Source organism: Gobio gobio (assembly GCF_949357685.1).
Source record: "Gobio gobio genome assembly, chromosome: 13".
Classification (NCBI taxonomy): Eukaryota; Metazoa; Chordata; class Actinopteri; order Cypriniformes; family Gobionidae; genus Gobio; species Gobio gobio.
In genome coordinates this window covers 28,418,115-28,706,472 of record NC_137106.1, presented here as the reverse complement: position 1 = coordinate 28,706,472, position 288,358 = coordinate 28,418,115, and the positions used below count along the sequence as shown (strand labels likewise).

The following is a 288,358-nucleotide window of genomic DNA, read 5'->3' as shown; positions in this document are numbered from 1 at the left end:
GTTAATACAATAACTAATGTTAACAAATGAGACCTTATTGTAAAGACTCGTATGCTCACAAAGGATATATTTGCTTCATCAAAAACAGTAATATTGTGAAATTTTAACATTTAAAATAACTGTTTTCTATTGTAATACATTTGAATAATTAAACCTTTTTAAATTTGGTGCTCAATAAACATTCTTACCGTCTTTACTGTCATATTTGATCAATTGAATGCATCCTTGCTGAATAGGGTGGTGTGGAAATGTTGAGTCAAGGGATTTAGTGAAATTCTGTGGTATTATTTGAAGTACTGAGGAAATGTTGGAGATCTTATTTCATTTACTGGTCATATATTCTCTCTTGTACATATCTCTTCGCAAGAATTTTTCTTTATAAGTCAAACAATGTACTCTTTATTTGATCTGCAAAGTACAAAGGCAGTCTTTTTGTCGTTACTCGAGTATAATATCAATATGTACTAACAGTCCTTCTTGATCTGACCATCTTCCTTAATCCAGTGTTATTTTAGTTTTATTCATATACTTTGAATTAGCTTTTATTTATATATATATTTATATATATATTTTTTTTAGTTTTCATGTTGATTTTAGTTTAATTTATTGTAGCGCTAATGACAAAAGCACACCGCGAAATTACTATAAATTAGTGCTAGGTAAAAATTAATTGTGCTTAATCGCATCCAAAATAAAAGTTTGTGTTTACATAATATATATGTGTGTGTACTGTGTATAATTATTATCTATACGTATATAAATACACACACATGCATGTATATATTTATATATATACATGCATGTGTGAGTATTTATATATACACCACTGCAGACCGGGAACTCCCCACAAAAGCTGCAGTTAGATGACCTAGTCCTGACCAAATCTTTTACCCATCACAATTTGGCCCTTGTCAAACTCGCTCAAATCCATACACTTGCCCATTTTTTCTGCTTCTAACACATCAACTTTGAGGACAAAATGTTCACTTGCTGCAATATATCCCACTCAATAACAGGTGCCGTGATGAAGAGATAATCAGTGTTATTCACTTCTCCTTTCAGTGGTCATAATATTATGCCTGATCGGTGTGTGTGTGTGTATAATGTTTGTTTTTTTTTATTAGTAAAAAAAATTAAAAACTCCTTTTCATTCTCCATCTATCGTTTTATTTCACCATTTATATCTCTCTTACACACTTCAACCTGGCCATCATCCATCTGTGCAGTGTGTGTGTGTGGTCATTAACCCGCATATGTGTGTTTTGCAGGTGTATGGTGATGCATGGGCAAAAGTGCAGCGAGCACTGGACATCTGGAGCGGGCTCGGCATGTCTTTAACTGGTGTTCAAACATGTGGCGATTACATGTTCAGCGGACACACTGTTGTTCTCACCATGATGAACTTTTTTGTCACCGAATGTAAGTGTACACAAACAGTGTAGAGAGTTTGACTCATTTTAAATAGCTAGAACTTACATGTATGGTGCATATAAACTTTATCAGCTGTGGTGTGACCAATGTCTTTTTGTGATTTTTAGACACGCCACGTAACTGGAACTTCATCCACACCATGTCTTGGGTCCTAAACTTGTTTGGAATCTTCTTCATCTTAGCGGCTCATGAACACTACTCCATCGACGTCTTCATCGCGTTCTACATCACAACCAGACTGTTCCTGTACTACCACACGCTAGCAAACACGCAGGCCTATCAGCACAGCCGGCGAGCACGAATCTGGTTCCCTCTCTTCTCTTTCTTCGAGTGCAACGTGACCGGACCGGTTCCAAACGAGTATAGCTGGCCTTTCTCCAAACCCGCCTTCATGAGGATACTTCTAGGATAGTCTATCTGTGTTTATGTCTAGCTTAGACTTTGGCTTTAAATTTGGAGTTTTGGGGGAATTATTTATTTTTTTATTTATTGCTTTTGTTCACTTTCTTGAAACCGCTGTATTCTCTCTTTAACTTATAATTTTACTATGTCTGCCTGTGTACCAAACTATAAAGCACATATACGTCTCAAAAGGCTTTTTTCTTTTGATACCTCATTATGCAGAAACATATTTTCCATAATCTGGTGAAGCAGGTTCTTACAATTGCAGATTTGTGTTACTCTAACCATTAAGCACATAGTATTTCAACTCCTGAACACTAACAGTATGTTTAACAGAGGAAAAGTGCTAATATACATTCAGTCTTTATTACATTATGATGCCTTATGCTGCCTATGTGTCGTCATAATGCTGCATATTTAAAGTCTTACAGCCACGGAGATATAATTTTTGTTTTGCTAACATGTTTTTTGACACTATGTGACCATTGTATAAATAAATTTTAAAAAATGTTTGTGATTCCAGGGATAGATTACTATTATGAAATGTTTTGCCAATATCAGCATCAAAGACACATTCAGCACTTTTATATGGTCTTAAAGGGAGGTACATTGTTTAAAGGGAGGGCATTTACCAGTATGATTTGTCTTTTGTATGTTTGTGAATGTGACAAACATTTGTAGTACTGTTTCTTTTGTTGTTGTTGTTTTATTTAAAAGTAACTTGACCTCTGTCTTTTAAATTGTGGTGCCCAGACGATATTGACTGGAATAATTAAAGTTTACAGACTCACTAAACACTTTTATGTGTGTTTTTTACACACCAAACTAGCAGTGTGTCCAGTGTGTTGTACATTAGGTTATTATGAGTTTCTATTTATACAGTTAGGCGTGATCTATAAAGTATCTTAGAATATACAGCACTGTTTGACTAGAGATTAAATGATTTAACTGTCCAACCTGTGTGATCTAGATTACTTTTTTTTATCAGACAGACTCACACCCAACAAGTTGATTTGATCTAGTTTACTACAAGTTAAAGTGAGCTAGAAGAGAATGGAATTTAATTTCAACGTTTCATTTTGGTGCAAGGAATCATTACATTAAATATACCATCTTGTTTAACAAGTTGTGTTACCATCAGCACGTTGATCACGAGGTAGTGGATAGAGGATCTTTGTGATGAATACAATGAACCCTGTGACTCTGAGCAAGCAGACAACATTGGCATCATTGTAGATGTTGATGCTAAATAAAAAAAATACCATGAAGATGTCAATGAAAATTAATGATATATTACAAATGTCAATTTTTAGTTATTCATATACATTTTTATAGGATTTTATGGAACGTTTTTCTTATTATTTTAATACTATACTTAAAGTTATATTTTAATATGTAAAAGACATAAAGATAATAACAATGTTGCCTTGTTTAACTCAGTTCAGTTTAATCTGAAATTTGTCCAATCAAATTGTGTAATTTTCCTTATATTTTGATCTCTTTACCCGCCATTGTCGGAAATTTCCGCTTTCTGTGTTTTCACTTTTATAAGCTGGGGGACGCTATTATGCATCTTCTGAAAGTAAGCAGATGCATAGCTTTTTGCTCAAAATTTTGCTTTTTTATGAATCTTACCCATATTCAAGTGGTGATAAAAAAGAAATGCATTAACGCCAATAATGCCAAAAGTTTAACTTTAAGGACATCCCATTCTTAATCTGTAGGGTTTAATATGGAGTTGGCCCACCCTTTGCATCTATAACAGCTTTAACTCTTCTGGGAAGGCTTTCCACAAGGTTTAGGAGTGAGTTTATGGGAATTTTTGACCATTCTTCTAGAAGTGCATTTGTGAGGTCAGGCACTGACGTTGGACGAGAAGGCCTGGCTCGCAGTCTCTGCTCTAATTCATCCCAAAGGTTTTCTATCGGGTTGAGGTCAGGACCAGTCAATTTCCTCCACACCAAACTTGCTTATACATGTCTTTATGGACCTTGCTTTGTGCACTGGTGCGCAGTCATGTTGGAACAGAAAGGGGCCATCCCATGAAATTGTCCAAAATGTCTTGGTATGCTGAAGCATTAAGAGTTCCTTTCACTGGAACTAAGGGGCCAAGTCCAGCCCCTGAAAAACAACCCCAGACCACAATCCCCCCCTCCACCAAACTTTACACTTGGCACAATGCAGTCAGGCAAGTACCATTCTCCTGGCAACCGCCAAACCCAGACTCGTCCATCGAATTGCCAGACAGCGAAGCGTGATTCGTCACACCACACAAAGTTTGGAGGTCTGTAGCTATTGACTCTGAAGAAAGTTGCCGACTTCTTCGCTCTGTGCGCCTCAGCATGCGCTGACCCCGCTCTGTGATTTTACGTGGCCTACTACTTCGTGGTGGAGTTGCTGTTGTTCCAAATTGCTTCCACTTTGTTATAATATCAGTAAGAATATTAAGTAGTAGAATATTTAGTTGTGAGGAAATTTCACAAATGGACTTATTGTACAGGTGGCAACCTATCACAGTACCACGCTTAAATTCACTGAGAACCTGAGAGCGACCCATTATTTCACAAATGTTTTTAGAAGCAGTCTGCATGCCTAGGTGCTTGATTTTATACACATGTGGCCATGGAAGTGATTGGAACACCTGAATTCAATGATTTGGAGGGGTGTCCCAATAATTTTGGAAATATAGTGTAGAATTAAACTTTTTTTTTTTTTTTTTAAGTAGAGGGGCAGTTCTTTCTCTTCATATATTGCATATTGAGATATTTATACAACAAAATATATTCTGGGGCAGCAAAAATGATCAAAAACGCTGGCGGTGGCTGGCAACTTTTTTCAAAACCACTGGCGGGGAAAGAGTTAAGCATATTGGCTGAATCCTGTATGATTCAGTGGAGGGAACAAAAAGGCTCTTTATTTTTCATGCGGTTGTGATTAATACCAACACATACAAAATTAAGTGACATGATCAAACATAGGCTCAAAGTATTAATTGCTCTAGATAAATGATCTTACTTTCTTACATAAAAGAAATCCACTTCCTGTTTATTAATGGAGGACAAACTTGTCATTTTTGATTTATCACAGCAATGATATGATATAAAAAGGAGTGAGGTTGTCTTTGGCTACTGGTTGTGTCCTAACTGATCCCTCATCAGCACCTGCGCTAGCTGGATACTGCAAACATTTTCAACATGGTACAGTATAATACAGCCTTTTAGATGTTACTTTTGGTATGATCTATGTCTTATTTTACAATCGGGGGTTGTCTGTAATTAACAATTACACAAAAATTTATTTTTAACATACACTTTTCATCTATCATTATTTTATTGGCATCATGTCTTGAGATATTTAACTGTCCAATAACTTCTCCTCATCTTCTCAGGTGTGTTTGTTGAGAGTGTGTGTTCTCGTCTTTATGGTGGTCTCATGTAGTGCCGAGTGCTACATTCAGAAACCTCAAGTTGATTTGTTATCCCCCGAAGACATAATAAAACATCTACAAGGTGACTAAAAGTCTTTTCTCTCTGACATATGTGCCTACTATAAGTTAAATGTAATATATAATTACTTTGTATATTTAACAATGTTTGACTTCTTATATTTAATTATTGAAATGTATTTCATGTTTATTATCCATTTATACTGCATCTTATAAGATAGGATATATTACAGCTGGGATAATTTTAACTCTTCGTCTAGTGTAAATTATGGTTGTCAATTATCATAAAGAACAATATTTGCATACAGTTCTTCTATGGTCTTGTGCTTGCTTGTTTATTTAGGTTGTGTCGACTTAGAGGGAGTAGCTCATGACTTCGACTCTGAGTGGCAGACCGACTGCTACAACTGTCTCTGTACACAGTTTGGCATTAGATGCTGTAACAAGTAAGTTTTACAGTGGGGCATGATATTTAGTCTTCTGTAATTATACAAAGCTTATGTATAGTACATGATATTGTGTGTGTGTGTGTTTGTGTGCGTGTGTAGGATCCCAACAGCAGTAGAACACCCTGATGAATGTGAGATGGTTGTTGACCAAACAACCTGCTCTATCACCCTAGTACTTGCTTCAGACCACAGCAAACCGTGCGAACTTGCCTAACACAACTGGAAGCAATCACACATCTATGGAATAATTCTTAGTATAAAATAAAGGCTTAACTGTATAATCTGATTATACAATAAAAAGATTTATCTGGCTTTCTCCGGATTCTAAGCTATTCTAAATGTGCAGAATTGTTCACCTATAGTCACTTCATGAAAATTCTCAAATATCACCTTCTCTGCTGGTTCTGAAGTGTCTAGCTTGAGTTCAGTGATAGAATTGACTTTTTGCATTGGTTTTATGTTGTTTGTGCTCCATTCACTACAATAAATTTTTCATGCTCTACATAAATATTCATGTGTATTTACGACATAGAGAATATATGATGTATGAATGTTAAGAACATTACTGAAGTTTTTCTGTTGCTTTAGCTAAAGTAGATGCAAAGTTTTTCGCTTTGTGCATGATTATGGCTACTGTCTTTAAAATAATTAAATATTAATCATTTATACTTCTTAATTGTTAATTTTTATTTGACTTAGCTAATGTAAATAAAATCATCAAGTTTCAGGAATTTGTTTTAAGTTTTTAATACACAATCCACCAATGAAATAATTCAATGTATATAAGGACCTTACCTTTTAAGTTTGCTCTTGGTCAATGAGGCCAGTAAACACATTATTTTCTCTCCAAAACTTTGATGTCAGTAAGCTGACGTGGAGGGTCAAGGAATGGGAATTGTATCGTCATGAAATTAGTTAGGGTATCATTTTGTCATAATGACATGCTGGAGTAAGATTTTCAAGATGTTTCAAGTTACAAACATTATGCTGATGTTTAAACTCATTCGAACACTACCACTAAATCAAACTATTTCTCAACATGTAACAGAGACAAAATGTATTTAAAAATATTTGCATCATTGATACATTATCGTAGCTTTTGTTATAATTTGAAAAATATATACAATTTCTGTTTTCATTTTAATTTTAGTTTAAGTTTTTGTATTTTTATTAGTTTTATATATAATATGTCTATATATTTTTTATCAAGTTTGGTAACATTATTTTGATGGTCCTCTTGACATTCTGTTGACTATAAGGAACTTTGCACTTACATGTCAACTAACTCTCATAAGAGTATTAGTGGACTGTCTGCTTAATATCTGCTGACACTTTATTGAAGGCACCCCCAACAGACATTCTTGTATAAGTAACTGCAAGTACATGTCAACTACTCTACTAACCCTAACCCCCTATTCTACTAACCCTACCCTACCCATACCAGTCTACTAATACTAGTTGACCTGCAGATGCAGCGCTATAATCAACAGTATGTCTAAAGTGGGCCATCAAAAGTATAACATTACTTTATAACATTAGTTTTGTTTCGCCATTGCCATTCTCATGTCTTCGTGAGTCGTGAGTGACCATTCCGATTTTTCAGTTAAAAACAACAGCTGTCGGCCAAAGTGCCGTACATGGTTTAAACAAATAGCTTAATAATTAAAATTAGGACACAAAAACACAATCACAGACAATGCATACACATTTTACCAATGCCCCTATATGACCATATGTAATAATACATAGATTAGATTTAAAATCATCATATGTTGGCAAATTATTTCTGAGCTGTGGAGCAGCCACTGAGAATCTCTTTTCAGATGCACACCCTTATGAATGAGCATTAACGCTTTAAAGTGAATACGATATTTGACTGGGAGAAAGTGGAGAGAGACCAGCACTGGTGAAATACGTTCCCTCTTCTTTGTTCCAGTCAACAGTCTAGCGGCAGCATTTTGGACAAGCTGAAGATGTACACCCAAGTACAATACATTACAATAATCCAATCTAGGTGAAATAAAAGCATGTAACTCCATGTCTTTGGATGATAAGAATTACTTAATTTTAGTTATGGTTGATAGAAACAACTTTTGACTACAATGATTTGTTTATAAAAAGTAAATGCAGAATCAAAAGTAATATACCTAAGTTTCTAGCATTTTCTAGCATTTTCTAGCATTTTCTAGCATTATGTGAGTTGGTGGTCCAGTGGGTTAAACCATGGAGCTGATACGCAGAAGGTTACTGGTTTGATCCCAGTGGTCACCACCAGTGTGTCCTTGAGCAAGGCACTTTGCTCCATGTTGCTCCAGGGGGATTGTCCCTGTAATAAGGGCACTTTAAGTCGCTTTGGATAAAAGCGTCTGCCAAATGCATATATATATATATATATATATATATATATATATTGTATATATATTTAGAGGCCTTGCCATTTCATACTCTACAACTAAAAAAAGTTGGAGAAGCAGAAACACTTAAGAGTCAGAGTTAAATATTGCCACTAGCAGCTATTTGAACGATCCCTCTCCAGTTTCATTAGAAAAAATAAGTGCAGTACGGGCTTCTTTAAATTTGTTATTAACTCATCAGTCTCATTCAAATATATTATACTCAAAGCAAAAGCTGTATGAATGGGGTAATAAACCTAGTAAATATTTAGCTAACCTGACGAAGTCTAATTCTGACTCACAATTTATTACTTCTATAGTAGACCCCAAGGGAATGCGTAATTTCGATTCTCTTATCATTAACAGTACTTTTAAACAATTTTACTCTTCTCTCTATCAGTCTAATTACTCTTCCCAAAAGCATGAGTATATGGTGTCATTCTTTGATTGCCTAACTCTCCCTGCTGTCTCAGAAGGGCAGAGAGAGCTTCTTAATGCACCAATTTCTAGAGAGGAAGCTATAGTCGCACTCCATAGTTTGAAGTCCGGTAAGTCTCCTGGGCCGGATGGCTTTGCATGTGAATTCTACAAAGAATTCGAGCATGTGCTTCTAGACCCTCTCTTAGCTATGCTTAATCATTCATTTTTGACTAACAGGTTGCCCCCCTTGCTTCGTGAGGCAAATATTTCTCTTATTTAAAAAAAGGGCAAGGATCCAGAAAATTGTGGCTCCTATAGACCTTTTGCCTTGCTTAAAGGGTTAGTTCACACAAAAATGAAAATTCTGTCATTAATTACTCACCCTCATGTTGTTCGACACCCATAAGACCTCCGTAATCGGAACACAAATGAAGATATTTTTGTTGAAAGCTGATGGCTGAGAAAGGCTTCAGATAGGCCTCCATTGGCATTCAGTACATTCACACTTCCAAGATCCATAAAAGGCACTTAAAACGTCGTTACAAAGTCCATCTCACCACAGTGGCTCTACAATAATTTTACGATGCGACGACAATAGTTTTTTTGCGCAAAAAAAATCTAAATAACACCTTTATAACTTGTTTTTGTCTTCTGTGTGTGCCTCCACGACGCATGCACGAGAATATGACGTAGCGCCGGGGTTCGGGAATCCATGAAATGCACACTCTAACCCCATTTTGAGAACTACGCCGAGACCTAAAGCACGATCAATGTAGAATTCAACAGCTTAGATACGCGTGTCTTCCTCTGCTTATAAACAAATCGCTTGTGGGTCATGTGTCCGAACGCCGGATCTGCGTCATATTCTCGCGCATGGGTCGTGGAGGCACACACGGAAGACAAGAACAAGTTGGATAAAGGTGTTATTTTGATTTTTTTTTTGCGCACAAAAACTATTGTCGTCGCATCGTAAGATTATTGTAGAGTCACTGTGGTGAGATGGACTTTGTAACGACGTTTTAAGTGCCTTTTATGGATCTTGAAAGTGTGAATGTACTGAATGCCAATGGAGGCCTATCTGAAGCCTTTCTAAGCCATCAGCTTTCAACAAAAATATCTTCATTTGTGTTCCGAATATGAACGGAGGTCTTACGGGTGTCGAACGACATGAGGGTGAGTAATTAATGACAGAATTTTCATTTTTGGGTGAACTAACCCTTTAATTCAGATTTCAAACTGTTATCTAAAATTTTAGCGCTAAGACTGAAAAAGGTTCTACCGTCCATTATTCATGAGGACCAGACAGGGTTTATTAAAGGTAGAAGCTCCACCCATAATGTCAGGAGGCTTTTAAACATTATTGAGCTTTCCCATAATCTCAGTACTAGATCTTTTTCGCATCTTTGTCCCTAGATGCGGAAAAATCTTTTGATTCCATCTATTCTACACACTGGAAAAATTTGGCCTTGGGGAATATTTTATGAAGTGGGTGCAAATACTTTACACGGATTCCCTCTCCGCGGTCATTACCAATGGTCACAGATCTGATAATTTCTCTTTATACCGGGGTACTAGGCAAGGATGTCCCCTCTCTCCATTGCTTTTTGCAATAGCAATAGAGCCGTTTGTTCAGAGGAAAAGAGAGAGTGCAGCTGTGTTGGGGGTGTCTCTGGGGGGTGGGCGGCACAAAATCTCCTTATACGCAGACGATGTGTTACTTTTTCTCTCTGACCCTAAAAGCTCTGTGCCAGCAGTTGTTGACCTCATTCAGGAATTTGGGCAATTCTCCGGGTACAAAATTAATTTCTCTAAATCAGTCGCCCTATTTATAGGGAACAAAACGTCCATAAATCAACCTTTCTCCTCTCCTTTTAAGTACTCTGAGGACGGTTTTATTTATTTAGGCATTAATATAACCCCTACTTTTAGGAAGTTGTACAAAGCCAATTTTACTCCGGTGCTTGGAAAAATCCGTGATGATTTGACCAGGTGGATGACTCTCCCTCTGTCTTGGCTGGGACGGGTTGCCTTGATAAAGATGAATGTCCTACCTCGTTTATTGTATCCAATGCAGATGATTCCTATTTTACTGTCTAATAAGATTATCAAAGAGCTGAATGGGTGGTTAAGTTCATTTATCTGGAGCAAAAGAAAACGCAGGCTGAAATTATCAAAACTTCAGCTCCCTAGCGCAAAGGGCGGTTTGGAGCTCCCAAATTTTAAACTGTATCAGCTGGCTTGCCAGCTTCGATTCATTGTTGAATGGTTTAATGAAGACCCTAAATCAGTCTTGATCTTGAATCTTCACAGTCCAAATGCCCTCTACAAAACGTATTATTTATCCGCAACTCTAAGCTGAGGAGAGATATGTGTGAAAGTCCTTTAGTACGTAATACTCTCAAGGCATGGCGTATTGTTCAAAGATTGGAGGATAGGACCGATACAACCTCTCCTCTCTTGCCAATCCTGAACAATCTAGAGTTCTTGCCAAGTTCTATGGACATTGGTTTCAACCTGTGGCCTGCTTATGGTATACGCAGAATAGCTGACCTATCTGATGAAGGGTCACTATTGTCCTTTGATACTATAGCCTCAAAATATAATCTACCTAGGCAACACTTTTTTAGATTTTTGCAGATTAGAGATTATATATTCAGAAAAACTACACTTACATCTAAATATTCATCTTCTGTAATTGAGAAGATACTCTTAAGTCCTCCAACACAAAAGTTGATTTCCTTTTTCTACAAAGCACTGTGCTCTTATGACACAGTTAATGCCTCGCACCTCAGATTAATTTGGGAAAGAGAGTTTGGGGTAGATATCTCGGAGGAAGAATGGGAGAGGGTTTGGTCTTTAGCCAATAGGCTCTCAGCTTGTAATAGAGCAAGAGCCATTCATCTTAGGATCCTCCACAGAATTCATATTACGCCTCAGTTAAGACACAAATACAATCCAGCTCATTCACCACTCTGCCCCAAACGTAAATCTAACATAGGTGATTATACTCACTGTGTATGGCATTGTCATTTTATTCAGACCTACTGGTTCAGAGTCACAGCCTATTTGAACAACAATTTAGGTTTAGCCTTGGATCCTGACCCTTTGTCGCTCCTTCTGGGTCTTCCATGTAAGCTTATTTCTAATGAGCATAAAAGATGTCTTTTTAGCCTGTTAACTTTTGCTGCCAGAAAGAATCTACTGATGTCGTGGATCAGCGATAAACCCCCCTCTATAAAGGGATGGCATTCAATCATAAGAGAAATTATTCCTCTGGAACTTCGAACATGTTTTATCCACTCTACAACTGACACTTTTATTAGTATCTGGACACCATATTTGGACAGCATAAATGCCTCCATTTGTGAGGTTCGGTATGATGTAAGATGTTTTTATTTTATGTATTTCTCCTTGTTCCCCTGTCTTCTGTCGGACCTGCAGCACATATTTGGTCTTAGTACAATGCCTTGTTATTTTATGTATTCTTCTGTATTTATCTCTGTTGTGTCAGGTAATTTATGTTCTGTTTTGTGTTTGTTAAAATAAAAAAAAAGGATCATTTAGAGATGGAACAATAATTATTCAGGAGTGTTGGATCAAGAGTGGGCTTTTTGAGGTGGCTGCACAATGGCATGTTTGAAATAAGACGGGACTATTCCACTTGTCAAACTACTGTTAATTATTGATAATAACCTGGGTCTGTTCATATAGAATGCGTTTTGATGGACTAGGTTTTTGTAACAGAGTTCTTGCAGAGTTTTCCATTGTTTCTCTACGTAAACATGTATGCTATAGACAAATGTGTTTGACCATGTCTTTTGCAATATGTGGCATTTTTGGTGTCAGTATAGTGTCACAGGTCGGGGCGGGCCAAGCCAGACTGAACCCACCCCTGAAAAACCCGGGAACCACCTCGAGGAACGTGTCAAGGACCAGACAGACAAGGGAATAAAATACAGTTTATTTATTGTATTAAAAAAAATTGATGAATTGGATAAGTCCTAATTAAAATAATCTTGCCGCCAGGACAGTTCAAGAGTATCTAGACCTCCTGGGACAGGAGGGGAGGAACGATCATGGCGGACCGGAGGCCCGTCAAAAGGGAATCAGGGGGGGAATCCCCACGCCATCCAGGTAGGTCACTGGGTAAGTACTCCTCTACGGGATCCAAGAGGGGAGGTCGTGGTCATACGAACCCCATTCAGATTGGAACCAGGCAAGTATACAGATGCGGAGGCGAAGCGAGTCACTCCGGAGGGAGGTACTCAGATGTGGGGGCAAGCGAGCCACTGGAACGATACAGCAAGGTTTAACTGTCCAACAGTATATGGAACATTCAACTGAATTACCTCTCGTCTTCTTCTGAACAGGGTAAAGGCTTCCAATAAGGGCGTGTGGGGACCACCAGGCGGGGAGGACACTTTGGGGCGAAACGCTCCACTTCAGCTGAGCTCTGGAACAGACACAGCACAGTTTCAACAGTACATGATATATGAAGCACTCAGCATTAACGGGGCCGGGTCTTCTCAAAGCAGGAAGTTGGGCGGTTGCTTTATCAAAACCCTTCGTTAGAGACAGCGGGTGGAAGACTGTAGGAGGAGAGTGCACGGCAGACTTCTATTACTTCTCCACACACCAAGTTCACTTCACAGCACAAACCGTGGGAATCATCACTTCAGGCACTGCAATTCCACTCGTACACCGTGCATTCGGGCCAGCACTCACCCACCGGTCTTTTCTCCCACCAGATCGGATCTAGTCCTCGATCAGGGCTTGACTTCGCTCCGGGAAAGCAGAAGAACGGTGCAGCGATCCTCACATTCGGCAAGGAGAGGACAGAAGTTAGAGACAGATCATTAATTCACTCGGTGTAATAGTTCACTCGTGCCACACATTTTCCAAACTCTCCACACCACTTCAGTGTTAGTGCATATAAACAACGGATCCGATACTCACTTGCGTCTTTCTCACTGCTGACGATATTCCTCAAGTCTTCGCTGACAAATCCTTCACTCCTTCCTTTCTCTTCCACAGCTTCAATCTTCCCACTCCACAGCCCAGCCTCAATAAAAAGAACAACCCGCTGACAAACACAACATCATACCGGAGGAGATCCACCCCACAGTCTGTTTTCTCTCTGTTTTTAAAGCCCCATCTGAATATGTGTCCCTCTCACAGCGTTCTCTGTAATTGCCCCACACCTGCTGTCACTCAGGCAATCAGCCCCGCTGCCATGGCAACAGATTCACAGTGCATAGAACGGATGTTCACTGGAAAATCCTGAATAACTGCATTCACCAGGATCTTAGTCCCGTTCGGTTTTTGTCACCCCGTGACAATAGTGCTCTTGGTATACAGAGCTCTTGGACCAGGACAGTGTAAGAACTCTGATACAAAAAAAACGTAGTTCCTCAGAATCTCTAATTTGACTAAAGAGAAACAGCTCTTATAGTTCAAGACAATATTAGCCTACTGTGATGAATGGCAACTCAAACAAAATGAAATAACATGATCAAATAGACTCAGAGACATAATCAGATGGAACGCTTCGATGGAATTCTGGTCACACCTTCATGATGATAACCAGTTCCTGTTTAAATAATGGAGGACAAGCTTGTATAATTTACATTTAACCCAGGTAGCATATGCTTTGACATGATACTTTATAAAGACAAAACACAGGATTTACCCACAGGAGTTTTTTGTAGGCTCATCTTTAATTCGCACAATTGACTGAATGCACTAATTTAAATAATGATTGTCAGTTATCATAAATAACATTTTACACAACAACAACATTGTAGGATCCCAACAGCTATAGAGGTCCGTGAGCCCTTGTTTTAGACCAACAAACCATACACACTTGCTCAACATAACTGGGCACAATTACACATCTACTGAATAAGTTTCTGATTGGGTGAAAATAATTCTTGTTAAAAGAAAATAAAGACTGTATAAAAGTATAAACTGTATAAAATGATGGATCTGGATGTATGTTTGTTTGTCTCAAATGTCAAATGTGCATCAATCCATCACAATCCATCATGTGCGCATGCGCGGGTTGTGAGCGCGTTGTTGATGTTAGAGCTCCGTCGAATTGATTCATAATCCTTGATTTTCTCCTTATCACTCGCTTACAAACGATTATTTTCTATTATTTACAGAGTGTGAATACATCTCCGATACGTTTCTCTATAAAAAACAATCGGATTGCTTTGATATCACTACTTATATCCGAACTTCCGCTACTAACCGTAGCCCGCTAGCATTGCACGCGTGGTAGCTTATTTACACCGGTAGCCCGCTAGCATTGCACGCGTGGTAGCTTATTTACACCGGTAGCCCGCTAGCATTGCACGCGTGGTAACTTATTTACACCGGTCACCACTGAAACCGACAATTCGTCATCGCAGCACATCTGCTACAATGACGAATAACTCGGATGTGTGTCTAATGTTACCTTTGAGTGCAGGCGAGGACACGTTCGAGCTGCATTCGGTGCAGTTGGAGTTGGAGTCGTTGGAGAAGCAGATTCGCGATCTACTAGAGAGACGAGCCGTGCTGAGAGAGCGACGATCAGCGCTTGAAACATCACGCGCCGATGCGGTTAGTAACCTCTCGACTCCGACCTCGTCTACTCCGTGTGTTTCTCTGCACAGGACCAAAGCACCCAGGACGCGATCATCATCCCTGGTTTCGTTCACTCCGGCGCCGACACGACCCTGGGTGCTTCCACAGCGGAAGACGCGAGCCAGGACCAGAGTTAGGACCTCTCCGCCCCTCCCGGTCTTCGAGATCTCCACCCGGAACCGTTTCTCCCCTCTTCGCGAGACGGAACGCGATGCTGTGGTCATCGGTACTTCCATCGTCCGGCATGTCCACGCTACCTCAGGTAAAGGCAAGGTAATCACTCACTGCTTTCCTGGTGCTCGTGTTCTCGATGTTGCTGCACAGGTTCCCGAGATCCTGAACGGTGACGAGCGCATCGGAGCTGTTGTGCTGCACGCGGGAACGAACGACACCAGGCTGCGGCAGACGGAGGTTCTGAAGAAGGACTACAGGAGCCTGATCGAGACGGTGCGCAGAACATCGCCTGAAGCAACGATCATCGTGTCTGGACCGCTTCCCACGTACCGACTAGGACATGAAAAGTTCAGTAGATTATTTGCTCTAAATGAATGGTTAATGTCATGGTGTAATGAACAGAAGCTGCTCTTTGTAAATAATTGGAATCTGTTTTGGGAGCGACCTAGGCTCTTCCGTCCTGATGGCCTTCACCCCAGCAGAATCGGAGCGGCTCTTCTGTCGGACAACATCTCCAGGGCGTTACACACCACCATATGACTAGTAAGTCAAAGTCCAGATCACAGTCTTTGCTGTCCTAACTTAACTGACATAAGTACCAATGTAGAACATTATATAGAAACTGTGTCTGAACATAACTGTGTAGAACATTATATAGAAACTGTGTCTATTCCTCGTTTAGTGAGGTCAAACATTAAATCTACTGTAAGATCTAGGAAAAATCTAATTGTGATTAAACCAGAAAATCTCAATATTAGTGAACAAAAACAATGCTGTCCAAACTTAATTGACATAAGTACCAATGTAGAACATTATATAGAAACTGTGTCTGAACATAACTGTGTAGAACATTATATAGAAACTGTGTCTGAACATAACTGTGTAGAACATTATATAGAAACTGTGTCTATTCCTCGTTTAGTGAGGTCAAACATTAAATCTACTGTAGGATCTAGGAAAAATCTAATTGTGATTAAACCAGAAAATCTCAATATTAGTGAACAAAAACAATTTCTAAAACTAGGTCTTCTAAACATTAGATCGCTCACACCTAAGGCGGTTATTGTAAATGAAATGGTCACAGATAATAGTTTCGATGTACTTTGCCTTACTGAAACCTGGCTTAAGCCAAATGATTATTTCGGTCTAAATGAGTCTACTCCGCCAGGATACTGTTATAAGCATGAGCCCCGTCTGATTGGTCGTGGCGGCGGTGTTGCAACAATCTATAGAGATATTGTTAATGTTACTCATAAAACAGGTCACAGGTTTAATTCGTTTGAAGTACTAGTGCTAAATGTTACGCTCTTAAATGTAAGAAAGAAATCCGTATTATCTCTAGCCTTGGCTACTGTGTATAGACCTCCAGGGCCCTATGCTGATTTCTTAAAAGAGTTTGCAGACTTTCTCTCAGATCTATTGGTCAACGTCGATAAAGCATTAATTGTTGGAGATTTTAACATACACGTAGATAACACAAATGATGCGTTAGTGGCTGCGTTTACAGATCTATTAAACTCCTTTGGGGTTAAGCAAAACGTCACTGGTCCCACTCATCGTCTTAATCACACACTAGATTTAATTATATCACATGGAACCAACCCAACCGACATAGATATTATACCGCAAAGTGATGATGTCACTGACCATTACATGGTAACTTGCATACTGCGTACTGCTGAAATCTGTCATGTTGCGCCACGTTATCGACCAGGCAGAACAATCATTCCAACCACTATAGATAGAATCTCAAATAGCTTACCTGATCTGTCTCAGCTGCTCAGTGAACCCAAACAAACAGATGAACTAGAGGAAATGGCTAGCAGTATGAGCACGATTTTATCTAGCACATTAGAAATTGTTGCACCAATTAGATTAAAAAAGGTTAGAGAGAAACCTAAAGCACTATGGTACAACAGTGCTACACATGTTATCAAGAGAGAAACTCGTAACTTAGAGCGTAAATGGAAACAAACAAATTTAGAGGTCTTTAGAATCGCGTGGAAAGATAGTATGTTACGTTATAAAAAGGCCCTAAAAGCAGCCAGGGCTGAGCATCTCCGCAAAATAATAGAAAATAATCAAAATAACCCAAGGTTTTTATTTAACACCGTGGCTAGACTAACAAATAAACAAACATCGCCTGAGCAAAATATTCCGTTACAGTTTAGTAGTAATGATTTTATGAATTTCTTCACTGAGAAAATAGAAAGCATCAGAAACAAAATTGTAAATGTACAATCTTTAATGATGTCTTATGATTCAACCGCGATTATCGCCCCTCAAGAACTACTACACCGCTTTACAACTATAGGACAGGAAGAGCTAAATAAACTTATCATTGCATCTAAACCAACAACATGTTTATTAGATCCAATACCCACTAAACTACTGAAAGAGTTGTTACCTGTAGTAGAAGAGCCTCTTCTCAATATTATTAACTCGTCTTTATCTTTAGGTCATGTTCCAAGAATATTCAAGTTGGCAGTCATAAAACCTCTCATTAAGAAGCCACAATTAGATCATAATAACCTAGCAAATTACAGACCAATTTCAAATCTTCCATTTATGTCTAAAATACTAGAAAAAGTTGTGTCCGCTCAATTGTGCGCTTTCTTGCAAGAAAATGATATCTATGAAAAATTTCAATCAGGATTCAGGCCGCATCATAGCACAGAAACCGCACTCGTTAAAATCACAAATGATTTACTGCTAGCTTCTGATCAAGGCTGTATCTCAATACTAGTTCTACTCGATCTTAGTGCTGCGTTTGATACTATAGATCATAAACTACTCTTAGATCGACTTCAAAATTATACTGGTGTTCAGGGACAGGCATTAAACTGGTTTAGATCGTACTTATCAGACCGCTACCATTTTGTCTGTTTAAATGGGGAAAAATCAAAGATGACGTCAGTAGACTATGGGGTGCCACAAGGATCCGTGTTAGGCCCTCTGCTATTCTCAATATATATGCTGCCACTTGGTAATATTATAAGAAAACATGGAATTAATTTCCACTGTTATGCTGATGACACACAATTATATATTTCATCACGACCGGATGAAAACGCTAAATTATCTAAACTGACAGCGTGAAGATATTAAATACTGGATGACGTGTAATTTTCTGCTATTAAATTCAGATAAAACGGAGGTGTTACTTATTGGTCCAAAAAACTGCCCACAAAACCTCTCGCAATACAATTTTACCTTGGAAGGATGTCCTGTCACTTTATCCACTACAGTAAAAGACCTGGGTGTTATATTAGACCGCAACCTGACATTCGAAAATCATATTTCATATGTTACAAGAACAGCATTTTTCCATCTTAGAAACATTGCTAAGCTACGTAACATGCTATCTATTTCTGATGCAGAAAAGTTAGTTCATGCATTCATGACCTCGAGATTAGATTACTGTAATGCTTTATTAGCTGGTTGTCCTGCATCCTCAATAAACAAACTACAGTTAGTCCAAAACGCAGCTGCTAGAGTTCTTACTAGGTCAAGAAAATATGATCATATAACACCAATTTTATCATCTCTACACTGGTTACCTGTGAAGTTCCGTATCAATTACAAAGTATTGCTACTGACCTATAAGGCCCTAAATGGTTTAACTCCAGTGTATCTAACGGATCTTCTATCGCCCTACAATCCATCGCGCTCTTTAAGATCACTAAACTCTAGGCTTCTGGTCATTCCTAGGATATCTAAGTCCACTAAAGGAGGGAGGGCTTTTTCACATTTAGCTCCTAAACTCTGGAATAGTCTTCCTGATATTGTTCGAGGTTCAGACTCGCTGTCCCAGTTTAAAACTAGATTAAAGACGTATCTCTTTAGCCAAGCATTCACATTATAATTATCTTTTTATACTACAGTTAAATCGGATCAAAAGCATAAATATAATATTCTGAACAGCAGCTACGCTAATCATTTCCCATCTGCTTTTCTGTTGTTATCTCGGGACACTAGTCCCGAGGTAAATAGTTCATCAGCTCCAGTTTGTATCCAGCCTCTCATGGAGACTTCGGATGCCCCGACACCTGTGATGAGACGACTCCACGCCTGTGAAGAGACGACTCAACGCCAGCGTTGTTATGGCCTAAATTAATACACGATTGATTAACTTTTTCGAACATTATTCTTTAACATTGTCTTTCTAACATTTTTACTGTACATCTATGAAATGCACTTTCTGTAAAGCTGCTTTGAAACAATGTGTATTGTGAAAAGCGCTATACAAATAAATTTGAATTGAATTGAAATGTATGTGTAAAATGCTTTCATGAGCAAATCATGATTCATCAGTACCTTTCGAACAAAAAAATATATAATTTTGAACTTGCAAATAAAATGTAGAGGCAATTTAAATCACATAATCTGGATGGCCTTATTAATGTGTTCAGTTACAGTTATAAAAACTGTATTAATAGATTTTTGTTATATAAATGAAAAAAATGAAGATCTTATTCTTTCTTCTGCATTTTAAAGGTTTTAACTACCATGTGACTGAAACTTGTGATCTGTTAGTTATGTGTTAGTTAGAATCCCTAATTTGATTTAAAGAGAACCACTTATCTAATATCTACACTGACCCCACCAATGCAAATTATTTGGTTTGGATAAGTGCTGTAGTTTTTCAACAATCGCAGATGCAAAGTAAATAAGTAGGCCAATTTTAGTAGAAAAGGGGATGGCGTTTATCTCTTCATGCCACCAGTTGCCGTTCACTGGTTGGAGGAAAAGACTATCAGTCACATATGTGATTTTTAGAGTTAGTATTTATTTGTAGCATTTCAAGAGAGTTCCTAAAGTGCCTGTTGGTGTTTGATTGAACAGTCTTCTCGTATTGCTCACCACATCTCACCATAACATGGTATTGTACAATTTTTTAATTGTCTTTAGAGAATGTTTTGATGTCTCTTCTGGTACTGAATATTCTGTACAACATGTGTTTTCTTCTGTAAAATGATACAATGTGATTTTCTGTTACGTACAAGGAACCTATATGGGGAAAAAACAGTATCATGGGTCTTATGTGCAGTATGTTGTAGATGTAATTGGTAGAGTTTATATGTCTCCAGTTTTGCAATTGTTATTTAAAATATTTAATTAAAATCTCTATTTGTACTCTCTTTCAGTTGAGACTGATTGTGTTGCTTACAGCAGTGGTCTGCGTGAATGCCTGCAGATTAGATGTGGAGGAACATCAAGATACCAGCCAAAAAGGTGATGTTACTACCTTGGGAAAAACATAACTATTGTCCACACATTTTTGCAAAACGTTAAATATGTGGCTGCAGGTACAAACTCCACTACGGCCTACAATTAACTGATTGATTGATTCATCCATTAATTCAGTTAGAATTTGTCAGCACGTCCCATTAAAGCATTGAGAGATGATGCTGTGGGGGGTGGGCTTAAATGCATTGGGTTCAGAGACCCCTACATGGCTATACCAGTGGTTTAAAGATATGTGGGGCTTTTTATCCCTTTAAGCATCACATTTAATGATTGAAAAACTTGTTTTTGCTGCATTTCATCTGGACACCGTGATTTAGTATGCAGGCCCGTAAATGTATGTACAAATGTATGCACTAAAAGTTCTCATGAGATCAACTTAAGAAGTATTTCTCTGTTTGTGTGTATTTATAATCCTGGACAACTATTAATATTTGAAGTACATTTCTGTTATTGATTCAGGTTGTTCTGACTCTGATGGAAAACATCATGAGTTTCATTCTGAATGGGAGCACGAACATGAAATATGTGTCTGTGCGAGTTATGGAAGCATCTGTTGTGAACGGTACATTTTCATACTTGCACATACCTCACTTCCTTATGTTTAATTTTTGTTTATTATAAAACATGCATATTGTGATGGTTGTGGAAATGTTAAGATTGTTCATCATGCATGACTGTTGCATCAAAGGCACTATATTAAATTATCATTATTATTTAAATATAGCCCACATAACTTTCACATTTATAGAGAATTTTTGTTCTACTGAACATGACCAAAATGATGACACTATTAATCCCTCTTTATTCTTTTTTGTGCAAATGACTGGGCAGATTTGAAAGCAACACCCCACCTGAAAAATCCAAATCCAGCTGTAAAGTCTTATTAATGCCGTTTTTAAAATCCTTGAAATGTGTACAGTATGTGCCAATTTCAAGAATAGGGACCAATAGGGGAGAGCAGGGCAATTTTTTACATTTTCCTTCATAACTCACAGACTACTTGAAATACACAATTCATCTTTTGATACAAGAAACAAATATAAGTGCACTAATTAATAATACAACTGATATATTTTCACTAATAAGGACAAGACTATAATATTAAATTAAATGCAAGATGTCAGTATGTTACAATTGCCCCCTTGGTGGGTGCGATTGTAACTGTGTTTGGGGGCAATTGTAACACTGAAAAATTAGTCATATTATTAACCCACTGTATCTAAAATAAAAGCCTACCTCAAAGTAATCACTTTATTGCTGTATTATCCAAAAATGTTACTTAAGATTTTTTTTTTTTTTTTTGTGTATGTGGTTCAAATTATTTTGAATGTCAGGCATCATATGCATTCAAAAATCAAAAGTCTATTTCTATTTTTGCAGTGGTAACTAATTTTTATATTTTACACAAATACATTAATCAGCTGATTATAATATTCCCAAAATACATTATTGTATACAAAGAATGCATGTTAGGCTAATTGATGATTTATGTTTATAGAACAAACATGTTTATATTAATACTCTTTTTAAATGTAGTTTTAAAAGTATGTCAACATTGAGTGCATTGCAATTGCCCTGTTACATTTACAATCTCTCTTTATTCTTTTTTTGTACAAATGACTGGGCAGATTTGAAAGCACCACCACACCTGAAACCACCACCACACCTGAGATCCATTATGATGACTTTGGAGCATTCACTGAGGGTGACCAAGGACCGCCTGAAACCACCACCACACCTGAAACCACCACCACCGAGATCCATTATGATGACTATGGAGCATTCACCTAAGGGTGACCACAGAGAGCCTAAAACCCCACCCATGTAAAATCCTGAACAACCTTTACAGAAAATATGTCTCTTGCAAAATCTAAATCTGGCTGTAAAGTCGTATTATTATGCTGTTTTTAAAATCAATGGAACGTGTGCAGTGTTTTGCATGTGCCATTTTCAAGAAGCACTAATACTTTGTGCAGTGGTTTGAGAATTATTTTGAACCAATTTATAGATGACCTTGTGTGACCTTGTGTGTTTCAGCAATGATGAAGAGCAGGCTATAGCCTACCTGAAGTTCCCAATCAGCTGGATTGCACAGACTCACCTGAAGCTGAGATAATCCAAATATCCTGAACATCAGTACAGGAGTTTTTTTTAAACATTTAATACAAAGCTTCACCCTGTTGAATGAGTTGATATATAAAGCAGGCTGAATAAAATAAAATAAACACATCTGAGCATACATTTGAGGTTGTTTGAGCATTTATGAAAACATTGTGTTAGACCTGAACAGTAGCAGGATACTGCAAAAATACAGAAAAAAGAAACGTGTTAGGGGCAGTTGTGGCCTAATGGTTAGAGAGAGTCGGACTTGTGTAACCCCAAGGTTGTGGGTTCGATTCTCGAAACCGGCAGTGTTTGATAGTAGGACTGAAAAGGTTGGGACTGTATTAGGTGATGGTTTATATCCCTCAAAAAAAAAAAAAAAAAAAAAAAAAAAAAAAAAAAAAAAAAAAAAAAAAAAAAATATATATATATATATATATATATATATATATATATATATATATATATATATATATATATATATATATATATATATATATATATATATATATATATATATATATATATATATATATATATATATATATATATATATATATATATATAAATAATCCCCTCTCCCTCCCAAAAGAAAAATACACACAAAACAATTTGAGAAAGTCTGAGATATTTATTAAAAAGGTATAAAAAAAAAAAAATTCTTAACAGCATTATAAACGAACATTAAAACAATGGTGAAACAAAAAACAAGTGAACTAAATGTATTTAAAAGGAATGAAAATGTAAAGGAACAAATGTAAAAATATAAACAGTCCAAAGAACATAAACATACGTTAAAATGAATTGGTAAAGAAACAAAAAGAGAAAATAAAGGGAACAAAATGCATTTAAAGGACAGATGTAAAGGAATAAAATACACAGTGTACATAAAAAGGAAAATAATAAATATACAAATTAAACAATATAAAATGAGAACAATAAATTTATAAGACAAAAAAAAAGTGTATATAAAATACACCAATATTCCAAGTAAACAATATAACCAAGTAAAAAGAACAAAGAGCATTATAAACATACATTAAAGTAAATGGTGAAAAAGATAAGTGAACAAAATTTTTATAAAGGAAGGCGACGTAAGAGGAACAACAATACAAAACGTGGAGATCAAAAGCAACATGGACATCTAAAAAGGAACAAACATACAAAGTATACAATATAAAACGAGACAAAGTCTATAAATCTATAAATTAAAAAGTGTATATAAAATATATGTAAATATTCTATATATGGGAACCAATAAAAGTATAAGTATATAAACATAGGAATAAAGAAAATATAAAATGGAACAATTGAATATTAAAATTATAAAAGAATTGTGACCAACTCTAACACAATGTTGTTTGAGTTTTGAATATTTTTTCAAACTGCCGTGATGGGCTGGTGATGTGATGTGTAGTGTGGGTCAGCCTAGTCTGTTTTTAGTACCTAGCCTAACCATCCACACTGGCCTTCCATCAACAACAGCATCATCTCCATCTTCATCAGGTCTATAGTTGCCGTCTTCCACAGGTTCTGTGTTGGTTTGTGCAACCCTGGACCTGGGGCCTCATTTATAAAACTTTGCGTAGGATTTGCGTCAGAAGTGGCGTACGGATGAAACATAGGACGCACAGAAATATTCGGATTTATAAAACCGTGCGCACGCACATCCTACGCAGTTCTCTTACGAGAGGTTCTCTTGTATTGCGTAAGTTTCCTTACGCATCGGGAAAGTATTCTTTCTTCGAGATTTCTGAAAAACCCAAAATCATCCTTAATTTTGTAACATTGTCAACGCAGTGTGGCAGCCTGGCAGACCATAGCAGGCTATTCCAGCGTGCTATTGGCTGCTCTGCTGGCAACTGCAGCAGCCTATCGGTGAGCCCGCGTGACGTGGCGACCAATGAGGGCGCTTTGCGCCCACCTGGCTTCATTTGCCTACAGGTGGGGCGTGGCCACGTGTATATAAGCGGGGCTCACGGGCTGCGTATTCGATTTTCTTTTCTTCAGCGAAGCCCTTCGCATCGCTGGATCTGGAACCCGCCGCCGTGATCGTGCAGACGAGCAAGAACGCGCCGACAGCTGCTCCATCATGGCTTCCGACAGCGAGGACTGGTCTTCCGCGACCTCTTCAGTCCGGGCCTCCGGACGCTCTCGAGTGGGTGAGGACGAGGAACTGTTGCGCCTTCTCACCCGGGCTGTCGAGCAGCTAGAACTCGAATGGGCCCCGCCCAAGGTGGCAGCGCCGAATCGACTTGACGGATGCTTCCTAAACAGTTGCCGCCGTGCGCCCACCTCCAGGACTGCACCTTTTCTGCCAGAGCTTCACGAGGAGCTTGCGAAGTCCTGGAACGCGCCATTCTCCGCGAGGGTCTCGTCTCAGGCTTCTTCGGCGCTCTCACAAGTTGACGGCGCGGCTGAGAAAGGCTACAATGCTATCCCTCCGGTGGAAGAGGCGGTCGCAGCGCACCTTTGCCCGCCTTCTGGTTGGCGCTCAAAGGCTGCCCTCCCGTCTAAGGCCTGCAGAGTGACGTCATCGCTGATCGGCCGCGCTTTCGCTGCCTCTGGTCAAGCGGCATCTGCTCTGCACTCTATGGCCGTGCTGCAAATCCTCCAAGCTAATCTCCTCCGCGACCTGGACGAGAAAAGCTATGACACTGAGTTGGTCACGCATTTGCGAAGCGCGACGGATCTCGCCCTTCGCGCTACCAAGACCGCAGCACAGGCCCTCGGACGCTCTATGGCCTCCCTCACGGTAGCTGAGCGCCACCTCTGGCTCACGCTCGCGGATATGCGAGAAACAGAGCGCGCGGCCTTTCTAAACGCCCCGCTCTCCCCGTCTGGGCTCTTCGGACCAGCGGTCAAGGGGATCGTCGATCGTTTCTCTGAAGTGCAGAAGACGACTCAGGCCATGAACCTCTTCCTGCCTCGACGCCCCAGCGCTAGCAATAGCTCCGTTGCTCGCCGTCCTCGTGACCAGCCAGCACCGAGTTCTGTGCAGCGCCCAGCGCGGCCCCCTTCGTCTCAGCGAAGACCGAGGGGCCGCCCCAGATCGCGCTCTTCCAGCCGTGGTAAGCCGCCTCCCCCTCGGGGCCCCCGGCCTAGGATCGCGTTGAAGTCCGAGCCTCCAAAGTCCTCCTAGCCAGAGGCGAGAAACGACGGTTAAGTCCCGCCGCGGCCGGACCACCGTCAAAACTCTCTTTCCTGTCAGCCCCCACCACTGTGGCTGCTGCAGGTGGATTTCACACAGCCAACGAGCCGGCAAAACTGCCCTCTCGCCTGTCAATAACCGCCGTTTTTACGGCGAACCAGAGAAATCACAAAAGTTGCATTATTTCTGGTTGCACGGCTCACGCCGTAGGTGTTTCAAATGCAGTAAATGTGCCCACTTTTTTGTGTTCACCCCTGCACACAAGCACTATAAACCCCGTGTCTCTCACTCACATAAAGCGGCCACCGGCCGCTCGAGTGCTAGAGTTAGGTCACGTGTCCGCTTGTTTGCATCCACGCCTAACCACCACACGCGCTGTCACACAGCCACTCTTAACCGGTCATGTTCCACGCGTAAGAGTTGTGCCCGCTCAAACGCGCTCACACATTTTCACGAACATCATGCCTCAGGCGCTACGCGCCGCGCCACACACCATTTGTTCTCCGCCCAGGGTGGCCGGAGCGATGAGTGTAGGGCCACACACAAGCCACTCCCCGCTCGAAGCGGCAGAGATACAGTGTGTAGGGCGATGGCTGGCTCGCTGCGCTCGCTGAGAGCTGCGCACGTACCGGGCCACCTCAATGTGGGCCCGGACAAGCTGTCCAGGGGCCTCATTCTCCCAGGAGAATGGTCCCTGCACCCTCAGACAGTCCAGCTGGTATGGCGCCTATTCGGCAGAGCGGAGCTCGACCTCTTTGCAACAAGAGAGAACGCCCGCTGCCCGAGGTTTCTGTCCAAAAGCGAGGATGCGCTGTCCCAACCTTGGCCCAGCCTCCCGCTGTATGCTTTCCCGCCGATTTCCCTATTGCCCCAGGTCATAGCGAAAATCAGGGAGACGCGCCGCCCGGTGCTCCTTATAGCGCCGCGCTGGGAGAACCAGATTTGGTACCCAGAGCTGGTGAAGCTGTCGCACTCACCCCCCTGGCCAGTTCCGCTGAGAGCAGACCTCCTCTCTCAAGCAGGAGGGTCAGTTTGGCATCCCCATCCAGAGCGATGGTCTCTGCATGTATGGGTGACCAACGGATACCCGTTGACCTGCCCGAAGGGGTTATGAACACGATTTCACACTCTAGAGCCGGTTATATAGTTGTAAGTGGTCGGTGTTCACTGAGTGGTGTGTTTCCAAGGGAGTGGGGTCCAGCGGGTGCTCTCCTTCCTCCAGGAGCTTTTGGAACTGGGCAGGTCCCCTTCCACGCTCAAAGTGTATGTGGCGGCTATAGCAGCGTTCGCTCAGACGACGCTAGGTAGCACGCTAGAAAGGAACGAGCTCATCATCCGTTTCCTCAGAGGACCCTAACGGATGAATCCCCCGCGGCCCCCATCGGTTCCTATATGGGATCTGGCCTTGGTCCTAGAGGCCCTGAAGGCTCATCCCTTTGAACCGCTCGAGACTGTGGAACCAAGGTTCCTTTCGCTAAAAACCGCGTTCCTGATAGCTCTGGCTTCAGTAAAACGCGTGGGGGATCTACACGCGCTCTCAGAGAGCCCGACGTGTATGGAGTTCGGCCCGAATGACTCCAAGGTCATTCTTAGGCCGAGGCATGGTTATGTCCCCAAAGCGATAGGCACTCCCTTCAGGGCGCAGACTGTCTCCCTCTCGGCTCTGCCAGCATCCGATGAGGGGGACGGTGGCAATGTCCTCTGCCCTGTCAGGGCATTGAGGGTTTACGTCACACGCTCCGCCGCCTTCAGGCGCTCTGAGCAGCTATTTGTTTCGTTTGGAGGGCGCACTAAAGGTCTCGCCTCCTCGAAACAGACCCTGTCCAGGTGGATAGTGGACGCGATTGCAGCAGCTTACGCTTACAAACACCTGCAGTGCCCGCTAGGTGTCAGAGCACACTCCACTAGAGGCATGGCCTCTTCGTGGGCTTGGGCCAGAGGGATTTCCATCCACGATATCTGTATGGCGGCAGGCTTCCCCGTCTACGTTCGTGAGATTTTACAATCTGGAAGTTCCTGCCTTACAGGCGAAAGTGTTATCAGTTCAATAGGGCTGTTGGTTCTGCCCAGTGATTCTGCGCAGACATAGCTCACATACTGGTAGTAAGTTTGGTACTAGGCTTATGTGAATTTGAAGGAGACCGGCGGTGCCGTTCCCTCATTTACGAGACAAGCTGTTGTGAGTTTGAAGGTGACCGGCGGTGCCGTTACCTCACTCATATAACAAGATATTGTGAATTTGAAGGCGACCGGCGTTGCCGTTCCCTCATTCATGAGACAAGGTGTGGCGAATTTGAAGGAGACCGGCAGGTGCCGTTCCCTCATTCATGGGACAGGGTGTTGTAACCACCCGTCAGTTCGAATGAAGTGTCTGTATATGTGGTGGCCCGTTTTCCTTACCGGCCACCCTGCCCGAGCAGTGTTATGGTCCCCGGTTCCCTGGGATACATATGCTGTACGCGAGGCGCGCACGGCGTTGACAATGTGTTCCCGATGCGTAAGGAAACTTACGCAATACGAGAGAACCTCTCGTATGAGAACGATACTCGGTTACTTAACGTAACCTCGGTTCTCTCTAGAAGAGGGAACGAGTATTGCGTTCCTTGCCGTGCGCCCCGCGGGCTTTTACGCTTCAGAACCACGAAAACCGAATACGCAGCCCGTGAGCCCTGCTTATATACACGTGGCCACGCCCCACCTGTAGGCAAATGAAGCCAGGTGGGCGCGAAGCGCCCTCATTGGTCGCCACGTCACGCGGGCTCACCGATAGGCTGCTGCAGTTGCCAGCAGAGCAGCCAATAGCACGCTGGAATAGCCTGCTATGGTCTGCCAGGCTGCCGCACTGCGTTGACAATGTTACAAAATTAAGGATAATTTTGGGTTTTTCAGAAATCTCGAAGAAAGAATACTTTCCCGATGCGTAAGGAAACTTACGCAACTCGTTCCCTCTTCTAGAGAGAACCGAGGTTACGTTAAGTAACCGAGTATCGTTTTCCCTTAATAAATCACAATCAATTCTAAATGTAGCGCAGCTTTTGCGTCTTCATGTCACGCCCATAGTTGCCCATAAATAGTCTGTGAAACGCCCACAAGTTAATATTCATAGATTGCGAAATCATGGCAAACACAGAGAGGAAATAAAAAAAACGTAACTTCACTCAATGTGAGGTAGAAGTTATCGTTGGCGAGGTTGAAAAGAGAAGAAAAATGTTGTTTTGGAGGGCACAGTTTGGGCATTACTAATGCCAAAAAGGCACTTGAGTGGCAAAAGGTTGCAGACGCCGTAAATGCTGTAGCCTCACAACCTCGGACCATCGCCGAAATAAAAAAGAAATGGTCGGACATCAAAGTCGAGGCAAAAAAGCGTCTAGCGCTCCATCGCCAGAGTGTGTCCTCGTTTGCCTGCAAGTCTTCTTGCTGTCTGAAGATGCGTTCACTCCGAATCCTTCCATTTGCCACATCTTCTAGAGCGCAAGATCAGCCATCGTGCGTCATTACGCATTGAGATGGGCATTTTATTTCCATCCATTTAATTGCATCTGACAAGCTACAGATGTCGGTTATAATCTACGTGGAAATGGGAAATAGTTCAGTGCAAATGTAATGTCTTGCAGCTTTCTGAATGGTTGAGACATGCATCATACGTTATTTTATCAAAAATAAAACTAAAGGCATATCAATGAATAGCATGATTCCGTAGCTGATGAAGAAATTTTACTATGAAAACAACGACATCTATCTATCTATCTATCTATCTATCTATCTATCTATCTATCTATCTATCTATCTATCTATCTATCTATCTATCTATCTATCTATCTATCTATCTATCTATCTATCTATCTATCTATCTATCTATCTATCTATCTATCTTTATATCTATCTTTATATCTAATTGCATCTATATCTGCACCACCATACGGACACATTGACAAGAATATCAGTTTTGTACATTAGCTATTTCGTTCTGTTTACCATATTTATGAGAATGAATTGCAATGCATAACATGCCAATTTTATTGCAGAACATATTTCACTTTTCTTTTTGCAAATATGTGTTAATTTGCATTTCTGTTGTAATTTTAGTTTGATTTTGTTTTGTTTTTTTCCGATCAAACGGGTGTTTGTGACGTGTAGGCTGTTAATATTAAGACTTGCTTTGTGAAGTCTTAATGTTATTTATGAGAGGCAGTATTGCCATTTCTTTTACACAACGGTCTACAGTTTCACACACTTACAAGTGTTTCTTCCATCTGCCGACGGTGTCGCCATTTCTCATTTCACAAGTTTTTGTGCGTACGCCTGGGTCAGATCTTGCATGAAGGACCGCACATTTTCCCGTCAAGTTTGCTTTTTATAAATACCAATTATTGCGTAGAGAGCAGCGTACGCCTTCTTTTGTGCGTACGCAACGTTTATAAATGAGGCCCCTGGTCTCCAGCAACTGCAAAACATGACAGTAAATTAACCACTAAAACTCAGAGAGGAGTATAGTAACATTCTGGGGGGAAAACTGCTTAACCACTTTCTTAACTTACCCGTCTCTTTCTCTGACGGTTCTGTGTGATGTTCTTCATAGTGTTTCTTTTCTGGGCCTTTTCAGACTGAGCCAAAGAATACTTCCTCAGCAAAGTCTCACAAAATAAAATACATCTTGCAACCTGCCAAATAAATCATGAATAATATATGTAATGCCAATAAAAGTAAGTAAAACAATTCAATTCACTTCAAATTTATTTGTATAGAGCTTTTCACAATACATATCGTTTCAAAGCAACTTCACAGAAAATGCATGCGTCTAAATTACAGAAAAAAACTGAGAACATTCAAATAATTACAACATTTTTAAGATTACCCTTAACACTTTCAGGGTCAACATCTGTAAAAGTTCTTCAGGATCATGGATCCCAAAACTTCTGGATCATGAGGGGGGAATAAACATGCACACACACAAATGAATATTAATTTGTTTGATAAAACATTCATATTAATTATCAACTTACTGACATGGACTTGCAAAACGTACTCACCAGGCCCATACAAAAACTTCACAGTACAGACAAAATCCTGGTTTTCCTTTAATTCTTCAGAGTCCAAGGATGGTGGATTCCTGTCCTCTCTGCTGAATGAGTACATGATCTCAGATTATTCATTCCAAAGCTCCTTTACATTTTATGACAAGCTTAATCTTAAAACTTGCTGACAGTAGGGATGGGCATTATGACCATGTTATTCTACATACATGAGAAATTTTATTTTACAATAACGATATCACAATATATTTGTTTTGATGTATGTTTTATTAAAATGCTACAGAATAATACTGCTTTAAAAGTCTTCACTGTATGATATTCAATTAATTAATATCACATGATTCTTAAAGAAGCAGAAGGTCTTCTCTATTCTTTTGTTGTTTGATTAAAATTATGACAAAGCTGCAGCCCCGCCCCCTTTAAGAACGGATGCACATAATGACACGCATCCGGGATTCCCCACGTTAACTTGAACTTTGACTTTACTCTAGACATAACTGACTGTTTAAATCAAGTGAATACCTCACATGACAAGGTTTCTGAGATAAGTGTGTGCATTTTACAGAAAGATAATTGACTTCGGGATCGCATGCTGTCTGGGAGAGGCTTATTTTAACACATGCATGTCCAACTCATTATTCTACATTCATTCATGTTTTCTTGTCAAAATGTCAAAAACTTTTAGTACAGTCAGTGCTGGGTTATACAAGCTATATTCACATTCCGCGATATAAAAAGGTAATGTTAACGTTTAACGTACTGCAAAATCGCTAACAATAGTCAGTATCAGATCGTCATAACATCCAGCCCTATCTTAACAATATTACAACACAACAAAACACAGAAACAGAATATGTAAGTTAATCATGATTAGCATATGACTTTAATGCACTAACGTTATATCTTGATGAGCAGTAGAAACAATATAAAGGGATTTACGTTACCTTCTGCCGTCTGCTGTCCACCATTGGAAACTTAGTCTGTTCGTATTCATGTTTTTTCGTTCTCAGTCGACATCCCACAATCAAAATTCGTCCAAAATAAGATTTTAACAGATTTAAAATGATCCATGCAATGCCATTAATGGACCGAAGAAGCAGTCCTGTTGCAGATTAGAAGCCGCGACCGCGTCCCCGCGAGACACTCCAACGACAACGGGTGTATAATTCAAACTGAAGGCGCGCACTGTCATTGGCCAGATTTCTGGATGACGTTCAGATTGACCAATCACTCTCAAAAGAACACGGAAAGACAGCAAATAGCCTTGCAAATATAGAAAAAAAAACTTGTTTTAAAGGGGTGGTAAACCACGATTTCACTATTCTATCTTTACCTAGCGTGTAATGTTGCTGCTTGAGCATAAACAACATCTGCAAAGTTACAACGTTCAAAGTTTAAAGCAAAGGGAGATATTTGCTTTTAAAGAAATCCATTTCTAAGAACTACAGCAAACGGCCAGTAGGCGACTACACACATTCCTCCAGGATTGGTGACATCACCAGGCTCAATATTTACATAAACCCCTCCTCCGAGAATATTAAATAGGGGGGGGCGGGGTAGGGGTGCACCGATCCGATATTAGGATTGGATATCGGCCGCGATACTGACAAAATAGCTGGATCGGGGATCGGAAAAATTAACAGATCCACAAGCCGATCCAGGTGTTTTTTTCCGTCGCAGCAGAACCTACGTCATTCGTCAGCTTCACGTGTGTCGCATGCTAGAAGGGAGCGAACCAGAGAGTCGGCTGTGTGGAGGAGATATTTCACGCTTGCCACGCCAACTAGTTCGTCGCTGTTTCGAGGGTATTACTGCAAAGTCAGGGTCTTTCCTGCATTGACATTTTTTTGACGGCCAAAGCCTAATTTGATGAGTTATTGTGATTTACGAGTGATGTAGAACAGATGCTGCGCTTGTGACTGAGTGACAGAGAGACCGATCAGAGAGCTCCTCCCCCGCGCGCGCTCTCTGGGTCTTCAAAATAATCAGTGTTCGCTCTCATATTTCACATATTAATCCAAATCAAAAGCTCGGAAGACCGAAACCATGTTGCACGTGACACATTCGGACAATTTTGTCCTTGAATTATCACTGGGTGTGAATTGCGCTCAAAAAACATTGACTCTTCTCTGACCAGCTGACATAAAGCATACTTTCAATAAGCGGGAGACAAATTATATCCAGTTATGAAGTGTTTTCTGTGTGTTGACATCTTTCGCGATGTTCTAACAGACGGGATTCGCACACAACGCGTCTGCTAATGTCCGATTCGTGACCTAATGACTCCTTTGAACCGAATCATTTTAACGACTGGCCAGAACAACTGATCTGTCCAACACTGAACTCATGAACTCAGTTTATTAATTTACTCAGAACGCAACTGAAATGAGAACACAAGTGTGCTTACCCATTTTAGCAAGAGTGGGTAGTAAGAATTATTTTTAATTATCAACAGTATTTCATCTTATTTCTGTTGACAATGTGTAGTAAAATAAATAGGCCTAGCCTACAATCATTTAATCTGGAGTGAGGTGAAACCAGAACAAAGTTGTTATTAGCTAGCTGAAAATTTTTATTAAATTGCATATGGTAGAAAATTAGACTATTTGTTAATTTGTAATGCTACTTTTTAATATTGATATGATTATATACCAAAACAATTATCTGTAGTGTAAAACATGTTTGGTAACTGTCAGATTACTATTGTATGTTTGACCAATACACTGTTTTTGTTTCCACTGCTACATTTTATTTATTTAAAGAAGTTAGATTACATTCTATTTTAGATTTGAATGCACAATTGTTTTTTAAATAAATAAGAATTCAACACCTTACATACATCTGTTATTTTGTCTTAGTTATGTTTAGTTAGTAAAGTCTGGTGCCTTTAGTCTCTTCAAGGAAGGTATAAGGTGGAAGATATACAGTTTATTATTAATTCAACAATATATCGGATCGGTATCGGGTATCGACAGATACACAAAGCCCAGGCATCGGTATCGGGACTGAAAAAGTCGGATCGGTGCACCCCTAGGGCGGGGGTGCCATTTTGTATCGCGGCGCTGTTGTGGTATAGTTAGGCTGGAGTGTTGTTGCCGCGATGCCGAGGAAACGCTGTTATATTAATCCGGATTGCAGGTCTGGGGTACTTGCTTTGTTCAGCCTTCATAGGGACAGGGGTGCGTTGCAGAGCGTTTAACATACAACATGTTATTTGCACGTGTGTATGAGACAGAAGGGAACAGGCGCGTGCGGGGCTCTCGCAGCACATCTCACGGAGGGAAACTTCCACAATGTTCGCGAGTTCAATACCGGATTTGCACAACGTCAGCTGCGTGAGACAAACGCGGCCAGTGTGTGAATGCACGACGCGCGCGGGGCTCCCTCCCGCAGCACATTTCACAGAGGAAAACTTCCACAATGTTCGCGAGTTCAATACAGGATATGCACAACGGCTTGTCCTGAAAGCTGGATTTACAAACAGAAGCTGTTACGGGCCACAACCTGTAAGTCTGATTTATTTTTCATCGATGTGTTTTCCTGTAATAGGTTGTACATTGTAGCAAGGAAGTAAACAGATGACAACGCTGTTCTGCAAACCAGTCTGTTAAATGCTCATTCATACTTAACGTTATCCGACGAACACCTATCGTTACAAACACTAACGTTAAAATCTCAACAGCGAACTTGGCATTAGTGTAAATGATTCTTTGATTAGAGCTTTTATGTATTGTTTATCTACAGGCATGCTAAACGTGGTTCTGTGTGTGATTTGGCTAACTTACTAGTAAAGCCAGTGCTTAGTGTTTTGGGTTAATAGTTCTTGCGACAGATATTTGGCTATAATCGTTCTAAAAATGCAAAAGTAACAGTGCCATTCAGTAGCGATCACTATAGATCCGCAGTCTTTACTCTTGAGGAATGAACAGGTTGAACAGGTTCTGCTCGATCATCTTCACTAAAATGTTCTGGGTCTGATTCGGGCTCAGATTGGTGTGGTTTTATTGACGCCATCATTTCTAATACTGACCAAAGCACAGTCTACCGGTAAAGGGCGTGACGTTTCCGACAAACGTGCACTGCGGTTAGCGAATCACAACACACTGGGCCAGATAACCAATCAAAGCCCATCGCGTATTTTTGAGGGACTGGCATCATACAACCCGGAAAGCATCAGACCGTTTTACAAGGAGGGACAGAGCAGTGTAGAATAAAGGTCAAATATATGAAAAATTATGATTTTTTTTTTAAAACGAAGCATGAACACATGTTACAATGCACCCCACAAACACAATAAAGCCTTCAAAACAATGTGTTTTACCACCCCTTTAAACAACGGTTCGAAAATGTGTATATTTATTTTTATTTGCTGTTATATTTAATTAATTGGTCAAATGGTGTTTTGTGGTGAGGGCGCTGGCAGAGGCATGGAAGTATCAACCTGGAGAGCAGTGCAGATTTGTACTCTTTAAAAAACAATTATTGTTTGATATTTAGTTTGCTATATAGTTTGTTATATTTGTATCCATAATTGAATGTAAAACCAGTTTGAATGTAAAAATACACCTTCACTGTAAAACAGAAAATTAAAGTAAAATATCTTAATTTAAATAAGGAAAAATCTGTAAACTAATAGTGTTTTCTCTAAAACGTTTAATGTAAATTTCTGTGAAGTTTTTTAACTTTATTTGACTTAAGATATTTGACTTTAATTTTACGTTTTTTGTTTTGCAGCTGTAGCTGCCAGTCATTTGACCGTTTTTTTGGTTTTTATTTTTACAGTGTAAATATAAAACTAATAAGATTTACTTTAAAATGACAAAGAATAATGTTTAATTGTTAGTATGGACATAAACCTAAACCTTTAATATAATGAGCTAAATATTTTATTACAGTTGTTAATTTACAGATATTGTTTGTAATTTTGCATGAATTTGTTATTTATGAAAACAGAAAAATAATACAGTGATGTTCCTGTATAAAAAAATGAGAATTACTGTAATTTGTCATTAATTATATAATCCTTAAAATAACAGTGAAGTTGTTTATTTAGATATTGTTTGTAATTTTACATCGTTTTAAACATAATTCAAAAATTAAAAGAAAATACTGTAAAAGTTTTTTTCTGTAAAATTAGGATTATTTTTATTGGTAACCTTATTGGTTGCACCTACATCTATTGTGAGTGGTGGATTTCAAACCTCAAAACCCAACTTTTTTGCAGCGTGTTAAAGTTAAGAATCTTGGAGTGACACTTTTTGTTAACAGTTGCAGAGCTGAAAGATCTTCTTGTGTTTCTGTGTTCCCTTTCAAAAGCTACACTCAATGCTGCATAAGCTTATGCAAATGGGAAATGTCTTTGACATAACCAGCTGTGAAAATAGTGTGAAAACACGTCAATGAAATTGACCCGGAGGTATTTATAGCCTCGGCCGGTGACGTCATAGGCGCACCTGCTGCACGAGGCTATAAATAGATGAGCTTCAGCTGGAGCAAACCAGGTCTTTTTGTTTTCAGACCAACTCTGTTATGGTGTGTCTCTGAAAAAAAAAAATATCTGAAAAGTCTCTGAAAAAAAAAAAAATATATATATATATCTCTCTCTCTCTTTCAAGACTCAACTTGAGATCTTTGTTAGGAGTTAGTTTTCAACATGGCAGTGTGCAGATTTTTCTCTCTCTTTCTCATCTCTGTTACAAAGAAACATTAGTGGGAAGAGTTCTAGTTAAATCTAATCAGTTGGAAACGAGTCAGCAGAGTAAAACGCTGTATATCCATGTTCTCTTTCAAATAGAACTGGATGTGCACGTTTATTGCTGTGTGTGTTTGGGGAAGAGCATGCAGTCGCTGCATTGAGTCAGACGAGTGCGAGCATTGCAAGCCTTTACAGTTAGAATGCTTTATGCTCGTCTGGGCTACTTTCAGTCCGCACCAGTTTTCGGAGCTCTCGAATGGGTTTGTTGACGAGCAAGAGACGGGTCCGTCCCTTTCGCTTGCTCGCTCACCAAATGCATGTTTCCCTGCGTGATCCCGAAGCGCGCTCCGGCGTTTCTTCGGCTCGCGAGGGGAGTGATGATGAATCTCTGGGTCCGCGGACCTCGAGCAGCCGCCTGCGATCGTTCCTCACATGATAATGAATCCATACGAGGAATTTATCGAGGTGGTTGTTCGCGCGGTGGCCAGGGCAGTTTGTCTGGTACCGTGAATGAGAGATCCCCGAACGCAGTGAGCTTGAGGTTTCTGTCTAGAAAGCATTTACTTCACGTGTTTTTGTACCCTTGACTTCGACATTTTCGACTATCATGGGTGCGAAATCGCGTGGATCTGTGAGAATACCCCAGGTGGGAGACGCTCACGAGCTATCTCTCGCCTGGGTCTGCATTTTCATTAAAGAGACATACCTCCCCACAAAGCCATGTAGAAAATAAACGTCGGCTGTCATGGGCAAAGCTTATATATATGAATTATATATTGTATATTATTTTATATGGAATATATAGATATATATAATATATTATTTTATATGGAATATATATTGTATAAGATTTATATAATAATAATAATAAATAAAGGGACAGGCTGGTGCTGCGCTGCACACTATGGCTGTCTTGCAGGCATATCAGGTTGACCTTCTGAAGGATTTGAGCGGTTCATTTGGTGACTCAGTTAACTCTGTAGTGGCCAGATTTAAAGGAGTGGAAGAAACATGAAGTGTTCACTCAGTTTCTTCCTCAATGCACTCAAGGGGAGGGGCTATCAGCCACACAACCTCTCTTCAGTCCTTCAAGATTTAGGGGGGTAATAAGCAGAGTGTGGCGAGTCGCGCTCTCCCTCGTAAAGACTGGAGACCGGCTCGTCATCCTCAACAACCTCCCAGGGCAGACCTCGTGACTGTCATCAATATAAGAAGTCCGGTGGTCTGGTGCCCAGTCTGCCCCCACGGGACAGGGCGTGTCAAACATTTGCTAGCCCCACCCCGTTATCCTCAAAACTACTCCATCCCCGCCGCCTCTGGTGATTCGGGGGGGCAGTGGTTTCCAGTGAAATGTTAGACGTTCAGTGTTTAAATCCTGCTATCATCCAGGACATAGAACGTCTAACATCCCCTCAACAGGAAGTGTTAAAATTGTCACTCTCAGAGTCTCAGGCAGCATGTGAACTTCTGCCAGGCGTTTCTGCATGGGTGTTAAGCACGGTAAAAATTAGTAAACTAATTGATTTGTCATCCTCCTTGTTTGAACGGCGTGGTCTCCACTTCCGTGAAGGCGGAGTTGGCGTTCGTACTGTCACAAGTGACATCAGTTACTTCCTGGTCCCCAGTAGGGTGGGGGGCGGTGTCCAATCTCAGATCTTCGAGTCTTAAACCATGAAGCAGTTAAAGTACTCAAGGTCAAGATGTTACAGTGAAGGCAGTCGTGTCGCATATTCAACATTGTGATTGGATTCGGCACGATTGATCAGAAGGACGCATGTATTCGCATATAATGTCTGCCACAACACAGGAAGTTCCTGAGGTTCGCTCTTGGGAGCAAAAGCTTACCAATTTCGGGTCTTCCATTTGGCTAGCCTTGTAACCGCACGTATACAAAATGTATGGATGTATTACCGGCTCCATTGGGATTCCGGGGCATTCAAATTTTGAATTACAGAGGCGATTGCTAAAATTATCACAATCACATGAGATGGTGCTTCAACACAGTGTGTTGGCTCATCTAGTTTCTCTATGGTTCAGACTCAACACCAAGAAAAGTGTTCTTTCTCCTGCCCAGAGAACGACTTATCTAGGGTTTGTTCGGTTTTTGGTCACAAGGTGGGCACAATGGTTTCCCGCTTGAATCAAGACCATTCAGTATTGCCTGAGCAAAGTCAGGCTAGACCAAGATCTTACTGATCATCAGCACCAGAGTATTAGGTCTAATGGCATCAGCATCCACGGGTTTCCCTTTGGGGTTGTTGCACATAAGACCGTTTCAGTTGTGGCTCAAAGCCAGAGGACTTAGGGCCAATCCTCAGGCAAATAAAGTGGCGCGCCATGTGGCTTCGTACACTAACTATGTGGTTCAGACCCCGGTTTTTGCCTTGGGTCCCACTCTAGGCGTACCTTGTCGTCGCAAGTAGCTAACGACGGACGCTTCCCTCACGGGCTGGGGTGCGGCCTTAAGTGGTCGTCCAGCCCAACGGGAATGGGAGGGTCATCAACTAAGTTGGCACATCAACTGCCTTGAGTTGACGGCTGTATTTCTGGCCCTGAAATACTTTCTCCCCCAATTGAGTGGCTGTCAGTCCTAGTGCGGGTGGACAGTACAGCTAAATATCTCATATATAATCACCAGGGGGGTCTGTGCTCACGCTATCAGAATAGCGAGACAGATTTTTCTCTGGGCTCAGAACAAGTTCCTGTCACTCGAGCAGTGTACATTCAAGGGCGGTTGAATGTGGGAGCAGATTTACTGTCCAGACAGAGTTACAGATGGGGGGGTGGAAACTCCACCCAGAAGTAGTCAAGCAGATCTGGATCGGATTTTACAGAGCTGACCACAGGGAGTGGACCTCTTCGCCTCTTCTCAGACAGTGCAATGTCCCTGCTTCTCTCTGTCACCCAGCCCCGCTGGGTCTGGATGTGATGGTTCATACATGGCCCAAAATGCGTCTGTATGCCCTCCTTCCAGTCGCTCTGCTCCTGGGAGTTCTAGCCGGGGTTCGCCAACAAGGGTCTTGCTTCTTATCGATAGCGCTGCGTTGGTCGAACAGGGTTTGGTTCTCGGAGATAGTGTCTCTCCTCAACGGCTCGCCTTGGGCGATTCCGGCGAGGAGGGACCTTCTGTCTCAGGCAGAGGGCACGATATTCCATTCCAGGCCCGACCTGTGGAACCTTCATGTTTGGCCCCTGAAGGGCACCAACTGAGGGACACGGGGCTTTCGCCTGCAGTTATTGAGACCATCCTAAGTGCTAGAGTTTCCTCCACTCGGAAAGTTTATGCTAATAAATGGGGTGTCTTTGAAAGGTGGTGTACGACACAATGTAGATTCAGTCAACTGCCAGGTAACTTCAGTTCTGGATTTTCTGCAAGAAAAGTTGTCATCAGGCACCTGCCCCTCCACTCTCAGTGTTCATGTGGCCGCTCTTTCAGCTTGCCACACCTTGGTGGATGGGGTGCCGCTCGGGAGACATCCTCTACTCGCTCGCTTCATTCGTGGGGTAGGCGGTTGAGGCCACCTGTTAGAACCAATATCCCTTCATGGGACTTAGCTTTAGTCCTCGAGGGTCTGGTTGAGACCCCCTTTGAAACATTAGCTTGCCCCTCCACTCTCAGGGTTTATGTGGCCGCTCTTTTGGCTTGCCATGCCCTGGTGGATGGGGTGCCGCTTGGGAGGCATCTTCTGCCTGCTCACTTTGTTTTGCCAGGCAGTTGTGGCCTCCATTAAGAGCCAAGATCCCTTCATGGGACTTAGTTTTAGCCCTCAAGGGTCTGGTTGAGACCCCCTTTGAACCTCTAGAATCAGCGTCTGACGAACTTCTGACTCTAAAGATGGTTTTTCTTATGGCTAAGAACTTCTAACTTCTCTGAAAAGAATTGGGGACATGCAGGCTCTGTCAATATCGCCATCCTGCTTAGACTTTGCCCCAGGTTTGGTGAAAGTGATTTTGCATCCCCACCCTTTACATCCTGTCACTCTTGAAACCTTCTGCCCTCTGCCGTTCACAACGCCGGATCAGGAGAAACTTCATAGACTGTGTCCAGTCCATGCTCTTCAGGCCTACGTCCACCGCACTAGCCAGTGGCGTAAGTCAGAGCAACTGTTTGTTTGCCATGGGGGCCGTAACAGAGGTTCTGCCACCATCAAACAATGTCACATTGGGTCAGGGATGCTACTGCTCTTGCCTATGAGGTGCGCGGTCAAGCTTCACCTATAGGATTAAGGGCTCACTCCACCAGGGGAGTCGCCTCTTCTAATGCGTTAGCAAGGGGTGCTCCCTTACAAAGTGTTTGTGATGCGGCAGGTTGGTCCTCTCCGCACACATTCTTAAGACTTTATAGCTTGGATGCTCATGCCACTCTGGGCTCTCATGTCCTTGAATCGACATCACAGGCTAATGCCTGAGGCTTCTTGCGTTCTTGTGCACACCTACACAACCGTAAGGGGTCCAGGCACCATCAAGCACGGCGGCGTGGGTATTCTCGTTCCCATTTGCATAAGCTTATGCAGCATTGAGTGTAGCTTTTGAAAGAGAACACTTGGGGTTACTTGACTGTAACCCTGTTCCCTGATAAAGCGGAACGAGATGCTGCATTGCTAGGCCGTGCTGATGATGCTTCAGGACTGGTCTTCAAACAAAGAAGATCTGGTTTGCTCCAGCTGAAGCTCATCTATTTATAGCCTCGTGCAGCAGGTGCGCCTATGACGTCACCGGCCGAGGCTATAAATACCTCCGGGTCAATTTCATTGACGTGTTTTCACACTATTTTCACAGCTGGTTATGTCAAAGACATTTCCAATTTGCATAAGCTTATGCAGCATCTCGTTCCGCTTTATCGGGGAACAGGGTTACAGTCAAGTAACCCCAAGTGTTTCTTGAGCAAGTGAATCCCTGCTCTTTTTTATTCCATATTTTTATTTTGAGCATATCAGTTTTTGGTATTTTTAAAACAAACTTTTTTATATTCCACATTTCATCTCCTTTTTATTTAATGCTATTATTGCCTAAAATTTGTAAAACTTTGCAAAAATTGTTTGGGGATAGTCTAAAATGTTTGGTTAATTATCCTTTGTTAATTCCATTACATTTCTTTGTTTATTTCATTACATATTCAGATTTTTTTGTGAACGTATATGTTCAGTCAGGGTTTTTATTTTGTACTGCTTTTATAAAAAAATATTTGATTAATAGACTCTTTTCATGCAGTGGTTTTAAGGCCCTGACACACCATTCTGATGGTTTGGCCCAGACCCAGGCAACGTGAACCAACCCCACAGTCGGCTTTAGTCATTGCTAGTTCGGTTTAGTGTTTCAGGGCCTTAACTTAAGAATTAATTTTTCTGTACAAAAAGCTTGTTTGCTGTAGCCTACAGTAGACCAGAGATAATTCTCAATCCTGAAGTCCTCCCCTGCCCCCTCTCCCTCTGAGAACAGCCAGCTCCTAGTGTACGTACATATGGCTTTAGGGTTATAGGCCTAAGTTTGTGGTCTATAAAGGGAAAGGAATAAAGATAGCTTATGTCTTGAGTACTATTAACCATACATTATTTCCATAAACAGCTACAAATCTCTCAGGTAAAGAAATTCTCAAATTAAATTTTAGAATAAAATAAAGAAATCAATTTACAAGCCACACAATTCTAATGCAACATCGACGCTTAGAGGTCAGAAACGGCACGCGACAGGTGCTGTTTGAAAGAGGATGATGCATCTGTGTATGTTTAAAGCATGGCGTGTGTGTTTCACCAGCTCCGTTTCCATGGGCACATTTGATTTATCTAATTCTGGATATTTACAGTTGATAACTTAGCCTAAGACGTGTAATTAATAATGAGACCACACCAAGAAAAACCCATTATTCTCAGTGATGCTGTGACTGTCAACACGTGAAGCGACAAAATGTTCTACTGTAACCGACGCCTTGTTCTATTTTGGATCTTTTTTTGGTGTTGTATTATAAGCGTTTGTCACATGTTGTGCATGTACAAATAGGAAATATGAATGTGAAGTGAATTTGTGGTCTCGTTTTAAATGCATTGATCAATATGCTTTCGTCGACTTCACTGTAGCCTATACCAGGGGTTTTCAAACTTTATGATGCCAAGGACCCCCAAATATGATGAACTTTTATGAAGGACCCCCTATTTTTATGTACGAAAAAACATTTAAACTGTTAGATAAATAGTAAGTGTGACGTTATAAATACAATATATTGTTTCCCAACTTAAATTGGCTATTAAAGGTAGGGTAGGTAGCAGTGATGCGCGGGTTGATCCAAAATGAGCGGGTGCCTGCGGTCACCCGCGGTTACCCGCCGCGGTTACGAGTCATCCAAAAATATTTTTAATGATATTCGGGTCACGGTCGGTCGGGTCGTCAATAAATCCTTATTTACCTTTTGAATGTTGAGCGTTAACTTTTGAATAAATGCTGACGCGGGACAAAAATGCCCTATTTCCCAAAACGTTGAACTGAGCAATGCCATTGTACCATTTTAATAGGCTACTTTTAAACCCATATAGCTCCGAAAAGTCAGTTTTATGTATTTTCTGAGAAGGGGCAGGATTTTTGCTGGGAAAGTCGGGGGAGAGACGCACACTTTGATTAGACTGGATAAACACATGCAGCATCTTAATTGTTAAGAAAATGAAACTAAATAAATGAATAAATCAAGCCTGTTTTACATAACACTAGGCTATATCATACAGCATTCAGAAAAAGAACAGTTTGCGCTCCTAAGGGCTTGCTGATTAATTCTTCAAGCCGGGTTGAAACATAAACATCGTGTTCATCAATAATATGCATCTAGACAGCTGAAATGGAAAATGATGGGCCGCCTCAAGAACTGCCTGCTCTCGCCGCTGCACCTCTGAGCGACACCGCGTCAGGGCCTGAAACATTTTCTCAAAGGCCCAATGACGCTACGATGAACATTTACTACTTTTAAAAAATGCGGGTCAGGAAGCGGGTCGGGTACAATATTTTCTTCTTTTTTTTTGCGGTCCGAGTTGCGGGCGGGTTAGTTGAAAACGTCGGTCGGGTGCGGGTTGTTTAAACACTGACCCGCGCATCACTGGTAGGTAGGATTTGGTTGAAAAACTTTAAACTGTTTAAACTTTCTTTATATATCAATACATAATTTAAATGTAAGTACTCAGAAAAAGAAAGTATAAAAATTGAGTGTCTGTAGACATTTCCATTCACTCCACCTTCTCCCTTCTGGGCTCTTTCCAAAGCCACGCCCCCAAAACACATGAACGCGCTACGCCGACCATGATCAGCTCAGCTGAAAGACGCATTATTTACCTGAGGCGAGCGGAGAAGAAGTGCATGTAGTGACATCATGTCAGAATCACATGTAATAAAAAATCTAACTTTATCATTATGAATATAAACAAATAAGATGTATTTTAGTACTCTCTATCAAGCTAGAATAACAATACTGGTAAAGTTTAAAATACACACACAACACAGTGTCTACGACACACACAGATACAAGATAAAAACATCAGTAAACGTTGGTTTATAAAAACAAACCAAGGGCCTAAATAAACGTGCAGGTAAAGTTCCCGGGGGAACATGGTAAAAGAGTTTAGACAGAGGGCAGTGGCTAAAGCTAACTTAGTTCTAAAAAAAGATCCTGGATGCGGTGTACTAGGTTTTACACATGCATTTTGTTATCTAAAGTTACATTTTGCGAAATTCAACATGACAGCGATCAACTTGAGCTAGGCATATTGAGTATTTATCATCTCTACTAATGGTTCGCTAAGTGTATAACATTGTAACTTTATGCTAAGTAATGTTATGTTAGCTATATTAGGCAGCTACGTGAGCAAGTGAGACATGCTTCATGAAAACATAAACCAAAAAAATGTATAAACAAAATGAAAGATTACCTGTCCAGCAGAAATACAGCCTCTTAAACTCAAATCAAACGGGTGCGCCAGGGTTGCCAGGTTTTCACAACAAAATCCGCCCAATTGCTACTCAAAACTAGTCCAAAACAAGCCCAATCGTGTTTCTCCGGTAAAAATGGGTAAAATATGTGTTTATTCCCCGACGAGCCAAAAACCCCTTGGGCCCCTCCCACCCTCCGCTGCGCCGGTGGAGCTTCAGGAGGAGCGCGCTGGTCCTTCCCACGGGGGGCCGGCCGTTTCCTTTGGGGCTCCGGCTGAGGACATGATTTCGCTGGCTGCATCGGAGGATGAGCTAATGGGTTCTGGAGATGACGACCCGGCTGCGTTGCCCCCTTCGGGTGTGGTAGCGTTGTCCGAGCCGGATCCAGAACTTACGGCTATGCTCTCCCGGGCCGCCGCGAGTGTCGGGCTCGAGTGGAACCCTCCACCGTGTCCCGAACCCTCGCGGTTGGATGACTGGTATCTCGGGGCGGCCCGTGCTAGTTCTCAGTGCCCCGCCCCAGTGCCATTCTTCCCAGAGGTGCATCAGGAGCTCACGAAGTCGGGGTCGGTGCCCTACAGCGCCCGCCATCGATCGACTGACTCCTCCATCCTCACTACCCTCGACGGTGGTGCGGCTAAGGGCTACGTGGGGATACCTCCGGTCGAGCGCGCCGTGGTGATCCAACTGTGTCCCAGGGCCGCGGTCGACTGGCGGAATGCCCCGCGTCTCCCCTCCCGGGCGTGTAAATTCTCGTCCGGGTTACTGGGCAAGTCTTACGCCGCCTGCGGGGAAGCCGCATCATCTCTGCTTGCCATGGCGCTCCTGCAGGTCTTCCAGGCCAAAGCGCTCAAGGAGATGCACAAGGGTAGTGCCGACCCAGGGATCATGCAGGAACTGCGGACAGCGACAGACCTCGCCCTCCGGGCGACGAAAGTTGCTGCCCGCTCCCTGGGTCAGGCGATGTCCACTATGGTGGTATGGAGGAAAGCCACCTGTGGCTGAACCTGGCTGATATGCGCGAAACCGACAAAGTGTGGTTCTTCGCCACCCCTGTCAGTCAGGCCGGCCTCTTTGGCGACGCCATCGAGAGCTTCGCCCAACAGTTCTCGGTGGCCCAGAAGCAGACGGAGGCGATCAAGAATATCCTGCCCCGGCGGACCGCTGCTGCCTTCACCCCTCCGCCGGGTCCAGCGCCTCCTCCTGCTCGTCGCAGAGGGCGTCCTCCTGCATCCGCCTCCGCCCCTGCTAAACCCAAGCAGCAGCCTCCACCCGGGAAGCAGGGCGCTGGATGCAAGGGGGCCGCCCAACCCGCTCAGGGCCCCGCTAAGTCTGCCAGCAAGTGTAAGGGTAATCGGCCCTGAGACGGGCAGCCCAGGGACGGATGGATCTGCTCGGAGAGAGATGGTGTCCATACTCCTTCCCCCCCCCAGAGGAGGACCGGGGGGCCAACATCAATACTACATCGCTGCCACTAGAGCAGTTTCCTATGTCCCTGGGCCCCAAGAGGGCCAAGATCGTTGTGCGTGACGCCCCGGGCCTTGCCACTCCAGTCTTCCCCTCTTCTTGCAAGGGGGCAGAGTGAGGCTAGAGGACGCCCCCGGGCCTTCTCTCCAACACACTGCCCCACCTCGGAATGTTCAGACCCTTCTCCGAGTCAGGTCTGAACATTCCACCTCGCTGCCTCAACCCGGGTACGTCTGTGATGCCGTTGGTCCCGCTTGCTCAGTTTCTGGGGGCCTGGCTAGAGCTCCCGGTGCTGTCTCACTGGCTCATCCATACCATCAGACTCGGTTACGCGATTCAATTCGCTCACCGGCCCCCCAAATACAAGGCATCCTGTTCACCTCAGTGCGGAGCAGCGATGCCCATATATTATGGGCGGAGATCGATATTCCTCCAGCCGATATGAGGTCCTACAGCCCCTACTTCATTGTACCCAAGAAAGGGGGTGGGTTACGTTCAATCTTGGATCTGCGCATTTTGAATCGGGCCCTGCACAGACTTCCGTTCAAAATGTTAAAGCAGAAACGCATTTTCGATACATCCGTCCCCAAGATTGGTTTGCAGCGATCGACCTGAAGGACGCGTACTTTCATGTCTCTATCCTTCCTCGACACAGACCGTTCCTACGCTTTGCGTTCGAGGGGAAGGCATATCAGTACAAAGTCTTGCCCTTCGGGCTGTCCCTGTCGCCCCGCGTCTTCACGAAAGTCGTGGAGGCAGCCATTGTTCCACTCCGAGAACGCGGCGTTCGCATTCTCAACTATCTCGACAACTGGCTTATACTCGCCCAGTCTCTGGAGCAGTTTTACGAACACAGGGACCTGGTGCTCTGTCACCTCCGCCAGTTGGGCCTTCGGGTCAACCGAGAGAAGAGCAAACTCTGTCCCACGCAGAGGATCTCTTATCTCGGCATGGAGCTGGATTCGGTCAACCGGACTGCGCGCCTCACAGAGGAACGAGTCCAGTCAGTGTTGAACTGCTTGAATATATTCAAGAGCAGGACGGCGGTCCCACTGAAATTCTTTCAGAGGCTCCTGGGGCATATGGCATCTGCAGCCGCGGTAACGCCGCTCGGATTGCTTCATATGAGACCGCTTCAGCGCTGGCTACACGACCGAGTCCCGAGGTGGGCGTGGCAGAGCGGCCAGTATCGGGTCCCAGTTACCCCGTACTGTCACCAAACCTTCAACCCTTGGTCCGACCCCTCGTTCTTACGGGCCGGAGTGCCCTTAAGACAGGTGTCCAGGCATGCTGTGGTATTCACAGATGCCTCAGCCACGGGTTGGGGGGCCACGTACAACGGGCATGCAGTCTCGGGTCAGTGGACGGGGCCCCAGCTGCATTGGCATATCAATTGCCTGGAGTTAATGGCAGTACGTCTTGCGCTAAGTCGCTTCAAGAAGCTGCTTCAGCACAAACACGTACTGGTCCGCATGGACAGCACTGCGGCCGTTGCATCCCGTCCTGTCGCATGCCCCAACTCGCCCGCCACCTCCTCCTGTGGAGTCAGAAGCATCTGAGGTCGCTTCGTGCCATTCACATCCCTGGTGCGCTGAACCAGACAGCCGACAAGCTCTCTCGTCAGTGTCCACTTCCGGGAGAGTGGCGACTCCACCCCCGGAGCGTCCAGCTGATATGGGACCTTTTCGGAGCCGCACAGGTAGACCTGTTTGCCACTCCGGACTCGTCCCATTGCCAGTGGTACTATTCGCACAGCTGGTCCCGGGACCTACACAAATATGCGTTTCCCCCAGTGAGCCTTCTAGCACAGGCACTGTGCAAGATCAGGGAGGACGAGGAGCAGGTCTTGCTAGTTGCGTCCTACTGGCCCAACCGGACCTGGTTCGCCGAACTTACTCTCCTCGCGACAGCCCCACCCTGGCCAATTCCCCTGAGGAAGGACCTTCTTTCTCAGGGAGGGGGCACTCTATGGCACCCGCATCCAGACCACGGAAACTCCATGTCTGGTCCCTGGACGGGACGCAGAGGTTCTAGGTGGCCTACCACAGGCAGTGGTAGACACCATCACTTCGGCTAGAGCCCCCTCTACGAGGCGCCTCTATGCTCTGAAGTGGAACCTGTTTGTTGAATGGTGTTCTTCTCGCCGCGAAGACCCCTGGAAGTGTTCGATTAATGTTGTGCTTTCTTTCCTACAAGATGGGTTGGAGCGAAGGCTGTCTCCCTCCACCCTGAAAGTGTATGTCGCAGCAATAGCGGCGTATCACGATGTAGTTGAAGGTAAATCCTTAGGGAAGCACGACTTAATCGTTAGGTTCCTCAGAGGATCTCGCTACCCTCTTGGGACTTAGCCCTGGTGCTCAGAGCACTTCAGGGCCCTCCTTTTGAGCCTTTGCAGTCCGTTGAGTTAAAAATCCTGTCCATGAAGACGGTACTCCTGACTGCATTGGCCTCAATCAAGAGGGTGGGGGACCTGCATGCGCTTTCGGTCAACGAATCGTGCCTAGAATTCGGGCGCGGTAACTATCACATCATCCTGAGACCCCGGCCCGGATACGTGCCCAAGGTTCCTACCACTCCCTTTCGGGACCAGGTGGTGAACCTGCAAGCGCTGCCCTCGGAGGAGGCAGACCCAGCCCTGGCTTTATGTCCCGTCCGCGCTCTTCGCGCTTACGTTGACCGGACACAAGGCTTTAGGACCTCAGAGCAGCTCTTCGTCTGTTACGGAGGCCAGCAGAAGGGAAAGGCTGTCTCCAAGCAGAGGTTAGCCCACTGGATAGTGGATGCTATCGTCTTAGCGTACCAATCGCAAGACGTGCCTTGGGTTGCGAGCGCACTCCACAAGGAGTGTTGCCTCCTCCTGGGCGCGCTGACAGACATCTGTAGAGCTGCGGGCTGGGCGACACCTAACACGTACGCTAGATTCTATAGCCTCTGTGTGGAGCCAGTTTCTTCCCATGTACTCGCCTCCAACGGCCGGTAGACGCGAAGTGCCCGCTCCTGTGTTGGCTTGCTACGCCACTCCCGCCTATGGCCGGATACGTGCGTTATTTTTCTCCAGTTGTGTTCCCCAGAAATGTTGAACCCTGTCGAGCTCCTCCGTCACCCCTTCGGTGTCAGACGTGGCGGCCGTCTGACGCCAGGCCTGCAACCGTATGCTTGTGGAACGTGTGTGTTAGGCTGGGTCCATATGTAGCGGTTCCCTCACGGCGACCCCATATGTGTATTCCACGGTACCTGATACCCTACTCGGCTAGCCCCGTGTCTTTCCCTTGACAGAGCACGCTCTGTCGTCTCTGGCGGTGTTCTTTCCCCCCTGGAACCAGGTTGGATCCACCCCAGAGACTGCCATATGTTGTTACTACCCAGATAGGTTAGTCCGTATGAGTATTTCTCCCTCCTCCTCCGGAGGACGTGGCTCCGCAGCGTACCGTCTCCCGAGACGGGCACGCTTTCCCAGCATTATCCAATAGTCACGCTGAGTGGGTCAGCACCCTGGCGTTTTTGTAGGGATCCCAATTCGTCGAACGTGACCGACTGAAGGGGAACGTCTCGGTTACGTATGTAACCCTCGTTCCCTGAAGGAGGGAACGGAGACGTACGTCCCGTCGCCAGGTGCTGTGCTTCAGCTGCAGGCCGGAGTAGCATCTCGGCTCCTCAGTTGTAAAAGCGGTATGCGTTGTTCACTTCCGTGTTTTATACCCGCTCTGCGGGGCGGTGCGTGAACCGCATGCCAATGTTTATTGGCTCGTTTCTATACACTCGAAGTAGATATAAATAGATCCCAACTCGTCGGTCAGTTCCGACGTACGTCTCCGTTCCCTCCTTCAGGGAACGAGGGTTACATACGTAACCGAGACGTTTCTTATAATAATTAGCGAAACAGGTCAAAATGGTAACGAGTTCATTAATTGATATTAAACTACAATCTCATTTTAGTGGTTTATCTGATTAACGTTATACTCTGCTGCCGTTTAAACGATAAACGGTTATAACGGTCGACTAGCCCACTTTCTGTAATCGCTGAGGTAACATACTTTAAAACTGCTTGGAATCATTACCTTGAATTGTTTTACGTCCATTTTGGTGTTAATTCGATTTTTTGTTGTTTTCCAGTTGCTTTTATAGCAAACTACGAACGAGCTAGTCATATGGCCAGGCTGAGGCAGTCATGTTTGTGTTTTAAAGATTTAAATAGCGACGTAAACGAGGATTCATGCAGCGTAAATACAATCGTACTCGGCTACTTAACGTAACCTCGGTTCCCTGAGATAAGGGAAGTAGTACTGCGTCGAAGACGCCATGGGAATTCTCCTATTCTCGAATATACTGAAGTAATTTGTAAAATCACGCAGTGCTACTGCCCAGTCAAAACAGTGTCGAGACGTCTCGCACGCTATTGGCTGGCCAGTGGGAGCTGCATGAACCAATAGCAGAACAGCGTAATCTGAGCGAACCAATGGGCACAAAGCCCGCAAAGCTGAGCACAATAGCCCGCGAAAGAGGCATATAAAATACGCTGTAACTGTCAAAAACGTCAGGTTAAATCGACTGAAGCGACAATCACCCGAGTCAGCGCTATAGCACGGCAGTCTATGCAGTACTCCTTCCCTTATCTCAGGGAACCGAGGTTACGTTAAGTAACCGAGTACGTTCCCTTTCAAACGGTCAGTTCGTACTGCGTCGAGGACGCCATGGGAACCTGTAAAATCCCGCCGTGCGATGATAAGCGCAGTGACATGTACTCCCTCAAGTTTGAACACTTATTAGAAAGGGATCAAGACTAGAGTTATTGACACATCATTTATATATATAATAAATATGTACACACATATATATATTCATAATATATAATATCGTAGCTGTCCGATGAAAACCACGTATGTCCCTTTTGCCGATTTTGAGTTTTTTTCGACGGATTGAATGTCCAGGTTCATTTCCGTATACAGTATGCTTCACATACCTAAATGGCCAATGAAAAGTTGTGAAATCATGTCATCTGATTTTCACGTATATCCATTTGGTGTCAAAGCTGTCAATCACGTATCTCCCCGCCCTGTGGAAGCATCTCGCCGGTCTTGTGAAGTTGTTTCATCGAAGCTCAGCACTGGATAGCCGAAAGTACGACATTGAAGCTCTCCACAGTTTAGTTCTAATCTAGTTCTTCACAGATTAGTTTGCTTGCTAGTATGTAAATAAACTCGGTCTCATTGATAAGATTCAGCCTTTTTTTTCTTTGTCAAACTGATCAAATTATAGCCTGTAATGCTACTGTCATGATTGTCACTAGAACATGCCTCACTCATACTGCTATCACCGCTTGCCAGAGGCTGAGAATGTCCAGCAAGTATTCCTCTGTCAATATGAAACGCGACTTGGCCATTCTAATTAATGATCGGAAGAACGCGTATCGACCACCGTTACTGTAAAATATGCACGTATGTCCATTTAAACTCAATTTTGGTCAAATGTGAATTATATCATTACACTGGCAAGAATATGGTTACATGTAAAGATGCCGTACCAAGTATGACAACGCTACATTCAACTGCTTTTGAAATACGGTGTTTTTTTCACTTCCTGAAAAGTAAGGGTTTTGGACATACGTGAGTTTCATCGAGCAGCGACGATATATAAGTCTTATACTACTGGGCTCATAGAGGCCGGTAACTATAAGGAATGTGTAAGCATTGAAGCATATGAAGGCCCCAATTGCCAACTTATGACGGGGACGGGCTTACAAGGCCGTCTAATATTCTTTAGGGTGTCTTAGTATTTTTTTATACAGCGAGGACTTGTGCCTGCAGTGCTGTAATCCATACTGTAGAATCTGGTAAAAGTAGATGGTGAGGACCAACCTGCCGATCTACAAATGTCACCCATAGAAACTCCACTAGACCACGCCCAGGAGAAGGCCATGCCTCTGGTGGAGAGAGCTTTGACACCTTTGGGGCAATGGAGGCCCATAATGTCATATGCTAATGCTATCACGTCCACTAGCCATCTGGCTAGGCTTTGTTTGGTGACCGGAAGTCCCTTAGTTCAGCCACCAAAACTTACAAAGAGCTGCTCCGACTGTCTAAAGTGGGAGGACCGCTCAATATATGCTCTAAGCGCCCTAACAGGGCAGAGCAGGTGTAACTGTCTCTCATCCTCCGAAGGGGGGAGGGCAGAGAGAGTGATTTCCTGTGCTTTGAACGGTGTTGAAAGCACTTTAGGTACATAACCATGCCCTGTTTTGAGGATGACTCTAGAATCGCCTGGGCCAATTTTAAACATGATGCGTTCACAGATAACGCTTGAATGTCACCGACACGCTTAACAGATGCCAGTGCTAATAGCAGGGTAGTTTTCAGCGAAAGCGGCTTTGCAACGGCTCAAAGGGAGGTCTTTTTAGTGCTCTTAGGGCCAATGAAAGGTCCCAGAATGGCACCGTAGGAGGGCGAGGGGGTTAAGCCTCCAGGCTCCTTTTAAGAATTTTATGACCATGTTGTGTCTGCCCACTGACTGGCCCGCTATTGGTGCATGGGATGCGGCGATAGCTGCCGTGTAGACTTTGAGTGTGGATGGAGTGCGTCCTGCATCCAACATCTCTTGTAGAAAAACGAGAATCTGTGATATCTCGCATGACACTGGGTTATAGTTCCTGACTGAACACCAGTCAGAGAACACTGACCATTTAAGGGAATAGAGACGTCTAGTAGACGGAGCTCTAGCTTCACTGATGGTGCTCAAGACACTCACTGGGAGGTTCTCGAGCCCCCCTTGAGTGGCCAAACATGTAACGCCCACAGTTGGGGGCAGGGGGTGCCAGATTGTCCCGTTCGCCTTAGAAAGGAGATCTTTCCTCAGGGGAACCGGCCATGGGGCTGCTGATAGTAGCTGAATCAACTCTGGTAACCAGATGTGGGTTCGCCAGAGTGGAGCCACTAGCAGGACTGTGTGCTCGCATTCCCTGATCCTTTTTAAAATCTGGGGAAGCAGTACTGGTGGAAAAGAAAAAAATAGGCAGCTGGGCCATTCGTGGGCCAGTGCATCCTTGCTCTTTGAAAAATAGATTGGGCAATATCAGTTGTCTTCGGAGGCGAAGAGGTCAACCTCTGCCCTCCCAAAAACACTCCATATAATTTGAACCGTTTGGGAATGGAGGGCCCAATCCCCCAGGGGACACGAGGCCCCTGGAGAGGATGTCTGCTCCCTGGTTCAGTCTGCCTGGCACATGCACTGCTTTCAGTGAATATAATTTGCCTTTTGCCCATAGGAGGAGATGTCTGACCTGTTGGTTGAGCCATCTCGACCTGAGCCCGCATTGGCGGTTTATGTAGGAGACCACTGTCGTGTTGTCCGTGCGGACTAGAACATGGTGACCTGAGAGACGGGGTAGAAAAGTCTCGAGGGCTAGCACTACTGCCAGCATTTCTAGGCAATTTATGTGCAACTGTGACTCCGTGCTCGACCATGAGACGAAGGCCAGTTCGCCCTCGCACAGAGCACCCCAACCCGAGTTGAAGGCGTCCATGGTGACCACCATCCGTCTGGACACGGTTCCCAAGCGACCACGGGGCTAGGGATTTGACACAGCTGCGGCCCACTTTGATCCAAAGCTGGCTTGAATGCCACGCTTGGGAAGGAACCCGTAATTTCAGCCAGTACTGCAGGGGGCGCATGTGCATCATACCCAGCGGAAGTACTGGAGAAGCTGATGCCATTAGGCCTAGCATTCTCTGAAAATTTTTAAGGGGTCTGTTGGTTCCCGTTTTGAATGAACGTGCAAGCTGCTGTGTAGTCAGAGCGCGTTCGTCCGATAGCCACGTCCTCATTTGGGCTGAGTCGTTCCCAGGAAGGAGGTTCTCTGCCTTGGAAGCAATGAGCTCTTGGCTGTATTTATTCTGAGACCCAGGCATTCTAGGTGGCTGAGTAGCACAGATTTGTGAGATTTTATTTCTTCCTCTGACTGGGCCAGTATGAGCCAGTCGTTGAGGTAGTTCAGAATGCGCATTCCTGCTTGTCTTAAGGGGGAGAGAGCTGCCTCCATGCACTTCGTGAAAGTGCGGGGGGCCAGGGACAGGCCAAAGGGCAGGACTGTGTACTGATAAGTCTTCCCGTTGAACGCCTTGTTCAGGTGTCTGAGATCTAAGATGGGCCTGAGGCCGCCATATTTTTTGGGAACAAAGAAGTAGAGGCTGTAAAAACCCTGACTCGCTCTGAGCTGGAGGCACCGCCTCTATCGCTTTTATTTATTTTAATATATATCAATAGGCTCTCTACTTCGGTTTTGAGGACGTGAGTCACGTTGCTCTCCACTGAAGTGTGGCGGTAGAATGCAGGGGAGCACGCATTAAAGCGGACTCATAGTTTACATTCATTGCATGAAAAACAGTATTCAGAACAGTTTGTTTGACTCAGCTAGTGAGGCCTGTGTTCGTTGAAGCAAATTAATTGCTTCAGCTTCAGATGGTACAGATATCAAGCCATCATCAACATAGAAATGTCTTTCCACAAACCTGACAGTGTCAGCACCATACTCCTCTGCACCTTCTCTGATAGCTCTTCGCAATCCGTAAAATGCCACAGAAGGAGAAGGCCCATTGCCAAAGACGTGGACCTTCATTCGATAATCAACAATTTCCTTGTTGACATCATTGTCTTTATGCCATAGAAAACGGAGGAAGTTGCGATGGTCTTCATGCACCAAGAAACAGTGGAACATCTGCTGAATGTCCGCTAGGATTGCAACCTTCTCTTTCCGAAAGCGTAGCAGAACGCCCACAAGGGAGTTATTAAGGTCCGGCCCTGTGAGGAGCACGTTGTTGAGAGAAATACCTGAGTATTGAGCACTGGAATCAAAGACCACCCTGATCTGATTGGGTTTTTGTGGATGGTAAACCCCAAATGTTGGAAGATACCAACATTCCTCCTCTTCTCTCAGTGGTGGTGCTACCTCAGCATGTCCATTAGCGAAGATCTTTTCCATAAATGCCACATACTGTTGTTGCATCTCAGGTTTCCTCTTCAGGGTACGTTGCAGGGATGTTAATCGGTTTATTACTTGCTTTTTATTGTTTGGCAAGGACTGGCGTGATTCTCTAAACGGCAGAGGAGCTACCCAGCTGTTCATCATTTCTGTAGACATTTGTGTCCATTATTTTCAGGAAAGCTGTATCTTCCACTGATGGAGCAGGTTTGTTATCATGCTCAGTTCTGTTGAACACTGTCTGTCCCAACATCTTCTCAGTTACTCTGGCAGACATGTTACAGCTTGGCTGCATCTCCTTAACCTGCATGAAGCTTGTGCAGGGTTGAAAGATTGAATGACGGCCATTTTCTAGCACATTGGTCTTGAATGCGTTGACTGTTGGCTTATGTACATTACCCAGGCACACTTCTCCTATTACTACCCAGCCCAGGTCCAGTCGTTGGGCAAAGGGGGCGTTGTTTGGTCCATTGACCTGCTGCCTGACCTTGTGTGCCCTGATGACATCTCTTCCGAGTAGCAACAGTATTTCTGCCTCTGGTTCCAGTTCTGGGATATACTTAGCAATATGTCGGAGATGAGACTGATGTAGAACTGCACACGGCGTTGGAATTTCGGACCGATTATTCACGATCTCATGACACTCAATGAGTGGTGGAAGAGAGATGAGAACTTTTCCATCCAGTGACTCAATCTGAAATCCTTCTGCTTTCTTGCCAAATGTTTCTTGAGTACCAGAGCAAGTTCTGAGATGATATGAAAATGGTTTGCTCTCCACATCAAACAGCTCGAAAAACTCTGGTCTGGCTAATGAACGATTGCTCTGGTCGTCTAGAATTACATAGGCTTTTATGGCCATGTTCCTGGAACCCTTGGGGTATATCTTTACGAGGCAGATTTTTGAACACGAGCGGCTCCACTGACCTGGACCGCATACTTCTGTGCAGCTTGTACTGACACTAGCCGTGTTAAAATGATCTTCTCCCTCCCCGCCGTCCTCTTGTGACGGTGAAGGAGCCTTGACTACTTGAGGTGTTGGACCAGGGTGCATGGCCGCATCATGATATATACTGCCGCATTCAGTGCACTTCACAGAAGACTTGCATTCTTTAGCGAGATGAGAGATTGAAGAACAGCATTTGAAACATATTCCTTTCTCCTTGAGGAAGGCCTTTCTATCGTCGAGGAGTTTGTTTCTGAATGTTCTGCATTTTTTCAGAGGGTGTGGTTTATTATGCAATGGACAGATTTTGTTAGGGTCATCATTGACTACACACACATCCGTTTTGTGCACTGAGATGGGTTTGTTGGTATGGAAACTCTTCACAATAAATCTATCTGGTTTTGTGGGTGTTGTAGCACTGCTTTGATACATAAAGCTAGGGTCGTTTCGCTTCTTTGCCTCAGAGCACAAAAAGTTACAGAAATACTCAAAGGGAGGAAAGTGACCATGATTGTTCTCTTTATACCATGACCCAGAAGTCACCCACTTGTCCTGAAGCCCATATGGAAGCTTCTCTACAATAGGACCAATTCCACGTGAAGTGTCAAGGTATAACAGACCTGTTAGATATCCATCTTCTTTAGCACCTTGGATTTCCATTAACAAGTCTCCGAGCTCACGTAATTTGGTGTAATCTTTTGCAGAAATCCTAGGAAAACTGTCCAACCGCTGAAACAGTGACTTTTCAATAACTTCTGGTGCAGCATAACACTCACATAGTCTGTCCCATGCTTTGTATAAAGCGAGATTGGGATTGCTGACATGTACAGAGCGGATGCGTTTCACTTGTTCGCCAGATTCCTTTCCCAGCCATTTAGTCATGAGGTCTAATTCTTGAGTTGCTGTGAGGTGAACTTCACGAGCTGCACTGGTGAATGAGGAATACCATGACCGGTAATTCTCTGGTTTATCATCAAATTGGTACAGTCCTGAATTTACAAGGTCTCGTCTTGCTAAATACTGTGCCAAAGGCTCTGCATGAGATGGCGTGCCAGCTGGAGGAATGTATCGAGGAACATATGACTTAGCATGTGCATTCATGATGGATCCTGTCAGTCTGACTTCTGAATTCATCACACCCGCAGACAGATCGGGTAGGTTTGCTGCAGGTAAGTGCATACTATTTTTCTCATACTTCGACTTGTTGTTGATAGACCGCATATGTGAAATATGCTTTGCAGGTGGGCTCCATGTTATGAAACTGTTATGTGAGTCAGCGTTGAATGAAGGAGCGACAGGTAAACCTGATAAGAGTGGAGAGGGAGAATGACTCTGAAGGTTGATTTGAGAATTGACATATTCACTGACACGTTCAATTTTAACTCTCTCTGATTCAGATCCTCCTCTTTCAACTGCAGCATGCATTGCGAGTTCGGCATCTTCCAGCACTTGTGCTTCCACTGCGCCCACATCAGCTTCTCGATGTAGCTTTAGCACTTCCAACTCAGTGTCTATTCTTACTGTTTCCAGCTGGTTTTGAGCTTCTCTTGCAGCCTTGTCCACCTTCAGTTTAGCCTCTTTGCTAGCATATGATGCTCTCACTTTGGCAGCTTCAGCTCTGGCCCGGGCGTGGGCTACACTCGCAGATGATGCGGATGACTCGCTACTTCTAGTGCTGCTTACTGACGACTTGCTGCTCGTTGCCATCTTGATCCCTTTAAACATCAAACGGTGCTTTTTCACTGTAGTGTTCTTGTGCAGTGTGTTGAAACTCTGACTTAACACCAAGTTAAACCGTGCAAATGAAGACTTAATCAACGTGTCCCCAACAGTAGTTCAGAGTTTATAAATATAATGTACAGCAATCATTTATGTCCACTCATTGATAAGCCAAGCAGAATTACAACAGAAACAGCAACTCTAATAGACCATATTTATACCAACAGCTTTGAGGAAAAAGTTGTTGGGGGCTTATTTATTAGGGATGTTAGTGATCATTTGCCAGTGTTTGCAATATTTCCAAATTTTTTTATTCGAAATAACAAATCCCAGACCATTAATAAATTCATAAGAAGATGTACGGCTAAAAATATTGTAGAATTCAAAAAGGAACTTGGAAATCAAAACTGGTCGGAGGTTTATGCAGAAAGGGATGCAAATGTGGCGTATGATACTTTCCTGTATAGATTCACTGAGTTGTATAATATCTATTGCCCCATGAAGATGATTCATAACCAAGAGAATAAATCAGCAAATAAGCCATGGATAACTAAAGGTATTGAAAATGCATGTAAAAAGAAGAACATGCTATATGCGAAATTTGTTAAAAATAGGACTATTGAGTCAGAAGAAAAATATAAAAAATACAAAAATAAATTGGTAAGTATTATACGTAATAGTAAAAAGCAATATTTTTACACCCTCTTAGAACAACAAAAGAAAAATGTGCAAGGAACTTGGAAAGTACTAAACGAAATTAATAAAAAAACAAATTACAAACGAGAGTGTCCCAGTTATTTCATAAATGACAAAGAAGTCCTTATTAGAAATCCAAAAGAGATAGCAAACAAATTCAATGACTATTTTGTTAATGTTGGTTTCAATCTGGCAAAAGGTATTATTGATTCAAAAAGTAAAAACATAAAGAGTTGTGAATATATCAGTAGGAACTCTTCCTCCATGTATGTGTCTGACATTACCAAAAATGAAATACTGGAGATTGTGAATGGTTTTAAAAATAAAAGGTCAACCGATTGGGTAGATATTGATATGAAACTAGTTAAAAATATAATCCATGTAATATTAGAACCTCTGACTTATATGTTCAATTTGTCCTTTAAATCTGGCGTCTTTCCAGATCAGATGAAAATTGCTAAAATTATTCCAATCTATAAGAGTGGTGACAATCATTTATATTCAAATTATAGACCAATTTCATTATTATCCCAATTTTCAAAAATACTGGAAAAACTTTTTCTGAAGAGGCTTGATAGTTTTATAGACAAACGCATGATATTAAGTGACGATCAATATTGATTCAGGAGCGGTCGATCGACTTCAATGGCTGTTATTAAATTAGTTGATTATATAGCATCTGCATTAGACAAAAAGTATTTTTCTTTGGGTGTTTTTGTCGACCTCAAAAAAGCCTTCGATACCATAGATCATAAATTGTTAATGAATAAACTAGAGCAGTATGGTTTTAGAGGCCGTGCTTACTCATGGTTAGAAAGTTATCTTGACAATAGATACCAGTATGTACATTTTAATGATCATCGATCAGAAATGCGAAAAGTAACTTGTGCCTCAGGGTTCTTTGATTGGTCCTAAGTTGTTTCTTTTATATATTAATGACATCTGTAAGGTATCCAATTTGTTAAAATGTGTATTATTCGCAGATGACACAACACTGTATGTATCTGGGGATAATCTTAACCAACTAATTATTGATGTGACCAGAGAACTATCTAGAATCAAGCAATGGTTTGACCGAAATAAACTATCCTTTAATCTAACTAAAACCAAATATATTATATTTAGTAATCGACAAATTAAAACCAGCTTGAGCTTAAAGATTGATGATGTGGTACTAGAAAGGGTGAATGAAAACAAAAACTGTCCAAAACAATAGCTATATTACATAAAACCAAGTATTTTCTAAATACGCCCTCTTTGTATATTCTGTATTGTTCTCTTATTGTTCCATATTTTTCCTACTGTGTTGAAATATGGGGGCATGCTTACACCACAAACACAAAACCTATTTTTATTTTACAAAAAAAAGCCATAAGGATAGTCAATCATTCACCGTATAATGAACCGACAAACTCAATATTCTGCAAATTTAAAGCAATAAAATTTCCCGATCTAGTCAGTCTGTATACTGCTGTCTTCATGTTCAAAGTCAATAGGAAAATATTGCCTGAAAACATACTATGTTTGTTTGAAAACAGGGAACAGAAATATAACCTAAGAGGAGAGAATATGTTTAAAAAACAAATGGTCAGAACAAACTTTAAAATGAACACTATTTCAGTAAAAGGGGTCGACTTGTGGAATGGTCTCACCGATGATCTTAAGAGGAGCAACTCCATTTATTATTTTACAAAAACAGTTAAAAATCCTAATTTTTGACAAATATATGGTTGCCTAAGAATAAATTGTCTAAGATAAGTTTATGTATAATTGTTGTGCAAAATTGAAACAATACAAGCAACAAACAAACATTTGTAATTAAGTGTGTGTATGTATGAATATGAGTATATATACAGTACGTGTATATGACCATGTGTGTATGTATGCATATGTTTATACATGTATATTGTTTATGTTTAAATTTTGATGGGTAGATGTTGTTTTGTAAATAGGGTAGGCGTAATAAGCCGTTATAAGGCGTTACATCTCCAGTCACCTGAACCGAGGGGATTGAGAGAATGTAAAGGAAGTCTGTGGTGGTAATCCAGCCACAGCAGGACTTTTGAGTAGTTCTATAGCGCTGAATTAACAGTGCTTATATATAGGGGTACACCCTATGTAGGGAACACACTGCCTGCAGTCATAACAGAGGAAAGAACTCTTAATTGTTTATTAGGATATCCGTTAATACGGCGTTTTGTGTACAGGCGTGCATGCTTCATAACAGGCTCATTTACTACACTGTTGAACCTCTCCAGTCGCCTGAATAGGACTGAGAGAAGTGATAGAGAATGAAAAAGGCTCAGGGCTTGGCCGCCATTCACGATGCCATTGTGCGCTAGACAGCGAGGCAGCAATGACGTAAGTCGCGCTGGGAGAGAGAGAGGGCGCGCGCGCTGCCGCTGTAGAAAGCGCGAGCTGCAGTGACAACAGTCTGTAACGTAAGCCGCGCTCTCAATATCTCAAGCAGTCTGAGAGCGAGTAATGCGGGAAGCTCCAGCATTAGTTCGCTCGTCCACTCTGGCATTCTCTGTCCACGGCGCCCGAGTAAGAGAAGAGGACTCTCACGAGACGTTGGTAATCGTGCGGATTCGTCTTCCTCATTGCCGCCGAATGAGACCTGGCCTCTCTGAGGCGAAGACGAGGCACGCGGGCACTGGGCCGACGTGAACTCGCTAGCCTTGGTAAACTCAGCCCTCTGGCAGTAGGAGGTCGTTTGAGGAGAGTTGCAGGAATCGAAGACTCAGTTTTACATCCTCTGGTCCTAGATCCTAATCACCCAGTCACCAGTTTAATCATTCACCTGGATCAGAACGACTGTTCGCGGAAAATACGGCGATACTACTGGGTTCTACGTGGCCGAGAAGCTGTTCGCCGATTCCAACATAACTGCCCAGAATGTCAACAGTGGAGGGCCCAGCCAACCATCCCTAAGATGGCGGATCTACCCTCTGCTCGCCTTCGACTCTACAAACCTCCCTTCCATTCCTGTGGAGTGGACTGTTTTGGACCCCTACTAGTCAAAATTGGAAGGCGCACAGAGAAGCGTTGGGGTATTCTCTTTAAATGTTTGACCACGAGAGCCATCCATTTAGACTTACTCCCCAGCATGAGTACAGACTCCTTCCTCATGGCTCTTAGAAGGTTTGACGCGAGAAGAGGAACACCAGTAGAGTTATGGTCGGATCGAGGTACGAACTTCCGCGGTGGTGAAAGGGAGTTATGGGAAGCTTATGCCGCCTTGATTCCTGACATACAGCGTCAGCTTGCCCACCAGAGGATCCACTTTAATCCCCCATCTGCCCCCCACTTCGGTGGAGTTTGGGAGCGAGAGGTGAGATCCATTAAATCAGCCCTGTACACTGTTTTGAGTTCACAGTCAGTTCCAGAGGAAGTCTTAATGACAGTCTTGCTGGAAGTAGAGGCCATCCTGAACTCGAAGCCCTTGGGATATGTGTCGACAGATGTGGCAGACCCTGACCCGGTGACACCCAAAAAGTCTTCTCATGGGGCGGCCAGATGGATCTTTGCCTCAAGTAATTTACCCCGAATCAGAGATGTTGAGTCGTCGGCCCTGGAGACATTCTGAGGTCTTAGCGGACCGATTCTGGGCCAGGTTAATTAAGGGACTATCTTCCTAGCCTTCAAACTCGGCTGAAATGGCAAGCCTCTCCACCAGACATGAAGGAGAAAACATTTGTCCTGATCGTAGATCCCCAACTTCCTCTGAGCTTATGGCCTGTGGGACAAGTCATCAAGACCCACCTAAGCCTGGATGGTCATATCCGGTCCGCTGATGTGGAGATAAAGGGCCAAGTTTACACCAGACCGGTAGCCCGCCTGGTCATCCTACTGGCCTTACCAAAAGATGGACCTAATGCCCCCAGCCCTGATTAGTCGCCTTTCATAGAAGCAAAAATGCTCCACATCTTTGGGGGCGGCTGTATTAAAGGCTCATTTTGTTGGGACTTTTATTATGAAACCGGAGTCGCGGTAATATTCCAGTGAGCAGAATAGTTAGTTGAGTTGCTGCAGAAATCTATAATTTTTTTCTACTGAACATGACCAAAATGAATGCTCCTCCATGGACTGCCACCTTAACGTGGTGGAGGGGTTTGAGTACCCGAATGACCCTAGGAGCTATGTATGTCTCCCAAGGCAAACAGGTCCTAGGTGACGGGTCAGACTAAGAGCAGTTCAAAAACCCCTTATGATGACAAAAAGAAGGAGGGCCGTGACGTCGCCCGGTATGGCGCAGCCGGGGCCCCACCCTGGAGCCAGGCCTGGGGTTGGGGCTCGTATGCGAGCGCCTGGTGGCCGGGCCTTCCCCCACGGGGTCCGGCCGGGCTCAGCCCGAAGGAGCGACGTGGGGACACCTTCCCGTGGGCCCACCACTCACGGGAGGGACCGTAAGGGGCCGGTGCAAAGCGAATCGGGCAGCAGTCGAAGGCGGGGGCCTAGACGACCCGATCCCTGGACACGGAAACTGGCTCTTGGGACATGGAATGTCACCTCGCTGGCGGGGAAAGAGCCTGAGCTTGTGCGTGAGGTTGAGAGGTTCCGACTAGAGATAGTCGGAATCACCTCCACGCATGGCTTGGGCTCTGGAACCACACTCCTCGAGAGGGGATGGACTCTTTACCACTCTGGAGTTGCCCATGGTGAGAGGCGGCGGGCTAGTGTGGGTTTGCTTATAGCCCCCCAGCTCTGCTGCCATGTGTTGGAGTTTACCCCGGTGAACGAGAGGGTCGTTTCCCTGCGGCTTCGGCTCGGGGATAGGTCTCTCACTGTTGTGTGTGCCTACGGGCCAAACAGCAGTGCAGAGTACCCGGCCTTCTTGGAGTCTCTGGGAGGGGTGCTGGAGAGTGCTCCGACTGGGGACTCCGTCGTTCTACTGGGGGACTTCAACGCTCACGTGGGCAATGACAGTGAAACCTGGAGGGGCGTGATTGGGAGGAACGGCCCCCCTGATCTGAACCCGAGTGGTGTTCAGTTATTGGACTTCTGTGCTAGTTACAGTTTGTCCATAACGAACACCATGTTCAAGCATAAGGGTGTCCATCAGTGCACATGGCACCAGGACACCCTAGGTCGTAGGTCAATGATCGACTTTGTGGTCGTTTCATCTGATCTGCGGCCGTATGTCTTGGACACTCGGGTGAAGAGAGGGGCGGAGCTGTCAACTGATCACCACCTGGTGGTGAGTTGGATCCGATGGCGGGGGAGGAAGCTGGATAGACTCGGTAGACCCAAACGTACTGTGAGGGTCTGCTGGGAACGTTTGGCCGAGCCCCCTGTCAGAGAGATCTTCAACTCCTGCCTCCGGCAGAGCTTCGACCGGATCCCGAGGGAGGCTGGAGATATTGAGTCCGAGTGGACCATGTTCTCCACCTCCATTGTCAAAGCGGCTGCTCGGAGCTGTGGACTCAAGGTCTCCGGTACCTGTCGAGGCGGCAATCCCCGAACCCGGTGGTGGACACCGGAAGTAAGGGATGCCGTCAAGCTGAAGAAGGAGTCCTATCGGGCCTGGCTGGCTTGTGGGACTCCTGAGGCAGCTGACAGGTACCGACAGGCTAAACGGACTGCAGCCCGGGTGGTCGTGGAGGCAAAAACTCGGGCCTGGGAGGAGTTCGGTGAGGCCATGGAAAAAGACTATCGGCTGGCCTCGAAGAGATTCTGGCAAACCGTCCGGCGCCTCAGGAGGGGGAAGCAGTGCCCTACCAACGCTGTTTACAGTGGCGATGGGCGGCTGTTGACCTCGACTGGGGATGTATTCGGACGGTGGAAGGAATACTTCGAGGATCTCCTCAATCCCGCCGTCACGTCTTCCATTGAGGAAGCAGAGGCTGGGGGCTCAGAGGAGGACTCGTCCATCACCCGGGCTGAAGTCACCGAGGTGGTCAAGAAACTCCTCGGTGGCAAGGCACCGGGGGTGGATGAGATCCGCCCTGAGTACCTCAAGTCTCTGGATGTTGTGGGGCTGTCTTGGCTGACACGCCTCTGCAGCATCGCGTGGCGGTCGGGGACAGTGCCTCTGGGATGGCAGACCGGGGTGGTGGTCCCTCTTTTTAAGAAGGGGGACCGGAGGGTGTGTTCCAACTATAGGGGGATCACACTTCTCAGCCTCCCCGGGAAAGTCTATGCCAGGGTACTGGAGAGGAGAATCCGGCCGATAGTGGAACCTCGGATTCAGGAGGAACAGTGTGGTTTTCGTCCTGGTCGCGGAACACTGGACCAGCTCTATACCCTCTACAGGGTGCTGGAGGGTTCATGGGAGTTTGCCCAACCAGTCCACATTTGTTTTGTGGATTTGGAGAAGGCATTCGACTGTGTCCCTCGCGGCGTCCTGTGGAGGGTGCTGGGGGAATATGGGCACCGGGGTCCTTTGCTGAGGGCTGTCCGGTCCCTGTATGACCGAAGCAGGAGTTTGGTCCGCATTGCCGGCAGTAAGTCAGACTTGTTCCCGGTGCATGTTGGACTCCGGCAGGGCTGCCCTTTGTCGCCGGTTCTGTTCATAATTTTTATGGACAGAATTTCTAGGCGCAGCCAAGGGCCGGAGGGTGTCAGGTTTGGGGACCACACGGTTTCGTCTCTGCTCTTTGCGGATGACGTTGTCGTGTTGGCCCCTTCTAACCAGGACCTTCAGCATGCATTGGGACGGTTTGCAGCCGAGTGTGAAGCGGCTGGGATGGGGATCAGCACCTCCAAATCCGAGGCCATGGTCCTCAGTCGGAAAAGGGTGGCTTGCCCACTCCAGGTTGGTGGAGAGTTCCTGCCCCAAGTGGAGGAGTTTAAGTATCTAGGGGTCTTGTTCACGAGTGAGGGGAGGATGGAACGGGAGATTGACAGACGGATCGGTGCAGCTTCTGCAGTAATGCGGTCGATGTACCGGTCTGTCGTGGTGAAGAAAGAGCTAAGCCGTAAGGCGAAGCTCTCGATTTACCGGTCAATCTACGTTCCTACTCTCACCTATGGTCGTGAGCTTTGGGTCATGACCGAAAGGACAAGATCCCGGATACAGGCGGCCGAAATGAGCTTTCTCCGCAGGGTGGCTGGGCGCTCCCTTAGAGATAGGGTGAGGAGCTCAGTCACTCGGGAGGAACTCGGAGTAGAGCCGCTGCTCCTCCACATCGAGAGGGGACAGCTGAGGTGGCTCGGGCATCTGTTCCGGATGCCTCCTGAACGCCTTCCCGGGAAGGTGTTTCGGGCATGTCCAACCGGGAGGAGGCCCCGGGGAAGACCGAGGACACGCTGGAGGGACTATGTCTCCCGGCTGGCCTTGGAACGCCTCGGTGTCCCCCCGGAAGAGCTAGAGGAAGTGTCTAGGGAGAGGGAAGTCTGGGCATCTCTGCTTAGACTGCTGCCCCCGCGACCCGGCCCCGGATAAGCGGAAGAAGATGGATGGATGGATGGATGACCAAAATGATGACACTTAATCCCTCTTTATTCCTTTTTGTGCAAATGACTGGGCAGATTTGAAAGCAACACCCCACCTGAAAAATCTAAATCCAGCTGTAAAGTCTTATTAATGCTGTTTTTAAAATCATTGAAATGTGTACAGTATGTGCCAATTTCAAGAAGCACCAATAGGGGAGAGCAGGGCAATTTTTTACATTTTCCTTCATAACTCAGACTACTTGAAATACACAATTCATCTTTTGATACAAGAAATAAAAATAAGTGCACTAATTTATAATACAACTGATATATTTTCACTAATAAGGACAAGACTATAATATTAAATTAAATGCAAGATGTCAGCGTGTTTCAATTGCCCCCTTGGTGGTGTTTGGGGGCAATTGTAACACTGAAAAATAAGTCATACACTGTATCTCAAATAAAAGCCTACCTCAAAGTAATCCCTTTATTGCTGTAGTATCCAAAAATGTTACTTAAGAATTTTTTTTTTTTTTGTATGTGGTTCAAATTATTTTGAATGTCAGGCATCATATGCATTCAAAAAGCAAAAGTCTATTTCTATTTTTGCAGTGGTAACTAATTTTTATATTTTACACAAATACATTAATCAGCTGATTATAATACTCCCAAAACACATTATTTTATACAAAGAATGCATGTTAGGCTAATTGATAATTTATGTTTATAGAACAAACATGTTTATTTTAATACTCTTTTTAAATGTAGTTTTAAAATTATGTCAACATTGAGTGCATTACAATTCCCCCGTTACATTTACAATCTCTCTTTAATCTTTTTTGTGCAAATGACTGGGCAGATTTGAAAGCACCACCACACCTGAAACCACCACCACACCTGAGATCCATTATGATGACTTTGGAGCATTCACTGAGGGTGACCAAGGACAGCCTGAAACCCCACCCATGTAAAATCCTGAACAACCTTTACAGAAAATATGTCTCTTGCAAAATCAAAATCTGGCTGTAAAGTCGTATTATTATGCTGTTTTTAAAATCAATGGAACGTGTGCAGTGTTTTGCATGTGCCATTTTCAAGAAGCACTAATACTTTGTGCAGTGGTCTGAGAATTATTTTGAACCAATTTATAGATGACCTTGTGTGACCTTGTGTGTTTCAGCAATGATGAAGAGCAGGCTATACCTGAAGTTCCCCATCAGCTGGATTCCACAGACTCACCTGAAGCTGAGATAATCCAAATATCCTGAACAGCAGTACAGGAGTTTTTTTTAAACATTTAATACAAAGCTTCACCCTGTTGAATGAGTTGATATATAAAGCAGGCTGATTAAAATAAAATAAACACACCTGAGCATACATTTGTGGTTGTTTGAGCATTTATGAAAACATTGTGTTAGACCTGAACAGTAGCAGGATACTGCAAAAATACAGAAAAAATAAACGTATTTGGCTGTGCTAGGGGCAGTTGTGGCCTAATGGTTAGAGAGAGTCGGACTTGTGTAACCCCAAGGTTGTGGGTTCGATTCTCGAAACCGGCAGTGTTTGATAGTAGGTTGAGACTGAAAAGGTTGGGACTGTATTAGGTGATGGTTTATATCCCTCAATGGGACTGTATTAGGTGATGGTTTATATCCCTCAATGGGATGTCGGTCAGAACACACCAGATTTGATCAGTTCCATGGGAAGAAGGTTTATTTGTTGACAATCATTGGCTGTACACAACACATCAGTACATAGGCTTTACAGGGTTATAGGCCTAAGTGTGTGGTCTACAAAGGGAAAGGAATAAAGATAGCTAATGTCTTGAGTACTATTAACCATACATTATTTCCATAAACAGCTACAAATCTCTCAGGTAAAGAAATTCTCGAATAAAATAAAGAAATCAATTTACAAGCCACACAATTCTAATGCAACATCGACGTTTAGTGGTCAGAAACGGTACGCGACAGGTGCTGTTTGAAAGAGGATGATGCATCTGTGTATGTTTAAAGCATGGCGTGTGTGTTTCACCAGCTCCGTTTCCATGGGCACATTTGATTTATCTAATTCTGGATATTTCCAGTTGATAACTTAGCCTAAGACGTGTGATTAATAATGAGACCACACCAAGAAAAATCCATTACTCAGTGATGCTGTGACTGTCAACATGTGAAGTGACGTGACAAAATGTCTATACTGTAACCGACGCCTTGTTCTATTTTGGATCTTTTTTTGGTGTTGTATTTTAAGTGTTTGTCACATGTTGTGCATGTACAAATAAGAAATATGAATGTGAAGTGAATTTGTGGTCTCCTTAAAAATGCATTGATCAATATGCATCGACTTCACTGTAGCCTATATGTGTGCTGCTTCCTTTCCGTGTGTTCTGACCGGTAATGGAAAATATTTCCACTATTTCCTCCTTTCCACACATGCCAGAATGACGAAACTTAGTGTATTTACTAGTTGCCATATCAACATTATTTAGAGAAAAAATAGCGCCAAAATTAAAAAATCTCTGGAAGATATTACTGAACATGTATTTAACCATAGCAAACGTAAATTTCTTACTTAAGTTTAGTTTTCATATCTGTTTTTTGTGTTTATTTAACATAAGGCAAATCCGATATTATTTTAATCTTATATCTGTTATTTAACAGTTGATATCGTTCTTTAATGCTGAACTAACCAGCAGAAGACACGCCGCGATTTAAATCCCAGTTGTGCAGGTGGGGTGTGTTGTAACACAGCGTTACAATGAGCCCCTATTCGAAATATGCCATTATATTTTATACTTTTATGAATTCTTTTGAGAAACCATGAGAAAAGGATGAATAATGACTGAGAGTTAATGTTTAGAAATTATTAATTATTATTATGTTTTGAACTATGCTGTATAGCTGTATTTAGCGATGTGTTTGTAGTCAAATTCAAAAATGCTTATATTTTTAATGATTAAAAAATGCCATTATTTTATTTTAAAAAGTTAATAATTGTATTTTGTTGACAAAATATTTTAGTTTGTCTTATATATTTTTTTGACTTATAACATTTTAAGCTGTTATTTGGTCATGTTACAATGTACCCCACCCATGGGGCATGTTGTCACATTTCACTTCCATTCTTTCGGGGTAAATCAAGAAAAAAGTATACACTGTATTAATGAAACAAAACCACATAATTGTACTAGACATGTGTGAAATTAATGTGATAAAAAATAAATACTCTGAACCCCAAGTGGATTTACACAAACTGAGAAAGTCAAAAAGCGTTAGGTTGTGCCCCACTCTCCCCTACTTATTGTATTTCGGCCACACCACAAGGTGTGGCCTCAACGCTTCGCCCTCATTATATATTTATTTAATTATTTTTGCTTTTTTACATTTCTTTTTATATTTATTTATGTATTTATTTACTTTGGCAGCTTTGGAATTCCATAGTTTATGTGTGGGTTGTGAAATGCTTGAAAACGCGAAAATAAAGTCTCAAAATCCAAATGAATCAAATGAGATCAACTCAGAAAAGAAGCCAATAAATGCACGCGTCACATGATCCACAAATGTACATCTTCTTTGTTGCATGCGCAAATGATGATACACTAATGCAAAATTAAAAATAAATATGTATTCCCAAAAATCGTTGCACATTCATGTCATTCTATATTTTTGCACACAGGTTGAAAGGCATTTGTTTGTGGATATAAACATATCTGCAACATTTATCAAGTTCATGGATAATGGTGCGTGCATTTATTCATCATTTTGATACTAAAACCATCCCATATCTTAGGTATAACAAAAAGTGTGTGCCATTGCCAGTCCTATCTTTAAATGTACCGCACACCAATAAGCATACATTTGAGTTTGTTAGTGTATTTTTGAGGAAAATGTGTGTTAAAGGGACACAAATGTTTTTTTTAATTTTTTTTATCTGTATCCAAAAGAACCTGATGCAGTACATCGTTCATGTCACACGTGGGCAGTAAACACAGTGCAATCGCATGGGGTTATGCTTACAGTGTGAAGCCCAGTATAATAGTTACTACAGAGACGGCACATTGCAAGGATGTGGGCTCAATAGAAGCCCAGAGAGAGAGCGAGAGATGAGAACACCTGGAGTTGACTGAATCAGTGTTTATTCCCCCGACTGCCTGACAGCAATCTGCTGTAGAAGACAGGTGAGTTCTGTGCTACACACAGAGAGATGCATGTTTCTACACTATATAGCTATTCAACAATAATACATTATAATATTTATACAATAATTTATACATGCAACTTTTTATTTCATCTGTTTCAAGATGAGAGAACAGACTAGAATTCAATTTATAAATGTATCAGGGACACAGTTTAATTATTCTATAGAGCATCTTCATGTGTTTTAAGTTTGATTATCTGTGAAGAGAGGACACAATGATCTACTCTGTGGATGCTTTTAAGAAAGGTTGTGTTCTATCTGGTCAATTTCACTTCCATATTGGAGACAATGATATTTCAGCCCACGTCAGCCATACATGCACATGCAAACATAGTTGTTCGGAATAGGTTGTGAAAAGCTTGAAGTAACCCACAGTCCTCTATTGGACTTGTTTACATAGACTGCAGCTCTTTGGTGTTGCCATGAAGTGAGGACACACAGGCAATTTTCTCCCTTGCACACATAAATGCATGCACACCTCCTCGGATCAGTATGTTTGTGCAGGCGGGAAGTAAAGCGACAGAATTTAGTGATGTTTAAAGCTTTATTTGGATCATATTTGTGTCTCAGGTTTCAATTTTTACCTTTTTAGGGATGTTCTGTTTCTGATAAGTCACTTCTCACAAATGGGATATATGACCACAATGTTATGTAGAGGATTTACTGACGGAAATTTACAATTACCCTTGACTGAAAAGAGGTCAGAGGTCAGCATCTGTGATTGTTTTGAAAATGAAAATCATGTACTAAGTATTTAAGTAAATAACTAAAACCACATAGAATCCCAGAATGCACCAGGATTTAATATCAACTACATAATCTACAGCTCAGGTTTTGTATTACAGTTATGAGTATTTTACGGTTTTGTCATTGTGACATGTAAAACTGCCTAAGGGAAAATCCACACCTGTAGGAGTAGAATGGAGAGATGATGTGAGATTGGGATGATTATGAAAGGGAGAGAAAAGAATGAAACTGACAGAGAGAGAGAGAGAGAGAGAGAGAGAGAGAGAGAGAGAGAGAGAGAGAGAGAGAGAGAGAGAGAGAGAGAGAGAGAGAGAGTGCTGGAGGATAATGTGATCTTCTCACCCTCTGAGTCCTATCACAGGTGAAGAATAACATTTGATGATATAAAAGAAATGGATATCAGTTATAAGTCAGGGTAGAGATCACTCTTACTCTTTTCCTCTCTTCATCACACAAAACCACATGTGCAGGTGTTACGGGCACATTCATGCCACAGCGAGTGATTTTAATTAAACCTAACAGATTTCAAATATTTTTTAAACATGATGGTCACACATGAAAATGATCTGAAAACTCAAACTATGAAAATCCCTTATAATATATTTCATTTCAAAAACCTAATCTAATGTTATAATCTAACCAGAGAGTGAAATAATCGCTCGATAATCAAAGCACTTCCATGTTTACTGAGTGAAAATGATTTTATCAACCAAGGGAAACATCTCAGAAAATTAGCATTATTTCAAATCAAACTGTAATTTAACCAAATTATGCTAAAAGTGTGAAAATATTATTTAATTGTTTATGGTGGAAACACCCACACATTTACCAAACTGATTTTCAACTCATCTTGGCTCTGTGTTTGCCAAGTTGCAAGTTGTTTGGTAATGAGAAAATTCTAATATTATAATATAATTAAATGAGGCACACTGATTACAGCAGGAAGTCCAAAATTATCTAATTATGTCTATCCTCTGAATGAGAGAGCGAGATAGAGAGAGACCAACAAAGAGATATAAAGAAGACAAAGCCACAACTACAGCCAAGCATGAAAATGTAATTTGTTGCGCAAATAAAGGATGGTTATGCTCATTGTTACATATCTAGTCAAAAGCTAAGAATGCCTCTCTATCTTAGAGACTAACCTATTCTAGTTCAGCTGGCCTATAGTGAACAAAGCTAATGGCTCTTTCACATGATTTACATCAAGCCAATACAATCAGTCTCTCCGCATGATGATATGTCTCGCAAATTGTAATGATCAACTGTACTGCTTTCATCATGTTGTTCCAAATCTTGTCTTTCATGGAACACTAAAGAAGAATGATAATGCTGCTCTTTTCAGTATAATGAATAATGACTTCAATTTCATTCTCTAGTTTTATGAAATTTTGATGGTGTTTGGTCACCATTCACTTTCATTGTATTGAAAAGAGCAGTGTGAACATCCTGCCTAACGCTGCCTTAAAGGGATAGTTCACCCAAAAATGAAAATTAGCCCATGATTTACTCACCCTCAAGTCATCCTAGGTGTATATGACATTCTTCTTTCAGACGAATATAATCAAGAGTTATATTAAAAATGTCCAGGCAGTAATAGTTGTTCTGTTTAAGTCCATAAAAAACGCATCTGTCCGTCAAATAACGTGCTCCACACGGCTCCGGGGTGTTAATAAAGGCCTTCTGAAGTGAATCGATGCATTTGTGTAAGAAAAATATCCATATTTAAAACTTTATCAAGTAAAGTTCCAGCTGAAGTCGCCTTCTGTGGAAAAGTGTTGAAAGTTGAAAGTGAAACTCAAGATGCGTATGTGACGTCATTACGAGCCAACCTGGTCGCATTAGTCTTTCGATCGGCAGAGGACCTTTCAACACTTTTTCCATAAATTGAACATGGAAGGCGGTCGGCCGAAACTTTACTTTATAAAGTTTTAAATATGGATATTTTTCTTACACAAACGCATCGATTCGCTTCAGCAGGCCTTCATTAACACCCCGGAGCCGCGTGGAGCATGGACTTAAAAAACAGAGCAACTATTACTGCAATTATAATGCTTGGATTAGCCTGGACTTTTGTAATATAACTCAGATTTTATTAGTCTGAAAGAACAATGTCATATACACCTAGGATAACTTAAGGGTGAGTAAATCATGGGTTCATTTTCATTTTTGGGTGAACTAACCCTTTAACATGCTGCTGAAATTACCGCAAATATGAATTATTGTAAAAAGGATCATTTTGATATAAATTTTCCAAGTTGGGATGGGCCACAAACTTTACAATTGCTGTAGCGAGTGTTAAGTTGAAATGTTTTTTCCCACAACATCTATATTGCTTACTCTTGCTGTTACAGTCATAAATATTTTCTTACATAAATAACCATTTGATGCATATTGTATGTATTTCACACAGCAAATATCATCTATTTGACCCAAATTCCAGAATTGCTGTCTATCTAGACAGCACTTTGAATGTATATTCAACAATGTGGGCAATGTTAGTTGCCAACGAATGGGACACTACATTTTATTCAAAATCCACTGGATTTTTTTATTGACTATATATCTTCTATATATTTTATATAAGATTTTCCCAAGACCCTCATTTATACAGTGAACAGCATAAATGAGTACACCCCCTCTGAAACATAACAAATTCAGCAACTCTTTACTTAGAAGATAATGTTACAGTTATTTAGAGATTTAATGTTCCAGGGAGACTGCTTGACCAATTACCAAAGAAACATGTTAAAATGATTCAGGAAAATAAGATTTTCTTATCAAAGTGATAAAATGTTGTGTTGCAAAAATGAGTACACCCTCCTGAAAGTGACTAAATAAAACTAAATATTTTTTTCTGGTGTAAGTTTAAGGCAAGTTTTGATCAAAGTATGTTGAACCAAAACATTTAAAGAGAAGAAATTTCTTGACCATTAAAAGTGTTATATAGCCCACTGAATCATTCTCAGACTTAATGCTGACAACAATTGAACCACTTGGGAGAGAACTGTCAGGAGACTTATTTCTTGACACAAAAGTGGACAGTGGTAGAAGAGGATTACCGAATATAGCAAAAGTAACAGAAATTCAAAAATAATGGACTTGTGACAAGGCCACTGAAGTAATTCAGGCCTTCATTGTAAGCTTTCATTTAGCGATGAGTGATTTTTTGCTAGGCAAAGAGTAAGAGAAATTCAGAGCCAGCAAAAGTAATGAAAAGAGTGAGTTTGTATCTCACAGAGTAAGATGCAGCCTGCAGAAGTGACATGCATGGTTGTTGTCCACACAGGAAGTTCCTACTGTAGCCAAAGTACAATAAAGTCAATTAGCCTTTTCCAAGGATCATATTTACAAAATATAGACTTCTAGGAATCCATACTCTGGTCTCATGAGACCAAGTCAATCATTTTGGCTCTAACAGCATCTAAAATGTTCTGGTGTTGCTAGAGGAGGAGTACAGTGAAAAGTGCCTGGTTCCCACAGTGAAGTTCAGTGATAGTAAAGCTCTTATAAAGGGATGTATGAGAGCTGAAGGTGTGAGAGAGTTGTGCTTTATCAATGCTGTCATGAATTCACACACCACTGTGTGATGTAATACAAAAACTTGAAACAGAAGATGCTACCCTCTCCTCATTCCCTGCGCTGTTGGGCAATTTTTCAACATGACAATGACGATATGCATTATCCCAAGGTGAAAACCCTTCTGTGGACATGAATTTAACCCAGTCTTAACACTCTTAAGCCCCTGTGGGAATTCTGTAGAGATGAGTTGACCAACACTCCCCATTAAAGATCATGGCATTTAAGGAGGTCATCATCCAGGAGTTAAACAGGACAGATGTGACAATTTATCATGAACTTGTACTCTCCATGCCAAGAAGCAATAAGAGCAGTATACTTAAAATTATGTGGCTTCAGTGAGTGCATGTGTGTATTCAGAGCATCTATAGATCATCCATAGAACACTCAGATCGATGTGAGACTGGTCTGCAAGCCTGCTACCCAAGAAACACACAAATAATACACTACAGTCTCCAAGTCACTCTGTGGATACTTTGCTGAAAAGGTCTGATTGTGTTCTTATTATGAGCAATTGCAGGTCCTGATCAATGGCCACCCCCAAAGGAACATCTATAATTGGATGCACTGCAGGGTCACAGTACCATTCCTCCCACACACTTCTCTTTTCTCTCTTTGCCCATTATGTCCAACTATAGAAAAGGTCAAATAACAAAGAGTGTCTTTTATTTTTACTCAAAGGTGTTAACCCAGCTCTCTCTTAACCTATAGATATAAAGGTCTCTCACTATTTACGTTCTCAGGAGAATTGATAGTGCTCTGTAAGAGTCACTTTTTGTTTTAAAATCACCTTTAACATTCTTCCACTTTATGTCCTCATTATTTCTAAAATAACCATTATAGTCTGTACAGTATCATAGCTGCTGAAATGCATGCTGAGTGCCCTAGGCGAGTGCACATCTAATTTAGATGCACCTTTTTGTTATTTTCAGACTCCCAAGATGCTTTGCTGAGACGCTATCCTGAGGTGGCCAATGCCGGCTTCGGCTCTCTTAGACATGCCGTGGTGGCAGGCGCTCTTAAACACCACCTTCAATCAAAGCAACAGTAGTTTGTTCCTGCTTGACGTCCCCTGCTGGCAATCAAGCGCCATGACACTTACATTAGTGCTGTGCTACTGCCTGGTGCTTATTTTGGGCTTGCTTGGTAACATCCTCCTCATTTGCATTATTATACACCAGCGGGACCCTCCTAACGTCACTAGCATCCTCATCGCCAACCTTTCGGTTTCTGACATCCTGGTGAGTGTGTTCTGCCTTCCCTTCACTGTGGTTTACACTCTTATGGATCACTGGATCTTCGGTGCGCTGCTATGTCGCCTAATGCCATTTGTGCAGTGTGTGTCGGTGACGGTTTCAGTTCTGTCTCTGGTTTTGATCGCACTTGAAAGGCACCAGCTCATACTGCATCCATCTGGCTGGAAGCCGAGCGTCCCACAGGCGTACATAGCCGTCTTGATTGTGTGGCTGTTGGCCTGCGTAACATCATTACCTTTCCTGGCATTCCACATGCTCAGCAGTGAGCCATACAGTCTGCTTCCAGCGCCACTCAGCCAGCTACAGGCGTGTCTGGAAGTCTGGCCTTCTCAGCAGCACAAACTAGTCTACACCACCAGCCTGTTACTATTCCAGTACTGCTGCCCGCTGCTCCTCATGCTTCTCTGCTACCTCCGCATTTTCCTGCGGCTGCGACACAGACAACGCATGCTGGAGCGCCAGTGCAGCCGCAATCGAGAAGACGAACACAGGCGTGTGATGCACAGCAAACGCATAAATGTTATGCTTGTGACTTTGGTGGCTGCATTTGCTGTGTGCTGGCTGCCACTAAATGCCTTTAATGTGGTAGCGGACTGGCACCAGGAGGCGCTGCCTGTGTGTTACCACAATCTGCTGTTTTCACTCTGTCATCTGCTGGCCATGAGCTCCACCTGCATCAACCCCATCATCTATGGCTTCCTCAACAGCAACTTCCGCAAGGATGTGGCCTCCGTGGTGCTACACTGCCATTTTCAGCCAATCGAAGACAGCTACGAACACTTTCCAATGTCCACCATGAACACTGATGTGTCACGGACATCTTTTAGACTCAGAAACAATTCTGTGTAATTGTGCTTATTGCTTCATATGAATTCATTTGTTTAGCTTAGATCATGCTGAATGTTTCACTCCAGTGACAGATGCCAGCCAAATACACTGCCCGGCCAAAAAAAAAAAAAGCCACTGTTTGGATTTAAATTGGCAAATGCTTTAGAGTCATTATTGCAGTGATTTTTATGTTTCTAGCATGATCATTCATGCTCCCTCCCAACCATTCTTTCACACTTTGAGCCTGATGAATCTTGACATTGTCATCCTGGAATATGGCCATAATGTGTCTTCCTACATGGTTGTTCAAGAAATGAAAAGCTACACTCGCCATCAATTAGGGTTGAAATAACTGTTGCCAAACATATAACATGCTAGAAACACAAAAATCACTGCAATAGTGATCCAATCAATGACTCTTACGCATTTGCCAATTTAAATCCAAACAGTGATTTATTTATTTTTTGGCCGGGCAATGTACAAGTAACATAAACTTGTTCTACGATTGAATGGGCTGGAATCTGGTTGGTCCAAGGCAAGGCCGTAACCATGTCTTGAACATTGGGGGGGGGGGGGGGCAAAGTTGCTTTTTTTAGTTGTTTTTTTGCGTGGGGGGTGGGGGTATTGGTCTTATTGGTTTATTTGAATTAATTAAATAATTAAAGGTTTAAAAGGGATTTAAAGCTACATTATGTAACTTTTCCGTCCACTAGAGGTCGCCTGTTCATTGTGGCTCAAAAAAGGCGTAGTTTGATGACGCCACGTTTGAGCGCAGAATCTTGGGACATGTGGTCTTCACCTCACAGCCGGTGGAAAAGAGTCAGGATAGGACTCGGGCAGAAATCATGTTCATGGATGCGATTATTAACATAACTGTATAATGAAGCAGAGCAGGGCCGAGTGTTGTGGAGCTGAGCAAGGCAGCAGGAGCGATTGAAGAGTGGGACTGTTATTATGGCATAGTCGCCGGCGGGACTTTTATTATGACACGGTCGCCGGCGCCACTTCCTCTTTTCCAGTCATGAGTAGGAGGTAACGCAAATGTGTTTATCGTATTAGATATATCTGAGTGTGTTGAAAAGGAAGTTATGACGTTCGCTTGGCGGCTGCTATGACACTTGTTCACACTGCAGTGAGAGTACAGCATTTCTGCTAAATAAAACCGGAAACCGAGGGTAACGCAGATATGACGCAATCGACAGGCGACTCCCTCAAAGGCATAGCTCACACGTCCCGGTTCCTTGGTTAAAATAGCAATTTCTCACGATTTACAAATAGCTGGAAACATTTGGGATATTCTAAGTACTCAACTGGACAAAATATATAGCACTGGCCTAGTGTGGTTTTTGGATATTTTACTGCAAAAATCTTACATAGTTCACCTTTAAGGAAATTAAGAAAAAGAAATAAGAACTAAAAGTCAATCATATTACTGTCGGTCGCTGAATGTTTCCATCGTAAAATGTTTAGTTACTGGCATCTTACGGACGCACACTTTCACTTTCACGTTGGGGGATTATCCCCCTCACTGTCTGGTGGTTACGGCCCTGGTCCAAGGAAGGAAGTCGTGACTAGAACCTGTTTGATTTCTCAGGATTGAATCCTTTTGTTGAATCCTATGTTGTAACATTGAGGTATGTAATGCACACTTATTATGTTTTAGATTGCAAAAGCATTTTAGCTTTTTTCACTCAAACACAATGAAAGCTATAAGGAATGAATTAGTCGAAGGCAACACTTGCATTTGAAACCTTATCTCTTCTTCGTTGAGGCACAGAGCAAAGTTTGGAAGTATTGCCAGTGTAGAAGTGCCTGGAAATTGCAGCTAGCTAAGCCCTAATGCCTAGCATAATACAAGCTAAAACCCACAGTAAATCTGAATATACCTGTCAGCTTATATTGTCAGGTTGCAGCCTAAAAGGGGAAAACTGACAATATCCACTGGATAAACAAAACTGGGCTGGAGTTTTTCATTCTGCTGGGGCTTATTTTTGTGACTCATCCTTCCAAACAAGCAGGCACACACATACACACACACACACACACACACACACACACACACACACACACACACACACACACACAAAACCAGCACAAAGTAGCCTTCCTTGTAAGATACATTGTCTGAAATGAACTATACAATATGTAGTTTTTCAGAAAATATTAACTAATATAGTACAATGTTTCAATTCAAAAATAGCATTAAATGGAATTGGAGATAGAGACATAAAAGTTACCTTGATAAGCATATATGTACTTTCTTGTGAAATACACAAAGTGAACATCTGTTCAGATTGTTGATCTGGTCTCAGGCCCTAACTCGTCTGTCACACTGTTAAATGTTTCTGTTAATTTACACCCAAATTTCAACATGATTAACCTGTTATTTTTAATAACTGCGCCTTACTGTTAATTTTAGGAAATATATGTTAAATAACACCTCATTTTTGTTATTTAACACTCATTGTTAAATAACACCTCATTTTTGTTATTTAACCGCAAAAACGAAAATTCATATGCAATGTTAGCTATGCTTATTGTAATAAAAAAAGTTATTATTTATCAGTGGACAAAGTTAACAAAATAATTTATTTATTTCTTTTTTTAGGTTGCTAAACAACGACTGATTCAATCAATAGTCGACGGTGCAATCCATTAACAAACTAAATATTGTATGCATTTACTGAATGAAGATTAGACAAACACCTGATTTCTCTACTGCAAATGTTATCAAAAATAATCTTGCATAGCCTAGGCTATTCCACAGACAGAAATAATAAAGTTTGCGGTGTTTTCTGTGCATGCGCAAATGTGTTTGTTATCGTGGGTGAAATTTCCTTTTATTACCCTTAAAGGCCTGTTCACACCGGGACGATTTTCGCACGCGTTTATCGCCGACGTTTAACGCCTCGGGACTAAACAATGGGCGCCAATGTGAGTGTTCACACCGACGCGCAAAACGCCAGGCGTAAAAGCGTCATTTTTAAAAAAACGCCTCGGGTTCGTTTTTTTATTTTGACGCGGCGCGTAAAAAACTGGCCGACCAATGAGATCGGCGCTTTTGTTCACGTGCCTGGAGCTGCTGAAGTGACAGTAAAACACGACTTGGTGGCGCTCAAGCACAAAACGCTCTTGCCGAGCACACATTGATACGACGAAGAAGTAGTAAGTAGACAACTGCTAATGCTGCCTGCCAGTTAGCAAAAAGTGTGTGAATGGTTTTGTCCATATACATAATATGTCTATGGTTTTGGCAAGCACGTAAATACTGTCTCTCTTCTCCTTCTGTGTGACAAGCGAGTGTCAGAGGCTTAAAGTGCCGCAGCACCATCTTGTGTATCGGGAGCGCATCGACTGAATGTGCACGTTCACTCGGCGCAGCGCCAGTGAAAATCGCTTGGGTGTGAACACTCAAGACGCACCGAAAAACGGTACGAAAAACGCTGGCGATAAGCGCGCGCGATATTCGTCCCGGTGTGTACAGGCCTTAAAGGGTTAGTTCACCCAAAAATGAAAATTCTGTCATTAATTACTCACCCTCATGTCGTTGGACACCCGTAAGACCTTCGTTCATATTCGGAACACAAATGAAGATATTTTTGTTGAAAGCTGATGGCTGAGAAAGGCTTCAGATAGGCCTCCATTGGCATTCAGTACACTTATACTCCCAAGACCGATAAAAGGCACTTAAAGTCCATCTCACCACAGTGACTCTACAATAATCTTACGATGCGACGACAATAGTTTTTGTGCGCAAAAAAAAATTAAAATAACACCTTTATCCAGCTTGTTATTGCCTTCCGCGTGTGCCTCCACGACGCATGCGCGAGAATATGACGTAGCGCCGGGGTTCGGGAATCCATGAAATGCCACTCTAACCCCATTTTGAGCACTACGCCGAGACCTAAAGCACGATCAATGTAGAATCCAACAGCTGAGATACGCGCGTCTTCCTCTGATTGTAAACAAATCACTTCTGGGTCATCTGTCCGAACGCCGGATCTGCGTCATATTCTCGCGCATGCGTCGTGGAGGCATACACGGAAGGCAGTAACAAGTTGGAAAAAGGTGTTATTTTGATTTTTTTTGTGCACAAAAACTATTGTCGTCGCATCGTAAGATTATTGTAGAGTCACTGTGGTGAGATGGACTTTGTAACGATGTTTTGAGTGCCTTTTATCCGTCTTGGGAGTATAAGTGTACTGAATGCCAATGGAGGCCTATCTGAAGCCTTTCTAAGCCATCAGCTTCCAACAAAAATATCTTCATTTGTGTTCCGAATATGAACGGAGGTCTTACGGGTCTCGAACGACGTGAGGGTGAGTAATTAATGACACAATTTTCATTTTTGGGTGAACTAACCCTTTAACTCCGGATTTTACGCGAGACGGCCTATACATTTAGTTGTATGTGTGTGGGTGTGTTGTTCTTCTTCTTTCTGAACACGGTGTAAATATCGGTATAACACGCAGCACGCTGGCAGGCGCCTTATATCTATTGGCGCCACTATCTGAAATAACATGTTCATACAGTATTTTTTTGCATTCTGGCCGGGAGCGTTGAAGAACGCGGCATTTGAACCTGCAACGAACACGGAGATCCATGTCAGAAGATCGCGGTGGTTACATCGACCAAAATCACAATAATCCGGTGAGATTAAAGAGTTACTTGAAAGTCATGCATAGTTTTAACAACTATCAGTGATGTTGATGTATACTAAACGCCACGGATTTAAACCACATGAAATGAGTAACTTAGCCAGTGAGCCATGGTTTCAAGCTAGCAACATTTCGATAGTTTGCCCATTAATTTTAGAAACAATGCGCTTATTTTAATGTCCATTTATGTATACAATCTAAATCTATAAACAATAGGCTAACGTTAGGCATATAACTTTTAAGTTGTAATTCTGGGTCAAGTTTGTGTGGCATTCGTTGCCATGTGCACGTCTGGTTAATGCAGACTCATCCTGAAATTCAAACGGCCAACATAAATCTATTTACTGATAGCTGTTTATGATGCTAGATAGATAGCGGGTCTAAGACTATTTGATGAATTAATGTCAGCTGCTTGTCTTTGATGTATTATAGCTGTTTGGGCTACCAGATATGTTGGTTTGACATTTTATGTGCAGGTTGTAGCCTATCGATGTAAATTAAATCCAGCAAAAACAGCTACTAACGTTACCCGGCTAGTGCAGTATCTGTGAACAGCTCTTTTAATTGCATTGGCATAGTGCTTTTTTTTTTTTTTTGCTGTTTTGATTATCATTGAGTTGTACATAAATGTTTACATTTGTTTTTTTGTTTTTTTTTATTACAGATGCAGATGATGTAGGGTAATGTTTCCATCCCTGATCACACTGCTGTTCAAGATGATATCCCAGGATTTATATCTCAGAACCAGGTGGAAATTTGAATAGTTTCTTACTTAATTCTTACTTTAATCTAGCAATTTACTGCTAATCTATCAATAAGTCTAATTGGCTTGCATAATGTTTTAAACTCATAAACTCACAATATTCACAGAGGCAAGAAGATAGTGCATGTTGAGGATAGTTAATGTACATTTGTTGTCTTTGTTGTGCTGTTAGTCTGTGTGAATTTCTAGATTTTTTTAAACCAGTGTAAAAATTTTCAGACGCTTTGTGGGTATAAACCCAGAAAAAGGGACAAAGGCTGCAAAGGGAAAAAAAAGAAGAACTGTCAATTCACATGTCGCCAGCCTCTTGCGCAAACTCATGGACTTTCAGTGGGATTTCATTTGAAAATGGTGAGTAAAATGTATACATTACATATATGTTCAAACAGCACAGCAATGACTCAGGAGGTTGGGGAAATTGATGGAGGAGGAAAGGGAGGTAACCGTTCCTGCTTGGACGTCAAACCAGGAGACTTCAGGATTGGCTCGTCTGGCCTGTCATTTTCTCAAAGGCAGAGAAAGACAGCCAGAACTCGGTTTTACACCGATCAACATTTCTATCCACTTGGGGACAATATTCAGGCTAGGGGAACTCATATTAATGTTGAAATACCTCATAAAATGAAAATTTCATGCCATGGGACCTTTAAGACAGACGCAGTTGCTATTTTCCGTCCAGCGACCACAGATGTCAGCAATGAACATGAGATATTTCTGTGATTGGTCTGATCCATGTGTGCCTACATTTGTAAGAATTTACCTTTCAGTGTTTGCATTACAATAAAAAAGTTAATTTCAACACGGAACAATTTGTTTTCTTTCACTTAAGTGTTATCTGATGGATTATGCCTATTCTTGTATTGACTCAAGCTAGAATATGTCTATAACAATCAGTACATGTTATATGCTAACCCTAATTAACAATATTTAATGGAAACAAAATAAATGGTGATTTAACAGGAAAATAATGGTAACACTGCTGCCAGTTGTTCCCTGTTTTTTCTATGATTTACAGTAAATTCCTGTTGAAAAACATTACGGGGAGTGCACTGTTAAAAAACATTAACAGGAATTAACCGTTTAAATAACAGCAAAATAATGGTAACCCTGCTGCCAGTAATTTCCTGTTAATTAACAGGGAAATAATTAACAGTGCACATAAAGACATGATTGATGAGAGTAATAATTTTGTATGATGAAGGGTCTCTGGTACAATATATCAATTTGTTTTCAAGAGCATTCCCAATAAAAAGAGCATCCACATTTAAAGATTACACCCATTTTATGACTTAGTAATGTAGAGTTAACATAATCATCTAGCACTGAGTGCTTGTAACGTTGCCAGGCAGAACATCCTTGTTAGTCCTTGGGAAAAGGTTTGCCTTAACTGTAATCCCAGCTAACACAGCTAAACGTTTTCCAAACATTCTGTTTTGGTTATGGAAATGTTCAAATGTCCAGTTTTCTTAATGTTCAAGGAATGTTTTTTTAAAGGTTAGTGTGGTGTTCCTGAAACATTCATTCAACTTGATTTTTATCAACAACTCAACGTTCTAGGAATGTTGATTTGTAAAATTCCAAGAACATAAAAATGCCCAGTTTCCTTAATGTTGATATAAAGTCATTGATAGGTTAGTATGATGTTCCTGAAACGTTCAAACACCTGCTGTAAACAAGCAGAATCACTGAAGGAAAGAGAACAAGAACAGAAACTACAGCTGACTTCCAGCCAAAGCCTAGATGAAAGAAGACATTATATCTCTCAAGATCTCAGCAGAGGAGGATTAAACAACTCCAAAAACAGCTTTACCAGCTTCACTTACAGGTTTACATGTTGATGTTTGTGGAAAATGTTTTGTTTGGTCACCATCATTGTGATCAGTGTTTCCTTTAGTTGGGCTCTTGACCCTTGCCTTTTATGTAGTTTATTTCTCTTTCAGCAATAGCAGGTCTTTTCAGAAAACGATTCTGCATTGATAAAGAGATGATGAAAAGGCAAATCAACATGTCTGATTTAGGCCTAGTCCACACGTACACAGGTATTTTTATAACCAGAGTTTTTCCTCCTCCGTTTAAAAAAAAAAGAAATCGCGTCCACACAAGCACGGTAAAAAAAAATCTCTGTCCACATGAAAATGCAAAACCACGCTATGATTGGCTGCCTGATTTCCACATTGGTCCCATCCACGGCACAGATGCACTGAGGGATACCATGGGCTCAGTGAAACCCTTCTAACTCTACAAGTTCCTTTACTTTGGACTCAGTGAGAGGTAACTGTATATACACAGGGGCAGGGCCCAAGTGGACTGTAATAGCTTCACACACTTGCCTTACTATTTTGTATTATTGCATTCTGGCACCTCTTTTCTAGCCTGGCTCCGCCCTCCTACGTACTTCCGCTCAATTTTCATTTTCCTTCAATACTCTGTCTGGGACTGCGGTATAGTCTTAGGTTTTCTCCGAACAAATTTTTACCGGTCCAATCAGCGAACAGAGGGAGCGGCAGAGAACGATGACATTGAAAATTCACTGTTTATATCCTTTTTGACCACTGCAGAGCACCGTACGGTTGCGCTTCGCTGTAATTTGGATGCATTTCTAGACTTGTATTTCTTTGAATGCAGGCAAGTATTTTCAAGAGCAATACATTTCATCACGCTCAAAAAATAAAAGGAAGAAAAGCACGTAAACATTTGAATTGGGCCGCTATTTACGGCAGCATTTATTTTATCATACCAAGCATATGATATTTTATTTACAGTATACAATCATGTTATGGACCACGTGAGCAGCGCGTTCCCGATCACAAAATTCTCCCCTCCACCGTGAATAATTTATTTTTACGGACTTCCATGTGAGAAATAAAGGCGAACGGTGCATGACAAACGTCACGACCAAACGTTAGCGATTGGTTATGGCAGATCCAGAGTGGCTCTGGGCAGATCCAATAGTTTTAAACTTCAACCCGCCTTCAAGGAAGTAAACGCTTGTCAATGGAGAGTGGCCAGCAATACAATGATATAATTGTGCATGTATCTGTATACATGTGATAAGCGCTGTTAGCAGAGTTATTAAAAGCTACGTCCGCCATTGCATAGACTCAACTCATGTAAACAAAAGAGATAACGGCGCACAATCTGACGTCAAACAAAGGAGAGAACGACGCACACTTCGACTTCACAAGCCGAAATCTCCGGTTTCACAATCTACCGGAGTTTCTAAAAATCTTCACCCAGGCCGGAGTTTTCAAAAAAGTCTGGTTTCAGTAACCGGATACTGCGTTTGCATGTGGACGGACAGCCAAACCGCGTAGAAAAAGCTGCAGTTTTGAAAATACCCGTGTTCGTGTGGACAGGGCCTTAATGGCAGTCAATTGACTTCATTAAAGTGGTTCCCATTCAGTCGGTCACTCTCGACGCCACGTCGGGAGACCAACGAATACCAACAACCCACGAGAGCCAATCTACTTCGAGTGTAACTAAACGAGCCAATGCACATTGGCATGCAAGGATTGCACCAGCTGCTCATGCCACGCAGCGCGGGTATAAATGAGCCACAGGTGCTTGAATCAAATCAGCTTTTTGCTTCGGAGCGGAGTGGTGGATGGTTTGTCCTGAAATCACTGTCTACAAAGCGTGTGTTAACATTATAACGAGTCAAGCTCTTCGAATGGACCTCTCCTCGTTTGGTGTTGGAGTGACGGCACTGCAGTGGGGTCAATTTTCTCTCTTTCTTTTTCTATTTTGTTTTATTGAGCAAAAATAAAAGGCTGTTCTCACAGCTGGTTCGGTGCGCTGAGTGAAAACTCAGCAGTATGGAACTACTTTGGTGCCAAAAATATGGAAGCCAAATAAGGGGCCAAAACTGCATAAAAATCTTTTCCTCTCTCACTACCCTCAACGGTGGGGTGGCTGTGCGCAAACCACCTCCGCCCTGCACTCTTAATGTTGTCGGGTTGAGCTGCGCATGTTGACGATGTCCACCTTGCTCCCATCTCACAAGGTGTCCTTTTCGACAACACTGTTGAGAACTGGGTCCAGCAGTTCTTTGCAGTCAGTAGCAGGCTGAGGCAATCAAGAGCTTCCCCTGACATACCATCAGAGTCCCTCGTGGGCCGTCCCTCAGTCTGCTCGTCGCTCCCTGCAAAAAGAAAAAAAAACTTCGGCACAGCCTGCTCTACTGTGTCCGCAACGCCACCCGTTTCTACTGCTGTTTAAGCTGTGATGGGCGGGGCTGCTCTTCCCCGGAGGAGGGCCGGGCAGAGAATCTTTTGAGTCAAAATTCTGTTCCGCCGCTGGTGTCACAATCAGTGGTACCCAAATTCTCAATAAAAAAAGAGCAGTTCCTCTATCTCCACGAGACAGCCACCCCAGCCCAGTACCTGTGTTCCACCTCGCTGCCCCATGGTGGGTACACCGCTGGTCCCTTTGGTCCTGCTTGTAAGGTCTCTGCCTGCCTGCTCCTCAGTCCGTCTCGCTGGCTCACTCGGACCATCAGGCTCGGCTATGCGATTCAATTCGCCCAGCATACCCCCAGGTTCATGGGTGTCCCCTTCACTTCGGTGAACGCCGCAGATGCTCATGTCCTGCGTGCGGAGATCGCAGTCCTACTGGCGAAGGACACGCTAGAGCCGGTTCCTCCAGCCGATATGAAGACGGGGTTTTACAGCCTGTACTTCATTGTACCCAAGAAAACCGTTGGGTTACAGCTAATCTTGGACCTGCGAGTTCTGATTCGGAGACTTCACAAGCTACCGTTCAAGATGCTCACGCAGAAACGCATTTTCGAATGCATCCGTCCCTGAGACTGGTTTGCAGCGATCGACCAGAAGGACATGTACTTTCATGCAGAGGCGGACAGTAGTGAAGTATTTTTACTTTCCAAGTAATTTTATTTTTCAAGTATATGTACTTTATCAGAGTTCTTCTTTGGAAAAGTTTTACTTCACAACATTCCAAAACATAATATTGTAATTTTCACTGCACTACGTTTCATATTGAATATCATTTAATACTTATTTACATGAAACATGTAGTACTGTATACTTTTACTCAAGTTAATTCAAAGTAAAAGTAAAAGAAAGAAAGTACTACATTTTGAATGTAATTAAGTATTACATTTCCAGTTGGGTTTTCAGGTCAACTGGGCAAAAGAGCAAACTCGCCCCCATGCAAAGGATTTATTTTCTCTGTGTGGAGTTGGATTCGGTCGAACAGACGGCACACCTCACATACAGTAAGTGTGCAGTCGATGCTGAACTGCCTGAACATGTTTCAAGGCAGGACGGCGGTCCCACTAAAACAATTTCAGAGGCTCCTTGGGCATATGGCGGCCGCAACAGGGCACCCTGTGGCATCTGTGTCCAGACCTCTGGAAGCTTCATGTCTGGTCCCTGGATGGGACGCGAAATGTTCAATCGCATCTGTCCTTTCCTTCCTGCTGCAAGGGTTAAAGCAAAGGCTGTCTCCCTCCACCCTCAAAGTCTATGTTGCTGCAATATCTGAGTATAATAAGTCAGTTGGGAACCATGACCTGGTCGTCAGGATCCTCAGGGGGGCGAGACGGTTGAATCCTCCTCGTCCTCCCTTGGCGTGACATCCAACACGTTCGCTAGATTCTATAGCCTACGTGTAGAGCCGGTTTCCTCCTGTGTTCTCACCTCAAACGGGTAGAGAGGCCCAGGCTCTTGTCGGCTTGCTGCGCCCTGTACTCTGGCGCTTATTTCTCTAGAAGAAAACTCTGTCGAGTCCTCCATCACCCTTAGTGCCAGACATGGCGGAGAATCTGGCATTAGGCCTTTTGGGTATATATGAGCCTTTCTGGGTATATATGAGTGACCCTGCGGGGATCCCATATGTTTTTCAACGGTCGCTCCTAAATGGAAACCCGTGTCTCTCTTTCCCATCATCTCATGTTATTGTCTCAAATTTTTCTGAAACAGTAAATGTGTTTTCTGAAAAAAACTAATATCACTAATGGTCACACTGAGCAGTGTTAATGAAACACAATGTATTTTGCTGTGTGGCACCCAACCTTAAGCGGCATATTGCAGGTACATTTTTTTTCGAGATTAATATATAACCTTGTATGAAAATACCATATGAAAAGGTAATGCAGGATTTAAAATGTTTTAAAAAGACATAAGAGCACTAATTTAGTAGATAAAGAGGCCGTTTCGTTGGCGGTTTGGAAAAAGCGTTTTTTTTAAACATCGCGTCATATTACATCACGAGAGGGAGTCGCTTGCCGAGCTCTGCGTGGGCTCAGTGCAGAATAGGTTGGTATTCAGTACTTGTCTGTGTATTTTCGGTAGTTTTTCTATTCCAATTTATCATTGTCATGGTAAATTATTGTGTCCAGCCTGTCAGGACATCGAGTCCACAGGTTTCCTATAAAAAAAAAGTTAGGAATTCTGCATGGTGGCGTTTTGTGCAGGTGAAGGAAAGGGGCTTCACTTCTGCATGTCCTTTGAAACACGCAGTGGTGTGTATAGTGCTTTAGACCGGAGGATTGTCATCCCGGCGATATGATGGAGTCAAACATTGTTATAGGCCTACTTATGTAAGGCTACACACTGGCTGCATGACGTGAGCATGGCGTTTTCTATGTCTTTACACACCAGAAACGTGTCTGAGGCGGAAGGCTATGCTTCATGTTATACATAAATATATAGTCTACTGATACAGCAAAGACCACGGGTGCGTCTCAATCAGCTCCCTAGTTCAGTAGTCAGGGCACTGATCAGGACATAAGTCAATGGGCTGACTCCCTGATCAGTGCCCTGACTACTGAACTAGGGAGCTGATTGCACCCAATGTCGGCAGTATTGACGGCAAAGGCTACAGAATATTTTGTTCTGTATTGACAGGTGCAATATTTGAAAATCAGGAATATTTTTTTTTCTTAATTACAATTATATCTGCATTTATGTCAACCTAGAGACTTTCAAACATCAAAATGTAATTTATTAATATGTATTCGTGTCAAAATGACAAACCGCTTTTCCTATTCTATTCTGCCTGGAAACACTTCCAACACACTTCCGTGTTGTGAAAAATATGCTTCGGTTCTATTTCTAGCATGGGCTTTCGGCTCGAGCCGTGCGTGTCACGCAGCCGGTGTGTAGCTTGCTTAAAGGATGATATTAAATTAATAAACATCCACACGCGATGCTTCTTTGCCGTCGTGTTTACATTGATGAATATAAAGTAGCCTATCCTACATTAACACAAATGAATTCAGTCTCACACTTTTTCGAAAAAAGTTTGGAATTATGTGCTGGTAATGTAAATATTTTATTCATGCCATGTATGTACATTCAAGTTCACTCAAATACATACTCATAACGTCATTTACACCCTCACACTATCGGTGAATGGGCACGAAATAACCCATAATACAGAATTAATGAATAAAGGATAAACACAATAACGCTATAGTGTCTGTGGTTTGGCCGCCGGCGGGAGATGTGACGGTCACGGATCCGTCAGAGATGGAGCTCGGAGAAAACGTGAACTGTGCACCGTGACGTGAGTGATGTTTAAAAAACAAGACTCGCGTCACGGTGCATAGCGGTTTCTCATCACGACCGCTAAAGTTATATCACATAACGTTTAGTGTGGACGGATATTAACGAGTGACTTTTCCTGGTGGTCAAAGCTTATTAGTTTCTGTTATTGGTAAGTATCAATACTAGATGACTAAAGTTACCAGCTTTGCTACTGCCTGATACATGATGATAATCTGTACAGTATTGTGATCTGAGCACAGTGTTCATATCGTTAGCTAGCGTATATAACGTTATATCTATAAACTAACACTGTTCTCTCACCGAGACAGCTGCTCTGTTCTCCTCACACAACAACTCAATTTGTCTCCTCTAATCGTTGTTCTGTCTAATCCTGGCCTGTCCCTAATTGTGTGTCATAATTGTATGGCTTTGGTCTGCCATATGAGTGTTAATACACATTTATAATGTCATCTGCGTCCGAACTGTCATTGTGACCCATTGTTTTCCTATTGCTGAAATTCACAGCACTCCCTCTCGTTACATCACGTCCGGTTTTGGCATTTTTAGAAGTAACATTTTCTCACAAAAACGACTCAAAAAGCCTTAATAGCGTATTTATAAGTATATTTTATAGAAAATCTAGTTCCTACATTATTTTTCTATACATTGACTCACTGGAGTCTCTAACCTGCAATATGCCCTTTAAGTCCCCATGAAATCAAAATTGAAGTTTTTTAGCTTTTAGTATAATTGTTAGCCTTACTGTTATCTATAAGCTAGTGTACTCTAAAACAATGACAAAATTCGCATTTAGAAGATATAAGCATTCAAAACTTAGGCCCGATCCCATTTCTACCCCTTAGCCCTTCCCTTGCGTTCATGTGAAGGGGTAAGGGTGTCTTGATTCTCTTTTGGTTGGAGTGGTAGGGGTAAGGGGAAGGGCCAGATAGCCCTTCAAACAAAGATTTTTCAGGACTGCAGCTGCTAGAATGCGAGATGTTGCCACTCGGGATCGATCAATTATGTGTTGCCTGGCTGCCAGTTTCTCCGTAACTTGCTAAACGCTCTATTTGAGTGTTGTAAACAAAATTAATAATACAGTTCAAAGAAATATCTGGTCATCCTTCATAACGCAGTCGATATTTACATCACGTATCGTCTGTAAACCATAAACTCTTGCGTTACCAAGGCAACAACTGACTCGTTTGTAGTACATTGAAAAGAGCTCCGTTATCGCAGTACCACAATAGAAAACGAAACCATATCCGTACCGGCCGGCTTGGATCAGCACGGAATGGAGCAGTTAACAAACAAAGGGTACAGTTTGGCCCGATAGAAAAGCGGCTTCATCAGTCTTGTTCTGTATTATTCTGTATCGTCTTAGGACACTCAAATGCTCATACGTTTTTGAACTGAAAACGAGCGCAAAACAACGCTGGGAGTGAGTAATTTGTTAAAGTGCTCGTGCCAGATTTATGTTAGACGCACTTCACTGCTGCTGAAATGGGGTATGATGACGTATGACAACGTGTAATGGTGTAGTAGTGGTGTCCCATTTCTTTATTGGCAATATTTTCACCCCTATGCCTTGCCACTCTGTTTCAAGGGACAAGAGTTAGGGGTAGGCGAAGGGGTATGAAATAGAATTGAATATGAAATATGAAATGGGGCCTTAGTCTCTCACTTCCGCCAATATGGATCAACAATTTTGATGACTTCAGCTTCTAATCAGATTTTTTGTCCAATCAAATGCTATCTATAATCTGAAGTGTCCCGCCCCCTGCACTATAAGTAGACACTGAAGCTGCAGCTAAAATCGGTCACTTGTTCACACATTTACTATTTTCTAAATGGTGAATGGCACATAGTGCACTGTATAGGGGATAGGGAATGATTCAGACAGTTTAAATTCTTTCCATTGGGGTGAAATAAGCCTTGTTTCACTAGCCTGGCGTGGCCATACTCAATTCTAGTCAGAATATGAGTCTGGTACCGCTCCATTGAGCTTTGATTATGGGGCGTGTTTCAACCGAGCCAGGAAAGACCTCAATTGGATAGACCCACAACCAATCAGAGCAACGGAGCGACGCGTAACGTTAGTTGTCAAATGTCAACAGAACTCAACTGCACTGTGTTGCCAAGTCCGTGTTTTTCTCCATGTCCGCGGGTTGAAGCGACCCCAATTATGTGATTATATAAACCCAGGAATGCGAATTTTAGCAGGCAACCTTGCCAAAATAACATATTTTGCCAACCAAACGCCATTTTTTTCCGGAGAACCCCCCGGAAAGTTATTGTTTTGGGCTATAGTTTTGAATAGCAATTGTGCGCGACATTGCAAAAACACTTGGCAACCCTGTTTGCACGCATGCTGGATTAAGTAACGTTACAAGAAAAAGATGAGTGTAAACGATATTTGCCAGTAATAAAATAATTTAAGGATACACAGAGTACTTACCAACACGATCATCGTTTCTGAGAGAACTAGTGAAGGTGAATGCATATACGAACAAGTTCTCCGTTTAGGATAAGAGCAAATTCAACCCAAGAGCCTTCGATGACGTGGATGATTACGTTACTGTTGATCATCTGTCCATCATCGTCTAAAGCCCGCCCTGACAATTTCATTGGTCCGAACAGTTTCTGTTCGGGCATAATTACTCCTCTATGGAGCGAGTCCAGACCGAATTGCCCGAGCAAAAATTTTTGTGGGCGGGGCTAAATTCGGCTGGCATCCAGGCTATTGTTTCACGTCAGTGACACCAGACTTCAAACAGACGGCAAACCGCCGCAGCGCAGACACAGTCTGCTCCGGTCCAGAGATACAATAGCACAGAGCAGATCATATGCGTCAACGCAGACAAGAAATGTATTGGACCCATTCGAATTCTGCACAGAATGCTATATTTTAAAGCGATATGGAGGAGATTAGGAGGAGAAACGGTTAGAGATTAGGAGGAAACTGCAGATTTACCGAGCTCAATGGCTCTGGCCGAGCTGTGATATAAACTAAACGCTATTGGCTATTTTTAAAAGGGAGAGGAGCTGCTCAATATGTCCCATCCTGTCTTCCTGTTTCAGTGGAAATTACGTCAACACATTGAATAAAGCACTTCAATGGGCCTTTAAGCCATTGTTTTAGAGAAAAATGTAGTGATCCCTAATATGTTAAGGATGTTTGAAAAATGATGTTAAAAGAATGTTTTCTGCCAACATTATGAGAACCTTCATCAAATAATGGAAAAAAGAAGACTTTTATTGAAAGTGCAACCTTTTGACCATCAAGTCTCCATCAGCCACAATACCCAGGTGGAATAAAATTAAACTCTTTATAGAAACAGGTAATCTCCTTAATTAGACACACACTCCAAAACATGTGACACACACACACACACACACACACACACAAAACCTAACTGTAACAAAAGATTACAAAAAAACAAAATCCACATAAGGTTAGCACGAATATGATATTAAATTATTCTTACTTGTAGGCTGTATTATATTATAAAGCAGTGTCAAAAATATAACAATATCTTTATTATTAAAATGTATGCAACCCTCGTTCCCTGGAAGGGAAGGAGACGTTATGTCAGTGACTGACGGAATGGGGGTTTCGCTTAGAAGCCAATCGCCTTCGAGTTCTACAAAACGAGCCAATGGCACGGCAATGCCATGTGGAATTTGCAAAGCGCGACTCCGTCCCACCTCGTGGGTATAAAAGGAGCCACGCAGCAATCTCACATTATGTTACCTGCTGAGGAGCCGAGGCTGAGCCCCCCGGCCATACCAGCAGTACAGCGGTTGTGGCATGGGGACGTAACTTCTTCATTCCCTTCCTTCAGGGAACGAGGGTTACATACATAATCGAGACGTTCCCTTTCAGTCAGTCCACTACGAGTTACGTCAGTGACTGATGCAATGGGGGTCCCAATCTAATCTTGCCAAAACAGCTGTCTTCCAGCATCCTGCCCTGACCTGAGCTCCCTGCTGTGAGATTTGCACGAACGAGGGGCTAGGCTCAAACGCCAATACCAAGGTACACCGGGAAGCGTATCCCACATGGAAAATATGCCATCAATGCCTGCCCACAGGGAGGACTGCATATGGAGAAAACTGAGGTATCCAGCCCGCAGGGTGGAATATTTCAACCCCAGGTGTGGCAAGGTGTCTTGCCAAGGGAAGACACCAGCTCGGAGAGACTTACTGTGGAAATATACATGTGTGGGTTGCCCAATGGGGGAACCATGCACATGGAGGCACCTAGCCTAACACAAGGGCTGACCAAGAGGGCATGCACTCTGGTGTCGCATTAACAGTGCTGGAGGAACTCATGGCTTACTGAGAAACTCACCTGGGTGAAAATAGCGCACGCGTCCAGTCCATGGAGTGGAATGACGCAGCAAGCGATGACACCTGAGCCTGTCCATTACTGTCCATTTGGAGCGAGTACACGAAAGGACACTGGCTCTACACTGAGATTATCGAATCTCGCCTGGTGGAGTGTGCCCTTACCCCTTGGGTGCATGGCATCTGCTTGGAGAGAGCCTTGCCTTTATAGCTGCCCCCCGAAACAGACAAAGAGCTGTCCTGAAACATTGCGTCTCGTCTACGTAAGCATTAAGCATGAAGGGCGCGTACTGGACAGAGCAGTGCCAAGGCTGGGTCTGCCTCCTCCAGGGGCAGCGCTTGCAGGTTCACCACCTGGTCCCTAAAAGGAGTGGTGGAAACCTTGGGCACATATTCAGGTGCACGTATTTCCACATTTGTTTGGCTGTCAACATCTTGAATGGAAGCCTGTGAAGGGTTCGGTTCAAAATGCACAGGTCCAGGATTGGTCGTAACCCACCGCTTTTCATGGGTACAATGAAGTAGGGGCTGTAAAAGCCGGACTTCATCTCGGCTGGAGGGATGGTCTCGATCGCACCCTTCGCCAGTAGGGTGTCGACCTCCGAATGCATGACAGGGACATTGCCACCCACCATGGTATAGCGGATTCTCTGAAAACGGGGAGGAGACTGTGCGAATTGAATCGCATAGTCGAGCCTGATCGTGCGAGAGAGCCAGTGGGACAGATTCCGAACCAGCGGAGTCATGCGAACCACAGGCGTATCCACGATGGGGCAGCGAAGCGGAATGACCGGTGTCGCAACAGTGATTATGCCTGACAGACGGACTAACCATAAGACCGCACCCAGAAACACACGGGTGAAACATCTTGAAAAAGACGTGCAACGTGTACCTCGTTTAGAGAGGAGATTTTCTCTGCAGAATGCCGAAGCACCCAGGGAGAAAACACACGCTGTGCTAGGTCACTGCACAGATCAGACAGGAATGCAGACCTCGCTGGAACGCACCAGGGCTGGACTGGTAATCTGGCATACTGGGCATTTTCCCGGTGGGCCGACGCACTTTGGGGCCGATAGCCTACAAGGTGTTTTTTTTTTTTTTTTGCCATGGACTGGCCCATCATGCAGGGACAGCGGCCTATTGGTTTGTCTTCTGAATTGACAGGCCAAAGCGAGAGAGACCTCCCTTCCTCCATATTAGGCTTATATTAGGTTTTTGTCTTTTTTTTCTTCTTTTTTTGAGTGCATGGAAAACTGCAAAAAGCGAATATCCGCACAGTGCTGCCACTGACGGACATGCGCTGCGTTTCTGCTGCTTTATGAAGTGATGAACTGCACTTTGACTCAGAATTTTGTTTTATACAGTCGTGTGATATGGGAACATTACAAGTTTTGTGGTGAATCTAGCTGAAAACAGCTGCGACCATGTAAATCCAACGCCAGTACACACAACTACAAACTTGTCAATCTAGCACCACCACACCTTTATAATAATTGACCTTGCAGCTACTTTGTATTTGGCAGAAATGTATTTATCAACAATGTTGCTATTATTACTTACATTAAAATATGGCAGAATATTAGCCTACCTTTTATAGAGGCTGTTTTTGTATTTTCTACGTGTTTACAATATTTTTTATTACAAATTCAATAGTTTATTATTATTTATTTATTTAGGAAACCCATGGTTATGAGGAGCATGCTGTGACTACTACCATGATCTTACAGTTAAATAAAACTACAGTTCAACTATAAATAAAATTTAATTAGGGTAACTAAAGGATAATTCAACAAAACAGCTTTAAAGCCTGGATTCCATTAATTAAGGAGAAAACTTTTTTCTCTTTAAATGTTTTAGGAACTTTTTAATAGTTCTAATGAAATTTAATTAAATGTTATTTCAATGAGAGCCTCGTGAAAGATAGATATCAGTGTCTTACATAAATTAGGTATTAACTCTAAAATATTATTGTTTTTAAAGTGGTATTCAACCTAAAATGTGATCATTTACTCACCCTAATGACATTCCAAACCTGAATGAATTTCTTTCTGTGTAACATAAGAAAATCAAGTCTTTTTTGTTTTGTCCATACAATATTCAATGGTAGCCTAACCAAAATTTGTTTGGTTGCCAACATTCTTTAAAATATCTTCTTTTGTGTTTCACAGAAGAGAGTCAAACAGGTTTGGAACAACTTGAGGGTGAGTAAATGATGACAGAATTTAATAGCAGTAAATTCACTTTAATGCATCCTAGCTCAAAAACAGTTCTTTACCGTCAAGTGCATTTATGTGTGACAAAAGTGCAATATTACATTTGTTAACTGCATTTGCAGTAAATTCCATAATATCCATCATTATTTGTCCCTGTCCTAGTTTTATTTATTAACTCAATTTAATTTAATTCAAGGCCCTAACCCCAGCAAAAACATTCACGGGGGAACTCATGGGCCAGATGGGCTGGGTTTGTCCAGGGCCGAATTTTAGCCCCAGCCCGGCCCCGGAACGTGCCGTAACACCAACACTCTGGAGAAATGCTCGTCTGAAGAGTAGAAAAGCTCAGGAAGGCAAGTGAACACTCGGCTCCGAAGCAGAAACATAATGCAAGATTGCAGCGTGGCTCCTTTTATACCCACGAGGTGGGGCAGAGTCGCGCTGATGCAAATTCCGCAGACCCATGCCATTGGCTCGTTTTGTAGAACTCAAAGGTGATTGGCTTCTAAGCGAAACCACCATTCCATCAGTCACTGACGTAACTCGTAGTGGACTGACTGAAAGGGAACTACATCTTTAATAATAACAGTAGATGAAGAAATACATAAATCACTAAAGAAAAGGCTTAATTTCAAAATCCTCATTCAGCCCTAATGGTGACAAAGTATTTAAAGAATAAATCCAAAAACATTCCCTTTGTAACAATTTCTTTTCATAATCACCTCCTCTTGACCTCTTAAATTTTTTGGTACCGTCGCTATACCTATGTATTGCAAAGCTCTTATATTATGAAATGTGACACTATAGGGCTACGCATATCTCCGATCCTGATATTGCTCGGTCGCTATGATTTTACCAAGCAAGACATGCAACTTGACATTAACTGTTAACCTATCCCTTAAATCTGATTGGTTGATTGGAATGTTGTTCCAGGATTAACAAGGATGTTAAGCAAGACTCATATTTGAATGCATTCAGCTGCAAGGATGTAACTGTTCAAACTTCTCTAGACAGATTTTAATGCCTGAATTGAATGTGACTGTGGCTTATTTAAGTGTTGTATATTTTCAGGTTTTGTGAAACACTATAAATGTTTACTCTTCCGTTCTGTATCTGTGTAATGTCATATCCATGGGTGGAACATCAATAAATCTTTTTTATGGGCAATTGGGGTGATGCCAAATGTTGTAAAAGAGCAAAGCTGAGATTTAGAGGGAGAAGTAAAGAGAGAAGAGGCGATAGATGAGTTTAATATGAATTTTCCTGGAACGGTACAGTTGGCTCATGCTATAAGGTTCTCACTTGTGCATCTGTTTGCCTGTATTTCTTTACTACATATAGAATTGTTTTGATGCTGTTCAGTTTTTGTAAAAGTGATAGAAAGTCAGCGCATAAATTGGGGAAAAAAAAGTTAGAGTCGTTGCAATGCATTGTTAAGTTTATATTAGATCTGATGTTATGCATGCCTTCATGTTCTTTTAGCACTTTATCTTGGCTGTCTACGACCCACTGCTAGTGCACGCTAACTTGGATGGGTTAAATGCAGAGGACAAATTCTGAGTATGGGTTGCCATAATTGGCCTTCACGTCACTTCACTTTCACTATTTAATGGCCAGGAATTATACTTTTATTTATTTTTTTTATAGTGTCCACATGTTGCCATTTAACCCATTTAAGCCCACCGACAACTATAGTTGCTGCGATATATAGTTGTCATTTTCCTTTTGTAAATATTTTTCTAGATGTTATCCATGTGTTATCCCTCAATGACATGCAAGCAAACAACCAAATAAAGGATTTCAAGAAGAAATTTCCTGTCACATGAGGCTGCCAACTTTCAACCCCTACTTCCAGGAAGCATGGAAAAGGCAAACCCTGGCAAAGAAAGGTCATTTTCATGTTACTAATAAGTATTTTTTGTTCACACACACACACACACACACACACACATATCTCATAAATATGAAGGTCTCTAGAATCATCCAAGCAAAACAAATCTTACAAGAGATCTAGTATAGTTTTTTGTATACTTAGTCAAGGGTATGAAAAAAATGGTAACCCTTTAGTTTAGGGTCCAATTTTCACTATTAACTAGTAGCTTATTAGCATACATATCAGGATATTGGATGTTTATTATTACTTATATTTATAAAGCAAAAATGAATGCCTTATTCTGCATGACCATATTGTACATCCCTTAATCATACCCAGGAATGTAGGCAGGTTTATAATCACTGAGATCCAAAATGTGAGGTAGTTAGGGGGGTTCGGGGGCATGCTCCCCTTAGAAAATTTAGATTTCTATGATCTACATATGTGCATTTTAAAGGTCCCATGGCATGAAATTGTCATTTTATGAGGTTTTTCAACATTGATATGAGTTCCCCTAGCCTGAATATTGTCCCCAAGTGGCTAGAAATTTTGATCGGTGTAAACCGAGTTCTGGCTGTCTTTCTCTGCCTTTGAGAAAATGACAGGCCAGACTAGCCAATCTTGAAGTCTCCTGTTATGAAGTCATAACAGGAACGGTTACCTCCCTTTCCTCCGCCCAGAGAATCTGGCACGCCCATGCAAGCGCCCTATTTGTCCTCGAGAGATCATGGCTTGTGAACGAGTGAATGCTGGCAGTTTCTCAGTGTTTGGATGTATAAATGAAAACCGAAGTCTTTTTTCAGTTCCTTCTGATCTGTGATCAGTGATTTCTGATGTGTAGCTAATTATCACACAGAACTTAATTATTCGTGCACACGCTGCGGCTTCTCTCTCTCCCGACAGAACGGTGTTTTTTATCTTGTGAGTCAGTGTTTTTGTACGTCCTCATCGCGTCTATCTGTTCTACAATGTGCATGCAGTCATGAATTTCTGCTCAACATCGGCAGACTCACATCTCTTTAGAGATAAACCTCACACACGCCGAAGCTCGGGCTGCACTGGCCGGTCGGCCTTCAACATCACCGACCCCCAGTACTGCATCTGGCCCACAGCGGAGGCACCACACGCGGCGTGAGATTAAGCAGAAGGGGGGTAAGCGTGAGCGTATCCGGGCTAGCCAGCTATCCCCACAATAAACTGGATTACATTCGATTACTGCTGTTGTGTCTTTGTTTGCGCTGTGGACTCAATGCGCGTCACTGACGCTTTTCATATGATAGGAAAATATCTAAAAATAATGCTATAATCAACACTTACTCGTAACTCGTTCATCATGACAGCTGCAATGGTACATTGCATGTGTTACAAAGTTGGTAGAATAAGGATGAAGACGGATTCGGCGTGACTGGGACTCGTGTTTATTCAGAAACTCTCAGATACAAATAAAATAAACTCGCGCTGACAGACAGCGCTCTCACAAATCAGTAGTTACTATAAATAACTTTGTTAGCAATCTCTCCGTCTCTGGTCCGTGATGTCCGGTTCGCGAACGAATCGTTCTTTTGAACCGGTTCAGTTCACCAAATCGGACTGAATCGTTCTAAACGGTTCGCGTTTCCAGTCAGCGCTGATCCATAATTTACTAGAGTTACTAACTTTCTGACATGAGTGACAGCCCCTCCGACTAGAAATAAACGAATAACCTGAAGTATATGGTAGTAACAGTTCACTGAACTGAGACTTACTGACAGAACTGATGAGAAGTGAACTCAGGTCCATCCGTCTCTCTGGCAGCAGGCTCGTGCCTAGTGATGTGTCGTTCATGAACGATTCGTTCATTTTGAACGAATCTTTAATATGACTCGGGACTACCGAGTTGTCTCAGAGAGTGATTCGTTCATTTTGTGTTGACTGCGCATGCGCATTACGCAACATATGGGTTCTGAATTCTGAATCAGAATCTTTTCTGTTTCCGTTACTGACAGCATAGACTCTACGGGACTGACAGGAAGAACGAAAGACTCGAAACCGGCCGAACCCGAACTCGAAAGATCTAATCTTTTCTGTTTCCGCTTTTGACAACATAGACTCTATGGGACTGACAGGAAGAACGAAAGACTCGGAACCGGCCGAACCCTAACTCGAGAGACTTGAAAGATGAACTAATCATTTTTGTTGTGTCACACACAGATCAGAGTCAGCCACAGACGAGTCGACAACTAACGTCTCGAGGAATTCGAAGACACGAGAGGCGGAGAACAAACATGATAAATATGAAGTTGCAAAAGAAAGAATGTCTCGGATCAGGAGGTGAGGTGAACTAACAGAGTTAGACTGCAATAGCCTGACCCAACAACTAACCAATTAATTAAACATTTCAGTTTCTTATAATTTGGCTTTGGTTGCAGTACCCTATAGTTTATTTCTATTTAGTTTTACAAATGTAATCAACATTTTCATAAGTACTAGATGTGTTGGGCTATTTAACATGTCATTTTAATTATATTTTGCTGAAATGAACGAAATGACTCGAAAAAAGATTTGTTCATTTTGCTGAACGAGACTCAAAGATCCGAGTCAGTAAAATTATCCGAACTTCCCACTACTACTCGTGCCTGGTAGACCTCGTTAAACCACGCCCCCTCCTTTACAAGATCTGATACTCATTCAAATGCAAAGATGTCAGCCAATCACAACAGTGGCCGTTTTTACTGAAGTCTCAAGCCAGACACGCCTCTTGAAACAGGGCATTCAGCCAGAGGGCAAACATCAGTATAGAAAAAATGCCTTTTATTTCTAAATTATGACATTTTATGATGTAAAAATCATACTAACAATATAAGTACACCTCAGGAAACATTGTAAAATAATAGAAAAATGCCATGCCATGGGACCTATAAGATGTTCTGAAGGCCAAAAATTAGATAACAATAGCTTGAAAACCATGTCAGTGGGCAGATGTGACTGATATTGTTTTTCCATTTTCATCATTGAAGAAAGTAAACATGGTTTACTGATATTTATATGTTTTATGAATCATTTTGGTAGACACGTTGATTTACTAAAGGCTACCAGGAAGTTTATTAAATTAATTCACAATATGCATGCACACATGGAGTTATATTAATTTACAATATGTACACATTCATCATCCAGGTGGATGCTGTACATTGGTGGTGGTTGAGGAGATCCCCCCATTCTATATGTAAAGCGCTTTGAGTGCCTAGAAAAGCGCTATATAAATGTAACAAATTATTATTAAATTATTATTATTATTATTATTAATCTTATGCCTAATCTGAAGAAAAAGGCTTTGTTAATATTTCTTGTTTGTTAATTACATTCTGAATCACATTACATAGGCCTCTACTGTCCCACCCCAGTTTGGATGCGTTTCATTCTAATCCGTCAAGGACCCTAATTCTTTTTATGACTAGTAGCTTATGATTCCATTATAATGTGGAAATTCAGACAAGTAATAACCTTACATTTACATTATTAGGCCTATATGAAATCACCTACTACAGTCAGCCATTGAATACTATGGGACTGTTTATATATATATATTTATATATATGTTTATATATGTCATTTTTTCATCATTATATTTATTCATTTATTTTTTGATACACAATGTCCTGTTGGGGCAACTTAATGGCTGCACTTTGTTCTGTACTATGTTCAGAATGTCAAATTTGAATAGGAGGAGAACATTTGGCATCTAGCTCAAAATAACTGCTTTCAACAGATCAATCTTTATTCATAAAAAAATGATGTATAAAAGTCAAAGAACATTCGATGCAAACTCAAAAAAGCTGCATCCATCTTATAAGCTTTGAATATGAAAACACAACAAACATTGAAGTGGTGCATACAACATATTTGGAAAATGTACAACAAGAGGAAAAAAAACCTGGGGAAAATAAATGCAGAACATGTTCACATACATTCTAAAAAAATTGTGCTATATGGCACTAAAAGTGGTTCTTGGCTTGTAATCATAGGGGAACCACTTTTGGTGCTATATATAGCACCATATCTTAACAGTTTATGGTAGCGGTGCTATAGCACCTCAGTCATCCCAAAGAACCGCTGAAGAACCAAGATTTGGTGCTATACACTTAAAGTGGTTCCCCTATGATTACGAGCCAAAGAACCACTTTTAATGCTATATAGCACCTTTTTTCTTCTCCTTTTTTTTTGAGTATAGGACACTATTAACATGACTATATGCATGAAACAATTCAGAAAAATTTGGGCACAAATGGGTTATGTCAGCGAGTTTAAATCAGCCATGCATGCACACTAAATTAGGCAGTGTGTAATTTATAGAGATGGGTAATATTTTTTTTAACATCTGCAAATTGTAATCTTCAGCCAACTGTATTTCAACCACTGTCATGAATGTATGTAAACATTTTTCATTCCTCTTGAAAACTGTTATAGGTTCTTGATGTAAAAATTGGTTTTCTCTGTGATCATCTGTTTCAGTTTCTTGGAGTTTGACTTTCATAGTAACCTTAGTAAACGATTTTACATAGCACATTTCCATATAATACAGAAATGCATTTCCATTTTACATAGCCTATTGCAGTTTTTTTGTTGCTTATTTCATTTTTGAATATTGCTGCTAGCCATATGCTTCCATACGATGATGCCAGCCTCTAATGACTTTCCCTCACTCACTCGTCTCGAACATCAACAACAATTTTCTCATTTGCCAATCGAAGTGAACACGAAAATATTATTTGTGAGTGAGCCTGTAGGCCTACTGATCCTTTAGCTCGGTTAAAGGTGCACCTCATGATTGTGACCATCGCCTGTAATAGCCTAGCCTACTAGAGATTTACCAATCACAGCAACAGTTCATGATTATATCTCTGAGGTGATCGGCTCAGCTCTGACTCCCTCTTCTGTTCACCAGAGGAACAGCAGGAATTTGTACACCTGTACAAAGAATTTGTTGTGGTATGCAGGTGCTTTAAAAATAAGAAATGAGACTAAGACATCTATAAGTTTAAGAGAACGTAAATTCAAAATAAACAAATAAATAGGCCTATATTATAAATACCCCAAAAAATGTTGTGTGAAGTGTAACATACAGTCTGAGTAATGTGCATTGATGTAATTCATATGAAGCATTGATGTAATTCATATGAAGCATTGTTAATGAGGACAGAAGCAGATGGATAAAAACTGTTTTTGCGGCACGTTCTTAACAATCTTAGACATCACTCTTGAATCAATGCATTTATCCTAAAGAGGGTGATATTGCTCAGTTTATACATATGATAATATAAAATTATTATAAACTGATAAAATGTAAACTGATAAAGTTGAAATGTCTATAGAAACTGTATAGTCCTACAACAGGAAATGCACCCATGTTATATTTACTACTTGTACTACTTTAATTGCTAATTTATTCAAGTACATATAACATGGGTGCATGTATTCAACAGTTTCTGTTTGAACTTCATCAGTTTATGTGTTTCAATGTATTATTGCCTGCCAATATTGTTTTTGTTTGAGGCAAAGTACTCAAGAGGGTGTATCAGAGGCCAGATTATTAATAGAATGGAAGTATTTATAGGTTTGTTTACTGAAAGGCCAGACAGTCCAGCTAAGTCATATTAAAAATACATAAGGGCATCTCTCTCTCTCTCTCTCTCTCTCTATTTTTCCACTGCTACAAATGGAGCATGCCAATAAGAATGTCTTGCATCATTGCAACAACAAGGCAATTGTCCTGTACTGCAGGAACTGCATACAGACCAGCAAATATGATGATTATGGTAAATAAATTCTAAATTTTATAAATAAACATAGTTCAAAAGTTGTGTCGCAAATGACGCACTATACACTATGTACTTATGCACTATGTACTCAACCGTGTAGTGTATGAACTTTACACGGTTATTTTGTCATTCAACATCGGAATCTAGTAGAGCCTCCCCGTCCACTATGTAATCAAAGCTGCGAAAGTTGAGTGCATGAAGTGTCCAACATTCCACACTTCGGCCATTTCTCAATATCAATTCTTGTCTGTACTTGTGTTCTCGTGGACTTGTGAAACGTCATTAGTCGCTGCCCAAGTACTGTTCCAATTCAAAGTTCACATCTAGCCAAGTACAGTTCAAATCCCCGGATGTGTCCCTGATCCGCCCCTTTTATCAAGGATGCATCGAGAGGTGACTTGAGCGGACTTGAGACAGCCAGGTATCCCAGAATGCATCTCGCACCAACCAGCAAGCGTCAATAGCAGATGAGAAACCCAGTGTAATTTAAAAATACTACTGTTGTACTGAATGTACTTGTTTAAAGCTCAAATCTGTGGTTTATTTATAAAGAGATCGCCTTTTTGGAATTTTACCTGGTGTTTTCGGAGTTGTGAGATCCAGTCGATCACCGGGTGCTCAGCGCCCGTTAACCCCGCCGAGAGCAGCCTTTCCTCAGCCAGTCCTTCTCACGTTTGCCCCGGGCTCTGATGTCTCTGTAGTGGTTAAACATGAGATATAATTTGCCTTGTGTAGATCTAACTGGCGATCTTTGGTCTCATGTATCTATAATTTGTTCCCTGGCAAATCGTTTTGGCTGAGGGCAAAGTGAAGTTTCATAACTTCATATATTCATATTCATATAACCAGTGGTTATAATGTTGCCTTAGACAGCAACATTATAACCACTTTCAAGGCCCAGAAAGGTAGTAAAGACATCAGTTAAAATACTCTGATGCTGTTCACATGTCGGCATTCTGACCCAGAAGCGCTGCACTGTATTTACAACATGAATTGTCAAGAGACTGACAAGGAAGAGAAGAAATTGTTTAATAAACTTTTTTGCGCACAAAAAGTATTTTTGTCGCTTCATATAACATTAAGGTTGAATCACTGTAGTCACTTGAACCAGGGGTTTTCAAACTTTATGATGACAAGGACCCCCAAATATGAGGAATCTTTTATGAGGGACCCTCCTTCCTAAAATCAATCTATATATTTGTATGTATGAAAAAAAATTTAACTGTTAGATAAATAGTAAGTGTGACATTATAAATACAACATTGTTTCCAACCTGCAATTGGCTATACTTAATGTTGGATGCATAAACCTGAACTTTTACAATAAACGTATGTAAGCAGCTTACGTACTGATATGAGATACAGTGAGAAAAACTCACTAGAAAGATACAAAACAAACATATAAAATGTTGTAATTGTTGGTATATGGCAAGAAAGAAGAGAAACATTTAGAAATAAAAGTTAGAATGTCTGGTAGACTTTATCCATTTTTGCTCAGTCTTTTTATTCTCTGAAATGTTCTGGGGACCCATTGGAACCTCCTGGAGGACCCCTGGTGGTCCCCGGACCCCAGTTTGAAAACCCCTGACTTGGACTATTTACCATGTCTTTACTAGCTACCTTTCTGGACCTTGAAAGTGGTAATTAAATTGCTGTCTATGAAGAGGTCAGAGAGCTCGGATTTCATCAAAAATATCTTAATTTGTGTTCCCAAAGATGAACAAAGGTATTACGGGTTTGGAACTACATGAGGGAGAGGAATCAATGACAGAAATTTCATTTTTTTTGGTGAAATAACCCTTTAACCCTAGCCTTTGCTGCTTCAAGGAACTAAATTGAATCAAATATTTTTATTGTCACTTAACAAATGGTACAGTACAAAACAAACACACTGAAATAAAATAAAAAGACAGTTAACGTTAGGCCCTACATCGGTGGTCGCGACCCAAACGTGGTTCTCAAGACTGTTTTGAATGGAGTGTAACGTTAGTCTAAGAAGAGTCTAAGTTCCTGGAAAAACACGTTGTCCATGCAGTATCTGCTGTCAGATTATTTAGATGTGTTATATGTATCTCACCTCAGAAAAACGAACTTTTCTATCCTGTCGGTGATTATGTGCAGCGGCGCGCAGCCGCGCACTCTTCTATTGCGCGCGCACATGCGGAGGCGCACACACTTAGCATAAAATTACGAGCACGCAAAGACGTGGTTACGGTAATTAAATTACCAAAAAGTACAATAAATTACGTAATTGGTTTGTCGTATGTGTTAGCTGGGAAGGATTTGTGTGCAGGTATGATGTTCATGCTATTCTTCAGGATTTGTTTATGGCCTAACTCGTTAAAATTGTGAATTTACCATGGTAACTGTAGTTTTTGTAAAATACCACTTTATTTTCACTTTGTGTTATTTTATATATTTTTAATGACTGTGGTGGCTCATAACAACTTACATTATGCTATTAACAAAAACTAGGACTGCTATTTAATAGTTTATTCATCAGTGTTAGTAATATTGTTACAATTTATGTGTATGTTGTTAAGTAATGTGTGTGTGTGTGTGTGTGTGTGCGTGCGTGCGTGCGTGCGTGCGTGTGTGTGTTTGCTTGGTCGAAATTCCTAAAAATTTCAATCAAGGTCATGGTTGGGGGGGGGGGGTGTTCCGGGGGATCATGACCGTGGGAAAATGTGCATCACCAAACCAGTTGAGAACCACTGATATGGGGGACAGTGTTCCACTTTATATATCATTAATTTGCCCCTTGTCAAATGTTCACTCAAGACTCAAAGCAAGTCTTTGGTCAAAAGTGTAGTGTCCTTTTCTTAACATTATCTTTGAAATATTTATACATAATACATGTTCTACAACATATATACATATGAAATAATGACACTTGCATTTCAAATTTACAATAATATAAGATATAGTGTTACCAGGGACCAGCCTGTTGAACAAATGTGGAGGATGACTGTATTACCAGGTGCACACATAAACAGTGCATTGCAGTCACAGAATCCAACACTGTCTTTCTGTTTTTCTTTTTTTTTTCTGACTTTTTCCATCAGCATATTCTTGTATTCCTAAATTATTAACAATTAGAGATACAGAACATACTTAGGGTGTTTCTTAAAATCAAATGTGGCTAAAGTAAATACATTTAGAAATAAAGCCTTTCTCTACCAGGTAATTAAACTGGTTGTGTCACTTTGGTATTACATACAATAAAAGGAGATGATATGCAGGAGAATATCATAATATTATAAAAAATAATGTGCAGTCACTGACTACTTAAAAGAGTGCATTTAAGTACATTTCCTCTTTGTCACTGTCCATGTCACTCTCCAGAAATAACGAAAGAAATCTTTGGATCTGGATTTTTCTTCAATGGTTTCCATGGTAAGTGCAGTGAAAAGCCCTACTCACACATTCTTTAATTATCTGCAGCCTTCAGTCAGAAATCTGTTCTCATTAATGGAAACTATTGTTAACAGGTTGGTGATATCCATGTACAACACAGTGAGACCATTCATCTCAGAGAGTAAAGTAACAATTCAAGTGATCAAGGTCTACAAAAGAAAGCATCTGTGTTCAGTAAACAATCTACTGAATATACTATTAGCAAACAATTTCTGCTATCAATATAAGCCTCAAAAATGAGGCAGTCTCTATAAGCATCTAAGAAAAAATAATACACCCTCTCAAAAACGACAGGGTCCGTGGGAAAAGTATAAAAATATATATCATATTGAACCAAAGAAAAAGGCACCATGAGAAGTCCACTGGCAAAATGTCAGTCTAATCACCAGGTTAGAAAACGGTACGAAAAGGAAGACGAGCTTCTACATTCAACCAAATGTTAAGGCAAAGTTCATTTTTAGACCTTGGAAATATTGTTCAAGCCACAGAGGCTACTTTGTCACAATCAAGAGTGTGATTTTGTTGCAAAGTGTTGACATCCTCTTCCAGAGGAGAATCTCCCTCCTCCGTTGTCCTGTTCCAGCAAAGCAGGGTGGCCAAGAACAGAAACAAACCAGACACTAAAACACAAGTGCCACTGAAGTAGAACGCCAGGTCATATGACTGAGTCCAGTCAAAGAACCAACCTATAAGAAAAGAAAATGGAGACAACATCAGTAAAAGAGCAGGGTTGTTTGAAAACTCCTTGCGTTATCAATCCATTGGTGGAGCCAACAAGGAAAAATATATATTTTTTCTTTACCTATTTTTTATTATTGCAAGCATTTGGCTTTATTTTGAACTGCACTTGTGTTGATAAGATTATTCTTACCTACAACAGGTGGCCCAAGCATGATTCCAAACCCTCCGAAGCACAAGAGAATACCGTGAGCCTGACTGAGTCGTTCCATGCCCACTATCTTCGTAGTAATGTAGGATGTGATAGACCAGTTTCCTGAGAAAAATCCAACCATGGCTGACAGAACTTGCAGACCCAGGTAGCTCTTAGACACTGGGATGAGCAGCAGAGTAAAACCTGTGCCTGTCAGCGTCAGAGCGTACAGGTACAGGCTGTTCACCCGTGGCATATCTGCCATCACACCCAGGACCAGCTTACCGATGCCTGTTGTGATTGCAACGATTGAGACGAGGGGTATTAGTGCAATTCCATCAATAAGCCCCTCGCTCTGAGCTACGTCCTCCATGAAGAGAACAGGTGGGAATGCTCCTAAGCTGAACAAGAAGATGGCGATGCAGAAAGCCATGAAGACGCGGTCCTGTAGGAGCTCTATAGTCTTGCACAGGTACAGTCTATAGGGACGCATCAGCTTCTTAATGGCTTGTGCTACTATTGAACCGGACAATATCCCGCCATTTCCTTCCTCTTCACTCTCTTGCAGCTCTGTGGGTTCCTTGGTGATCAACACCTTCATGGTGACTTTGTTATTGTCTGAGCCGGGTGTGGTTTTGAGATCCAAGAAAGAGTCAATGATAATGGCAGTAGGTTTGGTGTAGAGTGGTTCTGGTTCCTCTGTACGCTGTAGAGCAGCTCTCTGTTTTAGGTAGTAACCAGGTAAATTCATAGGTCGCATTGGCCCAGCACACGCCATCAGGTTGAGCGCCAGTGCTCCAATGATAAGCAGGCAGCCCTCCAATCCAAACAACTCAATGAGCTCATTCTGGAGTGTGGCGTAAATGAACCCACCCACACTTGTACCTGAGAAGGATAAAAAGCATTATCTGACCTATTCTGAAAAATCATCTTAAGAAAGAACATAAACATACAGAATCTATTAAATCAGGAAATCAAACAAAATGTAAATTTTTTTTGCTATCTGCTCCACATCTAATAAATGTTAACCTTTTATGCTTTTTAAACTAAATTTGCCAAAGCAAAAAATGCTAATGACAGTTAATCAATACAAACTAAGGTATCAATAAAATATCATAATATAAAGGTTCTTGCCTCAAGGCTTGAGGATGTCCTCCCTACTATTGTTTTCCCTGATCAAACAGGGTTTATAAAGAATCGCCCTGAGTGTATCTCCTTTTCTTATTTCTGGAAAATTTTGGATTGCACCCTGTCTTTCTTTCTTGGATTAAATTGTTATATAGTGCTCCCTCTGCAGTAGTCCCTTACTAATAGTCTGTACTCTATACCGTTTAATTTGTACTGTGGAAATTGACAGGGCTGTCATTTAAGCTCAATATTATTCACTTTAGCCATTGAGCCTGTAGTAAAAGTCAGCAATTACTGGAATCACCCGTGGTGATGTTGAAAATAAGATAACTTTATATGCAGACGATCTATAGCTTTTTATTCTAATCCTCAGACTTCTTCACCCACTACCCTATCCTTGACTTAGAATTTTGGTCAATTTTCTGTTTACATGCTTCATTTTCTTTCCAAAATAACAAGGTAACTACGCAATTATCTTTCCAAGTGGTCCCTTCAAAAATTTCTCTCATTGGGTGCATTAATTCTATTAAGATGGTAGTGCTCCCTACATTCCTTTACCTTTTTCAGTGCTTACCTTAATTTATCCCTATGTCATTTTTAGATCTCCATTATTTTGTTATATTTGCAATGGTAAGCATCCCAGTCTGTGTAAAGCGTTTCTTCAGAGGTCCAGATGCAGCCCTACCTAACTTTAAGTTTTACTATTTGGCAGCCAACATACGAAACACAATTTCCCATTTTCCTGCTGATTGCCCAGTAGTGAAACACTCGCTGAGGATTTGGACCAGTTGAGAAAAATTTGGCTTTCAGGATACCTCTCTTCTTAGCCCTATTGCTCGCAAGTCGTAATCTCTTTTTCCACCCTCGATACAGGATGAATCATTTAATAGTTGGTCTGACAAAGTGATAAAATGTTTCCACCGCAAGAACTTTCCCCAGGAACTTTGGGGTGGTACTCGGTGTGCTTTGACTCGGTGTGCATGAACCAGGGTCTAAATGAAGTTCCAGGTAAATATTTCCCCCTCCAAACGGCCCTGCTCGCGAGGTAGTACTTTTACAAAGTTCAGGAACTTTCGGGGGTGGGACTTGGGCGCTGAACATGCTGATTGATTGAGCTCACGCAGCATTTTATTTTAACCGGCATTTTTAAAAGTCTTGCGAGGTTCATTCTGCGTTCAGTAAATATCAGTCTTGCTCTTTCTGTCCGATGGCGCGTGTTATCTCAGCAATCGCACGGTCAATGTCCGTAATAGCTGATAATAACATACATTGTCTTATTTTTAATCTAGCTTTAGTAACAGTGCTCATCTCTTTTCCGCCGTTTTGTTAATTACATCTTTAGTAAACCAATACATAACTAGCAAAAGCAGCGCTGCTTGCATCTCCTCCATACTTGTTATTGTTGGAGACAGTGTTGCACAAAAATTATTACTGTCGCTGACTAGGAGGAACAGTTGCGCGCAGTCCCACGGCTCAATTTGCCTAATCTTCACAGTACTTTAGACCGCAGTGGAAACGCAGACAGTAGCAGGTCTGGGGGGAAAAAAGTTCCTTTAAAAAAAGTTCCTGGTACAAATTGGTCCGGGTAATTTCGGTGGAAACGGGGCTAAAGACTTCTTTACTGACAATTCATTTGCTTTCTTTGAACAGAGGATTATTGAATCTGATTTGTATTGAAAAACAAATAAACAACTTTGAGAGAGAAAATATCATAATACACATTTCATTCATTCCATTCCATAAAGTGCAGTTACACTGAAAGAGAGTTTAAAGGCCACACCTGTGGTAACGATGCCCAGTGCTAGGCCACGCCTCTTGTCAAAGTACTGGCAGGTTATGGTCAATGTGGCAGCATAGACAAGTCCACAGCCCATGCCTTAAACACAAAAACATGAATGCAGATTTTCACATCTATTCATCTATATAACTATTTACACATTCAAAATCTCATGTCAATCTGGAAAACCATATATTTTGCATATATACATATACACTAAAGGCCTTGTCTGCATTGTGACCTCCAGTGAGGAAAGGCTAGGGTGTAGGTAATGATGCAATTATGGAGTTGACGAGTCATTCAATAGTGCAAAAGTTTATACAATTTCCTATATTATGCTTCTTATTGAGGGGACAAAAGAAGAGGATATATCTCAACAACAGGATGAAAACACACAGTAGATGCAGTCCACTGAAATGAATATGCAATGGTATTTGTTGGTAGGACATTTCGGTGTGTGTGCGTGTGTATGTGTGTGTGTGTGTGTGTGTGTGTGTGTGCGTGTGTTCAGAGAAGGGGTCGATGAGAGCAAAATCTAAACTGTCAGAGAATGTTGCATAATCATAATAATAGCAAACTTGTCACAAACATTCTAACATATGCATCTGACATATGCAAAATATTTAGCACTTAGCACAAAAACATGCTATCACTCTCTAAAAATACAGGGCATTCACGCATTTATACTAGATATTCATGAAGCGGTCAAAGAACAGACACAAACACATGTTTCTTAATACCAGCAAACTGTTATTCAGTCAGTGCTAATGATGCTTTTATTTTCTTACCGACAACAATGCCGTAGGAGAAGATGAGGAAAGAGACGCTCGGAGCAAAAGCGCTCAGCATCAGACCGCCGGCCACCATCACACCACTGAAGACAGTAACTGGCCGTGCACCGAAATTATCCACACAGGCACTGCACACCGGGCCTACAAAGAGAGACACAGGAACAGCATCTTACTGAATGCAAACAACACAGAAGAAAAACAATGCACGCCACAAAATTGACAATTCACCAAACAATGAAAAACCCATCGGAGCTAGGCTGCTCCTGCTACTGTCTTTGCCTTCCACATAAACTTGTACAATTGTTATTATTTTCACTCGAATTATTTTTATTTGATTATGAATTATTGTACCGTTGTATGTAGTTTATTTACCTTGCAGTTATTTTAATTGTGGCAGATAAGACGCAGATGCATAGGCGACACCAACATTATTATCTTGTAAACAAACGTAACCTGAAAACTAAATTATTGGTACCATGTTAGAAGTACAGCCCTTATGTCCTATTAATGTGTAAAGAGGAGCTCTCATTCCAACTCTGTCCTAACATTTACTAAAATAGACTGTCAAAACTTCAGAGGTGACAAGAACATGTTTGTTTTTCTATCTATGATTAGAAACAAATTACTCAATACTTAGTTGTTCCTAATATGGCCAAAATATCTGGACTTTGAAGAGTATCTGGTGAGACCAATGTGTGTGTTTGCGCCATCCAGACTAAATAATTTCCCCTTCTTTATATTGATGGTTCATTAAGTTCTGTACTGTCTGGTATGGGATACTTTATATCCCCTAACATCACTGCCAAATGACCAATCAAATGTTGGCCTACAACTACACTCGTATTTCAGACTAAGTAGAGCCCTACATAGCACTGACCAGCATTATCAGTATGACTTGACAACTCAAAGCTGAATCAGAACCAACACATAATAAACAATATTCTATCAAACAATGATAAATGAAACTATAAAATAGCCAATAGAACCAGAGGAGAGGTCAACTATCTGCTCTGTTTTCTCCATAGCTCTCATAGTATGTCTACTCAGGAATTATTCAGAGCATGCTTGACATCTTCTAGATGGCACCGATGTGATGTGTGTTTGTTTCACAGGTCAGAAACAACTCGCCTCTTCTGAATCTGAATGACCAGGGCACACAAACACATGCTAATGCTCTCAAATACACACCCATGTCCCTGCCAGTCCTATCCAGTCATGACGTTCCTTGTCATGACGATAGACTACACAGCTATGTCTGTAAACAAAACCTGACACCTCCAAAACCCAAACACGCACACACAGACACATTTACACACGCGCATTCTGCCAGTGTGAACTTTTACTGTAGCTCATGAAAGTTTCTTATCTTTAGAAAACAATGTCATGCCCTTCCTTAGCATTCCCATTAATCTCAGTAATCGCAAACTCTTCAGTAATGGTAAAAGAAACGTATATGTTGCTTGCAAAACAAAGAGGGGAAAAATCATTTGATAACCACATTATGGCATCTCCCACCAAGGGCTAACTTGCATGCTAACCAGCCAAACTTTGACTTCTCGACCATGTCTCTTTCTTTCAGCCCTCTTTCTCTCATAAGTAAAGTTGATAAAAGTGGAATCATTGTCAATTTGACCCCTGTAACGCAGACAGTAATTACCGGCTAATATAAACAACATGCACTGTAAACAAGTAGATCATTATCTGCCAGCGTGTCTTTTCATGGAAAAGGACATTAGAGCACTGAGTCAGCAGCAAACCATGTGAATAAAGAGCAGTGCTGTATGTTTTAGTGTGTGTGTGTGTGTGTGTGTGTGTGTGTGTGTGTGTGTGTGTGTGTGTGTGTGTGTGTGTGTGTGTGTGTGTGTGTGTGTGTGTGTGTGTGTGTGTGTGTGTGTGTGTGTGTGTGTGTGATTTCTATGTCTGAGTATAGAAAGAAACAGGTTTGATAGGTAGAAAAGAGCAGTTTAATTTATCTCATGAATTAGCTTAGTTTTTTGTCTTGTTCTCCATAAAAAAAAAGGTAAAGATCATTAAAACAAGATGTTACTAACAACAAACTAACAACATTTAGAAAAAAACAAAACACGGAAAAATAAAAGTAAAATCTCTTTTTTTAAAGTTGGGAACATGTGTGATAACTTGCATTGCATAACAGCAAAGGGACTATTTCTGTTTGCACTTAATGCTTTTTATTAGGAAACCTGTACACTTTCTTTATCTCTTACACACACACTGGTTTCAATGTTTTATGGACACTTTCCATTGACATAATGATTTTTATACTGTATGGTCTGTCCTCTAACCCTACCCCTAAACCTACCCATCACATAAACCTTTTTTTTTCAAAAAACTTAATTTCGTATAGTTTATAAGTTTTCCTCATGGGTACCAAAAAAAGTGTCCTCAAAAGGTCTGGTATTACTATCCTTGTGGGAACATTTGGTCCCCATAACATAGGGAATACCAAGTTCACACATACACACAAGAGAGAAATGATCAGTACTCACTGGTGATGAGTGCCACACCAGACACCATGGATCCGACCCAAGCCGTCATGCCTTTTCCTTCTTGGAAGGCACTGAGCCACTCGGGGAACAACACCCCGACGGACTGGGGGGATCCTGATGACAGAAACTGGGCCATGAAGGAGGCCAACACAATAATCCATCCCCATCCACCATCTAAAGCACCGTCACCCTTTACAGCACCCATTCTCAGCACTGATCTTACACAGACTTCAGTTGACACAGGGGCCTGCAGAAAGAAAGGGTGAAACATATAACATGTTCTGGCATGAAACTCTAGCTAACTCTAGCTAACCCAATCACATCGTTATCTACATAGTGCAGTTCATTGGTTGCTGTTGCATCAACATTCAAATACTGGTAGTGAATAAGCATTCACACTTTCTAGGGGTTTCCATGTTCAGCTGCATATCTCTAATGGCGCATATTTTATTTCCAAAGGCAATGTTTTCATTAGCTATGCTTAATGTGTAAGGATTTATGTGTTCTCTCTTTATCACCTCAACAGATTTTTCACTTATCAATAAGAGTAGGGTACAACGTTGCTAAAGGCACACTGGGGTAAAAGGTACCTTTGATTTAATTTTCCTCTAAGCCACTCGATGGCACAAAAACTCGCCACAGCACTTTCCAGAACATTCACTGTAAAATGTTGTATATTTAAGTAGCAAATGAGAATCGATAAAATTATTGAATATATTTTGAGACAAAGGTCTTATTAATTAATTATTTTGTTCAAGGTAATTCAAATATCAGTTTTTCAATAATGGAAGAATATGAAAAAGTAGAATATACTTTATTGAACATGTGCTATATTGCATATTAAGCATTTTATAATGGTTTTCTGTGGGAGAAAAATGTTGTGATGAACAATGTTGTGTTCATAACCTGATTTAATCTGCTTGCCTATACAAAGTAGCCTTTAATACCTTTTTAATGTTAGCCTGTTAAGCGTTTTCCTCGTCTTTATAACGAGGACATATAAAGCATCTTATAGGCAGAATAACCATAGACAGTAGAGAATAACGCTCACGGTGCCGATGTCTGTTTTGGTAGAATACTGCCATCTAGTGGCAGAAGGTTTTCTAGGACAGCTGTGTGTGTGGATCGTGCAAGGCCAAACCGGCGAAATGAAAGTCTCAAAATCCAAATGATTCAAATAGGATCGACTCACAAACGAGTCAATGAATGAATGCGCGTCACCAGATCCTCAAATGCACATCTTACTCGTTGCACGCACAAATTCTGACCTGCATTAATACAAAATCGAAGTTTTGTATTCACAACTATGTCTCTATTTTGTACGAATCGCTGCATATTCATGTAATTCTGTATTTTGCACACACAAGCAAAAAGGCATTTGTTTGTGAATAATAAAACATGTTTGCAACATTTATCAAGTTCATGGATAAGTGTGTGTGTGTGTGTGTGTGTGTGTGTGTGTGTGTGTGTGTGTGTGTGTGTGTGTGTGTGTGTGTGTGTGTGTGTGTGTGTGTGTGTGTGTGTGTGTGTGTGTGTGTGAATGTATTAATCATTTTGAGTCTAATATCATCCCATAGTAGACTGACTTTTCCATTTGTTGACATGACATGGTTAGATTCAGGTGGTAATTAAAATATATATTAGGTTGGGTTTCCACTTAATGGGAAAATAATGGGTGACAGCATTGTGACATGCTATAGGCTAATTCATGCAAAACTAATTGAAATATCATTCTTGCAGGAATGCTTGGCCTATATGTAATTATATATAATTAGCAATACTCTATTCAGTCTTGATACACAAATAACTATTTAAGGTTTAAACTAAATACAATTAAACTGCAAAAAGCTAAAATGTGATTAAAATGAGTGAAGAATAAAATGTCGGCAAGTTACTGCACCTACAAAGTTTACTTTTGCATTTTCAAATAAGCTCAAATCATGATAGTTCGCGTGCATGCTATTTGTCAACTCGAACAAGATGTGAAAATTAAATCAAATGTAAAAGCTGAGACACTTACGGCTGGTGGATGTTGCTTTGACTTGCAGAGAGCGGTGTGCTGAACCGCTCGTGCCTGGTAGACCAGGCCAGTCTCACGTGCTCAGCTGAATACCTTCTCGAGAACAGCAACGCGCGCCGCCTAGTTTTAAACGCTTCTGGACATAGACCACACCTCGAAGGTGGAGAGACTACTAACCGGACTGCCTTCTTATCGCCCTGTTTTCTTTGTATTCGTCCATTGCATATGGGACATCCCGCAGTCTGGAGGAGAACTGGTGCCATTTGGAGCGCGCGGATGCATCTTCCTCTCCAGCGCGCGCAGAGCTGCGCAACGGAAGCGCGCTGAAGTGTCTCATTTTCTCAATATGCGCCCTTCAATCCCGTGAAATAAAGAACCGGTTTGAAGCTGTTTTCGCCGGTCAGATGTGTGAAATCAACTGGAAAGAAGAGTCATTGAGTCCGCCTCTGTTGCGTATTAAGTATTTTAGGAAAACGCTATTGTTGCTTAAAAATGCTGGTATTATTATAATAATAATAATCTATATAATTATTATTATTATTATTATTATTATTGTTGTTGTTATTATTATTATTATGTAGCCTAAATTCATATTTTAACATTCAAAATAAATTAAACTGCCAGTTGAACTAAAAATGCAAACAGAGTTAAACTTTCTAATAAATCTAAAAAAGTGGTTCAAACAAATGCAGGTTTGTGAACATTGATGGTCGTACCCAGTCTTAGCTTTCTTTTATTATTGCATATATATATATATATATATATATATATATATATATATATATATATATATATATATATATATATATATATATACGTAAATATTTTGTTTGTTTGTGTGATTGTCTTATTGTTGTTTAAAAAGCCTAACCAGTGACTAGGGCTGCAAATTAGCCTTTAAGCCTATATGTGGAGCATTGGCTGCTTGAAATTGTTGCAATGTTTTTGCTGAATTGTCCCTGTCAAATAAACTAATAAATAAATAATACAAATCATAATTAATCACAAAACTTTATTAATACAGCATCATAAAACTACATTTCCTATGCTGAAAGTGAAACATCAGTTCCTTATAGTTCATGAACTATACAACTGAGACTCATATTCTGCATATATCGCATACATATTCTGCAATTTTATATGACAAAACATTATGAATATATATATATATATATATATATATATATATATATATATATATATATATATATATATATATATATATATATATATATATATATATATATATATATATAAAATTAATGTCAAGGTTATGTCTAATGAACAAATGAATGATTAAAGGTTTGTTTTTTGATTCAGGTCATGCATCTCTGAAGTAATGTGCAATTTTTGAAAATACAAATCCCAATACTTGCACCTGCACCTGCTTGTGTGAACACGGACGTTTTCATTTTAGTTCAGCATCACAGAAGACTTCAACCACAATGTTGAATAATTCACTTATTTGGAGGCAGTACATATAATGAAATATCTGTTTGATGTCAGAGCTGAAGTTATTGGAAATGTTATAGGACATGAAGTTATATTATAGGACATGTTTAGACTGGGCAAACTTCATAGGAATAGACTTTTGTTAGGACTAAACTTCTTCCCACCCTTCTATGTCTCTCTCCTCTCTGTCTGGGTGGTCGGCTGAACTTTTGTGCTGGGTGAGTGCGTGAGGGTCAGACGGCTTGGGCTTTAAGCCCACCGAGATCCTGTTCCTGCCCATGCTTGCACTCGTTCCCACACACACATAAAACGAGAAGAACAATCTTCCCTCGCCCTGACTCTGTAATCCCCTCTGACATGAAAAGAGAGGAAACTAAAAAGAGAGAACAGAACAGTTAATTGCATTTGCCTCATATCACCTTTTTGGACAACATCTCTTCTTATACAGCGTGACTGCAGCCCGCAGAGATCTGGGAAGCCAATGGGATACTTCTGGAAGGAACATATGCTTGGCTCTAGATTACATTTGGAGTAAAAAGTATACTTAATAAGAAAGCACAGCACTTGACATGATGGACAGAGCAGTAAAAGTTTAAACACACCTACTCAAGTCTTTATTACTATTTGCACAGATAAGAATTATAGCAAAGTTCATCTATGAAACAAGTATGCACATTACTATTTTATGTTTTAATGTACTTGAATGTACCTGCCGTTACTAACAGTCCGACAAACACTTGGCAAGCTCTCAAAACTTCACAAGTAGCCACTTGAGATGCTTTTCCAACAATCTTGAAGTAGCTCCCATGCATGCTGGGAACTTGATTGTTTTTCCTTCACTCTCTGGCCCATTTGTTCTCTTTAATTAAAATATTTTTGTAATTTACACAAAAGCAGAATTCATATTTGTCAACAAAAGTCTTTAAGATCATAAGAACTGTTATACAGTTGAGTGCGTCCGATCTTTTGACCGATGTGCAAAAGGGTCAGAGTAGACTGGATTGTAAAAAAGCTTTTGGTTTAATTTGCTGTAATGTTAAGTAATCATTAATGGCATTATTAAGAGATTTTTTTGAACCATTTTAGAGGAAGTGTAATAAGAGCAGTCCATCAAATCTGTGCTGCGGAATTCGAGGAAATCTGAAAAACAAAAAAAGTTAGTGTGACATGATCTCCATGTTTACTGTGAGCTTTCGCTTCCTCTTTCAGGAGTGCTGACTCAAATGCTTTTTAACTTGACTTGCATGGCAGGAGAATACAAACCTTGAGTGACCTCTGTGATATCCCTACACTCCCTTCCCTTTTCCCTCCTCTGTTATTGACTTGCTTACATAGCATCTCCTGTCCTGATGTTTACGGTCTTGCTTTGCCACTCCATTCATACTTCTTTATGCAGTGTGACTGCAGCCCGCAGAGATCTGGGAAGCCAATGGGATACTTCTGGAAGGAACATATGCTTGGCTCTAGAGATCACATTTGGATTAAAATGTATACTTAATAAGAAAGCACAGCACTTGACATGATGGACAGAGCAAGTTCATCTACAGTGAACTTGCGACTTCTGTGATATCCCGACATTCCCTTTCCTTTATCCCTTCATCCTTTGTTATTAACTTGCTTACACAAACAGTCTTGCTTTGCAGTCTTGCTTTGCCATTCCATTCATACTCCTCAACAGGTCAGCAGCAACTGATAATGTTTAAGGTAGAGCTGCTTTAATTTACATCTTCATCTTAACACATACGTAGCATCATATAAGTGTAACTAAATTAATACTTCAAATACCATTTATATCAGGACCATTTTTCCCCTTTTAATCATTAAATACCAAATGATTGCAACTTTTTTCTGTCTTGTAAAGATCCAACCAGAAATGTTACTCTTGCCCTTATCTTTCTTGTCGTATTGAACATCTTTCAGCATTATCATTAATATTATTAAAGTTAAATTAAAGCTGCAGTTCGTAATTTTTCCCTCTTTGTCGCCATCTCTGTTTGAAACCTGCAATTCCAGTTATTTGCGGAGTTGTCATTTTTACGTGGGTTGTGCACGGCTCCTCAGTGTGGATGAATTTAATGTTTTGAGGAGTATGTGTGGCTGTCATTCATTCACTGCACTGGTGTGGATACTGTACTTCAGAATCACAGATTCTACGTCTTGGAAGTATGACCAAAATAAGAATTTTCCCTACAAAATGTCACCTGAACAAGTAACAGGTCTGTCACTTTTGTTCTGACCAACTGAGAAAAAAAGCATTACAATAAATCAGCTACCAACGGTGAGTAAATCTAATGATCACTTAGCTCATATCACATCAAACCGTGAAAATTATTATTATTGCTATACTTTGTTCTCAAATAGTTAATGTTAACAACATCAGCATTGCGTGACTATGTATTTAGTGTGTATTAGCGTTACTTGTAGATTTTAATTTCTGTACAGTCTAATCTTTTACTTTTGACTACGGGTGAACCTCCAGTTGTTACTGATGTTTGTCGTTTGGACTTCTGGAACGATCCGCCATCAAAATATGTTTAATTATTCCAGCTGCTGTGAGAAAAGGCTATAAATGATCCACCACCTGCAGCATCCTCACATGTGATACTACTACTAGCCGCCGGACTCCTTCTTTATGTATACAGTCGTGAAGTAATGACGCAAAGACACCAGTACCACTCAAATTATAACATTATTACAAGCTTACCGTTGTGAATCGGGCTAAGGTATACACTATAAAAAACATCGTGATTTTAACGGTAAAAGACTGTTAAAAAATTTACGGTAAAAAACTGTTAATTTATATATAATAACAGAGTTAATTTATTAAATTAATATAATAACAGAACGTTTCCGTACTATATACGGTGACTAACCATACATTTAATTTACAGTAAAATACTGTTACATTTACAGTTTTTGGAAGTGAAAAAGAACCAGTCATTGTGTAATTTACAGTGAAAAAACGTAAATTGACATTCCCAGAATTCCCTGCGTGACACTTCGCATTTGATGCATTTTCGTTGAAATAACTGTTTCGTCTTAGTTTGTTCTATTATGTACATTAGGGTTTTATGTTACATCTAATGTTGTTAAATTAATGTTTATTGCATTTTTTAAATTTCATGTGTTACCATGATGGTGTTTAGTGTTTGTGTGAATGACTGTGCACCTTCTATATAGTATTGTCCTCTTACAAACTGCTTGTGATGAGCTTTGATTCATCACGTGATTCTCATCACCACTGTGATTGGTGCTTGTCAGTATCAAAGGTGCATAACAGATGTTAGTATTTCAATAGGTCGGTAATTTAACATTATTTCAGTTAATGAAATAGGGTTTTTACCGTACATTTTTTATAGTGTACACGTAATTATTACATTATAAATCTTTAAATTATATGGTGCTGTCCCGTAAAACGCTACTGCCGTATTTTTTACAGTAAAGTTCTGGCAAACCACAGCTGCTGGTTTTTTACCGTAATTTTAATGGGGATTTTTTTTTTGCAGTACAAGGAGAAAGTTTTGAACACTGGCTGGTTATGTACTGTAAATGGATTTTGGATCATTTTCAACCAAAAAAAGTTATGGACTGCAGCTTTAAAACAATTGATAATATGGGTGAAAAGACTTGCCAAATAGCTTCCTCTTCCTTTAATAAACCTATTTATCTATAACAACTTTTGACAGGCATAATAATTATTATTATTTTGTATTAACATTATATAAAAAATTGTGATTTAATTATATAATTTTATAAATGATGAATTATTTATACAATCAATAATGATATTTTAATTGTATTCTAATTATTACTGACTTTTGGCATGTTCTACATGATTGCTATCAGAATTATCATTATTAATAATGATTATTATATTTAATCATACAATTAAGTCAATTTATGATTTAAAATAATTTTTTGAAAACTTTAAAACTTTTGGGACTCCCAGAAACCCAGGGTAGTTAATCTCAAAAAGCTGTAAAAAAAAACCAGCAGGAACCGTGAACCATCAAATCATGATTTCAGAAGCCTCCCACCCCCCAGGATCTGACTGAAAAATAAAGGAAACAACCTTCAGAGTTACAATATCCTTAAAGATTCAATAACCCAATTCATGATTATTATATTTGATCATACAATTAAGTCATAATTTCTGTTTGAAATCTTTACAAGGACCCATGGTTGTTCCCTACCTGTTGTTAATGGTCACAAACAGTGAACTGTATGACAGTAAACTATTCCTCGAATCTGAGGGAACTTAAGGGTCAGTTACACCCCTTTGACCACCCTCGCCTGACAAAACCGGTCTAAACCAGGTGAGAGTGGCTTGGCAGAGAGAAAGCAGCACAGGACAGCTTATGCTGAAATATTTCTGGAGGGATTACCACACAGCTACAGGACTGTGTGTGTGTGTGTGTGTGTGTGTGTGTGTGTGTGTGTGTGTGTGTGTAACAGTGCTTGGTAAGAGAGATGTGTTTGGTAATAAGACTGGAAAACTGTGCTGGTGCAGTATTACCTGACACCTAAAGAGGGCTGATGTTATGACCGAGATGCACAATGTCCGTCTATCACATGTCAAGTGAAGGTTCACACACCTACTCACAACTACTCCTACTCACAGATAGCTAACATTGACATGTGCATGCATGCGTTCTATGATAGGTATTGAGGTATCTTGGTAATGATGAAGCCAAAATGGAAAAGTAACATCCTCAGAAATAGTTCAGGGAGCACATATGGTACTACTTGAAAGCTTAGAAATTTAATTTTCTACAGGACTCCACTGATTCAATACTTTCTAGGTCTTTAATATCAGCTTGTATCATCGATCCCTGCGTTTCTCATCCGGTTTTACTTGGACCCAGATAGTGTTTCAATGCAGTATCAAACCCATTTTCTACCGATACAAAAATGAACAAATGTTCTTTCAAATGAAGCAGTGACATGTATGAATATTATTGTGAACTGTATAGGCCCTATAACATGGAACATTATTTTCATGACATTCCTGAATAGACAAATGTCTCTCATTTGTAAGTCGCTTTGGATAAAAGCGTCTGCTAAATGACTAAATGTAAATTCATTTTGGTTGTATTCATGGTTTACGGATGGGGCATGTTCCCTTTCAAAAATTTATTTTAATTTTACTACTAACTACACATGAGTATGGTTCGAATAAATTATTTGCTTTTCGCAAATAAGTTGTTTTCTCTCATATATAACCTTTTAACTAACTATTAATCATAGGAGGAGATCCATTTAGGGAACCTGGCAATTTATTGATTTAAAATAATTAATTTTAAAACTTTTTGGACTCACAGAAACCCTGGGTAGTTAATCTCAAAAAGCTGTAAAAACAGCAGGAAACATGACCCATCAAATCATGATTTCAGAAGCTTTCCCCCCAGGATCTGACTGTGAAAAATAAAGGAAACAACCTTCAGAATTACAATATCCTTAAAGATTCAATAACCCAATTACTTGCACACACATTTCAGGTGTTAAAAAAAACACACATACAAGATGTTTTTTTGTACAAGCATTTAATCATGTTGAGTTAATTGTTCAACAGTACCTTATTATGTTGCATCAACATGTCGGTTCATATTTAGGTGTTATATGACACTGGCATTAAGCAAAATTCCCCATCTGAATAAGCATCCAGGGCACTCACTTTACAGCGAGGGCTCCGAGAGAGGTCGAGCTGCTGATCAGAAACCAGTATTGACTTTGTTTTCGTAGTGGGTCATGTTTGGATTCTAGCAGGGAGAGACTGGTCCCCGACCAGCAGTCGTGGGAAACCTCTATGGCTGTGCAGAAACACACAAACACCCGCACACACACAACACTATAATCCCACTATAATACACACGCAGAGAGGCAACAAGTGCTGATTCAGTACATTTCAGTCTGTCTTCTTTACCATCTACATTCTTCCAACGAGAGCCACACACATCTGTTTTACAAACAAAAACAACCTAAAACTAACAAACAGACAAGAAAACAAAAGGGGGAGAAAAAAAAAAACATACTGCCACCCCCACGGCAAATGTGCTGGGATTCAATTCATTTTCAACCTTTGTGAAGACATGATCATTTGAAAGGAAGGATTTATCAAGCATTCAGTTGTTTATTAAATGTAAAATTTTGATGATATATAACAGTCAATCAGTTAAAACAATTAAGATTAAATGGGGGCAGGGGAAAGACAAACAAAATGCAGAAATGCGCAGCTGACAACCCTCTCGAACAATCTTTTAAACCTTTCCCAATCCTTTCCTGAGCCAGCTTGATCACTTTACACCAAACAAAAAAGAAAAGAATAACAAAAATTTAACGGCATGGGGCTGGTTATGGATCTGTCAGTCGGCCAAGCATCTACACATTCTCCCTTTTCACATTCCCAGTCCTTTCGTTCCCCAGTTCAACTGTCCTCCAATTCCATATCCTTTCCAAAACCCTTCCAACCTTTGCCCAGTGGAGGATCACTGAGTTGTTGTCATTATAGCAGTAGTGTAGCCTAGCTTGGAGCAGCCTAGCTTAAGGTAGTGCATGGTGCATGCATTAAGGCTGAGACGGGGGATTCTGTGATGTCACAGAGTGGGAGGAGCCGGACTGAACCATCGGCTGTGCGGGTGGAGGGGGAGGAGGAGGATGCTGTGCTCCAGAGTGTGTGTTCGGGGAGGGAGGCGGCGTCGGACGCTTGAACTTATCTGGGCTGGTGCTTCTCCTTGGGGATGGCCTCTGTATGTGGGGAGGAAATAAAAGACAAGCTCATAATGAGATATGCACTACTGGTCAAAAGGTCAGGGTCATCATTAATGTATTAACACTTTTATTCAACAGACATATGTTGAACATTTTTTATTTCAAATAAATGCTGTTCTTTTGAGCCTTTTATTCATCAGAAATTCTATTCCACCACTGACTGTGTCTAATGTTCAAAGCATTTCTAAGGATGCTGGTTTTTAGAAGGCAGCTGTCTGACTCTGAGATGGCAACACAATACAATGTTACAATATTACACACTATATTAGCTGATTGATATAGTCAAGCCAAAGGCTAATTCAATTATCGTTGCATGTCCGACATTGTAGAGTGTGATACATAAAACACATTACCGTTCTGATACATCCACTATGTATTGACCAATATTTCCAATGTCAACAACTTACAGCGCTGACTTGTACCACCTGTCTGCCACAGATTCACAGATTCATTCAGTTTGACAGAGTTGCAATAGAAAACGCAAGAGTGAAAGCTCTAAGAAGAACGTCCATGGCGTGAACGTAGCATAAGCTTGTTGTTTTGGTTCAGGAGGAACTGTAAAAGGTGGCACTGAATACAACTCTGCATAGCTTCATGGAGAGCAGGATTGTTTGTGGCGGTGTGGAAAACATAGGTTAACAGGCAGGTAAGACATCCTATCATTGCATTTTGAATGGAGTGAGGAGCGGATTTTTTAAAAGAGAGCGCTCCACTACCGCTCCATCACGAGTGCAATTCATGTCAACGGCACATAATATAACTGCATTTTAATCCAGAACACACACGTTAAACTAGCTACAGCTTGATACAGATGGATCATTAAAATCAGAAAGAATGTAAAGGTTATGATGACGGCGATGGACATGAGTGGGATGTTATAGTTCAAGGAATTATTTTTTAACCTTCTACATACTGAATATGATCGGGTGAAAGCACACTTATTCACACACAAAAGCGTTCTCTCTAATGCATTCAAACAAATGTAGTCTTACAGTGCTTATCTGCTTACAGTTATCTGTATCTGATGTATAGTGACCCGTAGATAAAATAACGGATGAAAACGTATTACTATTTTCATCTTACCAAACTAAATTTGCACTGCAAAAAGCAGCAATGATATTTAACTTTTAATGCTGATAAAGCCTAATGAGCTTGGCATGTCGTAGGAAAAAATATTTGCACACTATGTTTCAATAAACCACGTTGAAACTAATCGCCTATTTTTTTTATTTAATGTATGTTATAAAGCGAACTTATGACATTTCAGAGATTACTTAAATAGACTAGCGTTTAGCCGCAAATTTCCTCGGAGCGAAGACGGAGCGGTGTTTCTGATATCAGCGAGGAGTGGAGAAGGGGGTGGGAAATTGTGAACCCGAAGCGGAGCTGGAGCGGAGTGATTATTGAATGCTTAGAGCGTGGAGGGGAAATTGCTGCCGCTCCACTCCGCTCACATACTCTGATTTGAACCGAACTTTTTTTTTTGTCCCATGACTGCGAAGAGTGTTTCAACCAGTATAAAAAAAATGTTTTACCGTTCACATTTTAACCGGTACCTGAAATTCAGTGCCGGTACCCAACAGTACCTTTTTTCTGTACTTTAGGGATGTTTACCTCAATAACTGTAAAGAAACTGTAAGTCATTTATAGAAGTGCTTTTGACATTATGCCAGAGCTGCCTTGGTTGCTGTCTGCCATTGTCTGATGTTTGTATACTGTAATATTTACCACTAAATAGAAGGCTACTAGCTACTTAATTGAATTCATAAAAACAACCTTTTTAAAATAAAATAAAAATAAATTTAATTTCTATGAAAAGATTTCCCACAAATTCTGTGTCGTGCATTTTCTGGTAATCAAATGAAGACATAAAACATTAATTTAATTGATCTTTTAATCGTTTTTGTCAAACAAAGTGCTGCACAACTGAGCTTTATACTGTTCAAATTAAAACATGGATGGATGGATTATTATTACACTAGTGTTAGTATTATTATTACACTGAGACGTAAATATATTACCAAATTTAGATGTCAAGTTAAACCAAACTTTTATTTTGACGGGCTGCCATGAAGACCTTTTGAGTTTCTGTGCGTTTATGATATGACGGTAGTTTTTCTCAAATAAAACGGTAAAATGCTCATGAAGTGACTCTCAGGGCTCTGGAGATGACATTCATGTCCTCGTATGAGATGGCAGAGATGGAAACACGCGACCGTCAGGCGCAATTCAGTGTGTGTGTGTGTGTGTGTGTGGTAAAATTAAACCACGAGCCATGCAGGATTCGTATTTAAAGTCTTTTTGCCGTTTAATATTCACAGACATTAGTCTATATCACCAGATGCGTTCTCAGGTACCAGAAATTGGCACAGATTGATTTAATGTGAATTGGTACTCGTAATTTGGTCGGTGCCCTTAAAAGTATTGAGTTTGCTACCCAACCCTATGGGGGACTTTAACATATATTAAAATAGAAATAATATTTCACAATATTACAGTTTTTACTGTTTAATCAAATAAATGCAGCCTTATTAAAAGACTTCTTTCTAAAACGTACTACAAACTTTTGAAAGGAAGTTCAACTCATAACTTGTTCAAACACATTTCAACAGTTTCTGACAATTGCGGTCATGTTTCTGTTAAAACCAACGCTAAAACTCTTACACATAAAATGCGCACTGGCCTCATCACCCCTAGTTTATTTGTCACACGAGTGTTTACATGTGCAAACAGAGTGTGAAAGTGCAAATGTGACCCCTTTGAGTGTGTTGGAAGGGTCTGGCTCTGCTGTCACTGCTGGTTTATCAAAACAAGCGGACTTTTTCATGGCACCACGGGACATGAAAGTGAGCCAACCACTCTTCGCTAAAACAAACAGATCACTGTTGCTATAGCCAACAGCTCCCCAACAGGAAAACATAATCCACAATGTTCAAATAGGTATTGGGAAAGCAAAAAAGAAGCAAAAAGAATCAGTCGAGAATAAGCAACTAATCCAAACATGTCACTGAATATTATTCTTCAAAAGCCTGAGGTGATCATCCGTGTAATAAGAAGTTCAAATTCTTTATTACCTAACCAAAATCAGTTCAGCTGCCCTACCAGGCCATATCTGTTGAAAAGTACATGGAATGGTGGTCAAGTGACTGGATTTACTGAAAGATTGCTAATACTACTGCTAAAAAACCAAAACCACAAAAGCACCTTTTTTTATATATTTTTTAAACAACAAAAAAATAAAAAAGCCATAGATTGTTTTAGTGTAAGTTTTGAGATGTGGACACATGGATCCCCAAAAGGGAAATGGTATGGAAAAATCTTTTCTTAAAATGAGATGAAAGTGTTCAAAAAAGAACAGATGCACACACTTAAAAAATTTCAACAAGTTTTATATTTGAAAATCAACAAACAACAAATAAATCAAGCAGCTCTATGCGCTTTTTTAAGCTAGATTCTATTCTGTGGGATTTCCTTCCTTATAATGGACGTCGTCAATAGCAACGCATAAATAATAATAATTTGGTGTAAATATAATCTCTAATATAATTTCTGTAAATATATTCAAGCAATATTCTCATCAGTGTTCAGCTATGACACATTTAAATCAGCATATTTTGTGTAAGAGCCCAAACAGTATCCTAGTGAAATAATGCATCCAGATTTCCATATGATTTGACAGTTTATTTTATTAAATATCAAAATGTGTGCGTCATTCCTGACACCTAGATGAACACTTTACAGTCAGTTTGATGACTGTCATTCCCTTCAAATGCTATTGAAATTTGAAAAGTGTAGGCTATAACGTTACCAATGTTGTATGTAACTTTAGAGACGGTCCCTAAATTCGCCAACTTTACTCCAGTCATATCAGATGCGCTGTGCTTCTGCTGTGTTTTTTTGAAACTATTTTCGCTGCTGAAATAGAACAAAAACAGTCAATACCTGTATGATGAATGAATCTCCTGCATACATCGCACGTTTATCTCTGCTTTTAGTGTAGATTTCAGCGATAGAGCGTGGCACGCGCTCTGAACGAAACTATGGCTAATCTGAACGCCTGATTATGAGACATAGCATTCATAAACTCAATAGAAAAACGTGTGAGTGGTTATAATGCGCAATGCGATTATAACAGATGGCTTTTGAGAAGACTATAATAAGTTCAACCACCAACGTGGCTAGTGTGCAGCCGAAATAACGTTACACCCGCAAATGGCGGTTGTTGATGTCAAGTCCTGATTATTATCCCTTAAATGTCACCTTAGTCTTGACTGAATTTGTTCATTCGCTTCACGTTATTAATTCCCAGACGTAGTTTTGGTATTGAGGTCAAAGTCCACTTGCCTTGTGTTCGTAGTTTTGAAGTGTTCCCCCTATCACAGCGACTTTCTTCTGGCATGTTCTGCAGACAGGGTGACCATCTTCGATTAAGTTTCCCTCAGGACTTTTGTAAAAGCCAAAATATGACCACACCTCAGATTTGGTCCTTTTAGAAGGCTGAACAATCCCCCGAGTGCTGTCACTGCCTTCCATTTCATTCAAAAAAAGCTTTGCGCGCTGCGCCTACACCAGACTGGACAAGATTTACCGCGAGTTTTCAACATCTTGATAATCACACGCGGTTTTAATGATAATTAAATTTTTAACAATATTACTAACCGTCACTAAATTTTATCGTGGTTTATCATGAAACCGGTAATCGTTTCATCCGTAGTGTCCACATCTCAAAAATTACACTAAAACAATCTATGACTTTTTGATTTTTTTGTCTTGATAACCTGCCTCAGAAGTTTACCTTGAATATTCTTGTAACTCTAAGTCTTGTTAAAAGGACAAGCACTTGGATGAAGCAAAAGTCTTATTACATACAAGTTTATGCTTCTTATTGTGGATGTGTTTGGTTATTTCGATAACTATGCTTAAAGCTTGCAATGAGCCATCCCATTAGGGGATGGTGAAGTTATATAATATGCTTACCTAGTCAGTCACTACATCAAAAGTATTTGCTGGTAAATAGAGGGGTCATATTTGTGCAACAGACATAAACATGCGGCTGGACTAACTGCTGCTGCAACAAGGCTAATCTTACATTGGCTTCCACTCAACTGGACAATATCCAGAGGGTGTTGCGGAATAACATAGGCTGAAATTGAGACCGGTTAAAATAGTTACTTCACTGCTGTACACTTATAGCTAACTTATTTATCTGCTAGCTAACATTAACATGATAAAGTGACACATTAAATCTACGCTGCACCTGCCATTTATTTCAAACGGTACTAAACCACTTGGAAAAGGCACTGTACACTTCCGTTCAAAAATCTGGGGTCAGCTACATTTTTAAAAATGAAATTAATTCTTTGATTTGGCATTCACACATTCAATTGAATAAAAGTGACAGTAAAAACATTTATTAAGCAAAAATGTATAAAAGATTTCAATTTGAAAGAAAATCTTTTGAACTTTCCTAAAAAAATCAGGTTCCACAAAAATATTAAGCAGCACAACTGTTTTCAACATTGATAATAACAAGAAATTGCTACTTGCAGGAAGCAGCCCTTTCATTCAGAAATCAAAAGCTGAATAGTGTGTGATCTCAATTACTCTGCTGCCATGAATGACAGAAAGCATGATAAAGAATGTCTAGGTCTCGTCTGAACTGGCATGAACCTGGTCCTGAAACACATATAGAACACATCCGTAAAGTAATTTTTAAACCACTTTGTCTGACTGAGTGTGAGGAATAAAGGTCTGTTTTACACTAGATAGTCAATCTTTAATCTCACCAAAACCAGTGACAAGATTAAAGAATAAAACTTGTCAATTCATCAACATTTTTAATGTTGCACTGGGCCTAGTGAAATGAAATGTTGAAAAATCAGACTGAACGGGTGTGTGCAACATCAAAGAACAAACTAAATGTAAAAATGTTTTAAAGTTAAAAATCTAGTCCATCATAACTAGTGATACTGTAGGTACCTGTTTGTACAAAACACTGTGGATGTGAGTTCATCTTATCAGGATTTCTGTATAATAATATAATTTAATATCTCTGTTGCATAATACAAGTGACAAGGCACCTGACTGATAAGATGACAAGGTTTTGGGTGGTTTACTAGACTCTCTATTAAAAGGACTCCCTGCTATCTCTCAATCTAAAAGGTCAGAATACACTGCAAAGGAGATGTAAGAGAAAAAGGGAATGCTGCTTTTGAGCTTTATCTTAATTAGATGGCTGAGGATTCCCGGAACTGGTCTACATTAACTTAAACATACAAAGGGGATGAGGAAGAGCTTTCTGAGGTCGAGTGTTACCAGGTGATTCACAGATGAGTCATCCAATGTCCTGTTAGCAAATCAGCTGAATAGTGTTACGATGGATATTAACTGAAAACAGGCCATCCATGATACACACTGCTTCCTGCATGTAAACGTCTTGCTGCCCATCGACACAAGCTTGTGCAAAGAGCGAGTGTGTTTAGATTATAGAGATGCTGGACATTTGCATATAGTGTGTACACACCTGTACAGCGTGTGAGGGTCCTGGGTGGATGTGTAGCCCAGGAGATGTGTAGTGGGGGAGGGGTGCTCGGCTCAGAGTGGCTGGAGGGGTGAAACCAACCGTGTGACTAGCGTATGACAAACCTGGAATGAAAAGACATAATCTGCTAATCAATTTTAGTGAGGTCCTTTATGTCGTCACATCTATGTAATGTGCCAATACATCCAAAAACAAACAAACAAAAACGATGTAACCTGGCCCACTGACAGCATGCAGAACAAATATAAATAGCTCTGTAGATCACTCCTCTGGGATCATGGGAAAATGTATAAATAACTGGACTCGCTTCTCAAAGGAACCTAATGAAAGAAGACTATAAACCAGTCTTTCTCAGCAATATAATATAAAAACGTGCATGTTTTTTACATGATGCAACCCGTTAATGCAGCAATAAACAGCAAACTGTTCCTAAATGCTGACAAATACTTTTTCTTTTTTAAAACAATCCTTGTTGACAATAATCTTTGGTCATTTGAACTACATAAACTTTTGAATTACATAACATGATATACTTGTTTATGGGTATTTTTTTTATTATTAAAGATTAGTTTAGTTTATTATCTAGTTTATCTATTTTGTGTTTATCAATACCTGCAATATAGGCAAAGCAAATGTACAACCCATAAACATCTACTGCAGCATCGGTCTGAAAGAATCTTGTTTGAAGCCCTCAAAGGTTATTCATCTGTTTGATCTCAGAATGGGAATGAAAGCAAGTCTCTGGCCTATTATACCTTGACATCGCAGTGCAGTACAACTTGTATAATAATTAACACTCCATAAATTCATGCATGTCTAATCAATTATCATCTTACGAACTGACCCAAAGGCTGTGTTTTGAAAGCGTTAAAATATGGATCAAAAGGCGTAGTACATACTATCTGTAAATCATAAACACTCATGTTCAAAAGTCTGTACCATTTCTTTTTTTAAATAGTTTTTTTTGTAACATCTCACGTCTTTACGGACACTTTTTAATAATTCAGTGTATATTATATTGTATATTAAAAATGTGTTTTAAACAGAAAAATGTGTGAATAATCTAGTACATTTTTTAAATCGATTGTAATGTAAACTTTCTTTTAGTGCTGTCAAATATATTGTGCATACCCACTATCTATCTATCTTTTGTATTTATTGCATTGCATATTGTATGTTCAGGGATGGCAGACTGATAAGCAGACATGCTATCTACGACTGGATGTAACTTTTGATACTCTGTGGTAAAAGTGGCTCTCCTATTGATTTTGTCCTATCAGTGTGGCTCTCCTGAAAAACAACAACACTGGATTAATTTAATGTCCTTGCTGATTTAATTCCTTTCAAAAAGAATGTTACTGACTACAGATGGTCGACCAAATATGGGGCCAATATTAGTCATTTTTTAATCTATCCGCAGATATCCGCGTTTAGTAGCGGTGATTTAAAGTCAGGCACGTCCGCGGGCAGCCCCTTGTTATTGGTGCGGTGGAACGCATGTGAAGGACCCCAAGCCAAAACTTTAGGAAGATTCAACAACAGTCCTGGGAGATAAAGATAAGGCTTAAATTCTGATACTGATAAGTCCTATGGCAATATATTTACTATATATTGCTAGTAAACTATGAAGTGTTGCTTCACTTAGTGAAAGAAAAAACGAATAGCATAGAACCGTCAGGAACTGGCATAATGCTACAGCTGGTGGAAGGTTCGCTTACTTGCAGTTAACTTTAAGAACTGTAATCGAAAACTATTAGCAGCTTGCTTGCTAACATATTAGCCCCAATGTTATAAGTTCTGTTGGAATTGGAGAATTTCACTCTGTGCGTGGGTTGGGCTCATAGACCGTAAAAAAATATGGACGATGCGACTTCATTGACATCCGCTGACGAGAGTTGAAGCTTTTGGAGGCCCGCACACGGCGCTGACATCTTGTGCAGATTTGGGACAGAGTCTGCGCAGTAGTGATCTCGGGACCGGAGTTGCGCAGTAGAGAGCAGGAAGTAGAGGCGCGATTATCAAAAGCCCGCCCACACTCTCACAGATGCAGAACAATTAATTATGTTGGTGTGAAATAAACAGTTATGGAAATATAGAAATTAAAGCTAAAAGCTCCAATCTCCACGCAAAAAATCACGAAAAAAGTTTGTTAGTGCCTCAGTGACAACTTCACTCAGAAAAGCCGTCAATCTCAGCTGTCAATCATGACGTCACATCCCCCGTTTTTATGGGCTACGTTACTCTGCCCCGCTCACATACAGCGCCATGCTCAGAGTCACAGAGCTGTCCTGACTCCTGGAGCAGCACAGAACAGTGTATGGCAGGCTAAGTTCTCTTGAACGCGATCAGAATCTCACCGCTCAAAAAGGGTTAAAAAAAAAAAAAGAGTAATAAAATTAATAAAAAAGAGTTTTTATTAAGTGCTGAGTTAATGCAGGCTCGCAAAACTTGAGGCTATACATTCTATAAAATCCATTGAATAAAACTATTGGTTTTCATGCTGTTAAGAGGACTGACAGCAAATGCATGCCGCAAAGTTTCGGAAGTGACATCTAAATATAAATTCTGGATTCACTCTGCACAAGACAGAAATATCCTCCTGAGACCCAGAATAGACGTTTTGCCTCTGTAGAGGACATTTTATTTTATATATTTTTCAGTTTAATTGATTTTTATTTATAAGGTTGTTTTTATTTTATTTAAATGTATATTCAAGTTTACATTTATGTTCCAACAAACTTGAACAATTCTGCTTGATAAATGCTCTAAAACTTTTACGTAAATGATTGACAGGTTTTTTTTTTATATTACCCGTTTTATATATTTAATACTTGGTCAGTGTATTGATTTGTTTGGCTAACTTTGTATAAATATTTTATTTTAATACAGTGCAGTGCACAGAATTAAGATTCGAGAGATGGTTCAAGTCAGTGTTCAATAAATGATGATGTTAAGTTTAGAAATGTTGTGCATCCACTTATTATTAGTGTGACACTTTAGCATGCAAATGAAGGGGAAAACTTCAAGATATCAGCCCTAAAAATCAGCAGCACATATCAGCCATCGGCTGACCCTGACCTCTAAACATCGGCATCGGTTATAGAAAAACCCAAATCGGTCGATCTCTATTACTGACCCCAAATTTTTGAACAGAACTGTACTCTATCATTATATTTTTCTATAAAAAAGTGATACATTTACAAAGGTAACTGTGTGGACACGTACCAGGAGAGATAGGGCGGCTGGAGGAGGGAGAGGGAGTGTAGGGGATTGGGCTGGACACCGTACGAGCTCTCAGTCCCTGAGCAGACATCTCATTAAAATATCTAGAGAGAGAGAGAGAATTCATTATAACCAAGTTGCAATATCCAGGGTTTAAAAATAGCCAAAAGCATCATAAGCCTAAGTAGAGCATAGAACCATTGCCACCAATGGCCTCTACGATCAACTTCGCTCACAATGCTTTTGGGAAACGCAGCCCAGGTCAGTTCTACGTTAAAGGGATAGTTCAGCCAAAAATGAAAATTCTGTCATCATTTACTCACCCTCAAGTTGATCCAGACCTGTATGAGTTTGTTTGTTCTGCTGAACACAAAAGATGATATTTTGAAGAATGTTTGTAACAAAGCAGAGAGAGCAACTATTGACTACCATAGCAGGGAAAAAAATACTATGGTAGTCAATAGTTGCTCTCTCTGCTTTGTTACAAACATTCTTCAAAATATCTTCTTTTGTGTTCAGTAGAACAAAGAAACTCATACAGGTCTGGATCAACTTGAGGGTGAGTAAATTATGACAGAATTTTCATTTTTGGGTGAACTATCCCTTTAACAACGTCATGGTCCGGTTGTTAACGTCAAAAAACAATTTTTTTTGTATGCGTTAAATGCACCTCTCGTCATCCATCTCAAGGCTGCTCTCGCTCTCTGACAGTTGTCTACAAAGCGCCTCTCGTCTCTCCATTTCTCTCTGAAGTTTCCTCTGAAGACGGATGTTCTCTTCCCTCATCTGCCTTTCCTCCTCAATGTACTGAGCCCGCTTCTCTGTGTCTGGAGGGAGTAATGATAGAAAACAAACAAATGTTACAAAGATATACAACCTGTAATAAACTGAAGATGAAGAAGATGCTCCTTGGATCATTTTCAAAATGCACAATTACATGATCATAATTTAAAACTTTCAAATACTAAGACAAATACTAATTCATGCTAATTATTCCATTAAAGTGTTTTTCTATTTTAGTTATTCATTATAAATTATAATATCAGCATACCTTCACAGTACAGCTGATATAATACATGTTTTTTTTTATTAAATTGAAAAATGCATTAACATTATCACTGATTGAAGTCCACTATAGAGTTTTAGTAAATTAAAATTAAGTTTTATAACTTTATAAAATTTAAATAGTTTTAAAACACACATGCACAGTCCTTAGACAGTATACATACCTTGATCTTTTATTTGCCAAGTTTTAAAAAGCTTTTTATATCTATCTTATTGTTGACTCAATGCTCTGCTGTGTTAATACCTGCTTAAAGCTTTAATGGGTGTGATAGCATGATCTAGAAGTAAGCTATGGTTTTACAAAGCAGATGTCTCCCTCTAGTGGCAATAACACAATTCAAAAGAGTATTCAAGCTAAGAATTAAACAACTGATTAACTCACTGTACTGTGCCATAAACTATGGCTGCATCCCAATACACATACATGTACTACAAAAGTAAAGCCATGTAATTCACTGGCCAGTATACAAGAGTACAACACAACATAAAAATTGCACCTTAAAACCCACAAACCTCACTGCAATACTGTTAGTATTCGCATCTGTTTATATTTACATGCAAACATTAGCTAAAAAAATCGAGCAGCAATACATTATTTATTACATTTATATCCAAAAACCATGCAAAAACCCACTGGAAATAGAATACCATCAGGGTATCTTCTGGTGTATACCCAGATGGTATACTATTTCAAATGTACTATAAATTGGGACAATTAGTACGAATACCATGAAAATTCGCAGTGCAATTTGTTTGCCTCGGGCTGAGTACGAAAGCAGAAAGGCTGTGTTGGTGCACAAGTGCATTAGGGTTGGGCGATGTCTACCAAATTGGCATTAGACAATGTCTACAGTAAAACATTGCGACGGACGAGGACATCGGGGGCTCTGTTAATGTGGCGCGGTTCTGGAGAAAGAGAGAAGGTGCACGGAGATGAAAGGGCTTCAATGAAGTGCGTTTGGCTTTAGATAAAACTACTAGAGGATATAGCGCTGAAATATCATTACCACAAACAATCCTGAGTTTGTGGTGTGATCCACATGGCTGTTTTGACGGTCACTTCAACTAGAAACAGGAAAATGGTGCTAACGTTCTTCGGTCTTGCGGTCGGATGGAAACATGCCAGGGTTTGGATGTGGATCGTGGTCCGCCATTTGAATATCATTGGTTTAGTTGGTGTAAAACATCTAGTAGCCTATAATTAATTTTCTGTTTTTTGCACAGAAAAATCTTTAGTGTTTATTGAACCCTAGAGTGCATGTGTGCGTAATGAGACAAGGACTCACGCTGTAGTTCTGTAGTGCGGAGGCTGCGCTTCAGCCTTTCCACTTCACTCTTCAGGAAGCGGATGTGCCGCATCATGTTCTCAGGAGAGTCAATCTCCATGGAAACTTCACGTGGAGATGGCGGGGCTGACACTGGCTGGTCAAGCTTCTCCTGCAGAATCCTGCCAATCAGAATTTAGAGGTAAAATTGTGAGATCAAGTGTGCTTAGACTAGGGCTGCACGATTAATCGCAATTAACCTGAAATCACGCTTAAAGGTGCAGTGTGTAACATTTATGAGGATCTATTGACAGAAATGCAATATAATATACAAAAACTATGTTTTCAATTGTGTATAAAGACCTTACATAATGAACCGTTATGTTTTTATAACCTTAGAATGAGCCTTTTCTATCTACATACAACGCAGGGTCCTCTTACAGTGAAGTCACCATTTTGCTCTGCAAAGTTTCTACAGTAGCCCTAAACGGACAAACTGGTCTACAGAGCACTAACTACTCTCTGCTGTCTCAGATGACATCTTTGTCCTGTGTTGGCCACCGTAGCTTCTCTATGTGCTTCGAATGGGAGGGGTAAGCGGTGGACAGTTGCAATTCACAACCTCACCACTACATGCCACTAAAATTAACACACTGCACCTTTAAACTGATTTGGCTTAGTGCGATTATGAAATTGCTAAGGCTTGTCAGTGAAGCACGGCTCTGTGATCAGTAGTAAATGCTGCTCCATCTGAAAGCACTGAGTTTTTGTCACTTATAACATGCATTTGAACCTCTTGTCCAACAAAAGACAACATTTAATAACATGCTTTTACTCTAAACTCACTTCATAACGTTAGTTGAGTGTTTGAAAACATCCTTCTGTGAGATGATGTGGCTTCTTACACAGAATAAGCCACACAACATATTTCATAGTATTCTATATAGTGATAAAATGTCGGTCAGCATTAAAGTATAGAGGTCGACCGATTCATCGGTTTTGCCGATTAATCAGCACCGATAGCTGATTGGTGGAACAATCGGCTATCGGCAAAAATCCACACCGATAGTTTTTCCGTGTTGCGTCCGTTGCTGGAGCGGCTGAGACGGGTGCGCTGTCATTACACAGAACATGAGCTCATTATATAGCACGAGAGCGACCTCTAGAGGCGAAATAAAAACTCACTAACGCCTTGTGTTGTTTACATTCACACGTGAGGCTGCACGCGGCGCTGCACGGAGAGCGCTGACACATCAGATGCGCGTTTAAAACACTACAGCGAAACGGTATGAATACAGAACACTACAGTACTTGTTTCCAAATCATTATAAAGTAATTCATTTCTTGACTAGATGCTGCATTAACAGGTAATTAACAGCAGTGTGTATGTTTGTCAACGAGGCTGAGAGGACGCTAACATTAGCAGTACCTCAAGCAGTGAAAACAACTTGATAAAAACACACGCAAGTCAGACCCAAATGTTGCATATATAAAATTAGTGATGTGAAAAACGCAAACTGTATCGTCATGTTGCCGACAGAAACATAAACAAAGCAGAAACGCGTAAGATTCCATTTGTAACATTAACTAAGGTTAATAAATGCTGTGGAAGTATTGTTCATTGTTAGTATGTTAATTTCAACATTAAATTGAGTTTGATGTTTTATTTTTATCTGTTAACCTTGGTTAATGCACTATGAACTAACATGAATGATCAAGGTACAATTGTATTGCTCATATTAACACATGCTGTAAAAATGTATGCATAATGCTTATAGTTCATGTAAGCTAATACATCCTTGTTGCATAGGGACTTGCATAGTGTTACCTATGAAATGTACATACATGTTTCTAGGTTATAGGTAAAGAAACAAATTTGACCTGTAATATTTTTATGTTTCAATTATTTTCTGAATAATTTGTTCTGTTAGAACTTCTCATTTTAATATTCATATTTATGTTTTTAATTTAGCACATTTTCATGGATCAGTACTGGTTTTTTAATTTCTTGTTATAAAGTTCAGCACTGTTTTACTTATGTTTTTTATCCAGTATCCATTTTAAAAACTATCGGTCGCTTAAAATGTGGGAGAATGAAGGGACATGTTTTTTTAAATTGACCAAATTAAGTTTGTGGATGTATCTTTCCCCCTCTGGCAGGGTGGACATATAATTACTTGACATGTTTAATCTTAGTGATTTCTTAAGTTAGTTATTCACGCCTGCCGGCTGTGTACGGATGTTGTTTTGTGCCACTATTTTGAATTGAAGTCTATGGAAAGTCTAGTTTATTTTCCCCTAAAAAAGGGGCGATGACGAAATTGACAGTTAAGTTCCCAAATGTGCTGGTAGTACGCATCATACTTCTGCAGGGCATATTTGGAGTTTCGGCGCGAGAGTGCCCTCTGGCTTTCAGATAGAGCAGCATTTACTACCAGTGTTGGGAATAACGGCGTTATAGATAAACGGCGTTACTAACGGAATTACTTTTTTCAGTAACGAGTAATCAAACGAATTACTGTTTCTTCCGTTACAACGGCGTTAGCGTTACTGAGAAAAAAAATGCGGCGTTACTATAATTGAGCTCACTGAAGCGGTTTTCATCCCAACAGGCTCTCTGTCAGTCGGACCTGCAACGTGCGTGTGTGTGTGTGTGTGTGCGCGCGCAGCCATGCGTGTTGGGGGGTGGGTTGGGTTGCTACACATAACTGATGATGATTGGTGGGTGGGAGACAAGGTTGAGGTTGATAGGTTGAGTTCACACACACACTACGCACACGCATATGCACAGTCAGCGATGGCAGTCCAACGACTTCAAAGGTAGTTTTCGCAAACTGGAAGTATAAGCGCTACTTTTCCCTCATTGAGTTGAAAGGTAATGTTTATGTAACGTGCAGCTTATGCCCATGAAGAAAGAGTCTCTCCACGCCGGTGGCCAGTAATTCTAATCTAATGAAGCCTCACGTCATCACAGCCACAACATTAGTGGCTAAAAACTAGGGGTGCACCGATCCGACTTTTTCAGTCCCGATACCGATACCGATGCCTGGGCTTTGTGTATCTGTCGATACCCGATACCGATCCGATATATTGTTGAATTAATAATAAACTGTATATCTTCCACCTTATACCTTCCTTGAAGAGACTAAAGGCACCAGACTTTACTAACTAAACATAACTAAGACAAAATAACAGATGTATGTAAGGTGTTGAATTCTTATTTATTTAAAAAACAATTGTGCATTCAAATCTAAAATAGAATGTAATCTAACTTCTTTAAATAAATAAAATGTAGCAGTGGAAACAAAAAACAGTGTATTGGTCAAACATACAATAGTAATCTGACAGTTACCAAACATTTTTTACACTACAGATAATTGTTTTGGTATATAATCATATCAATATTAAAAAGTAGCATTACAAATTAACAAATAGTCTAATTTTCTACCATATGCAATTTAATAAAAATTTTCAGCTAGCTAATAACAACTTTGTTCTGGTTTCACCTCACTCCAGATTAAATGATTGTAGGCTAGGCCTATTTATTTTACTACACATTGTCAACAGAAATAAGATGAAATACTGTTGATAATTAAAAATAATTCTTACTACCCACTCTTGCTAAAATGGGTAAGCACACTTGTGTTCTCATTTCAGTTGCGTTCTGAGTAAATTAATAAACTGAGTTCATGAGTTCAGTGTTGGACAGATCAGTTGTTCTGGCCAGTCGTTAAAATGATTCGGTTCAAAGGAGTCATTAGGTCACGAATCGGACATTAGCAGACGCGTTGTGTGCGAATCCCGTCTGTTAGAACATCGCGAAAGATGTCAACACACAGAAAACACTTCATAACTGGATATAATTTGTCTCCCGCTTATTGAAAGTATGCTTTATGTCAGCTGGTCAGAGAAGAGTCAATGTTTTTTGAGCGCAATTCACACCCAGTGATAATTCAAGGACAAAATTGTCCGAATGTGTCACGTGCAACATGGTTTCGGTCTTCCGAGCTTTTGATTTGGATTAATATGTGAAATATGAGAGCGAACACTGATTATTTTGAAGACCCAGAGAGCGAGCGCGGGGGAGGAGCTCTCAGATCGGTCTCTCTGTCACTCAGTCACAAGCGCAGCATCTGTTCTACATCACTCGTAAATCACAATAACTCATCAAATTAGGCTTTGGCCGTCAAAAAAAATGTCAATGCAGGAAAGACCCTGACTTTGCAGTAATACCCTCGAAACAGCGACGAACTAGTTGGCGTGGCAAGCGTGAAATATCTCCTCCACACAGCCGACTCTCTGGCTCGCTCCCTTCTAGCATGCGACACACGTGAAGCTGACGAATGACGTAGGTTCTGCTGCGACGGAAAAAAACACCTGGATCGGCTTGTGGATCTGTTAATTTTTCCGATCCCCGATCCAGCTATTTTGTCAGTATCGCGGCCGATATCTGATCCTAATATCGGATCGGTGCACCCCTACTAAAAACCCAGGTGATAACGTGAGCTCCACTACCAGAGGAGAAGTAAAGAAGTACTGATACTATTTACACAATATTTACACTATAGTAGTGATACTACTGATAATATTTACAATAATATATTGAATTTGATAGGTGTCTCACATTGTCCCACAGCAACATTACAATAGTGTACATTTAATGTACAATGTTTTATAATAGCAATTTATTCTATTTAGTGTCCAATTCATTCATTTAACATATTTAAAATTGGGGGCATCCAAGTTATTTGACATATTTGAACATTTGAAAAAAAAAACAAAGTAACACAGTAGTTACTTTCCCTGGTAATTAGTTACTTTTATAATGACGTAACTCAGTTACTAACTCAGTTACTATTTGTAAGAAGTAACTAGTAACTATAACTATAAATTTAAAGTAACGTGCCCAACACTGTTTACTACTGATTCACTGACAAGCTGTGCATAAAATAAAAAAACTGCAACCTTTGCCAAAATCACATTTGGTTTAATCGTGCAGCCTGTAAAAAGCGAGAAAAAAAAAGACCACATTACAAGGGACATTACCTTTTCTCTGCCTCAAGTTTGTCCATGCGCTTCCAAAGCCGGTTGACCAGAGCCTCCTGCTCCTGTTCCAGAGTGTTTTCCAGATCAATCTTCTCACGCCGGAGCTGCACACATTACACGGAATTAATAAAACAATATGGCATTTTAAGACAATGCACAGTCTTAAAGCTACACTGTGTGATATTTTCCCCCATCTAGTGGTGAAAAGGTATTTGACCATCCAGAGAATTTTAGTTTCTGTTCCTCTCAATTCCGATTTCGTTTTAGCTCCTACGGTGGCCGATTTGGTCCAAGATTAAGATGGCTTCCAGTTCGACCTCGTCCACATTCGACACGGTGCCATCGAGTGTTAAAACGCAAAAGGCGAAGCTTGAATTTACGGGTATGTCCCTCTTTGGTTAATGTACTTTCAAGATGGAGGGGCAACATGGCGACCCGCATTCAAACCCCTTCCCGTATGTATTTTCAATGGCATATTATAAACTTACGAGAATACTTTATTACTTGAAAGAAGTAAATATACATTAATGAGCACATATATTTTTGAAAGAACTAAGTGTTTTTAGCTAAGAATAAACTAAAAAAGTGTAGCTTTAAATAAAAATGTTGGGCCACAATAATAATCAAACTTTCCAAAAGTATAAATTATGTGTTTGCTCCTGAATAACCTGTTCTAATTCGAGAAGATTTTTGAATGCATGTTCCAGAGCCAGGCACTGGCAGAGGCACAAGATAACAAAAAACAAGGTTATTGGAAGCACCCGTTCTGTTTTGAAAGCATAACAGGTTTAGACCAATTGATCTGAAAACATGTCTGTGCAATAGATGGTGGCCAATCAAGAATGAGTGGTTTAGAGGAGAGGTTTTTCTGTTTTTCTTTTGAAGAAGGTACCTGCTCCAGAGTGAGCTGTTTGGAGATGGTGTCATTCTCCAGTTTTTTGATCTTCTTCATCAGTTTATTGACCTGGAACTCCTGCTCCTGCTCCAAATGCTGCTCCAATTCTGCCTTTTCATGCTGAAGCTGAAAACGAAAGAGCGCATAAGAGAATAAAAGTACAAAAGATGCAAAACAGTCCTGAATTCTTCATGGTAACTGTTTTGAACTGTCATGCATAGTTACTTGTGTTGCAAATATACTAGGGCTGCACCTGACTAAAGATTTTCCTAGTCGACAGTTAGTCGTTTATTTAAGCCATTAGTCACTAAATACTAAACCATAATAATGAGCATTTAAAATATAAATGACGCGATCGCATAAAACTTGCTGCAGTGACACCGGCAAACATTGCATACACTTTTCTGAGATCAGAACGCAAACAGAAAAATCTGTAGCCGGAGCTACTTCTCTCGGTTTATGTCTATGACGGGTCACGTTGGTACTCTGCAGCAGTGGAGACCCGACCGGTCGAAAATAGTCTGAATATAAACACGTATTCTAGGTGTACCGTAGTGAATCAGGATAAGACAAAAACACGGTTCACCAGATTCATGATGTACTGGCTCGTTAATTACTTTTTGCAAATTTTTTCAACATAAAAAAGTTGCAGACTGCAGCTTTAACATCAATTGAAAACAAAATAAATATACATTATATAAAAACAAATAAATAAACAAATATATACCAGCAAACTAAAACACTACAATATGGACAATTAGGCTATACCTGACTCAAGTGACTTTGTTTCCCTCCTACCTCCATCGTCTTCATATTATGGGAAATAAACGTTTGTCCACGTTGTCAGATTAGCGCATGTTTTTCTAGGTTAACGTTAACGATAGAGCGAGCGGCCATGTAAAGTGGATTACGTTAGGTTACTACTTGCGTTTGAAATCAATCATGTTTGAGGTCGCACATCACCTCTTTGTGGTCATTCTGTACTCTCTCGAAAGTTTATTTTGTCTTTTTTTCTCCCTAACACATTACCGCAGGGACCAGCCACGGTAGTGATCTGTCACTGCATGACTCTGCCAATTCCTGTGGGGTTTTTTTCTGCAAATAACTGACTGATTAAAATGTAGTCGACCAAGCCTCTTCTTGATGACTAACGTTTAGTTGATTATTAGATACCATGCGGTTTACCACTGCAACATATTTTAAACAGAAGAATTTGCAATAATGTTCTAAATTCAATACGCCACAGAAAACAAATTAAACCAAATTAAACTGCAAACCATTAAAAACAAACACAATCAATGAGCATAAGATATACTGCCTACACAGCACTGGACCGATTCTAACAACTGGTCCAGGAACGCGATAAACAAGATTTATTTCAAATAATTGCTGTTCCTTTGAACTCTCTAATCAAAGAAACTAATCAAAAAATCCAGTTTCTACAAAAATATATGCAGCACAATAGGGCTGCAACTATCGATTCTTTTTGTAATCGATTAATCTAGCACTTAATCGATTGATTAATCGAATACATTTTTCCCCGTGTTTTTAAACAACCAAAACAAATAATGCATAACGAAAATGAAGAGGAAAAGCAAATTAATTTATTAATATGCACAACAGGTTTCATGCTGTAATCTAGCGCTGACATCAAAGTAAATATCTTTTATGTAGATTTCTACACCTGCAGCATTTACCATTAGGCTACTAACAAATAATATATCATATTATATGCATGCGTGTGTGTGTGGCTACATTGCAGTTTGGTACAGCAGAAATACATACATTCATTTTAATAGAACGCTGCATTTGGCTTGCATCACATGCATAGCGGTGCATTTAAGGTGAAGCATTCGTTCGCACGTCCCGGTGTATACAGTGAATGCTGAAATTATTGTTGCGTGGCTACATAAAAGTTTAAGCATATGTGATAGCATATGTGATGCATTGTCACGATTGGTCTGACTGGCGCGAGAGAGAGAGAGAGAGAGAGAGAGAAGAGAGAGAGAGAGAGAGAGAGAGAGAGAGAGAGAGAGAGAGAGAGAGAGAGAGAGAGAGAGAGAGAGAGAGAGAGAGAGAGAGAGTGAGAGAGAGAGAGAGAGAGAGAGAGTGAGAGAGAGAGAGAGAGAGAGAGAGAGAGAGAGAGAGAGAGAGAGAGAGAGAGAGAGATGAGAGAGAGAGAGAGAGAGAGAGAGAGAGAGAGAGAGGCTCAACTCTCCGTGTCACAGAAAAAAGCTGAGCACTGAACGGATAAGTTTTCCGTATTGTTGTTTTGAATAGTGCACAAACCGCTTCAATGTTCAAACTGGCAAGGCTTTAAAAGCATTTACTTGACAAACTTTATGAGGATGAAAGTGAAGCGATCTGGCTTCGGGGCTTGCGCGCTGTGTGTGTGTGGCAGCTATAAGAACGGTAATCAACTTACATAAACTGTGTAAAACATGCAGTTACTATAGTGATTCTGGGCATCTAGAATCTAAACTAAATTCAAAATGTATCACGCACTATGGTGTGCTTCCTGAACATTGAACAGCGGTCCGTGTGAATCAGATCCTGCGCGTATAGTGCGCGTCATAGGAATTTAACGAGGCTTCGAGGCAGAATTTTTGCCTCAAGGAATTTTTGTAATCGAGTTAATCGAGTAACTCGATGAATCGTTTCAGCCCTACAGCACAACTATTTCCAACATTGATACGAAATGTTTCTTAAAAACCAAATCAGTATATTAGAATGATTCTGGAGGATCATGTGACACTGAAGACTGAAAATTGAAAAATCACATTTTAAATATATTAAACATTAATTTCAAATTGTAAGAGTATTTCACTCTATATATTGTTGTTGTATTTTTTATTTTATTTTTTAAAAATGCAGCCTTAGAGAGCACAAGTCTTTGAAAAACATTACAAAATCTTCCCGGCTTAAATATTAATGACTCATGCCAACTGTATACGCAAACTAGTTCCACAATCTCTCTTGTTACTCCTCCACACAATACAGCACACCTACTAAACACACGCAGCATAAACAATGTCATCTGGTCTGACTAATGACCACATCAAAACAATCTCTCACACGATTTAATCAGCTATTGTTATTTGCTTATGTTCAGCGGCAACCAAAATAAGCCTTTGTAATAGGTGTCTATTCATAATGCACTGTATCTCAATGTGAAAGTTACCTTAAGGGATGATTCTAAGGGCAAGCGATCACATTTCCCACCCCTGACCTCAAACGCCACTGATGGGCTCTTTCCTTCTAGAGTTTCTTACCTGCATGAGCTTCCTGGACAAGTCATTAGTGAGGAACTCCTCTTCTTTCTCATAGTTGACAGCGAGCGTCTCCTTCTCCTTCTGCAGAGCCTGAATCTTCTTAAATAAAGTGTTGGAGATGAACTCCTCCTCTTGTTCTGCCCGCGCTTGCTGCAGAAAGAAAAACAACCATACATTTGAAAAAAGCAATTATTATTAAAGATTTCTCTTGGAAAAATAATTTACATTTTATTTCCATACATTTCTGTAACCAAGCAATTCATATTTGATCTTGAAACAACTATTATTTATCATATTTTAGATCACAAAAACCGATTGTAATGGAGCTAGACATTCAGACCTAATTATTATTGACAATGAGGCATTTAATACCCATTCTGCACACGAAATCCAACGTCACAGATTGCCATAAGTGCAAATGCACTAGATATAAGTGTCAGTGTTTCTCTAGTGACACTTGAGTTTTGGCTCATTTTCTAAAATGCAGATGGTCTGATTCACATACAGGATGTTGACGCATTAGAGCCAAATATTCAGAGTGCCAACTTCCCACCCTGACACAGGCCTCAAATATAAAGTACTAGTGACAACCTCGTTCGGTTAGCACAAAGTATCAGACGTGCAAAAACACGTTCTGCATTAGAAGCATGATGATGATGATAAAGCATGTGGTAAATCAGTAAACGCCTTATGTGGTCAGTATACGCACACCTCCGAGGACTATTAAACAACGTTAAGATGAAAAACATACATAAAGACAGATACATTGTAGGTTACAACGATCCATATTGACATATTAACTATTTTTAAAGAAGCTGGCCTGTGATGTACATTTTCCCTGAAACTATTAACGTTCCATCAGGCTTTTGTTGGCTGTTTTCACAGTTAGCTCGAAGGCTAGCAGGTTAAACGACCGTAAACGCTTCTTTTAGCCCACAAACAAGTTAACTTTGCACCCCAATGTGGTGTATAATGTGCCTCAGACGTCTTGGCATGCCGTGATGATGTTGTCAGGTGTGCCGCGGAGATTGAAGCGATAAAAACACGGGCTGACTCACGATGGTGACGCTAGCCTTGCGCAGGTCGCGGTTCTCCTCCTGCAGCGCTTTGCACTTCAGCTTGAACGTCTCGAGCTCGATCTTCAGCACTTTGTTCTCCTGCTGCAGCGACGCGAGTCGGTTTGTCAGCTCCTCCAGCCGGGACTGCGAGATCACGACGCCCTGTGCTTTGGTGGCGGTGTTCATTGTGGTCGTAGTGCTGTTGGAGGCGGCCGCCGAGGTGGACTGCGGGGTGGCGGAGCTGCTGCTGCTGCCCGCGCCGTCCGTGTCGCTCTCGCTCGCGCTGTCCGCCATGGTGTCGCGCACTCGTTTACTTAGTGCTCGCGACGGGTTTCAAATAGAGAGGAAGTATATTTCAGGGGCTAGGGAGAAAGAGGGATGGAGCAAGTGTGGCTACTAGCCTGGAGAGGGAACGGTCCCAGAAATGACTGGGCGTGCTGAAAGTGCAGGCGAATAGGGATGGTGGCGCCGTCATGTGGTGGAGAGGACAGTGTTTTTTTTATTATTCATTCAATGACTCGAATTTTTGGTATCCATTCTGTAAAAGGATTTGTTCAAATTCGATCGCTGAATTGTTTAGCGACCCTTCCTTTATGTTGCACCAATACGCCATACATGGAGTCTTTATTGTGTGTTGTGAGCAGTGGTGGAGGAAGTAGGCTACTGAATCTCAGTACTTAAGTAAAAGTACAAATAACCAGAGATATATTTACTTTAGTAGAAGTAGAAGTACCACAATGACCAACCTACTTAAGCAAAAAGAAAAAAAAGTACCAAATTTTAAATGTACTTTATATATTAAAAGTAAAAGTACTTGCATAAAAATGTATTCTCTTAATGTCTATATTCTAATAATAAAAATAAAAAAACAGCATGGGCTGTGGCATTTTAATTAAGTTAGTTTTGGGTTAATATAATTGTGCTTACCATCTGTTGGCCAGTTTACATTCTGACTTACAATTCTGGTGATCTATCAGGGTGATCTGCAGAGTTAAATATAATTATTCTGAAGCAAAATTCAATCAGCTTTGTCGTATTTAAATCTGCATATTTATGATATTTTTTACCTATTATAAAGGAAATTTTTCCCCTAATCTTATTAAACATAGAATATGCTTCAGCTTTCTTTTTATATTCTTAAATTTGATCAATAAATTAAATCAAAATAAGACACTAGGGCTGTTGTTACCAATCAAATTTAATAATTTACACTGAAAAATTAGAATTGCATTAATAATATGTATTAATTATATAATTAATAATTAATAATGAGATTGTTTCAAATATTTTTTTGAATAAGAAATGTTGGAAAGTAGCCTATGTTTAAACCACTTATCAAATAGATCTGTGGTTTAAACATAAAACTAAACTGCCATTTTGGTTATTCCCTAGTTATTTTTGTTATTGACGTTTTAATCAGCTTGTCAGGCGGGCAAGTAAAATTCTCTTTCACTTGCCCCTTCAAAAAATGACTTTGTCCCTGACAAGCCCTGAAACTGATCAGAAAATGTAACGTTGTAGAAATGTAGTGGAGTAGAAAGTATAATAATTGCTGCCAAATGTAACGAAGTAAAAGTCAAAAGTATGCACTATTGATTCTACTTAAGTAAAGTACAGATACGTGAAAAATTTACTCAAGTAAAGTAAAGAAGTATTTGTACTTCGTTACATTCCACCACTGGTTGCGTGAAGGGCCGGCCCAAGCCTTTATGGGGCCCTAAGCAGAATTTTAACTGGGGGCCCCTCGGTGCCGCCAATACGATTGACAATTGCCAATTCTATTCACACACCCATTATCAATTGTATTAGTTGTAGCCGTGTTGCTTACATCATACCAATGTCTGCATGTCATGGTTTTACCCTTCTACGTTTTTTAATTGTAACAGTAGCAAACCCACAAGAGTGGTCAGGTATTAAATTGCACTTTAATATTCAAAGTCTTACAGTACTACAGTTAAAGGGTAGTATATCCAAAAATGAAAATAATGTAATTTATTACTCACACTCATGCTGTTCCACACCCGTATGACCGCCGTTCATCTTCGGAACACAAATGAAGATTTTTTTGTTGAAATCTGAAGGCTCAGTGAGGCCTCCATAGGGAGCAAAGCAATTTACACTCTCAAGATCCATCAATGTACTAAAAACATATTTAATCAGTTCATGTGAGTACAGTGGTTCAATATTAATATTATAAAGCGACAATAATATTTTTGGTGCGCCAAAAAAAAACTAAATAACGACTTATATAGTGATAACCGATTTCAAAACACTGCTTCATGAAGCTTTGGAGTGTATCGAATCAGCACGTCGAATCAGGATTCGGATCACGTGTCAAACCGCCAAACTGCTGAAATCACGTGACTTTGGCGCTCCGAACCACTGAATCGACTCGCTGATTCGATACACTCCGAAGCTTCATGAAGCAGTGTTTTGAAATCGGTTATCACTATATAAGTCGTTATTTTTTTTAAATATTTTTAAATAAGTCTCTTATCTCACAAAGTCTGCATTTACTTGATTCAAAACACATAAAAAACTGTACTATTGTATTGCATTTCCCCCCAGGATTCTTTGATGAATATAAAGTTCAAAAGAACAACATTTATCTGAAATAGAAAGCTTTCAAAAATCCTTAAAAAACTGTTTTCAACATTGATAGTAATAATAAATGCTTCTTGCAGCAACTCATCATTAATAATTAAATATTAATTAATGATGCTGAAAATTCAGCTTTGATCACAGGAATACATTACACTTTACAATATATTCACATAGAAAACAGCTATTTTAAATTGTAATATTTCACAATAATACTGTTTTACTGTTTTATGGGTCAAATAAATGCAGCATTGTTTGTAGAAGAGACTTACTTTAAAAACATAAGAACATTTTAGCTTTTAGACGTTATAATAAAAGTATTAATAGAGTTGTTATTATTATAACTATTTTATAACTAACAATAATAATATAATTATTATTGTCATTTTTATTAATTTATTTTAAAATAACAACTTACATTTATGGATGTTGATGGATTTCTTTCTTTCAAATGATAAACAGCTTTTATTTAGGAAGAAACCCGCAGGGAAAGTGCTTCTTTTTGTTGACAACAACGTTCCCAAATGCAAATTTTAAGTGACTCAAACATACAGCACATGCAGAGAAGCATTGACTGTGAACAGAAACTGAAAACTATTCTGTAGCTACTCCATCCAAAATATGCCGCACATCAGATAATATATTTGCACTAAGCCACATTCTCAAATCCGTCCATTCATAAAAAGTTAAAGTTTACCAGGCAACTCACCCTAGACTAACAACCTGCTGATGGCGCCGCGAGCTCGTGCAGCGCTGTCAGAATCAATCCGTGCATATTAGAAAACGTAACATTTTGCTGTAATTTAGTAATCATCATCATAAAGTAACATGCAGCAACAAGTCATTTCATCTGCTCTTGGGGGCCCCCTGGTGGCCAAGCAGCCACTACTTCGCTTATGCCTTGGGCTGGGCGGCTGGCTCTGGTTGTGAGTAAATCTTTGAATCATTCACTCAACCTTTTCGTTACGACCAAAACATGCCACCCACTCCTTTTTAAAGATATGCGAGTGCACACTAGCCTACTAAGACTCTAGAACGAGCATTTAATAATCTTCTTCATTAATGACATTATGACAACACATTTTTCATTGTTTTCCTCCATTTTCTGTTTTTAAAATGCATAAATCACACCACAATAACCTTACTACATTTTAAGAACATCCTTAATTACATCTTCTTAAAGGAGTTGTTCGCTTTAAAATGAAAATTACATGGTGTGTACATGACTTTCTTCTTTCCGTCAGGATATGTATTAATATAACTCTGATTGTGTTCATCAGAAAGAAGAAAGTCATATACGCCTAGGATATGACTTGAGGGTGAGTAAATCATGGGATAATTTTCATTTTAAAGTGATTGCATGTTCAGTTGTTGCTAAATGTTTGCATTGCATTTTTTTTATGATGCATTCACATATTCTTATTATGCTTTTTGTTTTATATTGTGTTTTATACAGGTGTCTCCACTGTATATGGTATAATGTTTATGTAAAAATCTGGTATACAGTGGCCCAGAAAAACATGCTGTCACTTAAAAATAAATCTAATTTCTATAGCAAAATATTTAACCAAACAATGTTTATGTATATAGAAGCACATCTGTAAAGCAAAACATTTCACAAAAATAAGTGTAACTATTAAAAAATAACAATATTTGGACAGTTTCTGGTTGTCAAACATATAGTCCAGTTAGGGGGTTGAACTACACCTGTGATTTTTGTTATCAAAAGCAATAAAATGAAATTCATACATTATAAAGTGTTCAAATACACAGAGTGATAGTTTGTTCTGCACTGTGGCGGCTGGTAATGCTCTTGTCCACTACCACACAGGAGAGAAAAGACAAACCAGCAAACTTGTTTGACTTTGACTTAACATGACAGTCTTCAATAAACTCAATGAAGGTCACCCTTAGGGATGTAATATATACTGTAATATTTCTATAGAGTAGAAAGGTGTGACCATTACCAATTGTAATATGTTACTAGACAGGGGCCAAAGCATGTTTAAAAGTTGATTTTGTGACAGACAAAATGTTAGTAGATACATCATGATTGTTTTGCTCAGCAAGCTGTTTTCATGGTTTTGATTTCAGTAATGATATAATGATGGAGCAATATGTTTAAAGAGAAGTTAGCACCTGGCACAACAAGAGAAATGCAAAATGTAGTTTCACAAATGATCAAGGACAGTGGACATCATTCTAGACAGAAAACCTGTAGTTAGTCTACAAAGAAGAATACTAATTATCCTCAGGGCAACTACAGATATAAAAATCCAGCTATGAATGGAGTTACAGTCAAACCAAAAATTATTCAGACACCAGATATGGGTGCAGGACAATATAGTTAATTAATGTAAGTGAGGATAGCAAAATAAAGTAAACTGTGACATATTATACCCAAATATTCTTCATACAGTGGACTACCAGTAAAACTGATACAATTTTGGGACCAAAATTATTCAGACACTTTGACCATGACCATGTTTTGTTTAAGTGTTTTTTCTTTAATTGCTAATGCGACCTTTTACACCACAGACTGAATAAAATGAAGCATTGCTTGGTAATTGGTTGACCTAAAGTGGTATTATCTAATTGTGTTCTTAAATTTAACAACTGATTGGTTGATTGTAATCCATTAGCCTATACCTTTCTATCAAAGTTATCTGACATTATCAAGATGAATTGGTTCTGACACAGTTTAACTCTGAGTTCTTGTCATAACGTTTGACCATTTTCTAAAATATAGCGAATAAACTGTGATAATGTGAGAAAATGTTGAAGGTGTCTGAATAAATTTTGGTTTGACTGTAGTTTAGTTACATAAAGACCGCATCCTATCTCTGCAGTGCAGACATATTCAAATATGAGAATAAATAATCATAATATCATGACACACACATTGATACACATTACACATACAGTGGGGCAAAAAAGTATTTAGTCAGCCACCAATTGTGCAAGTTCTCCCACTTAAAAATATGAATGAGGCCTGTAATTTTCATCATAGGTACACGTCAACTGAGAGACTGAATGAGAAAAAAGAAATCCAGAAAATCGCATTGTCTGATTTTTAAAGAATTGATTTGCAAATTATGGTGGAAAATAAGTATTTGTTCACCTACAAAAAAAAGCAAGATTTCTGGCTCTCACAGACCTGTAACTTCTTCTTTAAGAGGCTCCTCTATCCTCCACTCGTTACCTGTATTAATGGCACCTCAGTTATTGGTATAAAAGACACCTGTCCACAACCTCAAACAGTCAGACTCCAAACTCCACTATGGCCAAGACCAAAGAGCTGTCAAAGGACACCAGAAACAAAATTGTAGCCCTGCACCAGGCTGGGAAGACTAAATTTGCAATAGGTAAGCAGCTTGGTGTGAAGAAATCAACTCTGGGAGCAATTATTAGAAAATGAAAGACATACAAGACCATTCCCATTCCAGGGACTCAAATCCTGCAGTGCCAGACGTGTCCCCCTGCTTAAGCCAGTACATATCCGGGCCCGTCTGAAGTTTGCTAGAGAGCATTTGGATGATCCAGAAGAGGATTGGGAGAATGTCATATGGTCAGATGAAACCAAAATAGAACTTTTTGGTAAAAACTCAACGTGTTTGGAGGAGAAAGAATGCTGAGTTGCATCCAAAGAACACCATACCTAATGTGAAGCATGGGGGTGGAAACATCATGCTTTGGGCCTGTTTTTCTGCAAAGGGACCAGGACGACTGATCCGTGTAATGGAAAGAATGAATGGGGCCATGTATCATGATATTTTGAGTAAAAACCTCCTTCCATTAGCAAGGGCATTGAAGATGAAACGTGGCTGGGTCTTTCAGCATGACAATGGTCCCAAACACACCGCCCGGGCAACGATGGAGTGGCTTCGTAAGAAGCATTTCAAGGTCCTGGAGTGGCCTTGCTAGTCTCCAGATCTCAACCCCATAGAAAATCTTTGGAGGGAGTTAAAAATCTGTGTTGCCCAGTGACAGCCCCAAAACATCACTGCTCTAGAGGAGATCTGCATGGAGGAATGGGCCAAACTACCAACAAAGGGTATATAACAAAGTATTGAGATGAACTTTTGTTATTGACCAAATACTTATTTTCCACCATAATTTGCAAATAAATTCTTTAAAAATCAGACCATGTAATTTTCTGGATTTTTTCTCATTCTGTCTCTCATAGTTGAAATGTACCTATGATGAAAATCACAGGCCACTCTCATCTTTTTAAGTGGGAGAACTTGCACAGTTGGTGGGTGACTAAATACTTTTTGCCCCACTGTAATACATTATGATGTGATGCACAAAATACATACTTTGGAAAAGATTGTCAAATAACAGTGAATAAAAAAAAAAAGTAATAGGTTTGCAAAATCAATGCGTTTATTTTTAAATCAGATTTTTGTAAGACATTTGAAACATTATGGTGGCATCATAGCTGCTAGTTTCTAAAAGAGAAGACCTCCAATAACCAAAGTGCTATTATAGTTACATTTAAATGGCTTCGTTGTAAGAATTGTACATCAAAAATGTTGCTCAGGTGAAAACATATTATATTAAACAAAATCAACCATTGGACCATGCCAGGCCCCTCCCACAGTTTGATTGACATGTAACGGAAGCAGAACCACACCCTATCATGACCTAGTTTCCATATAAAGTCTTTCAGATCCCATTGCCATAGCAAAGTTCAGCACACTAAAGGATATTTCACACCATACACACTACAAGCTAAAAAAGACTTGAGATCTATTGGAGGAAAACAAAACCAACAAATAAAAAGTAACATCTAAAGAAAAAATCGTTATTATTAAAACTGATGCAGAACACTGCAACACGTTGACTCGTTGGTCTAAAATATATCACACGATTTCAAAATTGGAAAAGATTTCTTGTAATACTTGAAATTATAATGACCATCAGTGTGTGTCATTTGTAATACATAAGCTATTAAATCTACAAGTAATAAAGGTCTAAAGATTTTCCATACGAGTAAGGGTGACTCAGATGAAAATATGAAATATTCACCTAACCTGAAACAAATTGCCAAAACGTTATTTTAAAACCTCAGCAATCAAACGGAAAAGAAAAGAATGAAGACATTCCTATAATGATTACAAACAGCCTTAAGACAAAGAGAGACCTCTACGTTGTACAGCCAATACACATGATACAGTGATAGTTGAACAGAAATGCTGATAACTAGCATATACATTCTGAACACCCCTTACTTGCAGCGCTCAGGCTAATATCAGCAGACGCTCTCTTCCATACAAAGGATAACGGACACTACACTGAACTCCTAAGGAAGCAATCCGGTTAGAGCTTTTCACACTTAATCGTTTCTACACGATGGACACTTGTTGGGTGACATTTTGGAATATAAAAGTTGAGACACGTTAGAGTCGTATGTGTACACAAGAAAAAAGTCTTTCCTTATTTGTCTTTTTAAATACAGTGTTTTGCAAACTTAGAAAAAAGGTTCTTAAAATAAGGTGAACTGCATGCATCAAAATATTAGTCCTCTGTATGACTTCTTCACAGAATTCGATAAATTCCCATTTTGGGAATAGTTGAAATTCGCAGAGGATTTGAAGGAAATGTCCCCTGAAAACCGAACCAACTTTTCTCATATACAAACGTACCTGCTATAATAATTAACTATACAAGAGCATGTGAAGTTTCACTGTCTTTAAAATGTCGAAAGCACTTGTAAAGTGTATGTTTGCGGTGCTCTCGCCAAAACCTAACTACTAAATTTTATTTAATTTTTTTTTTTACATAATGTGATTTATGTACAGAAAAGTCAACCACATGATTCATTTTATAAATTAAAAAAAAATTAAAACACGGGGATCCTCCTCCTGACGTCATGGGTCCACGGTAACTTGTAAGGCGAATGTAAGGTGTGGTTCAACAGCATCTATTGTTTTTTTCCCCCTAAAACACGAAAAAGAGCTTTTGTGCCATCTTTGGTCACAGGGAAATTTGTGTGAGTATACGGCTTGGAGTTTAAGGGGTATTTTGAATACACCCCTTTACTTATGCATCTGATATTCATGGCACACAAAACTGATTTCTGATTTCCTGATGGTCCAGGTCAGCGCAGGTATTAACCATCAAGAAAAAATGAAGTGTAATCTCGTAGGTCCCCCAGAAACAGGAGGAAGAATTATACGGGATCCAACACAGAGAGGAAGCAGAATTCGCCGGGACCCATCTCAGGAAGTAGAATTCATCAAGACCCCCTTGGAACAGGAAGTGTGTCAGCAGTGTGATGCATGCTCATGCGCAAGCGAATAGGTCAAAGTTCTGTCTCTTTGTAGACCATGCGTTTCAGAGTGGAAGCCGCAGATGGGGTTTTTTCAGGCCGAATGTCTCTTTTCATCTTTTGTGGCCCCGCCGCTCAGGAAACAGACCAAACATATACCTGCAAACGTTGAGAGACACAAAACAGACCATGAAATAAAAAGTAATTATCTTAAATTTGGTCTAAATGGTAGTTATATGTTAAAGTTTAGGGTCAGTAGGGTTTTTCATGTTTTTGAACAGAAGTCTCTTATGCTCACCAAGGCTGCATTTGTTTAATCAAAAAGTCAGTTAAAACAGTAATATTGTGAAATATTATTAGAGTTAACAACTCTTTTCTATTTTAATATATTTTAAAATGTAATTTATTCCCGTGATGCAAAGCTGAATTTTCAGCAGCCATTACTCCAGTCATCAGTTTCACATGATCCTTCAGAAATCCATCTTTAAAAAAAAAAAAAAAAACCTTATTGACCCTAAACTTTTGAACAGTGGTACCAGGGGCAGACTTAACCACTCAGCGAGGTAAGCGGGCACTTAGGGCCCCAGGGAATCAGGGAGTCCCAACTGATTTGGCAAAACATATTTGGCAAAGGCTCTAGTGCGTGTTTGTGTTTGCGCTCTGGAGAGTGTCAAAGGTTTCTATTTACAACATGTTTTTGCAGAGTTGGGCAATGCAGCCGATCACAGACATCTGTTGATTTCTGAACGCAATGGCAATTCGGAGGTTTTTAAGCTAGTCAGAATCCACTCACCACTCAAAACGCCAATTTTTGTTCAGTGCTGAGTTCTACACATTTGTGAATCCTCTTATAATAATTCAGATTCAGAAAAAATTGATTCAGAATACAGTGTAGAGGAGAGCTTCATTGATTATTACAGAACTTTATGAGATTGCAATGAAACTGAAATGAGTGACAGCTTTTTAGTGATTATAAGGGGAGGGGCTCTTTGCACGCTTTCTTGGCTATATAATCCATTAGGAATTTGAATATTATAAGAAACAAAATGATTAAATGTTTAGTTAAGATCAATATTTAGTAGTTTAGATCAGTGGCGTAGGCAGAATTTTATTTTTGGTCGGGCCTGGGCAAAAGTGAGCGGGCACTTTCATGGGTTGGTTGGTTGGTTGTCACTGTCACTGTCAACATAAACCAAAACTGTAGCTACAGCCTGTCCACATACAAAACACGAGCAGCGGTTACAACCAACGTTAGACACTTTATTTCCACTTTACGAATATTTTCTTCATTTTTAATTGAAAATAAACGCCTTTCCGATCTGATATGTGATGGGAAAAGGAAGTACAGCGTCAAAACTTAGTGCCGCGCACCTTACCCCTACACTATCACTACTGACAGATACTAATGTCGTGTTCCCGGCTTTACAGAATGGTCTGATGGATGGGTTCTCTCCCACGTTAATGCAAGTTTTTAAAAGTCCTTTTTATAGAATTTTGCATCGCTGCTGTTTATCTATCACACAACTGCAAAATATAGGCTAAGTGAATAGGTAAACACACTTCATGAACTCACAGGCGCGAGCCGCACGACATGCATGAGCCTGACACCTAATTGCCTAACACAGCTGTCAATCAAACTCAACAAGCATTATGCAAAAACCATAGACTGTAAAAAAAACACATTTGATTTATTTTTGTATTTGAGATGTTATAATAATTTTGTAATTATGTTAAAATAATTTAAACAACTGTTATTTCACAAATATTATTATATTTGTATAATAAACTGGGCCTGTCAGGCCCGCCCGCTGGCTATGCCCCGGGTTTAGATTAATGTTTAGTAATAATATATTGTGTTGGGAATAGCCTACTATACATTATTTGTGCACAAGACAATCTGACAGTCTCACAAAAGAGATACTCATGCTTTATAGGTTTATAGGCCTCGTGTTTCGTGTCATGATTTTATTTGTCTTGATTTCTCTAAATTATTCACTTGTGTGCCTTTCCTGTGTGCGCCGGCGTGAACTGCTGCACACTCACATGAACGTAGCGACCACATATTTTCTCGGGGTAGGGGTAGTTCACCCAAATTCTGTCATTAATTAGTCACTCTCAGGTCGTTCCAAACCTGTAAGACCTTCGTTCATCTTCGGAACACAAATTAAGGTATTTCTGATGAGCGAGTTGCATGTGATTATTGTTTGGATATTTTTTTTTTTTTTTTAGATTGAAGACGGCCACATTCACTGTGCAAGTTAGATTTTTTTGGGGTAATTTCTTAGCCTAGGAATCTAGACGCACCCTAGCGGCAGCAAATGTAATTTGCAGACAGTGTAGTCTAGCAACTCTCCGTTGGTTTGCGAGCTGGAAAAACCAAACTCTGGTCGGGCCAATCACATCATGTATAGAGTAGGTGGGCAGGCTTAACATAATGACAGCAGAGTTGCGGCGGTTCCACACGCTACTTGAAAACAAAGAAGCTGGTGAACAGCAGTCTTTCGAATCGGCTTTGGCCACGACTCTGGAAGACTTATATATATATATATATATTAAACATTTTCCTGTAGTATTGAAAATGGCATTGAATATCGATATTTTTCAAGCTATTGTATCAAAGTTACAAATACCAGTATTGTGACAACACTATCTCATGCAATCCTTTTTACTTTTTGAAATGTTTTAGTTTTATTATGTTTTAAAGCATTTATTTGTCGCAGGTTACTTCAGGTTTAAGCTTTTCTTTGAGAAAAGAACAAAGAACGGCACTGAAGTCATTCTTAAAAAAGGAAGATGTGTTCAGAGTTTTGCCAACCAGATACGGCAAAAGTTTAATCCATCAACTATCTCCGCTTCACCTTCTTCGTTGTTTTGGTTGGTTGTAGCGCTATCCTATTGCGTGCAGAGAGAATTTGAAAGACAACCGTTTATCCCGCCCCTCGAATTGAGCCCTGCCAATCGTGTGTTCCCAGACCCAACACCCCACAAGTCTGCCCCTGAGTAGTACATGAGGCACAGAGAATAATTCATAATATAAATAATAGCAATAATAAACAGAGGTATTTGAAGTGCTGTACCTGCCTACAGTCGTGAAGCCACATCTATGAATGATGTTTTCTCTCTGAACGCTTTTCTTCCTTCTTCCTCACCTTGGAAACGTCTCCCTGTTTACACATAAAGAGAGAGAATAATCTAATATCAAAGAGGAGGACAATTTCTTCTACAAATCTTTAAGGAATAAATTATAGTTCAGAATCAATTTCATCACCCTGAAAATAGCCAGACACCATCCTTACATAACAATTGACAGGAAGTTAATATTAAACAGATCAGTTCAGTTCATGTTATTATTTCCTGTAGGAAAGGCATAGTGTATAGAGCTGGAAGGAAGGCAAAAAAGGTTAAAAGGGAAGGAAAAGAAAGACAATTTGAAGGTTAGAAGAGAGACGGCTGAAGAAACATTCATCAGAGGGCGTTTTACAGAAACTTTCTGTCTTAAGTCTTAAATTAAGATCTGACAAGTTAATTTGGGATTTTCCACCAATTCATATTACAGAAGCAAATCTTAACTTGATTAAGGATATCTTATAAATCTCAGTAAGAAAACCTTAAAACGGTCCATCAACTCTCAGGTTTGTTACCAAGCAACCAACGGTGTGCAAGCAGCTGCTGTGAAGTAAACGCAAGAGATTAAGATGGGGAAACAAAATAAGTGTTTTTAATTAAGTGCTGCAGAAAGAGAAGTTTGAAAGTTGATAAGCTTGGTAGAAAAGGCAAAGCCTATCACTATATTTCATGGGAGTCTGTAATTAATCATAGGTGTTTTGTCGTCAAAGTGCAGTACATTGTGTGTTCAAAGCGTCTTTCCACCATCAAACATCGCTGTTGTGTCATTAAAAAATGTGACGCCATGCTCAGACATGGCTAATGTTATGTGATTTTTACAGTTGGCTTTCAAATCATATTGAAGATAGGACACCAGTGGGGTTTGCCCTAAAGTTAGGACAGTTTTTAGGATTTTTGTCGAGTTAGGACGCTTCTGTAATACCCCTTTTCTTTCTGTGATACGCCCCCAGTTTTTGTATGAACAAAAAAAAGTCTTTATTATAATTTTTTTTTATCATTTAAAAACCTCAATAAACCAAACACAAATTGAGAACAAATACTTTTGGTTAAGTCTGGTATCCAGTCTGTGTGGATATAAATATTTAGGATTTCTGGTATCCAAAACTGTCTACTAAGCCAGTATCACACCAAAAACCTCATGTGCATTGTTTTATTACAGCACATACACAACCATTCAAAAGTTTGTGGTCAATAAATTTTTTTTTCCTTTGAAAGAAATTAATTTTTAATATTTTTATTTTGCAAGGATGCATTAAATTGATCAAAAGTAAGAGTAAAGACATTTATAATTTTACAAAAAATTCAATTTGAAATGTGTTCTTTTAAACTTACTATTCATCAAAGAATCCAAAAAAATATCACAGTTGCCACAAAAATATTATGCAGTTAACTGTTTTCAACATTGATAATAATAATAATAATAATAAATATAGCTGCAAGCAGCAATACCGGGGCCAAGCGCAAAGAAGAAGACAAGACATGCCAAAATGGCTGGCAGTGTCAGATCAACTGGAGCAATGAGCAATTAATCACATTTTAAGATGATTTTAGGCAAAAGGCTTAAAAATGCATTGTAGTCTGAGTGTCAGATCAACTGCAACAATGAACAATTATACAGTTTAAGAAGATTAGGCAAAATGGCTGAAATATCATATATAGAGTCACTGATAATATAAGTTAATGGTTTATCACTTTTGACCAATAGATGGCACAGTTACGAAATTGATGTGGTGTGGTCAGAATAAGGGAACAATGACATGCAAAGTTTGATGCCAATTTGTTAGAGCATTGCAGAGATACAGCCTCAAGAGTCATTTTGGCATCATGCCTCATCTTCGTCGCTGCGGTTTACAAAAACGATTTCATATATTGATGCAAAATCCCTAACTTTGTGTTGACACAGTCTGAAGATAATACGATTCGATTTTGGTGGAAATTGGACAAACGGTCTAGGATGAGTTTGAAAAAGTAGGTTTTGATCAAATAAGAACATTGAGGACAGGATGTTAGTATTTATTTTCTCGGCATGAGCCAATAAATGTATTATGACCAGTTTCATTAAACTAGGCTAATTTAATCAAAAGTTATTAGCATTTTCGCAAATTTTGTTATAACCTTTGACCACAAGGTGGCACTGCCCCAAAACTTTTTGAGTACCTTCAAAGCATGGTGCGGAAGACATATGGCAAGTTTCGTAACGATAGACTAATGCGTTTGTAAAATACAGCATTTTAGCACATAATTCAAAATGGCCGACAGACAAAATGTCAGACGACTCGGCATGCCGTCCTGAATCTAAAATGGCAAAAATAGCAATTTTTTGTATCTCCGGACCAGTAGGTGGCGCTGCGCCGAAACGCTGCATGTTGCCTCAGGTCATGCTTGTGATGACATATACCAAGATTGGTTTGAATACGATAAAGCGTTGCAGAGATATAGCCTTAAGTGTGTTTTTGCAACCGCTACGTAAAATTTGTTTGCACGTTTATCGAAAACGATTTGATGAATCAAGTTGATTTGTAAGATTTTTTGTCAGTATCGTCTGAAGATGATCTGGTTAATTTTTCGTGCAAATCGGATGAACCGTCTAGGACGAGTTCGCAAAAGTATGTTTTTAGCAAAGAACAAGATGGAGGACAAGAAAGTTTGCCAAATATGGAAAAATTGGTATCTATGTGCTTGGCATCAGCCAATGACTGTATTAGGATCAGTTTCAATAAACTAGGCTAATTTAATCAAAAGTTATTAGCATTTTTGTCAAGTTTGTTATAACTTTTGACCACAAGGTGGCACTGCCCCAAAACTTTTTGAGTACCTTCAGGGCATGGCGTGGAAGTCACATACCGAGTTTAGTAACAATACACTAATGCATTTGTAAAATATAGCATTTTTTGACAAAATTCAAAATGTCCGACAGCCAAAATGGCCGATATTGTAAAATTGAATATCAGACGACTCGACATGCCGTCTTGAATCTAACGAGACCACTTTTATAATTTTTGGACAAACGGTTCAAAAGTTATAAGCAAAAACAGCCATTTTTTGTATCTCCGGACCTGTAGGTGGCGCTACGGTGAGACACTGCATGTTGCCTCAAGTCATGCTTGTGATGACATGTACCAAGTTTGGATTGAACACGATAAAGCTTTGTGGAGATATAGCCTTAAGTGTGTTTTTGCAACCACTACGTAAAATTTGTTTGCACGTTTATCGAAAACGATTTGATGAATCAACTTGATTTGTAAGATTTTTTATCAGCATCGTCTGAAGATGATCTGATTCAATTTTCGTGCAAATCGGATGAACCGTCTAGGACGAGTTCGCAAAAGTAGGTTTTTCGGAAAATTCAAAATGGCGGGAAAGTTTTTATGACGGAAAATGACGTCATATGGTGGAATCGAATCGAAAAATATTTTGTTTCTAGCCCTTATGGTTCAAAAGTTATTCGCATAAACATGATTCAAATTTTGGACTGATGGTGGCGCTAGAGGGATTGAGTTAGAGACTCCAAATTTGTTATGGTGGCTTTTCAGACTGTCCTCTATTAGTGTGCCAAATTTCACAACTTTTTACCATACGGTTCTATGGGCTGCCATAGACTTCGTGGCGGAAGAAGAAGAAGAAGAATCGGAGGAATAATAATAATAAGAACGGGAACGGTTTCAATAGGTGCCTTCGAACCTTCGGTGCTTGGCCCCTAATTAGGGTTGGGAACCGAGAACCGGTTCTTATGCAGAACCGAAACTGATTTTTGAAAAATACCAGAACCGCGCGAAATTCCTAAGTTTCGGTTCCGAAAACGGTTCTGGTGCAATGTGTGTGCGAAGCGCTGGAAGCGTATCCGAGTGACAGCCAGTGTTGCCAAGTCCGTGGTTTTCCCGCTTTCTCGTTTTCCACTGTTGCCGCGGGCTGTGTTTCATGTCCGCGGGTTGAAGCGATTGTGCAATTGTGCGGGTTTTGTTGTGAAAACCTGGCAACCCTGGCTCACCTCATCATGAATATTAATTACGTTGCCTGCCGCCTCCAGAAGTGCAACGCACGCAGTTCAGCACTGAAAGCCCTCGCGGTACACATTTACGGTTTTGCGTCAGATATTTTCTCGTTGACCACCAGCATGGCGAAGAGAAAGTCACAAGTATGGATTCATTTCCAAAGAATGAATGATAATGAAGCAAAATGTAACACGTGAAAAGTTAATAACATGCAAAGGAGGCAGCACTAGCAATTTGACAAAACATTTGCTACAGCACAGAGAGTGCCTCAGGGCTTATACCAGATTTATAGTGAAAGGCCTATATATATATTTTGTGCAATATATATATATATATATATATATATATATATATATATTTGTCAACCGTTGAGTCACCATGGTTTAGGTAAGCGTTTAGGCACAATTACCTTTGTAATGCTGAATTGCAATTTAATTTTTACAAGTTCACTGAATAACTGAATTACTATTAAATTAATATACAACTAATTAATAAATATAACTAATAAATATCATTTATAACTTGGTTTTATTCAGAGACAGAGAGATAAAATGTAATAAGACAATTTCAGAGGTGTTCATTTGAAAAACAATGTGTTGCAAGAATGGCTTAATTAATACTGTAATATATGTACAGTACAGGACTTTTTTGACATTGCCAACCTGTAAATAAATTTTAGATCAAGTAATAAACACAAAATGGATTGTTTGAGTTGCGTATTGTGCCTTTTTCCTTTACCACTATTTGTTTAATAATTTTAATGGAACCGGAATCGGAACCGGAATCGTTAGGCGGAACCGGAACCGGAACCGGAACCGGAAAATTTCTCACGATTCCCAACCCTACCCCTAATAAATGTTTCTTGAGCAGCAAATCAGAATATTAGAATGATTTCTGAAGGATCATGTGACACTGAAGACTGGAGTAATAATGCTGAAAATTCAGCTTTGCCATCACAGGAATAAATTACATTTTAAAATATATTAAAACAGAAAACAGTTATTTTAAATTAAAATAATATTTCATAATATTAGTATTTTTACTGTAAATTCAACAGTAAAACTCAACATTTTAAACTTTTGAAGTGTAGTGTATTTTATATATTTAATTTCAACATTTATGAACAATCATGGATAAATATAATTCATTCAAAAATCTTACAAGATTGCATAAAATGCTTTCAGAGTACAGCTTTCTTCCCTGTGCTAATGAATTTCCTATTTAATGAAATAGGGTATGTGAAAAAGGATCGCATCAGGACAAAAAAATCATCTGGTTTTTAGCAGGTCTTAAAATTAGATAAATACAACCTCAGATGAACAATAACACATGACATATTACATGGACATTTGTTTATGCACAGCTTTCTTAAGGTCCTGGCACAGAATTTCAATCAGGTTGAGGTCTGGACCATTGCAACACCTTGATTATTTTCTTTTTCAGCCATTCTGTTGTAGATTTGCTGGTGTTCTTGGGATCATTGTCCTTTTGCATGCCCCAATTTCATCCAAGCTTTAGCAGTCGGACAGATAGCCTCACATTTGACTCTAGAATACTTTAGTGTACAGAGGAGTTCATGCTTGTCTAAATGACTGCAAGCTGCCCAGGTCCTGTGGCTGCAAAACAAGCCCAAATCATCACCCCTCCACCACCGTGCTTGACTTTTTGAGGTGTTTGTGCTGATATGCTGTTTGGTTTTCACCAAACGTGGCGCTGTGCATTATGGCCAAACATCTCCACTTTGGTCTCGTCTTTCCAAAGGACATTGTTCCTGAAGTTTAGCGTTTTTTTCAGATGCAACTTTGCAAACCTAAGCCGTGCTGCTGTGTTCTTTTTAGAGAGAAGAAATTTCTCCTGGCAACCTTTCCAAACATGCCATACTTGTTTAGTCTTTTTCTACTTGTACTGTCATGACATTTAACATGTTAACTGAGGCCTGTAGAATCTTTTTTTTTTTGGTCATGGTCTGACCTTGGGGTGAATTTACTGGGATGTCCACTCCTGGGAAGATTGGCAACTGTCTTGAATGTTTTCCATTTGTGATTAACCTTCCTCACTGTAGAATGCTGGACTTTAAATAGTTTGGAAATGGCCTTATAACCCTTTCCCAGATTGATGACAGTAACAATTGCTTCTCTAAGATCATTGCTGATGTCTTTCCTCCTTGGCATTGTGTTGACACCAAGCCTGCAACCCGAGTTCTGAAAACTAAAGCCGACGCATCTCGATCGCCCCCAGGTAACTGGAAGCAGTATAGGTCATAAAGCCTGTCCTCTCCATGTATTATAATGAGACATAGACAAACTAAACAATACAATTACACTTTAAATAAATTTCTTCCAAAGGTGGTTTCTGTTATTTTAGGCTGTTTTTATCACGCTGATGTTAGTTCAAGTGTTCTTTCTTTAAATAAGTTTGGTTTTAGTTAGTTATTTGATGCTATAAAAACGGGGGTGTGATGTTATGATTGTTAGCTGAGATTGACAGCTTCTCTAAGCGATGTAGTCACTGAGACACTAACAAACATTTTTCGAGAACTTCGGGAGGAGATTGGAGCTTTAACTTTAATCTCTACATTTCCATAAATGTTTATTTCACAAAAAGTTGTTGATTAGTTGGGAGTGTGGGCGGGACCTTGATATCGTGGCTCAACTTCAAGACTCAAGAACCAAGATGTCACCGCCATATTTGTGAAAGCGAAGGCGTGTCGTCCATCTTTTTTTACAGTCTATGGTTGACACACACCTGAATGCTCCAGATCAGCAAACTTGCCAAAATTTCTGCTTTTATAGAGGTGGTTACACTTTCTGGTGATCAATTAATCAAAGGCATTTGATTAGCAGCGCCTGACTGCTACTTACCCTCTTAATCCCTGTAAGGGTGTACTTTGTTTTTCACACATGGCTTTTCCATTTTGGCCTAGTTTCTGATAAATAAATAATGACATAGTGAAATATGTCATGTGCTGTTGTTATCTGGGTTGTATAATTTACCTAATTTTAAGACCTGCTAAAAATCTGATGATTTTTGATACGTTGTCCTGATGCGTTAAAACCATAGAATTCAAAGTGGGTAGTCTTTCTTTTTCACATGATTGTTCTTCTTTTTATAAATAGACAGTAGTGTTAACTTGCATCAAGGATAAGAATCACGATATTAGGGAGTGGACATTATCTTTCTAGTGAGCATTTCATTAGGTAAATTTGTTATCTCTTTTCCCAAAAGAGACTTTAAATGTATCAGAATATCAATATGCAAGTATCCGGAAACAGAAAAACTCCACACAGACTTTGCAAACCTCAGCATGTGCAACAAGGTGCGTGTGGGTGTCAGGGACCAGGGGGGCATGGCTCTTCCCCAGGGTAGCAGGGTCTACCTGTGACCCCATGCCACTCCCCAAGCCCTGGTTTTCAGGAGTGGGAGTGTCCACACGGCAAATCACCTTTCGAATGACCTGAAGATGGGTATTAAAAGGTCAGAGGTCATCATGAATGCTTGCCATGGAAAAACAAAACAATGCGAGGAAAAACAGGAATGGATTGGTTAAGGTTATGGAGAAGTGAGCTGCAAGAAAAATGTATTATGTATGTCTTTTAGTATTTAATCTTTGTCTCACTGCCTCTAAATCAGCTCTGTAGAGGTCAAGCTAAAAAACTACAAGCAACCTAAGGGAGTAAAATATGCCACTAAATTAGAAATGGAGAAAGTAGGAGAAAAAAGAAACATAAATGGAACAATGGAGATACTTTTCTGGTGATGATGTTTCCATCTTCATCAGTAAACTGTTCCTCTGAAACTGACTCGCCAGGAATGTTCTGCGCCTCCTCTCCCTAAAGCAAGACAGCGCTTAGTTCAATATGCAGACACACATACCCAGGACACCTTTAAAAGCGGCACACCACACCTACAAGCATGTTTCCACACACCCAGAGCCATGTGAACCTGCAAGCAAAGCTGGAACTTTAAATATGAGCCAAAACACCTTCATGCCCAACATCACCACCAAGATCACACAAAGCATTAATAGAAACACACTCCGTATATCACACAAGCAAAAAGATGATGATAAAATGCAGAAAAAGATGTCAACCCAAACCAAGCACCTGTAAGCACAAAGAAAAAGCAAACAACACACAGCAAGAATCAAGTGATGTAAAAAAAAAACATGTGAGCAAAGATCAGATCACACTGTGGAAGAATCAGATTCACTCCACCAGGCTACACCAAAATCAGACTCGGACCAAAATCGAATCTTAACCCAAACATCCTGCAGTTTAGCAGGTGGATACCTTGAGAATGAGACGTCTACGAAACACTTTGGTGGTGATGGTACGCTCTTCATCCAGGCCAGTCTCTGTTGATAAACGCTGCTAATGGATGCATTTAAAATACGTCTTAATATGTATGTGTGTGATTTCAGTTCTCTCATTTCATTACTGTAAATACTCATCAGTGTATTCTTTTTTGGAATGATTATTCCACTGTAACAAAATTGAGTAAATTCATAAGAGTTATCACACTCTATAAGGCAACGGGAGCAGAAGAGTCTTAAACTGGCTGTAGCAGCATTATCTAATCAGCTATTATATGCTGGTAATCCAGCGATTATCTCACCTGGACTTTGTGCTCAGCGACCAGAGCTCCTTCTTGCTTGCCTGCCCCTGTCTTTACACCACTGGCTGATTCCTGAGACACTGAGCTCCGGGGCATGGCGTTTAAGTGCTCACCATTTTGTCGAGGTTTTCCTGATTCACCTCTGGATGACGATGTCACAGAGTCACTGGAGTTCTCCTGACTGTAAGGGGGTTGAAATGTAAAAATTTTGCAAGTTAGGTATAAATAACTACAAATTATACTAGAATGAATTAAAAACAAAAACATGCATTCTGGGAAACCTATATAATATTGTACTTTTTAATTTACATACAATACTATTCAACAATTTGGGGTAGCTACATTTTTTAAAAATATTTTTCAAAGAAGTTAAATTTAGTAATAACAAAAAAAAACTATTATTATAAAATTGCAAACTAATTTTGAATTATCGAAAAGAGAACATACATTAATGCATTTACTGTTGCTATTCCATAATATTAGGCCTATAATTCCTCCAACATTCAGTCTTCCATATATTTTAAAGCCTATAGAAACAAACAATTTTAGAGCATATAAGCACTGATACAGCAAGGCAAACTACACCTTATCTCTGCATTGTACAGCAAACCTAACGAAGGCAGAGTTCAGTCAATCATTAAAAGTAATTTTTACAGAAGGCTTAAAATTTTGTAAAATTTTGGACGGTATGCCCTGAGCCCGAGCGAAAACTCTATGGTTTTGCACGAATCACCTAGGCTGTGTGACATGCCGTCAAAACTAAGAAAATCACCAAAAGATGATAACTTTCATTTTGCACCTACAATATTCTAAGATTAGAGTAAACTTTATAGGTACTTAGACTACACAATGTGTAGAAGGTATCAAAAAAACTAAAAATATATTTTAAATAATTATTGCCGCTTCCATAGATATCAGTGTGTATTTTACAAACTATAAATGTATTGTTTTGCTAGTATTTATGTGTATTTAAATGTCTGAAACCTAAAATAAACCTTATGTGGATGAAAATGCTGAATAGATGTGATATATGACAAGCGCTGAACATTCTAATTCACACCCGTGTGAGCATATGCTTCAAAGAGTTAATTATTAAAACTAAAAATATAGTTTTTTTTGTCTTTTGGAAGTTGCATTCAAATTCATTTGGCTCAAAAATCTGAGGGGGCACGTGCCCCCTTAGTTTCAATGGGCATGACGCCTCTGTCTCTTATGTTCACTGAGGCTGTATTTATTTGATCAAAAATACAGCAAAATACTAACATTATGAAATATTACTATAATTTAGAATAGCTGATTTCTATTTTAATATATTTTAAAATGTAATTTATTCCTGAGATGGCAAAGCTGCATTTTCAGCATCATTACTCCAGTCTTCAGTGTCACATGGTCCTTCAGAAATCATTCTAATATGATGATTTGGTGCTCAAGTAACATTTCTTTATATTATCAATGTTGAAAACAATCGTGCTGCCAAATATTTATATTGTGGAAACCATGATTCTTTTATTTTCATCTTTTATTTTCATCTTTGATGAATAGAACGTTCAAAAGAATCGATATGTCTTTGCTTAATAAAAGAATAATTTTCCTTTAAAAAATATTTAGCCAAATTTTTGTTGACAGCAGTGCATTTTAATAGGATTTTAATTTATAGGCATTTACAGCTTTGTGAGGCGAAAGTAGTTTAAAACATCATTTCTAAAAAAAAATCCAAATGAAATGGTTTTCAACACTACACTTCTGTTAACATATTTAAAGTCTGCACATGTGGGTGATTTGTTAATGTAAAGACTTAGATTGCTTGCTTTGTTCCGAAACAGGGATTTATTACAATGTTGCATTTTCTTCTTGGTTCGGTTCGGTTCGCTTTCAAAAGGCAACATTTCAAAGCGTACTAAAATGTGTTTATGAAAGTCACATGTGAGTAAAACTGTCCTCTTATTGGTGAGAGTTTCCTCTGCATCATCCATCAAGTTGTATTGATAAGTTCGCTTCGTGAGCTTATTGTGGCTTTATATGTAGCTGTCGTCTGTCATAGACATCGGGACAGCATTCTTGTAATGGACGAGAAAAGCAATTTCACAACATTTTAAGATGAAGAGACGCTCTTTGGTTTTCAACTGTTTCAACTAGTGTGCTCACTCACAGAATCAGACACTGCTGCTTTTAACAAAACACATTTCCTGTAATGAATTATGATACTGCTTGGTCCGTTGGTCTATTGGGTCGGATTGCTTTCTCACCTCAACCGAACCACCCCAGAGTTGATTTTCAATCGGAACGAGACCACCTCGTTTAGGTGATCTCGGAGCGATTGTTTTGGTTCGGATTTCTACTACTTCAAACACACTCAAAAGATCAAGTTTCAAATGTGATTTCTCAAGATTTAATTCTTTTAAATGCGGGTTTATGTAAGCAGAATCGTAACTGTGCAAAGTGAAGTACCTGTTGTCCTGTCTGTCCATGTAGTCTGACCCATGACTCCACCCTGAAGTGGGCGGCTCCGCATTAACGTTCGATTTCTCAGTGAGCCAGCCTGTGGAGAGCGAGCACATCTCAGACTCAATTTGTTCAACACCTCCCACTACCTCTTTTACTTTCTCCTTAGTCATCTCCTCATTCACTTCCCTCTCGCTCTCTCTGACGTGGCCTCCTGACACCTCCAATTGCTCCCGTCTCTTCTCGGCTTCCTCCTCCTCCTCCTCCTCTCCTCCTGAGCCAGACTCCCTCAGGACCTCTGCCCAGGGTCGCAAAGGGGACTTGTGACCTTTGACCTCTTTCAGGATCACTTTCTCCTGTCCCTTCATGTTAACATTTGGGTCTTCTAATGGTGATGGTAATAAATCCCTTTGTTGAGATTCCTGGTTTCCCAGTATAAGGTGGTCCTGTTCAATCAGAGAGGGTCGGTCTGTTTTTGGGACAGACTGAAGTGGTACAGTGCAAACTGAGGGGTTTAGAGGAGATTCATCATGGCCTAGTGGAGAAAGCTCAGGGATAAGGTGCGAGTCTGGGTTACTTGTGACAGCTGCAGGTTGTGTTGTGCATTTGGGGTTGTCGGGAGGGAGCTGAGAGTGTGTATGAGGATCAGAAGAGAGTATGTGTGTGTGTATTTCAGCAGATGTTTCAGAGAGTGTGTGAGACTGGTTTGCAGGTTTGGACAGGGGCAGGTCGCAAGGTCTGGATGGGGAGGTTATGACAGACTCGTCCTCGTTGTACCGCACTAGCCCCCAGGAGGGGCAATAAGCAGGAGGATCAAAGGGAAGATCTAAGATTTGTTCGAGGTCATCGGACATAGAGGGGCTGATAGGGGGTGTGGTGGGGTTGGGGTTAGGGTTGGGGTTGGTAGTTGACTGCAGTAGAGCCAGGATGTTGTGGAAACCTGGGTGAGATGATACACACAGATGGATGGACATGACAGGACACAATTACGATCACACACACAAACACATACGTACACATGCTTAAAGGAGCAGTATACCCCCAAATTATTTCCTCATTATTTACTCACCTTCATGTTGCTTCAAACTGTATTGTGTTGTTTTCTTTAAAAGAATCTTTGTACAAATGTTCTTTTTTTCATACAAATTGAAACAACATGAGGGTGAGTAAATATTGACAATTCAATGTTTTGGTGAACTATTGATTTAAATGTAGACATACAGTAGATAACCACCTAAGCCCAATTAGACGAGCAAAAGCACAGTTTTTGACAGAATTTCCCAGAGCTTCAGCAGACACACAGGCCAACAAACACACAGTTAATACACAATGACAATGATAACAGACTCAGATCTCCAAAAAACAGAGGGCTTGTGATTGCATGTACACTACCATTCAAAAGTTTTTTCTTCTTCTTTTTTTTAATTAAGATATGTACTTTTAATACTTTTGTTCAGCAAGGATGCATTACATTGATCAAAAGTGACAGTAAAGTCATTTATAATATAAAAAAATATTTCTATTTCAAATAAATGCAGTTTTTTTTTACTTTCTATTCATCAATTCAACAAAAATATTATTTGTGTTAATGGTTTCCTTTCCAGAAAAATTAACTGTTTACGACATTGATAACAATAAGAAATGTTTCTTGAGCACAAAAAGACTGGAGTAATGACTGCTGAAAATTAATCTTTGCCAACACAGGCAGCAGTTATTTTAAATTCTTACAGTTTTACTGTATTTTTGACCAAATACATGCAGCCTTGGTGATCATAAGAGACTTCTTTCAAAGACGTTCATTCTTACCAACCCCACACTTTTGAACAGTACTGTATGTGTGCATGTGATCTCCACAAAGAAAAAAAGCTGTGTATTCATATTTAACTTTGACTTTTAAAAAATGTACAGCATTAGATTTAACGTTATAGTCTATAATAACAAAAATTGGGTGTTACTTTTGTTAGTTGGACACCATTACACACATGCTGCATAACTGCAAATAAGAAGCATAGTCTTAATTTCAGAAGCCAAGTTTCCATCCAGTTTTTGTTATCGAAAATGTGAGTATGCGTAAAAAAAAGTTTTCATCCAATTGGCCTTTTACCGATAAAACGGTGTGCGCAATGACATCATCCCTAAAAAACATAAGTTTCCATATATAATTTCACGTATTGCAAATGATATTGCATCTTTCGCATCACAAATATTTGTGAAATATAGAAAGTAATGGACAATTGAAATTCGCCAGATTACTGCTTACTATTTTCACAAATAATAGACTATTGAAACTATTATTTATTACTATTATTATTATTAATAGCCTATCAGAAGACAACGGTGAAGTGGAGCAGCTTGACTGACAGGACTGCATGTAACTGCCTTTTTGTGACGAAACCCAAGGGGTTTGGACACAGGGCAGCTAATTTGTACTGTATGCAAAGTTTTAGGGTCCATAATAAAGATTGGTACAGTGAAATGTTCAGACTTTGCATATAGCAACAATCTGTAAAGTAAGCTACCCTATGCAGAGAATGCATATATATTCAGATCGTTCAAAGCAAAACAGTTATTCGTTCTAGTTTCAAATTTCAATAACATCAAATCGATCAAAAACATCAAATCACTGATCTTTTTTTTCAGAGACAGATGCAGCTTTGACCTAAATATTTTATTTGTCTATTTAACCTTTTTAAATCGTTATGTAGCTTAACTGATGCTGTCTTTATTCTCACATAAAAAATAAAAAAAAACATTGTTCAAAGTCTTGTTTGTGATTTTCATTTGTCATGTAGCCTATGACAGCTTCTGACCATGAAATCAAAACGGATTTTATTAAATTTTGTATTAATTCAGATGCAGAAGTAACATGTTAATTGTGTATTTTACCTTTCTCATTGTCAGCACTGGAAACTCATTTGACAGACGACCCATTTTTATTTTTGACAAGCTGCATAGATTTTCAAGACGCTATAGCCTTTTTTCCTCATCAATTTGATACAAAATTGTATTATGTAATAAATTGTAGGCTATACATAGTGAAATAATATTTTTAACAAGTGTCACTATGTTTTGTACTTCGTTACATAGACTATTTAGAACTATTTGATTATCAAGTAATATTCAGAAGGTGAATAATAAGGTGCAGATGTATTATTTTTCCTAATTAACACTTATTAGACTTATGTTTAAAATGTGAGAAACAACCTCCTATCACATAGGGGTGGGGGAAAAAAAATATTCACAAAATCGATTTTCTAAATGTTTGTTAATATCGCAGTCAACTGTGAGAGCAGGGCATCACCCCAGACAGTTTAGAGCGCATACATGCTTGAAACGGGGAAGCATTATGAATGAAGTTTACTTGACAACAACAGTTCCTATATCAATATCTTAATAAATGGAAAATAGACTTAAATAATGAATAGTTCCCAGCACACGTCAAGCTTTTCTTGCAATCTTGCAGACTCTTATGTGTACAGGTACTTTTTACACACAAGAAACACATTCAACGTGGACGTGCAAGCAGTTGCAGTGGTAACGAACAATACCTGCTTGAAAACACTAAATACCGACAATGCCACAGAACCCATTATACTTTCTAAATCCAAATAATCGGCCACTGATTGGAACCAGCTGATAACCACTTCCTTGGATTCGATACGTCTCTCAACTTGACACTCACATAAACCAATCACATTTTAATGATGCAAAACATGCATGAGTACTCATGCAGTGAGAGACGAATATGAAATTCTGAGCGACTGCAGTCTCCACAATGCTAGAGTAAAATAATAAAACGGTTACAAGTTGTGTATAATTTAAATTAGGATAATTTGACACAATAGCTGCTGTTCAGTTTGCATGATGCTCTCCTATTATCTTCTGAACTCTTCCCTCTCTTCATTAAAGCTCCAGGTAACAGGTTGCCAGATATTACAACAACAACAAAAAAACAAGCCTGTTAAAACCACAATATAATAAGCAGACACGGCAAAACTGTACCAGGGAAACAAATATAAACAACATAAATAGTATTAGCAATATCCTACAAAATTAAAAGGCAGGAAATTTAAAGCAAATAAAAAGTGTTTCTTTTTTCCAAACAAATGTTTGCAACATTTAAAGTATTGATATAGAATGTACTCACTAAAGTTAAACGAAAAAAGATTTACACTTGAGAAATGTTATCGCAAAATTTTCGGGGAAAAAAAATAAATCCTTGGATGGAAACCTGGCCATCGTCATAGTCAAGATGTGTGTTATTACTCAATATGAGGAGACTCAAAATCTGGCTAAATAAAAATGAGGATAATTATGCATCTTCAGATGAAGAGCTCAATAGTAGATGAGTTGGGACAGAGGGATGGAGTGGTGAGGGGCGGACCTGGGGGCACGCAGGGACAGTGACAGCATGCACAAGGGGGTAATGGCGTGGGTGGTGGGGAGAAGGAGGCAAGACTCAGGCAACGGGATGCACAGGGAGAGAAAGAGGGAAGAGGAGAAGGGCAGGGTGAGGGAGACAGACAAATTCTACGTGCGGAAATGGGAGATGACAGGCTGAGAGCAAGAGAAGAGAGAGAGAAGGAAGATTTGAGAGGAGCAGATGGGAAGAGATAATTGGAAGACGAATCTTGGGTCACATCAGTTGTATGAGGTGTTGTGATGGAGCAATGGGAATATGGGGTGTTACAGAAAAAAAAAACACAAAAAAAGAACATGCAAGTTAGAACGACATGACAATGAATATGTGAATGAGAAGAATGAACGGGGGGTCTGGGAGGGGGAAATGAGGGATTGTACTGGAGGAGAGGAGAGGACAAGTCATTTTGTAGCTGACAGAGGGAGGCATAGGAGACTGTCAGGAGGAGGAGACTACGGAGAGAAGGATGATCTCCTTCTTTCTCTTCTTTTTCCCCTCTCTCTTTTTATCCCTTGCTCCAGTGCAGGGGAGGAGAGGAGAGAAGGATAGATGGAGGAGGAAGCAGATCGACAGCTTGAGAGGCAGAGGACAGCTGAGTCTTTTAGCTAAGGCATGCGCTGTGGTCCACTATGTAAAAAAACAGCTGGTATATAGCACTCCTACCAAAAAAATATCAAAACACCATCATCAAAATTCAGATGATAATAACATGCATTTGGTTTAGAAGTAACTCTTTCCTGTCCTTTCAATAACAGAAATAATGTCATGGCTGAGTGTTTGTTTCATGTTCCACTGGCAATATACTGTATGGCCTTCATTAAAACTGTAAGAAAAGGGTGTACATGTGTAACAGGAAAATACTGTTTTGAGCGGCCCTTCCTACACTTCTTGAGGCAAAGCATCATGCTGTGATTGCTTCACGTTACATGACCATATACATGCATGTTCAAACCAGGTCCATGCATATGGTGTTGGGAGGAAGGGAAAGGGGTAACAGAAATGAAGAGTCTCTCTTTAAAATAAGAGAGTAGTGAGTGATTCAACACACGGTGTGTGTGTGATTGGGACCTTTAAAAAGATGCATGTGATCTGATCTTATATAAATGTGCCAAAGGCAATGTCTGAATGTAGACTTCAAGTACAAAATAGTAAGTATTTGTGGTCCATCTGTGATTATCACTTTGGCAAAATACACAGGGAGAGGAAAAAAATGTGACTATAAAAAAGGAATATGAGTTAGGGAGGAGGGGGTGAGGGGGGTTTCAGCTAGATGGGGCTAAACTTTACCATCCGCCTTTTCCTGGCACACAGCGCTATCATCTGCAAAACTTCTGGTGCCTGAAATGTTACCATAGTCAAATATGGGCCCTTCCAGCAGAGTCACAATATCCATCCGGTTCACTTTAGTCAGGACCACCGTCAGTGCATCCGCTAAGAAAACAATAAAAGTATCTTAATTTTATTTGGTTAAGAAATATATTATAATAACTTCACAGTATAAGTAAGAAAGCAAAAGAAAAAAAAAACAGGCCAGGAAAGATGGATAGAAAATTAATCTCACTTGTGGCGTTTTTCCCATCCCGACTGACCCACTTCTTAAGGAGCATAAAGCTCTGGGCTGTGAGAGAGTTTGGATTCTCTGTGCGAATGTGGTTTATCTCATCCACAGAAAAATTCATCTCTCGAGCCAGCTCTACAGAACAGTAAAACACATCACATTACAACTAGTAGCATTATATAGCTAGCATAATCTCTGCACAGACATCTAGTAAAGGAGGACAGATGTTAAGACAAAACTTTTTTTTTAGCCCGGCAACATTTGTTTTGCTGAGTTTTTTGAAGAATTCCTGTTTCTAAACTTTAAGTAAACATTTGAAAATGTAATGAGAATCAGATATTTAAGAATATACAGTGAAGTAGTATGTTGTCAGATGTGAAGCATTATAAATGTAATTTAATTTAAATTAAAAAAATCGCACTAAAATAAAACCAGGACTGCACTGCAATACCACACACAGGCACAAGAGGGCAAAGTAATGCCGTGTTAAGGATTGTTTCCCTTAGATTATTAGTGATCAAATTTTCATTTGACTTCCAACTTAAATATTTTAGGTTTCAAAAGGTCAGTAATAAATAATTATCACATGAAAAGTGGAATGTAAACTCAGTCATTGTCCTAATTTGTCAGCCATAGTGAGTCTCACCTGTCCAGCTTAGACCCAGGTGATCAGCCACAATGGCCATGCGAAGATCTGTTCTCTCACAGGGACTCTGTGGACCTGTCATGACATGCAGAACATTACAAACATGTTACTTATTTACTTCAAATGAAAAATCCAGATGACTTCCTTCTTTTCTGGCCAAAACAAGGAAAAGTTAACAAAACAATTTTTCTCCAACAGGCTAAGGACAGAAGAGGAAAAAACTCAGGGATGTTTTTAGAATAGTACTGTGTTTGGCTAGAAAAGGAAGAACAGACATATGATGAACTACAATGTTTCAGGTACACAGTTGGTGCTCTGATTGTGTAAACAATTTTTTCACAGAATCTATGCAGGCAATAACTGACTTTATACAATGGGATTAAAAATGAAAACAAAATATTAACAACAAAAAAGATTTTGTTGAGATGAGGCATGCAGACAACATAGTATTGTAAAAATTTTCTAACAATGTTCACAAACACTGAAGCAGGTATAAATTCCTCAACAACGTTCCTTTTAACCAACCCAGCACAAATACACTGTTCAGTGCCCCACCCCCCATTACGATAAATTATCTGTGGAAGGTAGGGGAGAGAGAAGGGGAGATCTGACAGATACAGGGACAGATACAGTACGGTACAGTCACACAGCACAGTGATGAGAGAATGACAAGAATGACAACTATTGTTCACGCTACAGGCAATCCAATCAGTCACAAAGGCTCATGCAACTAAGGATCAAGTAAAGTTTTCAATAAAGTTTTACAAACTAGGCTTGATCTCCGCGACGGGGGGCGTCCTGCGAGCCCCTTCGTTCTTACTGCCCTCCTTCCCTCCTCCAGTCCGCTTACTCCTCCTCCTCTCACTGCCCGCTGCCCTTGTGACCTTTGTCCTCGAGGGTGTGACCCCTCGGGAGGAGCCAGCGGAGAGGGAGGGCTGGGACTGAGAGGGATCCGATAGTGAGGTGCTTCGTGATGTGCTGCTGTCCTCCTCCGATTGCGACTGCTCTCCCTGTGTCTGTTTCTCCTCGTCTGAAAGTCGTTCAGCCACCTTTATTGCTTCTCCGCTAACGTTCTTTAAGAACTCAATTGACTGCCTACACACCTCACTAAAGTTTCCTCTACCTGCCTCGCTGACTGAACCACCGGAAGCACCAGATGACCTGTCTTTGAAAGGCAGCCTGGAGGGAACTACTGGTCTTACTGATCTCTCAGAGTCTGTGGGCTTACTTGACCTTGGAACTACCTGAGCAATGACAGTTGAGTTAACGGCAACATTTCTTTTGATGTCCTTGACAGGAATTCTAGACTTGGGCTCAGACATTATGGATGCAGGATCCACTTTCCTTGCCTCTGGCCTCACAACCTGCTTAGGCTTCTGCTTTCCTGAACTGCGCGTGTTAAAACTGAACCCTGCTGCCTTAACTGGAAGTCTAGACTTTGGCTGCCTGTTCTCTGAGACTACTTTAGTTTGATGACTTTGAGTGCTAGCTTTCTCCGCTCTCTCCACAGACTCCCTACAGAACTGAGCTTCTATTCTACTAGCTTTCTGTAAGGTGGGTTCGGAAGATGACTGCAAATTGAAAACTACACTACCACACTGGATGTAGTTGGCCTGGACATTTGAACACTCTAAGTTATTGTTGTTATTGTAGTTTTCTGAGGGGTAATCTTTTCTGCCAGTCGGGGAAGAGTTAGTGCTATCAAAGTGACTTTCAGCTAATTGAGACTCCAAGCTAATGTATTCCGTCATCTGACTGTCTGAGGACTCAGCTTTAACATCAGTCAGTTCAGCTGAGCCAGGGTCTTTCTTTATAGTAATGGAAGCTGCGATGCCCATCTTAATGGGGGTGCGTAATTTGGGGTCGACCTTGGAGGCTGTGACAGTGCATGAGGTGGTGTCAACGGATGGAGGTGCGTCCAGGCAGTCAGCACTGCCCTGCACTGTGCTGCCTCTGGATGGTGTTATATCTGTGGTAGCCTCTACCTTCCCCTCTACAGCTCTTTCCCCTGCCTTTGAGTGAGAGGTGACTACCCCCGCATTCCTGCCCCCTTTCCCCTTGTCCCCTGACTGCCCATCTGATGTATGCTCACCAATCTGGAAAAACTGAAGTCTCTCTTCAACAAAGTCCCTCTTGCTCATGTCAATAGCACCACTGCGGGTCATCTCAAACATCTTGCCCTCATGGAAGGGGAAAGGGTTGGGCTCACTAGTTGGGGTGCTCTCATCTGTTGGGGTTCTTGCTGGAGTGGTATCCGGCGTGGTTGCTTGTGATTTGTCGTCCACTGACAAAGCACAGGGCTTCGGATCTTCTTCTTTGTTTTTAGCATCAAAAGCTTCTTCCTCTCCCACTTTACTAGACCATGGATCAAAGTCCAAGCCTTTAGTAGCCACGGTTTTAAAGGTAGTGTTTATGCCCTCTTCTAGTTGGTTGTTGAAATAATTGTCTGCGAAACCTTGTCTATCAGGGTGTCTTCCCTCCAAAGAATAGATTTTATCCTCTTTCCCATTGTCAGATTTTTTCCCAGATGACCTTTTTGTTTGTGCCTTTTCCCCTGTTTCCTCATTTGGCGTGCTCTCCTCTTCAATCACTTCAAGTTTGCTCTGGCTGAAAGAACGATCTCCTGTTTTTCCCTCATTTGACAGGCTGGATGTTTTAGGGTCACTCAGACCATCATCCTCATCTTGTAGGTCATACCCATCAAGAGAATCTATCTCAGTGGCATCTGTATCATGGGAAAATTCAGCAGTTGTTGCTAAAGAGCAATCAGTGATAGATTGATCATTTCCATTCTGTTCACATTCTATGTCTTCTCCCTTCACAATGCCATTGATTCCTGACTCCTTGTGATGTGAGCCGTTTCTCTCTGGTTTCCTTGGTTTAACACGTTTATCGCACTCCTCAGCCATTTTGAAGGTGTACTTCTTAAGGGGGGCAGGGTGAAAAACAGATTCATCATCACTAGAGTCACTGTTGTCAGCTCCAGGTGGGAGAGGTGAAGGAGGCTGGACTCTGATTACTGGCTCTGCAAGGAGATGCCTGTCATGTTCCTCTTGAAGGTTTACTTCCATCATCTCTGTTTCTGCTTCTGAGGAAGGACATGACCCCCTCTTTTCAGGGTCAGTATGCTCAGTCTCTAAAGGTGGTGGTGGAGGGAACTCGATGTAAGCTATGCGTTTGTCTTTTGATCTTTTTCCAGGCGAGTCTTGTTTTCTTTTTGAAGACTCTGATGATTGAGTGGCAGGTTTGGCTTTTTCTGCTGGCAATTCCTTGAAAATGAATGTCTTAGGCTGCTCCTCTTCCTCAGACTCCTCTGGGATTGGGCTAGGCATGCCAGCCATGGAACCAATGACAGGCTCCTCAGAGGTAGGTGTCTCAGGAGTTACTGGACTCTTCCCTGAACTGTCTATAAATGTCACCTGTTCTAACGTGTCATCTTCAGGGCTTCCCTGTGGAGATGACGGCTGTTTCTGTTTGACAGAATAAAACGCTCCACGTGTTTCATGTACTGTCCTGCTCTCATGGCTTACTACTTTTTTGTAAGAGCTCAGCTGCCCAGTAGCAGTTTCTTTCTCATACTGTTTACCTACTTGAATGCTTACATACACAGGAAGTGGTTTAATGTCTGCTGTGACACCTGGGGTCACTTTTTCAATATACTCAACTTGGTTATCATCCACACCATTACAGACTATATTAACAATCTGCCTGCTAGAATCTGAGTTCACTACAGATGACAATTCACTAAGTGATTTGCTGGCCCCTGAATTAGGGTGCTGTGTATTTCTGGCTTTGTGAGACCCTGTTCTTTCAGATTTAATGGAGGAATCTAACTTTAAAGTACTACTTTGATGATGGTCTATAAAACTAGATGACACCCTAACAGGAATTTGTGATTCCGAGTTTTTTTTTAGAGCACCATTGCATTTTTCAGCATTACTGGGGTCTTCTCGAATTACCAACTCTGTGTAAATGATCTTTTTAGTTGTTTCTTCTTTTGTGGTATTTCCATCACTCAAGTGCTGCTCATTCTGTGAGTCATCATGCACTAGTGTATGGGTGAGCTTTGTCTTTTGGCCTTTCAGTTGCCCATTGCCATGGTTTTCCCAAGTTTTGTATATTTTCCTGTCTTCATTGACAATTTGCTCCTTGCTGTAAACATTTTGGTGATGTTTTGGTGAAGAGCTATCTGACCTATTTCTCTGTCTGTCACTCTGATTTTGGGCAAACGCTTGAGCCTTTCGAACATTGTAACTATGCCCACTCTCACTATCTTTTTTGGGGCTTCTCTCACTTTCTGAAGACTCTGTTGACTTTGGGATATTCCCCCCTGAAAAAACTTGGTAAACAGGTAGCTTACTTTCCTGCAGCTTCCTTATGGGTGATCCCGAAGTTTGTCCCCATTGTGGACCTTTATCTTGCTTCTGGGCCTCTGATTCAAATTTCATTCTTACTGAGCTAACCTTAGATGTTGATGGCTGGAAATATTTAGATGATTCACTTGCACTGCTAGCAGATGAGCAGTCCCCCTTTTTTGGGTCATCATTGTATTGAAGCAAGACCCGTCTTTCAGGACTGCTTGGTAGACTGGCACATTTCCTGTCATGGGAACCATACTTATCCCTAAACCTGTCTCTGCTCCAGTCCTCTCCAGTCCCTCCATTCCTGTGAATTGACCTCTCTGGGCTACTACAAGTTGAGCTGGGCCCAGAACGAGTCTCCCTTGCATCTTGTCTGCGATGCTTCTTCTCAGGGGACTGAAGCTCGTCATTCAGTTTTTCAGTTTTATCACGAAAGAATTGTGAGACTTCACTAAGTTTTTCCTCTGCCTCTTTGACAGTTCTGTCTACTCTGTCCTCATATTTTTGCTTCTCTCTGCTTTTATTCTGCCCATCCTCAGAAACTCTCATCCAAATAGACTTTTTTGGACTATCAGGATCAGAAGCATACTGCAACAAAGTGAGTTTGTCATAATTGTCATCATCTGATGATCTACCTGACCTATCAGGCTTTAGCATGAATTCTCTAATAGAGCCACCTTGTGTTCCCTCACCATAGTATCGAGACCTGTCAATCACGGATTCATCTGAGTCTGAATGGGATGAGTCAAACTTTTCTGACAGGAGCATTTTCTCTGCAAACTTGTATGATTCTCCCCTAGTTTCCGATGATTCATCATCATGGTACTCCACTGACTGCTGACTAAGCAATTTCAAGGTCTTATCATTCTCCAAAGAGATAGGCATGTGTGTTCTGGAGTCCAGATAACAAGGATAAGATTCTTCAGGTTCTATGTTGTCATGTTGCTCATTGCCCATCCTATTTTGTATTTCTTTCATGCCACTTTTGCCCTGAAATATATACATTTCCTTCTCAGGGTGATTTTTTGTTTCTCTGATAATTACTTCAGTTGGTTCAGCTTTGTTGCCTTTCTCGATGTGAACCTCAATGATGCGCTCGACTTTGGGCATTGGGTCTAGAGGCCTACCAGATGGATCTGCCACCTCATTGCTGATTTTGTGCTCAAACAGGCCTGTTAACTCTCTGGATGGATCCTTTCCAGACTGGAAGGCTTTCATTATGTCTCGTACAGACATAGTTTCCTCCATCCTCTCAGATGCAGCCTCTTTAACAGGAGGTTTGTGGTACACCATTCTTGTTGTTGTTGTTATGTGAGTTTCCTCTTTGACCCGCATGCCTTTGCCCATAACATCATCCTCTGCATTGACTCTGGCTTGGTAAGCTTTAACTCTTTCTTTTATGGTCCCACCAGGTGATCGGGGCTCAGTGTCTGCACACCGCAGTGGAGGCTTTGTCATTCTAGCATCTTCCAATGCTGACTCCTTAGGATCCTCTGGATGCTCATAGCTCCGTATGACATGTACAACCTCAGTGCGTGTTTCAGTGATGACAGGGGGAACCTCCTGAAAGAGGCCTTTGGGCCCCATTCCCTCTGCACTTTGGGGAGCTGAAGGTGTTCTCTCACTGCGAGTCTCAAACCCACTGTCTGAAAGCGGACTCTTGTCTTGGTCATGGGAGACATCATCGGGAGAGTCCAGTGCTATTTCAGGGCCAAACAATGCATCAGCTAGCTTTGAAAGTTCTTTTTCTGACGGTGAAGGGCGCATGTTGGTTGGAGGCATTTTGAGCTTGTTCTCCTGTAATGCCATTGCAGGTTTCAGGACACGTTTGTGTTTCTCCTCTCCTTCTCTCCTTGCTTCCTCAGTTCTTTGTTTAGCCTCTGCTATTTTAGAAAGAGAACTTGCCCCAATGTCATTAGTTAGGTAATCAACAACTTTAGCTAGGTTAAAATCTCTGTCAGATACTGGTTTTGTTTTCACTTGAGGGGCTAATGTTTCATATCGAGGGGGGCATCTCCATTCATTTTGTTGATTATCATCTATGTCATCCTCTAGAACATGTTCTGTTTTGCTGTTTTTAATATTTGCCTTACTCTCTCTCAAAACATCCTTACTAAGAATTTCACTGACTTTGACCAGGTCCTGTTTTACTTTCTCTACAATCTTGAAAGGCTCCTCATCTTCCACTTTATGCTCCTTAGAGTCAGAATGATAACCTTTGGAGCTTGAATTTGTTTCCGTTTGTAAAAGTGCAGACATTCTGATTAGGTCCTCCTTCATTTCAGCCACATCTTTTAGTATCTCCTGGCTGTTAGACAGAGGGGATGAAGAGGTAGTAGATTTTAGTGTTCCTGGGGACATGTGCAGGGGAGTCTTGACAGGAGACAGTGTTCTGGCAAAAGAGGACTGAGTCTGGGTATTAACCTCTTGGGGCATGGCCTTTCTGGGGGACAGGAGAGCAGCTGTTGACTTGGAGACTTCAGGGAGCTTTTTAAACTGGTGTTCTGGTAAGACATTTATAACAGAATAGACAGGAACTGTAATAGTGCTGGAAGTTACTGGTGTGGTACAATTGGGAGGGGATCTGAGGGAGGCATACAGTGAGCTGGACGCAGAGGAACGGATAGACTGGTAAGAGGATGAGGGAGTGGAGGACACTGACTTTAGTGTGCCGTAACCAGCAGAGCAGGAATTAAATGTTTTTTCTACTTCATCAAAGGCCGCATTCACATTTGTTGTTGCTGCATTTGTTGTGGCTTGAATTCTTTCCTGCAGGGTGCTAGTAAGATGGGTTGTTGGGGAGGAAGAGCGATATTTGGTTGGGGAAACTGTCCCATTGATCAGTGCTGCTGCTGTAGTGGCTGAGCTGGATTTCAGTGGTGAGGACAGGGATGACAGGAATCCTCTGGCAGAGGCATCCGTGTTGGTTCTGATAGAGGAGAAGCCTGGGACAGTTTTAATCGGGGAGCAGGTTGCTGGAGGGTTTGAGGTTACAACAGACTTGTATGGCAAACTTGAGCTGTACATGTTTAGTGAAGACTTAGGTGAGGCTGGAGGGGTCATAGAAATGGAGGATCTTTCCAGCAAGTTCCCACCAGATGGTACCGGAGAGGTCCTGGCTGAGAGCGCTGTGAGGCCTTTAAGGGAAACTGGATCAGGGGCACTCTTCCCTGGAGAGGACAGAAGAGTGGGTGAGGCTTGTACTGGATACTGAGCACCTTGAACTACAGTCTTTATTGGTGAGGAGATTGTTCTGTAGGATCGAATCGGTGATGCAACATCACTAGCAGATTTGATGGAAGACGCTGGTGAACCTCCAATGATGGATTTTATGGGAGAAGCAGAGTTCACAGACCACACCGACCTCAGTGGGGAGGCTGAGGGGGTGTTTGATGAGGAGCTGGAGAGGGAGCCAAAACCAGACTTGGTCTGGCAAGGGACGTTGACAGGAGAGCTTGTCGCCCAGGCCTGGTAGGAGCGCGTCGTAAAGACAGGCTTGTAAGCGTAGCCAGAAGGCTGCGGCGTGGTTTTTGGAGTGGTGTTATGGCCTCTTTCAGCTGTTTCTAGCATAATCAAATTAATAAACAAAGTAAACAGAAATAGTTCAATAAGAGAGAAAAGAGAAACAAGAAAGATTTAGTCAGGGGATGAATCCAAAAACAACCAGCAGTGAAAATACTGAAAGTGTGGAAGCTTTTGAAAAAAAAGAAGAAAAAAAAAGGTAACTCATGCCTGTGGTAAATGGATGGAGATGCAAAATTAAGGAAAAAATATCAGCCACTTAAATAACAAAAGCTCTAAATATTCAGAAAATATGTTTTTATTTTATGTTATTTAAAGTGAATTTTTTTATAGTCTATTAATTTATGCTTAGGAATTGGGGCAATCAGACCTGCCACCGTTTATTGGTAATATTAAACAAAAATGAAGAAAGAAAAAACACTCACCGATCACAGCTGGCTGACTTTAATACATTTAACAAGCCATTTACGATCGAACATTAACACAAAGTTAGGCCCTCATGGGAAAAAAACAAGCTGTACATCTAATTTTTAAATTACCATCACTACTAACTAAATACATGTATATTAGTGCTGTCAATTGATTCATAAAAATAGCGAATTAATCACACTTTTTTTTGTAATTAATCGCACCTAACATTAAAGTTTTTAGTATATTTTTATATTGTAATAATTTCACATTTAATCTCCAAATAAATGTAGAAACAACATAAAAGACAGTCAGGGGCTTAACACCAAATCTTGGGCCCTATGCAAAGACGGGGCAAATGTAACTTGCTTTCCATTTATTACTTAAAGCACACTTTAAGTACTTTGATACCACAGCAAAAACTACTATCCTAACTAATAAAGTTAAAACAATATTAAAGGCAGGTGAACAGTGAGTAAAAAAAACAAATACAATAATTACAAGCATAGATAAATACAATATAATAAAGTTACAAATAAAGTAAGTTCTTACTGTAGTATTAATTTAGGGTACAGAATGTAATAATCAAATGTAAAGTAACACTATGTTCACTGTTTAAATTTAATATAGGTTAATTGAATGCACGGACTGAATATACTGACACGCATCCGATTTCTTTCTCTACTCTCCATGTTCACTTAAGACACAGCCGACTGTGTTTACAAGAATACTTGCCAAGACGGGTGCTAAGTGCATGGAGATGCAAAAGAGGATTTAATTTGGAGTTTGCGCACTCCAAAAGAATCCTCTGCCTCTTCCAGCACTGGAATTGTTTAAAATCTCTTGAATGTGTAAACTAGCAAGACAAAACGTGTGCAAATGATAACCTTTTACTCTATGGCGGCTAAACCTGCAATTAATCCATGAATCAGATGCGTGCCGAACCGTGGAGCCTGGTCTGTACGGATCACGGATCAACTGCAATCCGTTTAACCCATATTTTTAACATGTTAAACTGAAAAAATTGCATGCATTAACATGTTATTTTGACAGCACTAATATACACTGTATATATGCCATTGTTTTAATCTAGTATTAATATTTACATTAATAATTAACTTTTAAAATAAAGGAGCGTATTAAATAGCTATTTATATACACATTTTTTTTTTTAGGGCTGTCAAAAGATTAATCGTGATTAATCGCATCCAAAATAAAAGTTTGTGTTTACATAATATATATGTGTGTACTCTGTTAATTATTATTTATATATAAATACACACACAAGCATGTATATATTTAAGAAAAAAATATTATTTTTATATATAAAACATTTATATTTATATATATTATAGATTATATAAATGTATATACAGTATATACATGCACATTTTTCTTAAATATATACATGAATGTGTGTGTATTTATATATAAATAATAATTAACAGAGTACACACACATATATTATGTAAACACAAACTTTTATTTTGGATGCAATTAATCTTTTGACAGCCCTAATTTGACCCACCTTCACGTTTCCATTATAAATCTGACCAATTACAAGGCAAAAAAATTAACAAGGAAGCAATTGGTAAAATATTGATATCGAGTTTCATGTTTTTTTTTAATCATGAGCAATTATAAGAACTGTTAATAAAACAAACAAGTTCTTTTGAAAATAATACAATAAATAACAAAAAGACATAAATAATGATGGTTTATTCAAAAACACATCAGGCAATACACAACCCATGTAGACAATGTGGAAGCAAATCATATAAAATGGCAAACAATGGGAAAAACAACACATGACAAATAAACAACAAAGGCAAAAAAGCAAGCAAACAAATGTAATTGTTTATGACTAATGTACACAGACATGACATACTGGCAGTTCTGTTTTTGAAAATGGTGACATATGAGATTATTGTGCCTTCATATATGCCTGTATAAGATGCCTGAGTATGTGTGACGCTTTGACTGTGTGATTATGTCATGCTGATGTTTCAAGAATAAAGAAAATGTAGGACTCACTGGATGCTGGATCGGCCAGATAGCTGTAGCGCTTTCGCAATGCTAATGAGGCAAAGGTATGTCGTCGATCTTTGTCATTCTGCAATAACACAAAAGTAAAAATCCTATGTAAGAACAAAGTGACAAAAATCGTAGTGCAATGATCTTTTATGTGGCCAATTACTTTAATTTCCTTTTGATTGTTTTGAAAGCACTATGTTGGCCAAGATTTTTTTTTTTTGAAGGAATTATTGGATGTGGTACATTTAATTTAGGATAAATATCGGTAAAACAGATTCTGTAAGGAATGATTCACTTTGAAATGTGGTCTCCTGAGAGAGGGTCAACTAGACAAGCACAGCCCCTTTGCTAACAGTGTGAAAGGTATTTTCCAGTGAAACTGCCTAACTGCTTCACTTTGAAATAAAATTAAATCAAAATCAAATCTGCAAAAGAGATATGTGAAAAATGTTTTCAATAAGCCACAAAATAACAATGCTTTAAATCTACTGATAAACACAAAAAGAAGTCATGCACTTGCCTGACCAATGACAGGAGCTGGTACAAAAGCTTTTGACCAACCACATAAATAAGCGTATGATCACATAAGCATCACACTAAAGGCAAAGGTGGACAAGTTATGAAATATGTACCTCATCATCAGGATCAGACTCCATTTCCTACAATTTCCCACGATGCATTGCAGCAATACATAATGGAGCAGCAGCAGCCGAGGATGGTGAATATGTGAAGATGGTGTTGGAGGGAGAGGAGTAAGAGAAAAGGAGTTGAAAGATGAGAGTAAGGGAGTGGAAAAGGTAAAAAAAATGCAGATGCAAAGAGAATATAAGAGAGCAAGACAAAAGGGAAGGCAAAATAAAGTTACAGCTAAAGCAGCAACACAAATAGCTCTCTGACGATGTTTAATAGTTGAAAACTCTAGATAACAATAGAAGAAAATGTCACAGAATCATGTTTATGTTTGTTCTTACCTTCCTGTGCGTTGGCAGTGTGAAGTTAAGGTTGCATATTGCAGTCTGTGGCAGGCCTTTTGCGGTTTTAGGTTCTCTGAGGAATGATATTCTCCCACATGGCTCTAGGCCCATATCTCTGACCTACAAAACACATTCATACACACAACTTAGAATGACAAAAAAAATCTTAACATATAACTCCAGTCATATCAGTAGCCCAATAAAAGCTGTTTTAGTTTTATATTGAGCTGAGCTGCCTTATGGGATCTATGTTGAGATCACATGACCAGCCATTACTAATTATTTTCTTTAATTCATCTTGGAAACACCTCGTTATAGGACACGTTTGCTCATGGAATAAATTATTCATGGCTGACTGTAAATAGATAATTTTTTAGTGGCACTGGTAACCGTAAACGTTTGTGTGATGCTGCCTCCACACCGCTAAGAATCAATATAATGTCCAAGACAGTTGTTGTTATATCTGTCAGTGCAACACACAATATATATACACACAACATGCACCTTACATTTTCAAAATCCAGATTTAACTGTATAGCTGATTTACTTGCACATACTGAATTTCACTAAACGAATGAAGTATTATAATCTTTACAGCTTTTCCCAATCGACTCAAACACACTTTTGTGTTGGCAATTGTACATAAATGTTTGCTATTTTTGTAAAATCAACAAAAAGAGATGCAAATGCTTTTTTATTGATATATAAACATTTTGGTTGGCTGTGTGAACTGTTGTGAACACATTTGAGAATCTTGTATACAATGTTTTGAGACAATTATGCATATGATTTGTACGAAAACTTACAATTTGTTCAGATCACAGTGTTAATTGTTTTAAAAGCAGTGTTCTGAGTTTGGAGAAATGTGTCAAATCGATAGAGAAAAACTGTAATAGGTGGAAGAATTAGATGAATGAGCCATTGTCTCTCAAACCTTGATGTTGAATGGGAGTCTGTTTTCTTTGAAGGCATAGAAGTTGAAGATGAGTTGCTGGCCACTCTTTGCCAGAGGATAGATGTTACCATAGCATTCTACATGAATGGGCTTACCCTCCAGAATCTGAAAAAAAACAAAAAAAACAAGGAAGGGACGGATTATAAGAAGTTGTTTATGTCTCTATAGTGTCAATGAATTACCAGAAAAGTGGTACTGCGTTTGAATATAGGAGAATGTGAGGGTGTTTTATGAATATGGACTGTGAATAAAAGTTTGTGGGTACATGTTGTGTAATTTCTTTTGCAATGGATTTTCCTTTGTGTGTGTATACATGAATATTCACAAACTCATGACTCACTGTTTCCAAACACTGAGAGTATGTTCATCATTAATTATTTATGTGAACGTGTATAGTTTGTATGTGCGTGCTTGTGTTCAGGCTAGAGTGTGAGTTACAGTTACACACCTCAATGTCTTTGCTTCTTGCCACCTCCTCAAAGTTCTCCTGCTGTTCCAGAGTTTTGTCGACTTTGTCATCAGTCATGCAGAAGCAACGCAGACGGGACTCTAGAGGGTCGATCATTTTAGCAAACACCACAAACTTGGCCAGGTACGGAACACAGATCAGCTCTCGGTAAAGCTGAGACGCTAAACCCACCGTCTCACCGATCTGCTGACAGTCTGCCAACCAAAATCTACAGAAAGAAGAGGGGGAAAAAATCCCTTAGAATACGAAAATCCACCCCAATTCTTAAAATTTTTGCCTTTCACTGCTACAACCCCACGGGATGAAGCATTTTGTTTCTAAGATGTTTAAATGATATACGTTTCTGAAACAAAATCTTTAGTCAGCTGTTTGATACAAACAATAATTGATATAAACACCAGTGGTTCTCAGCAGGGCAACACATCTATTCTGACAGGTTCATAGACAAAAAATGCAAATGACATATTACGACTATAGAAGCATTCATATTTAGTATTAAAAAAAAAATGCTTATCAAAAGGGAGGAGAAAACATATCCCATATTGTTGTTGTTGTATGTCAAAGGCTGTACATCAAAAACATTCCAAAAATGACAAATAAAAATATGTAATGTAAAATAAAATACAACTCAAGCTACATTAAATGCAGGTTTATTGGTAACAAGAATACATTTTTTTACATTTTGCATATTGCTGGGCTTATGCAGTTCAATAATTTCAATATTTGATTTTAAGAACATTTTTGTTAGGGACTGAAACTCACAAACCAGTGATTTATATAATTTAGAGAAATTTTGAGCAAAAAGAGAAGCAGATCCCTCACACTATTTATACAAAAGGTATCTGTTCTTAAAAGGGGACATATTATGCCACCTTTTTTTACAAGTCTGTGTTGTCCCCAGAATGTGTCTGAAGTTTCAGCTCAAAATACCCCACAGGGTATGGAAGGAAAAACAAGCTGTTTTGAATGTAATGCAAATGAGCTGCTGCTCCCCAACCCGCTTTCCAGAAGAGGGTGGAACCTAGACTGGGTAAACCCAGCCTGATCTGCCGGCGATTTGATTTTGCCCTGCAGCTCAGTCTGGAAACCTGTACATTAATTTCTACTGCTTCTGTTAAACTTTTGCGGGAACCAATCACAGACTGGCTTATCCACCTGGCGCATTATTGGCGGGTTTAACACGATGATGGATAGAGAAACGATGGGTCGTTGCCCGTTGATCCCGCCTCTTGTGGTCTGATTGGTTGAAGGACTATCCAATTGCGTAAAGAGTCATTTGAATTATGCTCGTTTATCACTCCTCTTGTGCAGTAAAAAATACATAGCAGACTCCCCAGACCAATGTTCAATTTTAAATTGAGCTTGGTCTGGTGATAGCCAGACAAGGTGGAACCTGCAGCTCGCGCCTCAGATACTCTGAAACATCTGTTTGGTTTTGGTCACGCTCACGTGACATTGCAGTTCATTAGAGCTGCACGATTAATCGTTAAAAGATCGCGATCTTGATTCAAACACCCACACGATCTTATTCCTAGATGACCTTGAATCTGCTATATCTCTAATGCCTGTTTCACATCGCAAGCGGTAACATATCGTGAACATGTTTTGCCGCTGCCCATGTTAACAAATGACAGGTGTCACGCACCGTGAGAGTTTCGGCAGTCACGCTTCCGATGAGAACGCTCTCATTAATTGATATGGGCAGTGACAAAACACGTGCTGCTCGCGCTCCGCTGATGCTTGTGCTGTGAAACTGTTTAAAATTAAGACTTTGAAAGGACGATTATCGTCACACTGCAACATTAAAATCTGCATTTGCGCTGCTGCTGATCCAGAGAGAGCAGCTGCCATAAATGTACAGTACGAAGCAGCTTCACAAACAAACTCTTTTCAACCACACATTATCATTATTTATGTGTTACAAACATTTAAATAACCGTGGATAAAACACGGTATTGATCAAAATGAGAGTAAATCCTCTTTAAAAAGTATTTTGACACTTGTTTGTATTGTATTAGGAGGTGGCGACAAGTGAGTGTTTAAAAAAGTGTTTGTCATTGAATCATTCATTTAAAAAGATTTATTCACTAACGCTGAATCATCCAATAACAAAAGTCGTGGTGAATGAGACGTTGAACAAAAATAAAAAATATTTGAATGGAGTCAAATTAATCTTTTAAATAGACTACAGCAATTGCCATTTTGTCAGAACCTCTAGTTTGCATGTTTTTTTGTTTAGTTATCTGATGTTTTTTTTCTCTCTTCAGAATCGTGGAAGAATCGCAGTCTCCATATTACTCAAAATAAAAATTGTGATTCTCTATTTATCCAGAATCGTGCAGCTCTACAGTTCATCATCATCATGAAAGTGTATTATATCATGAGTCTAAACTTCTGATAAATGGTTTTCGGAATGCACACCCCCGAAGGACGCGCACAGAAAGCTGGACGTCAGACGGTGTGTCCCGTGAGTATTAAAATGTTATCTTTCAAGTCTTATTGCACTTAAACTGTACACAATGTTATGTCAAACATAAACACAGTTTATGTTGGTTATGTCAGTGAATGTAAACACCAAGTCAAGAAATCGCATGTGTATATTAGATCTGTGTATTAAAGTGAAAGCAGCGTAATATACAGAACCTACTGCTATATATGCTGTTAATATGAATCAAACAACAAAAGAAAAGCATAAAATAACTCACTGCTCTTGGCTTTAATAAGAATACATTCCTTACTTGAAAGCTGCTGTTAATCGCTCTGGTGAGGAGATAAACATGGCGGACTGTGTACAGCTCACTCTATGCTAATAGGGCAGATTCTGTCAGCAATCATGGGTGGAGCCTAGGCAGTTGTGACGTCACAAAAGCTAGAATCTGCAAACAGCTTGTTCTGAGACACTGCTTATGATTTATGGGGATTAAAAAGTGTGTGTGGATTTTTACCATTATAGGGTGGTTGTGTACACACACTGCCAACACATAATTTATGTTCAAACACCGTGGAAAAGTGAATTTTGCATAATATGTGCCCTTTAATGACCTTATGTGAACCTTTCTCTTCTCACTAATTCATTTTTCCAGGCAACAGTCTGCAGTCATATTTGAGTTCAATAAGCATAGGACTTTGCAGATGTGCAGATGAACATGATTAGAATGAGATCATTTAATCTAGGGCAGAAATCCTCCACTGTCTCCCACTCTAACGCACATGATTTGAATCTGCATGTGATGTACTCCAACATCAACTCACCTGGCAGACACATTCGTGGTGAAGGAAACACAGTCTGTGACAAAGGAGAGAGGAGTGGTCCCAGTGATGTCTTCCCACTGTGCAGGGGATGTTCCACCTAAAAGATGCAACACTTTTAAACACTGGTCTCGGGAATCACTACAGAGCCTGTGATATCTAATCAAAATATGTTGTTGAGCATGATACAGCGATGTACTTAAAGATTTATTGGTCCTTTTTATTAGATAGCGGTACAAAATTTGATGTCACTTGCAATTGCTTGCTTTTCCTCAGAATGTACCTGCTCTTTTAACTCTATACACCAAAGCAAACCCAAATGTTGAATTTAAATTCAGATGGGAAATCTCAAAAAAAAAAAACATTCATTAAGCCATCATGATTAATTTATATTTCTGCTCTCAAAATAAATAATCTCTGAAGTATTTAAGTATTAAAATCAAAACATTTAAACCATTGACATTCTCATTTAAAACACACACATAAACTTTCACAATTCACATGCCTGTAATGCTACAGAGCAGTCTAAGGCAGGGTGCAGGTTCTCCTTTGCGTCCATTAGCAACAGCCCTAGGTGGCACAGGGATTGTCATGGTGATGGGCTTGTGGAATTTCCTCCTTCTGGGCTCCACAGTAACAATCGGACTGAAGGACGCACGGTTACCAGTGATGATCCACACCATGTCCTCTGGCACTGGCTGTGCCTGAGAGAGAGAAACAGACAGAGAGAAAAGCAGTATTAAGAATAGGAGAAAAAATAGAAGAGCATCTATTTGGAGAACATTTACAGTGCGCAAATGTGAGCATGCATGCTGTGTGTTTGTTGTTCATATCTGATGTAAATTTTGCATAGGCACTCTAGATCACTCTAGGTATATGCAGGGCTCGACATTAACGCTTGTCCGGGACAAGTGGATTTTTTGAAGGGGCAAGTGAAAAATAATTTTACTTGCCCGACGGACAAGTATCCTGAGTAAAATGTCAAAACAAAAATTACTAGGGAATAACCAAAGTGCAATAATGATTCTGCATTCAGTTAGTGTAAGTGGCGATCGATAGTGGATAATAATATAAAACGAACTGACAAGGTTGTGCTGTTGAGGCTCGCGCAGCCTCTCGAGGAGAAAATCGAAAACAAATGAGCGCTGCTCATACAGAGAAACTCAGTTAACATACACGGTTAAAATTGTGTAGTTTTTATATTTATAACATATGCTACAGTTAAGCAACATTACACTAACAAGAGTGTTGTTTTCCTGAATACCATCACAACTGAAAATGACACTGATTTCATATGCCAGTTCCATAAACAATTAATTAACATTAAGTCACTTACATTTAAGATGCAATATGGACTGTTTTTGTTCTATTTCAGCAGCGAAAATAGTTCCAAACAAATATCACAGCAGAACCGTAACGCATCTCACAGCAACAGCGTGTTACTGAATGATTCAGCGTTTTAATGAATCGGTTGAATCAAAGATTCAATGACCTATTCGTAAACGACCGCCAAATTCTTAAATGAATCAGCCAAAAATCAAAATAGTTATCAAAAATAGTTAAAATAATCTCATAACATTATTCAATGCAGTTGTCATTTTTCAGTGTAAATTATTTATTTTGATTGGTAACTGCCCTATAGTGTCTTATTCTAATTTAATTTATAGATCAAATTTAAGAATATAAAAGGAAAGCTGAAGCACATCCTATATTTAATAAGGAATGGAAATTAATTATGGAAAAATGCCTTTTATAAAAAGGTAAAAATATCACAAATATGCATATTTAAATATGTCAAAGATGATTGAACACTGGTGAGAATATTGCTTCAGAATAGATTATATTTACAAAAGCAAATGTTTTACTCGGACAAGTGATTGACAGATTTACTTGTCCGAAGGACAAGCGTGTGAACAGGCTTAATGTCGAGCCCTGCATATGCATCTAACTAATTATCATTAGAATAATTTGTTTATTGCTTTAGTTTCCTGACTTCCTTGTGTAATGTATAAATTCTCAGTTTCTATGCTATATTCATGAGTTGTCTGCCAGGAAATGCATGTTGATCACTGTTAGAACAGACAACGTCACTGTGTCCGAATAATAGATGATATTTTAATATTTTTTATGTGTGTATAATATATATATATATATATATATATATATATATATATATATATATATATATATATATATGTGTGTGTGTGTGTGTGTGTGTGTGTGTGTGTGTGTGTGTGTGTGTGTGTGTGTGTGTGTGTGTGTGTGTGTGTGTGTGTGTGTGTGTGTGTGTGTGTGTGTGTGTGTGTGTGTGTGTGTGTGTGTGTGTGTGTGTGTCAGAGAAAGATCCCAGAGCTCGAGCTGACAAGATGGGCCAGTTTTATATAAACTGCTAAAATTACTTCCTCTGAAAAATCATTCAGCTCATTTTGTGAACCAGTTTGACTGATTTGTTAAAAATAACTTATTCAGACGAAAGAAAAGCACACACCAACCAAACATTGTTACAGCTTATAAGCGAGTTTTAACTCGAGACTGTACTTTAACTGTAGAGTTTCTACACAAGCTCTACAATAATATCAATATATAGCTTATTAAATATTTTAAAGCTGATAACCACCATAAATGGATATTTACTATAGAAACATCCTTTTCCAGTTCCTAAAAACACAATATGACCCTGGAAAAAGTAAGCTTGAACAAACATAATTTGACAACAGCCATCTTGCTAAGCACTTATACCTGTAGTCCAACACGAATCTTCTTTGTAAGCGCTCCCTGGGGAAAGGCAGCCTTCACCATGGGAACCGCCTCACTACTCAGGACTCCGCCCTCAGGTCCCATATGATCACTTTCTTGCTTGATGCGTGAAACCACCGCAAAGTACTGTGGGAAATCTTTTGTGATGATGCGGCAAATACGTTTTTTCTCCAGCTCTGCTGGACTGTCCATCTCTGTAATCACATATGAAGATCACAAATAAACAAAATCATGAGAATTAAATGAAAGCTCCCCCAGTAGAGCAGTTTTAGTTATGTTATCAGCTGTTTGTACATTACCCTCATCCATGCCATTGAGGATTGAGGTGAGCTCTGACATTTTGCAGTCATAATGATGTTCTTTCCAAGACTCTCCGTTATCACTACGTAGGACGATCAGCTCTCTCTCCTTTCCCCGCATAGAGCCGAAATGAGGAATTTCTACTATCACAGGCCTGAAAATGAAGAGAAGACAATAAGGGGTAAATTCACTAAACTAAAGTCCAATGCATTCACTGCAACCAAGCAGAGAAAGAAGTTAAGATAGAAACCCTTATATTACTCTGAACTCATTCCCCTTTTTAAACCAATGTATTTAAGCCAAGATTATGTTTTTCCTGATTTATCTGCTTTTATAGTGAAAAAGATCATTTGAGCCACCTCGGAGGAACTCTTACCCTAAAAACTGTGCCCCGGATGGCCCCATCTCCACCAGTCTGCTCACAAGACCCTCCCCCTCCACCATAGGAGGTGGGTACGCAAGGCGGTGGCGCTTTGCTAGGCGGCAGGTTATTCGTGTTGGTGCTGGACACTTCCTGGGTGGAATGATTATACGCATACCATCATGACGACTTCCTCTCATCGACCCACCCCGAGCGTCCACCATGAAACTCACTAGGAACCTGTAAGAAAAGAATGAAGGAATAATGAAAGAGAGAGAGAGCGAAGGAAATGAAGAAAGAAAGAGGGACACCACGCTAAAACCACTACACAGACATGAATGAGTGAGAGACGATTCCCATGCTGTGATCACTGTACACCCAACACACGTGGTGAGAAAGAGAGGGAGGGAGAAGGGAAAGGTCTAAGCAGAAACAAAAAGAAGGAGAAACAGTAAGCGAGAACAGACCATTACAGCAAGAGAGATAGAGACAGAGGAAAAAACAATTAAAAAGAGTGACAGTGCTTCGAGCTGTTAAACCTGGCAGCATTTAATCCCTCATACAACAGCAGCAGAGACACTTGGAAGAAACATAAGGGATTCCTTGAATATTGACTTACCAAATATTACCACAGTCACTGTACTCATGACTCAGAGTCAAATGCTACCCCGTTTACAGCCAAGATCAATTGTTTTCAAAGCAGAGATCAGTGATCAACAGTGTGACCATAAGCACCTCCACAGGTGGACAGAAAACCCTGTTAATGTGAACTGAATGCAATTGTGTGTGTGTTACATGTACATGAGATCCTAAAACTATTGATGATGGCTGGGCAATGTAGCTAAAATGCTAAATTGTGAAAATTTTCAGCCTACGGATGATATACAAATACCGTTCAAAATTTTGAGGTCTCTTTTTGAATTCTTGAAGTTGAATTTCCTTATGTCAAGGCTGCATTTATTTGATCAAAAATACAGTGAAATATTATTATTATGATTTAAAATTATTCTATTTTGATATATTATACAATTTAAATTATTTTATTTTATTTTAAAAAGTAATTATTTTGATGGCACAGCTGAATTTTCAGCATCATTACTCCAATATTCAGTGTCACATGATCCTTCAGAAATTCTAATATGGTGGTAATATTTGGTGCTCAAGAAACATTTCTTATTATTATCAATGCTAAAAACAGTTGTGCTGCTTAATATTTTGGTGAAACCCGTGATACATTAATTGATACATGAATCGACTTTTACAGCGCATAATTTCAGGATTCTCTGATGAATAAAACGCACAAAAAACAGCATTTATTTTAGATTTTCTTTTGTAACATTTCTTTACTGTCATTTTTGATCAATTGAAGTCATCCTTCTTAAATAAAAGTATCTTGAAAAGAGTTGAAAAACTTTTGAACGGTAGTGTATCCTGATTTGTTTGCTCTAAAATGGCTTGAAAGTATGTTTTTGTTGTTGTTGTTGTTGTCAGAGGAACCATTTTGGAACATCCAGTGATTCCAATTCAAAATGATGAAGGCATGTTTTTCACTTTATTTTCAATAAATAAAGAATTACAAATCTCATGGAAGAATGATATTTAATCACTTCATTTTATGTGGGTCAATATAACAATAATTAATAAAACAAACTGCTTACATATTTATAATAAAACATATATTTAATAAGAATAATAATTCCAGGAACAATATTGAATGATGACGTAAACAAGTTTCTGAATTAGAGTCAACTTTAAATCAGAGACACTATTAATGCTCTCATACTCACAAGACAAGGATCATGTCTAATGGTGTGGACTAGTTTGTAACCATCATTGTGAAATTCACAATTCCTATTTTATATTGAGGGCAAAATTATCACAAATACGCTGTTAATTTCAATATATTGCCCATTCCTACTAAAACAAAAACCTCCCTTTCATCACTAATTTTCTAATGTGCTGATGGTGGTAGGACTAGTGTGTGTAATGAGTGATCTGCAATTTATTTTAGAAATGTGCTGAAGCTGCTGATCTCTGAATGTATGTGAGGTCCATTTTCCACAGACCAGCTATACACACACACAGCGTGGAGGAGCGCTCACATAGATGAGGAGATAAAACAGGGAATAAAACACCGGAGAACAGGAAAGAGATAAAGAGTGAAAGAAAACAGGAGAGAACAGATGAAAAATAGAGGGAAAAGACAGGACAGAAAGCTATAGTAAGAGTGATGTCACCGGACTCAGTTTTCACCTGGAGTCATACTGAGGAAGCGGGGAGGAAGGGCTGCAAAAGGAAAAATTAACGAAAAGAAAAAAAGAACAGAAAGCAGGAGGTAAAAATAAACAACATTCATTATTACAGTTGTCATGGTAAAACAGCTTACATACAAGAAAGCAAGGCATGAAGCTGATGTCAAAAAATCAGATCTTATGTGCAATGCAGCAAAAAAGTGTGTGTGTGGAGGTGGGGGGACCTAAAGAAAAAAAAAAAGGTGTGAACAACTCAATGAAGCCAATGAAAAGCTTATTGCATGCTTGCCCAAAACAGCATCATGTTTGCAGATTGGTTGGGTTAAATCCTCTTGCACCAATCATAAATGGTACCATTATAATAAGCTAATGATATGCTCATTCCCCCTTATAAATAGGTGGTTAAAAGTAGGAAGTCAAGTTTTAGCATCAAAAAGAAATAAGGGGGGCTGAGCACTGCCAATCAAAAGTTAAAGGTAAGTAAGAAAGTAAATTAATTAATTCTTTCACTCAGCAAGGGTGCATTTATAATGTTACAAAATATTTATATTTCAAATAAATGTACTGTTAAATAAATATATCTGTACATTAAAGTATGCTGAAAAAATATGTATTACAGTTTTCACAAAAAAAATATTAAGCAGCACAAGGATAATATGCCGCCGAAGACTGGATTTGTGGCTGCTAAAAATTCACAAAATTGCTTTGCCATCACAGGAAAAAAAAAAACATTTTAAAATATGTTAAAATATAATTTTTAAATTGTGTTCCAAATTATTTATTAATCAGCCATTTTAAATTATAATAATCACAATATTTCATAAGCATATTTCACTATATTACAGTTTTTACTGTATTTTTAATCAAATAAATGCAGCCTTGATAAGAATAATCGATTGATGCACTTATGCAATCTCGTTGTACTAACAATGACAAATAAAATTAATTATTAATTAATAAGAGACTTCTTGCAAAACCATTCAAAAATCTCACGAACTTTTGAAGAGTAGTTTATAATAAACATCATATATAATGTCGTGGTTACTAATGTGTTTGCATCCTTTAAAATCATGTTAAAAAAATGTAAACACAAAAATGTTTTCTTACCCAGAGTGCACGGGACTGCACACAGTGTTGTGTGAGTGGTCCACTGTGTCAGGGGTCCAACTGTACCGCCGCATACACTCGTTGTTGTATTCACGAGTCACTGCAAGGTGCTGTAAACATCCAGACATAATAATACAAACTTATTAAGTTGCTAAGTTGCTTAGCCTTTTAAAGGAGTATGCAGGATGTTAAAAAAACATTTTGTAATTCAATTCAGAAATGATATGATCAAATTAAATTATGACATTTTTACATTTTATGGCTCAGTTATTCAAAAAATCCTGAGATGCCTTGTAAAACCACTGTCAAACTGAAGTTAAGAAAAAACACATTGATGCATCTGGATGAAACATGGCCTCAAACAGGACACTCGATAAGAAAAAAAAAAAGTCAGAAAACAATGAGTGAAAGACAATGAAATAAACACTGGAAGGGCTGCATATGGGGGTGGATCTTGTATATATAAACAAACAATAACACACAAATGCCAATGAGCGAATAAATGAGAGAAAACGAGTGTGTTTGGATTTTTGTGTAATGAAAGAATGGGAAAAAATGGCGAATTATGATCTAACATGGTCACGATCAATAACCTGTACCTTATTCTGAGGGTCCACCAAGTAGGAAATATCTTTAAATACACTCTGAAGCTTTAAAAGAAAAACACACACATAGGCATGTTTATGCTACTTGCTGTAAAGGAGGAAAGGGTGATCCTTGCTCTGCCAAACAATAAGAGAGGAAATAAGTAGTGTGCTAAAACAAACTACAAAGTCATTCTCTGATGTTGTTCAAAACCTAGTGATCTGTCTACCTAATCGAACCTGAATTGAACACTTGAATGATGTCCAAAAAGCTGTAAAGGTAGATGGCTCAATCGCTTTTAGATCGGACACTGAAGCAAAAATAAAAACACTTTAGTATGCAGTGTTGCACTCTCAAAGAACATGGTTGTATGAATATAACTAAGTATGCATAGTTAAGGCTAATGAATGTCATATAGTGAATCCAACTCAATTTGAATCAAACAAATTCACTGAACTAATAACTCTATCTTTGTATTCTTTATGAAATTAAGTTATTTCAAGAGTCTGGTGTGAATATTTGCTTCTGAAAATGGAAAGATCAACAGAACTCGATCAGGAAAACACATCATGGAAAAGCTTGACAGAGTCCAAGTCTGGCTCTCCGTCTCTCTCTCTCTCTTTGTCTTTCTTCCATCTGCTTATGGATAGACTGAGGTTAAGCATTTTGATTTCTAAATATGCCTTTAAACAAACTCAAAACGGAAAGTCTCAAGTCTAAGAGTTTATTAAAAGGCACATTTGGAAATGAGAATGTGGCACTGGACAGAAAAGAAGAGTGTGTTTGTATCAGTGTGGTCGGGGACTGGGCTTTCGCAAACCCCATGGGACCCAACACAAATATTCCAATACATTTTGCTGTGTTGTGGAAAGTCCTGAGAAAGAATGCCAGACAATAAATGAAATCAAAAATAAAGCTATATTAAAGGGTAACTCAACCCCTGATCAGAGCCTCCACCCACTGGCAATATTTGAAAAATGCTGGAAAAGTGGAGTTTCCCCTCAGCGGAGACAGAGGGGACGAACCGAGTGCGGGGCTGAGCGGGGGGCATGCACCTGAGACCCGCAGTGACGGATTGATTGACAGCTGGAGTGAAGCCGTTCTCATGTGATCAATACGGGAAAACATTTCTTAGGGCGGGGTGAGCTTGTGCCAGGGCGTGGGTAGCCCTGAGCCGTTGAGCCAACATACGTCACGATGGCTAACAACGTCCAATAGGAAAATTCAACAGCAGTAGCCACTGTTCAACCTTAAGAGGGCAGCACTCAAGACGTTTTTACACAACATATTGTAGAATTAAAACACTTTATACCCAAATGTCAAAACATTTACTCGAATCAATGAACACCACTAATAAAGCCCCAGTCTTGCAGATAATTAACTAAAAAAAGTTGTTTTAGGACTTAGTTACCCTTTAAGTGTCTTTAACTATGATGTAATAACATTTAATTTGATACCAATGTTGTTACAATGTACTTTTATTTTAAAATCACAGTAGTAAACTTGTAATTAATTTCTGTAATATAATCTATAATTACACTGTTGACCCTTCCCTTACACTTCAACCCACCCTTAAACCTTTAATGTTCATCAAACAACAAAAGACAAGGAAATCCCTTACTGCTCTTGACTGAATAGCTTTTGTAACTTTACTAATGATTAATCTTTATTTAATTTATACAGTGAAGATACTATCCAATGTTATTTTACATTTGATTATATTATTCAATTTCTGTACCTGAAAACTACTGTTGGATGCCTGAAAAACCTGAAAAGCACTGTTTATTTTATTTGTATATATATGTGCTCTATTATATTGACAAAATAGTAAGTAAGACTTTTAGTTTATTATTATTAGTTATAGATTAGAGCTGTCACTAATGTTTATTTTGGTAATCGAGTAATCTGTGAATTATTTTGATGATTAATCGAGTAATCAGATACAGTAAACAGATTTTTTTGTGGTAATAAAAAAAAGACCTAAGCAAAGACCTAAGCCTTTAAAATGACTTAAAATACATGTATAATAACAATGAGGCAATAATATTTGGCTCAAATGAAGAATAAAATACAAGTAATTGTAAGATTTTATAGAGCAACATTTAAAATACATAATATAAACAATCATCTTAAGTACATTATGTATTATAACAAATGCCTGTAGAGGGCACCAATGGCCTGGTGTTGTTACACTTTACAACTGATCAAATCCTTGTTTAAAGGTGCTGTATGTAAGAATGACAGCTAGTGGTTGAAATGGGTACTGCACTCCAAATTCAAAATATTGTTTGCCCCGCCCCCTCCGCCTCAGACTCGACGCTCACACGGGTTGTCAGTTTCAGGACACGCAACAGAAACAAGCGCAATTGACAATGGAATGCGAGCAGACTTGCACACTGTAAGTTGATGAGTTGATTTATGATGAGCTGATATTGCGTATTAATGTGCTTCGGTTCATAGAGATTTTTAGATGGGTGCTGGGGCTTTTTAGGTTGGGTAGAATCTGCAATCTCTGACTCCGTTTGTTTGCTGGCTTCCATGGCTGCAATACGCTGTGTTTTCCGCCAACTGGCAACCTATGGTGTCGAAATACTATTGGGTAAATTGGCAACTTGCGGTATTGCACAGACCAAAACAAGAAAAGACACATTCCAACACGGAACGCACATTTCAAAGTAAAATAACTGGCTGTAGCATTGTTTTTCAGAGAAACGAGTATGTGAGCTCAGCATGTTTCCTAAATATCTGCAAACATATTATGGTATTTTTATGCTTTAGTACAATCAAAAACTTTTGAACAGTATTTCATTTTTGGCCACTACGTTACGATAGAAATGCTACACCCACTTTTCTTGAACAGTGAACAGTTGACGTTTTCTATAAAAAGAATATGTGGACACTAAAACAAGCAAAATCCGAGCGAGGGTTTAAACTTTTTGAATTTTGAAATCGCAACGAACAATAGTTCAATTCAAAATGCTATAGTATTGTAATAATGCGGTTCATGGATTCTCTTCTGTGGAATGCGTCACTTCAGGTATTTTGCCGGTTATTCGACAGAGGTAAATTGCAATCGAGAATTTTTTTTAATTGAGCACTCAAATTTAATTAAAGGTCCCGTTTTTCGTGTTTTTTTGAAGCTTTGATTGTGTTTACAGTGTGCAATATAACATGTGTTCATGTTTCATGTGTAAAAAAACACAGTATTTTTCACACAATTTACTTATCTTTATACTGCTGTTTTCACTGTCCTCAAAACGGCCTGAGAATTTCCTCGTTCTATGAAGTCCCTTCTTCAGAAATACGTAACGAGTTCTGATTGTGCCAGCGGTTCCCGTGTTGAGATTCGACAGCAGCTTAGCACACGTTGCCCGGAAAGGTCACGCCTCTTACCATAACGGGGAGATGAACGCGCTCAAACTACAGCCCCTGAAGGCCAAACAAAGGTGATTTGACTCCGGGATGAAAATAACAGCGTCTGAACGACATGGCGACAAACGCAACCGAACCGAACGCAACACTTCCTCTTCTCCACGAGGGAGCAACAAGACCACGCCCCCTTTTTCACGTATTCTTGTGGGCGGAGGTTAGTCGACAAACTGCTCTACTGACGTAATTAAAGCAGGAAGTACCAGGATGTAGTCCAGACCAGCCGTTCGCTGTAGGCTTTGAAAGGGAACTTCTGTTAAATAAAATATCTCGCTTGGCATTGAACTTTGAGCTTTATAATTTTACAGGTATAATTTATGCTCTAACAGCAACATTACACACTAACTAAAGTTTGAAAAATGGGATCACGAAGAACAGGACATTTAAGGAATTGTGACAGCCCTATTAGTTATAACTTAAAATAAAAAAAAACACAACGACATTTTCATTCATTTAAATAAATCTGGGAATTTTTTTTAAAATTACAAATACTACAATTACTAAATATTTTAAAAACATTTAAATATTTAAAATAGAGAAATCGAAATATATAAAACAATAATAATAATTTAACTTAATCTTTGATGTATTCATCACATTCTAGCTTTCTAAGAATCGTAGGATTGCCTTTACTACTAAAGGCCTGTACACACCGGGACGAATATCGCGCACGCTTATCGCCAGCGTTTTTCGTGACGTCTTGAGTGTTCACACCCAAGCGATTTTCACTGGCTATGCGCCGAGTGAACGTGCACATTCAGTAGATAGCGCTCCCGGTACAAAAGGTGGTGCTGCGGCACTTTACACTTCTGACACTCGCTTGTCACAGAGAAGAAGAGGAGAGACAGTTTTTACGTGCTTGCCAAAACCATAGACATATTATGTGTCTATGGCCAAAACCATTCACACACTTTTTGCTAACTGGCAAGCAGCATTAGCAGCTCATCTTCTTCTTTGTCTACTTACTACTTCTTCGTCGTGTCAATTTTTTGCTCGGCAAGACCGTTTTTTTGCTTGAGCGCCACCAAGTGGTGTTTCACTGTCACTTCAGCAGCTCCAGGCACATGAACAAAAGCGCGGATCTCATTGGTCGGCCAGAGGCGTTTTTTTTTTAAATTACGCTTTTACGCCTGGCGTTTTGCGCACCGGTGTGCACACTCACATTGCCGCTCTTTGTTTAGTCACGAGGCGTTAAACATCGGCGATAAACGCGCGCGAAAATCGTCCCAGTGTGAACAGGCCTTAAGGATGATGCTACCTGAAAGTATGACGCAGAGTATAACAGTACTGAATGATAGACAAAAAGTGAAATCCTCAAGCAACAGATATAAAAAGAGTGGGGATTCTTACCGTGTCTTTGGTAGGCGCCAGCATCTCTTCAATCATCATGCTGTCTCGAGCGAAGGAGCTTCTGTTCAGAGTGTTGGACCTCTCTGAGCTGAAGGAGCGCAGACTGGAGTATGTAAGAAGTTCACATATGTACACACGCACAAGCAGATACACATAAACATAAAGCAAAAGACACAAACAGGGATGAACAAACATTAACACAAAACAAAAACACAGAATTTACAACATGCAACATCCAGGGAGAACAAAATCAAACCCTTCACAGAAGAGGAGAGAAAGGGATGTCTGATGGGCAGAGAGGAGGAAGTAAAATGAAAACCGACATGGGCAACCATATAGAAGAGAAGTTGTATGGGAAATAGGGATGCTCATAATTAACTGGTTTACCCTCACTTTACAAACATAATAAAAACAAAACATTGTGCTTTTGTAAAATAAAGAAAACAATCTGGATGTCGCTTTCTGCCATCTCGGGATTCCTTTCCGTGAACTTGTTTGTGGAGCGAGTCACAAAAATGAACTGAAAGTCAGCATATAGGCCTACTACTTGTTGCACATGTTTCTTTCATTTTGATAATCTGTTAATAATTGACATGAAATTTATTGGCCTATTTATTCCTTTAATATATAGGGAATTCAGGGTGACACTTTTTGCCATTGAGATGACTTGGAAAAAGTGTCCCAATCACCCGGAATTCACCCTAATTTTATTCTGTTCCCTTTCGAATGGAAACTCGCACTGCGTCTGAACAAGGCACTATGAGGAATGCCTCAGCTTGACTGGTGTCTGAAGCAAGTGTCTAAATGCAACAACTGTATTGGCCGGCGACAGCCTATGACGTCACCAGAGCGACCATAAAAATAAAGGCGCGACTGAGGAACACGCCATCCTCTTAGTCATCAGGAGCCATTTCTTTTGTGTGTAAGACCGAAACACGTTTGACTCCTCGAGCTGGATATACTCATATGATGCATTTGAGAGACTGCAGAAAGAGACTGGTGGTAAGAAGCTTTGTGCTTCTTTTAGGGCATTTTCACACCTATAGATAGTTTGTTTTGTCCCGAAACAGGGACTTAATTTATTACAATGTTGCATTTTCTTCTTGGTTTGGTTTGCTTTCACAATGCAACCTTTCAAAGCGTACCAAAATGTGTTCACGCAAGTCACATGCGAACACAACTGTCCTCTTATTGGTCAGAGTTTCCTCTGCGTCATCAATCAAGATGATTGACAAGTTTGGTCCGCAAGCTTATTGTGGCTTTATTTGTAACTGTCGAGACACATGCAAACACTATACGAATGTAGCTGTCATTCTCGCTGTTATATTATATACTACATTTGTTTCGTATTAATAAAGTAGCAAATTCAAACGCGATGAAGAAATGAAGAGGTGCTCTTTTTGGTGATAACTAATGTGCTCACTCACAGAATCAGACACTACTGCCTTTTATATAGCACATTTCTCGTTATGAATTATAATACCATTTGGTTCGTTGGTCTGGTGGGTCAGATTGCATTCACACCTCAAGTGAACAGTCCCAGAGTTTGCTTGCAATCGGGCCGAGACCACCTGGATCCGAGCCCGATTGTCATGTTCACATATACCTAAACTAAGCACCCTTATTCTCTTCTGAGGGATAGTAGTTAGCGTTTGCACGAGTGCGTTCGGCTCTCGAGGGAGTGCATTCGAGGTAGAGGTGTGCAATATTGACAAAACGATTGTATCTCAATAGAGATTTTATCGATAATGATAATTAGACAATATTTTTCTGAGTGTGTTGATACCTTGGCAGGTTTAGTAATGCCGTGGACAGCTGACTCCCAAAGCTTTTGATATTCTTCATATTCTGTGTGGTTGTCAGTTTGCAGCAGTGACAGAAATCTAACTAATTTTGTTGATACTGATTTCATCTGAACTTGGACTAAATTTAAATCTCTTTATTAACTTTTTGAAGCGTCAAAGTGGTAGTTGCATAGCTGTCATTGGAAGGACAGAAATTGCTCAGATTTCATTAAAAAAATATCTTAATTTGTGTTCCGAGGATTTAAAGGTTAATGATCAGTCAACGAGCATCGGTTGGAATTAACATAACTATGGGTAACATTACTTAATATTCAAATGTTTTAAATCAAATACACTACCGTTTTAAAGGTTTGGGGTCAATAGGATTTTCTAATTAATGTCTTTGAAAGTCTCTTAAGATCCCCAGGGCTGTAGTCCTGTTTTGATCCAGTTTGATAAAAAATACTGTAATATTGTGAAATATTATTACAAATTAAAATACAATGTATTCCAAACCTGATAGTATCTACTACTCCAGTGTCTACTACTTCAGAAATCATTTTAATATGCAGTTTAAAATAGTAGACAAATGGGGATTTTTTGATTTATAGATTAATTTCTTTCTTAAAGCTACACTGTGCAATTTTTTTAGTTTATTCTTAGCTAAAACACTTAGTTCTTTCAAAAATATATGTGCTCATTAATGTATATTTACTCCTTTCAAGTAATAAAGTATTCTCGTCAGTTTATAATATGCCTTTGAAAATACATACGGGTGAGGGGTTCAAATCCGGGTCGCCATGTTGCCCCTCCATCTTGAAAGTACATTAACCAAAGAGGGACATACCCGTAAATTCAAGCTTCGCCTTTCGCGTTTTAACACTCGATGGCACCGTGTCGAATGTGGACAAGGTCGAACTGGAAGCCATGTTAATCTTGGACTAAATCGGCCACCGTAGGAGTTAAAACAAAATCGGAATTGAGAGGAACAGAAACTAATATTCACTGGATGGTCATATACATTTTCACCACTAGATGGGGGAAAATATCACACAGTGTAGCTTTAAAAAATCTTACTGACCATGAACTTTTGAACTGTGGAGTATATTTAAATGAAGAGAGGTCTTACGCTTTGTATGCTAGCGCTATTTAAATTTAACCTGACAGGCTTTGAAAAAAAAAAAACAATCCACTACGAGCAGTTATAGCAAGCACCACTAACAAACGGACAATTTGAGCTCATTTCAAATGTACTACTGCGTGTGTATGTGTGCACCCTTCTGCAGTGCTCTCATGCCTGGATCTCTGCAGGACAGCAGTCTTGGGTTGGTTGCACAGTGTGTGTATGAGAGATTGAAAATTCTGCAGCAATCAGCAGGATTTAAAGGTACAGCACTGTAGCGCACACAGCAGAACTGTACACGAGGGTGTGTTTACGGAAGAAACTGTTGGTTTGTGTGCTAGTCTTTGGATGAATGGGTTTACAACTTACTTTCCGTCTCTTCCTCTCACACGTCAGTTTCATTCGTCCTGTTCTGCATTGTTTTTATGGTTCTGTAGCATTACAGCAGCTGAATCACCCTTTTCTGCAGTACACTCGTTTCCCTTCTCTGCATTAACTTATCTCTTTTTCTTTTCACGCTTCATCATTTTCCTCCTTTACAAATGCACTTCTTCTCTCTCTCTAATTATCTCACTCTGAACAGAGACAGTATTTTATAAGAAGGCTGTACTATGGCTTTGTGTGAAACAGCATACAATGAAATAAGAGGAATAATTGTTCTCCTATCCTAACAGGCGAAGCTATATTATAATCATATGTCTCTGTGTGCTTGGATTAACTATTCTCTTTTTGCTTCCCTATCAAAAGCAAACTAGTGATAACCAAACATGCTTAGAACACCGTATCTATTCTTAATTTTGCAATAAAATTGACCTGTGATCAATGTTGTGAGTAATGGCCAATTAAATGTGCCGTCAGCAATGTGACAGAGTGATCGGCTTCAATTGCTGACTGATCAGCTTGAAGCTTTTGTCCCTGGATGTTACATAGAGCATCACAACCGAAACAACAGCAAAACACAACATATATGAACACAGTCCATGCCACACTGAACAAAAACTCATAAAGCAACCAAAATATAACAGTTAGCACACTAATCATTAATATTTCAGACATCAATAAAATTTAAAACAACAACATTTCACAACACACAACTACTGCCCGCTTTTACTTTTATTGAAACACTCCTCACATATTCTCCATTTATAAACAGCCTTCAAAAGTGTTAGATGGCTTTTGTATGATTGATAAGAAGTGTGTTCGGCTTCGGAGCCAGATAGAACAAATCAAACGTCAACACAAGAGGAGTTCAGAGACCCGAACTCCAGTTGAGATACATGAATTCGTTCTATCAGGCCGAGGAGCTCAGGCCTCAGTGTATGAAAGGGATGAGACTCCACAGAAACGCACTGCACCAGATGACACGGTGGAGCGAGGCATGATGGGAGTTGTAGTATGTATGGAAAGGGGCAGTGACAGAAACGACAGCTACGGAGAGAGAGAAGGCAAAAGACACAGAGAGAGAGAAAGGCAGAGAGAAAGACATCACTCTTACCTTATCCTGGGGCTAGAGAAAGTGAGAGAAGCGAAGAAAGAGAAAAGAGAGTAAAATGTACTGGACGCGGCAGAAGCAGCGAGAGTTAAGCATGGCACTGAGGCTCTGCCACAGCATGTGTTGTGCTCCTAGACAGGACTGGGTGCGTGTTTGGCAACATTAGTAGCCCTATCTAAGAGCAAACAATGCCAGGCTGATGTTAACAAAAACAAAAGAGGCAGAAAATGTGAAGCTCTGTAGAGTAGAATATCATTGATGACATTTAGAAACATCAAACTAGTAACAATCCAAATAGCAATAAGCATTTCTAAAGCAATTAAAACTCATTTTCAAACATGAAAACGTATGTCTTACCTTGGCTAAGCCGCTGGGATAGTATTTTGCAAATTACGTAATCATAGCAATAATCTATACAGCTAATTTGACTCACATTTGACTATTTAATGCCTCCTGTCTCAATATCCAAATACAGCAAACCATAGAGCTAATGCTTCCCTCTGAGCTACACGAGTTCTGAGCACAAAATTGAAATTATCAATTCAATCAATCCATCATAACTAAAGGTGATAAGAGACGGAAGGTCTGTATCCATCGCATCACACCTTCACATGTTCACACAAACAGTCACGCACTTTCTAGGCTTTATCACTCAGCGTTCCCTTCCCGGTGATGATGTCATTGTTTTCAGTCATTTATTCTGTCCTCGAATGCTATTACCATTGGCACACAAAAAGCCAGCCAATCAGAACTAAATGTCCCGTTCAACAACAGAAAATTAGGCTCCATTGTGCCACATATAATGCTTGCATGACAGGACTGGTACCTTTCCATCCTTGTGTCTCTCTCACCTACACCTACTCATCATCCATCTGCAACTATAAACTTCACATTTAATAAGGGTAGAATATAAAAATTTTCCCTATAAAAATTTGTTTTTTTTTGCACTAGGGTTTGGCGATGTCCCCTAAATTGGCAGTTGACGATGTTTACAGTAAAACATTGTGATGGTCGATGATATCGTCATTTGGGGTGGGGGGGGGGGGGGGGGGGGTAATTAGGTAGATAATATACTGTATCTCTTTACATAAATACTATTTTCATATCATTTCGTTATTTTTACTAACCCAAATAATGACTCATCCGCTAGGTTGCACGTGAGGGGGAAAAAATGGGTTCCTTCCACTTAAGAGTTGAGCTCTTTTTATTTTAATATATCTCTTTACATAAATACTATTTTCTACTTTTTAAAAAATAACTTAGTTATTTTACAAACCCAGTGTTTTGTATGTGAATGCTGTTTCACGTGAATATTACCACAGGAGTGAAGCACAAAGCTTTGTTTAGCCTTGAAAGGAAATAATGGTCAGATAGCACTTTTTCATTCTGTTTTGCGATCTGGACCTGGTCACTCGATTTTCCGTGAATTTTAACAATAGGCCTAGTCCATTTTATCCCAATGGACATGGACATCTCGTTTCTTTTCCCAAATCTTCACTCAAGTCGCACCCATGTTCGCAGGGGATTATAAACGTTTCTTCCTTTTGTTTGCTTATAATTAAGTCTATAATAACTATTCACATCCTTTACTGTGGTAAAGTATAAAAAACACTGTAGGACGAATACCTTTTTACTTCAAATTTTATTTAACACAGTTTGTTCTTGTTATTAAACTTGGTAAGGCACGTCAAGTTTGGTTTATTTGAATAGCGCATTTCACACATACACCGGTGATTTTATTTTTGTTTTCTCTGGCAGTGAATAATCAAACATTGCCTGAATGTCTTGACCCTGTGGAAGATAAAATCCACTCTTCAGACCTTTTACAACAACTGTTGCTTTGCAACATCAGGAGAAAACATGAAGACAAAGATATTCGAAAAGGTGTCTATCCAGCTTGTGTCCCACATTACTCTCAAAGCGCAGAGCGGTATATGACGCATCTTTGCGGGGAAATAGTATGAATCAAATATTTTTCTAGCTAATATTTAATTTTCTTATATTCTTGAGGTTACCATTATTTACTGAAAATCTTTTAAATGTTTTATAGGCTGTAGTGTGTTGTTTCACTGACGGAAGTGCTTAAATAAACATGCATGCTTATGGATGTTTCAGCCTCAAATGATTTAAAAATGTAGGCTATATATATATATATCTGGCATAGACTACAGTATTTAAAATAGCATATATGCATTAGTTACATTCTCAATTTAATTTACAGAGCAATCCCTGCTAAGTTTTTAGTGTAACTAATACTATAGAAGAGGATTAGTGTGTGTCGCACTCACAACAGACTCGCAACGGGGGCGTGGCATCACGATGGTGGCGCTCCATCGTGATGTCAGTCAGCCATCACGATGCACAACGGCACAACCCTATTTTGCACATTACTGTTGTTAATAAAAGTTGATTTTATCTGCATAACGATTCAAGCTCAGTGCTTCACTGTCAAATTTTAAATAAACAAACATGTAATATTATTAGTAACTGCACTTATTAACAAAGAAATGCAAAACATTAGTAATTTTATGATTTAATTAAATTTATGATAATTTTTCCTCCAACGCCACCATCTGTAGAACTTAGTGGTGCTGGTGCCACTGCTTTCAAATGTAAGTCTAGAGCCCTGTATAAAGTACTGTGTCAGAAAAACATAATTTAATGACATAATCAAAATTTGTACCATGTCAACGCCATGTTACTTTTTTCTAAAATTTGTAATATCGGATCAGATGTTGGTGCTTACAAAGACATCCACTTTGTTATGAAGTGTCCTCAAGGCTGTCAAGATCCATTTGATCATGTTTCATTAATCAATAGCAATGCATTTAGCCTACAATTACTCACCAGAGCATCTTTTATGTGGTTATTTCCACACTTGGCCACTTGTATTTTTGCTAATCACATAAAAAGCATAAATAGACCATATAAACACCAAACCAACTTAAGAGATGCAAAAAAACACAACATAGGTCAATGCATTAGGTAGTTCAGGCCACATAAATAACGTAAACTTTACGTTCAAATTTAAAGTGTTGATGGACACATACCCAAATGTGGCCACGTTTAAAACTGTAGTCCGTAACTTTTTTTGGTTAAAAATTATGCAAAATCAATTATTGAGCAAGTACATAACAAGCCAGTGTTCAAAACTGATTCACAACGGTAAGCTTATAATAATGTTTTTTGAATTTGAGTGGTACCAGTAGCTTTCCGCGGGAAATACAAGTTTGCCTTTGTGTAATTACATCCCGTCTGTATACATAGAGGAGTCCCGGACGCTGCTCATGGCGTGAACTCTGTGTTTTTAACGGGTTATAATTAATTCATTTGTTACATTTATATAGCACTTTTCTAGGCACTCAAAGCGCTTTACATGGAGGGTTTAAAACGTATGCAGGGATTGCTTTTTTTCTGCTGGACAGGTAAGACATTGTAACGGTTTATTGGGTAGATAATGCATACACACTAAATGCACGTAGTCACGCAATGTTGATGTTGTTAACATTAACAATTTGAGAACAAAGAATAATAACAATAATAATAATTTGCACGGTTTGATGTGATGAGCCAACTTTGTTATAGTTAGAGATTTAATCACCATTAGAAGTATTGTAACTTTTTTTTCAGTCCGTTAGAACAAAACTGGCAGGCATGTTACTTGTTCAGGTGACATTTTCCAGTGAAACTTATTATTTTAGTCATATTTCCAAAACGTAGTATCTGTAATTCCGACATACAGTATCCACACCAATGTGACAGCCACACATATTCCTCAAAACATTAGATTAATCTGCGCTGAGGAGCCGCTGATGCACAACCCACGTAAAGATGACAATTTCACAAATAACTGCAATTGCAGGTTTCAAACACAGATGGCGACAAAGAGAACTTGCATTGTTCTCTTTACAAATCTATTTACATTGTTTATCTCCAATCAATCTAATAATATTTTTCACAAATACTGTGAAATACTAATGTGTCTGTTTTTACAAGAACGGGGAACTTTACTGTCTCTTCAGTTTTCAAGTTTGATAAAATCACAGTTTGCAAACACGAATTAAAAATTCTGCAAAAATTGCCCTGCAGTAGAACATGCAACAATTATGCCTAAAGTGGGAAAACCGCATGATATTACTTCTTTAAAAATAGTTCATACTGTAAAGATTAATGTCTGCATTAAAAGTACAACAGGTGTTTTTGCATAACAATTTCTCATAATTGTATTGTGTCACCTAAAAACACTTGTGTCATGCACACTTTAACTTGAATGGCACATGTTGAATTTTTGTAATGGTGGGAAGAGTTTCCTGAGAACCAAAATCCCAGTGTTTTTTTAATTTCCAGTAAACAACCTGATATGAAGACTGACAGAGCTGAATGCACAATGAATGACCGAGATTTGGCTTTCCCTCATTCCTGATGCTTCCTACCATCTTTCTGTTCTTGAAGCATTATTATTAATGCAGACTGAAAGCCAATACACAAGTCCAATCATTAAAACAATAAACCACAGCTTGGACTTGGTATTTTAGCTTACTAGCACTGTTTACATGCCTTTTAAGACTGTAATGCTTTTAGAGAAGTCCAGCTGAACTCTCCACCTCCATCTGCCATAACAACTTGCAACACCATATATATTTGCCACTCATGGAGAACAAGTGCAAAGGTAGAAAACAGCTTCACAACAAAGCGAGCATCCATATAAATAAAGTATACAAGTGTTATTACCTGGCAGAGCGGGCTCCAATACTGAAACCCATGTACCCCTCCTGCGGCAGGGAGTCATCCCCCAACTCCCTCAGGTCCTGTGGCCGAAGATACTTCTCAGTCTCGCCAGTCATCGCATCTTCACCTGCAGGGATGAGACAGGCCTAAGGTGAGCTCACTTGAAGGTGAACGGGTAAGGTGACCTAGCAGCACTGCTGCAATCAGTTCCCCTTCGTTCTTCTAATGAAATAAAACCCAAAGCGACTTACAGTACAATTATTGCCAAGAGACAGTCCCACTAGAGCAATCTGAGGTTAAGTGTCTTGCTCGAATGGACAATGGTAATAATTTGTGGATCATCTCGTGGCATGAACCTTCCAGCCCACACAGTCTTCTTGTGTCATGCAAACATCCAGCTCGTAGTTTCTAGATTATTAATCTATGTCACATAAAACCTGTGTTTTTTTTCTTTCCCACTGTGAATAGCAGAAGCTTAGGTGGCAATATTTCACAAACACATCGAGGAAGCGGCTACTGCTGCATCAGGACACCACTGCGTCTCCTGCTATAGCCTAAAGCACGTTTCCATAAAACCCCCAAGAGTTTCTTAAACCAGATGAAAAATGGCTAAAAGCAGGCTATGCTGTTTTGTAGGTCTCTCACACTCAGTATGGTCTATTTTCTGGTTTTGAAGGGGTTTGGAGCACTTAGGCTACATGCAGGTCAAGCTGGGAGACTAGCCTGAATCAGGAAAGACCAGCAAATCATCTATACTGGCATTGTTTTCAGCAGAGAAAATGTAGAAATATGACAATAAAAAAAATTATGTGGAACAAATTCATGTAATAAATTAAGTTTTAGATTATGTGATTTATGATATGCCTATATCAGCTTTTGTTGTCTAATGGAAAAAACTTTTCAACCCAGCTAAGATGGTTTGTTGTTCTGTTGACTAGAATTAAGTGGGTATGGGCACTTTTCAGATAGTCATAACAGCTTGACGATCTACTTACACCAGCAAAATAGTTTAGTATTGCTAGTTTGTATAGTTTATTAATTAATTGCAACAGTTTGTGAAACCGTCGAAATCAACAAAAGAGGTTATATATAAAATAAAATAAAAACATTTTTTTTTTAAAAGGTCACTATTCCGTGCGATAAAACGAGCAACGGCTGCGTCTCAAAACCTAGTTAGCTGCTAACTAGACATATTATAAACATTTAACATTCATCTCAAGGTTTTCACACTGTACAAGATTTGTACAAGATTAGGTCGCCAATGATGCACAAAATGACACCCAAGTAGGCAAGGTTTATCAGTGTTTCTTTTGCGACACGGCCAAAATCTTTTTCGTATCTCTCATAAACGCGACTTTTGCTTGTCCTCTCTCTCCGTGCTGCAGCCCCTCCCCTCCCGCTACAGAACTCCTCCGTTTCCCTACCGGCTCGCTAATTCCTTTCTACTCCGGTACCGAATTAACGACTTAATGACAACGACCACGCATGACAAAGACTAATAGATGACCCTGTCTAGAAATAGAAGACACGGCATATGACGTCATTCCGAGTTTAAAAGTGTACGTTTGGACAATATATCCGAGTAGCGTCCAGCCGGTGAACACAGTATGCAGCAGAGCCCCAAAACACCGCAGTATTCTGACACACCGACCGTCCGTATCAAACACTCACATAAAAGCGCTGCCATATCCCACTCCGACACTGATATATCCTGTATTAGCGTATTCCCCCGGTTATTCGTTCCGTTCTCAATGAAGCCTGTATCCTCTGAAATGACTGATGGTGAGGTTGATCTATTCCGGTTGATCATGTGAGAGTCGGTCGTCCCGAGTCGACCAGAACTCTCGTGGCACTGAATGTGCGAGATTTACATCCGTTCATTCGCCCGGTAAAAGTTAAATCACAAGGCAGCCTGGGTCAAGCGAAGGAGGATCTACCAAAGCTGCACTCTCACATGTCAGGGGAGCTCTGCTCTTTTTCCAGCCTCCCGCGTGCGCAAGCACACACACACACACACACACACACACAACACGCGCGCGCAGAAACAGAGCAGGTCCGGTGTGTGTGCTGCTGCTGAAGATTTTGCAGGTCTAGCAGCAAGTGCAAGGTGGTAATAAGACACCAAGTACTGTCAACATAGTTCTCTCAGGAGAATGAAGGGAGGGAGACAGTGCCAGCACTTCTCTAATGTGCGTGTGCTGGTTCTGAGGGTCAAATATTAAAACATCGTCACACATATATAGAATGTTGAAAACTAACTTGTGGACAGTGAGGACCATCTGAAGTGGTCCTCAGTGTTTGAGATGCTCACATCCTAATAATGTTATGCTTTACAGTAGGCCTATTGTAGGTGTTGACAAACCCTAATTTGGGAGCTTCCGACTGAAATCTACCCCAGAATCTTACAGTTAACAGGTCTGTTCCAGTGTTGTTATTGTTAACTAATACTCCAACTATTAATTTTTTTTTTTAAATATAAAAATGATTTAAAAATAAAAACTGAAATACAGCTGAAATCAAATATACTGTATGTTATAACAGCTAATGTCTAGACTCTCTAGGCTATAGGTCTCTTCAGTCACACATTCAGAGTCACTGTAGAACATTCTACTCATTACAAAGTGCTAAATAACATTACATAACTGTAAGGAAGTTCACTCTTCTCTCAAGTATATACTGTACCTACAGTTATGCACACAACTTGTATTTTTCGGTATTTGGCACAGCTCTTTGTTGTGTGTAGGAGGGATCAGGATTTGCTTAAATACATTGAATGTTCCCATAATGACTATTAAACTGACCTACGCTGTAATAAAATGATTACCCCCTATCCAATCATCACAAACGACTGGAAAAGTCATGGGATGAAAAATGTAACTAAACTAAAAAAAAACTGAATAGTAATAAAAAACAAAAGCTAATAAAAATAGTCAGTCTCTACCATAATATGACAACAAACAGGTGTGTGTATGTGCGAGTTACAAAGTCAGATTGGCGATCAAAGGTGGCCTGCCTGCGCCGCTCAATAGGATTACACAGACAATTTACAGGATAACCTATAGATATATTATAGGCGTCTGCTGCTAACACACACACACATGCACACTTAATCTCTCAGCATACTGATCAGACCGCAGTTTCAACACTAGACTTAAGCATTTCATTGCTTTCTTATATTCCAAGATTATCTCTGTATCCCTCTCTGATTATTTTGCATGTGTCTCTCGCTCTCAGGTAGAGGGGTGACACCTGTGGGCCAAGTCAGTGTCACCTGCGGGATTCTAAGCATATCTGCTGACACGCATGGTAACCGTACACCCTCAGCTCTCTGCGTAACCATGGAGAGGGGTGCAGAGAAGGACATTAAGCTCTTGAATATTTCAGCGTTGCACCAGCAGATGAGAGTGAGAGTTTGGCATCATAATCAACACGTGGAGTGTTTTCTTCTCCTCCTGATCCACTGCACGTCAGCTTCACTGTATCCCAGGGAACTGTATGAGTCACATACAGGCTTTTGGGGCATCTGCTATTGTGTATCTATGTGTGAGCTTTGTAAATATGTGTTTATAGTTATGAAAAAACTGTCTGTGTTAAGTTAGCATTCACAGGAAATCACAGCAATCACACTCTGTTTATGTGCATACAGACTCAAGGAAACACACAGTGCACTGCAAAGCCAGGCGTGAGGAACGCATCTAAGCCGAGGGATGATTAAAAAAGGGAGGGAAAAAAACAGAACTACGAGAGTGTGTACCTTCTTCCCCATCAGTCTGGGCTTCATGATCTTTCACAGCTGTCAAACAGTACACAGCAATGAGTTAACGCGCTCACACACACACACACACACACACACACACACACACACACACACACACACACACACACACACACACACACACACACACACACACACACACACACACACACACACACACACACACACACACACACACACTCACACAGAATAATGAAGGCATATAGTGTTAGCCCAGTGATCATGGTGCAAGCTAGTGGGGCAACTGTAAAAATAACTCAATTTGAATATACCAATGGATGCAAGACTATTTAAAATAATATTTCAACAACTGCCTCACTGACTCAGTGTGCATATGGTCACAGCAGAGTAAAGAGCATCAGCAGTGTAAACCCATATAGTTTACAAAGAAAGGGTGAAAGTTTGTGTGTGTGGTCCTGGTAATTATGGGGACAACATTATGTCCCCAAACATTATGGGGACAGAATGCATAAAGTTTTCTTTGATAGGTAGGTTTAGGGGTAGGATTAGAGTTGGAGGATAGAATATACAGTTTATACAGTGTAAAAAGTCTCCATAAAACATGGAAACCCAACGTGTGTGTGTGTGTGTTTGTGTGTGTGTGTGTGTGTGTGTGTGTGTGTGTGTGTGTGTGTGTGTGTGTGTGTGTGTGTGTGTGTGTGTGTGTGTGTGTGTGTGTGTGTGTGTGTGTGTGTGTGTGTGTGTGTGTGTGTGTGTGTGTGTGTGTGTGTGTGTGTGTGTGTGTGTGTGTTTAGATAAGCACTTGGTTAGCTGTACCTTCATCATCAGACATGTCGAGGAACTCATTCATGGTCTCCGGGACATTGATCTTGTGTTTCTCAGTTACAGGCTGGTCAAAAATGGAAAACATGAAAAATACAAGTTAGAGATACTGAGACATCCATCAATAAATAAATAAATAGCATAAAATAGCATTATATTGATAATATTGATTAAATACAACTTTAAAAATCAATGACAAACTATCAATGGAAAAATGTTGGATCTTATTTTCATGTAATGGCCGATAACCAATCGATTGCAGACGAAAAACTAAAATAAAAGCAAAAATTATATATTTTTTAAATTAACATTTTTCAGCAAAGTTCATTTAAATGTAAAAATAGAAGAAATAAGAATGAATGATTTGATATTCAATATCGATTGAAAAATAAAATACAGTATATCCAATATTCTAATTGAGGTGTAATTAAAAAAAAAAAAAACATGGGCTGAAATTATGAAATAATGTAAAAACTAATTTGCATGATGCAGTTGGTTGGTGGCATATGACACAGAATGCAAACATGAATTGCATAAAAGACCAATTGCCTAGTACTCTAAGTTGATTGCGGACATTGTTGCTGCGGTAAAGGATGTTAAGGGAAGTAGAAGGGGTGGTCAGGAGACAAATGTGGCCTATGTTACCGTGGCAGTGAGGTTTTCATCTGTAACTCCTCTCAGCGTGTCCACTACGGAGATGTACCCAAGTCGCCGAGCGATGGAGAGAGCCGTGTTCCCATTCTGCCACAAACACACAAAAAATTACTGTATACTGTTTTAACTGTAAATGAGGCATTTCTAATGTACTATCATACCGGGCAAAATGCTTAATGTGCATAAAAGGGGGGCGATGTGAAAGGTACATGAACATTCAAAAGTTTGGGGTCTGTTTATGTTTTTGAAAGAAGTCTCTTATGCTCACCAAGGCGGCATTTATTTGATCAATGTACTTTTTCAGGATAATTTGATAAATAGAAAGTTCAAAACAACAGCATTTATTTAAAAGTTATTTTTAACAGTGTAAAAGTCTATACTGTCACTTTTGATCAATTTAATTCATTCTTGCTGAATAAAGTATACATTTCTTTTTTTTAATGCCTCAGTACTCACCACTGTGAGCTCATTGGCCGAAGCTCCAAACTGAAGCAGCATATTAATGATGTGGGTGTGGCCTTGCTGTGCAGCCTGGTGAAGAGGTGTGTAACCGTTCTATGCACAGAACAGTGAGAGTCAGTTTACATGCAAAACAAGATAATATATCTTTTGACAAGCTACAAACAGACTCACTTTTGTTTTGGCATTAGGCCTGGCCTGATTCTCTAACAGGAAGTTGGCCATCTTCAGGTTGCCATAGTGACACGCCACATGCAACGGAGTGTAACCGCTCTATTAGGAGAATAACAAGGGCAAGTGAATATCAGACGCTGATACAGAAACATTTGACAATAAACCTCTGAATGAATCAGTCTGCTTGCGCTGGTTATGTAATCTATGAAAACGCCACAAAATCTGACCCCTGACCTTGGTTTGGCCATCAATTTCTGCTCCATGGTTCAACAGCACTTCAGCAACGCCTGCCCTGTCATCCTGTGCAGCCAGGTGCAACGGCGTGAGACCGTTCTATTTTACAAACACACACCGTCAGTCTAAACTACTTTCATTTCCCAATATTGTGCTTTATGTATATGCGAGTGTAAGTATGTTTACCTTATTGCCCATATTAACATTTGCATGTTTGGTGAGTAGCAAGGAGACAAGGTCCACACTGCCCTCCTGTGCTGCCAGGTGGAGGGGGCTGATGCCCTGCCGGGTCACGGTGTTACACTCCGCCCCATATTCCAGCAACGTTGTCCCAATCTCCAATTGATTCTTCTTAGCCGCAATGTGGAGAGGCGTGTAGCCATTCTACAGAGAATGAGAGAGAAACAAGATGCAAAGTTTCAGTCATTTTTTTATTAAAATATTATGCAAGCACACAATCATCTTTTCTTGTTTTTTTTTCTAGCACGATTCTTGATTACACAAACCAAGCAGAGACTGCAAGAAGACTGCAAGAAGTAACCAAGCACTTCACTCCCCTCCAAATTCCCAACCTGCTAACATGGAGATTACATTAACATCTCTCAAGGTACATTAACTCTGGGAAAAAGCAAGCCATCAAATTTAGAACTGCAAAAATCATATAAATAATCCATATTTTTGTCTTGTTTTTCATAAAATTATACATGAGATTTTTATCCTTCTTGAGCATAAATCCATGGACAAGGCCATGGAGAAAATATGAGATACGTAGGAGGAAAAATGATATTTCAAAACTTTTGCATTCACCCGAGAAACTTTGAATTCACTTGCAAAAGTTTTGTGTTCCCCCGAGAATCTTTGCGCTTAATCCCAAAAGATTTGTGTTCCTGTGAAAACGTGTTAAAAAATAAAAAAGAACACAAAACCATTGAAATATATTTTCCCTCCCATCTCTTTTTTCCCCAACTCTGAACAAGCTAATTTTAGATAACAAAATTCATTTAAGACATTCTCAGACAACAAACATTTATATCTTCCACAATTTGATACTCAAATAAAATGATCCCATATGACTGTTTTAGATATGTTTACTGGAACACAAAATAAAAATAATGAGTAAGAAAATGATTTCTGCAGAGCTCAATGTGAGAATATGGCCTGTTCAACAACTCTTCCGTGCTGTTGTGGGTCAGTTTGTGTTAGTTTAATGTATTTAGCTTTAAGTGAATCCGATTTTATGCAATTTAACATCAGCTTTTCATCCTTCATGACATCCTCTACAAATATGATTTGAACATGGCAACAAAGTCACAAAAAGCACATTGTAACTATTGAGATGTGATTGTTATGTAGGGTCAGCATGGAAGGGTTAATCCGGCAACCCAATCCCGTACCTTCGCTGCAGAATGAGGAGATGCTCCCTGGTCCAGCAGTAACAGAGCCACTCTCTGATTATCATAGTGAGCAGCCACATGCAGCGGTGTTAACCCAGTCTATAATATACACACAGACCCCAGCACGATCACAAGCACCCACGCCAGCATGCAACACACATACACACAAATATAGGACGCATGCATGTATGTCAGCACATACAGTACATGGGTGTGCACATGAATGGATGCATACACACACACACACACACACACACACACACACACACACACACACACACACACACACACACACACACACACACACACACACACACACACCATGTTAAAGTTAAGAGGGAAGAAATCCCAGCAAACCACATTAAGATTATGGAGGACCAAACCTGCAGAAATTTAAAATAAACAATTATATAAAATGTATAATATATAACATGTATGAAAATAATAATATTTAAATAAAATAAAATAATAAATGACTTGATGAAACAAATATAATTCATTTTTAATTCAATTGAATCCTGAATTAATTTTTGTATAATATAATTTATTTATTTTTTCTTCATTTATTATTTTATTTATTTATTCTTTCATTGATTTTTCCATTTATTTATGCATTATTTTAATTTTTATATTTATTTATCTGTGTGCAACATGGAAATGAGGGAGGTGGCCCTTGCATAGCTCCTGTGCATCATTGTTTGAGAGCTCACATATAGAAGCGTCAGATCTTACTAAGCGATATTAGAGTTTGCTATGGGATGTGGCAGATTAACTGGAGAACTTTAAGTTATTTTCACCAATTTGCATTATGTCAAATTATTTTGTAACAACCAGAAATAGAAACATGAAGCTGAATCCAGCAATTTATGTAATCATTCCTTCCTTAAAGTTGGCAGATTCTAGGTTGATGACACTCAGTGGCTGGTAGGTTTCTAGTCTATGCCTGTGTTTATTTTGTAATCACAGAGAAAATCTTGGCTAGGTTTATCTGAACCTACTGTAGGTTTGCGATGCTTTTGGGAAATGCGGCCCTGGATTTGCAAGATTTGTGTTAAATTTAATAAAAAATTATATTTGTTTTATAAATTTGTCATTTATTTATTAATTTATTTTACTATTATTACATTTATTTATCTTTTTATTTATTTATCATTTCTGCAGGGTTGGGCCTCCATATCAAGCAAGCAGCAATGAGTTCACACATTATATGAAGTGGAAAAACTACTTTCACAGGATGGGTGTTTCTTTCCTTAATACAGATTAAGCTTCTATGTGATATTTCTGCATATCTGTATTCTATTGTTGTACTTATTAAAAAGCTTAATCTTTGTTAAGGAAACCAGACCTTCATGACAGCACAGCTGACGTAATGACACTTAGGAAAACTCATCAGCTCTGTGAGTCTCTCAATAAAGATAGTTATGTGGATGACAGTTATACTTCGTAGTTCAAGCATAGTAAGGAGGAACCATTTGGAGGAAGGTAGAGACAGATGAACAGACGAAGACAAATGAAGGTCTTGTCCCAAATGACGCCCTCTGTCCTTGTTTAAGGCGTCATGGTTTTTTTCTGGTTAGTGTGGCCCAGTTAGCCCCTGCTGGTAGATGTTGTAACTACACCATCTGGCTGCAAAAAGCAGGTTTATCTATTGAAGTACATTCAGAAGTAGCCATGTATTCTGACAAAAAAATGTGTTTTGTTGTTTGTTGCAAGAAACATTTCAAATGTACATTTTTCATTATATTTATATTATACTATATTTTACCAATGCCTTAATTTTGGACTTTTATGGACTTTGACAAGACCAAGTGAAGTCCACATCAAGTGCAACATTTGGGATAAGACCAAGCTGTATTATGAAATGCACAAGGGGACTCATACAAATGTTACATCACTATACAAATGTGACCCAATCATGTATAATATGCATAATATATGCATATGTTCACCAACCTTGCCTGCTGCATCTGGTGCAGCTTTCTTCTCCAGTAGAAGATTGGCCACTTCCAACTGCCCATACTTTGCAGCCACATGCAGGGGAGTGAATCCTTTCTGTGGATGTATATATGGGCATGAAAGAAGGAAAGAGATCTGAACAGTCTCAGACATTTAAACCACACTATATGTGGGCACACAGCACAAACACACACACACACCTTAGTTGTTGCAGAGAGGGAGGTTCCCTGCTCCAGCAAGAGAGTTGCTATCTCCTGATGACCCTCACGGGCGGCAAGGTGGAGAGGGGTGTAGCCAGAGGTGGTGGCAGCATTGGGTAGTGCCCCCTTCTGCAGCAACTGCTGCACAATATCCACCTTTCCCAGACGGCTAGCTATATGCAGGGCTGTTTGGTCATCCTAGAAATTGACGTTATGGAAATCGTCGTTATGGAGAGTGAGAGAGAGAGATAAGATGAGATGAGAGGCAAAACAGCAAAGCACATTTATCATCTGTCATGCTCTAATCACTTGTGTGTGTGTGTGTGTGTGTGTGTGTGTGTGTGTGTGTGTGTGTGTGTGTGTGTGTGTGTGTGTGTGTGTGTGTGTGTGGTGGGATGTGGACAGTGGTTAATTCAAATTTGAGCTTGTGTGAGTGTCTCACCTTGGCTTTGATGTCCACTTTAGCACCATTCTGTAGCAGGTATCTGACAACGTCAGCCTGGCCGGCCCTTGCTGCCATGTGCAATGCTGTTTCACCTCTCTACAATACAACATTTGTGTCCAGAACATTTATGACGTGCATGTGATTTGCAAGCTTTAATATATTAATTCGAAATGAGTTATAAACGCATTATATAACAATATCATTAATGTTATGGAGTATTTTTAATGCAAATACAATTCAAAGGAGTATATGAATTTTCTTATTCAGTATGCCAGTACAGCTAATTATACATATTCTATTAAAATATTAAAAAAATTATATCAATCCAAACTTAATGTAATTATATATATATATATATATATATATATATATATATATATATATATATATATATATATATATATATATATTGATTTAAAACCGTATAATTTAAAGTATCCACCTCATGGATAAACAGAAAAGAGGAAGTGAAATCATGTGTCTTCGAAAAGCCACGTTCAAAGTTTGGTGTCATTTTTTCATGCTTGACAAGATTAATCAAACATAGCATCAACCCCATAAATAATTTTTTATTTAATATTTATTCTTACTAATATAATATATCATTTAATTTGTATTAATTTAGATTGAGATGGCATAATGCAAGTTACTAACACAACGTTGTGTGTATGATAGAATGTTTAAAATGACAGAAATACATATAGAAAAAAAAAATCACCTTTCTAAAAGTAAAAGTTTCACAGAATGTATGTCTGTGAGTGACACTGTACTAAAAGAGGAAACGTACTACGTTGGTGGTGTTGGGTGAGGCTCCGTGATGTGTGAGCTGTTTCACTATGTTCTCATGACCCATAAACGCAGCAACGTGGATTGGCGTCAACCCCGACTACAAACAATTAAAAGATAAAAAAACAAATATGAAAAAAGCTTTACTATAACACCGCTTGTGCTATTATATTTCAGAAACATAGCTAAAACTATGAATATTAAACTCAATTCAAAACTAGACAATACATTTCTAGTGCTTTTATGGTACTTTATCATATCACATATGTTCTTGAATGAAAGTTCATATCTCTCTCGTACCTCAGTGACTGCCTGCATTGACGCTCCATGTTTCAGCAGCAGTTCCATCACCTTTACTCTGTTCTTCTTACAGGCAATATGAAGAGGTGTGAACCCGTTCTGTTGATGTAAAACACAAACATGCTCTGCTTGACTGAGATACCACCACACCCACCTTTACCAGAAGTGGAGACCCACAAAAACCTCCCTTTGGTTGAACCCATGGTATTCAGTAATAAAGCTGTGTGATCTTGTTCATTTTATCTCACATCAAGTTATTTTTGAGGTTCAGGTTTATTTTTAAACTGTCATTAGAATGTCTCCGTATTACTATGGCAACACACACAACTGCAAATTTATATCGCACATTGTGGAGTGAGAGATAACGTTCATACAGCTGCATATGTTAACAGAGGAAAATAAACCCAGTCACCATGAGAAAGAAATGCAGAGAGAGAAAGGAGAGAGCAAGAATGTATTTTCTGAGTTTGATTGTATATGGTTCTCTTTTTCTCTCTGCTCTCACCAGGGCTTTAGCGTTAGGGTTGGCCTTCTTATCTACAATGACTTTGGCCACTTTGTAATGTCCGCAGTGAGCAGCCACGTGCAGTGCCGTCAGGTAGTCGTTGGTGACATCATCCACGGGGGCATTGTGCTGGAGCAGCAGTTGGACACAGTTCAGGTGATCCCCTTGGGTCGCCATGTGCAGAGGAGACAGACCGTTCTATAGTAAACCAAAAAATAGAAATGTCCATTTTACAAGATAATAGATAGTGTTTGATCAACATAGAATTTTGATGGCAAAAGCCAATGCCTTAGAGCAAGGTATATAAAGGCAATATAACACAGATATAAATTATACCGCACTATTTCATTTAACGATAAACCCATGCGGCAATAAAATTTAGTTTTTATTTTCAATAATATCTACTAAAATAGAAATACATTTTTTTAAAAATAAAGTAAATTTGATCAATGAAAATGATTTGTACTTTAGCATCTTTTTGATTCTGTGATCTTATTACAGTATTTTTCACAAATAAAGAATAAAACATGACTACAAAGGAAGTAAGCTGCTAAGTTTGTGTGCAATCGGAATCATACTTTCTCAAATAAAAGGCAGTAATGCTAAATTTACATACAGTGCACAGTGAATATGACATGAATATGTCAAAATAAAAGCTTTCAACACTTGTCAGCTAAACAGAAAAACTTATCGGCTGCTGCCGATAATAAAAAATGCTGAATATTGGCCACTACTGATGGATTAAAATCATTAAAGTGACAATTTATGATGCACAGCTCACAAAGAAGTCAAAAAAAGCAGCTGTCTGTTGGTCAAAGCAGCAAATTTGCATGACCAGCTGAATCTGATGTGAAATCTGCTTCGGGAAATCTTTTGCCCTCAAACGAAATTCCTGATCGCCTGGATTCCTATAACTGGATTCGACTGTGAAAATTCACTAAACAATGGTAACCACACCTTAACTGTTCCCTACAAAACTAACTGGATAACTTGTATACAGTAGCTAAATATTTAAACAGAGTGTCCTACAAAAAACCTGGAGGATAGCCGTAAAATATTAAACGCGCAAAGAGGGCCAGAGTTTAAAAAAGCTGATGAGATGTGAAGAAATTGAAGCATTTACGTTAAGGCAATCTATGGTAAAATTTTGGACTCCTACAGTCAGTAAAAAATGTGATAGCAAAGAGATGAAGAGAGCCTGATAAATTAGTTGTTGTTTCTGTAGAAATAATGGCCACATGGGGGCAGTCTTAGGCATGTGCAGAAATGATGGGTAGACCAGAAATCACACCTGCATGTCCACATTCACACAAAGGGTCAGTAAAATAATATTTGGGGTCAAAAAAGCAGAAGTCTTACCTTCGTCTTAGACAAGATGGGAGCTCCCCTGTCCAGCAGCATCTCAACAACCTGCTCGTGTCCACTTCGTGCACCGCAATGCAAAGGGGTTAAACCATCCTATAAGCACACACACACACACACACACACACACACACACACACACACACACACACACACACAGAGAAATAGAGAGAGAGAGACACGTACAGACCAACACAAAGATAAAATGTTACATAATATTAATATGAAATCATACTCTTAAAAACAGCTGATACCACAAACAAACCTCAGCACCTTCAGATGCTCCACTGACACTACATGCTGACCTGTTTGATATTTCTTGCAAAGCTATTCATTTTAATGTACTGCATTTTACACTTCATTGGATCTTGCCTGTCTTACTTTAAGTATGTGCCTAAACTGAAGACTATATACAGTGTGTATAATATGAATGCAATGTATTTATTTGCTGTCATTTCCAGACACCAAATTAAATTGTGTGCCCTTAATTGTAAGCTAATAAGTAAAAAACTTTTTACAAGGTTCATAATGTTCTCTGAAACTTGGGCTCATCTGAGACATCAAAGGGTGAGCTTCTATATATAACTGTAGGAACATCACAATTGACAGTAATAATGTTACAAAAGAGTTAAATTTCTATTCATTACAGAAACCTGAAAATGCATTGCAGTTTCCATAAAAAATATTTGTGGGAAATAAAATTATAAATGATATATAATTACTGTTTTCAACTGTGATAATAAAATAAGAAATATTACTTGAGCACCAAATCTGTATTAGAATGATTTCTGAGGGATCATGTGACACTGACTATATCTATTGTAATAATATTTCATAATATTGCAGCTTTAACTGTATTTTTTTATCAAATAAATGCAGCCTTGACAAGCATAAGATACTTATTTTAAAGACATTTAAAAAAATCTTACAGACCACAAATGTAATTTGTAGTTGAAGTATAGCATGTGTTGTTTGTGTGTGCGTGTGCGTGTGTGTGTTACCTTGGTCTTGGCATCAATTTTTGATCCTCGGTCCAACAGCAACTTCACCATGTTTCCATTCCCTCTCTTAGCCGCCACATGCAGTGGAGTGATGTCATTCTGTATGCGACCCATACAAACACCATAAGATACACAGTCAGTGGGTACAAAAGAGATTGTTACAATCACACTTTGCAGAGATTCAATCTAAATTACATAACTATGTATGAAATAAAAATAATAATATATATTTTATTGTAAACATACACAATATCCAGAACTGCATATAAGATGCATTGTGACTGTGTGACCCTCGGGCTGATTCATGCATGCGTTTGTTTGGACTATGCCGGCCATATGACAGTTTAGAGGTTTCAGTCGGTAGGGCATTTGGCAGATTCACACACACAGACACACACACATACATGTGAGCATTTGTGCACACAAAGGGCCTTAGGCAGATCATTTAGCTCATTCACCCAAAACACTTATGGAACATTTTAGACTTCAGTCTGGTTACAATTCTGTATACAGCATTAATGCAATACTGCCCCCCTCTGATGCTCAGAGAAACTGCATGTCCATGGTCAAACCGAAACCAGGTCTAGCTGCATTTTGAATGGAAATCAATGCACCTGAATATTCTATTCAAATGTGTGGACTCAGCATAGCACTTGGGAAGATTTAAGAGAATATGGGGGACCTTTTGCCCTATAATCCCAAAGCTTACCCTTGCCATGAAATCCACTGCTGCTCCTCTGTTTAACAATAGTGTTGCAACGTTGATGTTTCCATAGTGGGCAGCAATGTGTAGAGGAGTGAAACCACTCTGATGAAGAAAAAAAAGACAAAGAGCAGAATGGTTAAAAAAAACAAAATATTCAGTCAATTTAATTACCTGAACTTATCTAGATATTTGCCTTGAGTTCGGGATTATCTGAAGACAGTTGCTGCATCCGAATTCGCATATAATATAGCAGGTACTACATTTGGTTGTACGCTCTATATAGTATGAATGTGTGTAGTATGAATGAAATGTGGACATACTACACTCACCATGTGGTCATTATCATGTGACCTACGGCGTCAGTGGTCCAACAGAATCTCGCCGGAAGTAGTAGGTACTTTTCACCTACTGTTTTATGAATATAGGAATTCGGACATACTACTCGACTCACAAACTGTTTTTCGCCTACTATATAGATTGGAAGTAAGCATATTCAGATGCAGCGCGAGAGTGTGAGACAATTTGTCAAAATTTTTACAGAGAAAAAATTATGCAAAATCCTCTTGGTACTAAATACTATCTTACAAATGCTAATGATAAGATTTAGCTATTTGTTCTGTATTCACTACATTCTTTCGATAGAAACTAAGACAAAGTAAAGGACAATGGATCTGAGTGCGCTCATCAACATCATCTATTTTTGGACTATAAGAACATTTTGAATATGAGACACAGTTGTCAAAGCGAGATGGAGGTGTCCTGTAGGCTGCATTGCAGCAAAGCCCTTCCAGTCATGGAGATTTCCATCTCAATTAGCTAATAATCCGATACAAAGCAGGTGGTTCTCAGCATAGCCCTTCCCCTCTGTGTGCTCTCTCATCTCCAAGGGAACAGGGCTCCACCCATTTTGAGGGGAATTATTGCAATTATTAGCCACAGGCATGAATGGAAAAACAGCAGGGGTTTAAACATTTGCAGTTGCACACTAATAAACCGTGATATTTGCAAACAACTCTAGACTAGAGACAACACATACTGTCACCTATTCTCAGATGATCCCCATAAAGTCATCATGGTCAATGCATTCAAATTTCTATTCACTTAGAAAACCCTTTAAATGTTTATGTAGATGAGTACATTAGGAATATGACTTTAACAAATGTGTTCATTAGTTTGCAATTTGGCAATGCTCTCTATCATGCAAAACTGCGAAATACAAATCTACACAGCTTTCTTGCCGTGTGGGCAAACCTGACCATGCACATGTGCAGATTCTTTTAGCAACATTGCAACAATCCTAAACTGCTAGATTTCCAGCTGTTTAACTGAAACCGAGGGAGTTTTTGTCTAAAGGCCCATGCACAAGCCCCAGGGAGGAGGACTAAACTAACAGACCATCTCATCTCTGTAGCTGGCCAGCCGGGTTCCTCTTTCACAGCCAAACCAAATGAAAAATGTTGGAACAACATGCTACTTCCAGTTAGTAATAAAATTTGTTGAAAAGGTCAAAACTTAAAATTGTACCATTTTCTCACTTCAACAGTAGCAGGATGTGCCCGTGAAGTGACCTTTGCTTTATGTAAAACTCTAATTCTAATGATTTCTCTTTGAATTTCCAAAAGGAGACTGCTGACTGCGCACGCTCCTCCCCAAACGGAGGAGGCGTTTATACTTGACACGCTCGGCGTTGTACTATTCTTTGAAACGGAGTAATTGTTTTATAAATCCTTAGGAGACAGTGGTGAGAAGAAGTAAGGTACACACGTGACGATGTTTACTTTTGCACACTTCACCAAAACACTGCAAAAGAAACCCAGTAAACCTTGAGATTATTACTTGTGACATTAGAACAAAATATAGATAGGAGAACATCTATACAACTAAATTAATGATTTCTTAAATATTTTCTAATTTCACTAAACATTTTCATTAAACATGGATTTTTTATTTTCATTAAAAGGGCTTATTTCTGCTTTTGTAGGCTCATTTTGTAAACATAAGCAACTCATTTAGAGGCGCAAACTGGGTGCTGGAGTGACGGGATGTCATGCTCTATATTCGCCTCGAATTAGTGCTTCTTCGGATGCAGAGCCGCGTGCAAAGTTACAAAATTTGCCAGGCAAACCGCGAAGCGAAATGGGGACTTGTGCTCTCAACGTGCACTTTCATGTGATCTTTAAATGTGGTAATAGCGATGATCATGTTTGACCGAGGTAATGTGTAGTCTCAGCCTCAGATGTCAAGCCCACGGACCATTGGCTGATCTGATGCATATTGCACACTTAACTGGAAACACTTAAGGATTTTTGAAGTTGTCATCTGATTGGTTGGATTCTACAGGGAGATGTGTATATCACGCTCTTTAAAGCTCCGCCTGGAAACAAAGATGTCGTGACGCCAAACCCCCTTATGGAAGAAGCAAGCCGTCGTGTTTACAACTGTGACAATGAGCACTTCAGGATCAACTAAACGTGGAATTTTCTGAAGTATGTCAAGTTTGCAGCATAGACTCTTTTAAATCTCGTCCAAGAGTTTTACACAGCGGTCTGTTATTGTAGGTACATCGACGTTACACTTTCACGCCCCTAAACATGACACGGAACAAAACAAACTGTTTAAATTGGTTGCTTTACGTGTCAGTCAGATGGCCTCTGGGCGGTCCTTAGCCAATCAAAGCTGCTATGGAGTCCAGACCTTCTGCCATCAGTCTGAAAGTCTGGCTACACAAGACTAGGTAATGTCCAGCAAAAGTAGCCTAGATCTTTATTTACTCCACATGTTGAGGGTTGTTAACCCCGTGTGAAAATCTCTCTACAAAAAGCAGTATCTCAGATCAAAGGACTCTGAAACACTCGAGCCAACAGTTTAAATTCACCATTATCAACATCATTTTACCAGCAACTAAACAAAACCACTGATAAAACTCTTTTAACCAATCAGAAAGCTGCATGTTGAGATGTGGAACCACGGCCCATAGCTGCAGAAATCAAAGCATGCTTCAGCCCTCCACCCAAAGCATGGCCTCATTCCTCTATCCCCAGAGAGGGAGGGCACATAGCGAATAAGAGAAGAGAAAACAGGAAATGATACAAAAATAGAGATGGTACAACAAGGGTGGGAGCAACACTAGGGGGTGTTCTAGGCAAAGCAGTGGGTGGAGGTGGGGGTCAACAGCTTAATGCTTATCATGGGTATACCTCTGTTGTTCTATTCACCATCATCTACGTTGAGACGTGAGCAAAGGAGAGAATGGGCAGTTAGTGAACACTGACAGATAAACGAAAAACAACGAAACAAAGGACACATGTCTTGTGTTTTGTTACACTTTATTTCGATGGTCCACTTTAGATTTTCTTCTAACTACAAGTCAACTAACGTTCATTAATTTGCAACTACATGTAAGCTAACACTCTGTTAGGTTAGGGTTAAGGTAAGTAGAAAAAGTTGACTTACTGTTACTTATAGTCAGTAGAATGTCTGTTGGGTATCATCAAAATAAAGTGTTAGCAGTCTACTAATACTCTAATGACTGGTAGTTGACATGTAGTTGCAAAGTTAATTATAGTTAGTAGAATGTATAAAGCGGACTAAATAAAGTGAAAAGGAAAAAAAATAACACCTAAATCACATTTAAAAGCAAAACATATAGAGTATATGGTAAGGTACTCTTAATTACATTATAAAATATGAGAAAAAAATGTGTGGGAAAGTAAGTGTGTGGGTGGTAGAGGAGTATATATTTGACCAGGATAGTGCTGTTTCAGTAAGAACTTTGGAATTTAAATAAAATAAGTGATAAACAGAGTGGCGGGGGTGGATGTGAGTAATGGTTGAACATGTTTGCAAGTGTCTTTCAGACAGACCTTGGATTCAACATCCGCGTTGTGGTCATTCTGAAGAAGCAGAGCTGCAGATTTGGTGTCGTCCTTGCGGGCTGCAATGTGGAGCGCAGGCAGACGGACTTTACCTTTCGTGTCATTCTCTAACAACAGAGAAACCACCTGATCATGACCCTGCTGCAAGGCTACGGCTAGCGGTGTGAAGCCATCCTAAAGAGATGAAGAAAAACAGGCCTGATTATTGATTCATATACTTCAGTTTACATATATTACTGTACTTTGTTTCATAATTTATACACTACTGTTCACAAGTTTGAGGTCAGTAACATTTTATAAGAATACTCTTATTCAGCAAGAATGCATTAATTTGATCAAAAATAACAGTAAAGACATTTATAATGTCACAAAAAAATCTGTTTTAAATAAATGCCGTTCTATTTATTTCTAATAAATGCTTTCTATTCATCAAAGAATCCAGAAAAGAAAATATTGGGGTTTCCACAAAAATATCAAACAGAAGAATCGTTTCAGCATTGGTAATAAGAAATGTTTCTTGAGCAACAAATCAACATATTAGAATGCTTTCTTAAAGATCATGTGACATTGAAGACTGGAGTAATGATGCTGAAAATTCAGTCATCACAGAATTTTAAAATATGGATTTTATCCTGCAATAATATTTCACAACATTACTGTATTTTTGATATAATAAATGCAGCCATGGTGAGCATAAGAGACTTCTTTCAAAAACATTAAAAAAATCTTACCGACCCCAAACCTTATATGTGAGAAAAAGAGATGTGGGGAGGAGGACTGAGGCAAGTAGGAAGCACTTATCTGTGAACAACTCAAGGTCACTCTGGCTCACCTCAATAATCAATCAAAAGACCCACACACACACACACACACACACAAAGCAAACCTCTGTGGCAATGCTCTGGCTGGAGTTGTTCTCCAAGAGGAAGCGCACCACTTCCATATGGTTTTCCTGTGCGGCCATGTACAGAGGGGTAAAGCCATTCTGAAAAAAACATTACATTAATATTATATATACATTTGAATCATTAATTAGTCAGTATTTTTCTCACCCTTTTTCCTTTTACCATCATTTATCTTAGTTTTACTATTGAAATACCTATGTCAAGACGCCATTATAAAAATTACCGTGGCGTTAAAACTATTCCCAAAACAACTTCTGAAGCCTCACAGCAGAATGCCATTGAGATCATTTTTAGACCCATGTGATGTGCACTTTAATATATATGAACCGTAAACATAACAAACATTTAAATCGAAAGGAGACCACAGACTCAAATTGAAATGCACAAAATTCTGTGTTTTATATGTTCTACTAGAGACACAGTTTATCCCAGCTACACTCTGCGGAGCAACCCACCCCCTCCTTTCTGCAAAGATTTTTTTGTTGAATTTCTTAATAAGCAGTATCTTGATGTGGTAACTAGACATACAGGTTGTCATGGCAACTCTGTCTTTCTTAATATTTTTGAAATAAGTGGAGATTTCCCCAGAGAGGATAGACCCCCATTACACCCCCCTGCCTTAACCTAAGTGACCCTGTTCCCATGGCAACTCAGAGATGCTGACAGTGCAGGTAAAGAGAGAGCAATACTTTGTGATGATGGAGCATCAAGCAGGGACACAGACACAATCTCCCTTCATCATCATGTTTTCCCTAGTCTATGTCTTAGCACTTTTGCTTTGAGTTCAAAATAATTTAAGTAATTTAATAATTCTAATAGCATTACATTAAAAATAAAAGGAATATGTGATAGAAAACAGGAATTTCCTTGCTTCTTGTACACAAAAGATTTCAATCAACCATGTAGACAAACTCCCACGCAAAGCTACATTTTTATTCCATTTACTAAAACTAAATCTGTAAAAATGTGTCACTGAGAAATGACCATGATATTGAAATCAGCGAAAACTGCTCAATGAACTGCTGTCATTCTAAAGGTCAGAGAGAGGGTCCTTAAAAAAACAACTATAATTTATTTGGCACAAAAAGTGTAGCATTTATACAATCTACAAAAGTGCAGAATATGTACCTTTTTAACAGTATTTACATCTGAGAGCACTGTGTTGAGCTCAGAGCAGGAAATATCCTTTATTACTGGCACACCAGTAATGTAGGTGGCCTTCATAACTTACTGAGCTCAAGTTTAAAGCAGTGTGTGTGCATGTGTGTATATTTGGGTGTTTATTGGCTGGTCATCTAAAATAGCAACAGACTGAGAGAGTAAGTGCACTGCCTTGCGAAAAAAACTGCACTGTAAAGAAAAATCAGGTCTCCAATTGAGAATTTTCTAGTGACCGATCACATCTAAATTTTTTAGTTGGCCAAATTGAATATCTGTGAATTAAATCGCATCAATTCACAGAAATTCAATTTGACCAACTGAAAAATTTTTATGTGATCGGTCACGAGTGTGTTTCAGTGTGGTTGATCCAACTAAATGATGTGTTTGTGTGCATATTAACTCATTCCCCGCCAGCGTTTTTAAAGTTGCCAGTCACCGCCAGCATTTTTGATAATTTTCACAAACCGTTTTATTCTAGTGTCATGCTTTCTAGTTTTTTTTATTAAAAAGCAACATTTTGAACAAAAAGCTGAGAATTTTTTTTTTTTTTTCAAAAATGCTTTTATTGATTGTTTCTGCTTCTTTTTCCTGTGTGTTTTGATCTGGAGGTTTTGTACGAGTAATAGCGCCCCCTACCGTATAACATCAAAAACATGGAAAGCTGGAAAATTCCGTCAATGGCGGGGAAAGAGTTAAAAGTGAGTTTGTGGAGTACCTGGCTCTGTGCATTGACGTTGGCCCCATTGGTCACTAGCTCTCTCACCACATCCGTCTGTCCCGCCAGTGAAGCGATGTGCAGCGCTGTGTTTCCTTTCTGGATTAGAATAGATAGAGAAACAACAGCGAGAGAGAATGAGAGGCATATCTTGATTAATCCCTCTACCACCTGTTTGTGTCACCCCATCTAAAGGGGGGTTTTGTCCCACTGGCATCCCACCACAGCCATTCCGTCCCCTCTGCCAGAGGTGTTGTTTCCGCTGGCCTGTAAATTACCTCCACACACACACTTCATTCCTGCAGAGTGAATGCAGCACTAGAGGCTTTTTATACCCAGTGTGAACATGCTCACAGGAGCAGCCATGTGAAATCAAGCACAGATACAAACATCTCCTCAAGCTGTGTGTGTGTGTGTGTGTGTGTGTGTGTGTGTGTGTGTGTGTGTGTGTGTGTGTGTGTGTGTGTGTGTGTGTGTGTGTGTGTGTGTGTGTGTGTGTGTGTGTGTGTGTGTGTGTGTGTGTGTGTGTGTGTGTGTGTGTGTGTGTGTGTGTGTGTGTGTGTGTGTGTGTGTGTGTGTGTGTGTGTGTGTGTGTGTGTGTGTGTGTGTGTGTGTGTGTGTGTGTGTGTGTGTGTGTGTGTGTGTGTGTGTCAAACTGACCTTGGTTGCTGCATCTACATCGGCGCCCAGTTTGAGCAGCTCGGCCACCACCTCCACATGCCCCTCTTTGGATGCCAGGTGCAATGCATTCAACCCATTCTGAAACACACAATGCAAGATTTGCTAGTGAACAGGATGGTTATGGTTACCAGCAGTATACCAATACAAACCAGCCTGGGCCAGCAGAAATATATTACCATATATATATGTTAAACTGTGACATTTTATTTAGTGATCTCTAATCAGTCTCATAAAGACTCTGATTTCTCTGATTCCAAAACCTAATAATCCATCATCCTCATATCAGCACAGCAGCATGTCCTAAAAATGGCAGCAGCATCATATACACTACCGTTCAAACATTTGGAGTCGGTAAGATTGTTTTATGTTTTTGTAAGAAGTCTCTTATGCTCACCAAGGCTGGATTTATGTGATCAAAAATACAGTAAAAAAGCTATATTGTAAAATATTGCAACTACTTAATTCAGTGCCACATGATCCTTCAGAAATCATTCTAATGCTGATTTGGTGCTCAAGAAACATTTCTTATTATCAATGTCAAAAACATTTTGTGGAAACAGTGATACTGTACATTATCCTCTGTTATTATTTGAATACTATTCATATTATATGAATAGAAAGTTCAAAAGAACAACATTTATTTAAAACAGAAATGTCTTTACTGTTTTATCAATTTAATGTATCCTTGCTGAATAAAAATTTACATTTCTTCCAAAAGAAATAAATAAATATTGTACTGACTCCAAACTTTTGAACGATAGTGCATCATCAAAACAATTACAGTCATATAGACATACAGAACACCACCTGTGTATTCTAACAGTACAAATGTACAGTATAGCATCACATAACAGCAACTTATGGAAATTACATTTGATCACACTGGAAATTTGACAATTTACTGCCATCATTCTTAGTTAAGGATAATGATATTGTAAATCCTGTCATATAGTAACAGAAATAATTCATACCTGATTACAGATGTTGATGTCAACACCAGTCTTCAGGTAGTCAAGGACCTTCTCAAGGTTCCCTGCCCTCGCTGCCCGCAAGTAACTGGCATTGCTGTCCGGCTGCAAGTAATAAGAGAAAATGCAATGCTTATTATTCTAATGACAGGGTTAAAAGGTCAAATCCAGGGCGACTGAGGTCAAATGAACAAACCAAACATTTTTATAGCTTTCAGCTCATTATATCATTGAAATGCAAATAAATTAATTCCTACCAACTCCATTTTTACTCTGTGCCATTTGTCTCCGAAAACGCACATACACTCATCCAGGGAAACATCAGCTTTTGTTTAAAAGTCAGCACCCTATAGAGAAGCTACGATTGTAGCATGACAGAGAATCAAAGTTTCACCGAACACCTAGAACCATTGGCAGTCCATCACTGAGCAGATATCCCGGCATTCCAGTTGAAAAATCCAGCCAAAAACAGCTCTGGTCTCTCATCGACGGATACGGAACAGAACACTAAATAACGGCTATTATTCTGGCACAGGTTTCCGCCCACTTTCTCTCCGATCTTTCAGTCTCTCACTCAGAATTAGTTTTCTCTTCTCATGCGTATATGATAAGGGGAGCATGATTTTGGGAGAAAATATGACGTGTTTGCATGTGTGTGCCCTGTGAATGTGTCTTCTTTTGTCAGCTTCAGTTTGATTCAGGGACACTGATGTTGACAGAAGAGGACACACAGCAAAATACAGAAGAGGACGTACAGTACAGCTGAGCTCACTCACATAAGCAGCACACACTCTTTTGTAAAGAATAAGACAGGGTTATCTCTGAGACCCACTCACATGGGGAATTCCTCCAAATGAGTGGCTATATTTAGTTCTCACTAAACCCAGGACAAACTCCTCCCCATATCTACCATCAATGTGTGTGTGTGTGCGTGCTGGCAAGAAGGTCTGGAAAGAAAGGTTCACTTTCCAAAAGTAACTGATTTGAGTTTGACAAGAAGAGGCTAAGCTGGCATATCACAGAGATACATGACATGCACATTAATCTAGTGACCAAAAGCACTCAAGAACACATTGCACAGAAAAGGACGGATGTGTTTTTGTAATGGTGTCCTTTTGTGAGATTCACAGTTCATAATGAACTCTAAGCTCATTAGCTAGGCCATTTACTCAAGCTATTATACTGGGAAAACCTCCATTTCCTGTGTGTGTTAGTGTGAGCTTGTATCATCAGGCACTTACAGTCTGTGCCGTATGATGGATTAAAATCACACGCAAAAGATGCCTTTGCTCAGAAGGTAATGCTTACAGTAAACAAATTCTGCCCCACACTATACACAATAAGAAAGACTGAGAGAGAAAGGACATTGTGTGTGTGTGTGTGTGTGTGTGTGTGTGTGTGTGGCAGTCTTTTTTTGTAATTTCCCCTCTTATCTCTGAGTTAATTCGTTTTTCCAGTTTGTCGCCCATAACTCCTTCCCTGGAGGATTCTGTCAGGGAAAATACCACCCATCCACACCCACTCACATATATATAGTCACAAAGAACATCAGACTGTAGTAAATATACGTGTTTTTGGTTCAATCCGAGACATGGGTTGCCATTGAATAGGAAGGACCTCCTGTTCTGTTATCACAGTGCCCTTGAGCAAGACTCTTAACCCTTCATTACTCTGACGAGAAAAGTCTGCTCAGTGACAAGTTCAAAAGTTTTAGGTCGGTAAGATTTTTTAAATGTTTTTGAAAGAAGTCTCTTATGCTCACCAAACCTGATCAAAAATACAGTAATATTGTTATTGTTACACTTGAAAATACATTCTGTTACACTATTACAATGTAAAATAACTGATTTACAATTAATAGAATTTAATAGAATTTATTGCTGGGATGTCAAAGTTGAATTTACAGCATCATTATTCGTCTTCAGTGTCACATGATCCTTCAGAATTCATTCAAATTTGATTTGGTGCTCACAACCCTTTTCTTATTAATATCTATATTGAAAACAGCTGCTGCTTAATATTTCTGTTGAATTTGTGATTTTTTTAAGCAATGTTATAAATATTTTATAGCACTTTTTTTTAAAATCACTTTTGATCAATTTAATGTATCCTTGCAAAATAAAAGTATCAAACTCTTTACTAATGCTGAACCTGTTAACCAGTGCTTAAAGGGATCGTTCACCCAAAAATGAAAATTCTGTCTTCATTTACTCACCCTCAAGTTGTTCCAACCCTGTATGAGTTTCTTTGTTCTGCTGAAAACCGAAGAAGATATTTTGAAGAATGTTTTTTTAACAAAGCATAAAGAGCAACCAATGGCTACCATAGTATTTTTTTCTCTGCTATGGTAGTCAATGGTTGCTCTATCTGCTTGGTTACAAACATTCTTCTAAATATCTTCTTTTGTGTTCAGCAGAACAAAGACACTCATACAGTTTTGGAACAACTTGAGGGTGAGTAAATGAAGACAGAATTTTCATTTTTGGGTGAACTATCCCTTTAAGTCAGTTGCGTTACAATAAAAGGACACAGGAAAATTGACGAAACACAACATAGGCTACTATTTTAAACCTTTCAGACAATGCACATACATAACATAAACATTCATATACAACCTACAAAAGCAGCATCACAGAACACCATTTGACTCTAAACTTTACATTACCTTAACACTCATAACGTCAACACAATCTTCACTCCACCTTAGTGATTTCCACAGCATTCAAACATTTACTCCATTCAAACAGATCCTTCTTTATCTTTTGTATCTCTTTAGTATTACTCAAAACCATACATTTTTCGGTCACCACAGAAGATTAATATTTTCTCAGTAAGTAAAACAGTTTTGTGGGAGGTTGTGAGAAACTAGGTAAAAATGTATGACTGAATGCAAACTCAAAAAAGTCCCACTGTGGACACATACACAAGTCATGAATTGGCATTGTGTGGAGTTTGCGCTTTGAAAAACCGGTGCCATGTCTTACAAGTAGCTTTCTGTAAACGCTAACATTTATTCTTTATATTTACAGGTTTATTTTACAGTTTTTTGTTGTTTATACTGTAATGTAATGCGTAAACATTTTTTTAGACATGCACACTGGAGAACTTACTAAAGATCAGTTTTGATATACTGCCAGGACGTTGCTAGGGTATTTCAGATGATAATAACTATGTTAATATGCACTTGCTAGGATGTTCAGATGTGGTTTCTAAGGTGTCCTGAGAAAAAAATCAAATAGAACCTAATCCCCCGATCCGTCTATGGGATTTTTTTCATGCACATTTTTACTAATACTATATAATTCATTTCAAGCATGGAAATGTGAAAGGCCTTTCTGTTACTGTTTATAGTAAGCATCAATATTTCATTGCGGGAAATCCTGTGAACACTCTATGCATGTACAGTACGCATCGTACAGTCGAAACGCTCTGTGGTACCTCACACACACAGTTACGGACACACAAACACACACCCAGTGGAGTTACATAAGACATTCTCTAGGGTACAGCAGTTATTAAAAATCAGATACTGGACTGAAAGAAAGACATGAGGAAAGAAGAGAAAAGGTCATAGCTGATACAAATTATGTGACACTATGTACAGTGTGACAACAAAATGTTAATGTCCGTACAGCTGTTGTTCATAAAAGAATAAGAGAGCCAGAGCGTTTAAATAGTTGACCCAATAATACCCCAGTCTCTGCCTCTCTGTCTCAGTATCTCTTCAGTTCCTAGATAAGCAGTGAGCTCGAATACTGCATGATTGGCAAAAAAAACAAAGCTACCCGTCAGTGTGGCTGCAGACAGGGTGACTACATATACACACATACACACACACTCTCCTGTCCTTTGAACAGACAACATCAGCATTATATGCAGCTACAGTCAAATAAAGCAAAACATTTTGTGATGGATCGGTTGTGGTTGGTTTTGCAATGGTGTTGATCAGTTTAGACCATTTGGGTCCGATATAATGGTCACAAATTGTCCAGTAATGTTTCGTTTTAAAATCGTTCCTCCACTCCATTTTAGCCTGTCCGTTTTGATTCTCAAGTCACCTCTACCATTTTTAAAAAGTACCAAAAACCTACTGGTGACTGATTCATATCCGTTGTTCTTAATTTAAAGTAAGTCAAAATATTCACCATACACTCTTAAAAATAAAAGTTCTTTATTGGCGTTGATGGTTCCAAGAAGAACCTTTAACATCCATGGAACCTTTTCATTCCACAAAAGGTTCTTTATAGTGGAAAAAGTCCTCTAGATTTTTAATAATGTTCTTCAAACTCTTAAAAATAAGGGTTCTTTATTGACATTGATGGTTCCATGAAGAACCTTTAACATCCACAGAACCTTTACAATGCAAAATAAAAATGTTTTTATAGTGTAAAAAGGGTCTTTAGATTATTAAATAGTGACCAAGACTGGTTTTCCACTGAGGCTAAGCAGGGTTGAGCCAGGTCAGTACCTGGATGGGAGACCTCCTGGGAAAACCAGGTAGCTGCTGGAAGAGGTGTTAGTGAGGCCAGCAGGGGCCAGCAGCAAATTAATTTCCAATTAAAAAAATGGGAAAAGACTAGGGGTGTAACCCCGGGTCCTGGCCAAATTTGCCCAGTGGCCTCTGTCCATCATGGCCTCCTTATCATCCCTAAATATTGATTGGCTTCATCCGTCTCCTCTACACCAATGAGCTGGTGTGTGGTGGGCGTTCTGGCGCAATATGGCTGCCGTCGCATCATCCAGGTGGATGCTGCACATTGGTGGTGGTCGAGGAGATTACCCCCTTCTATATATAAAGCGATTTGAGTACCCAGAAAAGCACTATATAAGTGTAACTTATTATTATTATTCATAAAAATTAAGGTTCTTTATGAAACCATCGATGCACCAATAAAGAACCCTTAAAATTCACAGAACCTTTCCATTCCACAAAAGGTTCTTTGTCCACTATAAAGTTCTTTGGATTATTAAAATGTTCTTTACCCTCTTAAAAAATTAAGTTTCCAAAAGTTTTTTTTTTTTGCAGTGATGCCATAGAAGAACCATTTTTGGTTTCCCAAAGAACCTTTCAGTGATCAGTTCTTAAAAGAACCATGTGAAGTACATTCTAATATCTAAAGAACCTTTTTTTCACTATAAAGAACATTGTGCATTGATAAGTTTATAAGTACAGATGCAACAATGTAGAAATTGTGGTCGATACCAAGCCGATAAAAATGTTCATGTTATGGATGATAACTGATTAACAGTCAATATTATAAATCTATACTACTTTGTAAAAATAAAAATAAACTTGCAACTCGCATGGACTCTTAAAGGGGAAGAAATAGTGCTCTTAAAGAGTTAAAAAAAATTTAACTTCAAATGTAATCTAACTATCTATCACTATTAATTATTGCTAAAAGTATATGGAGATCGAAATCTCAATAATGGCCAATATGACCGACCGACGGTCCGTCCGACCGACCGATTTATAAAGATTCAGAGCTTGACATTTGACACACAGGTTGCTAACACCAGTGTCACAGGGAAATATTAATTTACTTTTAATTTTGTGGTTATTTTTTTAATTTTTATTATTAGTAAAAAAATGTGCATCGCCCCGACAGACAGATCCAAATCCAAGACTGCAATATCTCTCCAACCTCCGCATCACAATAAACCTGAAGACCCACAGTCACAGCAGATTAAAGAGGTAGAATAATTCAGTCATTAATGTATAGAGCTTTGTAGGGTAAATTACATAAAGTGGGTCTAGAACAGCAGTGAGCACGGCAAGCACTCTGTGCTTGTATTACCATGCATGCACAGACGCATCAAGGTCAGTTAAAAAGCACTGGAGCAAAGGTAGAATTGGAGTGCCTGACCAGCATGAATGTCAAAATGGTGCTAATAACACTAACACACATGAAGCAGATATTAATTTGCATGTGATACAACTCTGACAATGAAGACACTCTCCAAATGAACAGTTATTCTCTAATATCTGTGAGGACATTTAGCTCTGCAGGATTCTGCAAACAAAAACTGGAAATATGAGCCCAGCAAGACCAATAGATCAGACTTTGCACCATTTAGACAGCAGGGGATCTAGCAGAGAGTTTAAAATGACCAACAGTCAAATATATTGTGTATTCAAGAAATATGTTAATAAAAGGTTTGAAAAACAAAATCTGACTCAAGTTGTAGCAGATAAAGAGCAAGAGCATTTCAGGGTCGCTTACACAATGACCCAAGCATCCCCAGCCAACAAAACTTACATTTTCCCAACCATTCCCAACACACCTATTTAAAACTACAAACACTTCCCAACCATTCCCATTCATATTTGTAGAGTACTTACGGATGAAAAATAGTCAGCAGCCTCTTCCACCGCCATTTTTCCTGCAGTCCCACAGAAACCCGATCACTTACTTCTCTAGCTCTGCTGCCAGCAAGGTGCCATTCAGTCATGTGACGTGTAAAAAATGCCCTGGCAGCAGGATGCTCAAAGACACGCTGCCACCTGACGTGTGTGTGAGTACGGATACAAGGATACAATGCTCTCCGGTACTACAGTATATACAAAGTCACTTTGAATCCAACCTTCTCTGTTCTTCCTTTCTCTTTTACAACTTGACCTTTCCTTCTGCGACAAAGAAAATCTCTCTCTTAAAACAATCTATCTTTCTATTTATCCAATGGGCACCAGCTCCAATCTTCATTCAACACGGACAAAATGTGTATCATTTACATTGCTGTCATGTTTTATGTGCTTTCCACTACCTCTCTGATTCTCTCTCTTTCTGTCATGCACACAGAACACAGAGGGTGGGGGTCTTTTGAATAGTGATATGAGGTGTTAAGGGAGTCCAAATATAGCAGCTGAATCCAATGCATTTGCTAATAGGACTATGGCAAACTCCCTTTCCCTCCATTCTGCAGTCTCCCCCTCCCTGCAAACCCACATGTGCCTGGTGTCTGTATTGTCTGAATGCTTATCTACTTGCTTTTTGAACAAAAAGAGTGTGTGTGTTTAGGACTGCTGGGAGTCGGTTTATTAGGCTGAATGCTGGGTTCATGGTGCAGCTTAAAAAAGGATTAGGGGGCATTTCCCCCCAGAATTAGGGCCACTGCACCTTCATGTAAACACACACCCCAGCTGTTCCTCTGACAAAGGGACGAAGCATGCCACCTATTATGCAGTGACACAGACTGCTGTTTACATACTGTGCTTGCTCTGTGTGTATCTTAGTGTCTGTTTGAATATACTGTTCTGTTGAATGTACCGTTGGGTGTTTGTTATTTTCCGTTGTGTATTATCAGTATGTGTTTATGGAAAAGAGGTGTGTCCTAGAGCTGTGTGCGAGACAGACACATACTGTGTGAACATATGGAGAGCTAACCGGCATTGACTATTTTGATTTAAAATCAAAAAATGATTTTACTCCTACTTTTGTACATTATTGAGATTTAACCATATAAATTGTAAAGCTCAAATCAAGAGGTTTTTAATATATTTAAAAATAATAGTAAATTATTTTAAAGATACTAACAAATGTTTTCATAAAAATCTAATAAAAACATTCTCAATGATATTTAAAAAAATGTACAAATAAATAGTATAAATTAATGTACAAAAAAAATACTACCATGATGTATGGATATTTTAAATGCAAATCTGTGATGTATGGAAATTTAAATAATAGTATACTTTTTTTTTTATTCAAATATATACTTCCATTCAAACGGTAAGAGGTTAGTAAGATTTTTTAAATAAATGAATACTTTTATTCCGAAAGGATGCATTAAATGGATCAAAAGTGACAGTAAAAGACATTTACACTGTTCTTGTGAGGAAAAAAATGCATCATGGTTTTCACAAAAATTTTAAGCAGCACAATATTTTCGCCAATGACAATGATAAGAAATGTTTATGAGCACCAAATCAGCATATTAGAATGATTTCTGAAGGATCATGTGACACTGAAGAGTGAAGACTGGAGTAATGATGCTGAATATTCAGCTTTGCCATCACAGGAATAAATTACATTTTAAAATATATTAAAATATAAAAGAGTTATTTTAAATTGTAATAATATTTCATAGTATTACTGTTTTACTGTATTTTTTATCAAACAAATGCAGCATTAGTGATTCTTAGAGACTCGAAAACCTTAAAAAAAATCTTACCAACCCCAAACTTTTTGAATGCATATTTATAATATAAAACATAATAAAATGTTTTCGCATCAGAGTAATGAAAATGAGAATTATAGTCTGAAAACTATAAGCCTTTCTTGTTCTTTTCTTTTGATTTTGGGTGTGAAACATGACCCGGACATGTGATAAACTGATACACATGACATCTGCAACACTTTTTTGCTGTGATTATGTTTTATGGAATTGTCTCTGTAAAACATATGTAGAAATATAGACATGCACTTGAACATACAGGCATTCACACACACACACACACACACACACACACTTTGATTATGCAGAGAGGCATCCCATGATGCTTTGGGGTGCATCACGGGTCTCCTCGTTCTGGGATGGTGGCGTTGCTATGGCAACAGAGGAGGAGGGGAAAGAGAATGTGATCTGAAGGAGCTCAAGATGTTCGGTAACCGTGGTGATGTTTTACCTCAATGACCTCCACCTCATCAGCCAATCAAGGAGAGTGTATGAGAGTCATCATTCTTTCTCTCAAATACAGTCAGACACAGAAGTATTCACAAGGGCTACACCTGCTTTAAACCCATGGGCACTGGAGGATTTCCACGCTTTCAGAAATAGGGCATCCTTATACATTCTACAGAAATAAGTGAGCTTCGCTCCTACAAAACGAAATGCCGACACTCTGGATGTAGCAATACAGTATTTAAGTATGCATTTTCACTTAGTTTAGATGCGAGCGATGCGCCAGGCTGTCATGTGTCTGGATGTATGTTTGCTATTTGTGATGTTGTTGTTTGTGTGTTCACTGTGTTTGCTGAAAATGTGAAATTTAATGCTCATCGGCAACAGTCTTCTTACATGTAAAGCAGAGGCATAGCAGGAAAAGGTCTAAGTCAGACAGCGGAAATGAGGTGAACAGCTCTACAAACAGAATGACTGCAAAGAAACGATGAACAGAAATGATGACATCATCAGAATGTGCTTGATATCCAGACTCACACTGGACCCTAGTGGAGAGATTCAATACTACTGGCTCTACCTAACAGAAATAGGTAAACAAACGTATATATTCTCCTGTTTGTTACATTTAAAATGGCAAAATGTTAAAGTCAACATGAAATCAATTTACTTTCCTAACACATGGTACTGGTTTTGTGAACAATTATTCAGAGTAAGTTATTCCAAACAAATCAGCGTAATCTTGAAATCAAATATACGGCACTTGTAGCTGCGCGCGCATTGTAGGGGTGTTCGATTCCAGGTTTTTTGGAGTCGACTCCGATTCCCGACTCCCACTGTAGGAGTCTATGGAATCGACTCCTCGACTCCATTTACTTTACTTCAAAACAGGGTCAGAAATAAGACAAAATTGCAGTTGTTACACACTTAAATAATTTCTCCCCCGACACAAAGCCTTAAAATCCCCTTATTAAAACCTCGCTTCTTTTAGCGTGATCGTCCAAATTAGCCCAATTTAGCGATGCCTTGATAGCCTACCTAATTTTACAGAGGAAAAAAAAAGTCATGAAAAAAGCTGTTGTCGAGTGATGGGGCTAAAAGCACATGATCATTGTCTTAAAAGGTGAGTTAAAGATATAAATATAATAATGTAGCTACACTTATTCATGTGTTTCTTCTTGATGTGAGTTTTTTTTATGATTTAGTTTAATGATTATGAACACAAGGTTAACCATAGAAAACCAAATTTATATTTATTGCATTAATATACTATCAATTAAACTAAAGCTAGCATAGAGGAAGCCTATGTATAATTACAAACTAAAGTCGCTGTGACTGTTTTCAATTTAAAAGTAGGCTTAAGCACTCAAATAAATGTGTGTGAAAGTTTCTGCAACGCGACAGCTCTCTGACGCGATGTTTTATGTCAGTGTCTGAATTCCTCGCTTCATTTCATTCACTCCTTGCTTATAGTGCACTCAACTGCCATGCACTTTATAGGGATTAGAGAATTATTAAACAAGTGAGCGATTTCGGACACAGCAACAGAGTCGACACCGAGAATCGATTCCTGTGCTGGAGTCGACCCCGACTCTGGGGCTATTCAGAGTCGAGGAATCGACTCTTTTGGAGTCGACTCCCCATCACTAGCGCATTATGGTGGCAGAAAAACAGTAGTAACAAGTGGAGGAAAATGGGCAAGGTCCATGGAATAAGAGAAAAAGAGTCTTCTTGTGCCTTTAGATGTCAGAATCGTAGAGCAAAAATTGGCCCTTTATTTACAGCATGAAATACCATTTAAACCTATAACAAACTCAATTCTGACTTTTTTCTTGCAATTGCAAGTTCAAATAACTCAAAACTGTGGGATGTAAAGTCGCAGTTCTGAGAAAAAAAAGGCAGAATATTGAGTTTAAAGGGGTGATGAATTGAGAAATCAACTTTCCCTTGAGCCTTTGATATATAAAAATTAATCGTGGTATAAGAATATCCTTTTTTAAAGTTTCAGAGCTGAAAACGTCCTTGTTAGTCAAAGAAAAGCTTTTATTGACACCAGGCCCAGAAAACGAGAGATCTCAGAATATTGTGACCACTGACGTAATCGGATGCAGAAGCACTGCCTCAAGCCCACCCACCGACTCGTGGAGCTAAACGGATCGCGCTACCAAGCATAAGACATTGCGTGTTTGTTCGCTTCATTTCACCGCGGAATCGTTTGTAAACAAGATTCAGGTCGAGACTGGATTTGCAGACATATTGAGATTAAAACACAATGCTGTGCCTTCTTTATTGGATCCGACAGGAAAGGTGCAACACACTTATGTGGGTAAAACATGTTTTTTTTATGTGTTAGTATTGCATTGTTACAGATTGTTTGATATCTATGATTACATACCTTAGACCGCTGTCAAAGGCTGGAGAAGGTGTTATTGGTTCATTCGTGATCAGACTCGGACTTGCAACGCCAGTGCTCGCAAAGGCCAACGTCCCAGGGCTATGTGCTTTTCAGATGGGCTACCAAAACGTATCACCGGCCTGCCGACGGGCTATCTTAAATAGTGAAATAAGATTCCTTTCTTGCGCAAGCGTGTGTGTGTGTGTGTGTTTACGGGTCGCAGTTATTCACAGATCGGGCGGGCCAAAATACAAAAATAACATTCCAATCAATCGCGGGTGGATGAGAGATTAATCATTGTGTTTGTTTGATAAAGATATTTTGCGAGTCCTGTTAGCAATTGCCCAAAACAATCCCCACATGTAGTGAGGGAGCTGAAGCTCATTAAATAAGCAAATCTTATCCAATCCTAGCCATGGGCGTTTACTTCCAAGTCTTCAGTGCGGCACGCCCATCAAAACAGAGCATTTTTCAGAGAGCCTCAAAACCATGACAGAAAATAGCCTATTACTTGTTCATTATGACGTTTTTGAATGTAAAAACCACGCGAACGTCATAAGTTGACCCCAGACAATAGTATACAAAAATAAAAAAAGCCAGTTCATGACACCTTTAAATCTCGCAATTCTGATTTTTCTTTGAGAATTGTGAGGAATAAACTCAATTACATCACAATTATGTAATATCACCAAAATAAAAAAAAAGGTTACAAATGACAATTCAGGTTGACAGGTCAACAAATCAGTCAATTAATGAGTAGATCAAAGATGTACTGAATAGTTCATGCGAGTTCGGGCAGCTGGAAGTACTTTAAACTCTCTCCTGTTCTCTCTGAGGGGCAGCAGTTAATGTGTGCCGGCATGCATGAACTTGCGAGTGTGTGTGTGTGTCTGTGGGTCTCTGGAGGCAGAACAGCAGCGTGTGACCCAGAATCATGCTTCTACAAGGAATTTATCATTACAGACCCCAACCATCCTCCATAAAACCATATCTGAGACACACGGTGAGAAGTAAAATGTTAAAACTAATTTTATGAAATGTGTGTGTGTGTGTGTGGCCTCAGCACCCAGGTGCAGACAGCCTGCAGATGTGGGATATAATATTGTACACTGATGCACACATCTGTCTTATTTAAGTCTATGTTGTAATTTGGTTCAGAAAATATATTGTCAATACTTTCTTAACTCAACAGTTATCCATTACTACCAATAATAGTCTGGTTCCATCATTAGATTAGATTAGATTCAACTTTATTGTCATTACACAAGTACAAGTACAAGGCAACGAAATGCAGTTTAGGTCTAACCAGAAGTGCAATAGCAGCAAGTGCAGGATATATACAATGGTTGCGTAAGTGCAGGACATAAAAATGTTCTGAATATATATAAATATGTATAAGTAGAGAGATGGTTATTACTATAAGTAGAACTGAATTTACAGATGAATATATACAGTGAATAAATATACAGATGGCTATTACTATAAACAGAATTTACAGGTGAATATGTACTATGAATAAATATACAGATGGCTATTACTATAGACAGAATTTACAGGTGACTATGTACTATGAATAAATATACAGACGGTTATTACTTGAACAGAATTTACAGTTAGAGGTATACAATAATATGTTAGGCTAATATGAGGAATATAGCAGTGGATTAAGTTAGTACAATAAATTATGGACAGAGCTATCCGAAAGAAAGTGTAAAAGTGCAGTGGAAAGTGGTTGCATATTCCAGTTAGAAGTACGGTGCAAAATGCAAATGTAAACATTGTTACTGTAAATACAGTCGGCAGTGCAAATGAGCATAATCCAGTTACGGTATGGTGGTGCAGAATGCATAAGTAAACAGTTGTTACTGTAATAAACAGTCAGTAGTGCAAATAACAAAGTGAAGGCAGATGTGAGGTAGGAGAGTTATCAGTTTATGAGGGAAGTGGATCAACGGGGGTTTGAGTTCAATAAAGAGACAGCTCTGGGGAAAAAACTGTTCTTTAGTCTGCTGGTCCTGGTCCGGAGGATCCTGAAACGCCTGCCGGAGGGCAGGAGAGAAAACAGTCTGTGGGCTGGGTGAGAGGAGTCCTTGAGGATGCTGCGAGCTCGATGCAGGCAGCGTTTCCTCTGGATGTGTTCGATGGCAGGCAGTGGAGTCCCTGTGATGCGCTGGGCAGTTTTCACCACCCGCTGCAGTGCCTTGCGCTCCGCAACAGAGCAGCTCCCATACCACACTGCCACACAGTTGGTCAGGATGCTTTCTATTGCGCAGCGGTAGAAGTTCACCAGGATGGCCGAGGAGAGCTGATTCTTCCTCAGTGTCCTCAGGAAGAAGAGGCGCTGGTGAGCCTTCTTGACCAGGCTGGAGGTGTTGGTCGTCCACGACATGTCCGCCGAGATGTGGATCCCCAGGAACTTGAAACTGGAGACACGCTCAACAGCCATTCCATTGATGTGGATGGTGTCGTGTGTGCCTCTTGACTCCTTCCTGAAGTCCACGATGAGCTCCTTCGTTTTGGTGGTGTTGAGGAGCAGGTTATTATCAGCGCACCATGTGGCCAGGTGCTGGATCTCCTCCCTATAGGCAGTCTCATCGTTGTTGCTGATGAGACCAATCACCGTAGTGTCGTCCGCAAACTTGACGATGGAATTAGTTCCATACACAGGCTTGCAGTCGGAGGTGAAGAGGGAGTAGAGAAACGGACTTAGCACACAGCCCTGTGGTACACCAGTGTTGAGTGTGATGGATGTGGAGCAGGTGGATCCTGATCGAACATTCTGGGGTCTGTCAGTTAGGAAGTCCAAAATCCAGTTACACATTGAAGTGTTGATGCCCAGGTCTCCAAGTTTGGCAATTAACTTGGATGGGATGACAGTGTTGAATGCTGAGCTGAAGTCAACAAACAGCATGCGTGCGTAAGTGTTTTTATTGTCCAGGTGAGTGAGCACAGAGTGCAGTGCCATGGAAACGGCATCCTCTGTGCTCCTATTGCTGCGGTAGGCAAACTGGTGTGAGTCCAATGTGGATGGTATAGAGTCTTTTAGGTGTTCCAGGACCAGCCGCTCAAAGCACTTCATAATGATGGGTGTGAGTGCTACAGGGCGGTAGTCATTAGGGCACCTCGGGCTGGAGTGTTTCGGCACTGGCACAATGGAAGTGCGTTTAAAGCATGATGGTACAGCTGCTTGGGCGAGAGACAGGTTGAAAATGTCTGTAAAAACCCCAGCGAGCTGCTCCGCACATGCCCTGAGCACACGTCCAGGGATGTTGTCTGGTCCAGCAGCCTTGTGCGCGCTGATCCGGCTCAGTGCCTTGCAGACATCTGTGGTGGAGAGTGTGATTGGTGGGTGGTCAGCTGAGGGTTTGAGCTTGGTGGCAGTTTCTCTGTTGTCTCTTTCAAAACGAGCATAAAAGTAATTTAGCTCATTCAGGAAGTTGACATCAGTGGCTGCGGGGGTGGAGTGGGGGGGTTTGTAGTCACTGATGGCCTGGATGCCCTGCCACATGCGTCGAGGGTCAGAGTTGGAAAAGTGACCCTCAATCTTAAGCTTGTAGCAGTGCTTGGCCTTTTTGATGCCCCTATGTAAAATGTAATATCATGTAATACTTAAGAGGAGTATGTAATACTAATACAAAAAGGAGTCGGAATGCACACAGGATACGTTCGAGATCCAGGCAAAACAAGCGAAAAATGTAGATTTTGGTCGAAAATGAGTTCATTAAACCCTCGTCTAGCAATCCCAATGCTCCAAATATCAATCAAGCATCTAAAAGTATCTTTATTTTTACGGAGAGTTTTCGGAGAGGTACCTTTCCTTTGTCCATGAAAATGATCTTACTCGTGCCGACTGACAGATCCGAAACGTGCGCATAAAGATGCCTCTCACAGCACGCAATCCCGATATACACATGTACACAGAATTACAGTATTTCAAAATATCTGTCTTGGCGAGTTTTCACCCGAACATTATCTGCCGTCTTACGTGAAAGTTTAGTTAACTGTTGGGGAAAAACAGCTGATATGTAACATTATTTTAGATCTTAAAACACTGCCCGGCCCCCAAAAAAGTTGCTGTTTGACTTTAACTTGGCAAATGCTTAAGAGGCAAATTTTTTCCAACCCTAATTGATGGATTGTGTAGCTTTTCATTTCTTAAAGAACCATGTGGGAAGACACATTATGGCCATATTCCAGGATGATAATGTCAAGATTTATCAGGCTCAAAGTGTGAAAGAATGGTTGGGAGAGAGCATGAAGGATCATTTTCACACATGATTTGGCACCTCAGAGTCCTGGCCTTAAATTCATTGAAAGTCTTTAGGATGTGCTGGAGGAGACTTGTCAGAGTGCTGGACTCTTGCATTGTCAATACATGATCATGACCAAAAATTTAAAATCATGTTATTTGATTTGATACATGTTATGTTATTTCCATCAAGAGGTGCATACATTTTTGGTCATGATCATGTTGACAATGCAAGAGTCCAGCACTCTGTTATAAATGCTTTAGTGGTATATTTCTTTTTTTCAGTGCCATCCCAGCACTATCAGTGGTGAGATGTAACTGTGGGGCTGAGATTAGCTGGATTCCTGGATTATAATTACACTGGGAATTTAAAATCAGGTGAGAAGGATAATCCCAACCCCCGTCAGAGAGAAAAGAGAGTCTCACTGAGAGAGCAATGAAGACACGAAAAGTATGGAGGTAAAAAGGGCTTCACAGGCTTACAAGTATCTTAAGCTATCATACTATGAAACACTGTAAATCTGGAAAGTAATAAAGGAAGAAGTGTTGACAAGACCATGGCCATAATGTAATGTGGGTGTGTTTAATCATTTGTGAATTAGTGAGACAGTAAGAGATGTAGGAGGCGAGAATAAGAGAGTGAGAGAGAGCCATGGGAAATTTCTGCAAGTTGTGTATGATATTAGTCTGCTGAGAGACAGTGTCGAAAGGGTCACAAAAAGTCCAGAAACACTGTACAACATTCAATAGCCATGATTTAATGCTCACAGTAATATATTTTAACTAAGATCCAGTTCCACAGGAAGTACTGCATATAAGAAACAAACATAAGATTGCACATGGTTTCTACAAAAATACTAAGCAAAACTTTTCTAATTATTAGAATGATTTTTGAAGTAATGATGCTCAAATCGTTAAAATAGGATTCAAAATACAGGGTCAAATCTATGCACATGCTCGATGAATGACTGTCACACACTCCTCCATTTAGAAGTGTGTGTGCGTGTGTTATTATCTGGCACCCAGACTGTAGCAGATGAGAGAGGAGGGAAAGGCCATCTGCCTGTATTACTCCCCCCTGTGCCCTCAAACACCCCCAAATACACACACACACACGCACCTCAAAATATCTCAAATGTACACACATGCTGTTTGAAAACCATGAGCCAAGATATTGCATCAGTCACTTGCTTTCATCCTTAAGCTAATGGTCGTTCTGTAAAACCTGAATCGAATGACACACATTTTTCATTTGTGTCAACGAACTAAGGGACAAGTCAAAATTACTGCATGTACTTGAGATGATGCAGATTCCCAAATGACCCCACCAACAATTTTTTTTATAATTAATAAAATATAATATATAATTTATATAAAAAAAATTAAATTGTGGAAACAATTATTAAAAGCTAATGTATTTTTAGCATGATTGTTTTGATCAAGTAAAACAGTGCTGTTACCCCACAATTTTTTAATTCGTCAGATAAAGTGACCTTAATGTGTAGTAATTCAGCACTTGCAACCATTTTATTAGAATGAAATAAAATAATGTGAATTTAAGTGAGCAAACGTATCTGTAATAAAAAATCAAGTAAGAAGGAGGCGAACATAACTTTAATAAACCTTTAATACATTAGCCCACACTTGAACATGATTCCGTCTGATTGCTTTCTATCGGCTGTGGAGGTGAAGACGACAAGTCCCATGATTCCAGGGACGTCGCTAGGATTGGAAGACAGGGGGGGCTTAGCCCCCAGGGTATTTGTAACTTGTTTGCAAAATCTTTGCACTCATATCTACAGCTACACTTATGTCAACAACCAGGCAAGAAACCAAGATGTTAACAAGTAAAACGTGACAGACATATCCTCTTCTTCCATTTCTACTCTGTTAAAGAAAAGTTACTGTAATTTTAGACACATCAAAGCTGCATGGGGGAATTTACTTAGGCCAGACTTTGCTCCTGATGCGTTACTATAAGCAATGACTTAAAGGGTTAGTTCACCCAAAAATTTAATTTCTTCCATGATTGACTCACCCCAATGTTGTTCCACACCCGTAAGACCTCCGTTCATCCTCGGAACACAGTTTAAGATATTTTAGATTTAGTCCGAGGGCTTTCAGTCCTTTGAATGTAAGTGTATTAACACTTTGCTGTCCACGTCCAGAAAGGTAATGAAAACATCATCAAAGTAGTCCATATGTGACATCATTTGGTTACACTTACATTCAAAGGACTGAAAGCCCTCGGACTAAATCTAAAATATCTTAAACTGTGTTCCGAGGATGAACGGAGGTCTTACGGGTGTGTTTTTATTATTATTTAGGGGGGCTTAGGAACATTTTGGGGTAGCTTCAGCCCCCTTAAAATAGGCCTAACGACGTCCCTGCATGATTCCATGCTTATTCACAGCGTCATCAAGCTACGCCTTTGTTATTGTTGAATAGGCGACCTCTAGCGGCCAAACTTACATATTCTGCCTTATATGACCAGATATAACCAGTTTAGATGGAAAGCATCTCAAGCTGATTAGCAGACTTTACTGAAGATATATGCATTAATCTTTCTTTAAAAATAATTCCAGCATGACGCTTCAGCAACCCATAATGAAATTACCCTTCAACAATAGATAATGCTTTACAATGAACTCTTTTAGAGAGCTACATATGGCAGTTTATCTGTTCAGTAAAATATCTTTATCTTTGAGATAACATGAATAAACAATGAACAATTGCATTTATTAACAAATGAGACATTTTTATAAAGTGTTAGCTAAATTGTTTCAAACAAATTCAAACCAAACCAGAACTTATGTTGTCATTCCAAGTAATATCAAACCACTTAAAGCTACGAGGACCTGCCAACTCACCATAAAACTTTAAAAAGATTTTATATAGCCTTTCAAAGACACAATGCACACATCTCTGTTGAGTTTACAGTAAAGGAGTTTTATAAGGGCAGACAGTCAGACTGCTACCCTGAGAATGTACCAGAGCTGATATAACAACACTCTGAACAAGATCAATATAGAGCTGCTGGGTAATAGACCATTATCAGACAGAGTACCTTTGACTGGCATTTACAGGACAGAAGCAAATGTGATCTAAAAAGAATTACAGTGCAGAGAGAACGAACACAATAAGATGGACAGAAAGAGCAAGATAAATATTTATTTTATATATTTTCTTTTCTTTTGCAAAAATATATATTTTAAAGAAATATTTCAAATAAATACTGTAGCTACTTTTAAACAGTATTTAAACTTTTATTCCTCCAAGAATCTTGATAAAAAGTTACCACCAAAAAACTACCACCAACAAAATGCTTCTGAAATAAATGTAGTCAAAAATCCACGGCTGTTTTCTTTTGTGATGGTTATTAATGAGTCCCTTGTTTGTCCTGAGCAGTTAAACTGCCTAATGTTCTTCATAAAAATCCTCTAGGCCCTCCAAATTCTTCGGTTTTCCAGCATTTTATGCATATTTGAACCCTTTCCAATGGTGACTCTATGATTTTGAGATCCATCTTTTCACATTGAGGACAACTTAGGGACTCTCACGTGCTGCGCGTAGGGCACCAAGTGCTGGAGGGGGGGGGGGGGGGGGGGGGGCACCACAGGAAAATTCTCTCTCCACCCCCCCACAACAAATTATGTACAATTTACCTTGATCTTTAAATTCCCCCCTGCTCTTAATGCATTGTGTTTCCTTCTGGAACATCAGTGAATGTTTTAACCTTTTTTAATAGTTGTGTTTGGTCCCTCAATTGTCCTCAGTGTGAAAAGATGGATCTCAAAATCATACAGTCACTGCTGGAGAAGGTTCAAATATTATAAAGATGATGGAAAACTGAAGAATTTGCAGGACCTGGAGGATTTTTCGGAAGAACATTGGGCAATTTAACTGTTCAGGACAAACAAGGGACTCATGAACAACCATAACATTTAAAAAAAAAAAAAACAGTTGTGGATCATCCAAGGACACACACAGTATTAAGAATCAAGAGTACACATTTTTGAATGGGGTCATTTTAATAAATCCAGCTGTTTTTTTGGCTTGTGGACTATGTGTACATTTTATGTTCATATTTTATGTTAAATAGCTTATTTAGGACAGTACTAAATAAAAAATAACATGCATTTTGTATGATACCTCTTATTTTTGTAAAAATTATTCACATTTTCACAGATTCTGCTAGGGTTTCACAAACTTTCAAGCAGCACTGTATATGACCCTTGACTGAATGTCAGAGGATAAGCGAGTAATAAAGAGAAGGGATCTCAATTTAAATGACTTAAAAACATCTTTGACTGGATCTACTGTATAAATAAATCTACAACAGTATTGGTTAGGACAGTATTGGCTTTTTAGGCGAAATAATGTATAATGCAATCTGAAGCTGGTATAGTGTCATACATGATATGAATTGTATCATGTCATTCCTAGAAGTCATGAATGATCAAAACATAATGAAGCTTACATTAGTCTGCTTGTAACCTATATCAGCTCTAGAAATCATACTGCATGGGTGCAAAACACTATTCCTTGAGGGCCAAAGCCCAGCAGAGTTTAGTTCCAACCCTGCTCCAACACACCTGTAGTATTCAAATAAGCCTGAAGGACTTGAGGAGCTTGATCGGGTGTGTTTAATTGGGGTTAAAGCTAAACTCTGCAGGGCTCTGGCCCTCCAGGAACTCCAGGAAGGAGAGGTTTGCACACCTGTCATGTTCCGGGAACACAGTGTCATGTTCTCTAATTTTTTAGTGCAAAGGAACACATTTCTGTTTAGGCAGTAAGCAGAGATGCCTCATACATATGAGCAGTGCAAATAAATTCAAATGGAGCAAATGTAGCCCATCAATGCTTGCAGACTATTGCTGGACAGTGACAAGACATGCACCATTTAATGAAAGCAAGAGACAAGCCAAGAAGTGCTGAGTAGACACTGAATATAGGACTAAACTATGTACATAATAGTTTTTTGCCTTTTGTTTCATAATAAATTTGATATGCAGTATAACACAGATTAAAAAGGTATACAAAACACAATACACAGACATCAAATGTAAAAACTCAAATATCTTGGAAACAGTAGCCATTCAGCTGTTTTAATCGTCATATTTGAATCCAGCACATTAAAATACATAATAAATAGTACATTTTACCTCTGAAGCAGAAGACTTCTAAAATATTGTACACCAGTGTAATAATAAGAAATGTTTCTCAGAATGATTTCTGAAGGATCATGTCATGTGACACTGAAGACTAGAGTAATGATGCTGACAATTCAGCTTTACCATCAAAAATTACATTTTAAAATATATTATAGAAAACAGACATTTTTAATTCAATATTACTGTTTTTACTGTATTTTTTTATGTAATAAATGCAGCCCTGGTGAGCATAAAATACTTTTTTTCAAAACCATTAAAAAACGACTTTTGAATGGTACTGTACATAATAAAGAAAGTAGACAGATCATTAAAATAAAATGGAGTGTTAGTGCACATACAAAGGTACTCCATTCCTACAAACATAGATACCATACCGAAGAACATATTTTCAAGGTTAGCAGTTAACTCATTGACAAACATGTTGTGTAATGGACTATTCAAAGACACACACTCACACAAACAGGAGACTTTCATGGTGTTGCTGACTAAGCAGAAGGAGAAGGGCGACCTCATTTCTGATCACACGACTCTCTCACGCACACATCTTTAAAAAAAAAATCAGTCACTCATTAACAGACACACTTGTCTGGCTATCACCAGACCAAGCTCAATCTTTTAAGATTGAACATTGGTCTGGGTAGTCTGCTCTGTATTTTCTACTGCTCAAGAGAAGTGATCAACGGGCATAGTTCAAATGACTGTACGCAATTGGATAGTCCCTCAACCAATCAGACCAACGATCCGGGTGACGTACTTTGCACAGCGGTCGGTAGCAGGGGCAATTCTAGGATTTTCATTTTAGGGGGCTCAGCCCCCAGTGAGGGTATGAAAAAAAAAGCCCCCTTCTTTTGTAGGAATTGTTGCAGGGCAAGTTTCTGTTCTGTTTTCAAAGAGAACTTGCCTTTGAAATCTTTTAAAACAGCAGCGACAGAGGCATCAATGGGTTGCTGCACTTCGCCGGCCGCCATGTTGAATGTAAACAAAAAACTGCTTGCCGCAGATTTGTAACAGAAGCAGGATATAAAAATTTACTGATTTCCAGCCTGAGCTGCAAGGCGAAATCAAATCGCCGGCAGATCGGGCTGGGTTTATCCAGTCTACAGCATAGACCGTAAAAAAATATGGACGACGCGACTTCATTGACTTCCGCTGACCAAAGTTGAAGCTTTCATAGGCCCGCTCACGGCGCTGACATCTTGGGACCGAGTCTGCGCAGTAGCGATCTCGGGACCGGAGTTGCGCAGTAGAGAACAGGAAGTAGAGGCGCGATTATCAAAAGCCCGCCCACACTCTCGCAGATGCAGAACAATTCATTATGTTGGTGTGAAATAAACAGTTATGGAAGTGTAGAAATTAAAGCTAAAGCTCCAATCTCCTCCCAAAAATCCAGAAAAAAGTCCGTTAGTGCCTCAGTGACAAGTTCATTCAGATAAGCCGTCAATCTCAGCTGTCAATCATGACGTCACACCCCTCGTTTTTATAGCATCAAATAACTCACTAAAACTAAACTTATTTAAAAAACGAACACTTGAAATGAAATTATTGTAATAAAAACTGCCTAAAATGACAGAAACCATCTTTAGGAAACAATTATTTGAAGTGTAATTAAATTGTTTAGTGTGTCTCGCGCCCATTCTAATACATGGAGAGGCGGGGTTTAGGAGCTATACTGGGACCGGCCACCGGGGGGCGATCGAGGCGCGAAAGCTTCAATTTCTGACTGAAGCACTACAGGCTTGGTCTACAGACACACTAGGGCTGGGCAAAAAAATAGATTTTTCGTTTAATCGTTTTTTTTTTTAAATGTGGTCGATTCAAAATCAATTCTCAAAGGCCACAAATCGATTTTTTTCCATATTTATTTCCGCAAACATTGAACATAAGATTAACGTAAATCTAATTACTAGTCTTCTCCACTATGTCACCCTCTTATTTGCCTTGCGCGATGTTACAAAAGAGCGAGAGGCGCACCTGTCATCCATCCATTCATTCATTCAGTGCTTAAATGGCGGCTTCCGGTGCGTTGTCGTCGTTTGTAATGCTGAGGTGAAATGCTGTAGTGATACTATAAATCTGCGGAACCATTTGATGAGACGAGACCCAGACGTAGCAACACCCCCACAGCCGAGCGCACAACGGCTAAAATTAGATAACATACATGCGAATGCTTGCCTTACATTATGATCATTGTATTAAACTTGAGCGTTCACTTAAGCACGTACGTTGGCCATAATAGACATATTCAAATCAACAGACAGCACAGGACCAATAATTCAAACCTAATAGCTTATATTATAAACAGATTTCCTCAAATAAAAGTTAGTCCACATAAGTCAGCACATAAGGTATTGTTGTTCGTTACCACATCAACTACTTGTGTCCAGGTATGAACGCTTCTCGTATATGAAAAGTAACTGCACTAGGGATGCAACAATACAGTTAGTCCACGGTTCAATACATACCTCGGTTTTTAACCACGGTTTTCGGTTCGGTTCGGTTCTGATGGCTTGTCACATCAGTTTTTTGCTATTCTATTCTTAAGCGACAGGAACCGCAAGAGGTTAAGGAGAAAAAAGACTATTTTTTAATTGCAATACTCTTTCTTTATTTTACTTTAAAGAATTGAAAATCCTTACTTAAACTTAAAACTTTACTTAAAAAAACCTTGTACACATTCCTAGTGTATTGTATAATATAAAATACATATATATATAAAGATTTACACTGGCAGCTCAGAGCTGTGCAGCAGCATTTAAGTATGAAATTGAATGAATAAATGTAAAAATAAAACACTACATAGACTTCACTATAAAATATACATTGATTCTTATTAAAGCTACTGTATTAAAGTTTTTCAGTCAAGAGCAGTGAGTGATTTTGTCTTTGTCTTTTGTTGTCTTTTGTTTTGTTGTATTAACATTAAATGGATAGTTCACTCAAAAATGAGAAATTAATACAGATTTGGAACAATATTAGAGTGAGTAAATAATGACAATTTTAGAGGTGAACTGTCCCTTTAAGGACAGCGTGTTCACTAGGCTGTGTTGCTGTCAATGTAAGACACACACCTTCATGTCATACACCCTTAATAATGATCTATATTGATCATGACATAAGAATTAACAGTAGCTGGATATAATTCCAAGATATGTGCGAATTTCCTGAATAATGCGTCACTGAGAAAGACATGAAGTATAAAAGAGGAAAGAAAGAAAGATCACATCAGCCTCTTAAATGATTAAGTTAAAAAAATTACTGAATTTCTGCACCCTTTTGAAAGTCTAGTGAATCTGTTCGTTTGTATGATTGATTTCAACACTCAGTAGTGTTCCCACATTAGCAGCCACACAATCACATTGCACACAGAAAGTATCCGCCTATTCATGTGCCCTCAATGGGGCAGCTCCCATGAGAAGAAAAACCCACTATATGCAAAATAACAACTTTTTCTAGACTACTGACTGTCTTCTCATATGTACATTATTTAAATAATTGTATTATTTGAAGTACAAATCACTTCTTTTCTTTAGTAGTACATCTTTTTACAGCACAAAAAGTAAAATGCATTGACTTAAACTTATATACACTACCATTCTAAAGACATTCATTTGATCAAAAATATTACTACAAATTAGGCAAGGCAAGTTTATTTGTATAGCACATTTCATACACAGTGGCAATTCAAAGTGCTTTACACAGAAATGGAATTAAAATATATTTTTTTATAAAATAAAAAATATATATAGTATAACCCCTATCTGGAGTGGAAGAAAATGGAGAGTCAGGTTTGCTTTAAAAATATTTGTCAGGTAACTGTGTGTTTAAACAGTACCCTTGCAGACAAATCTTCTTGGCCTAAATGGAGGGCTATATCAAAATGTTTTACCCGTCAGAGCAGAAAACGGGTCTTCCTCGCACTGGAGGGAGCACTCAAAAAATATTTGTGCATTTAAATATTACCCTTACAGACAAATCTTCCTGGACAGGAACACCAGAATAACTGTTTTCTATTTGAATATATTTTAAAATGTAATTTATTTCTGTGATGCAAAGCTGAATTTTCAGCATCATTACTCCAGTCTTCAGTGTCACATGATCCTTCAGAAATCATTCTGATATGCTGATTTGGTGCTCAACAGACTTCTCTAATTAATTATCAAATGTTAAACAAATCGGTAAAAGTTGTGCTACTTAATATTTTCTGTGGTAACTGTGATAACTTTGATGAATAGAAAGTTCAAAAGAAAGGCATTTATTTGAAAATGTATTTTGTCTACTGTTACTTTTGATCAATTGGATGCGTCCTTGTTGAATAAAGGTATTAAACATGTGTTTTTACAAACTGGACATACCTAATGACCAAACATCCCCAATCAAGCTTTCACACACTGCTCCCTCATTATTAAAAAAATGTACTGTACATGCAAATGCAAACAAAAGTCTGTTGTCTAATGAGAGAGATACATGTGCCGTTTTGTTCTAAAGCTAATTTTCATTCTTATTTTACATTTGACTCTAGAGGAAATATGGCTGAAAATAAGGAGGTATGGTTGTGCATGAGTGTTATCTGTTCTCAAAGTGTTCTCAGCAGGGAACTGAAACTCTATATGGAGCCTCAAGCATGTATCAACCTTTAACAGACAACCGATACAGCTCATAGACCCACACAAACACACTCAAGAAAATGTCAAGTGATACAAATATAAAATGTGGTTTATAGCTTTATAAAAATAAAAATCTATCATTTTCATAAAAGCCCACTGACCCATGGATTTCTGTAGACTTCTATCCCATAAACATAACCATCCCTCACTCACTCACTCACACACATTTCTGCAATTAAACCATTTTCTTCATTGGAACATCAGTTTTTACTGTCCTTCTGGATACATTTGGTACCCACAATGTAAGCAAACACACACACACACACACACACACACACACACACACACACACACACACACACAATTATTACCATAAATATACTTGTTTACACCTGTTCTTTCCAACCCTGGACACCTTAAACATCTGCTACTCATGTTTCACTGAATAATAGACAAAAGGTCCTGGGATCATCCATCTCTCAATTACAATCACAAATGCAGCTATTTATTGATGTGCATCTGCTTTGAATGAATAAAAAACAATCTCATAACTGCGACAGACACAGTAAATCCCTGAAATGGCTGAACACTGCAACACACACTTGCATTTACAGGCAAGCATACATGGTAACAAAGAGAGTGTGTGAGAAAAAGGAAGTGAAAGACTGAGAGTGATATGCCATAATTGATGATCACATGATCACATACATATAGAACAAAGCATCTACGGTATGGATAATAGACCCTTCGCCACCTCTCCAACAAAATCACCCTCTTCATCTCCCCCTCGATGTGTGTCTCTCTCTCATGCTCACTATCACCCCCTTCCCTTCCCCCACACCATTCTTTCTTCATGTTTGTGTGTGTGTGAGCAAGAGAGAGAGACACACTATTACACGGCTTCTCTCATTAATGAAGTGGAGCGAAGCTCATTCATCACACTGTCCTGCCACATGCACATACGTTCATGTGCGACTGTATATTCTGCTGTAGGGGCTTCACAAGACATGAGTACTCCCCAGAGACAAACCCCAAAAAAATCATTTAACTCCTCTGACCTCTAACTGCCCAGTGCACAAACCACTGTAACATGTATGAACTCTTACATCATTTTTATTATCCACAAATAGAAAACCCAGCCATGAGAAGATCAATGAAAACAGCTGTAAATAAAAGATGTGCACAGACAATTGTTTTGAAAAATTTTCAGAAAATGTAAACAAAAATGTAAATTAACTATAAATTTACATTATTTTACTATATGTTTTTATACACACACACACACACACACACACACACATATTTCACAATAATATAATATTATATGTTTTTTTATATATAATAAAATAATCATGATTAATCTCATGATATCCAGCCATAGAGTTTGAAAGATATAAAATAAACAGTAATATAATATCAAACTTGGTTTATGCGTTAAAATGACTGCATTAAACATATTAAATAAAATAAGTTATTTTTGACAGCACTCAGAAAACGAAGTAATCTCGCTTTTTTTTCCTCTGAAAATTGTCACAGATCCCCTATAGCTAAGTGGTTTCAGGCACTCCACTGTATGTTGTGGCTTTAACTGTGACTGTATTCACAATGTTTAAACAATATTATATATGAGACTATAAAATAAAAAAATATATATTATAAAGTTTAATCAAAGAAGACAAAATGTATATATTATTAACAAAACTATATTTTTTAGATTTAAACTGTAAGCTAATATCTTTCTACTGAAACACAAAACTAGAGAGCAAAAAAAAAAAATGTTGTCAGTTCTTCCCCTAACATCCATCTCTGATCATCCATCTCTGATCATCCATCTATGATCATCTGCTCGGAGACAATTGTGAATATCAACGACTGGTCACTATCAAGCTCAAACTTGATTCAAATGTCCCGGAGGATCCAGCAGCTTCACTTCTCATGAGTGAGTTCTGTAGGATTCACTGTCCTGGAGCATACAAGTACAACATCTAACCTTCATATGACCTCTGCCAAAGGCATTAAGCTGGTCTCTCTGCCTCTACCTCTTTCGGTTATTTTACATTCTGCTCTATTCTGACCATTTCTGTATATGAGAAAGTCGCTACACCAGCTGTAAAAGAGGATAACGTTCTAAGAACACAGTGACAGCTTCATGTAACAGATTATTTTATACTAAAGTCACTCTAAACACATGCCTGAATAAAAAAACTAAAAACATTCAGGTATTCACATAAGTTGTTATAGCTCTGTTTGAAATGGACACCTACTTTGACCCCTGAGAGATGAGGCCTTTCATTAAATCACAACAGCACCCTGTGGACTGATCTGAGATCAGGTCAGTGACACTCAGACGGCCTGACTCCCAAAACACAACAGATGGTTCCCTGTTCCCACGGCAACCCTCAGTGTAACCTGGGATGCAGAAATCTATGTTGTGTGACACAGCTTTAAAACAATGAGATATGTAGTTCTTTGTTCTCAAAAATAGTCAAACACTGAAATAAACATAGTATCGCACTCTATGAAGAAGAAAAATGAACCATTTTTATATATACCATTCTATTAAATGATAATACCATATTCATATACCATAGTATTACCAAGGCCGCATCCACCATAGACATCGAGGATGATACGTTAAATATTAAAATTAAAGCTTGACCAATGGGTCTTTCAGTGGTCAGTTCTTCAACCATTACATTTGGTTCCCAGTTTTGAGAATTACCATGATAAAGTACATATCCAAAAAAGCACTGAATGTTCAAAAACCCCACATAAAAAAAAAAAACTCTCTTTGGCAACTAGACTTCCTAATTGCTCTCCTATTAGAGGCATGTGATGTAGGCTTACTTGTGTGCGTATGTATGTGTGTGTGTGTGTGTGTGTGTGTGTGTGTGTGTGTGTGTGTGTGTGTGTGTGTGTGTGTGTGTGTGTGTGTGTGTGTGTGTGTGTGTGTGTGTGCTGTGTGAAAGCACTTGTGTATCTCTGTCCCACAATACCAAGGCAATTACCTCCTCCATGCAAGAGTGCGACACAGATTAACCTCCATCTTTATGATGTCTCTCTGTTTGTCATTCATACGTATAAAAAGACACTGTCCTCTATTCTCTCTCATACTTTCATTTCATCACTCTACAAAAAATAATTCAAGAACAAAATCATTAGTTATTATAAACCATAAAACACTATCTTTCTCTCATAATTTATCTTTCAGTGTATTTGATTGGCATGGCTGTTCGCATACAATTTTGCCAAAGAATCAATACAAAAAGACTTAAAGAAATGAATGAATAAAAGTGACAGCAATGGTAAAATAAAATCAAAATAAATTAAATGAAACTGTAAGAAAAAAAGGGTGTCAAGTGATGAAAATGAAAATAATAATAAAATACAATGAAAACAAACAAAAAAAGTACTTCAAATAAAATAAATAAAATAATTTGGTCTAACAATAATGAAAAAATAAGAACAATTTTTGATAAAATAAAAAAATGTATTGATTGGTGAATGTCAATTCTCTCTCTCAAACCTTTTCAATTATTCAGTATTTCAATGCTTTATTGGCAAAGAAAATTCTGGTACATTAGTCGAGGGTGAAACTCTCTGTCTCCCTTTCCCACACACACACACACACACACACACACACACACATTATAAAACAGCAAAGGTCAACAGATGTGAACATAGCTCTGTGCTGATCACAGGTAAGACACATGTTAAAGGAGGCAGGAGGCTGCAAGCCAGCCATCAGTAACACAGGGATCCTTCATGTCTTAAACCACATCACAAAACACACACACAGTGACACAGTTTAAAATTTCACAGCAGCAACATAAGAACAAATAGAAACCGCAGAGATACTGCTGAAGAAGATCTGTCTGGGTGTGGTGGATATAGGCTGTGTGTATGTGCGTGTGTATCTCTATAATATGAAATGATACACAGTTAGCATGGTTAACATCTGCATCCTTCATTCCATCACTCTGTACAGAACAAACATCAATAAATCAGTATGTGATGTATAATATACGAGTGTCTGTGCGCATGCACACACTCACGTTTCAGAGGACAGTAAAATCTCTCAGAACATTCTGCAGTGTGATGCTCTCATTTTTAACCTAAACGCATGAGATGACACACACACACACACACACACACACACACACACATCATGGCTGGTTGTTTATGGGACATATGTGTGTGTTTATGTGAGAAGGAAGGCGAGCGGTAAATGTAAAGTGTAACCTTGGCACTGCAGCACAGATTTAACACACTCACACACACACACTAAACTCACAGGCAGTAACAGGCGAGATCTTGTCCCACAAACCCAATCAATCTCCTTGTAATAACACGTACGTGTGCGGGTGTATTCCCGGTACCTTTTTCTTTTGATCTCGCGGGGGTTTCCTGCTCTTCCTCTTCTTTTCCTTTTCATCCTCCAGTGCATTAATATCCACATCTTTATTCTTCTTAATCTGAGACGCCGCATGAGCCATTATCAAGCATCAGCCACGTCCCCACAGCAACCATACACACACACACACACACACACACACACACACACTCACACAAATACACTGAGATAAACGTCCAGAATACGGAAGATTTCCAATTCCCTAAAATATTCCAAAAAAATCCCTCCAAGTGGAAGAGAAAGATCCCATCCAGACAAAAAAAGGACTACTCCGTTGTCTTTCCTCCAGCCTTTATCATTGGCTGCTCAAGGAACCATATCCAGAGAGAAGAAGATACACAGAGAAGAAAGAAAGAAAGAGGGTGGAAGAGAGAAAGAGAGATGGATGGTGACACCAACATCACCAGGCACGAGTGAACGACTGAAGGAGAGAAAGAAAGAGAGAGGGGTGGAGGAGGGCAGCTGGGGTGGTTACTACGGAAACCACGTTCTCTCCACAGCCATCCCCAAACGGTCCTACCTGAACCGTGTACGCGACAACCAACATCAGTGTGTGAGAGTGTGAATATATGCGCATATGTGTAGCCCCCCACCAGCACCGTGTGTGTGTGTGCATGGTGGTTGTAGGGGAGGGGTGTCGCACAATTTAGCTCATGCATGTGCAATCTCTCTCGCTCACACACACACACATAATTCGGTGTGAGGGAGGGTACCACTACTACTCCAATCCCATTGTGGTAATCGTTAACCTACTCAAAATGGAGAAAGAGGTGTATCTTTGCATTAAACTGCATGTATATGCACACGTACATAGACATGTACACTATATGTTGTGTATTGGTAATGCATCATAATATTCAGATCATATTTATTTGGGATTTGGGGTGAATTTGTGGTTAAGGCCAGATAAAACCGCTGTGACCATTGGGAAACATGAGAGATTAATGAACACAAGTGAAAAACGATTGTGGTTCACACACACGACAGCTCTCGGCTTCTCTGTGATGTCATTGACATTCTGAGTATGGAGTGAAGGCAGCCATGTTGCTTTTCTCCTGCGTTATCAGCCACCTGAGTGCAGCAGGGTGCTCGGCAACTCCAAGACTGCCTCAATCACTGCCTGAACAAAACACCCTGCACTTAATGTTTGTGTGACAGAAGAAGAGAAGAGAATACAAAAACACCATAACGGCCAATCCATTTCACTCTATTGGATGACACACATTGTTTAACTACATGCTAAACATGTAGTAATGTCTTAAAGGGAGATTTCACTCAAAAATAATAATTCGGTCATCATTTACTCACCTCCATTTCATTCCAAACACTAAAAAAAAAAAACTATATATGGATAAGAGCAGCGTGAACACTCTATCTTACATCTTCTTTTGTGCTCCACAAAGGAAATTCATGCAGGTTTGGAACAACATGAGGGTGAATAAATGATGCGTTTTCATTTTTGTGTGTAATCACCCTTTAATCAATTATATATAATATTGGTCTTCACACGCTGAAATTCATTAACACATCATGTGTAATATTTATCTGATATGAATCATTTAATAACAATAAATAGAACAAGTTATAAAATGAATGTGCTATTTATAGTGTCTTTACTAAGATTTTTCACTTTCTATTTAATAAACACCATTGGTAATTTGTTAAATAAAGTGATTATTTGTGCGCAGACCAATTATATAAATTGCTTTCTATTTAAAATAAAATCCTTGAGTGGTATTGATTGGTAATATATTAAATAGAACATGATTTACACTATTTTGTGACCATCATTTTATTTGTGTACTAATTTGCATCAACGTCTATATTTGAAAGAGGTATCCAATTAAAAAGCATGGTGTAAAAAAAAGTACAACACTTATCTACATATCTATCTTAAAGTCCCAGTCAGACTGAGCAAGTGGTCTGTTTTGGCTCACTCTCAGCCTGGCCCAGTTCCCTTTGCTCTGAATAAACTGTTACTGCCACAAAAACAACTCAGAAGGTTCCATCCATTTACCTGTCAGACTAGGCAAAAAGCCCAACACATATACTACCTCTGTCTGGGAACACTGTTTGTAATACTGCTTTTGTTTTTATAAACACACACTATCTCAGCTTTAAAAAGCCCACCCACCCATTCATCAAAACTATGACCACTATGATTGGTTGTAAATATGCCAGCACTACAAGACCATAAGAGCTGATCACAGCCCATTAGAATCCAAACGATTCCTGAAAAGCTGATTCATAATTCATTGGCACACTGAGCAAAGCTTGTGCTCATGTAGTCACGGTTTCCCTCCTCCCTTGGGACAGCGTTTGCACATTCCCAGCTCACCCGTATCAACAAAGAGACCATTTCCACCCCATCACACCTTGGGGAATTACCCATGATGCATCTGTGCTTAGTTGTTGAACCCAGTGACCTCTGCAGTCATGCACAAGCAGAAATACACCCATGAGCACCTCCACCAACAGTGACCAGTTCAGCAGTCAATTCAAACTGACCAGTGACAATAGACACAACAGCTGGACCAGTCTGATCAGAAAACCAAGCTGAAACCATCAAATCAGATCAGACCAACAACAAAAAATTATAGCTTCCACTGAAAACCATCTGCCAATATATGTGTGGAAGTACTGTTAAATCATAAGGACACTACAGAATTGTCAGATAAGGAAGAGGGACAGGTTTTGCTGCTTAGCAACTTTCTCCAGACACCATGTGAAATATTTTGTAACAAAGGTCTTTACTTTTATCCTTCATGAAAAGTATTAATTTCTTTTATAAACTTTTCTTTTCTTTCCCCCAAAATGTTGAACACTATAGTGTAAATAACACATTTTTCATTACATGTATTTTAGATGTGTTTTTGTAACCATTAAAAGGAACTATTTTTCCCTGTCTACTGCCTTTGATGTTCCAGCTCAGGACAGTCACCATAAAGGGTTTTGGACATAGGCCGTGCAATTGCAATAGTCACCAAGCAATGGTTGGTCCATTTTCAAAGTGTCAAAGTTGTCAAAAATGCTCAGGGCCACTGTTGAAGGGGATATCCGGAAATGTTATCCTCACTCTAAAATAATGATATAATTCATTTGTTACATTTATATAGTGCTTTTTTGGGTACTCAAAGCGCTTTACATACAGAAGGGGGGAATCTCCTCAATCCCCACCAACGTGCAGCATCCACCAGGAGGATATTGAGCCAGCCATATTGAGCCAGAACACCCACCACACACCAGCTGATTGGTGGAGATATATATATATATATATATATATATATGGGGATGATTAGGAGGCCATGATGGACAGAGGCCAATGGGCAAACTTGGCCAGGATGCCGGAGTTACACCCCTACTCGTTTTCCGAAGGACATCCTGGGATTTTTAATGACCACAGAGAGTCAGGACCTCAGTTTAACATCTCATCCGAAGGACGGTACTTGTTACAGTATAGTGTCCCCATCACTATACTGGGGAGTTAGGACCCACTCAAACCACAGGGTGAGCACCCCCTGCTGGCCTCACTAACACCTCTACCAGCAGCTAGCCAGTTTTACCAGGAGGTCTCCCATCCAGGTACTAACCTGACTGAACACTGCTTAGCTTCAGTGGAAAACCAGTCTTGGGCTAGGCCTGTCGCAATAATCAATATATCGATATATCACACAATATATGTACATGACCTCAATAATTTTTTGTGATGCAATATATCGCCCATTATGTTTACATGATAACGAATGTCACCAACATTTTACTTGATTGTGCTGTCATCTTGTATGTTTTCCATGACGGAGGCGAAAGTGGTTCTCGGGCAGTTCCTTCATACACAGAGCGGTTATCGACAGGTGAAAAAAGGCGCCATTTGAGGAGTTATAGTGTTTTGCTGACAACTACTGACAGTTTGGAAGAACAAGCCCAAGTGGACTCGATTTCAAAGCCGCAATCCCCTGTTCAAGTGCACATATAAATGTCAACGCAGAATGATGAGTGTTGAAGCCGTTTCACAAGGGAAAATTTTCATTTACTATTTATTCAACAAAGAAAAATAATTATTTAGGATAATATATTTTTTACCCTTAATTTCCATGATCTAAAGAATTAAAAGGTTGTCATTTGAAAGTGTGTAGGACTACTTGCATCATTATGCTGTTATATTAGGATTATATATTCAGTGGCATAAAATAGTCTTAAAATGACAATAATATAGTTTATCGCAATTATTTCTGGGACGATATGTCACGAAACAAAAATCGTGACAGGCCTTTCTTGGGCTACAGGGTGATATGGCGGCTGGTAATAATGTGTTGAACCAACAAACCAACATTTTAGTGACAACTTCAAATTAAATTATTTTCAACCAACAACCTATATTGAATTAGAGGAACCTTTTAAGTTGATTACTTACTACTTGAGTTGAAGCCATGGAACCAATTAACCTTATATATTTCAGATAAAATCCACAGCTATCATAGCACATGTTAAAAGTGACTTCTTTAGCATGTAAATTTAATGAACAAGTAAGATTTTTGTCACTGGCATTAGCACAGTCATTGCTAATAAAGTCAATGTAGTGTTTACCTTCATGTATCTTCTCTTCAGGACAATGGTAACCACAAAAACATTACAGAAACATTTTTAACATAACAGCATTAAACACTAATAGGTATTTCCCTTTACTAAAAAAAAAAAAAGACTACTCATTATTTTCAACATTTACTCTCCTTATCCAGTCCTATGCAAAGCATGCTGGGAACTATAAATTCACTATACCCAATTTCCACAGTTATCAAGACAATTTAAATAAGTTACGACAACTAACCATTTTTAAAGGGATAGTTCACCCAAAAATCATTTACTCACCCTCAAGTTGTTCAAAACCTGTATAAATTTCTTTGCTTCATAGTTTGGAACAACTTGAGGGTGAGTAAATTATGACAGAATTTTCATTTTTGGGTGAACCCTTTAATTAAATTCATGCAGTTTTAGATTTAGTTAATGTAATAATCAACTTAATTATGTCAACTGAACTCAACAAAAGAATGTTTGCAACTTAAAAGGTTTAATTAAATCAATAAATTAGAATTTTTAACTTGCTTTATTTAAAGTTGCGGTAACAGGTCCCCTGAATACATTTTTAGAGTGCTGGTCCTGTGTTGTCTGATTGCAAAACATTTGCAAAACATCTGTGTCCAGTACAGTGTAGCTGCTGTAAATTTCAGTGGGGACCCTGCCCTCAATCCACATTTAGACACAAAGTATAGGGATGATTTAAAAATAGTGAAGGGGTCATTTTCAATTTAAAATCCTAAAGTCACAGTATTCACATACAGTATGCGCCTCCTGATCCTAGTGCTTACACTGGTGTTCTACTGCCCTCTTGTGGTTTGAAAGAGAAATTGAAGCAATGTAAAAGTGAAAAAAAGAATAGAAATTCTCTGGAAAAAAAATAACAAAATTGAAATATGCACCCTGATTACTCTAAATGACAAAAAGGAAGATTTTACAGACGGTTGCTGTAGGCAGTCAAGAGCATCATTATTAACATGTACAATAGCTTCTTTTATTTATTTATAAAAAATAAAATAAAATAAAAAACAAAGGCCTATTTGAAATAACAGACAAAACAAGCTCTACATTATAGTTTGGCCTCCTATTAAACAATAAAACATTATGCATATTTAAACATATTTTTATATAGTTGTCCACCATCCATACAGATAATGGTGCTAAAAACGTACTGAGCAATGTATGAAATCATTGAAGAGAGAACTAATGTAGTCAAAACATATAATGTAATGTTGTTGCGAGCATGTCTCTGTATCTCACAAGCCAATAAAGCCTCTAGATGTTCAACGGAAAACCTGTTAGCACATGCCTTTAAAGGTCACATCCATTCAAAGGTGAATGGTCAACTTGTGTTATTGGTAGTGCGACTGTCAATGTGCAAATGGACATCTGTTGAAATCCTGGTCTAATATATCCATAAATCCAGGTCTCACATTATACATGGGGGGAAAAAGTGGATTTTCCTCCACTCTATTTTTATATTTTATATGTTTCCTCTTTATAATGGAGCCAGGCCACACTCTATAACTTCCTCTCCTCTCTAGAGAGATGATAAGTGACATTAACTCTCAAGCTCTGTGTGTTAACCTAGCTAGCCCACTTTACAAACACACACACACATTGGGTTTCTGTGTTTTATAGGGACATTCTATAGACATAATGATTTTTAAACTGTACAAACTGTATATTCTAACCCTACCCCTAAACTTCCCCATCACAGAAAACTTTATGCATTTATACATTTTGAAAAAACATCATATAATACGATTTATAAGCGGTTTTCCTCACAGGGACCAACAAATGTTCAGATACGGGTTTCTGGTATTGTCATTTTGTCTCTATGATTTAAGGTATACATAAACCAGACACACACACACACACACGCACACACGCACGCACACAGATGTTTAAAATGGAAGCCCATTACCTTACTTAACCACAAGGGGACAGAATGTGTTACACAAGGTAAATGTCACTGTTTCCACATCCTAGAGCCTAATACACACTCAAGGCCTTACAATAAAATTATCAAATTTCTAAATAGCATTTATGCATGACTCCATAAAAGACAGTTATAGTCTTCTTACCATATACAGAAAAGACCGTAAGTGTTCACAATAAACATGCAGAGAATGCCCATGGTATTTATCTTTCAGTTTAAGTTATATAAATAAATCTAATCCCTGAAAAACACTTATGCAACATCAAGAGGAACAGATCGATAGCAAAGTGGACCCTGTTATTCTTGCAAATGGCCAGTTTTCAGTGTTACAGCAGCCAATAAAAATACCTGTCACCATAGTGATGCCACTCAAGTGCTTTGAAATGCTAATGGTGCTTTTTGCTAACCGTTATGTCACAGTGACATAATTATGTATGCAAACACTCCAAAGTTTGGGACGACCATATTTACACATTCAAAACTTCCTTTTAAAAGTTTTTGAAAGAAGTCTCTTATGCTCACAAAGGCTGCATTTATTTGATCCAAAATACAGTAAAAACAGTCATATAATGAAATATTACAATTTAAAACAACTGTTTTCTATAATATTTATAAGCATCATTACTCCAGTCTTCAGTGTCACATGATCTTTCAGAAATCATTCTAATATGATGATTTGCTGCTCAAGAAACTGCTGCTTAAGTTTATATATCTTTGTTCATTATCAGTTCAATATTTTTGTGGAAATTATGATACATTGTTTCAGGATTCTTTGATGAATAGAAAATTTAAATGAATAGCATTTTTGCTGAATAAAATTATTTTTACTTTAGAATGGTAGTAAATGCAGGAGTGAATTTCTAAACTAGAGGATACTTCAAGGGGGTCAAAGTTTAGCTAGTGAGCTAGCTTAGCTAGTTAAAAGTTAGCATTCTGCAGGTTAAAAGCATGTTTCTCCTCTTAAATCAAACAGCAACTGATCAAACATCGGCAGCTTTGCTGTAGGATCCTACAAAACTATGTTCACATTTTTTTATATAAATTAAAGTGAAAACTGATTAAAACAATTACCATAATAACTACTTCAGTATATGGAACTAACAACCTGATGAAGAAGCTCAAAAAGTGAAGAAAGAAAAGTTTCCCTTATTATTAGCCCAAATAAATGCAGAGGAGAGAAAAAGGAAAGATTTTACGCTCTGGTAGAGATGGTTATTTCAGTGCATAATGATGAACTCAGAGGGGTTTGTGTCTGTGGAAAGATCCAGTAAGGGAGGGCGTTCAGAAATGCAAAAACCTCAGGTACTCGATTGACATTAAATGCAGAACCTAGTTGTGTTGCTGATGACGATAGAAAAATTATGCAACCCAGCTCCACTCTTAGAATGTTGAATCTAAATATATATAGTAAATAAGAATGAATTTGTGAATGCAAGTCTGCAGTTTTTCTATGTGTGTGTGTACGTGTGACATATCTTTGTGTGTGACCATATGCGTGTGCCCATCAGTGGGTCTGTATGCCATCTGCTTGCTTGTGCTGGCACAGGAGTTTCTCTAAGCTGTCAATTTCACAGCCTTGATCCACACACTTAGACGGATGCTATTTCACAGACTAAGCTTAATAAACGAACTCCAAAAACTTGAAGAAATCTTACTAACTAGTTTGACATATGACCTCTTGCAGTGTATGCTCATGTATGTGTGCAACCTATGTGTAGGTTTTGAGTAGCGTCACTTGTACCATATGTTCTATATGTCACTGGGGGTCAGAACCAGTATTACATTACAAACACACACCAAGCTTAGCGAAGTCAATCACCTTCACCACTTCAAAGCTGAAAAGCTGACAGAGATGAACCTCAGGCAGTTCATGTTTACAGACAATTTTCAAAATGCATGCACACCACGCACACAGAGATATAATCAGGGAGAGCGAAACAAAATATGTGAAAACCAGTTAATCCTCCTTCCTGTGGCAGGTGGCAAGTCCTAATAAGTCAGTCCTACTGATGTCCCACAAGTCCCAAGTTCTCAGAACTAAAGGTTTAGCTGTCTATAAAATTTTGAATGGACACAAATATTGAAAAGCATATTAAAAACAAATAGTTTATTTAACCCTCAGGGGTACTTCATTTATGGGTCACACTCAGGACCTTCGGGTCAAAAATGACCCGGAGGGCGGGATTAAGATAAAAAAGATTTGAGTAAAATCAATGAAATATATTTTTGTTCAATAATATTTTTCTTTTTTGTTTTTTTTAGATAATTTTATGATTTATAATAAATATTTATGCAATAATTATGACCCCTTTTTTCCCATTGAATATGATAAAAAAAATGTGTGTGTGTATAATTTTATTTTTATTAAAGCTGTATTTATGTGAGTCAAGCCTAGGCCTCATGAAAGCAATTTTTTAAATGAGATCGGGGCCATCCGGTGGACACATTGAGCATTTTTATCACGCAATAGCACATTTTTACCACTATAGTGGATCTTGCGTTTTATAAAAAAATGTAAAAAAATCGTAGCTTCATCGGAATGGTCCGAAACTTAGTGACTTTATTGGTACTTGGTATATGAACACCCAAAAAATTGGGGACAGGATTTGAAAAGTCTAAGTGGTCGTAATAAAAATAGTCACACTCAGGACCTCCGGTCAAAAATGACCCCCATAGGAAATGAATGGGAAATTGGCAAAAATATTAAAATACAGAGTTTTTTTGTGCATACAATATACAAATCAGCCAGGATGCAGAAAAAAGGACTGAATCTCTGAAGGGGTGAATCTCTAAAACATCAAGAGTACAAAACAGACAAAAAAACTCACACACACACTTATACACACAAAAAAACACGCACACACAAATGAACGTGTGTCATTCCAAAAGCTACTTGTGTTTTTGTGTGTGTGTGTGTGTGAGTTTTTTTGTCTGTTTTGCACTCTTGGTGTTTTAGAGATTCACCCCTTCACTGTTGAGTGCTTTTTTTCTGCATCCTGGCTGATTTGTAGATTGCATGCACAAAAAAAACGTATTTTTGCCAATTTCCCATTCATTTCCTATGGGGGTCATTTTTGACCCGAAGGTCCGGAGTGTGACTATTTTTTTATGACCACTTAGACTTTTCAGACCATTCCGATGAAGCTACGATTTTTTTTTTTTATTATTATAAAACGCTTCGGGTCATTTTTGACCCGAAGTACCCCAGAGGGTTAAATATGCTTAACTTTGTTTAGTTTAAAATTTGCTCAATTAATGCCACAGCTAATGTAGTTGCTTTGCCATTTACTACATACACATACTATAAATATATGAAGTCTTAAAAATTTACTTTTAAATAATTTCTATATAATTTATACCACTCGCTTACACAATTCAAAACGGTCATACAATTAAGATGCAATGACTGAAATATTTTTGGAGCACAAATTTGTACAAAAAAGTCTGACAAGACTGTTCCTTTGTTTCTTAGCTTTTATATCTTTGTGATTTTTTTTGGATTTTTTGGATCTCTACTGTGAATAATAATGGATACTGTACATTGTATATTATTATTATTATAGCTTAATGTATACTGTTTAATGTATGTTTAGTGTATATTGTTTAAAGTATATGTATATTGTAAGTATGTGTATATTGGTTAAAGCTGTGAGAACTACACTCACATTGTGTAAATTATTTATTGTAGTGTTTACTGTGCTGTGAGTAATTGTGGGCGCATCAGATGTGTAATCTGATGCTGCTTTAAATGTTGTACATGTCATGACTGCTATGTTGCTCGGAACTGCACCAAGAATTTCACCTGCTGTTGCACTTGTGTACATGGCTGTGTGACAATAAAGTGATTTGATTTTGATTTGATTTGATTTGATTTTGATTTCCCAAAAATGTATTTCAGATTCAAATAAGTACTGTTGCATTTGCTTGTCTGGTTAATAATGGGTTTTATTTCCTGAAACATCACTTTGATGTTTCCTAATGGTCCCAACTTTAAAGTTAAATGTTATTGTGATGGCCACTAATCCACAAAAGCATTTCAATGGACACACATGCATGCAAACACCACTTATCTCCAGGCTGTAATTATGAGAATAGCTAAACAAATAAGTGAGCCAGACTCAACATCCTGTCATCTTGTATTCTGCTGTGTCACAGATCAATCTAGTTAGCTTAATTAAGCACTGGCAGTGACTCAGTGACAGCTGGAGTCTGAGTTAGCAATCATGCTAACAACAATCAGAACCGTATCCGTCACCGTTAGCGCGCTAATCGCTAATCAGTTTAAGAGATCAGAGGATTAATATCACTAGCTAGTCAGCGCAAAGACGGAAAAGTACATGCAGATCTAGCTGTAGAAGAAAATATCAAGGCCGGATTAGGGATTTAGTTGTACTGTTGAATGGTGAAGAAAATGTTGTAATAAAAAAATAGTGTTGGACGTATGACGGATTATTTCTGTACGAAATACACTCCTTCAGGATTCGAAGTTTTGTAATGTTTTTTTTTATTTTATTTTTTTTATGTTTTTTTCTATACATTTTGTTCGAGTTTTCTGTATGACCAGAGCTGCCAACTTTTCAAAAAATCTTGAAGTGATTTGGTGGGGCCAACCAAAATTTTGTCGCCATACAAAGCAAAATATTTTTGGCTCATTCAGCATCATTACCGTACAAATTAAAAAATATATTTAAAAAAAAAAATTATAATTATATTATATTATATACACATACACACACACACACACACACACACATACACACACACACACACACACACACACACACAATTTTAAAGCACTATGTAGAGGCATGATTTTGTCTAAATAGAACTACTTTAACTTACAAGCTACAAGTTACATTCAAGCTACCCTTTTAAAAAAATAGCTACACTACAAGTTACTATCAAAAAGTAGCTAGCTTTTTTACAATGACATTGTTACAAATAACAGAATAAATGTTATAAAATAGTGTGAAGAATGTTATAATATTTACATTACATGACTGGGGGAAAAAGTGTCCCAATAACCCTGAATTCACCCCATACTATTTGACAACATAATTGCATTGCATTATGTTGTCAAATAGTATGGGGTGAATTCAGGGTTATTGGGACACTTTTTCCCCCAGTCATTTCAATGGCAAAAACTGTCCAAATTATTTAATTTAGTAAACTATCCGATAATATTCAAACATAAATTTGAAACAAAATAGCTACAATGTTTAATGGCTACAACAAGTACAGAGAAATTTCATGTCAGAACGGGATTTGAGCGAATGTGTTATACCGGTGAGCGATTCATGAGTGGAGCGCTGGCATAGAGCGAATTATTGAGCTGAGAGTCACACCGCACCGCTTCGCTCATTACAGGCTCGTTCTCGTCAGAACCCAATACGGATTGTAGCTTTTGGTCACATTACACCGTATTTATTTGCACATTTATCTTGAACCCCCTCATCGAAAGCATAACTAGTCGATCACGAGTGGCTCAACAGGTAGATCTATAGATAAACTCATCTTTCAGTCATTTGACCGACCGGGTTGACACATCAGCGTGAGAAATCGGGGGTGTGGCGTGTGAGACCAATCAAATGCGTGTGTCTCACGGCCAATGAGTGAGAGTTGGCAGCTCTGGTGGTATGACGTCATAAAGGGCAGAATTCCTTATTGGCACTTATCCTGGATGACCGCGTGCGAACATCAACCAGACAGAGCAAAAGCATGCCTGTCAGCTTCATTTGGGTTAAGGAAGCCATTGGCAGCGCTGCCATTTTGTTTTTAGACCATGAAATCAATGTCACTAAAGAAGTGTGCTTTTAGTTGTGAGGGAAAGATAACCTTGTTCAGCTTCCCAAATAACCAAACAGAGATGCAGTTTGTTTTTCCAGAGCAGGAACGGAGTTCTGCAAGTGTGTTTGTTTGTTCCCGGTCATGAGTCGAAACCGCAGGTGGTGAGTGAAACTGACTGTCAATCAACACAACCGTATAGTGAATCAAAACTTATCCAGGGATAATGCCATGATGTATTGTGTGTGTGTGTGTGTCCTTGTGACTCTTTAGCTCCGCCCACTGCACGCCTGCACGAGTTAAGCTGTTTTTGGATAGAATCGATACAGCGTATCTGTCTTTTATAAATATGAATAAGACTTTTCGTAGATATGAAGGATGCAATACTATTCTATAGGTACTGAAAATGAACATGAGATTGGCAGAAACTGTGTGTATTACAGAATGTACCCTTTAATAAGATATTAGACGCACTTCTGTTCCTGCTGATGAAAGGAAAAAGGAAAAAGCTATTCAGTTTATGGCCATTTACACAGATATCCGCAAGTTCACCATTTTTTCTAATGGGACAAATGTGGCATTGCAAGAGAAAGTTAGACTAGGTAAACCCAGCCTGATCTGCCGGTGATTTGATTTCGCCCAGCAACTCTGTCTGGAAACCAGTACATTCATTTCTACTGCTTCTGTTACACTTTTGCCGGAACCAATCACAGACTGGCGTATCCACTTGGCGTGCTATTGGCGGGTTTAACATGATGACGGATAGAGTAGTGATGGGTCGTTGCCTGTTGATCACGCCTCTTGTGGTCTGATTGGTTGAAGGACTATCCAATTGCACACGGAGTGATTTAATTTATGCTCGTTTATCACGCCTCTTGTGCAGTAGAAAATACATAACAGACTCCCCAGACCAATGTTCAATCTTAAATTGAGCTTGGTCTGGTGATATCCAGACAAAGAGAAAGTGGCACTGCTTGCTAAACTCATGTTCAAAACAAATGAAATAGAATTTAGCTTCTATGTGGTCAGAATGGCAGTTGTTTTTTGGATAGAGGCAGATCTGAATGAGAGTTTGCAAACTGTTAGAAAGGAGCGGGGTTATGCTCAGCAAGTTGTTAAGCAAATTAGTGCCTCTTTTTCACCAGTGGACAACTTGAATGCTCACATCTCAGGCAACGTATTTGGATTTATTTGTTATTAAAAACTAAAAGAATTTCTCTTTTTGTTGTTTGTGAAATTTTTATACAGTCAAGGTGCGTTTACACAGCGTCCTCTGGGGTACAGCATTTTCAGTTTATATACAAGATTTATGTTTAAAATGTCTATGAAAATCAAATGATGTTAATATTGACTTCATGTTAATGTACCAGTCAAGTTTTAATAAATACATGTTTTTTTGTCTTTGTATTGCATTCATTTTGTTAAACTGATTAAAGCACATCTGACACAAACCTGTGTGATTTATGACACATTAGTGTTAAATATTTTAACACACTGTCTGTGTTAAGAAGAATAACACACTGGATAAGTTAAAACTAACACAAAATGTGTTGTCCTTAAATAACACAGGTTGTGTTGTTTTTAACGCATCCTTTTTGAGAGTGTGCCAATCTATTTTGATTATAAATCACAAGGTCTGAAAAAAATTAAACATATGCAAGGATGAATAATTCACAATAAGATATGCAATATATGCAAAAAAATATGCAATTAGGACAAATAATTTCCATTTTATGATGACTTTAAGAAAAAAGATACAATACAAAATGTACAACTGCTTGCTAGCAATAGGCTAAAACATAGAGTCCCACAAATTACATGCAAGAAAATAAGGGTAAATCGTGCACACAATTTGCTGATTCGTTCCCTCAATTTATATTTTTTCCTGCATGGCATTTCCATAAAAACAGTAGCGAGTATCGTTGCGCTGGCATGCTCTGTATGGAAAAAGCAAGATTACAAACTAAAAATGCCCCTTACATTTGATGAGAATCACAAAAATAAAAAACTCTGAGCATACAGATTAAAAAAATATATATATTAAAATGTATATTTTATCTGAAAAATAATGACTGATTTGAGTGTACATAAACACAAGTATGCGTACAAAACAATTCATCAGTATTCTGCTGCTAAAATCATTTTATGTGCATGTGAATATGTTCATACGAGAGAAAGACAGACAGACAGGGGAAGAGAAAGAGCAAAAGAGAGAGGCGACTGCTGATATTCAGTCTGAAACCCCGCCCCAGGGTCGTCAAGGCAACGGACACAGGAGAGTAACCAATGGCGACACAAATAGAGCACCATGAAAAACACCCTCACTGTGAGAAAAGAGCACAACACATACACACCCTCCTACCATAAGCTAAGCACATTTCACACACTCATTAACAGCTTTAAAGCAGAAATCACAATGCACTTACCAACCCTTCTTCTCAATCTATTTTGACCTTCTACAACAACAACAACATTATAACACCCAGACATCTCAAGATCATGTAGATGCAAACACACACACAGCCTACACACTTGAAAACAGGTCATGATTGTCCCTGCCTCACACACTTGCCCTTTCATTCCCATCTCACACACACTTCAAATCCTGTAATATGGCTGCCAGTGTGCTGTCGTCTATCTATGTGTGACAGACTGCTTGTTTCAGCGCCTGTGTCTGTGCGTCTTCGTGGTTTGTGTGCAGCCAGACTTCAAAGCATCCCGTTCCTTCCACCTGCCAAGAAGATGAATCTGAAGCCTAGAGCAAGCCATAAGAGTTTGCACATCTGTGTGTGTGCATGTGCATGAGTGAGTATTTCTGGAACGGCCCTTCTCAGTGTCAGATAGCACTGTGAAAAGAAGGAATTGAGACCCTTGCTGTGGCTTGATCTATGAATATGAATGGCTCGTCCACATTCAAGTCAAGTCAAGTCAACTTTATTTATATAGCGCTTTTAACAATGTAGATTGTTTCAAAGCAGCTTTACAGTGTTAAACAGGAAAATAATGCAGCATAATTTTATTCAGCTGTATAGCCATTCTGGAAAAATTTCAAGTATCATACAGTGACAGTGTGGGCTTTAGATTAATAATTTGATCAGTAATTTAGTTTAAATGGTTAATTTAGTTTATTATTTAGATGTATTTCGATGTTTAGTTGAAAAATTTAGTGTTTCACATTGACAGTGATTGTCAGCGACAAAGCTACCAAAAGTAATTCATTTTTAACGTGAATATGTAGTTCGAGGCGACATGAGCGACAGACTGTGAGCGACATGACAAAGATGAGCAGAGTTAACCCAAAGTGCAAAGGAGCATGATGCAATACAGTGATCACTGATAAGTGTGATTTATTTGATGTCAGCGTAAAAAGACCTCCAAGTCGATGCAAAATCTAAATGATTGTGTCACTGTCAAGGATTATTAATAACTTGCTCCACCCACAAAACAGCTTGACTTCTTGTCACATGTCACCAATCCATCATCTCTCATTCATCTACTGTTCATTTATGCCATCATTATCCATGTCCATACTGCAAAGGTATATATAAACACACACACACACACACACCAAGGCCATATTGCAAGATGACAAAGCCAAGATTCATCAGGCTCAAATAGTGAAAGAATGGTTGGGAGGGAGCATGAAGAATCATTGGCACCTCCGAGTCCTGACCTTAAAGGGGTAGTTCACCCAAAAATGAAAATTATGTCATTAACAGAAATTCTCGGATTTCATCAAAAATGTCTTAATTTTGTGTTCTGAAGATGAACGTAAGACCTTCGTTCATCTTCAGAACACAAATTAAGATATTTTTGATGAAATCCGAGAGCTCTCTGACCTCTCCATTGACAGCGGTTCCTCTCCATGTGACTCCAGTGGTTCAACCTTAATTTAATGAAGCGACAAGAATACTTTTTGTGTGCAAAAACAAACAAAAATAATGACTTTATTCAACAATTTCATTCTGGCATGTGCCAGTCTCCTACGCTGTTTAAGTTGCAGCTCCAGCGCATGCGTCGTGATGCTCATGTAAACAGCATCAGCTGTTTTTGGTCAAGATCTTGTATCTAGTCAAATAACTGTAATTGATAAGCATTAATAGTCATAAATTTTTAATTAAGAAAAAAATAACTTAAGGCCCGGTTTCACAGAGAGGGCTTAGATCAAGCCAGGATTAGGCCTTAGTTCAATTAGAGCATTTAAGTGGCTTTTATAAATGTGCCTTAGAGAAAAAAACATTACTGGTGTGCATCTTGAGACAAAACAATGGCACTGAGTTCAAGATACTAAAAATAATATAAAGTCTAAATACATACAATAATGTACATTGTGTTTATTCTTGTTGGTAGTTTTTTATTATTATGATTAGTTTAATGATTATGAACACAAATTAGGATGCCATGGAAAACAAATTAAAGGTCCCATGGCAAGGATTTTTTATTATTTTTTATTATGTATTCTGAGGTGTACTTATATATGATTTTTACATCATAAAATGTCATAATTTAGAAATAAAAGGCATTTTTTCTGTACTGATGTTTGCCCTCTGGCTATTGATTGGCACAAATGTGATTGGCATTTGAAACGAGTATCAGATCTTGTAGCGGAGCGGGCGTGGTTTAACGAGTTCTACGAGGTACGAGCCAGCCAGAGAGACGGATGGACCCGAGTTCACTTCACATCAGTTCTCAGCACGTCTCAGTTCAGTGAACTGTTGTAGTTACAGCATATACTTCAGATTATTAGTTTATTTCTAGTCGGAGGGACTGTCACTCATGTCAGAAAGTTAGTATCTTTAGTAAATTATGGATCAGCGCTGACTCGAGACGCAAACTGTTTAGAACGATTCAGTCCGATTTGGTGAACTGGTTCGACCGGTTCACTAAAAAGAACCCGTTCAAAAGAACGATTCGCTCGCGAACCGGACATCACCAGAGACGGAGCGATTGCTAACAAAGTTATATATTGTAACTACTGAGTTGTGAGAGCGCTGCCAGCGCGAGTTTATTTTGTTTGTATCAGAGAGTTCTGAATAAACACGAGTCCCAGTGACGCAGAGCCCCTCTTCCACCTTATTCTACCAACTTTGTAACACATGTAATGTAGCATTACAGCTGTCGAGATGAACGAGTTACGAGTAAGTGTTGATTATAGCATTATTTTTAGATATTTTCCTATCATATGAAAAGCGTCAGTGACGCGCATTGAGTACACAGCGCAAACAAAGACAACAGCAGTAATCGAATGTAATCCAGTTTATTGTGGGGATAGCTGGCTAGCCTAGCCCGGATACCCTCACGCTCACCCCCCTTTTGCTTAATCTCGCGCCGTGTTTGGTGCCTCCGCTGTGGGCCAGATGCAGTACTGGAGGTCGGTGATGTGCAAGGCCGACCGGCCAGTGCAGCCCGAGCTTTGGCGTGTTGTTGAGGTTTATCTCTAAAGATGTGACTCTGCCGATGTTGAGCAGAAACTCACGACTGTATGCACATTTTAGAACAGATAGACGTGACAAGGACGTACAAAAACACTGACTCACAAGACAGAAAACACGAAAACACCGTTCTGTCGGGAGAGAGAGAAGCCGCAGCGTGTGCACAAATAATAAATAATTAGCTACACATCAGAAATCACTGATCACAGATCAGAAGGAACTGAAAAAATACTTAATTTGTACATCCAAACACTGAGAAACTGCCAGCATTCACTCGTTCACTAGCCATGATCTCTCGAGGACAAACAAATATGGTGCTCGCGTGCCAAAGGGAGGTAACCGTTCCTGTTATGACGTCATAACTGAGAAAATGACAGCTCAGACGAGCTGATCTTGAATTTTCCTAAGACAGAGAAAGACAGCAAGAACTTAGTTTACACCGATCAAAATTTCTAGCAACTTGGGGACAATATTCAGGCTAGGTGAACTCATATTAATGTTGAAAAACCTCATAAAATGATAATGTCATGCCATGGGACCTTTAATATAAAACCAATGAAACCACAAAGCTGGCACGGAGGTATGTTTTTAATTATGACGTAATTGGCTGTTATTTTATTGTACATAAGCTACATATGTAGGATAAATCTATATGACTGTGACGTTTCTGCTCCAGCTTCAAATAAAATTGAACGATTTCAGACAGAAAAAACGACAATGAGAGTCAAATCTGTGCTGGAGTCGACTCCGTCTATTAAGAGTAGAGGAATCAGCACTTTGGAGTCAACACAGAACACTGTTTTTTGTTTACATCTCAAGAGAACAAAACATCTAGGTCTCTAAACCACAATATTACCAGAAGACAAAGGGTGGTTATTAACCCTATTAAGAGCTGGTACACACAGACACATGCTCAGCCATCAGAGCAAATGTACTGCTACTTCCCATTAGTGTAATTCTTCATCAGTTCTCATTTCTGCTCCGAGCTCTCTGCTCCATCAAAGTGCTCTGCACACACACAACCATACACTCTTACACAGGGCTGATAATCTCTTATGAAAAGCTATGCTTCATTTGGTGATTCTGACATAAGCCTTTGATGATTAATTGAAGATTAATAACCTATCTATCTCTCTCTGCATTCATTCAGCCTATAATCGCTGATCTCAAGTAAGCTCAAGGCCAAACCTGATCCAACTTCTGTTCAGCTCATGAAATGAACGCGAGAAGACATAATCTGATGTTTTTGCCATATTCTTAACCAAAATTCAATATCCCATTTGTGTTTGTGTGTGTAAGAGGGAGATCATACAAAGAGTGTGTGACTGATGGATTAGACAGATTGTCGTCCAGAACAAGATGAAACAATGTCAATATGGCTGCAGAAAGAGGGATGGGAAAAAGAGAGTGACACAAAGGTAGGGATCTGATTCATTCATACTTCATCAGAATTATTTGTTTTGGTTCTAAAGGTTTCATTTCACTTGGTTCTTCTCCCTGCTTGTTTGCTGAGAATTTCTAGGTAAGAATACAGGAAAGAATAAAGTTTGGGCAGGGATGCCTTCTCACATAGTTCCTGTCATCACAGACTTAAATGTGAATTGCATCATTTGGTGCAGTTGTCATAAATGGAAGATGAAGTTTTTGAAACTTGCTTGAAAACAAAAATGATTTTTGCAGTTCTGTTGGGGATACAGGGCTCCAGACTGCGGCCATTTTTTGAGGATGTGCGAGTTAAAATTTGACGTGGTCGCATTTGTGCGAGTGCATAGTCACGCACTCAATTGGTGTATTAGATATGACTGTTAAAGGGGCACTTCAGCGCTGGGAAGATGAATGTGTATTTAAACTAGGTCATTTATGTAGTAGAAATGTGAAATTATTTTTGAATTTGGTGCCTTCTAGACTGAGAAAAGACAGAAAATGTATTTTTGTCTCGTGGATGAAAGACAACTCCCAGTATGCACTTGCTTCGCTGCTCAACAAGGCCACTCCCAAAGCCACGGCTACTGGTTATCACTTGCCCACCATGACACCGCCCCCACGTCGTTTTGATTTAATAAAATAATTACGTTCAGTTAGAGAATAAACACTATTGAAAAGACACGTTCAGTTTTCAATTGTAAAGTGTGAGTGAGCCGAACGAAAGTCACGGCACAGACGCAGCAGGAGTCAGATTTAATTCATCATGAGAGCGAAGAGCTGAGCAGAGCTGAGGTAAGCGCAGTCATTCAAAACGTGTGTCCAGTTAGAGTATGAGAGCAATGAGAGTAAAAACACAGACATACAAATCCATATTAAACCATGCGGCTCGTGGCGACACACTGATGTCTTAAGACACAAAACGATCGGTTTCTGCAAGAAATCGAACAGTATTTATGTAATTTTTTTACCTCTTATCAGACGAATGTCATCTAGCATTCCCAGCACCATAACTTCCTGCGAATAAGGTCAAAATACTGGCGTGATACACGTCATACGATATCTACGTATATACAATATATATACGTAGATGCCTCATTTGAACGATCCACGTAGGCACTAATGAGGAATCGATGTATATATCTATGATCGCGCCAGTATTTTGCATGTATTTTGACCTTATCCGCCGGAAGTGATGGCGCGAGGCAGCTGATGCAGAGCCATACAAAAAAATGAAATACATTTTTAAAAATTGATATTTTTCTTACACAAACGCATCGATTCGCTTCAGAAGGCCTTTATTAACACCCCGGAGCCATGTGGAGCACGTTATTTGACGGACAGATGCATTTTTTATGGACTTCAAAAACAGAGCAACTATTACTGCTATTATAATGCTTGGATTAGCCAGAACATTTTTAATATAACTCAGATTTTATTCGTCTGAAAGAAGAATGTCATATACACCTCGGATGACTTGAGGGTGAGTAAATCATGGGCTAATTTTCATTTTTGGGTGAACTATTCCTTTAAGTATCAAAATTAAATTTGCTTTTTTATGTCAATGCATTATTTTATTATTGTTGCATTGTTGTATGAATGCACGCTATAGCCATCATGGTGGTTTAAGCCAGTCAGTGATGCTCCATCCGACATGCTAGCATACAACCACCTTGAACTAATTGTAATACTTGTATAAAAGTTACAAAGCTTTTTACAAAGCTGCTCTCACTTTAAGGCAGAATGCACAAATCCTATACACTGATACACATCCGATATTCCCTCAACTGTTTACGTTCACTTAAGTTTATTACACATAATCAACTTTGTTTACGTGAATGTATTTGTCTTTTTAAGTGCGAAAAATAACGCAAAAGAAAGCTCTATTCAGTACTCGTGCTCTGGCATCTGAGAGGCACAAAAACCAGACTGAACTGAGCTCTTGCATCATGCTTTTTCAGATTCATTCATCCATATGTCTATGCTTCTCTTTCTCCCAGACATTTACATTTTATGAGACATTCATCAAGTGTATGCCAACGAAACTAATCTTTAATCTTTCAGGAAACTGAAACTTACTTTCTATGGCCATGGGTGCACACACTGTGCTGAGGAACCGTCTTCTTCCATATTGCTATAAACTGATCAATGTTCAAAAAATGTTGGGAAATTATGACCCTACAAAAGTGATTACTTATAGGCTGTCTGCAAAAAAAACTAAAAACTTTTAAAGAAGAAAAAAAAATCATCCACTGACTTGCAAAGCTGCTACAGAAATGACTTTCGACTTCGAGGACCTTGATAGAAATGTAGTGGAGTAAAAAATACGATATTTGTCTTTTAAATGTATTGAAGTTAAAGTAAAAGTTTCCCTAAAAAAATAATAAGTACAGATACTCAAAAAGTGTACTTAAGTACAGTACTCAAGTAAATGTACGTAGTTACTGTCCACCTCTGCCGTAAACTAATATAGAAGACGCTGCGTGATCAGCTGCTGCCGATCATTCTCAGCACGGCCAGTCAAAATAAAAGTCCTGCTTCAAAATTTACATTTTATACAGCTGTGAAGAGAGTAAAAATGTAATCAAACATTTAAAAAAATATATATATATATTTTATATGGTTTTCATTTGATAGTTAAAAGATTAAAAATTGTGTCACTTGTCAGTCTGTTTATGTTTTATGTCAGTCCAATGTTGAAGCAAAAAAATTAAAGAGAAGATAATTACTACATTATGATTGATAACTAATAAATAGCCAAAATTCTATATAATTTTGTCTACATAAATTAATCTACATAAGTTTTAAGTTAAATAAAACAAAAAAAATGAATTTAAATGCTACAAGTGAGTTTTAATAATTGGCAGTATAATGGTTGACAGTATGAAAAATGTATATTTATTTTGATATTTGCTAAAGATTTTTATTTAACGGTGTTCTTTAATTATTAGTGTTATTAGACTAACTGCAAGTAAAAAGCGGAAGAGCAATCTGAGCAAAATTATATTGTTTTCTCATGCATCCCTAAAGAAAATGTATACACTGTAAAAAAAAAAATCAGGTCTCCAATTGAAAATTTTCTAGTGACCGATCACATCTAAAATTTTAAGTTGGCCAAATTGAATTTCTTGAATTTTAATTGAATTAAATTGCATCAATTCCAAGAAATACAATTTGGCCAACTGAACAATTTAGATGTGATTGGTCACTAGAATTTTTTTTAATTGGAGACCTGAATTATTTTTTACAGTGTAGTGTTGTAGAGGTTAAGGTTC

General features: G+C 39.4%; 7 protein-coding genes across 8 annotated transcripts in view; 4 read left to right on the top strand and 3 right to left on the bottom strand.

The window, feature by feature from the left end:
- Positions 1 to 3,080, top strand: part of LOC307135823 (sterile alpha motif domain containing 8) — an 11,157-nt gene extending 8,077 nt beyond the window's left edge. The window contains exons 5-6 of one of the 2 annotated variants that reach the window (XM_079832504.1): positions 1,269 to 1,419; positions 1,539 to 3,080. In XM_079832504.1, coding sequence (XP_079688630.1) covers positions 1,269 to 1,419; positions 1,539 to 1,843 — 456 coding nt within the window. In that variant the 3' untranslated portion in view covers positions 1,844 to 3,080. The remainder of the gene's footprint in view (positions 1 to 1,268; positions 1,420 to 1,538) is intronic. The other variant, XM_079832505.1, reaches the window with a different exon arrangement.
- A 320-nt stretch (positions 3,081 to 3,400) lies between these two features.
- Positions 3,401 to 5,941, top strand: msmb (microseminoprotein beta; the record flags this gene model as incomplete). The annotated part of the gene is made up of 4 exons (XM_079833945.1): positions 3,401 to 3,415; positions 5,222 to 5,342; positions 5,622 to 5,724; positions 5,827 to 5,941. The coding sequence occupies 4 exons, from the start codon at positions 3,401 to 3,403 to the stop codon at positions 5,939 to 5,941; spliced, it is 354 nt and encodes a 117-aa protein (XP_079690071.1).
- Positions 5,942 to 20,160: 14,219 nt separating this feature from the next.
- LOC307135913 (uncharacterized protein) lies at positions 20,161 to 22,832 on the top strand. Its single transcript, XM_079832634.1, has 5 exons — positions 20,161 to 20,226; positions 20,492 to 20,579; positions 21,054 to 21,156; positions 22,223 to 22,418; positions 22,632 to 22,832. Exons 2-5 carry the CDS (start codon positions 20,547 to 20,549, stop codon positions 22,708 to 22,710), a joined length of 411 nt encoding a protein of 136 aa, XP_079688760.1. The 5' UTR covers positions 20,161 to 20,226; positions 20,492 to 20,546; the 3' UTR covers positions 22,711 to 22,832.
- Positions 22,833 to 75,154: 52,322 nt separating this feature from the next.
- On the top strand, positions 75,155 to 76,285 carry npy4r (neuropeptide Y receptor Y4; the record flags this gene model as incomplete). The annotated part of the gene is made up of 1 exon (XM_079832825.1): positions 75,155 to 76,285. The coding sequence occupies one exon, from the start codon at positions 75,155 to 75,157 to the stop codon at positions 76,283 to 76,285; it is 1,131 nt and encodes a 376-aa protein (XP_079688951.1).
- Positions 76,286 to 105,267: 28,982 nt separating this feature from the next.
- slc16a9a (solute carrier family 16 member 9a) lies at positions 105,268 to 116,288 on the bottom strand. Its single transcript, XM_079833093.1, has 6 exons — positions 115,941 to 116,288; positions 113,921 to 114,167; positions 111,411 to 111,554; positions 110,626 to 110,721; positions 107,718 to 108,602; positions 105,268 to 107,532 (listed from the first exon to the last, which is right to left on the bottom strand). The coding sequence occupies exons 2-6, from the start codon at positions 114,123 to 114,125 to the stop codon at positions 107,324 to 107,326; spliced, it is 1,539 nt and encodes a 512-aa protein (XP_079689219.1). The 5' UTR covers positions 114,126 to 114,167; positions 115,941 to 116,288; the 3' UTR covers positions 105,268 to 107,323.
- A 6,637-nt stretch (positions 116,289 to 122,925) lies between these two features.
- Positions 122,926 to 146,981, bottom strand: ccdc6a (coiled-coil domain containing 6a). Its single transcript, XM_079833754.1, has 9 exons — positions 146,525 to 146,981; positions 145,467 to 145,616; positions 142,192 to 142,320; positions 141,300 to 141,403; positions 136,275 to 136,435; positions 134,594 to 134,750; positions 133,927 to 134,027; positions 130,684 to 130,805; positions 122,926 to 124,136 (listed from the first exon to the last, which is right to left on the bottom strand). The coding sequence occupies exons 1-9, from the start codon at positions 146,816 to 146,818 to the stop codon at positions 123,957 to 123,959; spliced, it is 1,398 nt and encodes a 465-aa protein (XP_079689880.1). The 5' UTR covers positions 146,819 to 146,981; the 3' UTR covers positions 122,926 to 123,956.
- Positions 146,982 to 153,490: 6,509 nt separating this feature from the next.
- Positions 153,491 to 266,013, bottom strand: ank3a (ankyrin 3a; the record flags this gene model as incomplete). Its single annotated transcript, XM_079833395.1, has 49 exons — positions 153,491 to 155,558; positions 158,477 to 158,563; positions 165,816 to 165,971; positions 166,264 to 166,347; positions 166,807 to 166,887; positions 167,132 to 167,312; positions 169,580 to 170,513; positions 175,281 to 175,424; positions 175,555 to 175,686; positions 176,198 to 176,272; positions 176,967 to 184,121; positions 186,523 to 186,601; positions 187,155 to 187,181; positions 187,494 to 187,616; positions 188,431 to 188,556; positions 188,900 to 189,128; positions 192,173 to 192,269; positions 192,675 to 192,873; positions 194,909 to 195,120; positions 195,226 to 195,380; positions 195,603 to 195,827; positions 197,841 to 197,873; positions 198,947 to 199,056; positions 204,311 to 204,413; positions 213,441 to 213,564; positions 217,192 to 217,230; positions 217,990 to 218,062; positions 218,641 to 218,736; positions 219,106 to 219,204; positions 219,283 to 219,381; positions 219,517 to 219,615; positions 219,703 to 219,900; positions 220,911 to 221,009; positions 222,864 to 222,962; positions 223,067 to 223,264; positions 223,509 to 223,607; positions 224,299 to 224,397; positions 224,598 to 224,696; positions 225,103 to 225,300; positions 226,462 to 226,560; positions 227,466 to 227,564; positions 228,175 to 228,273; positions 231,369 to 231,392; positions 232,035 to 232,220; positions 232,933 to 233,031; positions 234,828 to 234,926; positions 235,488 to 235,586; positions 236,480 to 236,581; positions 265,897 to 266,013. The coding sequence occupies 48 exons, from the start codon at positions 266,011 to 266,013 to the stop codon at positions 158,501 to 158,503; spliced, it is 13,464 nt and encodes a 4,487-aa protein (XP_079689521.1). The 3' UTR covers positions 153,491 to 155,558; positions 158,477 to 158,500.
- Between the last annotated feature and the right edge of the window lie 22,345 nt (positions 266,014 to 288,358).

Excerpts from the sequence above, each read along its gene's own strand:
- LOC307135913 (XM_079832634.1), top strand. The coding sequence starts at position 20,547 with ATGTGGAGGAACATCAAGATACCAGCCAAAAAG. Across the intron at positions 20,580-21,053 it reads TCAAGATACCAGCCAAAAAG|GTTGTTCTGACTCTGATGGA; the intron begins GTGATGTTACTA and ends TTATTGATTCAG. Across the intron at positions 22,419-22,631 it reads GAGCCTAAAACCCCACCCAT|CAATGATGAAGAGCAGGCTA; the intron begins GTAAAATCCTGA and ends TGTGTGTTTCAG.
- ccdc6a (XM_079833754.1), bottom strand. The coding sequence starts at position 146,818 with ATGGCGGACAGCGCGAGCGAGAGCGACACGGACGGCGCGGGCAGCAGC. Across the intron at positions 136,436-141,299 it reads AAACTTGAGGCAGAGAAAAG|GATTCTGCAGGAGAAGCTTG; the intron begins GTAATGTCCCTT and ends TCTGATTGGCAG. Across the intron at positions 124,137-130,683 it reads GACCCTCACACGCTGTACAG|AGGCCATCCCCAAGGAGAAG; the intron begins GTGTGTACACAC and ends CCCCACATACAG.
- slc16a9a (XM_079833093.1), bottom strand. The coding sequence starts at position 114,125 with ATGGGTGCTGTAAAGGGTGACGGTGCTTTAGATGGTGGATGGGGATGG. Across the intron at positions 108,603-110,625 it reads ACTGGGCATCGTTACCACAG|GTACAAGTGTGGGTGGGTTC; the intron begins GTGTGGCCTTTA and ends TATCCTTCTCAG. Across the intron at positions 107,533-107,717 it reads GCTTGGGCCACCTGTTGTAG|GTTGGTTCTTTGACTGGACT; the intron begins GTAAGAATAATC and ends CTTTTCTTATAG.